Below are 288,358 nucleotides of genomic sequence, written 5' to 3'. Positions count from 1 at the left end.
GGAGCAGCTCTTCTCGCTCTTCTCAGTCAAAAAGCTTACAGAATCTATCAGCTAGAGGGGAATGAAACAGGGAGAAAAGATAAATGGATTGCCAAGTGATAAATGGATTGCCAAGTCCAGGCTCTTTGTGAGAGCGTCTTTTCCATGGTGTGTGCTAACTGAGAGCAGCAGGTTCATGGCCTCCCCCTAGTTGTGTCCCCCTCCTCTCTCATCCCATTCCTGCACCAAGCCAAGGTTAAAAGGTAAAATAGGTGTCTGCTTGATGGAATGCAGTAACAACTAAAACACTAAGCACTCCTTGTCTGTGCTGCTGCCTGACTCCCCTTTAGCAGTCATTTACCAGCGCTGACATGTAATCAGCCGACACGCGATCCCCAGCTGTGAGTCTCTGGCCATTGGGGTATCAGTACGTCCAACCCAGGCCCCGAACCCCGTCATTAGCAGGGCCTCTCACTGGCCTCGGCCCCCCAGCAAAATTCACCACAGCTAGATGAGATGCCATACTCTGTTCATGTCAACTGCTGCCCCAACAGGAGATGCCAGCGTCATTCAGAGACAAGTCTCCTGTAGCAGGGTGTTAGCCTGAGGAACACTGTGTGTTGTTTTTGGAGCGCTAGGCTACTTCTGTGACCTGATATGTTATTGGACAATCAAAGAACGTAGTGTTTCACGAGTGTCATCAATGGGAAATGTCTGGCTTTTAATTAAGCATGTCACAAGAATGCAAGTGCTTGATGATAAAAGTGTCACACTTCATTTGGATAGTGTGGATTGTCCATCAGCAAATGCTCTACAGATGGTCAAACTATCAACAAACTCTCTGTTGATAAGCAACTGCTTGCTAAGGTTACGTTAGGGTTAGGTTTAGAATAAGGGTTAAGGTTAGGGTTAGGTTTAGGGCTAGCCTCTTGACCACTACCTCACAAAGCTGGTTGAGAGAATGCCAAGCGTGTGAAAAGCTGTCATCAAAGCAAAGGTTAGCTACTTTGAAGAATCTCAAATATAAAATATATTTTGATTGGTTTAACACTTTTTTGGTTACTACATGACTCCATATGTGTTATTTCATAGTTTTGATGTCTTCAATACTATTCTACAATGTAGAAAATAGTAAATAATTAAGAAAAATGAGTAGGTGTGTCCAAACTTTTGTCTGGTACTGTATATTCAATGAAAGCCAAGGATCTGGAGATGAAAATGACAAGTTGACTTTGATTGGTCCAACACCTCCAGATGGTACCACCTCGCAACGCTAAATACTGTATGGAAGAGATACAACCAAGAGCGGCACGGTCTAAACTAGCAATGGTCAAAGCAAATGAACGTTCTTATTTCATCAACACTGTACCAGTGTATGAAGGTTAGAACTATCTAATGATTAATTATATGTGATTTATAATGACATAGGGGAAAGGAAACTACATTTTGACATTCATTTCAATGTTCGCTCTTGAATTGCCCCGTTTTTTTCTACATTCTAGAGTAGTGAGTGAATGCCCGATAATATGTCTGAAGGTTAGTAATGATGTTAGGTACAGTGGGAATTTTTGTAGAAGGGCTTTATAAATGAAAACATAGTAACGTATCGAACTATGCAACATCAAAGAAAGCCAAACTACTTTCTGGTAAAGAATGCAGCGATGTGTACTAAACGGGCGACTGGCCCGTTATGAAACGAAGTACGCTGTGGTAGACTGCATCTAACGGTTTTAATGAAGTGGCAGCTGCATTCATATAGATCAGGGCTCTCCAACCCTGCTTCTGAAGAGCTACCCTCTTATCAATCCAACCCCAGTTGTAACTAACCTTATTCAGTTAATCAACAAGCTAATTATTAGAAACAAGTGCACTAGATTAGAGTTGGAGCGAAAACCTACAGGACGGTATAGTAGCTCTCCAGGAACATGGTCGGAAAGCCCTGAAATAGATGATGTCACCATAGTCTAGGACAGGAAGAAACGTTGATTGAATGATCTGTATTCTACTATTTACTGATAGGCATGACCTATTTCTAAAGTAGAAGCCTATGTTTATCCTCAGATCCTTAACTAACTCATCATTATGCTTTTTGAAAGACAGCTTAGCGTCTATACAGATGCACAAATATTTGAAAGCAGGAACACAATTAACGTGGGCGTCATCCAGAGTACATATGCTTAAACATTTGCATACTTTTTATGCACTCTGGATACTTAATTTTACCTGCATTCAATACTAATTTAAGGTCAGTAAAGCTTTTTCTGCAAAACAAAGAATGCAGACTGTAACTCAGATAGCGCCTGGTCAACAATGGGGCCAATGGCATACATAACAGCATTGTCAGCATACAGGTGCAGGATACAATTTTTAACATACAATCCAATATTGTTAATATATACAGTAAAAAGCGCTGGACCCAGAATAGACCCACGCTGGACACCTTTTGTTATGTCCAGAAAACCTGATTTAACACCATTAGTGGATGAACATTGAGATCTCTCAGTCAAGACAATGGCGCCGGAGGGGATGGCTGCCATTTTACGGGCTCCTAACCAACTGTGCTATGTTGCGTTTTTTCACATTGTTTGTAACTTCTCTACCATCTGCTTTCTTAGCCAACATGCAATCACTGGATAATAAACTGGATGAGCTCCGTTCGAGACTATCCTACCAATGGGACATAAAAAATTGTAATATCTTATGTTTCACCGAGTCGTGGCTGAACGGCGACATGGATAACATACAGTTGGTTGGGTCTTCCGTACATCAGAAAAGCTATGTCCGGTAAGACGAGGGGTGACGGTGTGTGTCTATTTGTCAATAACAGCTGGTGCGCGATGTCTAATATTAAGGAAGTCTTGAGGTATTGCTCACCTGAGGTAGAATACCTCATGATAAACTGTAGACCACACTATCTACCAAGAGAGTTTATCAGCACTCAACGAGCTGTATAAAGCCCTAAGCAAGCAAGAAAATGCTCATCCAGAAGTGGCGCTCTTAGTGGCCGGGGACTTTAATGCAGGCAAACCTAAATCCGTTTTACCTCATTTCCACCAGCATGTCACATGTGCAACCAGAGGGAAAAAAACTCTCGACCACCTTTACTCCACAAACAGAGATGCATACAAAGTTCTCCCTCGCCATCCATTTGGCAAATCTGACCATAATTCTAAATCAAATTTTATTAGTCACATACACATGGTGAGCAGATGTTAATGCGAGTGTAGCGAAATGCTTGTGCTTCTAGTTCCGAACATGCAGTAATATCTAACAAGTATTCTAACCTAACAATTTCACAACAACAACCTTATACACACAAGTGTAAAGGAATGAATAAGAATATGTACATAAGAAAATATAAATGAGCGATGGCCGAACGGCATAGGCAAGATGCAGTATATGGTATAGAGTACAGTATATACGTACATAAGAGATGAGTAATGTAGGGTATGTAAATATTATATAAAGTGGCATTGTTTAAAGTGGCTAATGATACATTTATTACATCAATTTTTCATTATTAAAGTTGCTAGAGAGGCGTCAGTATGTTGGCAGCAGCCACTCAATGTTAGTGATGGCTGTTTAACAGTCTGATGGCCTTGAGATAGAAGCTGTTTTTCAGTCTCTTGGTCCCCGCTTTGATGCACCTGTACTGACCTCGCCTTCTGGATGATAGCGGGGTGAACAGGCAGTGGCTCAGGTGGTTGTTGTCCTTGATGATCTTTTTGGCCTTCCTGTAACATCGGGTGGTGTAGGTGTCCTGAAGGGCAGGTAGTTGGCCCCCAGTGATGCGTTGTGCAGACCTCACTACCCTCTGGAGAGCCTTACGGTTGTGGGCGGAGCAGTTGCCGTACCAGGCGGTGATACAGCCCGACAGGATGCTCTCGATTGTGCATCTGTAAAAGTTTGTGAGTGTTTTCGGTGACAAGCTTAATTTCCTCAGCTTTCTGAGGTTGAAGAGGCGCTGCTGCGCCTTCTTCACCACGCTGTCTGTGTGGGTGGACCATTTCAGATTGTCCGTGATGTGTACACCGAGTAACTTAAAACTTTCCACATTCTCCACTACTGTCCCGTCGATGTGGACAGGGGGCTGCTCCCTCTGCTGTTTCCTGAAGTCCACGATCATCACCTTTGTTTTGTTGACATTGAGTGTGAGGTTATTTTCCTGACACCGCACTCCGAGGGCCCTCACCTCCTCCCTCTAGGCCATCTCGTCGATGTTGGTAGTCAAGCCTACCACTGTAGTGTCGTCTGCAAACTTGATGATTGAGTTGGAGGCGTGCATGGCCAGGCAGTCATGGGTGAACAGGGAGTACAGAAGAATGCTGAGAACGCACCCTTGTGGTACCCCAGTGCTGAGAATCAGCGGGATGGAGATGTGGTTACCTACCCTCACCACCTTGGGGCAGCCTGTCAGGAAGTCCAGGACCCAGTTGCACAGGGCGGGGTCGAGACCCAGGGTTTCGAGCTTAATGACGAGTTTGGAGGGTACTTTGGTGTTAAATGCTGAGCTGTAGTCGATGAACAGCATTCTTACATAGGTATTCCTCTTGTCCAGATAGGTTAGGGCATTGTGATTGCGTTGTCTGTGGACCCCGGGTGTCAGGTAGGGTGGAGGTGATATTGTCCTTGAATAGTCTCTCAAAGCACTTCATGATGATGGAAGTGAGTGCCCAGGGGGCGATACTCATTTAGCTCAGTTACCATAGCTTTCTTGGGAACAGGAACAATGGTGGCCCTCTTGAAGCATGTGGGAACAGCAGACTTGGATAAGAATTGATTGAAAATGTCCGTAAACACACCAGCCAGCTGGTCTGCGCATGCTCTGAGGATGCGGCTGGGGATGCTGTCTGGGCCGGCAGCCTTGCGAGGGTTAACACGTTTAAATGTTTTACTCACGTTGGCTGCAGTGAAGGAGAGCCCGCAGGTATTGGTAGCGGGCCGTGTCAGTGGCACTGTATTGTCCTCAAAGCGAGCAAAGAAGTTGTTTAGTTTGTCGGAGCAAGACATCTGTACAGCACTTCGAGATATTAGCTGATGTACGAAGGGCTATATAAAATAAACTTGATCGTGGTCCGCGACGGGGTTGGTTTTCCTTTTGTAGTCCGTGATTGACTGTAGACCCTGCCACATACCTCTCGTGTCTGAGCCGTTGAATTGCGACTCTACTTTGTCTCTATACTGACGTTTAGATTGTTTGATTGCCATGCGGAGGGAATAGCTACACTGTTTGTATTCGGTCATGTTTCCGGTCACCTTGCCCTGATTAAAAGCAGTGGTTCGCGCTTTCAGTTTTGCGCGAATGCTACCATGAATCCAAGATGGCGTAGCAGTGCAGACGTGGTTTGTTGTCCTCTCGTTTACTTTTTGTATTTTTCGTCTTTTTTGTATATATTCCAATTTCTTTTTCGATCTCTTTTTCGATTTTTAAATTAAATATACCTTCCGGTAACCCGCCTCACTCAATGTGACACCGATCCGCATTTTTTTTTGACCCTATAGCCAAAACTTTCATCAGAAGGTAGCCAGCTAATTAGCTAAGTTACTAGCTATTTAGTCATTGTTAGCCACTGCTAGCGGCCTTTACCCTCTGCTCAGGCACCAGCTGTTTTTTTTACCTGGATAATACCTGCCAGCCTCGGACTGTTTTTCTCCACTACAACGCCAGATTCCTGTTGTAAACCCTGGACCATTGATCATCACAGCTAGCTAGCTGCCACAGAGGCCCAGCCCAGCTAGCAAACGAAATTACCACAACTACAATACCTCTTTCACCATCTGGCCCGGTCCCTTCGTCGACACGGTGCCCCGCCGTACCACCACGACTGGTCCGCAGACGTAATTCCATCAGCTGTGCCTTCAACCGGCCTTTTCCGTACGACGGAGCAGACACTTCTACTTACCCCGGACTGCTAACTTTAAACGCTGTGTCTCCTGCGTGCTAGCGTAGTAACGACTACCTAGCAGCTTCCCTGTTTCATCTATTGCTGTACACTGGGCCCTGTGATCACTTGGCTACATAGCTGATGCCTGCTGGACTGTTTATTTATCATGGTACTCCACTTTGTTTACCTTTGTTTATCTGTCGGCCCTAGCCCCGAACTCAGGCCCTGTGTGCAGTTAACCGACCCTCTCTGCCCATTCATTGCCATTTTACCTGTTGTTGTTGACTTAGCTGATTAGCTGTTGTTGTCTTACCCGTTGTTGACTTAGCTAGCTCTCCCGATCAACACCTGTGATTGCTTTATGCCTCGCTTTGTCTCTCTCAAATGTCAGTATGCCTTGTATACTGTTGTTTAGGATAATTATCATTGTTTTAGTTTACTGCGGAGCCCCTAGTCCCACTGTACTTGCCTTAGATACCTCCTTTGTCCCACCTCCCACACATGCGGTGAAGTCACCCAATATAATCCAGCATGTCCAAAGATGCAACCTCTCTTATCATCACTCAGTGCCTGGGCTTACCTCCACTGTACCCGCACCCCACCATACCCCTGTCTGCACATTATGCCCTGATTCTACCACGCCCAGAAATCTGCTCCTTTTATTCTCTGTCCCCAACGCACTAGACGACCAGTTTTGCTAGCCTTTAGCCGTACCCTCATCCTACTCCTTCTCTGTTCCTCGGTTGATGTGGAGGCTAAGCCAGGCCCTGCGTGTCCCCAGGCACTCTTGACTTCTGTAATAGAAAAAGCCTTGGTTTCATGCATGTTAACATCAGAAGCCTCCTCCCTAAGTTTGTTTTACTCACTGCTTTAGCACACTCAGCCAACCCTGATGTCCTTGCCGTGTCTGAATCCTGGCTTAGGAAGGCCACCAAAAATTCAGAGATTTCCATACCCAACTACAATATTTTCCGTCAAGATAGAACTGCCAAAGGGGGAGGAGTTGCAATCTACTGCAGAGATAGCTTGCAAAGTTCTGTCATACTTTCCAGGTCTATGCCCAAACAGTTCGAGCTTCTAATTAAAAAAATTAATCTCTCAAGAAATAAGTCTCTCACTGTTGCCGCCTGTTATAGACCCCCCTCAGCTCCCAGCTGTGCCCTGGACACCATATGTGAATTGATTGCCCCCCATCTATTTTCAGAGTTCGTTCTGTTAGGTGACCTAAACTGGGATATGCTTAACACCCCAGCAGTCCTACAATCTAAGCTAGATGCCCTCAATCTCACACAAATTATCAAGGAAACCAACAGGTACAACCCTAAATCTGTAAACATGGGCACCCTCATAGATATTATCCTGACCAACTTGCCCTCCAAATACACCTCTGCTGTTTTCAATCAGGATCTCAGCAATCACTGCCTCATTGCCTGCATCCGCTATGGGTCGCGGTCAAACGACCACCCCTCATCACTGTCAAACGCTCCCTAAAACACTTCTGCGAACAGGCCTTTCTAATCGACCTGGCCTAGGTATCCTGGAAGGATATTGACCACATCCCATCAGTCGAGGATGCCTGGTCAATCTTTAAAAGTAATTTCCTCACCATCTTAAATAAGCATGCCCCTTTCAAAAAATGTAGAACTTAGAACAGATATAGCCCTTGGTTCACTCCAGACCTGACTGCCCTTGACCAGTACAAAAACGTCCTGTAGCGGACTGCAATAGCATCGAATAGTCCCCGCGATATGCAACTGTTCAGGGAAGTCAGGAACCAATACACACAGTCAGTCAGGAAAGCTAGCTTTTTCAAACAGAACTTTGCATCCTGTAACTCTAACTCCAAAAAGTTTTGGGACACTGTAAAGTCCATGGAGAACAAGAGCACCTCCTCCCAGCTGCCCACTGCACTGAGGCTAGGCGACACGGTCACCACCGATAAATCCATGATAATTGAACATTTCAATAAGCATTTCTCTATGGCTGGCCATGCTTTCCTCCTGGCTACCCCAACCCCGGCCAACAGCTCCACACCCCTCGCAGCTACTTGCCCGAGCCTCCCCAGCTTCTCCTTCACCCAAATCCAGATCGCAGATGTTCTGAAAGAGCTGCAAAACCTGGACCCGTACAAATTGAAAATGAAATAATCTCCAAAATATTGTTATTTTTTATACAAAGCGATTATTATTATTAAATTAGAATGATATAAAAGCCCCTTGGATATTCTCACAGATATATTATTAACCCTGTTATTAGCAGGACAATATATATTGGTCTTGGCTCCTCCCAGCTGTATCCACTGAAACAGCGGTAGGCGCAAGCAGTTCAAGGCACGAGGGCAGGGGGCACGGGATGGGCCACAGAGCCGCGCACAGAAGACGGACCTAACCCATGGGGAAGGGTGGAGGCCGGCCCCACCCCACTGGGTAGCACAGAGCAATACTTTAAGGGACATAGCACTAATAATGACGCTGACTAGGGAAACGTTCCCGCTGTTCTTAGTGCCAGTCTGCACATTCAAACAAAAACAATGTAACTAATAATGCTGTGAAAAATGCCCCTTAGATGTGAATTCGGGGGGGCAGATATTATTAAATATTAAAGCATTAGACCTCTCACTAAATGCGTCAGTCAAAAGTTATATTTAAATCCGGATTGGATTTAACGAAAAATGACATGAAAGCACACATTTGTAAATCCCAAACTCTACGCAGCATTTGAGTGTTGGAGTCACTTTTAATTATTAATTGATCTACCATTTCTATCATAGGCCACTGTAATTGATGGGGGCTCAGGGCGGTACCATTCTGCTCATCTGATGAAGGTGCACATGGATCAGATTCAAACTTTGAAGACCGAGATCGAGTCATTGAAGGCAGACCAGCAGAAAGAGAAACATTATTGGAGGGCAGAGATACGGGTGACAGCTGATGCATTGGCGGAGAGACAGGCGGAGAATGACGCGTTGAAGAGGGCGAAGAACGAGATGGAGTCACAATCCATGCCAGGCACACCGGTGAGCTCTGGAACTCCACCTCCGACAGGCAGAGTCAACATACCTGGCGGGTTCATCAGGTCGTTGGTTCACCCTGACATTTCCATTCCTCTTCTGACAACAGAACTTGACCAACTACTCACCAGGCACAGCAAGGGCCGTCCGGACCATTATGCTCTTCTGCTATAGCCTAATAAACAAATGCAGGTGGCTTATATCTTCAAAATGCTTTATTATCCTAATGTAAAAGCATATACTGTACAGTACTGTATTTCTTCATCAGCATCTTTATGCTTTCGTTAATAAAATAATGATAAAAATACTCTTTCAAAATGCCGATGTTTATTTAGTTATGGATCCATAACGAATTACTATGGGAATAAATATCACTGAATTACAGAAATATTGGAACAAAGTAGTCTATTTCACCTTTATTTAACCAGGTAAGCTAGTTGAGAACCAGTTCTCATTTACAACTGCGACCTGGCCAAGATAAAGCAAAGCAGTGCGACACAAACAACAACACAGAGTTACACATGGAATAAACAAGTGTACAGTCAATAACACAATAGAAAACAAAAGAAAGTCAATATACAGTGTGTGCAAATGGCGTGAGGAGGTAAGGAAATAAATAGGCCATAGTAGCGAAGTAATTACAATTTAGCAAATTAACACTGGAGTGATAGATGAGCAGATGGTGATGTGCAAGTAGAAATACTGGTGTGCAAAAGAGCAGAAAAGTAAATAAAAACAATATGGGGATGAGGTAGGTAGATTGGGTGGGCTATTTACAGATGGGCTATGTACAGCTGCAGTGATCGGTTAGCTGCTCAGATAGCTAATGTTTAAAGTTAGTGAGGGAAATATAAGTCTCCAGCTTCAGCGATTTTTGCAATTCGTTCCAGTCATTGGCAGCAGAGAATTGGAAGGAAAACCGGCCAAAGGAGGTGTTGCTTTGGGGGTGACCAGTGAGACATACCTGCTGGAGCGTGTGCTACGGGTGGGTGTTGTTATTGTGACCAGTGAGCTGAGATAAGGTGGAGCTTTACCTAGCATAGACTTATAGATGACCTGGAGCCAGTGAATCTGGCGACGAATATGTAGCAAGGGCCAGCCGACTAGAGCATACAGGTCGCAGAGGTGGGTGGAAAAAGGCGCTTTGGTGACAAACGGATGGCACGGTGATAGACTGCATCCAGTTTGCGGAGTACAGTATTGGAAACTATTTTGTAAATGACATCGCCAAAGTTGAGGATCTAGGGTATGTTTGGCGGTGTGAGTGAAGGAGGCTTTGTTGCGGAATAGGAAGCCGATTCTAGATTTGATTTTGGATTGGAGATGTTTAATATGAGTCTGAAAGGAGAGTTTACGGTCTAGCCAGACACCTAGGTATTTGTAGTTGTCCACATATTCTAAGTCAGAACCGTCCAGAGTAGTGATGCTAGTCAGGCGGGTGGGTGCGGGCAGCGAACGGTTGAAAAGCATGCATTTGATTTTACTAGCGTTTAAGAGCAGTTGGAGGCCACGGAAGGAGTGTTGTATGGCATTGAAGCTTGTTTGGAGTTTAGTTAACACAGTGTCCAAAGAAGGGCCAGATGTATACAGAATGGTGTCGTCTGCGTAGAGGTGGATCAGGGAATCACCTGCAGCAAGAGCGAAAGCCTTGGCCAGGTCGATGAAGACGGCTGCACAGTACTGTCTTTTATCGATGGCAGTTATTATATCAAAATGGTCAGTGATCTGTTTATTAACTTGGCTTTCGAAGACTTTAGAAACGCAGGGCAGGATGGATATAGGTCTGTAACAGTTTGGGTCTAGAGTGTCACCCCCTTTGAATAGGGGGATGACCGCGGCAGCTTTCCAATCTTTAGGGATCTCGGACGATACGAAAGAGAGTTTGAACAGACTGGTAATTGCAACAATGGCAGCGGATAATTTTTAGAAAGAGAGGTTCCAGATTCTCTAGCCCAGCTGATTTGTACGGATCCAGGTTTTGCAGCTCTTTCAGAACATCTGCTATCTGGATTTTGGTGAAGGAGAAGCTGGGGAGGCTTGGGCAAGTAGCTTCGAGGGGTGCGGAGCTATTGGCCGGGGTTGGGGTAGCTAGGAGGAAAGCATGGCCAGCCATAGAGAAATGCATATTGAAATTCTCGATTATTGTGGATTTATCAGTGGTGACACTGTTACCTAGCCTCAGTGTAGTGGGCGGCTGGGAGGAGGTGCTCTTATTCTCCATGGACTTTACAGTGTGCCAAAACTTTTTGGAGTATACATACAGGATATACAGTATATATACAGGATGCAAATTTCTGTTTGAAATGAAGGTAAATAATTTGTTGCTTACTGGAAAATACTCTTTCAAACACACACGGTCACGTTGTACGGCACCATTATGGCTATAAGTAGGGCTATATTTTGGCCTTTATGGGCGGCGAACAATTGGCCCAGCGTTTCTCTCCCGCTAAAAACATAAATAAATGTTCTGGCATATACAAATATAATTTTGGCCTTTATTCAGATTACAATCGCTCACTTTAATTTTTTTGAAAATGAAATAACTTCCAAAATATCGTTATATATTATCAAGTTGATGGCACAGTCATATATCCCGGCACCTACATAAAGCTGAGTGACTCACTCATTCATGGCTTTGGATCATAATAAATAAGTACCAAAATTCTTTCTGATAGTCTTTTGGTTATCCTGACCTGGACACCATGTTCAGTATTATAACAGCCTATTATGGGCTATTAGCAGGACAATATACCTTTACCAACACCTCTCTGTATTTTGATACTTTGTGGATGGGGGCTCCTGAGTGGATGGGGGCTCCCGCAGTGGATGGGGGCTCCCGCAGTGCAAAATGCATTGCTACAGATGCAGGTTCAATACCTGTACCGGCCGCCACCGGGAGACCCATGAGGCGGCTTTTGGTTTTAATTTAGAATCCTCCAATCCTCTATATGTAATTATTGGCGGAGAGTCACGTCATATTTTTTGATATACTGTAGGTCTACCGTAGGCAACATGAGTCTCACTAGTGTTGAGTAATGTGTTGTTAAAAGTGGTGTAGGTCTTATTTATTTAAAGAGCATATTGAAGTTAGAAGCAATAGGATTTGAAGCAATAGCCAACAATAATTTTACCACTGTTCTGCACTGCTCTGAGACAAGCATGGGGACTGGTCTTGATAAATCAATGAGATTTTTATTTTCATTGAATCACTGTTTGGGTATTGGTTAGACTACAATTATACAATTAGGGTGTAGAAATGTTATGCTCTTAGTGTAACCTTTCTTTAACTAGGCAAGTCAGTTAAGAACATTATTCTTATTTACAAGGACAGCCTACTCCTTACTCCACATCGGGGAATTGACCCCAAGACTTTTAAACAGGTCAACATTCACAAGGCCGCGGGCCAGGCTGGATTACCAGGACGTGGTCACTGCTCAATAGAACTCTGTGACGCTGCTCCGCGGCAGAACGGTGCTAACATCAAACATTAATTGACAAGCTAACTAGTGGCTGCAGGATCATGAGTGAAAACATTTGTCTTTTTCTAAATGAAATCCGCTGAATACAAAACAAAATAGATATATATGTATATACTAAATATATATGTATTAACAAAGCTAAAAGACTGAATTTTAACATCTACCCTCGAGTCACCCAAGTTATATGCTGTTCTCTCTTCTACCGCACAGCAAGCGGTACTGGAGCGTCAAGTCTAGATCCAAAAGGCTCCTTAACTTTTTTCAGCTAGGGGGCAGAATTTTTATGTTTGGAAAAATAACGTTCCCAAGGTAAACGGACTATTGCTCAGATATTGGAATATGCATATAATTGACAGATTAGGATGGAAAACACTCTAAAGTTTCCAAAACTGTCTAAATATTGTCTGTGAGTATAACAGAATTGATTTTGCAGGTGAAAACCTGAGGAACTCCAACCCGGAAGTGCATTTTTTAAATTTTATCCCTGTTCCATTGCTTGCCCCTCCTCCATTTAAAGGGGTATCAACCAGATTCCTTTTCCAATGGCTTCCTCAGGCTGTGACCAGGCTTTAGACATAGTTTCAAGCTTTTATTTTGAAAAATGAGCGAGATTTATCAAAACGCGTCAGGTGTCCTTGTCCTTGACGCGTCAGGTGTCCTTGTCCTTGAACTTGATAAGTTCCTGTGCAGGAGAGATGTGGCTCGACATTTTCTTTCTCTGTAGTATTGAACAGTTTACCGTCCGGTTGAAATATGATCGATTATGTATGTTAAAAACAACCTGAGGATTGATTATAAAAAAACCTTTGACATGTTTCTATGAACATTACGGATACTTTTTGGAATTTTCGTCTGCCCTTCAGGACCGGAACGAGCTTGTGGTTTTCTGAACATAACGCGCAAACCAAATGGCGGTTTTTGGTTATAAAACTAATCTTTATCGAACAAAAATAACATTTATTGTGTAACTGGGAGTCTCGTGCGTGCAAACATCCGGAGATTATCAAAGGTAAGCGATTAATTTGATTGCTTTTCTGACTTTCGTGACCAAGCTAATATAAGGCTAGCTGTTCTAGCAGTGATTGATACACTCACAAACGCTTGGATTCGCTGTAAAGCATATTTTCAAAATCTGACACGATAGGTGGATTAACAACAAGCTAAGCTGTGTTTTGGTATATTTCCCTTGTGATTGATTCCATGATTATAAATATTTTTAGTATTATTTTTGAATTTGGCGTGCTGCAATTCAGAGGTTGTTCACGAAAATGATCCCGTAAAAGGGATCCGTGCGGCAAGAAGTTAACAGCTTCTACCCCCAAGCCATAAGACTGCTGAACAGTTAATCAAACGGCCACCCGGACTGTTTACATTGTTTTTACACTGCCGCTTACATTGTTTATTATTTATGCGTAGTCACTTTACCCCTACATACATGTACAAATTACCTCGACTAACCTGTACCCCCGCACATTGACTTCCAAAGACAATTTGAAGGAAGTCCAAGTAATTCCAAAGGGTTGACATTTCTTGCCACTGTACATAGACAAATACAAACATTTTATTTAGATTTTTGAGGGAGTGACTTTTCCTACCATCACACTAAGAGCCCTTCCTTATTGCTTTGGAAATGTTTAATGTCTCGCCCATGTTCTTCAGTTCACCACAACATGAAACCTGGCACAACCCAACCAGATAGTGATTAACATAAGTCTGTATATAGCCTCGTTATTGTTATTTTATTGTGTTACTTTTCTTTACATTTTTTACTTTAGTTTATTTAGTACATATTTTCTTAACTCTATTTCATGAACTGCATTGTTGGTTAAGGGCTTGTAAGTAAGCATTTCACGGTAATGTCTACACCTGTTGTATTCTGCGCATGTGACAAATAAAAAGTTATTTGATTTGTTTTGAAGTTATTTTTAAACCAGTTGCACACAGCCTGGTCTAGGCCAATTGAGGAAAGACTCTGAATTAGCAGTACATGTACAGTATATCCAAGACACATTTGGTTTATTACTATAGTGCTGCAAAAATGTATATAATTTAAAATGTGCCTAAATCCATCATCAATACCATTATATGGTCAGTATACCCGGTTTGCCCCTCCTTTCCATGACTTACCCTTTCTCTCATAGCTCTCTGGCAATATAACCAATGTTATATCAGTGTGAATATGTAAATATTTGCCATTAAGTTCACTTTCTTTAATTAGTTTTCAGATTTCATGACTGACTGCTTCCAATTAGGGATCAATGGCTCATTTCTGCAGATGGACCCCTGGGTGAGTGGAGGTAGTTAAGCAGTTATGAAATGCTTCATGATTTCTCCTCTGCTGAGAAGAGTGCTCAGCTCACACCAGACCGATTATCTGATCGATGGAAAGTTGCACAGGCTCCTGCAAAACTGTATGTGTGCATGCAAATGAGATTGTTTTTGTATGTGTATGAGTAGGTTTGTGTGATGTGTAGGGGGGGGGGGGGGGTGGGGGGGTGAGCTCATTAACTGGTGTACCACAGAGTGGGCTAAATTCTGCTAAATACTTAAGCATACTCCTGACACACTGTGGGAGAGAGATTCAGCTGTGATGTGGGTTGTGCTCACAAACATGGACCACTGTAGTGCTATAAAATACTGTAGTGCTGTAAACCACTGCCTTTAATGTCCATGGATGGATGATGTATAGGACTATACGGATAGGCTATATTACTATTAATGTCTAAAGGTGATGCCAAGATAGGTAATCATAGTTGTTGTAGTAATCAGTCTGCTGTTGTTCACCTGTAACATGTACAGGTACAATGTCTCCCAATGACCTCTGTACAGTACACGGAGCCTAGAACACTGAGTACACTTGTATTGTTATTGAACATGTCCTCTCTGTGTGTGTTAACATCCCATCTCAGGGGTCACACTGCAATCGAAAGAGAATCTGAGCTTGTGTGTTTGTCAGTGTGCATTCATGCGTTTGTTTGTCTGCCTGTACTGTATGTGTGCGCGTGACTGTGTGTGTGTATAATGCTCCTGTCTGAGAGGGGGGAAAAGGGATAAGGGTCTGCGGGCGGGGCGGGGCTGGTGATTCTCTGTCCTCTGAGCCCTGACTGACTGCAGTGAACCTGTGGGGTGTGAGGCACCAGAGTCAGCGTGGGACTGGAGTCTCTCCTCAGCCTCAGCAGTACAGCAGCCCCTCACTGCCACTGCCATTATCCATAACCCAAAGGGTGTGTGTGTGTGTGTGTGTGTGTGTGTGTGTGTGTGTGTGTGTGTGTGTGTGTGTGTGTGTGTGTGTGTGTGTGTGTGTGTGTGTGTGTGTTTCACGAAGTAAAATGGCCTGTTTCCGAGTGTGTACATGTAAGTCAGAATATCTTTAATGATCAAAAGTAGAAGCTCAGTAGTGAAAAGTCATAATACAAACAGAGCTTGACCAGTCTTGATTAGTCAGCTCTGGAAGGACATCGATTTTTACACATGCTTATAGCCTCTAACACCTTGTCTATTGTCCCCCCCTCCTCCACCACCACCAGTTCAGCATGCAATCTACTCCAAATATGTATGTAGTAGACCTATAATCTAATTAATAATACAAAAATAAGAACAATAGACTATAAAGTCAATGAAGTCTATATATATACAATCATCAATGAAAGATCCAATAACAAATCAAACTTCAATTCAAATTTTATTTTAAGTGCATTTAAAATAGCAACACACTTAAAACAATAAAATGAAAAAATATAAACACTGCAATAAAATAGATGTAATGTTATCAAAGAACATAAAACACAAAGGCCTCATTGATTAAAGGCCAAGCTAAAAAGGCTGCTTGACAAAGATGGTGGATAAATGAAGATGTCTTACTCAGGCAAATTACTATTACATTTTTTAAAAAACAATTCTGGTCTACTTAAAGGAAAAAGACACCCAAAACCACTCATTCCTTTAATTTACAGTGTTAAATAACACTAATATATTATGTGAGAACAATGTTTTTTGTAAACAAATGTTTCATTTTGGCATTATAATAAGGTTGGTAGCAACATGGAAAATCGTTGTGGAAATCTGTTGCAGCTCAAGTCAACTACAAAATCCACAATGCAATGGTTTCTTTATGGGCTGGCTAGCTAGCTATTATTGTGGGTAGCTACGTTTGCCAGCTAGCTAGGTAGCTACACACAATAATACCAAAGAGCATGTAATGTAGCTAGTTAGCTGTAAAATTGCCGAAACAAACTGCACTATCAATTTAGGAGTCTACAATCTAACCATGTTCAACCTGCAGATCGATGTGCCTGACATTTGCAATGGCAGATATACTTTGGAGGAGATGGGAAACGTTTCCCATACTACGTTAATGGGCGCGTGCGGTGCATTCTAGGCGATTCTGGGACAAGGAGTGCTCTCTTTCAAGGAGTGAATGGGAGACTATTGGGCACTAGTTAAAAAAGAAACATGAGCACAAATTTCATCAAAAAGAGGTACAACATTACAAATCTTTTCCGAGATGTGAACCTGCCATCTGTATATCTTTGGAATAGTGACATTACGTACTTTTGAGGAAATTAGGCATGTTTCTCGACATATAAACTGACTTTGAGAAGGGATTTCCTGACGATTAGCTTAGCAACCATGTGACGCAACATGACAACGTCAACACGATTGGTTGACATTCTGCTTGGGGGGGGGGGTGTTACACACTACTTCATTCATTTGATTCCTATCTCCTTTCTACAATATCTCTGGCAACGGCACCATGCAATGCACCCTGGACTAAAGAGGCAGATAAATAGGAAAAATGTGCTAGACCTTCCGTTAAATTACACATTTGAGGTAGGAAAAATACAACCTCTAGAATTATGACATTTGCCAGTATTGAAACCTAATATGTATGATAGACATTTTCGCTATCTAAAAGTCATATCCCTATTAACTTCCAGTGTAGTGACAGCGACTTTATCCCAGTGCTACGTCATACTGGACGGATTTCTGCCTGCTTGAACGCCAATAACTCAGTTACACTTCATAACATGAAATGTCCCAGGGAATCGATAGAACATCACCCAGAGATGCACAAAAACAATATAGCATTCAAAATGGGTGAACCTTTCCTTTAAGGGGTGGCTCTCCCATAGACGCCAATGCGATAGCAGCTGGATCTGGTTTACTTGTATATGAACCAGCCAGTGAGATGTCTCACTTCTTCTGCTGGAGCAGAGACGGAAGTGTAGAGTTTCTGTTTTGAATGGACAGGAAGTTTAGTTTCATGAAACACTGGCAAAAATGAATTAGCCATGGGAATAGAAGGGGGGGCATAGTGATTGAAAGGTAAATAATCCAATCAAACAAACAAAACCAGAGGCGATGGCGTGACGGTTGAAAATGACAATCAAATGTTCAATCAAAAGTTCAATCAAATTAACACGATTTGTAAACTCTGCCATACCACTTCCCTTTAAAAGGCACAACAATTCATTGGGTGGTGTTTGCCATGTTGGTTATAAAAATGTTTAAAAATCCTGTAGCTAACAATGAAGAACTCCCAGAGTTTCTACAACCTTCCAAATGCCGCTCCAGAACAAGGTAAGAAGCGGTCCTATTATTTGTCAACAAAGCGATCTAACTAGGTGGCTAGCATAGCTAGCATAGCTATCTATCTCTGCTAGCTAGCACTGTAGCAGCTGTAACGTTAGCAGAGGTAGCTAGCTACATTAGTTAGCCAAGTAAAATGACTACAGCCAATATAGTCAATAACTAGCTTTACTAGCTAGCTAGGTAGTTAACAAAGGTTGTAGATAACATGATCATGTTACATGGATTTTAGTTCTAGGAGTAAGAAATTTAACGTTGCTCTTTTGACTAAAACAAGCTAACATTAGCTAGCTAACGTAAACTCACCCCATTCTGTACAAATGTGCGCAACCGCAACATTCAAACGAGGCTACAAAGAAAACTAATGGGACTGTAGCGACTGTGTTGACTTCAAAATCGGGGGTGTGAACTAGGTTTCTATTCAAGCGTTGATCAACATGGTAATGGCTCTATAGTATTGGAGAAAAGTTGAAAAAACGGACCCTCCGTTACATCGTGACGTGTCATGTCGTAACGTACAGCACGCATAAAGCAACTATTTCTGTCTTACAATCTCTCTCCACCAGGTGTAGCACTTCTCTCGTCGTTTAAAAACAAGAAATGGACAGTGACGGGGGTAAGGGGGGATACCTAGTCATTTTTTTGCGTCATCATTGCATGCGATCATCATTCTCAAAGCCGCTGTTTACTTCTAAGATCACTTTAGCACCGCCCTAAAAACCCGATTCAAATTCGACACAAACCTTCAAATAGGTATGTAATGACACATTATATAAACTCTTTATAGTGTTTTATTTACATTTTAGAGGCGATAAGGTGATAAGTTGGACAGATCAAGTGAAAAAAAGCAATTTTCCCACACAACATCTCTCCTTCTCACTATCACGCATTAGTTTCGCTTCCCCACCCGCCATTTTTAAAAAGACCCGACGGAGCTCATTGCCTGCTTGAATTATGCAGAAATGGGCAGCGTTTAGGTCATGTAATTGATAATGTTGGAAAGGGGAGTATCTGGAAGTATTACGTTTTTGGGCCGCTAAAATAAGGGAAATTGTACGGACCAAGGCGATGTACGAGTTTACGTGAGTTTACGTTAGCTAACAAAGCATAGTTGGCTATAGCTTCGTATCTAGCTATTCTTACAGGCCTTATAAAATACAGCAAAGAAGACCAGCGGCAATTATTATTATTATTTTTTTAAATAATTTGTTTGTGGGACCAGTGCAACCCCAGGAGCCTTTTTGTGCTAGGGAACAATGCATCACCAAACGTGAGCATGTATTTCCAACAACTCATGGCCAAGCTGAATCAGATGCTGGACTACAACACATTGTCTGATATGAACAAAAGGCTGATGACACAAGTAGCGCAACTATTCCAACAGCAGCAGCTACAGCAGAGCACTCCTCTAGCGCCTGCACCGGAACAGGCGAAGGGCGTTCGTCGAGCAAGATGAGACATGATATCTGATGTGGAGACCGAGCCAGAGGACCCCGATTCAATTTTTAATAACCTCCCCACCCTGGCGCTTCCTTTAGTTTTTGAGGATCTGAGTCAGCAGACTGGAAAAGGGCCAAGAGTGCTTATGGGGAGACAAGGCTTAGTCAGAACAAAAACTGGAGCAATAGTCCACACCTACCGCAGCCCTACCAGAACATCTGATTGTCTGTGGTCTATTGCACAATCACCTGCAAAGTGCCTCTGTGTACATCACTAAGGAATGAACATGGTCCACACACACCCACACAGTTGTGAAGAGGGCACGACAGCACCTCTTCCCCCTCTGGAGGCTTAAAAGATTTTAGCATGGGCTCTCAGATCCTCAAAGTTCTACACCTGTACCATTGAGAGCATCTTGACTGGCTGCATCACCGCTTGGTACTGCAACTGCAAGGCACACGACTGCAAGGCGCTACAGAGGGTGGTGAGTACGGCCCAGTACATCACTGGGGCTGAGCTCCCTGCCATCCAAGCCACAACTCTCTTGCACTGACTCTATACACATACTGTACACACACACACTACATATGCCCATACGCACATAAGAAGTTCACGCATGCATACTGACACCACTCACACACACTTCCACTCACCACTGTCTATTATCTATCCTGTTAACCTCTACTATATGTACATTTCTACCTCAATTATGTCATACCCCTGCACATTGACTAGCTACTGGTACTCCCTATACATAGACATGTTATTTTTACTTGTTTATTGTTATTCATTATTCACTGTGTATTTGTTCCTAATATCACTAATTCTATAATCAAATATATTTATATTTAACTCTGTTGGAAAAGGACATGTAAGTAAGCATTTCACTGTTACTCTACACCGGTTTACGAAGCATGTGACAAATACAATAAAATGTTACTTGATCAGAGACTTTCCACAAACTCTTTACACCTACAGTTGAAGTCGGAAGTTTACATACACCTTAGCCAAATACATTTAAACTCTGTTTTTCACAATTCCTGACATTTAATCCTAGTTAAAAATCCCTGTTTTAGGTCAGGTAGGATCGCCACTTTATTTTAAGAATGTGAAATGTCAGAATAATAGTAGAGAGATGTCACGCCCTGACCTTAGAGAGCCTTTTTATGTCTCTATTTGGTTTGGTCAGGGTGGGCATTCTGTTTTGTTTTCTATGATTTTGTGTTTCTATGTTTTGGCCGGGTATGGTTCTCAATCAGGGACAGCTGTCTATCGTTGTCTCTGATTGGGAACCATACTTGGGTAGCCCTTTTTCCCTCCTTTCGGTGTGGGTAGTTGACTTGTGTTTGTGGCACTATGCCCTCGTAAGCTTCACGGTTGTTTATTTTGTTTATTGTTTTGTTGGCGTCATTCCAAAATAAAGGATAATGTACGCCAACCACGCTGTACTTTGGTCCACTTTTTTTGACGGCCGTGACAAGAGAATTATTTATTTCTGCTTTTATTTTTTCCATCACATTCCCAGTGGGTCAGAAGTTTATATACACTCAATTAGTATTTAGTAGCATTACCTTTAAATTGTTTAACATGGGTCAAATGTTTCAGGTAGCCTTCCACAAGCTTCCCACAATAAGTTGGGTGAATTTTAAGTCAGGTTTATAGGCCTCCTTGCTTGCACACACTTTTTCAGTTCTGCCCACAAATGTTCTATAGGATTGAGGTCAGGGTTTTGTGATGGCCACTCCAATACCTTGACTTTGTTGTCTTTAAGCCATTTTGCCACAACTTTGGAAGTATGCTTGGGGTCATTGTCCATTTGGAAGACCCATTTGTAACCAAGCTTTAACTTCCTGACTGATGTCTTGTGATGTTGTTTCAATATATCCACATAATTTCCCTACCTCGTGATGCCATCTATTTTGTGAAGTGCACCAGTCCCTCCTGCAGCAAAGCACCCCCACAACATGATGCTGCCAACCCCGTGTTTCACGGTTGGGATGGTGTTCTTCGGCTTGCAAGTCTCCCCCTTTTTCCTCCACACAAAACAATGGTCATTATGGCCAAACAGTTCTATTTTTGTTTCATCAGACCAGAGAACATTTCTCCAAAAGTACGATCTTTGTCCCTATGTGCAGTTGCAAACCGTAGTCTGGCTTTTTTATGGCGGTTTTTGAGCAGTGGCTTCTTCCTTGCTGAGCAGCCTTTCAGGTTATGTCGATATAGGAACGTTTTACTGTGGATATAGATAATTTTGTACCTGTTTCCTCCAGCATCTTCACAAGGTCCTTTGCTGTTGTTTAAGATTGATTTGCACTTTTCGCACCAAACATCTCTAGGAGACAGAATGCGTCTCCTTCTTGAGCGGTGTGACGGCTGCGTGGTCCCATGGTGTTTATACTTGCGTCTATTGTTTGTACAGATGAACGTGGTACCTTCAGGCATTTGGAAATTGCTCCCAGGGATGAACCAGACTTGTGGAGGTCTTGGTTGATTTCTTTTGATTTTCCCCTGATGTTAAGCAAAGAGGCACTGAGTTTGAAGGTAGGCCTTAAAATGCATCCACAGGTACACCTCCAATTGACTCAAATGATGTCAATTAGCCTATCAGAAGCTTCTAAAGCCATGACATTTTGTGGAATTGTCCAAGCTGTTTAAAGGCACAGTCTACTTAGTGTATGTAAACTTCTGACCCACTGGAATTGTGATACAGTGAAATAATCTGTCTATAAACAATTGTTGGGAAAATTACTTGTGTCATGCACAAAGTAGATGTCTTAACCGACTTGCCAAAACTATAGTTTGAAATTTGTGGAGTGGTTGAAAAATGAGTTTTAATGACTCCAACCTAAGTGTATGTAAACTTTCGACTTCAACTGTACTTCTAAAAACGTTTTACACCGACTCCCACTCACTCACCCACCGTTACACACAGACCATTACCCTATTCTTTTTACTACCCTTTATGCATTTATTTTTATAAATGTCTCTATTGTATATTTTTTTGCAAATGTGTTGTACACTTATTTTTATATACAGAACCAGTGAAAAGTTTGGACACACCTACTCATTCCAGGGTTTTTCTTTATTTTTACTATTTTCTACATTGTAGAATAATAGTGAATGCATCAAAACTATGAAATCATGTACAGTAGTAACCCAAAAAGTGTCAAACAAACCAAAATATATTTTATATTTGAGATTCTTCAAAGTAGTTACACTTTGCCTGATGACAGCTTTACTCGTGACATTCTCTTTTTTTTTACTTGGCTTATCTTGTACACTTAATTTTTTTTATGTCATTAGACCTATTTTATCATTTCACTTTTGAACACTTTTTTTAATGAATAAAAGCATGGCCTTTCCTTGCTTTGGTGAAAGAATTTGCACCCATGGGGGGGTGGGGATCTCTAGTCTCCACCAAGTGTTGTTAACACGCTATGCTTCCCCTTATCCAAATGGCGGTGGAGATACAAGCTTTTGACTATTCAGAGATAAAACACCTACGTTTTTTTACGACTGCCATGGAAGTGGCTAGAGTCTTCAAAGGTGTAAGGATAATTAGAAGTCAAACTAGGGTATTTGGTGCAGTGTGTGCATGTGCATCATTCTGAATCATTGTGTGAGTCACTGTTATTGTCTGCCTTAACAAGAACTGTACAGGTAAGGGAGGCAGGTGGTTAAACCGTCGGGCCAGGAACTGAAAGGTCGTTGGTTTGAATACCCGAGCCGGCATGGTGAAAAATCTGTCAATGTCCTCCTGAGTAAGGCACTTAAGTCTAATTTGCTCCAGGGATGCCATACTACTATGGCTGGCCTTGTAAAACAACACATTGTTAAACGGTGTATGTAAAAAAAAATATATATATATAAAATAGCATCTTAAATCTATATGGTACTGTTGTCTGAATAGGCTCCATTTAGTTCTTGATACCACTATTCATAAGATGTTGGAACATTTCTGTGTCCCTGTTAAGGCAAATTACATGGATGGGTGCATTTGCCTTGTTTACCACTGACATAATTGAGGAACACATCCTTGTTGAACTTAAACTGATTCCCACCGTATCCTCTCCACTCCAACTTAGGGGGCCTTAACTAACAGGGAGGTTGTTAACATTTAACTTTTGCATTTTGCCTCAACTAAAGAGTGGTTTAGATGGAGTGCCATTGATCGGACACTCTGGGCCCCTAGTCAATGGACCTTGTGTGTGTGCCCTGGGTGCGGTTGCCGTGCCAACAATGGTGGACTTCCAAGGTCCAGTCTCATTAGGCTGTAGAGGAGGACAGGCTCTCCCAGTCCTGAGCTGCAGGTGGCCATCACATCATGTCACTTACTAAACACCCCAAGAGAGCAAGGAAAAGGATATCAGCTTATCGGCACAGGCATCATTGCTGCAGACAGCTGGGGTTTGTATCTACTGCCCCCTAGTGTGTGGATGAGTGCTATGCCCACTGCTCAAACCACAACTCCAGTGGTCAGCTGTGGTCAACTCAAGCTACATTTTGTTGCAGAATGTGAAAGGGCGGGGTTGAGATGTTATGATCTTATCTCTTTGGGTGAAAGGAATTTGTGGGGTTTGAAGTGAGAGAGTTGGAATGGAATTATTTGGAGAAGAGCAACAATACCTTTCGAACAGTAGCCTAAAACAAGCACACTAATAGCACAAAACCATAACTATAAAACTGAGGTTAAGGGGTGGCTGTTGATGATTAGCGTAGTCATTTGGGGTATATTAAAACAGCAGGGTTGCTTCCACTAATGGTGCTAATGATGTTCTTCTGTAGAAATGTATTTCTGATTGGACACCTGGTGGCACAGGGCATTTTCTTCTCCTCCTAATGACCGCATTACCTCTCGAGGTCATTTGCTTCGGTTATAGTCACTTCCGTGTACAATTCCACATAAGCTGACGCCACGACGGCTCTCAAGGAACTACACTGGACTTTGTGCAAACTGGAAACCGCATATTCTGAGGCCACATTTATTGTAGCTGGGGGCGTTAATAAAGGAAATCTAAAGAAAACGCTCCTGAAATGTTGCTATTCAGGGCGAAAGCATCCTTGACCATTGCTACGCTCCCTTACGGGACAAACATCTACTGATGCGCCATTGAGAGCATCTTGTCGGGCTGTATCACCAACTGGTATGGCAATTGCACCGTCCACAACCGCGGGGCTCTCCAGAGGGTGGTGCGGTCAGCCCAACGCATCATCGGGGGCACACTGCCTTCCCTCCAGGAAATCTACAGCACACGGTGTTACAGAAAGGCCAAGAAGATCATCAAGAACCTCAGCCACCCAAGCCATGGCCTGTTCACCCGGCTACCATCTAGAAGGCGGAGACAGTACAGGTTAATCAAAACTGGGAACGAGAGACTGATAAACAGCTTCTATCTCCAGGCCATGAGACTGTTAAACAGCCACAACTAGCCGGCCTCTGCCCAGTACCCTGCCCTAAACCTCAGACACTGTTACTAGCCAGCTTCCACCCGGTACTCTACCATGCACCTTAGAGACTGTTGCCCTATGTGCATAGAGTCATTGAACACTGGTCACATAAATAATGTTTACATACTGTTTTACCTACTTTATACTGTATCTACTGCTGTACATATCATTCCTAGTATACTGTATCTTGTATAAATTAATCTGGTGTAGATACGTATAGATTGCATTTGGATTACTGTTACAGTGCTATTTGGGTTGTTAATTGGATTCATTCCGACATATCTTAATTTCCTTCTTTAGACTTTTTGGATAATGTGTGTATTGCTAGGTATTACTGCACCGTTGTACTTCTGCTGTGTACTGAATAATATCCACTACTTCTTTCTGTCTGCAGCATCTCAGAGTTTCACTTTAAACTGCCTGTCTGCTTTGTACAAAGTGGTACAGTAGCTTACTTGCTAAATATGTTCTCCTTATGAATATAGATGATTTTGGAATCAAATAGTTTTGCCTTAAATGTATTTGGATTTTTTTCCAGAAAGATGTGAGGGAGAGGAAAATAGAAACTGGCAGCACTTTGAATTATTACTTGTTATTCGTGCTTCCTCAATAGGGCACTGAATTATACTGTTGATATAGCAACCTATGACAACATAACTGCTAACTGAATGCATGGCCCTGTGAGGCTCAAAGTAAACACCTAGCATGCCTCCTAAGTAAAAAGACTACCTCTGCTTGTGTGTCCTTCTTCCCAAGTGCATGGCCACCTACATAGGCATCATTCTTAGCAGAGAACATGACAATGCCTATAAAGGGCAGTCTTCTTTTGTGTGTGTGTGCGAGATTGGGAGTGTGTGAGAGCTGGGGTTTGTTAGCTAATGAATGCTGCAGAATGCTGTTAGGCTAATAGGAATGTGATCCCCTCCCTGGGTTTGATACACACTAGCGAGAAGCCTTTGGTTTGTGCCCACGGTTCATTATAATGGTATAATTAATACCGCTCAGCCTTTTCTCTGTGTGCCGCACTAGAAAAGGTTGAAGAATAAATGATTCATTTAAAATAATCTGATGCATATTAAAACAGTTATTTAATTAATTAAAAGGAATGTAAGTTATTCCAAATCCAACTGGCAAATATTTTTTGCACATTTCATCTCTCTCTATCTCTCTGTCTCACACACACACACGCCATATTGCAATAGCAATTCTCATTCCTTCCCACTGCTTAATCACATGGACAATTTGCCTTCTTTTCTTAGCTGGGTCTGTATTAACGTTTCAGCCAGAATTTTGCTGGCAGTGGCACTTGTGAATTCAAAGGCTGCTTGACTTTCATGCCATTAGAGAATAGCAACAGCTTTATAGAGTGAATGTTACGTCCTGCTACTCATGAACTGCAGTCAACAAGCACTTAGTGGGGAATTGTGACCCTGTGACCGCAGATAACCTCTGCTCAACATCTCTCAGTTCAGACAGATGGAAAGATAACAGTCTGGTAACCTTCACCGCTCAACAGTACTGAACCTCTCTGCTTTCACCATGGAACATACTATAAAACACCCTCTTGCACAACCACTCCTGAACAACATTATGCAAAAGACTAATACTACACGCTGAATACAAATATTATGGGTGTGTTTGGCTGTACTGTTGTTTTCTAAAACATGACGATCCAACGCTTCTATTTGCTCCTCAGCCTTTTCTTTAGCCAGGCTAGCTTCATCTCTCCAGTGGCCACTTCAGTAACCCATACATGTCACTGCATAACCATGAATATCCCAGAACAAACTCCAAGCAACATCTCCCTGACATTTATCTCTATTATTCTTATTCTTGTCTTCCATTCAATTTGACAGTGTTTTAGTGGGAGTTTGTCTTTTCTCCTCCTGTCGCTATCTCTGTTCTTTTCTGGACAGGCTGAATTGAAAAGCTCTGTTGGGTATAGGTCTCACAGGGGACTCGGCTTGCTCCTCGTCTCTCTCTTTCTCGCTTTCTTTCTTGTTCTCGTCTCTTTCGCATTCTCTTGCTCTTTCTCTTCTCCATCCTCTCTCTCTCCATTTCTCTCTCCGTCAGTTTTTCTCTCTCAAACAATGTTTCCATCCACAGTTTTTATGTGAGTAAAGTCATACCATATAAAAAAAATCACGACAGCTGTGATGGAAAAGTTTCGGTCCAATTTTATAAGTGCTGACAGATCATTTGTTAATTTGACATGGTGGGATCTTTTTGTGTCGGTAAAATTAATAATACAAGAAATGGTGGTGGAAACACCTTTATGTGCAAATATTAATATAACAACCATCATATCGAAGTAAACTTGGAGTCACACGATGACATGGTGTGTGGTTCTCCCACTACGACTCGGGAAACCATGCAGTTTATTAAGCTACAGATTAAATAAACTGTGATGAACTTCACAGGATTGTGAAAGTGCAAGGTGATCTTGATGCTCCTTTCCAATAAATATCGAGGGTCTTATTCTGGTAACATGATCGATGCTTGACTGCCGTTTGACAAATACAAATATTCCTGCTTTTCTCCATAATAATCTCATCAAGTACACTAGCCTACCCACACTGTATCTGTTAGCTGTTGGCTAGAGCACACGTGCCAAGAACAGTGTAGGCACATTTTCTATTGAACACAACCATTGAGTTGAAAATGCAGTGGAGAAACATTGAACTTTAGATTTTTATTTGTTACATGAAAGTGAAAAAGTACATTTTGTCTGCACTAGGTCATCACACACTGATTTCTTTTTATCTGCAACAAGTCCGTTTGGTGGAAACACACCACTGCTGGGAAAATGGGCATATTTTTCTTTTGCGGATTTTAAAATATTCACATGAAAATACATCGCCAATTGGATGGAAACCTAGCTAGTATCGCTAAAATGTTTCCACTGAATAGTAAGACAACTGGAAAGCCTATATATAATAATATATTCCATTTTACTTATGGATGGTCACAGGAATCAAACCCACAGCCCTATTAGACGTTTGTATATTTTTTTCTCCTCATATTTCCAGATACCTTTTCCCGACACCTTCTTTGCCTACTGTCAGTAGTGAATACACTTGAGAGGCCATGTCAAATACCCAGCCAAATGTACTGACAATGATGTATCCATGGCAACAATACCCCTCAGGTTGCCATATGCACATCTTAAATCTTGTCATGGTTGTGACACAGCTTTCCATTTATTTTCTTTTTCATAATATTGTTGTCCTTTTCAACATAATGTTTTACTCTTGGCTCTATCTCTTGGCTTTTGTATTGCACGGTATTTCCCTGGCAGTAGCCAAGCATTGAGGGATCTGGTGAGGGGGTAGGTTAGGAGATTGTTAGGTGGGGGTGTATATACACTCTGAATGAACAACCTCATATCCGTACGATGCTCCCATATTAGCTCCTAGATTGGGTTTCATGCTCTGACTATTGGGGTCCGTTCTCACAATGCAGACCTGACAACAGACTCTCACCTCGGGGTTGGGTGTGCGTGGCGAGAGCGGCCTGGGGTAATATACTTCTGACGGGCTCCCCCATGGCTGTGAAATGAAATTCCCCCACAGTTTAGTGAAATTTCAGCTGGGCTTTGCTGGCTATTACCTCTGAAGCTCCTGCTCGTCCTATTTCCTCCCCCCACCCCTCTCACCCTGTTCCCTCCTCACCCTCCTGGTCCCTCGTAGTTGTGGTTTGACTTAAAGGGCTTTGTAAGGTCAATTGATTCTATCCCTTTGATATATTGTTATTGTCACGGCTAACCAAATTGCAGCCACATTTGAAAAGAGTGGGCAAAGCTTTTCAGCACAGCACAAATCTTCTTCCCAGCACAGACAAGCGTATGCTGCACTGGTTCTTTTCATATGTGACTTCCATGGCTTTAATTTGCCAAGGGATGTAAGGAGACAAAATATTATGGGTGTGCTAGGGTTGTTTGTATATTTATGACTGCCGGTAGCTTTGCTTAGAGACAAGCCAGATGACACTAAAACACAAAATCCGTCAGCAAACAGGTGAATGGCAGTAGTGAGAAATTGGCAGTTAGTGTATTGCATAATTTATGTGTAATAAAATTACCTTCTTAGCCACAGGTTATACTTTACACTGCATACAGGAATAAAAAAAAAAAACGTGGTCTACACAATTTTGAGCATGTTCTATAATCTCCGTATTAGTTATATACATAATATCATTCCCATAATGTCTTTATTTAATCTATTTATGTATTACATTTGGGATGTATAGTTCTTCAGTAAAGCAATTTGATGTTTGTGAACTAATGATTCCTGATATAATATGACTGGTTATCTTGCATGCGTGAGGAGCCCTCCTCTCAGAGTAAATAAGTTACTGTGTGTGTGTGTGTGTGTGTGTGTGTGAGAGAGATATATGCATAGGGCTGGTATATCACTGTTCTACCCTGAGGAGCATGGGAACCGCAGACATTCAGGGTACTGTTTTCAAGCACCACTGGAGCCCTAAATTTGATTATTTTTGGGGGAGTTTGCACCCTCCCTGCAAAGCCTCCTTGTAGTATAATGTAGTGCATTTATTCTACTGGCTGTGTGCAGGATATGTCCATCCCCACATCTCACACTGGCCCCAACTTATTTCCTCATCTTTACAGACTGTGTGGACTTCTCCATGTCCAATTTGCTATGTATGTTTTACACATGTTCAAGATGATTGTGTCAGACGTAGGGAAAGTCAATCTCTTTCTCTAATATCACAAAACCAAGAGAGGGATGGAAGTGCTCTGTCTTCAAGATCTGGAAATAGAGATATTGACACTCCAAATGTCAACCTACCCCCTCCAAAGACACACACACCACTGACGGTTGTGTCGCAGTGTAAGCCCCAGCGGTGTAAGGGAGAGGACACAGAAGCCCCTATCACATCTCCCAGAGATTAAATGACAGTGTCACAGTGAAACATTGGCTCTGATAATAGGACATTAGAGCCAGTTTCAATTATAGTCTTCCTCTAGAGAGGACTGCAAGAAAGGAATTACCTCAGGAAGGTCTGTTTTATTTTTTCTGTCAGTTTATTCTCTGTGACATTGAAATCTTTATTTCTTTAGACTCCTTGGGGCTTAAAACGTAATAGCTAGCCTGATCTTACCAAGGTGGGCTTTTGTTAGCTTTGTGTGACTGAAATAGCTCAGGTATCTCAAATGTGAGTTTCAGACCGTATCAGAAATACTAAAACAATACAACATGAACCACATCCTGCTGTATGTAAAGGACTTAGTATTAAATGTGTACCTCTCTCATTGCAAATGTTAAAAGGATGTTTTATTATTTGATTGATGGGTCTTATCAATGTGTTTATTTCCCCCCTGCTGGTAATGCTGTGTTGTGGCGATTGAGAGGTTTGAGATGGCCTCTCCTGTGTGTAGCCTGTCTGCTCATTCTCCTCTCCATGCCAGAGTCAGGACTCTCAGTATTGTCAGGTCCCTCTCCAGCCTCCCATCTCAGCCAGCCTGCCAGATGCTCTTTCCTCACTCCTCCACAGTCTTTATCTAGCTCTACCCCAACTTCTCTCTGTGGTGCTGTTGGCTTAGCTGTCTGTCTGTGAGACCTGGCCCCCATCCCTGCCTCAGTAGAACAACACAGACAGTTTACAGGTGATTATCAGCCCAGCCGCATAGAACACATCCAGAGGCCTTTGGTGTAATTGAATTAGAGTCCATGCTGGAAGTCTGAGAGATTGTCGGTCCCAGGGGCTGGAGGGACAGACCTGCTTCCCTGTGATGAGACCAGTGTTTTGAAAAAATAGAAGACAGTATTTTCAGGCTTTCTTGTAGTTTATTGGCTAAATTAAGTAAAGTTTCTTCTCTACCAGTAACATTAGCAGCTTCAGACGTTGATTAGCTTAATTTGATCACCCAAAAGGTCAGACAGACTCCATAGCAACAGTTGTCTCAACACCTTAAGTCTACTTCTATCACGTTTCAAGGTAAGACCCAGATGCAGACTGTCGCAGTAACAATGTTTATTACAACAGGGGCAAAGGTACAGGATGGCAGGCAGGCTCAGGTCAGGCAGAGGTCGGTAATCCAGAGTAGTGGGGCAAAGGTAAAAACGCCGGTAACAGGAGACAAAGGGCTGTAAGACATGGTTTTAATTCTAGACACAGGAAAGGTAGGAAATATACGGAGGGTACGGGGCAACAGAGGACGAACAGCAGAAGGGCTTCCGGGGGTGTAGCCGCGGGATTATAGCGGCGTGCCAGCGCATCTGGCTTGGCCTTCTTGGATACCGGTTGGTGCTGCGGAAGTGAAGTGGCCAAGAGCCAAAAGAATCCCAATACCACGGGAACCTGCAGAGACTCAACTAGCATGAATTGGATCTTCTTGCTGTGGTTCCCTGACACTCGTCGGTTGATGGGGGTGGTATGGTTGGTGACCCGGCCTATAGAGCGCCCGTCCAGCACTCTAACATTCATGGGAATGGAGAGGGGTTGAGTGGGGATGCCCAGCTCAGACACCAGGGTAACATCTATAAGACTTACATCGGCCCCCGAGTCGATGAGTACCTGGAGAGACGTGGACTGGTTGCCCCACAGCAGAATGGTGTGGAGAGGGGGGCGAGTAAGGGGAGAACATGTTTCTTTAATCCCGACCAGAGTACTCACTCCAACGAATGAGCTAGGTCTCTTGAAGGGACAGGTAGACACAAAATGACCGGCAGTACCACAACACAGACAACTTTGGTTGTCAATTCTGAGTATGCATTTGGCTGGAGACAGCCTAGCCCTGCCGAGCTGCCTCGGCTCGGGAAGAGGTGAATCGGCAGTCTTCGGAGACTCTTGAAGGAACTTGGGTCAGCTCAGATCTTCTCAGGGACGTAGACACCGGGGACTTCCGGAGTTCATCAGATGAAAGCTGGGATCCTTGAGTGAGCGATTGGGACTGCAATCAGACCTCTTCTCCCTCCTACATTCCCATAGCCGACCATCGAGCCGGATGGTTAAAGCGATGAGTGAGTCGAGATCCATCGGTAGTTCCTGGGCTGCAAGCTCGTCCTTTACTTCCTCCGATAATCCGTGCAGGAACGTGTCGAACAGTGCTTCCGGGTTCCAGGCACACTCCGCTGCTTGCTTGCGGAAATCCACCACATAGTCTGCCACACTGAGGGAGTCCTGTCGAAGCTGGAGTAACTGCCAAACAACTTCCAAATCTCCCGGACACCGGCGCCTCAAATGTTTTTCACCTCCGGCACGAATTCCTCCAGACTGATGCATACGGCCGACTGTCATTCCCAAACGGCCGTAGCCCAGGCAAGGGCCCTCCCGGACATCAGTGTGATGAGGTATGCTATCTTAGAGAGGTCCGAGGGGATGGAGGAAGGCTGCAGCTCCATACAAGGGAACACCCGACTCTCCATCGAAGCGCTCCGGGGGAGGTAAGTGGGGTTCCCGGGAAACCGGAGTGATGGCTCTGCTACCAGCTGGGTTACTGCGGGGCGGGAGGCATCGTGATAGGCTGCCTAGTAGACAGCCCATGGAATTGCTCCCGCAATGTGTCCAATGCTTGGTCGTGACGTTTGGCCACAGTCTGGAACCCCTCCATTGGACCGTGAAGCAACTCCTCGTGCCTAACAATAGTGGTTCCTTGGGAGGAGATGGTGTAGCGGAGCTGGTCCAAGTCTGCTGGGTCAGTCATGGCCAGTTCGTACTATCACATTTCAAGGTAAGACCCAGATGCAGACTGTGTTGAAGTAACAATGTTTATTACAACAACAGGGGCAAAGGTACAGGACGGCAGGCAGGGTCAGGCAGAGGTTGGTAATCCAGAATAGTGCGGCAAAGGTAAAAATGCTGGTAGGTTCTACGAACAAAATGAACTGGCAACAGACAAACAGAGAACATAGGTATAAATACACAGGGGCTAACGGGGAAGATGGGCGACACCTGGAGGGGAGTGGAGACAAGCGAAACAGATCAGGGCGTGACATCTTCATTTAATTAAATGCATCACATTCTGACAGCTTACAATGTCTGTTGAATAGAAGCACTAAGACACTCACACGTTCACGCTGTATTTTACCTATAGCACCTGTTCCTATTCAGTGACTCACAGTGAGTGTTACTACGCTGTAGAATAATGTTTTTCCCAGGCTTGTCTATCCCTACCTGCATGGTAGAACTCCCACACCAGTCCGTCAAGTGTTAAAGGAGAAGTTTGCTTTTTTACAACCAAATCTCTAAGTTGCAACAAAATGGAATATAACGTGGAGGATAAAGTTCGGAATGAAACAATTTCATGTACAACATTTAAAGACATGCATCACTATACTGAGAGTTTCCATTTCTAAAAGGACGTATTTGAGTGTTTTTGGAGCCTTCGTTCATGTTCTTTCAGAGCCCCCGTACTGCACAACAACAATGAGGAAGTGAATTGCTGGTTGGGGTAAATTTCGCACAAACAAGTGAAATTGCAAAAAAAGTGTCTGGACCCTTTGGTTTGGTTGTAAAAAAGCTAAATTCTCCTTTAATATGCATTACTGTGGCTGCTCACCAGGACTTATCTAACACAAGCTACTGCTCTCATGAACAAGGTGATGTCATCAAAGTTAAAGGGCCAAAATAATATGCACATGTAGCTATGTGAATTCCTCTTCTCCTAGATATTTCCTCATTCTTCACATTCATCTCCTCCCATATCCTCCCCTCTCACCTCATATCTCATTTTCTACTGTCTTCATTATTCAAACATTTTATTGCAGTCAGATTTTTCAGTTTTCAAAATTGCAGAATGTCTGTGTTAAGGTTACGCTCATAGAACAAAGAAAATTGTCATCTGCAATTGTATCTCCCTGATATCTCAGGAGCTGGTGTTCTATATTCAGATGAAATTTGAAACCTCATAAAGTCCTTCATTTTCACGGTAGTTATTAAAAAATGCCATCTATGATGCCGTAGGGAGGGCAATAATTGACATCTCTAAATCAAAAACCTGAATGGATTCTCTGTTCCTATGCAGAAGAATTTGCTCAGAGAAGAGACAAATGGTGAAATAATTTCAGTGTTTGAGTTCACGTCATACCATGCACAGCTGAATCCTGCTTCTCCTTAGACACCTTCATTAGTTTGACTCTGTACTTTGTATATTCTATTGTATTCTGAATTTGATGTTACCAGAGGATCATGTTGGCACTGAAATCTGAGTGGGTGAGGAAACTAGGGCATTTTTCAGATTACCAGTGACACAGCCCAAAGTGCAGTCCTGTGACTGTACATACCGTTCAAAGGTTATAAACTCTGGTCAATCTGTTCATCAGCTGTCATCGTTGTTTGGTTGATGACCTCAACGCTTTTATTGGTCTTCCAACCCAAATTGGCATCTGTTTTGACAGAGGGACTGGATGTAGCAGTTATGTAAGGCCGTTTTCTATCATGCCACTGCTCTGACAGCCCAGCACAACCCAGCTCTCTCCTCACTGATTGCTACTCTGTTATGGAATGCGGCACAAGTTATTTGGTTGGTTGTCTTTTTAAATATTTATACTCACTTCCGTTTCTTGTAGAAATTGGGTTGTTGTGTGCTAGGACACAAATCACTCATTCTCTCTGATTGAAAATAAATAAGAGAATGGGAAGTGAGTATGTGCCTTAGAAAAACCCAGGGTTCAGCAAATAAAACGCCTGGTCTATTATTCATAGTTTTCCTGTTTTCTGAGTCACATTCATAATTGAGAACATTATATATTTGCTCAGATGTCTTTTCTCGAAGTACTACGCATGTTCTTTGTTCACCACCACAATAAAAAAATGGGCAAATTGGTTTGCGGTCTTGGAATGAAGCTGGGAAAGTAATTAGATGTGTTGATCTGTACTGTAGGGTGCCATACTGTATGTGCCATAGATACAGTAGACAAACTGCCGTCGTTGTCCTGAGGCCAAGCAGCACCAGAAGAGATTCAGAGAGGGTGCATATTTCTCTCTTTCTCTCTCGTTCTTTCTTTCTGGTCAGCCTCAAATGAAGGAGATGCTGTTTAGTGCCGTTGGGCCTCGGAGACAGTGCGTGAAATGTATTGGCCCTGAGCCCTGCCATTTGACACGCCAGACAAGGCTAACAGATCTTGTGCCATTTCCATTTCCTGCGTCTGTGTAAAGCTGACCTTTGCTGCCTCTTGGCTATTTATTTAAACTCTGAGCACCAGAGACTTATGGTGTCACCGGGAAATGATATTATCAACGCTCTCCATTTGTCTGCAGCCCCGCTGTATATTCTCCCTGCATTGCATATACTGTAATGCTATATATTCATACTGTGCTGCTGCTGCAAATGATGGCAGTGGTTAACACCCAAGACTTCATGTCCAGACAGTTACTTGTAGCCTCCCTCTGAGATAAAGATTAATATGTATTACAGTACTGTACAGAGCAACTGTAGCCGTATGGGCAGTATGAAAAATGTCAATATAGAGCTGTGAGAAATAGCTATTAACAGTGCATATCATACCATGGACCAGAGTTGACCTTTTGAAGATGCACAGTCTAAAATGTCAGGGACATTGATTTAGTCATCAGACTCCACTATTTTTAATAATTTGATTAGGACTGTGTGTTGGTAGAGCTCATGGACGGACACACTATTACTTTCTAATAGAATACTGATCCTCTCCCATCTCTTTCTCTCTGCCTGTGCTGCAGGTCTGAGGAGGGTGTGCAGAGGGTCCTACAGGTGGACCTGGAGGTGGACAGCTTCCTGGGTCCACTGGGCAGCCGCTGGATCACGTGGCAAGTGGAGTACCCGGGCAGCCGTGCCACCACGCAGGAGGCAGAGACAGAGATCCGACTGGCCCAGAAGGACCTGGGGGGCATTGTGCCCCTGGCCATGGTGAGTGGTGCCAGTCAGCCAGTCACAATCACTACAACACACAGAGCAGATGGACTGTGCCAGAGATCTGAAGAGCACAAAGTTCACTCAGTTTTGTAGGTTACACACTGTGCATCCTGCTGTTCACAGCAGTGACGATGCTTCACATAATTGTTTTTCTAATCACAACTTTGACTTTTGTACATCTATTGCATATTTTGTATAATCACTTACTGTATATTATTATTGTGGAGTAATATGTGTCTAGGTCTTGTACATTACACATCTAAGAAATCTTAGATCTTTGATTCCTGATGTCACTACACTGAAATCGCAGACCTTTAGCTTCAGTGTTTTGCCTGTGGAGTGTGTGTTTTGGCATGGAGGAGGAGTGGGTGCATGTGGCCCTCAGCAGGCCCTGTGTGGGGCCTGGAGGCTCTCTGTGGCCTGAGGGTAGGCCTGCAGGTGTGTTTCTCTCTTTAGGCTGCTATACAGATTAGCCTCTCTATTGGATGGATTCACCAAAGCTACTCCATTGAACTTCACAGAACATCTCTCGCCTCATTTGCCTTGGCTTTCTAAACAGAGTTAGATCCAGAAAAGCAACAGAAAGATACCAGAGAGATCAATTACGCCCACTTACAAGCATGACATGTTGCTTGCCAGTGTTGAGATATGTGATTTTCTGGAAGAGCTTTATTTCTGTTTGCGGTATGCATAATGAATGTTGTGAGTGCACTGTCGAGTAGAAATAGTTCCATATTAGCAGCGCCTATAGCTACATAATAGGTGCCTGTGGGTGGCTGCATTTGCCTGTGTTGCTGTGCTGAGAGGAATGCAGCTACTCTAACTCTTGTACCCCACAGATCAATTTCCAAAATAATTTATGCTTTTTTTTTTTCTTTTTTTTTTTTACAGAGGTAGATTATACCCATAGTTCCCTTTTGATATTCCTTTCATTTGTCTGACGTGTCAATAATGTGCCTGCCATATAAAAGGGATATTTGCACCCACGCTTTGCATTGACACAAATTATAAATAGCATTTCTTTTTTAACAACTGTATTCCATACTGTCTCTGAGGGAGCTTTATGTGGGTACGAGAATGAGCACAATATCCATTTAAGGCTCAGTCATTTCTCTGATCATTTGCAGATACATTTGCTCATGTTTTGGTATACAGTATTTGCAAAATTATAAATGAGGAAATGCATTTTAAGGTGTTTCTGTGGCTGCCAGAATTATAGACTGACTTGGGATCTTTGAAAGCACTGTACACTTCTACACCCATGCACTAATCCATCACTAATAGTGCCTGGTATTATGATGAAATCATTATACATTTTGAGTGGAATAAGGATTTATGGTTCAAGGCTGATTATAAAGGCTTTTCTATAGCGACAAAGAGCCATCATATTTAACCTGCTATTAGAATAATTTGATAAACTTGGCTAAATCAATTAAGACATAAACATTATGGTGCGAGGCTCATATGAGAAGATGAATGGTGTATTCAAATACATTAGAACAGATCACAGATGTGTACTGTATGGATGTGCTATGTAACCTCTTATGTTTAGCTATCCTGTCCTGATTCAGTATTCTATTCAGGAAGCCTTCCATTAAGCCAGTGATGACCTTAGCAATAGATGCCCTTTCTAGTAGATATAGATTTCCATTCTAGTAATTATATTTCTATGGTCATAACACTGCATGTAATGGAGGGACTTAACATTTCAATGCATATCTCAGGACTACACCTGGTCAATGCACGATTGACATTTCCATTGCTGATATTGACATTTTGACATGAGCAACCCATAAGGTTGACAGGATATAGGGCTGTTGGTGTCCAGCCTTACTCCAGTCCTATAATCAATAGTTTGAGAGGGAAATACCCTGGCCTGTAAAGTGCAGACTCGTGTCAGACCATTTCCTTGGTCAGTATACTGGTTTTCCCTCGCTGCCTCTCCTTTGTGGAATGTATTTTAAGGACATGACACACAGAGTCTTCCCACCTTCTTCATCACTAAGCCCCAAGAGAAAAAAACGACACACAATAGACTCACATTGTGTACACAACTCACACACACAACCTCAGACATTGTCACAGAGCACATACAGTACCCTCACACACACACACACACACACACACAGAGAGACTTGAGCATGTGTCTGTAAATGTGTTTGTGCAATCTGCATGCGTCATTGCAAGAGAAGGCAAACCAGCGAGGAAGGCTGAATTAGATTACTTGGGATCACTCTGGCATGAAAAGCCCATAGATTACTTCCTCTCCCCACTTCCCCCCTGCCAGTGGGAAAACAAGAACATAACTGTGTTTCTGAGACAAAGACAGTGTTACATTGTGTCTCTGTGGTAGGACAGGAGACTGGACAAAGACCTGTATCAGTGACAGAATGATGATGTCTTCCAGCTGTTGATCCCTTATGTTTGGGGATGTAGAGGGTTCAGAGAGAAGAGCAGGCAGCTCTTTACAGGCCAGGGAGAAGAGAAGAGCATTATTATCAGTGATGGGTGACAGAGAATTAGAGAGAAAGAGAGAGAGAGAAAGGAAGAAAGTCAGAGAGAAAGAGAAAGAAAAAGTGGGCTGCTCAAATCTCTTTAATCGAGTTGAGTGGGGAGACTTCAGAGAGCATACTGAAGGCATCTGTTGACACAACAGTGCTGTGCTTTGGTTAAGAAGAGGCTTTCATCTGTAATTAGGACTAATTAGGCTAATAGGCTAGATTGTCTTTTGCCATGACAGAGAAGCTAATTGAGTTTAGGCCAGAAATAATCCCTTAAACAGAAAGGGGGAATCCATAAGTGACCATGCCTTAAAGGTTATGATGTAATAAAGCTAATGATTATTAATAATGGCAAGCTTATTCAGGGTTGGATAACATTCATGGCTTATTACCTCAGTTGCTCCTCAACCCATTTACGGCATGCTCTAAATGACTGTGCCCTTGTTCTAATTGATTATAACAAAAAAAGGCCTTTTTATTGCACTTCCGGAGTCAAGTGATAGGGCTCTACTGTAGGTGACACCTCTGAGAGAGAGGAATATTTTTTGAAAGATGAGCTCTCTTTCTTTCCTCTTTGAAGCAGCCTCCTCCTGTAGCAGGGACACCTGCACACTGCCAGCTCCCAGCACTGTTCAATGGTTTGTCACCCATTTCAAATCTTGAAGCAGGATTTCTGCAAATGCTGCAATTATTTTAAAAGCCTTAAAAAAAAAAGGGAATTCAGAAGTATCGGAGAAGAAAGAGCAGAGAAACACCTTAAACACTTTTCTCTCTCCTCTTGTCTACAGCTGTCCTTTTCTCACTTTCAGAAGAGCTTTCCCTCCCACAGCATTTTCCCTCCTCCTTCCTTCTCCCCCTCTCTTCTTCCTTCCCTTCTTTTGTTTAATCCAGACAAACATACCTTAATATACAGTAGTATCTCTCCTCACCTCCTCCCTATGGCGTCCCTTCTGCCCCTGTAGTGGGAAGTAGCTGTGTGTTTTTTGGGTCATGGATGGATGGATCTTAAAGGCAGTAATTGGTGGCTGAGCTGATTCCTCAGCAACGCAGCAGGAGGCTGGCCCATTATCCTTTACTATCCTGAAGTAATACGTTCCTGCCCAGCCTCATGATCATTACCCACGCTGCTCTACTCCAGGGATGAAGAGAGAGTGAGAAGACTAGGCATGCATCATATCACCACTCATATGTCTTCCTGCTCCAACATCGGCAGCAAACTGTGCTCACTTAAACACAGCTCATTCAAACAGCATGGAGATGAGGAGAAATTAAAGAAGTGGTTTGTATTCATGTGCTTTCTGAATGGTATCGTTAAACAATACATCATCACCCTGGCCTTCTCCGGCCACTTCCTCTCCCAAATGATACAGTAATCCATCAATGATACTCAGTTGAATGTTTGGTAACACTTTACTGTAGATTTCCTTATGCATGCATTCATAATGTTCCCTTATTGATGTGTTATTTTCCCACATTCATTTAATTCCTTGCACCTTAGTGCCAGGCAAGTGAAATGGCAGGAAAGTGATTTATCAAACACATCGTCAGCACACAGCTATGTGAGCAGAGCATGTATCCAGCACCCTGTCAGACATGAGCACAAATACATCACAGTGAAGTTTGTGCATTGTTTTAATATCAGGGGCTGGGTGCAGATAGAATAATATACAACTGAATATTCTATGTATTAAGGTATACCTGTAAGTAGAGATGTCAGAATACTCTGGTCTCAATCAGTGTCTGAGCAGCACACGACACGATGCAACAATACACTACACCAAGGGTTTTGAGGGCAAAGTTATCTTTTTTTATATTAACAATTCGCAATTGTTTATACAGATCTAAAGCGACACATAAATCACCAATGCTTTAGGCTAGAAACAAGCTGTAAAACTTGATGCACATGGAAATATCTTTGGTTTATCTCTGTAACAATGAGAAGCTGAGCTACGACCTAAAGTCGAGGAGTCAAGGAAATTGGACTTTGCTTAGGAAGTAATCTTATACAATGTGTGACTCTGTCGCTATCAATTGATCAAATCACTTTCTGTAAAACAGAATACGTATAATTAAATTGAGGGTTCATTTAAATTATCATAATTAAACATATTAAAACTGGAAGGGACTTGGGGTTTTACATTTGAATATACATAGTATATTGTACATTTTTTATTTTATTAAGAGGGTACAATGTTTTTAGAGCTGACAGGATGAGTAGAGGGGGAGGAGTGGTTATCTATGCTAAAAATGACCTCTCCATTGCACTAATTAAATCTGTCTCCATTCCAAATCAGTTTGAAGTGTTAGCTCTAAGTCTCACATTGGGTAACAATTGTAAAGTTACAATCGTTGGAGTATATTGCCCACCTTCTTCTAGTAAGAATATGCTTAGCCATTTAACAGACTTATTAGCCACTTTTTAATCAACTGAAGTCATTTTCCTAGGAGATTTTAACTTTGATTGGAAAACACAGGACTCAGACAGTTTTTAAGACTTTTGTACGGAGGTAAATCTCACACAATTAATCACTCAGCCAACAAGGCCAAATCTTAAGGTGCCTACAAAGTCCTCATTGCTTGATTATATACTAACAAATGCACCTGAGAAATATAGAGCTAGGGGAGTATTTCCACTAGGTGTCAGTGATCACTGCCCCATTGCATGTATTAGAGATGTCAAAATTCATAGGGCCAAACCTTATATTATCACGAAAATAAATTATAGAAACTTTAGTGAACAAGTGTTCTGACAGGATCTTTCCCATAGTAATCTTGAATCTATTTGTAATATAAATGGAGCCGAGTTGGCGTTCGAAAAATTTACTAGTGTTTTTATTTCCATTGCCGATAAACACGCTCCATACACTAAGGTTAGAGCAAAGAATAGATCAAACCCATGGTTTAGTTCAGACATTTCTGATGCTATTGGTAAAAGAGATGTAGCATGGGCTAAGGCAAGAGAAACTTATTCTAGTTCTGACTGGCTGACTTTTAGGCAGCTGAGAAACCTGTGCATCAGACTTGTTAGAATTACAAAATTGGATTACTATGTGACCAGTTTAAATGACTGTTTCGGGAATCCAGCCAAATTCTGGAAAGTACTTAAAACATTAAAGAATAATATGCACTCTACACTCCCAAATCAGATAGGGTTGGATACTGGACTCATTACTGATAAGAATGCCATTGATAGTTCCTTCAACAATCATTTCATTGCAGCAGGCAATCTTTTAGAGAAAATGTCAACCACAAATGAAGGAAGAAAAGATACATATGAAGGGATTATGCATGAGTATGCTGATGGTCAGTGTTTCTCACTAAGCCTCTTCCCAGAGGATAAAGTTATTGATGCCTTGCTAGCCATAGACACTAAGAAAGCAACAGGGGCTGACAAACTTGACCCAGGGTTGCTGGCTAGAGCTGCACCACTTATCTCTGGTGTTCTTACTCATCTTTTTAACCTCACGTTGACCTCTGGGGTCATACCTAAGATTTGGAAAACTGCCTATGTGCTGGCTCTGCACAAAGATGGGGATACTGGTGACCTTGATAATTATCGACCAATCTCTAAGCTGTCTTGTCTTGCAAAAATGTTAGTCATGTTATGCTGGTGAATGAGGACCCAAAAGCGACTTAAAGAAACAGAGTCTTTATTCCAGGCTTAAACAAACAATGATTCTCCTGGAAATTATCATAGGTAAATCCAAAACAGGAAACTGAAATCCTCTCGTCAGTAAAGAGGACGACTGGACACGCGACCACAGACTGCAGGTCGCTTCAGGAAGGCACAGGCCGTAGCTGACATAGACACCTGCTCACACGCAGCATCTGAAGAAGGCAAAAACACGACAGGGCAGAACAAGGACACAGAACAGCAAACATGAAACAAGAATCCGACAAGGACAGAAGCGGAAAACAGAGGGAGAAATAGGGACTCTAATCAGAGGGCAAAATAGGGGACAGGTGTGAAAGAGTAAATGAGGTAGTTTAGGAGAATGAGAAACAGCTGGGAGCAGGAACGGAACGATAGAGAGAGAGAGCGAGAGAGGGAGAGAGGGAGGGGGATAGAAAGAGGGAAAGAACCTAATAAGACCAGCAGAGGGAAGCACAGGGACAAGACATGATGATCAAAGACAAAACATGACAGTACCCCCCCACTCACCGAGCGCCTCCTGGCGCACTCGAGGAGGAACCCTGGCGGCAACGAAGGAAATCATCAATCAACGAACGGTCCAGCACGTCCCGAGATGGAACCCAACTCCTCTCCTCAGGACCGTAACCCTCCCAATCCACTAAGTACTGGTGACCACGTCCCCGAGAACGCATGTCCATGATCTTCCGTACCTTGTAAATAGGTGCGCCCTCGACAAGGACGGGGGGGGGGGAGGGAAGACGAACGGGGGCGCGAAGAAAAGGCTTGACACAGGAGACATGGAAGACAGGGTGGACGCGACGAAGATGTCGCGGAAGAAGCAGTCGCACAGCGACAGGATTGACGACCTGAGAGACACGGAACGGACCAATGAACCGCGGAGTCAACTTGCGAGAAGCTGTCGTAAGGGGAAGGTTACGAGTGGAAAGCCACACTCTCTGACCGCGACAATACCTAGGACTCTTAATCCTACGTTTATTGGCGGCTCTCACAGTCTGCGCCCTGTAACGGCAAAGTGCAGACCTGACCCTCCTCCAGGTGCGCTCACAACGTTGGACAAAAGCCTGAGCGGAGGGAACGCTGGACTCGGCGAGCTGGGACGAGAACAGAGGAGGCTGGTACCCAAGACTACTCTGAAACGGAGATAGCCCGGTAGCAGACGAAGGAAGCGAGTTGTGAGCGTACTCAGCCCAGGGGAGCTGTTCTGCCCAAGACGCAGGGTTTCGAAACGAAAGGCTGCGTAATATGCGACCAATCGACTGATTGGCCCTTTCTGCTTGACCGTTAGACTGGGGATGAAACCCGGAAGAGAGACTGACGGAAGCACCAATCAAACGACAGAACTCCCTCCAAAACTGTGACGTGAATTGCGGGCCTCTGTCTGAAACGGCGTCTAACGGGAGGCCATGAATTCTGAACACATTCTCAATGATGATTTGTGCCGTCTCCTTAGCGGAAGGAAGCTTAGCGAGGGGAATGAAATGTGCCGCCTTAGAGAACCTATCGATAACCGTAAGAATCACAGTCTTCCCCGCAGACGAAGGCAGACCGGTAATAAAGTCTAAGGCGATGTGAGACCATGGTCGAGAAGGAATGGGAAGCGGTCTGAGACGACCGGCAGGAGGAGAGTTACCTGACTTAGTCTGCGCGCAGTCCGAACAAGCAGCCACGAAACGGCGCGTGTCCCGCTCCTGAGTAGGCCACCAAAACCGCTGGCGAATAGAAGCAAGCGTACCCCGAACGCCGGGGTGGCCAGCTAACTTGGCAGAGTGAGCCCACTGAAGAACAGCCAGACGAGTAGAGACAGGAACGAACAGAAGGTTACTAGGACAAGCGCGCGGCGACGCAGTGTGAGTGAGTGCTTGCTTTACCTGTCTCTCAATTCCCCAGACAGTCAACCCGACAACACGCCCTTCAGGGAGAATCCCCTCGGGGTCGGTAGAAGCCACAGAAGAACTAAAGAGACGGGATAAGGCATCAGGCTTGGTGTTCTTATTTCCCGGGCGATAGGAAATCACGAACTCGAAACGAGCGAAAAACAACGCCCAACGAGCTTGACGTGCATTAAGTCGTTTGGCAGAACGGATGTACTCAAGGTTCTTATGGTCAGTCCAAACGACAAAAGGGACGGTCGCCCCCTCCAACCACTGTCGCCATTCGCCTAAGGCTAAGCGGATGGCGAGCAGTTCGCGGTTACCCACATCATAGTTGCGTTCCGATGGCGACAGGCGATGAGAAAAGTAAGCGCAAGGATGGACCTTATCGTCAGACTGGAAGCGCTGGGACAGAATGGCTCCCACGCCCACCTCTGAAGCGTCAACCTCGACAATGAATTGTTTAGTGACGTCAGGAGTAACAAGGATAGGGGCGGATGTAAAACGCTTCTTGAGGAGATCAAAAGCTCCCTGGGCGGAACCGGACCACTTAAAGCAAGTCTTGACAGAAGTCAGAGCTGTGAGAGGAGCAGCCACTTGACCGAAATTACGAATAAAACGCCGATAGAAATTAGCGAAACCGAGAAAGCGCTGTAACTCGACACGTGACTTAGGAACGGGCCAATCGCTGACAGCCTGGACCTTAGCGGGATCCATCTGAATGCCTTCAGCGGAAATAACAGAACCGAGAAATGTAACAGAGGAGACATGAAAGGCGCACTTCTCAGCCTTCACGTAGAGACAATTCTCTAAAAGGCGCTGGAGTACACGTCGAACGTGCTGAACATGAATCTCGAGTGACGGTGAAAAAATCAGGATATCGTCAAGGTAAACGAAAACAAAGATGTTCAGCATGTCTCTCAGTACATCATTAACTAATGCCTGAAAGACAGCTGGAGCATTAGCGAGACCGAACGGCAGAACCCGGTATTCAAAATGCCCTAACGGAGTGTTAAACGCCGTTTTCCACTCGTCCCCCTCTCTGATGCGTACGAGATGGTAAGCGTTACGAAGGTCCAACTTAGTAAAGAACCTGGCTCCCTGCAGAATCTCGAAGGCTGACGACATAAGGGGAAGCGGATAACGATTCTTAACCGTTATGTCATTCAGCCCTCGATAATCCACGCAGGGGCGCAGAGTACCGTCCTTCTTCTTAACAAAGAAAAACCCCGCTCCGGCGGGAGAGGAAGAAGGCACCACGGTACCGGCGTCGAGAGAAACAGACAGATAATCCTCGAGAGCCTTACGTTCGGGAGCCGACAGAGAGTATAGTCTACCCCGAGGGGGAGTGGTCCCCGGAAAGAGATCAATACAACAATCATACGACCGGTGAGGAGGAAGAGAGCTGGCTCTGGACCGACTGAAGACCGTGCGCAGATCATGATATTCCTCCGGCACTCCTGTCAAATCACCAGGTTCCTCCTGAGTAGAGGGGACAGAAGAAACAGGAGGGATAGCAGACATTAAACACTTCACATGACAAGAAACGTTCCAGGATAGGATAGAATTACTAGACCAATTAATAGAGGGATTATGACATACTAGCCAGGGATGACCCAAAACAACAGGAGTAAAAGGTGAACGAAAAATCAAAAAGGAAATGGTCTCACTGTGGTTACCAGATACTGTGAGGGTTAAAGGTAGTGTCTCACATCTGATACTGGGGAGAAGACTACCATCTAAGGCGAACATGGGCGTGGGCTTCCCTAACTGTCTGAGAGGAATGTCATGTTTCCGAGCCCATGCTTCGTCCATAAAACAACCCTCAGCCCCAGAGTCTATCAAGGCACTGCAGGAAGCAGCCGAACCGGTCCAGCGTAGATGGACCGACAAGGTAGTACAGGATCTTGATGGAGAGACCTGAGTAGTAGCGCTCACCAGTAGCCCTCCGCTTACTGATGAGCTCTGGCCTTTTACTGGACATGACATGACAAAATGTCCAGCAGAACCGCAATAGAGGCAAAGGCGGTTGGTGATTCTCCGTTCCCTCTCCTTAGTCGAGATGCGAATACCTCCCAGCTGCATGGGCTCAGTCTCTGAGCCGGTGGGAGGAGATGGTTGAGATGCGGAGAGGGGAAACACCGTTAACGCGAGCTCTCTTCCACGAGCTCGGTGACGAAGATCTACCCGTCGTTCTATGCGGATGGCGAGTGCAATCAAAGAGTCCACGCTGGAAGGAACCTCCCGGGAGAGAATCTCATCCTTAACCTCAGCGTGGAGTCCCTCCAGAAAACGAGCGAGCAACGCCGGCTCGTTCCAGTCACTGGATGCAGCAAGAGTGCGAAACTCTATAGAGTAATCCGTTATGGATCGATCACCTTGACATAGGGAAGCCAGGGCCCTGGAAGCCTCCTTCCCAAAAACTGAACGATCAAAAACCCGTATCATCTCCTCTTTAAAGTTCTGATAAACGTTAGAACACTCAGCCCTTGCCTCCCAGATAGCTGTGCCCCACTCCCGAGCCCGACCAGTAAGGAGTGATATGACGTAAGCGATCCGAGCTCTCTCTCTTGAGTATGTGTTGGGCTGGAGAGAGAACACAATATCACACTGGGTGAGAAAGGAGCGACACTCAGTGGGCTGCCCAGAGTAACATGGTGGGTTATTAACCCTAGGTTCCGGAGACTCGGAAGACCAGGAAGTAGCTGGTGGCACGAGACGAAGACTCTGACACTGTCCTGAGAGATCGGAGACCTGAGCGGACAGGGTCTCAACGGCATGACGAGCAGCAGACAATTCCTGCTCGTGTCTGCCGAGCATTGCTCCCTGGATCTCGACGGCAGTGTAGCGAGAATCCGTAGTCGCTGGGTCCATTCTTGGTCGGATTCTTCTGTTATGCTGGTGAATGAGGACCCAAAAGCGACTTAAAGAAACAGAGTCTTTATTCCAGGCTTAAACAAACAATGATTCTCCTGGAAATTATCATAGGTAAATCCAAAACAGGAAACTGAAATCCTCTCGTCAGTAAAGAGGACGACTGGACACGCGACCACAGACTGCAGGTCGCTTCAGGAAGGCACAGGCCGTAGCTGACATAGACACCTGCTCACACGCAGCATCTGAAGAAGGCAAAAACACGACAGGGCAGAACAAGGACACAGAACAGCAAACATGAAACAAGAATCCGACAAGGACAGAAGCGGAAAACAGAGGGAGAAATAGGGACTCTAATCAGAGGGCAAAATAGGGGACAGGTGTGAAAGAGTAAATGAGGTAGTTTAGGAGAATGAGAAACAGCTGGGAGCAGGAACGGAACGATAGAGAGAGAGAGCGAGAGAGGGAGAGAGGGAGGGGGATAGAAAGAGGGAAAGAACCTAATAAGACCAGCAGAGGGAAGCACAGGGACAAGACATGATGATCAAAGACAAAACATGACAAGTCATTGGTAAATGTACAGCTGCACTCTTTATTGTCTGACAACTGCATACTGAATACATTTCAGTCCGGTTTTAGACCGACCGGGGCACAGTACTATCACAGCCACCACACTGGTTGTAAATTGTATTGTAAGAGCTTTGGATAAGAAGTTGAACTGTGTTGCTTTGTTTGTTGACCTGTCGACGGCTTTCAATACAGTTGATCATTCTCTTCCACTGAATAGACTGACCTCATTGGGGTTGGCCTCAGATACATGTTTGTGGTTTCAGAATTATCTCAGTGATAGATCTCAGACTATTATTGCAGATGGAGTAAAATCAGGTTTTGTCACTGTTCACAAAGGAGTCCCACAAGGTTCCATGTTAGGTCCTTTATTATTCACTATATACATAAATGATATCTGTAACTCAGTGAAAAAATACAACATTAATTTCTATGCTGATGACGCAGTACTATATGCCACAGCCCCATCACTCCCTCAAGCATTTACATTACTGCAGTTTGACTTTCAATTGCTTCAAGATGAACTTGTAGATCCTAGGCTGGTGCTTAATTCAAGTAAAACTAAGTATATGGTATTTTCACAATCCAAAAGTATACAATTGTAAAATCTGAACATTGCTACGATGGCTGTCTTCTGGAACGTGTTCCCACCTATAAATACCTTGGAATTTGGATAGATGATCATCTCTCTTTCAAAACTAATATAACTGAGCTGGTAAAGAAGCTGACATTGAGAAATATATTTTTTTATAGAAAAAATCTTGTCTGTCATCACAGGACAGAAAGGAAATTGTACAGGCCACTTTCATGTCAGTGCTTGATTATGGTGATGTTTTATATATGCATGGATCAGCATCAGTACTGAAGGAAATGGAAGCAATGTATCATGCAGCATTGTGCTTTGTTACTGGTGCAAACTTTTGCACACGTCATTGCCTTTTGTACACTTCAGTTGGCTGGGACTCCCTGACTTTTAGAAGGGCCAGACACTGGTTGATATTTGTCTATAAAGCTGTCTTGCAGAAACGTATCTTAATCCTAATTATCTTAACTAAAAAATCCAGTGGTCAGACAGTATTTATCAGACTCGGTCACAGGACATGCTAGTGCTAGAGATACCCTGGATTCACTCTGAGTTAGGCAAAACAGCATTTGAATATCATGCTCCACACTCATGGAATGATTGCAGAGAGAATTCCAGTTAGATGTTTTGCTGCCTGTAAGACAGTTTAAATGCACATTACATTAACTTTTTAACTATAAACTGTGATTGAGTTTTGTAGTGTGTTTTTCTTATAGAAGTTTATTTATTTTCATATTTTTAATCCCCATCTTGTACTTTTTATATGTTTTAATTTTGTTTGTTTTTACATTTTTATTAATTGCTGTGTTGTTTTTATTGATGTATCACAGGGCACAACTGTAAACGAGACTGTCTCAGTTTGTTTCCCCTGTTTAAATAAAGGTTAATAAATATTTGGTAATGCAATAACATTTGGGGAAATCGTGTCTAAAAAGTATTATAATTATATTTAAATAGCCCACCTAAAAGATTTCAGGAGTCTTATTAAACTACATAGAATTGCAAGAGATTGGCTTAAAAATAGGACCCTCAAATTATACAAAATCAAGCTAGTGTTGTATTTAATATACTGTAGGCTGTCAATAAACAATAAAACATTTCAAATGTGGGAAAGGGGGCCCTGTGGAAAAACAGTTGGGAACCCCTGCATTACACTACACTACAGGGACCTGTGTTTTCCTCCCATTATTGAATGGCACTCATGCATTACTCTAGCTGATTGCCTTGCCAGGGCAAAGCATTGCATTTCTTTGCATAGCATGACTCATAGAGTCTACAATTGAGGCTGATGTATGAATCCTGAAGTGGCAATCCATTAGAAGCTGGTACAGTAGAGCTGGGAGGCTGATGAGAGATAGCGCTAGCTAATTGAGTCTACTGCGGTGTTCACATGTGTCATAATACATGTAATGTTAATGAGTACAACACATGTATTGATCCGGAGCCACTCTCTCCTTGACACATAGGACTCTCTGTTTAAATACCTATTTAAACTGCTTTCTAAATGAGAAGGATCTGTTCTATCCATCCTTGTTCCTTTTCTACAAAGCCTTTTCTACAATAGACTGGAAGAGATAGGCAATTCCCACTTGTTTTTGATAAAGCGGCAAGCCTAGTGTGGGTGGGAACTGCACTTGTGCGGAACTAAGTTTGCGAGTTTTCAATTTTCAAAAGAGTGGAAGTGCTTATTTTAATGGTGTATTATTTTGGTGTCAGATGTAAAATACAGACTGTCTTAAAATATCTACATAATTGAAAGGCTAAAAAAGGTGTCGTGATTGTGGCTTCCTTTAAAGTTTTCTATTTTATTGATGTATACCAAGTTTTGCTCTCCACATCTGGCCAAAATGTAGATGCCCCATTGATACAAAATGTGTTGTTTTCTTCCCCTGTGTAAAACTAATAGATCAAATCCCTAAAACATTGGATAGAGAGGATTGTCAAAAAGATGAATTTCAGTATTTTCAGTATTTTCACAGATGGTCTGTTTTGGTCTTCTATCTGAAAGCAAACGTGACCCTGTGAGGCTTGAGAGAGAACCGGGTGGGAGGATTTTGGTGGTGGTAATGCATTTAGCAGTGGAGTTGACCTTTGAGCCTGAATAGGGAGGTTTCTGTCCAGAGGGCAGCTAAGCCAAGCGAAGCTGGCTATATGGATCTTGATCAGAGCCGGGTGAGAAAATCAGTCAGAGAGAACAGGTCATCCCTACCAGGCCTGTACCCGAGTAGGGGAAGAGCTCTCTATCGATCGGCTGAAAGTGATAGATTTGAGGCTGACATAGAGCAGGCTGATACTGACAGAGCTGCATCCCTGGCTGCATTCCTATAGCCCTGAGGCCCAGCCCAGACTCCACGGATGAGCAGGCAGAAGCAGAATATCAGCAGGGCATCGCTATACCATCACCAGCCCATTCAGATGCATTAGCCCCCCTGCTGCTGCCCTCACCCCTCCACAAACCCTGCCTGTGTTTTGGGGCAGGCAGAGAGCCCATTGTGTCCCTGGTGCCTGACCTTGGTGTCTCCTCTCCTGGAGTGCTGAAACTCGCTGTCATTTGTATTCATCAGGGATACAGGCTCCTCCCCCTCAGCTGATCAATTGATGTAGATATTGCAGGTGTGGTATTCATGAGCCTTGCAGGCGATTTGTCCTATAAAGTTAAAATATAGTGGTTCTACTTCTAGACATGTTTTATTCACCAGCTTCCTAGCCCCGCATGAGAAGAAGCAATTCCTGGCCACTGTGCTCCAGAAGGTGGTTTACTTCCTGTCTGTTCACTGTAAGAGCCAATATTCAATAACTACTCAACTACCTTCCAAAAGGAAGTTAATTTGTACTAACTCAGAGTTCTTGTGTTTACCTGTGAAGAACACTCATTTGTAAACCTACAGTACATGTGGGAAGGAGGCAGTCTGAGAGAGCATGCTAGTGAATAAAGTGAATAAGTTGAACATGGGTACACATTAAAGATAGAATAGTATTGTAACTTAAAAGGTTTTAAGTCCTAAGATTTGAAAGTGATTCCCTTGAAGAAATCAGCCAGAAGTTTGAAGAGCTCGCAGACAAATATGTATTTTAAGACTGTGGAGAGAGCAAGAAATCACCAGAAAGCTTTTGAGAAACATAATCACAACAAACAAACAAAAATATTTTTCATCCATGTTTGATGCTGTTGTTTTTGCAGCTTCAAAGTGCTTCTGTAGTTTTGTGATTTGTCCACCTTGTATTTTACACCTCTCAACTCACATCAAGGTATTTTATTTTTTATTGTAAACTCCATAATGTAATTCATATTTTAGGGAAGGATTTGTCCAGTCACCAGTGTGTCATTGAGAAACTTCAGTTGGTGTAGGAGAGGTTTACCCATAAATCATGTGTACTCATAAAGAATGTAGAACTAGAGCCGCATATAATTTTCCTTACAGTATAGGGTCATCTATGAATATAGGAACCTCATAAATCTGTGAATACTGCACTTTCCTTAAAAATGTTTGTTCAAATGATAATATTTACTTGTGATATACACTGTCTGAATGTCTCCTAAAAATGATCCTGGATCTTCTCTCTTCAATCCCATTCCTCCTTTCTTTAGAGCTTTGCAGTTAGTTAATGAGTGAATGAACAGTGAGTTCAGTGCTATCCAGGAAACAACCAACTCTCTATATAATGGCCCTGAGGCCTCCGTCGTGATAGTTGTGTGTTATTTCCAACACCAACAGACCCTGGCCATGGGATTCCCAGCATGCTCTCTCATTAGACCTCTGTACCCAAGCTGGCACTCAGTGGAGATCTCCACTATCAAAGTAGCCATTGAATCCAGCAGCACTTCTCACCCTGCCTCCCCTGCACTGGCCTGTTCTAATAAGAAGATAAGCTCTGAGATGAGCGGGCTCTGGAGCTCCAGCTGACACTATTGGAAAGTGGTTAGTGTTGTTTTAGGAGGCAGTGAGGGATGACTGCCTGGTGGAGAGACTGTATGACCTGTTTCCGGTGACACACACACACACACACACACACACACAGCAGTCCCCCCTGTTACAACCTCTCTGAGGGGAAAGAAGGGAGAGAGAAAAATAGAAGTAGAGAGAGAGGTGGCTCGGTCTCAGGTGGAGAAAGAGTGTGAAATGGAGAGACCCTCATTAAAAGGGAGCGTTCATTTCACAAACGTCCCCAACACTTCAATGAGTTGTCATGCAGTGATAAATTGTTCTGCGTGGTGCAAACCAGGCCTTTATTCTCTTTTCCTCCACCACGTTCACTTCCTCCCAATTAAATGCCCATTGGACTGAGAAAGAGAAAGCACACTGGGCACTACACAGAGAGGAGAGGAGTGGAGTGGATGAAAGGACATGGGAAAGTAATTCTGCTTTGAAAGTCTCTCTTAGCCTGCTTAAAGTGGAACTGACAGCGTTTTAACTACTTTGCAGATATGAAACAGACAGAAAAGAAACAAACAGAAAAGGTTTGAGAGGGTTTAGCTAATATCCCCTCGTTAGATTTTAGCTCATCTTGCTCTGGCTAGCATTAGATGTTGATCTTGTTCTTCTTGTTGATGTGCATAACTGAGGGAGAAAGCACCTACCTTTTCATGGTTGTTTGATCAATAGGATTGTAAAGTTCCCAAATGTAAGAGGACTCCTGCGGTATTTACATATGTGACCGACCGGCTCGATTTGGTCTTATGTAGCAACATTTGAAATGGCGTTTTTTTTATACATTGGATAAACGTAGAGACTCAGAGCTAGAAAATGGTATATCGGGAAAGTAATTCTGAAAGTTGCTAAACCTGTAACCCCACTTTTGAGAAAATGGCCCTTGAATTTTTTTGGTATACCTACTGGAGAGCTCTTTGTCTAAACCCATTCAGCATTATTCCCACCCTCTTAAGCCTTAGCTCCACCCATCTCTTTAAGGATCCACATGAGGCCATGTACTAAACAACCAAAGATTTCAAGACTAAAGGTTGGTGTATTTTAACACCAATAAACCCACCTGTTTAAAAATGAATTTAGGATATGTCAATTTAGCAAACCTGGCAACTACTTTCTAAACAATGTTTTGGTTAATTTCTAGCTTATTAGCTAGCTTATTAGCTAGCTAGCTAATGTTACCTTAGCTGGCTAGCCAGTTAAAATGATGACCATGTCATAAAGCTAACAACGTCTTCACTTTAGCTCATTTGTATTCATTATTTCAGGAAAAAACTCTAAACAAGATCATTATTTACAAGTTAATCAAATCAATTTTATTGGTCACATACACATGGTTAGCAGATGTTAATGCGAGTGTAGTGAAATGCTTGTGCTTCTAGTTCCAACTATGCAATAATATTTAACAGTAATCTAACATTCACAACAACTACCTTATACACATATACACACAAATGTAAAGGGATGAACAGATTATGTACATATTAATATATGGATGAGCGAAGGCAAGATGCAGTAGATGGCATAGAACACAGTATATAGATAAGAGATGAGTAATGTGGGATATGTAAACATTATTAAAGTGGCGTTTTTAAAGTGACTAGTGATACCTTTATTGAGTCCATTTATTTAAGTGGCCAGAGATTTGAGTCTGTATGTTGGCAGCAGCCTCTCTATGTTAGTGATGGCTGTTTAACAGTCTGATGGCCTTGAGATAGAAGCTGTTTTTCAGTCTCTCGGTCCCAGCTTTGATGCACCTGTACTGACCTCGCCTTCTGGATGATAGCGGGGTGAACAGGCAGTGGCTCGGATGGTTGTTGCCATTGATGAACTTTTTTGCCTTCCTGTGACATCGGGTGCTGTAGGTGTCCTGGAGGGCAGGTAGTTTACCCCCGGTGATACGTTATGCAGACCGCACTACCCTCTGGAGAGCCTTGCGGTTGAGGGCGGTGCAATTGCCGTACCAGGCGGTGATACAGCCCGACAGGATGCTCTCGATTGTGCATCTGTAAAAGTTTGTGAGTGTTTTAGATGACAAGCCAAATTCCTTCAGCCTCCTGAGGTTGAAGAGGCGTTGTTGCACCTTCCTCACCACACTGTCTGTGTGGACCATTTCAGTTTGTCCGATTAAAACTTTCCACCTTCTCCACTACTGTCCCATCGATGTGGATGGGGGGGGTGCTTCCTCTGCTGTTTCTTGTCATCCACGAGCATCTCCTTTGTTTTGTTGACGTTGAGTGAGAGGTTATTTTCCTGACACCACACTCCGAGGGCCCTCACCTCCTCCCTGTAGGCAGTCTCGTTGTGGTTGGTAATCGGGCCTACCACTGTAGTGTCGTCTGCAAACTTGATGATTGAGTAGGAAGCGTGCATGGCCACGCAGTCATGGGTGAACAGGGAGTACAGGAGAGGGCTGAGAACGCACCCTTGTGGAGCCCCAGGGTAGAGGTCGAGACCCAGGGTCTTGAGCTTAATGATGAGTTTGGAGGGTACTATGGTATTAAATGCTGAGCTGTAGTCAATTAACAACATTCTTACATAGGTATTCCTCTTGTCCAGATGGGATAGGGCAGTGTGATGGCGATTGCATCGTCAGTGGACTTATTGGGGCGGTAAGCAAATTGGAGTGGGTCTAGGGTATCAGGTAGAGTGGAGGTAATATGATTCTTGACTAGTGTCATTTAGCTCAGTTACCTTAGCTTTCTTGGGAACAGGAACAATGGTGGCCATCTTGGAGCATGTTGGAACAGCAGACTGGGATAGGGATTGGTTGAATATGTCCATAAACACACCAGCCAGCTGGTCTGTGCATGCTCTGAGGACGCGGCTAGGGATGCTGTCTGGGCCGGCAGCCTTGCGAGGGTTAACAGGTTTAAATGTTTTACTCACGTTGGCCACGGAGAAGGAGAGCCCACAGGCTTTGGTAGCGGGCCGTGTCAGTGGCACTGATTGTCCTCAAAGCGAGCAAAGAAGTTGTTTAATTTGTCTGGGAGCAAGACGTCGATGTCCGTGACAGGGCTGGTTTTCTTTTTGTAATCCGTCCACATACGTCTCGTGTTTGAGCCGTTGAATTGTGACTCTACTTTGTCTCTATACTGACGCTTTGCTAGTTTGATTGCCTTGTGGACGGAATAGCTGCACTATTTGTATTTGGTCATGTTTCCTGTCACCTTGCCATGATTAAAAGTGGTGGTTCGCGCTTTCAGTTTTGCGCGAAAGCTGCAATTAATCCACGGTTTCTGGTTAGGGAAGGTTTTAATAGTCACAGCGGGTACGACATCGCCGATGCACTTGCTAATAACTCGCTCCCTGAGTCAGCGTATACATGAATGTTGTTGTCTGAGGCTATACGCAACATATCCCAGTCCATGTGATCGAAGCAATCTTGAAGCGTGGAATCCGATTGGTCAGACCAGCGTTGTATTGACCTGAGCACGGGCGTTTCCTGTTTGAGGTTATGTCTATAGGCAGGAAGCAACAAAATGGATTCATGGTCAGATTATCCAAAGACAGGGCGCGGGAGGGCTTTGTATGCATCGCGGAAGTTAGAGTGGCAATGATCCAGAATTCTGCCAGCTCGTTTTGAGCATTCGATATGCTGATAGAATTTAGGGGGTATTAATCTCAGGTTAGCTTTGTTAAAATCCCCAGCTACAATAAATGCAGCCTCAGGATGTATGGTTTCCAGTTTACATGTATGGTTTCCAAATTCCAGTGAAGTTCTTTCATGGCCGACGAGGTATCTGCTTGGGGGGGATATACACGGCTGTGACTATAATCGAAGAGAGTTCTCTTGTAAGATAATGCGGTCGGCATTTGATTGTAAGGAATTCTAGATCAGGTGAACAAAAGGACTTGAGTTCCTGTATGTTGTTGTGATTACACCATGAGTTGATGTTAATCATAAGGCATACACCCCCGCCCTTCTTCTTACCAGAGAGATGTTTGTTTCTGTCTGCACGATGCGTGAAGAAATTGGGTGGCTGTACCGACTCTGACAACGTATCCCAAGTGAGCCATGTTTCCGTGAAACAGAGAATGTTGCAATCTCTGATGTCTCTCTGGAAGGCAACTCGTGACATAATTCCGTCCGCCTTGTTAACTGGAGATTGGACATTGGCAAGTAATATGCTCGGAAGCGGTGGATGGTGTGCTCGCCTTCTGAGTCTGACAAGTAGGCTGCTCCGTCTGCCTCTCCTGTGGCGACGACGTTGTTTTGGGTCGGCCTCTGGGATTAGATCCCATGTCCAGGGTGGAGGTCCGAACAAAGGATCCGCTTCGGGAAAGACGTATTCCTGGTCGTAATGATGGTAAGTTGACATCGCTTTTATATCCAATAGTTATTTTCGGCTGTATGTAATAACACTTAGTTTTCTAAGAACCTGAAGCGAGGCGACCACCTCTGTCGGCGCCATCATCCGTGGCAAGCCAATTACAGAATATAGCTTACGGTTGTGAGTGTGACAAAATAAAAGCAGGGCTTTCAACCTGAGAATTCTTTACTTGGACACTGTCTTGTTGGCCTAACGTTATATCCCAATTTGACTTTGTTGCAGGTCATGTTGCTCTTCACATTACCATCTCTGGTAAACACATACTATATCAAATAAAATCTAATGGTACAGTGAGATGGTTACTTGCATAGTGGAGTTCTTTGTTTAGACATGTAGCTAGGCAGCTAAACAATGAACCATAATCCCAACTCAACGTTACTACTCTGCAGGTATCTAACCAACCAATAACTAGCAATTAAAATGGCTCTGAGATACAAATAATATTACTACACAGTTCATACACGCAACATTAGCTAGCGAGCCAGCCAGCTAACATTAGATAGCTAGCTAACAGTACGCTTTAACTTGCAATGAAAACAAAATTTGAAACGTATAATATCTGAAAATGTAGCTAGCTAGACTCTCTTACCCAGAAACATGGATGGATGTTTCTCCACTCTCGGTCACGGATGCCATGGTTGCCCTTAGTTTTAAGATTTAATCCGGAGACAGGAGTTTTATACAACAGACTTCTGTGTGTTCTCTTTTCGACTCCCTCTGCATATTTGCAATCAAATGCCAGAATTTTGGAGAGCAACACTTTTGCAGTTCTACTATGTGATGGCTTTAAAAAAAGCTCCATTAGAAAGGATTGCCTACACTGCTCATGTTATAGACAGAAGCGGGCTACATGGCAGACCAAACCGAACTCATGTCTCGGAATGTCCAGCCCATCCATTATCTCAGCCAATCATGGCTAGCGGGAAGGTTCCTGTCATTTTTCGTGGCTAAACCAACTACAGTAGGCTCAAAATTTAATTTCTGGCAAAAAAACATATTTTGATTTATTTTTAACTGTGTGTTCAAATGCCTCCTGTGAAGTAGTGATGCGCGACATACGCCTAGTTTCCTGAAATGAGTCACATATTTGCAGAAATCCATTCAGTATTTTGTAGCTTTTGGCGAATGTGTTCCAATGATCTAATGTCGTGCTATTGCTACTGCCTGTAAACACACAGTCCAGTTCAAAGTGAATGATAGCAGGCCGGTGTGGCAAATGGCTTATTTGCATAAAGGCCTAATGTAGTTCTGATTGGCTATGGCGCACCAGTCTGTGTATTGTCCGGTCCTGGACAAGACTGACACATTTTTACTAGGTTTTATTTACTGCAGTGTCTAATAATTGTACAACCGCACGGTCGCTTCCCGACTCTATACTGCCATAGAATTTTCACAAATGCCTTATTCTACGTCATTCCCAAACATTCTATGAATTTAAGAAAATGTTAAAATTACAATTTCTACGGTGCATTCGGAAAGTATTCAGACCCTTTGACTTTTTTTCATATTTTGTTACATTAGTCTTATTCTAAAATGTATTAAATAATAAAAGTCCTAAGAAATCTACACACAATACCTCATAATGACAAAGCAAAAACTATTTTTTTGAAAATTTTCAAAATGTATTAGAAATCAAAAACAGAACTACCTTATTTACATAAGTATTCAGACCCTTTGCTATGAGACTCAAAATTGAGCTCAGGTGCATCCTGTTTTCATTGATCATCCTTGAGATGTTTTTACAACTTGATTACAGTCCACCAGTGGTAAATTCAATTGATTGGACAAAATTGGAAAGGCACACACCTGTCTATATAAGGTCCCACAGTTGACAGTGCATGTCAGAGCAAAAACCAAGCCATGAGGTCGAAGGAATTGTCCGTAGAGCTCAAAGACAGGATTGTGTCGAGGCACAGATCTTGTGAATTGTACCAAAAATTGTCTGCATCATTGAAGGTCCCCAAAAACACAGTGGCCTCTGTCCTTCTTAAATGGAAGAAGTTTGGAACCACCAAGAGCTGGCCTCCCAGCCAAACTGAATAATTGGGGGAAAAGGGCCTTGGTCAGGGAGGTGACAGAGTTCCTCTGTGGAGACGGGAAAACCTTCCAGAAGGACAACCATCTCTGCAGCATTCCACAAATCAGGTCTTTATGGTAGAGTGGCCAGACGGAAGCCACTCCTCAGTAAGAGGCACATGACAGCCCATTTGGAGTTTGCCAAAAGGCACCTAAAGACTCTCAGACCATGAGAAACAAGATTCTCTGGTCTGATGAAACCAACATTGAACTCTTTGGCCTGGATACCAAGCGTCACGTCTGGAGGAAACCTGGCACCATTGCTACAGTGAAGAATGGTGGTGGCAGCATCATGCTGTGGGGATGTTTTTCTTCAGCGGCAGGGACTGGGAGACTAGTCAGGATCGAGGGAAAGATGAACGGAGCAAAGTACAGAGAGATCCTTGATGAAAACATGCTCCAGTGTACTCAGGACCTCAGAATGGGGAGAAGGTGCACCTTCCAACAGAGCAACAATACAAGCCAGACATGGGCGCACAGCCAAGAAAATGCAGGAGTGGCTTCGGGACAAATTTAATCAATTTTAGAAAAAGGCTGTAATGTAACAAAATGTGGAAAAAGTCAAGGGGTCTGAATACTTTCAGAATGCACTGTAAGTGCTCACTGGTCATTTTTTTATTTTAAAAGTTGTTATTCTCCCTGGGGGTGTATATGAACAAATTTTGATAAGATTTCATGTTGCTAAAATGTTGTCAGTTCCACTTTAATAGCTTCATGACACAGATGGATTGTCATTTATTTTCTGAAACATATTTGTCATCTTCTTATGTCCTTTTTACTGTCTCCCTGTACACAAATAATGTGAAAGGTAAAAAACATTTTGTTTATCTCAGAGTAGTGGGTTATCTAAGCTTTTTTTAAATAATTAACTTAAATTGCTTGACTGTTGAAGGGCTATCACATTTTATATGTGCATTCGTCATATTAATTCATCATCTGCTCAAATTGAAAAGAAAATATGAGTGGGTCAGCACGCCCAGTATTATAATAGGTTATGCACACAACAATCAAGTAAAATATGATTGAGTAGATAAGACTGCATTGGTCAATGATGTGCTCCTACTTATTCGTATGGTAGGCTACGTGAGCAAGGCACATTATGCTGGGTTTCAAACTGCCCCAGTGGTGTTGACATAAGTATAAGCACAGATGGGTCTCTCTCCCTCTCCACACCAGATGTATTTTTACTGCTTTCTCTCTCGCTCTCACCAATGCTTTATGAATAATACAAGCCTTTCAAATCCCTGGCTCAACGTTGTGCTTGACCTGCTCTAGTGGGAGCAGTGGTCAAGGTGGCTGGGTTAGAATGTGAATGTTTTAGGGCAGGCAGAGGCAGATGTGGCGAGCGGATCACTAGCCTGTAGCCTGGGACAGCACAGGGAGCTTGGCTGGCTGCTTCTCATGCTGACTGTGTCACTCTGGCTGACACTATAAGTCTCACTTATTTTCAGATACAAGCCAGATGCGAGCAGAAATTATGACCCAGACCACATCTCTAAGCAGCGACCGCACGTGCTGAATGCTAACAGAGACCCATGATAAACTGGGCAGCCACTTCTCCCAGATGTTATAAGGCAAAGGCCGAAAAACACTCAATCTGTGTGGCTGAGACAGGGCTGATTGGCTATCAAATAGGGTCTCCAGAACTGGTAGCTATTTGCTCCTGGGTCACAGAACAACCCGCATCAAGGCCATGCAAGGTAATAGTGTTAAGGAGTCACTCAAAATAAGTGAGTTTTAGGTATATGGTTTCTCAGGTATACGGGTGACAAAAATGTATCACATTCCTAAAAAGTCTAAGTCTCCCAGCCAGGTGGTAGCATTACACTGTTAAAACGAAGTGCTTTGTAACACTAAAACTAGTGGCAACTGAGCTGCCACCACCTTAAAGGAGACACAACCTTATCTTTGCTGGAATATTGAAACACATGGTTGTGAGGGTAGTGTACTGAAACATTCATCCTGAGGTGTTCTGAAACATGACATGGTTTGTTCTAACACCACTTAATCAAGAGTTGTGCACCACCTTGGCAGAGACTGGGAGCACTAACCCGAAAAGTCATGTCCAGTGCAGAATTAGATCCCTTCTCTTTCGGTGTTGTTCCCTCTGTCTAAAGCTCCTAAACACTATGAAGGTGTTTTGAATCCTGTCTAGTGCAGAATTAGATCCATTCTTCTAGTCTCCCAATACTGTAAATGGGAGTCCCTCTTATTGTATATTCCCTGCTCTGATATGGTGTTGATTAACTGCTCATCGGTAATTCCAAAAGCTCAAATGTACAGTACTATGCTCAAACAAAGGACACCAGAAAAGATTGTTTTGTGAAAATAAATTAATATGTTTGTCCAGGATAATAACTAATGAGTACAAAATTGCTTTTTCAATACATGATTGAAGCTTCAAATGCTTTATCTGTTATTCGCAAATGATTCAATTACAAAACATGAACAGGTCTTTCACTGTCACGTGTGCTCCCTTTCCGGCCTCTAAGACACCAGGCTGCTTGTTATGGCGCACACCTGTCACCATCGTTACGCGCATCTGCGCATAATGACACTCACCTGGACTCCATCACCTCCTTGATTATCTGCCCTATCTATATATGTCACTCCCTTCGGTTCCTTCCCCAGGCGTCATTGTTTCTGTTTCATGTCTGTGCGGTGTTCGTGTTTCTTGTTTTGTATTATGTTTCGTTTATTGATTAAATCACTCTCTCCCAGAACTCGCTTCCCGACTCTCAGCGCACATCGTAACATTCACATTTTTACATTGATAAAGATATGTATAATATTCTTCAAAATCAATAGAAATGTGGCATATTTCACATTCATGGAAAGAAATACAAGCAATGACTGCTAACGTTAGAAGTAGCAGTCATACAAAACGTCAGCCCAGGGCTCAATGTGATCCACCGGTAATCCATTATGCGAATGTCCTGACCTGAGTCTTTATATTCAGATCATGATACATGGCATGGAAGGTTGTTCAGATGAATTGAATCACAATACAGTTGAGATAGACAATATGGTTGGCAATGGTCTGTGATCCAGGTCTTGATTGGTTGTGTTTAGGATTGGCCAGCCTGTGGGTAACATTGTATGTATGTTTCTCTGCAGGGAGACAGAGAAAAAACGAATAATAACAAGCAATAATGACAGTACATGAAAGTATAATTACGTTATAAAATACTATAATATTAAATTGCAATATGAATACAATTATTAAACATCAATACCAATATGCAGAAAGCATATACGTGATTAAGCTTTGCAAATATAGATAGCATCAAGATAACAAAATGAATGTCAAAAGTGGGATGCAATAACATGTGGTGTGTTAGGCCAAAGATAGAGCAGGCAAAAATGGCCGTGGCTATTTAGTTTAGCATATAGTATGTTGGGTATACATCAAACAGTACATAAAACTCATAAAGCTAGTAGGCAAACAAGCCAGCAGTATTAACTAAAAAGCAGGCCTTAATTTGCATAAATTAGCACGAAGGGTGCAAACAATGAGATGTCAATTAACTCCAGTAGCATCAAGAACACTGATCAATGAATCAAAATGGTTGTTTTACTCAGACTGTTAGCATTAAAGGCCAACGTCCTACACAAAACAAATCTTCTTATTGAGTTCAGTTTCCTTTTTCAATGTGATAACATTTTGATTGACATACATTCTTGGATTGTGTACAACAGTTTAGTCCTGAAGAATGGCTGAGTGTCCTAAGGCAGTGTTTTGACAAGTAGGAGACCTGGGTACACCTCCACGTGAATATCAGTGATGAAGGCCCAATTCATACATGTTACCTCTGCTATAACTTGCATAGCCCTAAACGTTTTGATTGTAACATTTATTTGTAAATGTCTGGCAACTGTAGCTATAATTAGTGCCAAAGTCTCGCCTGGGAAAAGTATTACATTCCCAGTGTCTTCTTTAAAATGTTTATCAAAATATTGACAGAAAATTCAATCAATATTTATAATCAATCAATATTTATGCAATAAATAATTTGCAATTAAAAGATATTTGATTATATGAGAGACACAGTCTGCCAAAACATATTTGTTTGGTTTTGATGATGCCTTTTACATGCACCGAAACGTGTTTTCACAACACTCTTAAAAACTCCAATATTCAGATTGAAGAACCACTTTGGGTGGTTCAGAGTACTTCCATTCTGTTTAAAAAAACATTCAATGTATCATAACACTTGCATTGGGTTTACATTCAAACACCCTCCAAACACCAGATCTCAGCTAAGGTGCACTACTTTTCATGGTTTTACTACACAATGATGGTGTTTTGAGTCTTTCTATTTTAACAGTCTACTAGTTAATAGAGTAATAATTCCTGTACTACAGGAATCTGGCTCATATTTCACTATGACCTCTGTCCCATTCAGAGTCAGCTGTAAGTAACTCTTCTGTTGTGCACCACATCTCTCCATTTTGTCAATAATCGTGCTTTCCGTGTGTATGTGGCTGTCTGTGTGTGTGTGTGGCTGGCTGTGTGGGCCATTGAAGCATCTTATTACTGACAGGGCCTGCTCTCTCTCTCTTCTGCTGGTCCCAGCCTGCTGGGTCACTTCCAACTGCTGTAATGTAACCCTGCCCTGTGTTTCAGCAGGTCTCAACCATTTACCCCATCATCTATTATAAAAGACCCTCTGGAAATGGAGGAATCCCAGCAGAGATAGAATTAATTTCCTGCAGCCCCTATTTTAAGGGGAATTGAAGCAAAGTCAGCACCGGGGAGAGTGAGAGAGAGGGGTTTATATGCTATGTAACACTGTCATAGTCAATAAAAATGTAATGAAAAGCTATTTGAAGATGGTGACACATTAAGTGTTTTTGTGATTCCTTGGTGTCTTTTGGCACAGCTAATAATAACTTCACTCCAAAGCCTGAATGGACTGGGTAATTGACGCTTACAAAAGTCCAGGCTCCTTTTAACGGAACTTAATCCCGCTTTTCTCTTTTTTTCACAAGCACACAGACATAAGTACAAGTATTAAGGACCCATGCTGGCAGTATACGGAGCAGTATACAAATTCATGTGTTCTTCCCTCATGCAGAGAAAGGAATATGTTGACAGGAAGACATTCACACAGCAGATAGAGCCTGTTACAAGGTGTCAGTATTAGTGATATGAAAATATATGTCAATGTCTTCTATAGACATCATTTTGGAATTAGGTTAATAACCATACCTTAATTCTGGATAATGTCATGCCATCTCAGAAGCATTTGAAAGCCAAGTCTTCAGTACAGACACAGCTTTAACCAAGGTTTGGTAGTAGCAATTAAGTGAGAAGACCTTGCTTAGAATGACATTTTTCACTCTATAGGATTAAATAATGTCACGTGGGGTCCTCAATAAAGCAAAGAGCAGACAGTCCTCAATGATCTAAAGGCTGTGTACCTTGGCTCCAAGGCCTTTCTCATGCTGGTTCAGCGTGCTTAGCTGTCTAATTGAAATCAAACTGTAATGAAGTGAATGGCTATAACAGACAATTTCATGTTCATGTCTGGCTAAGACAGTAAAGCCTTTCCCAGGCCTGTCTTAATTGGCCCAATTATCTCCTCTGACAGTGTGATGGCTATGTAATGAAAGGTTAGGGGCTTTATTGGGAGTAATGAACCCCTGCTGATCCTCTCTCTCCACCAGGGTTTCCATTTAATAACAATACTGAGGTCAGACACAGCTGCCCACTCACTAATAGAACTGAGCTTGTTTCTCTACCCAGAGCTGTGAACTCACTAACAGTAACAGATCTATCCACTCAGTAATGGAGCTGATTCTAGAGCTGCCCACTCAGTAATGGTGCTGATTCTGGAGAAGTTCACTATAAAGCTGTACACCCAGTAATGGTGCTGATTCTAGAGCTGTCCACTCAGTAATGGTGTTGATTCTAGAGCTGTCCACTCAGTAATGGTGCTGATTCTAGAGCTGTCCACTCAGTAATAGTGCTGATTCTAGAGTTGTCCACCCAGTAGCAGCGCTGATTCTAGAGCTGTCCACTCAGTAATAGTGCTGATTCTAGAGTTGTCCACCCAGTAGCAGTGCTGATTCTAGAGCTGTCCACTCAGTAATAGTGCTGATTCGAGCACTGTCCACTCAGTAATGGTGCTTATTCTATAACTGTCCACTCAGTAATGGTGCTGATTCTGGAGCTGTCCACTCAGTAACGGTTCTGATTATAGAGATGTTTTTCTCCATGTTGTGTAATGTACTGATATTACCATGTGTATGACTGTTGCTGGTCCTCTGTCTCTTTCTCTCAGGACACAGAGATCCTGAATACGGCCGTGCTGACAGGGAAGACTGTGGCTGTCCCAGTTAAGGTGGTGACCATCGGAGCGGACGGCATGGTCACTGACGTCTCAGAGGCAGTGGACTGTCATTCCACAGATGAAGATGTGGTCAAGGTCAGTCTGTAGAGACTAATCAGAAAGAAATTATTAGATTTATAGACAAAACTACTTTTTATCATCAACATTTAAAAGAAAATTCCAATGAAAAAGATATTGCAGGTTTACATATGGTTTTCATATGGTCGGAAAAAATTGTTTGCACGAGGCTCATGCAATTGCTGTTTATTTACATGTTGGTATTATTTGAGTGTGCAGATGTCTTAATTGAATTCCAGTGACCATTGTCCAGTGACCCGTGTTTAGTGGTTGGATGGTGACTGATTGAGATGGAGTTTCCAGTGAGATGGGTTTAAGCCATTTCATGGAAGGTGGAGCGTAATGAAGAATGGCCAAGTGCACTCAGTTGCATGGCCATTTATTGTTGTATTGACTGCTGGCACAGTCCAAGCCTGACTCATTGCCCGTTGCAAGAAGGGATAAAACTCAAGTACATTTTGAAACATTGATTTGTGTTTAATTTTGTCAGAATTCTTTTCAACCTTCTGGTGATGAAAATACTTTGGATATTGACTTCTGTCGTGTCTTTTTGTCTAAGTGTCCTGCTAGTGTTCATCTATAGTTTAATTATAATCTCAATGGCTATATACAGACTGTATTGTGCCTTGGGATCAACGCTTGACTTGGACTGAAATAGGTGCCGGTACTCATTTTGGGTGCCGGTAAGGTTTACATTTAGGTGCAGGAGCTCCACAATACTTTTGAGCTAATATTCTATAAGAGGAACAGGAGCTCAAGCAGTAGAAAATTTGAGGTGCCGGTAGTGAGCTCCGGTGAGCTCCAGCCCAAGTCAAGCACTGCTACTCAGGTTAGTCACTGACAGGTGACAAATGCCGGTAGCAGGCACACATAATTGTCTAATTTGCACAGCAGTAAAGAGAGAACAATAAGGCACATACTGTAGGTGTGCCTGATTATGAAACAACTAAGACACTGGGAATAATTTATTTGAACCAAATAGGATTGAATGAGAGTACATCTGTGTTGATTGACAATATACAGGCATTTGTACATTCTACATAACCGCTTGTGTTAAATCAATAAACAAATCCGGAACAGATAAGATTCTATTTTAGAGTATCTATTTTCAGATTTAAGCCCAAAGACAGGATAAACAAACACTCAGCGAAAGAAGGCATTTGATATGGAAACATCAATGACAGGTCGCTTGAGTTCTTTTCTTTTCTGTGCCTCTCTCAAACCGAGGCTACACCGCACAAAACACAACACCAAACCCAAAACAGTACAGTGGGATTCAGGCAAAGCCTCCACATCAATGGCTCACTTCTGTTCCCTGAGAAATCCTCCTTCTGACTTGTGACAATGACTTGTAAATGATCTATGGAATGGCTAACTCTCCAACTGGAGTGCAGAGACTTCAATCTGTCCACAGTCTGTTTCCTATCCTAACTGGCTGAGCTATCTATAGACAGGTCCATTATGTGCCAAAGACTCCGCCAATTGATGTCTGTTTCACTCTCTTTGAACATGTCATGACGATGAATTCAGCCAAGGAGACAAAAACCTGGGCCATCCTAATTACAGGTAGCTACTCTGTCTACACTAATGAGTTATAGTGAGGAAGGAACTTTGGCCTCGTTTTTGCGCTCAACATCTTAAAGATGATTTTCTTAAAGTGTGTTTAGGAGGAAACTTTTTCTGTAGCCTACTCTACCACATTAGCATTGTGTTATATATTGAGAACTGATGTCCCTCCACGCCAGAGTGAGTTTCAGAGAAAAGGGAGCAACCTCAGATAAAGGGGTTGCTGACAGAGGATGTTAGTGCTTTGAGTAGAAATAACTATGTTTATTCTTGCATAAACCAGTTTGGTGAAGAAGACCTAGATTGTATCAGTTCATTTCTAATCATAGCCGTGGAGCATCAGTGTAAACATGATTAATTCATGTAATTTGGGCCTGGGGAATTAAAGGCAGTTTTAAGTATATTTATGATTACACTGCATGTTTTTAAAAGGATACCTCATCTGACATGCTTCTCCCTTAACCCCACACTAGAGAATAATGCTACTTAAACAAATCTGTGTTGACAGGTACAGGCAGAAATTAGGCTCTGTCAGTTTTTTTTTGCATGCATATATCGTCAATAATTTTTGTAGGTGAAAAAGGACAGATGATACCAAATGCAGAAAATGTGCCCAGATGTGTAGAGTGCACTGTATGTGAGATGCCCAAACTCTCCCCTGGTCCCAGATTAGTTTGATATCCCACTCTGTGTGGTGTTTGTCAGTTCGCTGAGGTTATTAGCCCCTGAAGTCGGTAGGTGAGTCACCCTCTCCAGGAGAGGTTAGGCAAGTCCCACGCGTAGGGCTGTGGTGGTCACAAAATTTCGTCAGCCAGTGATTGTCAAGCAAATAAGTGTCGGTCTCACGGTAATTGACTGTTAATTAACAGAAACACATTTAGAATCTCCTAGCTTACACACATAGCCTACAAGCCACTGATACAGACCTTTTGGAACATCTACATTCTAAAAAGTCTAATAAATCCATGTAATATAGCCTACACCTTCAAATTAAATCTATTATTTATTTAAGACAGGTCTAAAGAAGCATGATATGAAGAAAATGTGGTCTATTTCAGAAGAACAGAATAGCATACTCTTGTCCTTATGAGTTGTCCTTATGTTAAGTCCTGATCTGGCAATGCTAAATTGCTGTGGCTACACTAGTTAATTTAGCAGACAAGATTTGCTTGGAATTCCATGGCATTGTTTTATAGTATTTTATAGTATGAATAATACAATTGAACAAGCTGAATAAAATACGAATATTTTCTCCAAACGATTTGAGGGAGTGCGCACATGCGGCTATTCTGTGTTGAGCGGTTACTCCTATATGCTTAATTTAGAGTTATTAATGTAACTTTAGTTGTTCTACAATCGTTGGGTTACATGTTTCGATTTTTTATACATTTTAAGGCTGCATGATGCGACTCTAATTTAGATTTTTTATAAAGCACTTGATAATGCCTCAAATTTCACGGCGGCATCCCCTTTGTGGCCATAATGCACCCCAAAAAAAGACATGCCTTTTGAAGCCAGTGGCCATTGTGCCCTTGGCCCGGAGTGCTGCGTTGTGCCCTTCTCCCCGAGTGCTGCACACTCCTAAGCAGCTCGCACTCACATGACTCTCCATCACGTGATCAGGTCTTTCTCACAGGCTACAAGTGAAGACAGACACATTGGGGACGCAACTGTGCATGTCCTTATCCAATTCCGAGATGCATATTGAAGATATTGGAAGGACAGTCCACATTTACTTTTCGCTAGCCAACAAGATGAGTAGGCCTAACGAACAGCAAAAGCACTAGCCTATGTTAATCTACTTTCCCCCATAGTACAAAAGTCAACCTATTCTATTCTTTGTGAGAAATAAATATTATAAGTGACCGCAAATGCAATTATGCATGTAAGGCTTTTATTATAAAGGTGCATTTTAAATGGTGAAATTATCTTCCCCAAATTTGAAGTTCACTCGCTGCTAATGTATGCCAGATAGGCTTTAAACCCCTTGTAAAGTGGATTAATGTGCTTAATTTTAAGAGGTTATTTGGCCACTTTAGTTGTTATACAAACCCTATCAAAACATATAGGGCTATGGGCTAGGCTACATGAGGTGTGCGACTATGACTCGAAAAAGTCGCAAAAAAGGCACTTTCTTATGCTGGGCATCATTGACAGTGATAATATATCATTCACATTTGATAGGCTAATATTGTCACCCATCAGACTTTTCTTGATTTAATCTTTTCTTTACATACTAAATAATATATGTGTGAAATTTCTTTTGACTTAGAATGGACCATTATCATGCACTCGTCTCAAAACAGGGGCAGCGGGAAAAATACATGTCATCTATGCACTTAAATAGAGAATGGAGGACACTTTACCCATGGTTCATTTTCATGCCAGCCAGTTAGGCCATACTCATGCTGTAAAGATAAACAATGTGCTTAATATTAGGAAAGTTGAGAAATAAATATAGTACGCCTAGCCTATAGAAGGCTGATGGGACCCTCCACTTTTTAGTAGAGGCCATCACTCTGTTTTCCCGCGCAATTGCATAGACTATAGAAATGTTGCGCAACATGAGCTCATGGGCTTTCGTGAAGTGTTTGATTTGATTTTTGAACATATTTGCATTGATGTCAGAGTGATTAGAGCGACAATAGAGTGCTGAGTTCCAGGCATTGATAGGCTACTAATGACTGTCAGCAGCATCAGAGCTTGGAGAAGCCTAATTACCGTGACTAAGCGGTCACGTGGAGTTTGACTGACTCCACGTGAGTCAGTCAAACTCACGTGTGGCGGTAATACGGTCACCGCAACAGCACTAGCCACACGTTCTGCTCTAATTCTTGACTAATTTAGACTCTGTGCATTACAGTGCCTTCATCATTGATTTTGGGTATCCTGGATTTACGTAGGCCAATATAATGTTACCTGACGTAAAGTAACATATCATACTAAATGGAGTTTCACTGATTTTAGTACATTATAATGTGTTTTGCTCTGAGACCAGGCTGGGCTGATGTGGACCGTGGGTTGCTTAATTGGTTCTGTCAAGCCAACTCTATATTCATCACCTAGGCCTGCACACCTTCATGCTCTCGAATCCCATCCCTCATATCTGTCACTGATTGTATCTGTTGGGCGAGTTGTTAATTTCCTGGGCTTGATCTCGAGACAGCCTTAATGTCCTCTAAGTAAGTATTCTCCCTTTAGCTGCCTAATGTGTCTGATTAATGTGCCTCTTGATCCTCCTGGACGTTTATGATACCTTGAGGGATGAGTTTGACAGAGACTGTATAACTCACAGTGATGTGGTCGCTCCACTCCAGTCCTCTATAGAATACCAGCCTTCCCCAGTCAGGCTACTGAGGAGGAAGGTGAGTGTGTATGTTAAAGTATTGATTGTGAGTTAAGCTGGCCGATAATGTGCCACTGGGGGCCAGTGTTAGCCCATCAGTGTAATGTGTTAGGATGGCTGGACTTCATCTGCCATGTCCTCCATAATTGTTTCTGCTCAGATTATTGTGAGTGGATTAGAGAAGTGCCAGCAGGCAGTTCATTTGGCTGTCAGGTGCCATAGTGTTGTATGTTAATCAACCCAAGCACTCAGACACGCTGTCAGACCATGTTGCTTTCCTCCACACTCAGTCCTGACAGATGTAGGTGTAAGATAATATCTTCGACAGTGATTATCTTCGCGGCCACAGCACTGCTGTGAATCAAAAACAGTGTTGCATTGTGATGGCCACACCTGAGCGCTTTGGAGCTGTGACCGTGTTTGGTGAAAAACATGGATAGATTGTACTTGAAGAGATGTTGCTGAGTTCCATTTTGTTTACCAGTAATGTCACTACCATATACCATCAATGATCACTGTTAAGTCATTTTGGGTATTTCCAATCTGAATGTGATGGTCTGTGCCGACCTGTTGTAGTTCAAACTCTAGGAAAAGTGGCTAAATTGCCATAGGTTTTCTCTTACTGAAGACAGACAGAGAGAAAGAGAGAGGAGGAAGCAAACAATAAAGCCTGATATCAAGCTGGCAGCTAGCCTAGCGGCTAAGAGCCTTGAGCCAGTAAACGAAAGGTTACTGGTTCAAATCCTGAGCCTACTAGGTGAAAGATCTGTTGATGTGCCCTTGAGCAAGGCACGTAAACCTTAATTACTCTTGTAAGTCACTCTGGATAAGAGTGTCTACTAAAACATAAATGTTAACCCTCAAGTAAATTTCCGTGGCCCCGCTGAAATATAATTAGCGTAATATAGAAATCTGTCTTTTTAAAGTGGCAATATGTAACTTTTTGGGGACCTGACCAAATTCACATAGAAATGTGAGTTATAAATCTATCATTCTACTTGAAAGCAAGTGCATGTGCACTATTTCTATGCTTCCTGTTCTTACATTTTGTTTTTGTGTCTTTTACTTTCGGTTTTGTACACCAGCTTCAAACAGCTGAAACAACAATATTTTTAGTTATGGAAACTACAGTATACAGTGCCTTCGGAAAGTATTCAGACCCCTTGACTCTTCCCACATTTTGTTATGTTACAGCCTTATTCTAAAATTGATTAAATAGTTTTTTTTTCTTAATCAATCTACACTCAATACCCCATAATTGCTAGTTTTATACATTTTTTTTAATGGAAATATCACATTTACATAAGCATTCAGATGCTTTACTCAGTACTTTGTTGAAGCACCTTTGGCAGCGATAACAGCATCGAGTCTTCTTGGGTATGACACTATAAGCTTGGCACACCTGTATTTGAGGAGTTTCTCCCATTCTTCTATGCAGATACTTTCAAGCTCTGTCAGATTGGATGGGGAGCATTGATGCACAACTATTTTCAGGTCTCTCCAGAGATGTTCGATCGGGTTCAAGTCTGGACTCTTGCTGGGCCTCTCAAGGACATTCAGAGACTTGTCCCGAAGCCACTCCTGCATTGTTTTGGCTGTGTGCTTAGGTTCGTTGTCCTGTTGGAAGGTGAACCTTCGCCCCAGTCTGAGGTCCTGAGCGCTCTGGAACAGGTTTTCATCAAGGATCTCTCTGTACCTTGCTCCGTTCATCTTTCCCTCAAACTAGTCTAGCAGTCCCTGCCGCTGAAAAACATCCCCACAGCATGATGCTACCACCACCATGCTTCACTGTAGGGATGGTCCCAGGTTTCATCCAGACGTGATGCTTGGCACTTAGGCCAAAGAGTTCAATCTTGTTTTCATCAGACCAGAGAATCTTGTTTCTCATGGTCAGAATCTTTAAGTGCCTTTTGGCAAACTTCAAGTGAGCTGTCATGTGCCTTTTACTGAGGAGTCGCTTCCGTCTGGCCACTACCATAAAGGCCTGATTGGTGGAGTGCTGCAGAGATGGTTGTCCTTCTGCAAATTCTCCCATCTCCACAGAGGAACTCTAGAGCTCTGTCAGAGTGACCGGGTTCTTGGTCACCTCCCTGACCAAGGCCCTTCTCCCCAGATTGCTCAGTTTGGCCGGGCGGCCAGCTCTAGGAAGAGTATTGGTGGTTCCAAACTTCTTCCATTTAATAATGATGGAGGCCATTGTGTTATTGGGCACCTTCAATGCTGCAGAAATGTTTTGGTACCCTTCCCCAGATCTGTATCTCAACGCAATTATGTCTCGGAGCTCTACGGACAATTCCTTCAACCTCACGGCTTGGGTTTTGCTCTGAAATGCACTGTCAACTTTGAAACCTTATATATATATATACAGGTGTGTGCCTTTCCAAATCATGTCCAATCAATTGAATTTACAACTGTTGGACTCCAAGTTCTAGAAACATCTCAAGGATGATCAATGGAAACAGGATGCACTTGAGTTTTATTTTCAGTCTCATAGAAAAGGTTCTGAATACTTATGTACAGTTGAAGTCGGAAGTTTACGTACACTTAGGTTGTAGTCATTAAAACTTGTTTTTCAACCACGCCACATGTCTTGTTAACAAACTATAGTTTTGGCAAGTCGATTAGGACATTTACTTTGTGCATGACACAAGTAATTTTTCCAACAATTGTTAAACAGACAGATTATTTCACTTATAATTCACTGTAACACAATTCCAGTGGGCCAGAAGTTTACATACACTAAGTTGACTGCATTTAAACAGCTTGGACAATTCCAGAAAATTATGTCATGGCTTTAGAAGCTTCTGATGGGCTAATTGACATAATTTGAGTCAATTGGAGGTGAACTTGTGGATGTATTTCAAGGCCTACCTTCAAACTCAGTGTCTCTTTGCTTGACATCATGGGAAAATCAAAGGAAATCAGCCAAGACCTCAGAAAATAAATTGTAGACCTCCACCAGTCTGGTTCGTCCTTGGGAGCAATTTCCAAATGCCTGAAGGTACCACGTTCATCTGTACAAACAATAGTAGGCAAGTATAAACACCATGGGACCACGCAGCCGTCATACCGCTCAGGAAGGAGACGTGTTCTGTCTCCTAGAGATGAACGTACTTTGGTGCGAAAAGTGCAAATCAATCCCAGAACAACAGCAAAGGACCCTGTGAAGATGCTGGAGGAAACAGGTACAAAAGTATCTATATCCACAGTAAAACGAGTCCTATATCGACATAACCTGAAAGGCTGCTCAGCAAGGAAGAAGCCACTGCTCCAAAACCGCCATAAAAAAGCCAGACTGCTGTTTGCAGCTTCACATGGGGACAAAGATCGTACTTTTGGAGAAATGTCCTCTGGTCTGATGAAACAAAAATTGGCCATAATGACCATTGTTACCATTGTTGCAAGCCGAAGAACACCATCCCAACCATGAAACACGGGGGTGGTAGCATCATGTTGTGGGAGTGCTTTGCTGCAGGAGGGACTGGTGCACTTCACAACATAGATGGCATCATGAGGACAGAAAATTATGTGGATATATTGAAGCAACATCTCAAGACATCAGTCAGGAAGTTAAAGCTTGCTCGCAAATGGGTCTTCCAAATGGACAATGACCCCAAGCATACTTCCAAAGTTGTGGCAAAATGGCTTAAGGACAACAAAGTCAACGTATTGGAGTGGCCATCACAAAGCCCTGACCTCAATCCTATGGAAAATTTGTGGGCAGAACTGAAAATGCATGTGCGAGCAAGGAGGTCTACAAACCTGAGTTACACCAGCTCTGTCTGGAGGAAGGGGCCACAATTCACCCAACTTATTGTGGAAGGCTACCCGAAACGTTTGACCCAAGTTAAACAATTTAAAGGCAACGCTACCAAATACTAATTGAGTGCATGTAAACCTCTGACCCACTGGGAATGTGATGAAAGAAATAAAAACTGAAATAAATCATTCTCTCTACTATTGTTCTGACATTTCACATTCTTAAAATAAAGTGGTGTTCCTAACTGACCTTAAGACAGGGAATTTTTACTAGGATTAACTGTCAGGAATTGTGAAAAACTATCGCCCCACAACTTCAACTGTAAATAATTTTTTACATTTTGATGTGAGCCATGACCAGCCTTTCAAAGCATTTCATGGCTACAAATGTGAGTGCTATGGGGCGATAGTTATTTAAGCAGGTTACCTGGGACTATGGTGGTCTGCTTAAAACCTGTTGGTACTACAGATTGGGTCAGGGAGAGGTTGAAAATGTCAGTGAAGACACTTGAAAGTTGGTCAGCACATGCTCGGAGCACACGTCCTGGTAATCCGTCTGGCCCCGCAGCCTTGTGTATGTTGACCTGTTTAAAGGTCTTACTCACGTCGGCTACGGAGAGCGTGATCACACAGTCATCCGGAACAGCTGATGCTCTCATGCATGCCTCAGTGTTGCTTGCCTCGAAGCGAGCATAGAAGTGATCTAGCTCGTCTGGTAGGCTCCCCAAGCCATTTGGTTACCTGAACAGGTAACCAAATGGTTACCCGGACTATTTGCATTGTGTGCCCCCCCAACCCCTCTTTTACGCTGCTGCTACTCTCTGTTTATCTTATATGCATAGAAACTTTAACTATACATTCATGTACATACTACCTAAATTGGCCCGACCAACCAGTGCTCCCGCACATTGGCTAACCGGGCTATCTGCATTGTGTCCCACCACCCGCCAACCCCTCTTTTTACGCTTCTGCTACTCTCTGTTCATCATATACGCATAGTCACTTTAACGATACCTACATGTACATACTACCTCAATAAGCATGACTAACAGGTGTCTGTATATAGCCTTGCTACTATTTTTTAAATGTCTTTTGACTGTTGTTTTATTTCTTTACTTACCTACACACACACATACCTTTTTTTCCGCACCATTGGTTAGAGCCTGTAAGTAAGCATTTCACTGTTGTATTCGGCGCACGTGACAAATAAACTTTGATTTGATTTTTTATATTCCATCAATGTAATTGTCTGCAGCACTTCCAATACCCCATATATGTTTTTGCTAAAAAATAAATAAATATATATATATATATATACATATAAATACATACATACACATATATATATTTACATACATACATACATCTTTAAACATATATATATTTCCTTCTTTACCCTCCAACCCTACCACCCCAAATGAATTACTTAAAAATCATACAATGTGATTTTCTGGATTTTTGTTTTAGATTCCGTCACTCACAGTTGAAGTGTACCTATGATAAAAAATTACAGACCTCTGCATGCTTTGTAAGTAGGAAAACCTGCAAAAGCGGCAGTGTATGAAATACTTGTTCTCCCCACTGTATTAATGATGTCCATCCGGTTTGATTTCTATTTGCCACATCTTTCAAACTGTGCTCTTTCAAAAAAGTTCTTAACCTATATACGTTTTATGGGCACAGTATGTTTTACATTAGTTATCTTGTTGTTATTAGTTGTTATTAGTCCCAACCTTCAGCACCATTCAACCCCTCCCATCTATCTCTTAACACCATCCATTTTGGATTTCTATTTGCCATATATTTAAAACTGTGCTGTGATGTTTCACAAAAGTTCTGAACCTTTCTATTCTCTTTCTTTCTACAGATTGTAAATTGAAAATATTTCTTGTTGTTGCTAAAAGTATTATATTATTGATCGATTGACTGACTTCTCAGTTCACCCAGTATTGCTATCAGCAGGGTTAGCTCCAGGTAAATATTACAATTCTTCAGCCATTCCTGGACCTTTGACCAAAAACAAGCTACAGACAGTATGGACAGTACCAAAGCAAATGATCTAATGATTCTGCCTCTTCGCAGCAAAATCTGCAGAGCTGGGAAGGTTGTATCCCCATATAAATAACATTCTGTTGGTTGCAAGAATTTTGTGTAATAATTTACATTGAAAAATTCTGTTTTGAATTTGGCGTCGTTTTGTGTATCAGTTCATAAAACCATGTCCCATGGAATCGGTACGTCAAAAATCTCTTCCCAACTATTTTGCAGTCTATATGGCACGGCTGTTAATTTTTTGGTCCATAAATGAACCTGGTAAACATTTTTACTATCACAATTTTCTTTAACCAATTATGGTGTTTAATGCTGTGCCGACAGACAAGTTCCTCTTCAATTTTTCCGGTAATGCTGCAATTAAACTCTTAAACAATTAAATTAAAAAGAAACGTCCTCACTGTCAACTGCGTTTATTTTCAGCAAACTTAAAACCTGTAAATATTTGTATGAACATAACTGAACAAGTTCCACAGACATGTGTCTAAGAGAAATGGAATAATGTGTCCCTGAACAAAGGGGGGGGGGGGGGGGGGTGTCAAAATCAAAAGTAACAGTCAGTATCTGGTGTGGCCACCAGCTGAATTAAGTATTGCAGTGCATCTCCTCCTCATGGACTGCACCAAGATTTGTCAGTTCTTGCTGTGAGATGTTACCCCACTCTTCCACCAAGGCACCTGCAAGTTCCCGGACATTTCTGGGGGGAATGGCCCTAGCCCTCACCCTCCGATCCAACAGGTCCCAGACGTACTGGTGGCATTGTCATGCTGGAGGGTCAAGTCAGGATGAGCCTGCAGGAAGGGTACCACATGAGGGAGGAGGATGTCTTCCCTGTAACGCACAGCATTGAGAATGCCTGCAATGACAACAAGCTCAGTCCGATGATGCTGTGACACACCGCCCCAGACCATGAAGGACCCTCCACCTCCAAATTGATCCCTCTCCAGAGTACAGGCCTCGGTGTAACGCTCATTCCTTCAACGATAAATGTGAATCCAACCATCACTCCTGGTGAGACAAAACCGCAACTCGTCAGTGAAGAGCACTTTTTGCCAGTCCTGTCTGGTCCAGCGACGCTGGGTTTGTGCCCATAGGCGACCTTGTTGCTGGTGATGTCTGGTGAGGATCTGCCTTACAACAGGCCTATAAGCCCTCAGTCCAGCCTCTCTCAGCCTATTGCGGACAGTCTGAGCACTGATGGAAGGATTGTGCGTTCCTGGTGTAACTCGGGCAGTTGTTGCCATCCTGTACCTGTCCCACAGGTGTGATGTTCAGATGTACCGATCCTGTGCAGGTGTTGTTACACGTGGTCTGCCACTGCGAGGATGATCAGCTGTCCGTCCTGTCTCCCTGTAGTGCTGTCTTAGGCGTCTCACAGTACGGACATTGCAATTTCTTGCCCTGGCCACATCTGCAGTCCTCATGCCTCCTTGCAGCATGCTTAAGGCACCTCACACAGATGAGTAGGGACCCTGGGCATCTTTCTTTTGGTGTTTTTCAGAGTCAGTAGAAAGGCCTATTTAGTGTCCTACGTTTTCATAACTGTGACCTTAATTGCCTACCGTCTGTAAGCTGTTAGTGTCTTAACGACCGTTCCACAGGTACATGTTTATTAATTGTTTATGGTTCATTGAACAAGCATGGGAAACAGTGTTTAAACACTTTACAATGAAGATCTGTGAAGTTATTTGGATTTTTACGAATTATCTTTGAAAGAAAGGGTCCTGAAAAAGTTTAGTTGGTTGTAATTTTGGGAAGAGCAGACATTTACATATGTTTTAGTTAGCTGCATGTATGACATGCACCAGTGGAATTTATGATATAATTTACGAAGATTATACCTTTTTTTTAATTTTTTTTATTATTATTATTTTTTTAATCAATTAGTATATTTGAGTTTAACCACAATATTTGTTGTATTATTTGTTCTGTCTTTTCTGGAGGATTAAATTGAAATTGCAACCAACTTTCTGTGGCTTGTTTTAAAAATAGCAATATTTGGGAGATTACTTACTTTTCAAATAACTGAAAGTGAGCTGTTGTAATCTGAATAAAGGGAAAAAGGCCTTCCTTGAACATAGACACGCTTACTAATTTGCTAGAGAACCAGTTCGGATAGAAGTATAACTTTTTTATGACTGAAGTCTTTAGTGAGAGGTCTAATGATTTAATATTTAATCCTTTCTGCCCTCCAAATTCATATTCATTATATAAATAGGCACGTTTAATTTTGTCTGGCTTGTGTTCCAAATAAAATATCATTTAAAAAAACTGTTCGGGACCCTGGGCATCTTTTCAGGACCCTTTCTTTCAAAGATAATTTGTAAAAATCCAAAGAACTTCACAGATTTCATTATCTGCAGGTGTAGGCAAGACCATAAGCAAATAGGTAAACTGGGATATGACTAAAGAGTTAATCAGGGTGATTTTTCCACAAATAGAAAGGTATTTACCTTTCCGTGGCAGCAAGATCTTATCTTTTTTTGCCACATTTCTATAAAAATATATTGGAGTGAGATAATTTATTTATTTTGGGATATATATACCGAGTATATCCACATCACCATCAGACCATTTTATTGGTAAACTACATGGTAAAGTAAAAGGAGTCTTTTTTAGTGATCCAATACTTAATACAGTACACTTAAATGTGGTTGTAATCCAGAGAGGTTAGAAAAATAATCTAGATCCACTATGAGGCTGTGGAGGGATCCAAGTTGTGGATTTAAAAGAAAACGTGAGTTTTTAAGCCCTGTATTTCTAATCCCTTGATATTATTGTTGGATCTGATTTTTATAGCTAACATTTCGATGGCCATGATAAATAGATATGCCAATAGTGGACAACCTTGTTTTACTCCACTTGACAGTGAGAAGTAGCCATGATTTACTATTTTACACCTAGGGTTACTATACAAGATTTAAACCCATTTTATAAGAGATTCTCCAAAATTGAAATGTTCCAGGCATTTATATTTAAACCCAAGTGGTACTTTATCGAAAGCGTTTTTTAATTAATATTTTTAATTTAATTTAGGATTTTTTTTGCAATTTTTTTCTCCCCAATTTTGTGGTATCCAATTGGTAGTTACAGTCTTGTCTCAATGCTGCAACTCCCATATGGACTCAGGAGAGGCGAAGGCCGAGAGCCGTGCGTCCTCCGAAACACAAACCAGCCAAGCCGCACTGCTTCTTGACACAATGCCCACTTAACCCGGAAGCCAGCTGCACCAATGTGTCGGAGGAAACGACCGTGTCAGCGTGCACTGCGCCCGGCCCGCCACAGGAGTCGCTAGCGTGCGGGGGGGACAAGGACATCCCAAACCTTCCCCTAACCCAGACGACACTGGGCCAATTGTGCGCCGCCCTAAGGTGGCCCTAAAAGCCTTTTCAAAGTCCGGTATGAATAGCAGACCTGGTTTCCCAGATTTTTCATAGTGTTCTATTGTTTCCAGTACTTGCGTTATATTATCTCCAATGTATCGTCCATGTAAAAAACCTGTCCGATTAGAATGAATAATGTCAGACAATACCTTTTTAATTCTATGCGCTATACATTTTGCTAGACTTTTTGCATCACAACACTGAAGTGTAAGGGGCCTCCAATTTTTTTAAATGGACTGGATCTTTATAATTCCCACTTGTATCCTGTTTCAGTAATAATTAAATCAGACCTTCTTGTTGAGTGTCTGATAATCTACCATTAACATAGGACTGGTTAAAACATGCTAATAACGGTCCTCTGAGTATATCAAAAAAGGTTTGGTATACCTCAACTGGTATGCCATCCAGCCCTGGAGTTTTCCCAGACTTAAAGGCTTTAATTGCATCAAGAAGTTCCTGCTCTGTAATTTTACCTTCACATGAGTCTTTCTGTATGGCTGTTAATTCTACATTATTAATAGAAAAAAAATCCATACAATTACCTTCGGAGATGGAGGAGACTGAAACGAAAACTCTAAGGCTCTTGGTTCTGCGGGGCAGGTGGTGTCAAGGCTAGCCTTGATGCAGTAATTGACCTGTTTTTTGAGTCTCTTGGACCGGAGAACCTCGTAGGTGGAGCCAGTTAAGTAAGTAAGCACAAAAACGCCTGAACGTTATGTGAACTATGCAAGAGAGCAGACCTAGCGGTGTGCTAGCTGAGGTAGGCCACGTGAGAGTTTTGCCTAGCTTAGGTTAGTAGTGGTATAGCCAGCCTTGCCGTGTTAGCTAACCTGTTTAAGGCTGTCTCATGGACCGGATCACCACATGGTGGGACTGGTTCAGTTAGTAGGCAAAAAGCAACTTAATGCTAGGTGAACTAAATATGGGAGCTAATCTAGAAATAGCTAGATGGTGATTAGATAGCTAGCGTTCGTGTGAGGGCTAGTAGCGTAGCTTAAGCTGCCACGGGCCGGTACATGGTTAAACCTTACAAAACTTGCAGGATTCGTTTGAGGGCTGCCTGAGCGTGTTTGTTACGAGGGCCCATAATAACTCCTGTGAAAAAGTATTTCTTACCAGTTTATGCATGTGCTAGTTGACGCATAGCAATGAGACTTTTATGTTAGCTAGCTAGTGTTCACGCAGTGATAGCTAGCACCACATTAACCAAAGAAAATGTGGGAATAGTGTTGCTTCTTTGGTCCTGAGAGTCTCTATTGACCATGGCAAGCTGGAAATTCTCTCGTAGGTGGAAGAGCATCATTGAGCCACCAGCTCAAGAGCGAGGGGGTTCGAGCGCATGCCTGACCTGGAAAATTGCCCGCTAACCCAGTAGTACGAATTAGACTTGACAGGTGTGAGCTAGCTTAATAGATGCCTCGCGGCTAATGAAGTGAGCACTGTGTATAAACGCTATAGCCGTGGAGCTAATGTAGTTGTTAGCTAGCAAGCAACTAGCTTGTGGGCTAAAGGCATGCTAAAGCTAGCACAGTGTTAGCCAAAGAGAACCGCATGAGTAGCATTACTTCTTCGGTCCTGAGAGTCTCTATTGATCATAGCACAGTGAGGTATAACTGGTCTGTTTAGCAAATGAAACAAGTGAATGTTAGATGTACTAAACGAGAGAGCAAGCTGGCAATTCCATCGTAGGTGGAAGAGCCAGTAGCAGCTGGCTTCCCAGCATCATCGAGCCGTGGAGCTAGTATAGTTGTTAGCTAGCTAGCAACCAGCTTGTGGGCTAAAGGCATGCTAATGCGGGCACAGTGCTAGCTGAAGGGAACCACATGGGTACTCATCTTTGGGTAAAATATCTCATACGACTGTAAAGCAGAGAGGCTAAACCGGTCAGTCACAAACTAGTGAATGTAGGTTGTCCTAAATGAGAGAAGGGCCTCGGGTAAAGCATAAGCTAGCTAGCTTTCACCACGTGGTAGCTATTTAGCACAGTGCTAGCCAGAGAAAGTGTGTGCTTTCTTAGTCTCTCGACGAACAAAGTGTTTCTCTCAACCTTCCAACTGTGACGATAGGACAGTCAGTCTAGTCAACACGACCCAGGGGGATGTGGGTTGCACTAAAGGAGGAGAGTTAGCAATTCTACCGTTTGGCCAGGTATAAAAGCAAATTTGGTGGTATAGCTGGCCTTTCAGCGAGCCAGCCGAGTTAGCTAGCCAAGTCTCAGTAGCTAGCCATGTGATGCTAGCTACTACAGGAGAATTAGGGAGTAGAAAAAGCAGAAGCGCTAATTGTACACAAACGTTCCTTTCGTTAGTTGTTCAACACAAAAAGACAAGCGCTGAGGTTCTACGTTTGGCAGCGTTAACCTTGTTGTTCACCTGAGAACAGTTGATCAGGAAGACAGGGATCAAGTCGTGCTGAGGAGAGCTTTAGGAATGTAGTGATCTTTGCAAGGAAGAGAGAGAGAATAACCAGAGGGCACGATGAGTGGAGCCTTATTAAAAGGGAGGGGCTCACCTCATTCGCCACTCAACTTGTCTGTCTCCAACAGACGTTGTGTGATTGGTTCTTACAATAGTGAATCCGCCAATCAGTGAATCCCAGTGTGAGACATCGAAACAAGTATTTGAAAGAGAACCAGTGGAAAGAAATCCATTTGGGAATTGAAGTCTAAAGGAGTCATTGATATCAGAGGATGAAGAGAGCTCTGATGCTTGACTGTAGCCCTTGGGCTACCCTACACAGTGTACTCCAGACCTTCTTATAGAGACTCATGTCAGGGAGAGAGAAAATAAGTAATAAGGGCCAAGAAACCAGAAAGCCTTGTTCTTTTGTTTGGTGAAAGTGAGGGAAGGACATGAGCAACAACAGGAAAGCTGGAAAGTTCTACTTGAGCAGCTGGGAGTCTGGAGTTCTTAACAGTAGCATAGCTTAATCATGACGGGCCCAAGTGCCCCAAAAATTACGGGCCCCTATCACCACCCATATTTCCCTTAAAATGTTAATTATTTTGTTGGTAAGGCTGTGTGTTAATATTACAAAGTATTGTAACAGCAGAGCAGAACCAAATCTAAGGGCACCAAATCTGAAGCTGTTACCAGAGAAGCCGCAATATAGGCAATACATTCAGCACCATGGACGGCGGTCAGAAATTAACCCGTATAAGTCAATCAGCACGGAAAGCACAAAGCGGTCAAAAAACACCCTACTTTATCTGCAAATAATAGGCAATAGCCTATATTATAAAACATAAATATATAGATCAATGTCTTGACAAAAACACCGAAACACAGCTAATGACCCAGTACATGCTCGCCGAAGTTATGCACAGCGTCAAAACTGACATACCGGTATTTCAAATGACCTGCCTCCCTCAGAGGCCTATATGAAAAACACCAGCAAATCAATCAAGTTGAGCATTCAAACAGATTGCTTAAATGACAGCATGCCTTTTAACAGTATATGATGCGTATGTGCTTACTATTATGTTATAGCCTAGTTAAACGTATAGGCTATGATGACAATGAAATGGCTCAGCGGCCATGCACCAGAACATGGTTTCCAAAGACAGATCGAACATAGTCGTAGATTGACAAGCAATGTAAATTAATCTCAATAAATCTTGATTTATATAGGCTGTCTGGGTAGCCTGCCCTGTAAAAATATAAGCTTACTCACTCATTTGATTGGCATTTGACGGGCCTTGCGCTCTGCGAAGTCGTTGACTATGGCATTCAAATCCATGGTCCTGGCCCTGGTGTTTTCAATGAACAGAATGGCCAACCCAGTCTCTCCTGTCCCATGCTGCTCCTCAGGTATGATTTCATTATTTTCAGTTTGGAAAAGGAGCGCTCGGGACTGGCTACCGTTACAGGCAGAGTCATAAAAAGGAGCATCGCTGTAACTACCTCCTCAATTGTAGCAGTGATTGAATTGTAATCCACAATGAGCATCTTGGCCATGTCTCAGTGTAGTGTGCTTTGCTATTTCCTTCTTAAAACAGGCCCTGAAAGAGAGTAATTGGCTAGGGAAGCTTGCTGATATACCTTTGCTGTAATGTTCAGCCAGCCGGCTGGTGGTCTCATAGAGCGCATCATCATCTGCGTTGGCCAGGGTAGTGGGATGGATGGAGTCAAACAGACTCGATGTTGCCCGCAGACTTTTAAATATGTTTGACAGCTGGTGGATAACGATGTCAAGGTGTGCATTAAAGATGTTGACTCTAAAACTACTCTCCCCATCCGACAGTCGCTCGTCCTCGCATAGCTCATCAAAATGACGCCTCGCCTTCCTTTTCCGAGTGTCTTCAAATGCGTTCTGAGCTCCCCATTTGTCAGCAAGGGTCTCTGCAGTGACTTTCAAAATCCTGTCGGAATCCGGACAGGACCTCTATCATGTCCTTGAGTAGGCTGACTGCCCTGTGCAGGTCTGCGTCTTTGGCCTGTAGCATTTCGGAGACAACGTTACATTTTCAACGTTACATAATAAACTTGAATACATTTTTCCATTTTCCTTTTCAGTGCTGCATCATTCCTCTCGTCCTTCTTGTAACTTGAAAGCACAATCTTGGTGTGGGCCTTTATTACGTCCACATATCTGTATCTCAGGGCGGCAGGGGACTCATATCTAGATGACTAGCGGGTGGGACACAGTCGTTTTAGTTACATTTTCTTTTCTGATGCAAAATCAAATATACCACTCAACATTGACCATCTCTTTATGCTATGCCCGAAGAAGGTGTATAACAGTTCAACAGTATCATAAAACTGTTTAATCTCTGGCACATTTTTGACAGAGTCGTATAGAGTCAGGTTAAGATTGTGCGCTGCGCAATGCACATTAACAGCAAGTGTCTGTTTTTCGGATATTCTGGCATGCACACCCGAATAGACGCCGCTCATGTTAGGAGCTCCATCATACCCCTGCCCACGACATTTTGAAATATCCAGCCAATTATCTTCTATGCTGCACAGGATTTTATGTTGAAGCTCAGCTGCTGATGTGTCAGCAGTCTCCAGAAATCCCCAAAACGACTCTGTGATGGTCAGATCTGTGGCGACATTATTTGCATCCCTTATCACTCTCACATAGCAATACACTTGGCTTAACTGGTCTACTTTGGATACATCCAGTGTGGTGTGCATAATAGTAGAAAAAAAATGGGGCTTCCTGCATCTCTCTGTCACACTTCACTCACTGGCTAAGATATAAATCAGCTCATTTTGAGGACTGAGATAGTTAACGGATCCTGCGGGGCGTTCTAAAAGTTATTTCAGAACTGGGTCATGAAATGACAGCAGTTCAATTATACTGAGAAAATTCCCACTGTCGGCCTGCCCCAGCCTTTCACGGTGCCCTCTGAACTCCAAATTACATGACCAAGTGTGAAAGTTACATTAACTATGCGTTCCAACACATATGGCCAGAAATTTGCTGTGTTACGCACACCTCTCCATTTATGCGTCAATAGTGCCATTGAGCTTCCATTGCTCATATACCAAACAGGCACCCATGTGAATCTGGGATGTCTCATGACATGCTATTTTGGATGTTAGATGCCGCCAATCTCTCACCCCATTGACCCACGCATCAGAGAAGAAAGGGGCACTCCGATCTCCGAACAACCAGCAAGGCTCACAATATGTGCAATCTAGCTTGACCAAATAACATAGCCATGTAAGTGGTAATTTGATTCCAGCCTTGGTTGTAGTGGTGTAATATGACTCTGAAAAACACCGCCTTTCGTCATCTCTTGGGAATGGGCCAGTAGGCTTACACGAGCCTAATGCAATAATGTGCCATTTAACTTTTGCATCTACATTTGTTGCATAATTCCCCGTCTGTTGGATAGGTAAAAAGGCCGTCTGTCCCACTTCCACCTGTTTCCTCAGCTGCCACGATTCTAGCCTCGCGCTGCTCTTCTTCCTCCCTGCCCGGCCCGAGGATAGCTTGTCCGTGGTAGTATGGCCTGGCTTGTGCTCAGGGTCGTATCCGCCGATAGCTGACAATCTGTATTAGAGGTTGACCGATTATGATTTTTTCAACACCGATACCGATTATTGGAGGACCAAAAAAAGCCGATACCGATTAATCGCCCGATTTTTATTTATTTATTTGTAATAATGACAATTACAACAATACTGAATGAACACTTATTTTAACTTAATATAATACATCAATAAAAATCAATTTAGCCTCAAATAAATAATGAAACATGTTCAATTTGGTTTAAATAATACAAAAACAAAGTGTTGGAGAAGAAAGTAAAAGTGCAATATGTGCCATGTAAAAAAAGCTAACGTTTAAGTTCCTTGCTCAGAACATGAGAACATATGAAAGCTGGTGGTTCCTTTTAACATGAGACTTCAATATTCCAAGGTAAGAGGTTTTAGGTTGTAGTTAATATAGTATTTATAGGACTATTTCACTCTATACCATTTGTATTCCATATACCTTTGACTATTGCATGTTCTTATAGGCACTTTAGTATTGCCAGTGTAACAGTATAGCTTCCGTCCCTCTCCTCGCTCCTACCTGGGCTCGAACGAGTAACACATCGACAACAGCCACCCTCGAAGCAGCGTTACCCATGCAGAGCAAGGGGAACAACTACTCCAAGTCTCAGAGCGAGTGGCGTTTGAAACGCTATTAGCGCGCACCCCGCTAACTAGCTAGCCATTTCACATCGGTTACACCAGCCTAATCTCGGGAGTTGATAGGCTTGAAGTCATAAACAGCGCAATGCTTGAAGCACAGTGAAGAGCTGCTGGCAAAACGCACTAAAGTGCTGTTTGAATGAATGCTTACGAGCCTGCTGCTGCCTACCATCGCTCAGTCAGACTGCTCTATCAAATATCAAATCATAGACTTAATTATAACATAATAACACACAGAAATACGAGCCTTTGGTCATTAATATGGTCGAATCCGGAAACTATCATTTCGAAAACAAAACGTTTATTATTATCGCATATACCCTGACTCTGCGTGCAATGAACGCAAGAGAAGTGACACAATTTCACCTGGTTAATATTGCCTGCTAACCTGGATTTCCTTTAGCTAAATATGCAGGTTTAAAAATATATACTTCTGTGTATTGATTTTAAGAAAGGCATTGATGTTTATGGTTAGGTACACGTTGGAGTAACGACAGTCCTTTTTCCGCGAATGCGCACCGCATCGATTATATGCAACGCAGGACATGCTAGATAAACTAGGAATATCATCAACCATGTGTAGTTAACTAGTGATTATGATTGATTGATTGATTGTTTTTTATAAGATAAGTTTAATGCTAGCTAGCAACTTACCTTGGCTTCTTACTGCATTCCCGTAACAGGCAGGCTCCTCGTGGAGTGCAATGAGAGGCAGGTGGTTAGAGCGTTGGACTAGTTATAACTGTAAGGTTGCAAGATTCAATCCCCGAGCTGACAAGGTAAAAATCTGTCGTTCTGCCCCTGAACAAGGCAGTTAACCCACCGTTCCTAGGCCGTCATTGAAAATAAGAATGTGTTCTTAACTGACTTGCCTAGTTAAATAAAGGTGTAAAAAAAATGTTTTTAAATAATAATTGGCCAAATCGGTGTCCAAGAAAAAAGATTTCCGATTGTTATGAAAACTTGAAATCGTCCCTAATTAATCGGCCATTCCGATTAATCGGTCGACCTCTAATCTGTATCCTACTCTGTTCAAAGTTGCTTCTTCTGGCACAATGGAACAGCTTGGCCTTGGCTCACTTGACCTGCTAAAAGCTGCTGCTGGCGATGATAAACCTACATCCTCTTCTGGTCCCGCTACATTGCTTGTGCTAACAATGGCTGCACTTGAACTGCATTTGAAAAAGGAATCTAATTTAACTAATTTTGATACCTCCTTTGCTTTCTCATTTTTGTCCTTCCTCTATTGGGCTCGACTTATGTGTTGATACATTGTTGAGTTTTAAATCCGTAATTTTCTATTCTCAACTTTCTCTTTATATCTTATTTTTGTTGGCCATTGTTTCTTGATAGCTAGCTCAACTGTTGCTTAAAACGATGACAGAAACAACAACGCTTTGGACCAATCAATTGGTCAAAAGAACAGACGACTCTCGGTCGACCAATATATTCTTTTGACGGGACAGCCCTAGATAGGCTTAAAACAAACATCTCAAAAACAACTTTCTATTGCTGAGTCACTCACTGTTGTGCAGCACGTCATCAGAGTGCGCAGCTGAACACTTCATGCTGGAAAACACCCAGTTTGTTATTTTTGATTAAAACAAAACTGCTATTAAATAAGAATACCAACCTTATTTTTGCGTGGATTCCGTAGCGCGTTTAGCTTTTAACAATTAAGAAACACCGCTAACCACACAACAGTGCTAATGGCTGTACTGCAGTCACCGGTCGTCGTCATGGGAAAGACGCATTGTTAAAAACTCTTGAAAACAACTGGTTGCAGTAAAGAGCCAACCTGGATACCAAGGAGATCCTGAGGGAAATCGACGAGTACCAACAGCTTTACGCTATGAAGGAACAACATGCTCCATCATGGAAAGATCCGACTACCTCACAAAAGAACTCTAACCCGACAAAAAAAGAAAAACAGATTCATCTACAGACACGGACGATCTACTTACTGTTGAAGTAGAGGCTAGTGTTCTGACTGGAATTCATGCAACACTGGAAAAGTTGTGTGAGGAGGTAGCAGGGCTGAGGGGGAGTTTGGAGTTAAGCAAGAGTGAAATTCTCACGCTCCAAGGAGAGAACAAGGCACTCACATCCAAGGTAAAAATCCACGATTACAACATGGATTTTCTACTCAGGGAAAACAGGGTGATGAAGGAGTCGCTGCTAGACATACAAAGTTGTAGCATGCGTGAAAATCTAATATTTTCTGGGATTCCTGAGGGCGCATCCAATAATCCAGAGGGTGCGATCAGAGAATTCATGCAATCCGCCTTGAAACTTCCTCTAGAGACTGGAAACAAGGTGGCTTTCCACCGTGTACACAGACTTGGAGCTCGGAGGGCCAAGGATCCCCAACTGATCATTGCAAAATTTGAACACTACCAACAAAAGAAGCTGATCAAAAGCAGGGGAAGGGAGCTTAAAGGTACCAAATTCGGTCTCAATTACCAATTTCCACGGGAGATAAACGAACGTCGCAAGAGACTGAAATCCTGTACAGAGGAAACAGAGGGAGAAGGGTAAGCGTGCCTTTCTCATTGTGGATAAACTTTTTATAGATGGACAGCTATTCTGAGACAGCTCCATAACACAATTGCTGTAGTAAATTATACAGGGACTTCAGGTTACGAAAAAAAGAAAGTATGGGAACTGTAAAAATATCTGAACACTATGAAGCGGATATGAACACACAGGTACTCAATTACATGTTCATTTACACATATGGACTTATAAATACACATACACACTTGATCTCGCTCTCTCCTCTCACTCCCTCTTTCTCTCTTTTCTCTTCTCTTCTCTCCCCCTCTCACCTCTCTCTATTGTCAAACTATTCTATAATTTGTTTCTTGTTTGTCTATCTTTTCTATGTCTTTGTCTACATGTTTATATATGTTTACAACAAGCAAGGGGAAGATATCAGAACAGGGACATTGGGGAATAATAACATGTTGTACGGGATACATTTGTACTGTAGTGATGTCGTCTCATAGTAATGCAAGGTCTCTTTCATGATCATGTGAAACGTCAATTGCTATGGAAATGCTGGGATGTGTTTTTCAATGATGTTAAAGGTAATTATGATGCAACTATGATGGTGATACGATATGGATTACAATTATCATCATGAATATTAAGGCTATACGCACTACATGTTACACACGTAGACACTTAACCATGCAAATTGGCAGGGTTATTATTTATTTGGACATCACACATTATAGTCTTACTCTTATACAGACATCGTACACACTATCACTAAATCACATCCAATATCATACACATCAACTTACTCAGATTTACCACACACATATCTTATCTCAATTTTCTAACATCTGTGGCATTGGCTCACAGGCAAACAGGCAAGGGAATAAAACATATATTGCTAGAACCTATTTCTTGAATTCTAAATATCAGACATTTGAAAGCTCTAATTTTGACTGTCATAATACCTCTGATGGCAGTAACTTTAGAAGCACTAATTGTGGTCAATTTAGACTGGAATAGTATCTAGTTATGGTAAGGGGTGAAATAAGTATAACCAGTTATAATTGTAACGGTTTAGCAGATTATAAAAAAAGAAGATCAGTCTTTACGTGGCTAAAAGAAAAGGAATATAACATATACTGTTTACAGGAAACTCACTTTACATCCTTTACATGAAGTTGCGTGGAAAAAGGAATGGGGTGGTGAAATAATTTTCTGTCATGGATAAAGGAACTCAAAAGGTGTGATGATATTAATTAACAAAAATGTCAATCTGAATGTGCAAATAGTTAGGAATGATTCGCAAGGAAGGTGGATATTTTTTACTATGAAAGTGGACAAAAAAGAGATTTGGCTCATTAATCTATATGGTCCATATCAGGATGATCCATACTTCTTCGAAAATATTTATACCAATTTATTGAACTTACAGACAACAAATGATCAAATCATTATGGTAGGAGACTATAACACAGTGTTAAGTACATCAATAGACTGTAAAGGAAATCACTCTACAAACTATCATCACTGTGCCATAAGGAAATCACAATTATTATGGACACATTAGAAATAGTGAATATTTGGAGACTAAAAAAACAGACCTAGTGAGATATACATAGAGGAGACTTAATCAAGCTAGTCGTCATGACGACTTTCTTCTCTCTTTCTCTCTTTCATCAAAGCTTTAATAAGTTTTAATAGGAGACAGAATGCGATCAGATCATCATCTACAGTGGCTTGCAAAAGTATTCACCTCCTTGGCATTTTTCCTATTTTGTTGCCTTACAACCTGGAATTAAAATAGATTTTTTGGGGGGGTTGTATCATTTGATTTACACAACATGCCTATGTTTTATGTTTTATTGTGAAACAAACAAGAAATAAGACAAAAAAAACATAAAACTTGAGCGTGCATAACTATTCACCCCCCCAAAGTCAATACTTTGTAGAGCCACCTTTTGCAGCAAATACAGTCTCTTGGAGTATGTCTCTATAAGCTTGGCACATCTAGCCACTGGGATTTTTGCCCATTCTTTAAGGCAAAACTGCTCCAGCTCCTTCAAGTCGGATGGGTTCCGCTGGTGTATAACAATCTTTAAGTCATACCACAGATTCTCAATTGGATTGAGGTCTAGCCTTTGACTAGGCCATTCCAAGACATTTAAAAGTTTTCCCTTAAACCACTTGAGTGTTGCTTTAGCAGTATGCTTAGGGTCATTGTCCTGCTGGAAGGTGAACCTCCATCCCAGTCTCAAATCTCTGGAAGACTGAAACAGGTTTCCCCCAAGAATTTCCCTGGTTTTTGCGCCATCCATAATTCCTTCAATTCTGACCAGTTTCCCAGTCCCTGCCGATGAAAAACATCCCCACAGCATGATGCTGCCACCACCGTCCTTCACTGTGGGGATGGTGTTCTCGGGGTGATGAAAGGTGTTGGGTTTGCGCCAGACTAGTGTTTTCCTTGATGGCCAAAAAGCTAAATTGTTGTCTCATCTGACCAGAGTACCTTCTTCCATATGTTTGGGGAGTCTTCCACATGCCTTTTGGCGACCACCAAACGTGTTTGCTTATTTTTTTCTTGAAGCAATGTCTTTTTTCTGGCCACTCTTCCGTAAAGGCCAGCTCTGTGGAGTGTATGGTTTAAAGGGGTCCTATGGACAGATACTCCAATCTCCGCTGTGGAGCTTTGCAGCTCCTTCAGGGTTATCTTTGGTCTCTTTGTTGCCTCTCTGATTAATGCCCTCCTTGCCTGGTCCATGAGTTTTGGTGGGTGGCCCTCTCTTGGCAGGTTTGTTGTGGTGCCATATTCTTTCCATTTTTTAATAATGGATTTAATGGTGCTCCGTGGGATGTTCAAAGTTTCAGATATTTTTTTATAACCCAACCCTGATCTATACTTCTCCACAACTTTGTCCCTGACCTGTTTGGAGAGCTGCTTGGACTTCATGCTGCTGCTTGCTTGGTGGTGCCCCTTGCTTAGTGGTGTTGCAGACTTTGGGGGCTTCAGAACAGGTGTATATATACTGAGATCATGTGACAAATCATGTGACTCTTAGATTACACACAGGTGGACTTTATTTAACTAATTGTGTGACTTCTGAAGGTAATTGGTTGCACCAGATCTTATTTAGGGGCTTCATAGCAAATGGGGTGAATACATATGCATGCACCACTTTTCCGTTTTAATTTTTTTTAATTTTTTAAAGTTATTTTTAAATTTCACTTCACCAATTTGGGCTATTTTGTGTTTGTCCATTACATGAAATCCAAATAAAAATAAATTTAAATTACAGATTGTAATGCAACAAAATAGGAAAAATGCCAAGGGGGATAAATACTTTTGCAAGGCACTGTAATTGGCCTTCACATAACTCTTATAGAATTTCCATGTGAACGGGGATAATGGACATTTAATCAAAGTTTACTGGAGGACAACTTATTTTTAACTAAGACAAAATAATTTATAACTGAATTTTCCCAGTATAGTATAGGAACAGCAAATCCACTTATTGTTTGGGATACCTTTAAATGTACCTTCAGATGTCATTCAATTCAATATTCATCAATAAGAAAAAGGCAGTTTCTGGCTAAAGAGACAAGGGAAACACATTAACTAATAGTACAGATAGATAGGTAATAAAAACGATAATACAGAGATACAAAGTCATTTAGAGGAAAAACAAAAAGAACTTGAACTTATTCAAGAACCATCTAATATTACAAAAATAAAGCAAACTGGATGGAATATGGAGAAAATGCACAAAATTCTTCCTGAATCTCCAATACAGGAACGCTAACAAAAAGAATTTGCAGAAACTCGTTACTGAAGACGGAGTCATCTATGATTCTCTGAATGATATTTTAAAAGAGGAAGCTAAATATTTTAAGCATATGTTCTCTTTTGCGTCTCATCCTCTCCCACTGAATGAAGATTACGGTAAGGAATTCTTTCCAAATAATACAAAAAATTTAAAATTAACAAATGTACAGAATGATCAGTGCGAAGGCCAAATTACAGAGGAATAACTTTTTGAGGCTATTAAATCCTTTGTCTGGAAAAACCCCAGGGTTTGATGGCATACCGGTAGAGATATATCAAGCCTTTTTTGATATACTCAAAGCTCCATTGTTAGATTGTTTTAACTACTCCTATAGAAATGGAATCTGTCAGGTACTCAGCAGGAAGGTCTGATTTTACTATTAATAAAACAAACCCAGATGGCAAACACAAAGATCCAGTCTAAAACAACTGGAGGCCCCTTACACTTCAATGTTGTGATGCAAAATGACTTGCGAAATGCATAGCACTCATAATTAAAAGGGTTTTACCAGGTATTGTTCATCCTGATCAGACAGCTTTTTTACAAGAACGATACATTGGAGATAATATACGACGACTTCTATAAATAATAGAACATCATGAAACATCTAAGAAGCCAAGCCTGGTATTTATAGCAGATTTTGAAAAGGCATTTGACAAAGTAAGACTGGATTTTTATCCAGGCATTCTCTTGTAAAACATGTAAAAGTAATGTATAGTAACCCCAGGTGTAAAATAGTAAATAACGGCTACTTCTCACAGTTTTGAATTGTGAAGAGGAGTTAAACAGGGGTGTCCGCTGTCACCATATCTATTTGTTATGGCAATCGAAATGCTAGCTATTAAAATCAGATCCAATAACAACATTAGAGGATTAGAAATCCAAGGCTTAAAAACAAAGGTGTCCATGTATGCCGATGACTCAAGTTTTATATTAAGTCCGCAAGCTAGATCCCTGCAACGTCTCATTGAAGATCTAGATAACTTTTCTGGACTCTCTGGACTAAAACCTAAATATGATAAGTGTACAATATTAGTTATGGGTTCTTTAAAAAATACTGCTTTTACATTACCCTGCAGTTTACCTATAAAATGGGCTTACAGTGAAGTAGACATACTTGGTATTCATATCACAAAATATATAAATAAGCTCCACAATGAATTTCAATAGAAAATGGAGAGGAGAGGAGAGAGGTAAATACCTGTCTATTTATGGAAAAATTGCCCTGATTAACTCCTTAGTCATATCTCAGTTTACTCACTTATGGCGCTGCCTACTCCGTCTGATTCATTTTTCAAATCATATGAGCAAAAAATATTTTGCTTTATCTGGAACTCTAAACCAGACAAAATAAAGCGTGCCGATCTATATAATGAATATGAATTAGGTGGGTTGAGATGATTAAATATAAAAGCACTAATCCTCTCTCCAAAAGCTTCACTTACTCAAACGTTTTACTTGAACCCTAAATGGTTCTCAAGGAGATTACGAAGAAAAGCTCATCCATTGTTTAAAAATGGCCTTCTTGCCTTTGTGCAGATTGCCATGTCTCATTTTCGATTAATTGAAAGTGATACTTTTTTCAAAGTATCTCTCTTTTTCAAACAAGCATCGCAGAGCTGGCTACAATTTCAAGTTCATCCCCCTGAAAATATAGAACAAATATTACAACAAATATTATGGCTGAACTCAAATGTGCTGGTTGATAAAATACCAGTATTTATGGGAAAAATGTTTGAAAAGGGTATTTTGTTCTTAAATTATATTGTAAATCGGAATGGTAGAGTTATGTCTTTCGTGGAGTTATCAGAATTGTACGGGAAGGTCTGCTCAATCCAAGAGTACGACCAATTGATTACAGTATTAACCCAAAAATGGAGGAGGCAGGTGACAGAGGGAAGAGGTAGGGAACTGGTCTGTCTGCACAATATAAAGGATTAAAACTGGCGGAGGAATAAAAATAGGAAAGTATACCAGTTTCATTTGAGAACCAGTATGTTGACAACTGTGCCATACAGATTGCAAAATAGTTGGGAAGAGATTTTTAATGTACCGATTCCATGGTACAGGGTGTATGAGTTGATATATAAAACGACGCAAGATTCAAGACTTCGTGCTTTTCAGCTAAAATTATTATATAGAATTCTTGCCACCAACAAAATGTTGAATATTTGGAGCATAAAATCATCAAAGCTCTGAAGATTTTGTTGTGAGGATATAGAATCATTAGACCATTTATTTTAGTATTGCCCTCAGGTAGGTAGCCTGTTTCTGATCTAAAATTGACCCAGAAATAGTACTGTTAGGAGATCTGGAGAGACCGGGTCAGTCAATTACTAATATACTAATACTCTCAGTAAAAATATTTATCTTTAACTCGCAATCTGTGGATTCTATTCGATTAGATAGATTGAAAATGTACGTTAAACCTCACAGCATAGTTGAAAGATATAATCTCAGCAAAAAAAGAAACGTCCTCTCACTGGCAACTGCATTTATATTCAGCAAACTTAAAACCTGTAAATATTTGTATGAACATAACAAGATTCAACAACTGAGACAAACTGAACAAGTTCCACAGACATGTGACTAACAAAAATGGAATAATGTGTCCCTGAACAAAGGGGGGGTCAAAACCTAAAGGAACAGTCAGTATCTGGTGTGGCCACCAGCTGCATTAAGTACTGCAGTGCATCTCCTCCTCATGGACTGCACCAGATTTGCCAGTTCTTGCTGTGACATGTTACCCCGCTCTGACATGTTACCCCACTCTTCTAACAAGGCACCTGCAAGTTCCCGGACATTTCTGGGGGGAATGGCCCTAGCCCTCACCCTTCAATCCAACATGTCCCAGACGTGCTCAATGGGATTGAGATCCGGGCTTTTCGCTGGCCATGGCAGAACACTGACATTCCTGTCTTGCAGGAAATCACGCACAGAACGAGCAGTATGGCTTTTGGCATTGTCATGCTGGAGGGTCAAGTCAGGATGAGCCTGCAGGAAGGGTACCACATGAGGGAGGAGGATGTCTTCCCTGTAACGCACAGCGTTGAGATTGCCTGCAATGTCAACAACTCAGTCCGATGATGCTGTGACACACTGCGCCAGACCATGACGGACCCTCCACCTCCAAATCGATCCCGCATCAGAGTACAGGCATCGGTGTAACTCTCATTCCTTCGACGATAAACGCGAATCTGACCATCACCCCTGGTGAGACAAAACCGCAACTCGTCAGTGAAGAGCACTTTTTGCCAGTCCTGTCTGGTCCAGCGACGCTGGGTTTGTGCCCATAGGCGACCTTGTTGCTGGTGATGTCTGGTGAGGACCTGCCTTACAACAGGCCTATAAGCCCTCAGTCCAGCCTCTCTCAGCCTCTTCCGGACAGTCTGAGCACTGATGGAGGGATTGTGCATTCCTGGTGTACTCTGGCAGTTGTTGTTGCCATCCTGTACCTGTCCCGCAGGTGTAATGTTCGGATGTACCGATCCTGTGCAGGTGTTGTTACACGTGGTCTGCCACTGTGAGGACGATCAGTTGTCCGTCCTGTCTCCCTGTATCGCTGTCCACCAGTACGGACATTGCAATTTCTTGCCCTGGCCACATCTGCAGTCCTCATGCATCCTTGCTGCATGCCTAAGGCACGTTCACACAGATGAGCAGGGACCCTGGGCATCTTTCTTTTGGTGTTTTTCAGAGTCAGTAGAAAGGCCTCTTTAGTGTCCTACGTTTTCATAACTGTGACCTTAATTGCCTACCCTCTGTAAGCTGTTAGTGTCTTAACGACCGTTCCACAGGTGCATGTTCATTCATTGTTTATAGTTCATTGAACAAGCATGGAAAACAGTGTTTAAACCCTTTACAATGAAGATCTGTGAAGTTATTTTGATTTTTACGAATTATCTTTGAAAGACAGGGTCTTGAAAAAGGGACGTTTCTTTTTTTGCTAAGTTTAGATGGATTAAATAATTGTTTGCTGAGTTTATGTTGCTTAGAAATCTGAAGAGGGTGGCCAGCAGAGATAAGTGGGATGGGTTGAGGGAAGCTGAGGGTTGGGATGTGGAATTGGGAGTGGAGTTGCTGGGCGAGAGATAGAATGGTCAAAAATAAAGTTAAAAAAATATAATCAAAATATAATCAAAAGTAAGTTTGAATGACACTGAGGGGCGATGTTTTTACAGCTAATGTCGGTTTGCCTGAGGCTGATGCCGTGCAGGTGTTTGTACACATGCATATACACACACTCTCATTCAAATGCACACATACATGGACACACATATGTAAATAGTGCCAGACATGCACTCAAACATATACAGTTGGCCTTGCTGTTTTGATTTTAGTTGTCCTTGATGTCCTTTTTTTTTTTTTTTGCATTGTTGGTTTCTTGAAAAATAAATAAATAAGAACAACGCTTTGGAGAGAATTTGCACAATGAATCCCAGAATGCATTTCATTATATTAACATGGTATTGAAACTATTGAATAATATGATTTATTTAGCAAATTATAATAATTTTGCTGGTGAACCCATCAATGAGATCATTTATCATATAGCCTACGTTAAAGAAAGATCTTCTCGTCAAATCGTAGATGTGATGGACCCGTGTCAACAATTAATATTTGAGGATGGTGGGATGGTATTCATATTACATATGGGGCCCGCGGCTCCGCAGATCCGGGCCTGTCACCGGGCCCATGTACGTCGCGGGCCCTGGTGTGACCGCACAGGCACAAGCTACGCCACTGGTTCTTAAGCTGCATCAGACAAGCAGTGATGCAGGGAGAGGAGAGCTCCGGAGGAGCTGGCTATCTGTCACACAAGCCCTTTTACTTGAGGATACACTCTCTGTTCTGTGAATGATGAATGCTTATTCATGTCTTTTATATCTGACAGTAAAGAAACAACTTTGAAATTGAAAAACATATTTTATGAATTAATCTCAATTCGTCTCATTGAAGTAGTAAACTGCTAATAGGAGTTTGCTCATAATATCTGCTTTAAAAATAGATTAATTGTCTACTCCATATGCTTTTAGAATCTTTGTGTGTGTGTGTGCATGTGTTTTTGTGTTTGATGCACTCCTGCAGCTGCCGGCCACACCTCTGAATGACCTTCGCGGTTGTGTGTGTATGTGTTTTGTATTTGTGGTGCTAAACTGGCTTCATCATAAGGCTTTGAGAAAATGGAGGCTGAGTGTGGATCAAAGAGTAGTTGCTAGTGAAGGGGCGAGTCAGCCAGCTAATGCGATGACGAGCTGTGAAGCCCTGCCTCTTTCAATGTCATGCAATTGGCCCAGTGATTTCCTCTGAAAGGCCATTTGTAAAACAGATGGTTTTGAGTTTTCATGTTATCAGTGGGGACCTGCCTTCCTTTCTCTTGCTGCCATCTGTTGGTTCTACATTCTGTTGGTACTATGTAGCCATGGACAGATGCGTTGGTAATCTAAGGGCCTGTATTGCAACCCTCCTTCCACACATTTAAGATGTGCCCCTGCCCACCTCCTTTCTCCTTATGTAGTTGGGAATAAAGAGTATGGATGAACAGTGAAGCTTACATCTTATTTTTCAAAGAACAAACGCTAGATAAAATGTATCAGAGGGACACACAACACTGTAGTGCATCTCATATTGGTCCATTTTAGGGTGAAAATAAAAGACAACCTACAGTACAATACAGTACAGTACATTGCAGTTTGAAAAGTGTGTGTGTGTGTACTTGTTCTCCTACCTTATCATGACCCCAATATCCTGACAAGGTAGGAAAACAAGAACTAAAAAGTCAGGACTTTTTCCATGTCCTAAATTTGTTCAAATGCTATTTTAAGCTTAAGGGTTAGGTTTCGGGGTTAAGGTTAGGGTAAGACTTAAGGTTAGGGTTTTTGGGGGTTAAGGATAGGGTTAAAGTTAGGTTAAGGGTTAGGGGTTAGGGGTTAGGGAAAATAGTATTTTTAATGTTGAAACATTTTTACTCCCCCAAAAAGTCCAGAAATGTCATGAAAATAAAGCTGTGTGTGTCCACGTGCATGCTTGTGTCCAGCCTTGTCCATTGAGTTGGATTTGTCTGGTTCTGATGGTGCTGCTTGGTTGGGGATCTCTTTAGGTGACACTTACACATGCTTCTCTCCTCTCCTCTCCTATTCCTGTCCAGGTGTCAGACAGGTGTGACTACGTGTTTGTGAATGGGAAGGAGATGAAGGGCAAGGTGAGGATGATGGTGAACTTCACCTACAGCTACCTGAGTGCCCAGCTGGAGATGAACGTGTGGATCCCACGGCTGCCCCTCCAGATCGAGGTGTCTGACACAGAGCTCAGCCAGATCAAGGGATGGAGGGTGCCCATCATGACCAGCAGCCAAAGGTATGTGTCCCTCGTCCCCCTCCATAGAATCACATAGACAGATTCTTCACCCATGCAGTCCTCGCCAGGTAAGTGGACAGAAAATGGAGATGATCGAAAGAGCATGCACAAAAGCTCTTATTTTCAACATATGATATTGTTCTGCACTTTGTATGAACTTTGTATGACCTCGTCTCCTCTAATACCTTATCCACCAACACCTAATTCTGCTGGCCTCACACTCTTTGTGCTGCTGGCCTCACACTCCTCAGGTCTACCTACTGGAATTAGTACTGGACATATTCACTATTGTATCTGGAAAGTGTCCCCTCCCTCACCTGCCAGCCTGGAAATAAAGGCTTCTGGCTCATTAAACTTTTTCACTGACTGACAAAGAGGCATATACAGTGAGCTCCAAAAGTTTTGGGACAGTGACACACTTTGTGTTGTTTTGGCTCTGTACTCCAGCACTTTGGATTTGAAAGGATATAATGACTATGAGGTTAAAGTGCAGACTGTCAGCATTCATTTGAGGGTATGAATGATAAGTGAATGGTAAATATTGAATTGTGTCCTTTTGGTGTCACTTTTACTGTGAATAAGAATAGAATTTGCTTCTAAACATGTCTACATTAATTTGGATGCTAACATGATTACGGGTAGACTTGAATGAATCGTGAATAATGATGAGTGAGAAAGTTAGACGCACAAATATCATACCCCCCCAAAAAAGTTAACCTCCCATGTTATTGAAATGGTGAGAGGTTAGCATGTCTTGGGGGTATGATATTTGTGCGTCTGTAACTTTCTCACTCATCATTTTTCATGATTAATTCAGGTCTATCCGTAATCATGGTAGCATCCAAATTATTGTAGAAGTGTTTAGAAACATATTCTATTTTTATTTACAATAAAAGTGACTCCAAAATGACACAATACATTATTTACCCTTCATTTCTATTCGGCACAAAGTCATCTGAAACACAACCAAAACAAACAGCAAATGCATCCAACACTGCATCACAAGTTTGATGTAATCATTGAGTGCTAGGAATATGGGGCGAAATAATACAATTTTGACTACTTTAATACACATAAATTCAGCAAAAAAAGAAACGTCCCTTTTTCCAGGACCCTGTCTTTCAAAGATAATTTGTAAAAATCCAAATAACTTCACAGATCTTCATTGTAAAGGGTTTAAACACTGTTTCCCATGCTTGTTCAATGAAACATAAACAATTAATGAACATGCACCGGTCGTTAAGACATGAACAGCTTACAGACGGTACAAACCCATCGTCGCTGGACCAGACAGAACTGGCAAAAAGTGCTTTTCACTGACGAGTCGCGATTTTGTCTCACCAGGGGTGATGGTTGGATTCGCGTTTATCGTCGAAGGAATGAGCGTTACACCGAGGCCTGTACTCTGGAGCGGGATCGATTTGGAGGTGGAGGGTCCGTCATGGTCTGAGGCAGTGTGTCACAGCATCATCGGACTGAGCTTGTTGTCATTGCAGGCAATCTCAACGCTGTGCGTTACAGGGAAGACATCCTCCTCCCTCATGTGGTACCCTTCCTGCAGGCTCATCCTGACATGACCCTCCAGCATGACAATGCCAAAAGCCATACTGCTCGTTCTGTGCATGATTTCCTGCAAGACAGGAATGTCAGTGTTCTGCCATGGCCAGCGAAAAGCCCGGATCTCAATCCCATTGAGCACCTCTGGGACCTGTTGGATCGAAGGGTGAGGGCTAGGGCCATTCCCCCTAGAAATGTCAGAGAACTTGCAGGTGTCTTGGTGGAACAGTGGGGTAACATGTCACAGCAAGAACTGGCAAATCTGGTGCAGTCACTGAGGAGGAGATGCACTGCAGTACTTAATGCAGCTGGTGGCCACACCGGATACTGACTGTTACTTTAGATTTTGAACCCCCCCTTTGTTCAGGGACACATTATTCCATTTATGTTAGTCACATGTCTGTGGAACTTGTTCAGTATGTCTCAGTTGTTGAATCTTGTTATGTTCATACAAATATTTACACATGTTAAGTTTGCTGAAAATAAACGCAGTTGACAGTGAGAGGATGCTTCTTTTTTTGCTGAGTTTATAAGTGAATTTGTCCCAATACTTTTGATCACCTAACATGGGGGGGACTATGCACAAAAAGTGCTGTAATTTCTAAATGTTTCACCCGATATGGATAAAAATACCCTCAAATTAAAGCTGACAGTCTGCACTTTAACCTCATAGCCATTGTATCATTTCAAATCCAAAGTGCTGGAGTACAGAGCCAAAACAACAACATGTGTCACTGTCCCAATACTTTTGGAGCTCACTGTAGTTTGGATTTGTGGGGGCTTGTTGTGTTATGTGCGATGTTGTTTTCCAAATGTGTGTTGGGACAGCCCATTTCTGTTGTTGTTGATGAGTGCGTCCGGTCTGGCATGGCTGCCGACAGACCTCTTGGAGACAGACCGTCTTTGTTTATCAGGGAATAACATGCGTGACCTTGCAAAGTAGCAGCGTGACTGGTGACAAGAGCGGGCACCAGCACCCGTCCACAGAGCAGGGGGCCACTCAGAGCCACAATACCAAGAGAAGGGACCTGCCTCCGTCTGATAGGCTGCCAAGTGTTCCACACAGACACGGGGGAGAGAGAAAGAAAGAGAGAGGAGAGACAAAGAGAGCGGGAGGGGGAATGACAGTCAGGGCCGGCTCTAGCTTCTGGTTGGGGGGCCGCCACTTTGTGGCAAAACATTTTAGTGGCCTCTTTTCTTGACGGTGGAGAGGAATGTTTTAGTGTTAAATTGAATTTAGCCAAATAGTCTGCCAGTAGCCTACCAAAGGTTTCACCGTGTTCATTAGAATGTAATGTAATGAACACGGCGCATCTCTAGTCCAATCCTTTCAATAGTTAGGCTATCCATATTACCAGAGCTTCATCTTATTCTTTCTATATCTATGGCAGATTCGCGGCCGAATGGAACATGCCAAAACTTTGGAGATGTCAAAGTTTTTTCCTATCCGTCTGTGGCAAAGTTTTCCCTAAATGCCTGTGACAAATCCATCTCCAGAACCAGCCATAGCTTAGGCAGCTGGCTAATCTTTTGAATACGGTGTAACAGATTGCTAGCTCGATAATGCTAGCTAGCTGCACTGACAGCCCTACTTGTTGTTATTTCTCTGCTACACGTGGAAATCACCACAACGTTCCCACCCCCAATTCCTGAATATGTATTAGAAGCCTGCATCATTCTTCAAAGGTGGAACCTAAACAAGACTTAACGCTTTAGGACATGCATTACATCGAAATAGGGGTGGCATTGCCCTCTGGTGGGGGCCCTTAAAGCTAAATTCCTACAATTCTACAAATTTTGCCATGACTTATGCCATGTTAATATGATATCTGAGTGAGACTGACTAACAAAATCAATGGCAGCCCCCTGGAAGTCAAGACCCCTGGGCACGTCCCCTCCAAGATAACCATTTACAAGCAGGGACATTACTTAATTCCCCTCGCTCAGGGATACAAGTGTGCTCTCTGTGAGGGATGTGCAACATGGCATGATGCTTTTCTTATTATGGCTATGTTTCCTTTGTTACAGGTTGCATTTGGGAAGTGCTTCTTATGTTCTGTTTTTAGAACATCTGCATGTTTCTTATAATATACAGTGGCAAGAAAAAGTATGTGAACCCTTTGGAATTACCTGGATTTCTGCATACATTTTATCTGATCTTCATCTAAGTCACAACAATAGACAAACTGTGTGCTTAAACTAATAACACACAAATTATTGTATTTTTCTTGTCTATATTAAATACATAATTTAAATATTCACAGTGTAGGTTGGGAAAAGTATGTGAACCCCTACGCTAATGACTTCTCCAAAAGCTAATTGGAGTCAGGAGTCAACTAACCTGGAGTTGAATCAATGAGACGAGACTGGAGATTTTGGTTAGAGCTGCCCTGCCCCATAAAAAACAGTCACAACATTTTAGTTTGCTATTCACAAGAAGCATTGCCTGATGCTGACCATGCCTCGAACAAAAGAGATCTCAGAAGACCTAAGATTAAGAATTGTTGCCTTGCATAAAGCTGGAAAGGGTTACAAAATGATCTCTAAAAGTCAGTCCACGGTAAAACAAATTGTCTATAAATGCAGAAATTTCAGCGCTGTTGCTACTCTCCCTAGGAGTGGCTGTCCACTAAAGATGACTGCAAGAGCACAGTGCAGAATGCTCAATGAGGTTAAGAAGAATCCTAGTGTCAGCTAAATCTCCGGAAGATGCTAACATCTCTGTTGACGGGTCTACAATACGTAAAACACTAATCAAGAATGGTGTTCATGGGAGGACATTATGGAAGAAACCACTGCTGTCCAAAATAAACATTGCTGCACATCTTAAGTCGCAAAAGAGCACCTGGATGTTCCACAGAGCTACTGGCAAAATATTCTGCGGACAGATGAAACTAAAATGGTGTTGTTTGGAAGGAACACACAACACTATGTGTGGAGAAAAAAAGGCACAGCACACCAACATCAAAACCTCATCCCAACTGTAAACTATGGTAGAGGGAGCATCACGGTTTGGGGCTGCTTTGCTGCCACATACTTTTTCTTCCCACTGTAAGGGCTTGTGTGAAAAAAAAGGAAAAAAAGTGCTTGTGTGTTATCCTCAGATGCTGACCTTGCCGAAACAATGACACTAACTGGCCTCCTTTGACATTTGACATTCAAGTGCACCTGCTCAGAAATGTAGACCATAAAAGTTATAGATTTTCTTGGAAGAGAAAATGCAGCTGCAGTTCCGTCCATCTCTCCTCAAATTACCTTCATTAGGTCTTTGTAATAGAAAAACAACATGCAGCAAAATGCCAAAACAATGCAGCCATTTTTATCTCAATATCAAATAATTCTGGGAAACAAATAAGTACGTTATTGGCTAGGTTTCCACCCAATTGGCGACCGATTTTCATGTGAAAATTCAAAAATGTGTATAAAAACAATATGCACATTTTTCCACCAGAGATGTTTTTCCATCAAATTAACTTGTTTGTGGATAAAAGGCTGTGCATGATGACATAGTGCACATAAAAATAACTTTTGCGGTTAAATTCCAATGTGCAAATTAATTCTACTGATGGTTTTGTCACAAAAATATATAGCGTAAGTGCCCACTCTGGTATTGGCACATGTGCTCTAGCTAACAGCTTGCATATACAGTGCGGGTATAGCCTACATGATAAGATTATTATGGACAAAAGAGCAAGATTATTTTTGTTTGTCAAACAGCAGCCAAGCATCGATCACACTTGTTATAAAACCGATAGCTTAAGCTTTTAAGGAGTTAACTAACGAAAGAAAGTTTCATTTAATTCAGGCTGATTTGACGCTAGCTAGCTAAGTTAACATTACCTGACACTCTTGTCACTGCTCTCCCTTTCTCGTTCGCTGCTGTGGCTGGAAATATTTCAATAAACTATTCTGAGAAAAAAAATATCAAATCGAAGACAGATAAATGGAGCTATCTTGCTTGCACTTGATACAGTTCCAAACGAACTAACTAGCTAACTTGCTAGACTAGTAACGTTAGTTATCCATGTTTCTATCATCAACATACTCAGGGATATTGGATAGCTAATTGCCGTTACAATTGTGGCAGGAATATTATAGATCTAAATTATGGTAGTAGAGTTTTTAGGTTATAGCTAGCTTATGTAGTTAACTAGTTTATTTATTTAATAAATTTATTTAACCTTTATTTACCAAAAGGTAAAAGGCCTCCTGCGGGGATGGGGGTTGGGATTTTTTTTAAACACCACAACACTACATAAAGAGAGACCTTAAACAACAACATAGCATAGCAGAAACACATGACCACACAGCATGGTAGCAACACAACATGACAACAACATGGTAGCAACACAACATGGCAGCAGCATAAATGGTAGCAGCACAAAACATGGTACAAACATTATTGGGCACAGTCAACATCACAAAGGGCAAGAAGGTGGAGACAACAATACATCACGCTAAGCAGCCACAACTGTCAGTAAGAGTGTCCATGATTGAGTCTTTGAATGAAGAGATGGAGATAAAACTGTCCAGTTTGAGAGTTTTTTTGGAGCTCGTTCCAGTCACTAGCTGCAGCGAACTGAAAAGGGATGTGTGTGCTTTGGGGACCTTTAATAGATTGTGAATGGCAGAACGGGTGTTGTATGTGGAGGATGAGGGCTGCAGTAGGTATCTCAGATAGGGGGGAGTGAGGCCTAAAAGGGTTTTATAAATAAGCATCATCCAGTGGGTCTTGCGACGGGTATACAGAGATGAGTGACTACCTCAAGCTCTAAACCCTCAGAGGTAGTAATCACACCGTTGGGGAGAGGGGCATTCTTCTTACCAAACCACATCACCTCTGTTTTCGTGATGTTCAGAACAAGGTTAAGGGCGGAGAAAGCTTTGTACAAAAAGAAAGCTTTGTTGTAGAGCGTTTAACACAAAATCCAGGAGGGGCCTAGGATCGAGCTTTGGGGTACTCCCTTGGTGACAGGCAGTGGCTGAGACAGCAGATGTTCTGACTTTATACACTACACTCTTTGAGAGAGGTAGTTAGCAAACCAGGCCAAAGATTCCTCAGAGACACCAATACTCCTTAGCCGGCCCACAAGAATGGAATGGTCTACCGTATCAAAAGCTTTGGCCAAGTCAATAAAAATAGCAGCACAACATTGCTTAGAATCAAGAACAATTGTGACATCATTTAGGACCTTTACGGTTGCAGTGACACATCCATAACCTGAGCAGAAAAACAGATTTCATACCAGGGAGAATACTATAGACATCAATAAAGCCAGTGAGTTGATTATTGACAAGTTTTTCCAACACTTTCGATAAACAGGGCAAAGTAGAAATTGGCCTATAACAGTTAGGATCAGCTTGATCTCCCCCTTTAAATAAAGGAAGCACCATGGCGGCCTTCCAAGCAATGGGAACCTTCCCAGAGAGGAGAGAGGTTAAAGAGGTCAGAGATAGGCTTGGTGATGATAGGGACTGCAACCTTAAAGAAGAAAGGGTCCAAACCATCTAACCCAGGTGTTTTTTTGGGGTCAAGTTTAAGGAGCTCCTTTAGCACCTCGGACTCAGTGACTGCCTGCAGGGAGAAACTTTGTAGCGGGGCAGGGGGAAAAGAGGGAGGAACATAGGAACATGCTAGTCGCATTAGAATGGGGTGGGAGATGAGGAAATGTTGGACGGGCAAGAAGGCATGGCTGAGTCAAATAGGAATCCTGACTTAATGAAGTAGTGATTTAAAAAGCTCAGCCATGTGCTTCTTTTCAGTAACAACCACATCATCAACTTTAAGGGACATGGGCAGCTGTGAGGAGGAGGGTTTATTCTCTAGGTTTTTAACCGTTTTCCATAACTTCTTGGTGTTTGACCCATAGAGAGAGAAATGCTCCTTAAAGTATCTAACTTTCGCCTTCCGGATAGCCTGAGTGCACTTATTTCTCATTTGCCTGAACGAGAGCCAGTCAGCCTGAGTGTATGTGCCGAGCATTTCGCCAAATGAAATTCTTGAGGTGAAGTAACTCTGCCAGATCACGGTCAAACCAGGGGCTGAACCTGTTTTTAATTGTAATTTTCTTTATGGGGGCGTTTTAAATAAAAGGTCCAAGTGTCTTCGACTAGTTGGCTAGGTAACGTTAGTCAAACAAACAAGCTAACATACCTTTCTTGCAGTTTCTCACACGGGAGCACTCTGAGGTGATTCACGTGAATTGTGTTTCGCACCGCAGAGCTTATGTATTGCCCACTGGTCACTTGCGCACTGGTCCCTGGTGTACCATTTCTCGCGAAGGTGCATTCTGAAGTGATTCAAGTGAATTGTGTTTCGTGCCGCAGAGCGTCTGTATCGTACACTGGTCACCCGGGCACTGGTCACTTTCTTGAGATTATCTATTTACCAAGAAAGGTAAATGTGCTTTACAGAACTTTATTGAAACTATGTTTCTTTTGGTGTGGTGGGAATGATTCTGTCGTGGTGTAGCGCCACACTTAAATGAATGCAGAGGAAACACTGGTACAGAGAGATCTTTGATGAAAACCTGCTCCAGAGTGCTCAGGACATAAGACTGGGACAAAGGTTCACCTTCCAATAGGACAACAACCCTAAGCACACAGCCAAGACAATGCAGGAGTGGCTTCGGGACAAGTCTCCAAATGTCCTTGAGTGGCCCAGCCAGAGCCCGGACTTGAACCCGATTGAACATCTCTGGAGAGACCTGAAAATAGCTGTGCAGCAACGCTCCCCATCCAACCTGACAGAACTTGAGAGGATCTGCAGAGAAGAATGTGAGAAACTCCTCAAATACAGATGTGCCAAGCTTGTCGCATCATACCCAAGAAGACTCGAGGCTGTAATCGCTGACAAAGGTGCTTCAATAAAGTACTGAGTAAACGGTCTGAATACTTATGTAAATGTGATATTTCTTCTTTTTTTTTATACATTTGCCAATATACCGCCATTTCTCCCATAATGAATTTTACCAACACACAAATATCCCACCTTGTCTAGTTTATTTTATTTGGTCGACATTTCAAAAGTTTACCAAAAAAAATGCTGTTTCCATCAGGCCTGCCGTGACATTTTTTATCCGACATGTACTTTACTGGCATAAAAAGGTTGGATGGAGACCTGGTTATAGTGATTGTTTTCAATTAAAATGGTCAAAAAGAAACAAAATAGCTTTTCAGCAACGGGCAATTTATCAAGCAAGATTTTTGCTTGGACTGTCTGGGAGTGGTCTGAGTGGGGAGGGGAAAACTGAATATTTGCTGTTATTGGCAGAGAGGTTTGGACTCTTCTTATTGGTCTATTAGATTAATTTACCGCATGGTGATATCCCCATGGAATGCCAAATCTCCATCCCACAGAAACAGGGTGAAATTTATGGCAGTCTTCTCAAACAGCTCTTACACTAAAAGGGCATTATCATAAATTTCACAATTTCACAGTACAACCACATAGTGTGGAAATGTATATAAAACACAGGAAATCACGTTTTTGACTGCACTGGGCCTTTAATCTTAGATTAGATTGGAGATCGCTGCACCGTGCCTTCCTGCAGATTAGATTTATGTCAGGAGTAAAATACTAGCAATAGGGATTGGGAGCCATCAGCTGATAATGCACACAGGACCTCTGTTGTCTGCTCATTCTGTCCCAATCACATTTGCTCTCTCTGCCCCAATCACATGCGCTCACTCTGCCCTTTCACATTTTCTCACTGTGCCCCAATCACATGCGCTCACTCTGCCCTTTCACATTCTCTCACTCTGCCACAATCACATGCTCTCACTCTGGCCCAATCACATGCTCTCACTCGGTTTCCAATCACATGCGCTCACTCTTTCCCAATCACATTCTCTCCCTCTGTCCCAATCACATTCTCTCGCTCTGCCCCAATCACATGCTCTCGCTCTGCCCCAATCACATTCTCTCCCTCTACCCATACTTGGAATAATCCCCCTGGACTGGACCTGTCCACTACCCATACCCTGGCCTATAGGAGCTGGGAGCTCTGCTGTAAAGGACATGTCAAGGGAAGACCCTCACTACAGTATTTGTAAACTAGATCAGCTAAACCCCAACCCAATCTCCAAATAAAATGCCAACCCGTGGCATAACTGCAGCAACAGAATTACGCCATGTCGTAGACAATCGGTTCAAATATAACGCTGACAAGAACTTGTGAAATCAATTAGGCTTTTAATACAAAGTATATCAAAGCCTGGAATGGCCCGCGGAACACACACACCACTTCCCAGCCCCGGCTCCAGCATTTATACACATACAACATATAGGTCCAACCCATATGCAAATAAGCATACTTCCCCTAATTCTTCCTGTCACCATTATCTTTTTAATTCAGTGCCTCAGTATGTTCTCTGGTATGTGTGCCCTTATTGGAATCGGCAGACTGTGTCTCTTCTTATCATTAGTGTGTCCAGTTGCCCTAGGCGCATATTTCTCTGGTATGTGTGTCTCTTAATGGAATCAGCAGACTATATGTCTAGTGTGTCCAGTTGCCCTAGGCGCATATTTCTCTGGTATGTGTGTCTTTAGTGGAATCAGCAGACTATGTGTCTCTTCTCTTCATGTGGTCTGTTTTTTTAATGTTCAGCTGTCCTATGCCTTTATATGTTATCCATGTGTCTCATTTACTCCTACAGCCATAGTGGCATATCTTAGCTGTCAGCCAAACTCTGCAAAAGTTAAACAAAAACTTACGTTTAGGCATTAATTTCAAATGGTTAAGTTTAGGGTTAAGGTTAGTGATAGGGTTAAACTTAAGTTTAGGCATTAATTCTGAGTGGTTAAGGGTTAAGGTTTTGGGAAAGGCTTAAAACTAAAATGAGTGCGTAGCACGTGACCCTCGGAACCAGTCAGCGGCTTAAATGCCCATCCACAACACCCTAGCAAGCCGCAAACCTACTAGATGGTAATAGGCACTCATGTTGCCCCTAGTGGATGGTATAGCTTCCACATTTTGCCAGGTCCAAATGTAATCTGGTATCTGCTGAATCGGCACCTCGAGGCATATTCCATATTACTAAGGGCTGCTAAACCCAAACTACAGTTAAGTTGGAAATGTCCCACCGCAGTGTAATAAACGCAGACAGGCATTTGCAATTCTTTATTCACTTTACTTGTTGTATTATGTTTTACTGAATACTAATTAATTGCTGTGAGTACTTGTCAAAATAACCCTCGTTCTGAAATCCTTCTTATCTTGTCAGTGGGAATCCTGAGCCTTAAGGCTGATCTCTAACCATCTTAGCTAGTGTCTTCACTCTTCATTGCCAGACCCCATTCTGCCACACATCGAGGAATAACGGTGTCGGACAGGAAAAAATACAATGAGAGAGGATAATCACAAGAATTACATTTCAAGAGATTACCTTTCACTCTTTTCTCTCCCATTATGATATCAAACCTTGTAGTTGTGTGTGTTTATTGCCAGACGTGAGGTGATGAGGCAACAGGATAGGCGAGGCCCTCACTGCAAAAAGTGAAATCAAAGAAAGCCTAAATATCTTATGTAATCTAAACAAAAACTTACGTAAGTGATAATTCACTTACATTTTTTTTAAAGACAATTTAAGGTAAAATATATTTTAAATTGCTTTTTAACCATTTTCATGTAGACTTGATTGTGTGTTTTGGATCATTGTCTTGCTGCATGACTCAGCTGCGCTTCAGCTTCAGCTCACAGATGGATGGCCTGACATTCTTTTTGGATGACATGGGTCACATTATGCCTGGCGAAAACCGAACACTGCATTCCACAGTAAGAACCTGTGGTGGTGGTAGTGTGATGGTTTGGGGATGCTTTGCTTTCTCAGGAACTGGACAACTTGTCTAAATAGAAGGAACCATGAATTCTGCTCTGTATCAGAGAATTCTACAGGAGAATGTCAGGCCATCCATCTGTGAGGTGAAGCTGAAGAGCAGGTGGGTCATGCAGCAAGACAATGATCCAAAATACAATCAAGTCTACGTGAAAATGGCTGAAAAGCAAAAGAAATTGAGTTTTGGAATGGCCTAGTCAAAGTCCAGACCTAATCCCAATTGAGATGTTGTGGCAGTTCATGCTTGAAAACCCACAAATGTTGCTGAGTTAAAGCAGTTCTGCATGGAAGAGTGGGCCAATATTCCTCCACAGCAATGTGAGAGACTGATCAACAACTACAGGAAGCATTTGGTTGCAGTCATTGCAGCTAAAGGTGGCACAACCAGTTATTGAGTGTAAGGGGGCAATTACTTTTTCACACAGGGTCATTGGGTATTGGGTGTTGCATAACTTTGTTTTTGAAATAAATGAAATAAGTATGTACTTGTTCAGTTATTTGTTCACTCAGGTTCCCTTTATCTAATATTAGGTTTTGGTTGAAGATCTGATATGTTCAGTATAAAAAATATGCAAAAGTGGAGAAAATTTGAAAGGGGAAAATACTTTTTCACAGCACTGTATATGGAAACGGCACATTCCTATGATCTGTGGTTAAAAATATAAGTTCCTACAAAATGCTCACAGGGTAGGATTAAAAGTAAGAAAAACTGTGATTTTGAAAACCTGCAACGAGTTTCTAGCCAGAGGGAGAGTATTATTTTTTGTTCCCTACGTCACCGCGAATCTCGGTGTTTGAAAATCACTGTTTTAACTTTTGATGATCGGGTAGAACTTTGCAACTTTTTATTTGTTTTACAAAACGTAGAAATATGCTGTTTTCACATATGTAGACACTGGTATTGTGCTGGAGATCAAGAAAATTAGGTTTAAAATTGTTGGAGTTGCCATTTAAGATTCAAATAAGCAAAATTATTTGCTTATTTTGGTAAGATTTTTTTTAAATTATCACTCAATATAAGATATTTAGGCTTGCTTAGATTTAACTTTTTGCAGTGCTGTGATTAGCACACTGTTGACAAAGCACTGGTGTTTATCAGAGGCACGCCTGTCCTGTCCCACTGCTTGACACCAGTGCTGCTTTGGCAGATTTACTTTTACAAAGCAGACACTGATATTTATCTTACTAAAAGTGTTCTGTATATGTATGACATAGTTATTTGTTTAAAAGCAACTTTACAAAAGCAACATTGTAACCTTGTAAGCCTTGTTTTCACACTGCAATAAATATTCTCATTGAGACACACTCCCTTCTTTGAGAAGATGATTGGTTGCCTATAGCGTCCTGAACAGAATTTGCTATCAGTGGGTGGGTGTTAGAGATGTTCATGTTAGACTTGAGATGTTCATGTTAGACTTGTCCAGTGTTGGGGTTAGTTTCTCATGTTATATGACTGGCTTTGTTTGTAATGGCAGGTCTGCACTGGACAGTGATGATGAGGATGATGAAGACCGGAGAGGAAGGAGCTGCACGTTACAGTACCAGAATGCCATGGTTCGAGTGTTGACACACTTTGTGGCCGAAGCTGCCGACCCCCGTGGTCAGCTGACCTTCATGCTGGGCAGTGATTGGCAGGTGGACATCACTGGGCTGGTGTGGGACTTCCTGAAGGTGGAGGACCCCCAGATAGCTCAGCTACAGGACGGACGCATACTAGTGGGACTGGACATGGGGATGACCACCATCCAGGTACGCTGTATGTGTCTGCATGCGTGTACAGTAGAGTATGTGTACTGTGTACAGTAATAAGGTGTTTCAGTACAACGGATGAGAAAAAATAAACGGAACAAGTGTGAATAGAGAGGAGTAAGGGGAGGTGAAAGGAGTTGGAAAATAGAACAGTAAAACATCGCTGTCTGTTTTAATATTAGGGCTGAAAATACTTTAAAACAGTCATCTTAAGTCAGTCATAACAATGGGATTTGCAAATGTTGAGTGGAGGAGATAAAATCTATATTTATGCATTCAGTCAGCCAGACAGGTGGTTATCAATGGTCCCATGTCTCCAGGTCTGGGCTGTAGTTACAGTAAATGGGGCCTCACCCTGGTGCAGAGTGTAAGCATGCCATCTCTCACTAGCAGGGTCCTTTCATTTGTCAGTCTAAACAGGCTAAATGGATAAATAGCAGTCAGTTAATGATATCTGTGTGAAACCGATCAGCATCTTGACAGTGTGGACTCATCCATCTGTCTTGCAGGCAGATGTACCCTCACCTCCACACTCATTACTACCCGTCCTCTGGCTCCTGCCTCCCGTTAGGCTGGGCACAGAGGAAAATACTCCCCAGCCCAAAAGCACGAGATGAGACAGGCCAAACTACCGGTCTGTCACACTCCTTCCCTCACAAAGAGCTCAAATCAAATTGTATTAGTCACATGCGCCGAATACAACAGTGAAATGCTTATATACAAGCCGCTAAACAACAATGCAGTTAAAAAAAATAATAATATACACTACCGTTCAAAAGTTTGGGGACACTTAGAAATGTCCTTGTTTTTGAAAGAAAAGCACATTTTTTGTCCATTAAAATAACATAAAATTGAGTGTAGACATTGTTCATGTTGTAAATGACTATTGTAGATGGAAACGGCTGATTTTTACATAGGCGTTGTCGTGACGTTGTATTAGTTAATGTGACGACTGTTGCTCATCGAATGATTAAAGGTTTATAATTGCGTGATTAACTGAATCAAGCAATTATGAACTCATTAACCTGGGGCACCATGGGGAAATTATTTTTATTGAGTTTTTATTTCCCAAATTAACTCAAAGAATATCAGAATATCGATTTTACAACAGCTGCTAATTAATCAGTTACCTCTACAGTCTCGTTCTGAACGTCGCATAATCCGGGAATCTGCACGGACCCGGGTCTCACCAATGAGTTCGTACCACACCAATCTTAGTTGATTATTTATTTACTAGAAAGCTAAAATGATGATAAAAGATACACATACACAACAACACATTCTACGCTATTGATTAGAACTTAATACAACGGGCCAACATACTATGGTGCGTGTTACCCAAAATGGGGATTTAGAAGAGAGAAAAAGAGAAAGTACACGAGATAAATATACATTTGGGTGAATTTGTCAGCTGTGCTTATTCTATCCCTAGCCTTGCCCCAAACTGCCGCTCTTATGGGTCAGAATATAATTATGTAATTACGTGTGGAAGGTCTCTGTGGATTCCCCGCGTGGACCGTTCAGGCTGCTCAATGACGCACTTCTCCGGCACAACTCTCTAGTTGTCCTCACGATGTCAGTGTCCTTTTTGGCTTACTGGTCTGTTCCTTGCCCTTGCTCTGGAAGGGGTCTTCTGAGGACAGACAGCTCTGTAGCTCAGAGCTCACAGCGTAGGAATGAAACAGTGTAGATAACACGATTCGATGGGGAGTGGAGGCTAGATGGTTCGGCTTGAATTCACCCGCTTAGACACAGTTACTCATCCGTAGCATGGGTAGAAAAAGATTTCTTTGTCTTCAAACTTGTGTTGCGTTTTGGGTTCGTTGACTTTTTAGACCTTGGCTGCAGTTTGGGTCACTTAGTCTGATATGTTAATTCTTAACTCACAGGTTTTATACCCTCGGGTCAGAAGTGGGCGTAACCGCCTTTAGGGCAATTCTCTGGGCGTACCAAGTTAAGAGGCAAGGTCTAGATTTTACTCAAATCCAATTTTAGACAACTAACTTCACATTTCATCTTTACCAAAACATTCTCTTTGATTTGGACATTTTCCACACAACGTACAATGTATAAACATTAAACATATACTAGGAAAACTCTTAACGTTACCATGTTTTCGTAATAACGTCATCTATTAACCTTTAATAACAAAACAAAAATGACATACATTTTCATATTCCATCTATCGTCATGACCACCATTGTGGCTGACAGAAACCATTGTTCCAAAGTCCCTTTATTGCATGTGTAATGTTCTGAGGGTGGTTCTCCATATTGAGGGGACACCGGAATGTTGTGTGGCCTAAGATTTACCAGGGGCGTGAGGGGTCATAAAACCCCCACATCTTCAGACCCCTAGATCTCTCCTCCTCTGTTGGGGTTGAGAGATAATCTGTAGGGTTGTGGTCTGTAACCTGACCTGATCAGGACAGTCATGACAGCGTACAGACGCCCATTATCAGAAAACATCACTCCTGTGTTGATCATTTTAAAAGGCTAATTGATCATTAGAAAACCCTTTTGCAATTATGTTAGCACAGCTGAAAACTGTTCTGATTTAAAGAAGTAATAAAACTGGCCTTCTTTAGACTAGAGCATCAGCATTTGTGGGTTCGATTACAGGCTCAAAATGGCCAGAAACAAAGAACTTTCTCCTGAAACTTGTCAGTCTATTCTTGTTCTGAGACATGAAGGTTATTCCATGCGAGAAATTGCCAAGAAACTGAAGATCTTGTACAGCGCTGTGTACTACTCCCTTCACAGAACAGGGCAAACTGGCTCTAACCAGAATAGAAAGAGGGGTGGGAGGCCCCAGTACACAACTGAGCAAGAGGACAAGTACATTAGAGTGTAGTTTGAGAAACAGGCGCCTCACAAGTCCTCAACTGGCAGCTTCATTAAATGGTACCTGCAAAAAAACAGTCTCAATGTCAACAGTGAAGAGGCGACTCCGGGATGCTGGCCTTCTAGGCAGAGTTCCTCTGTCCAGTGTTCATTTGCCCATCTTAATCTTTTCTTTTTATTGGCCAGTCTGAGATATGGATTTTTCTTTGCAACGCTGCCTAGAAGGCCAGCATCCCAGAGTCACCTCTTCAGTCATTTAAAACATGAACAATGTCTACACTGTATTTATGATCAATTTGATGTTATTTTAATGGTAAAAAAATGTGTCACTGTCCTGGGTGGCAGGAAGCTTTGCCACAGTGATGTACTGGGCCGTATGCACTAGCCTCTGTAGTGCCTTGCCGTCGGAGGCCTAGCAGTTGCTATACCAGGCAGTGACACAACCAGTCAGGATGCTCTCGATGGTGCAGCTGTAGAACCTTTTGAGGATCTGAGGACCCATGCCAAATCTTTTCAGTCTCTTGAGGGGGAATAGGTTTTGTCGTGCCCTCGTCACAACTGTCTTGGTCGGCATGGACCATGTTAGTTTGTTAGTGATGTGGACACCAAGGAACTTGAAGCTCTCAACCTGCTCCACTAAAGCCCCGTCGATGAGAATGGGGGCATGCTCGGTCCTCTTTTTCCTGTAGTCCACGATCATCTCCTTTGTCTTGATCACGTTGAGGGAGAGGTTGTTGTCCTGGCACCACACGGACAGGTATCTGACCTCCTCCCTATAGGCTGTCTCGTCGTTGTCGATGATCAGGCCTACCACTGTTGTGTCATCAGCAAACTTAATGATAGTGTTGGAGTCGTGTCTGGTCGTGCAGTCATGAGTGAACAGGGAGTACAGGAGGGGACTGAGCACCTACCCCTGAGGGGCACCTGTGTTGAGGATCAGCGTGGTGGATGTGTTTTTACCGACCCTTTCCACCTGGGGCTGGCCATCAGGAAGTCCAGGATCCAGTTGCAGAGGGAGGTGTTATGTCCCAGACTTTTTGATGAACTTTGAGGGCACTATGGTGTTGAACGCTGAGCTGTAGTCAATGAATAGCATTCTCAGATAGGTGTTCCTTTTGTCCAGGTGGGAAAGGGCAGTGTGGAGTGCAATAGAGATTGCATAATCTGTGGATCTGTTAGGGCAGTATGCAAACTGGAGTGGGTCTAGGGTTTCTGGGATAATGGTGTTGATGTGAGCCATGATCAGCCTTTCAAAGCACTTCATGGCTACAGACATGAGTGCTACGGGTCAGTAGTCATTTAGGCAGGTTATCTTAGTGTTCTTGGGCACAGGGACTGCTTCAAACATGTTGGTATTACAGACTCGGACAGGGAGAGGTTGAAAATGTCAGTGAAGACACTTGCCTGTTGGTCAGCGCATGCTCGCAGTACACGTCCTGGTAATCCGTCTGGCCCTGCGGCCTTGTGAATGTTGACCTGTTTAAAGATCTTACTCACATCGGCTGCGGAGAGCGTGATCACACAGTCTTCCAGAACAGCTGGTGCTCTCATGCATGTTTCAGTGCTATTAGCCTTGAAGCGAGCATAGAAGTAGTTTAGCTCGTCTGGCAGGCTCGTGTCACTGGGCAGCTCTCGGCTGTGCTTCCCTTTGTAGTCTGTAATGGTTTGCAAGCCCTCCCACATCCGACCAGCGTCAGAGCCGGTGTAGTACTATTCGATCTTAGTCCTGTATTGAGGCTCTGCCTGTTTGATTGTTCGTCAAAGGGTATAGCAGGATTTCTTATAAGTTTCCAGATTAGAGTCCCGCTCCTTGAAAGCGGTAGCTCTAGCCTTTAGCTCAGTGTGGATGTTGCCTGTAATCCATTGCTTCTGGTTGGGGTATGTACGTACGGTCACTGTGGGGACGACATCATCGATGCACTTATTGATGAAGCCAAAGACTGATGTGGTGTAGTCCTCAATGCCATCGGAGGAATCCCGGAACATATTCCAGTCTGTGCTAGCAAAACGGTCCTGTAGCTTAGCATCTGCTTCATCTTACCACTTTTTTATTGATCGAGTCACTGATGCTTCCTGCTTAAATGTTTTCTTGTAAGCAGGAATCAAGAGGATAGAATTATGATCAGATTTGCCAAACGGAGAGCGAGGGAGAGCTTTGTATGCCTCTCTGTGTGTCTAAAGGTGGTCCAGAGTTTTTTCCCCTCTGGTTGCACATTTAACATGCTGATATAAATTTGGTAATACCGATTCAAGTTTCCCTGCATTAAAGTCCCCGGCCACGAAGAGCGCCGCCTTTGGATAAGCGTTTTCCTGTTTGCATATGGCGGAATACAGTTCATTGAGTGCAGTCATAGTGCCAGCCTCAGTCTGTGGTGGTATGTAGACAGCTACGAAAAATACAGATGAAAACTATCTAGGTAGATAGTGCGGTCTACAGTTTATCATGAGATACTCTACCTCAGGCGAGTAAAACCTCGAGACTTCCTTAGACATTGTGCACCAGCTGTTATTTACAAAAATACATAGTCCGCCGCCCCTTGTCTTACCAGACGCCACGGTTCTATACTGCAATACAGCTATAGAGGGGTCTCAATGATTGGGCACGCATGGAAAGATATCTTTGATTTTCAAAATGAGATTAATGAAATTAGGTTTGCACTAATTGGATTACTAGGAAAGGTCCATTAACAGCAGAAATGTGTCCTTGATCGGTCCTTGCCTACTCCAGTGTGTATTGCTGGTGGTTTTCTCTCCACATCATCATTTGATTAATGTTTCCTGGATAAACACCTGACAATGAATAGTGGAAGGGCTTGTTCAGGTCACTCAATTTACCATCAAATAACTCAATCTATATACTCATCAAATGAAATGGAAGCCAGCATAATGTTGGAAGGCATCAAGGTCAGAGCTGAGAATCACTGCAGGATTTACAGAGCATCCTGGAATAATGTAATAATTGTTTATTTCAAAGAGTAAGGCTTTCATGTCCCGTCCATAATCTGGATTAATCCCAAGGGCTTCTCTCTCTCTCTCTCCTCCTACCTCCCTCCATCTCCCTTGTGTTGTCCCAGGTCCTGTCCCCCCTGTCTGACTCCATCCTGGCAGAGAAGACGGTGACGGTAGTGAATAACAAAGTGACCATCACAGAGCTGGGGGTGCAGCTGGTCACCGGCCTGGCTCTGAACCTGCAGCTCAGCCCAGGAAGCAACAGGGCAATCCTCGCCACGGCATCCACACAGGAAGTGCTGCAGAGCCCAAAACAGGTCTGTTCAACATACTGCAGATCTTTGAAAACGATCAGTTAGCAGCCCATTTGATTAAAATGAGGATTTAAGAAACAGTTTATAGTAGTTTATTTAATGTAAGCCTTGTCTGTTTGGATCCCATTTCACACAATTGCAGTCCCTTAATGTGAACATTCAGTAAGTACTGTGTGTGTGTGTGTGTGTGTGTGTGTGTGTGTGTGTGTGTGTGTGTGTGTGTGTGTGTGTGTGTGTGTGTGTGTGTGTGTGTGTGTGTGTGTGTGTGTGTGTGTGTGTGTGTGTGTGTGTGTGTGTGTGTGTGTGTGTGTGTGTGTGTGAATGCCTGCGCTTGTTTGTTTGTTCCACTGCATTCCTAACCCTCTTAACTCCAACTCTTGAAAGGCAGAGTGTGACAGAATGTGTTTCCTTGGGCATCTAATAGAAAGGGAAGCTTAATCTCAGAGCGTGTAAAAGCAACACGGCAAGTTTCTGTAAGAAAACACAATTTACAGGCCAAACTCTAGCTGTCCTATCGTCTTTCGCCTTCCTTTCTCCCTTGCCCTCCTCTCATGAACGCTTTGATCCCTTTCTCTTTCTAGTGAAGGATAGAATGGAGGACAGGCTAGTTTTATCAGTCCTATCTCTGTAATGTCCGTGCGGGGATAAGCGTGCAGGAATTCCCCTAGAGGATCTGTAATTAGAGAGCAATTGCAGCCCACTGATGGATCTCCTTCCCTGCTCCTGGTGATTTGTCCTGTGGCCATATTAAAAAGCAACATCACAGCAAGAAAGGGATTTAAGATGATTGTCTGTGGCAAATCCCCATTTGCTGTCTTTAATGTGACTGTCTGATACTGTATTTTCCCTATCTTTTAATCTATGTCCCTTCAAGCTGTCTGAGCACCACAGGAGGAGGTGGATGGTACCTTAATTGGTGGAGGACGGCTCGTGGTAATGGCTGGAGCGGAATCAATGGAATGGTATCAAATAAACATCAAACACATGGTTTCCATGTGTTTGATGCCATTCCATTCGCTCCATTCCAGCCATTATCATGAGCCGTCTTCCCCTCAGCAGCCCCACTGCTGAGCACAGCAGCTGAGTTAACAAAACAGTAGCACTTTAGTGAGCTATCCTCTACCTTATGATTCCCACTACTGTAATACACTATATGAACAAAAGTATGTGGACACCTACTCGTCGAACATCTCATTCCAAAATCATGGGCATTAATATGGAGTTGGTCCCCCCTTTGCTGCTACAACAGCCTCCACTCTTCTGGGAAGGCTTTAGGCCTGGCTCATAGTCGGCATTCCAATTCATACCAAAGGTGTTTGATGGAATTAAGGTCAGGGCTCTATGCAGGCCAGTCAAGTTCTTCCACACCGATCTCGACAAACCATTTCTGTATGGATCTCGCTTTGTACAGGAAAGGGCCTTGCCCAAACTGTTGCCAGAAAGTTGGAAGCACAGAATGTCATTGTATGCTGTAGCGTTAAGATTTCCCTTCACTGGAACTAAGTGGCCTAGCCCTAACCATGAAAAACAGCTCCAGACCATTATTTCTCCTTCACCAAACTTTACAGTGTACACTATGCATTGGGGCAGGTAGCGTTCTCCTGGCATTTGCCAAACCCAGACTGCCAGATGGTGGAGCGTGATTCTTCTCTCCAAAGAACGCGTTTCCACTGCTCCAGATTCAAATGAAGGCAGCTTTACAGCACTCAAGCCAATGCTTGGCATTGCGCATGGTGATCTTAGGCTTGTGTGCGGCTGCTCGGCCATGGAAACCCATTTCATGAAGCTCCCGACGAACAGTTATTGTGCTGACGTTGCTTCCAGAGGCCGTTTCAAACTCGGTAGTGATTGTTGCAACTGGGGACAGACGATTTTTACGCGCTTCAGTACTCAGCGGTTCCCCTGTCAGCAACAGGTGTGGCTGAAATAACTGAATCCACTACTTTGAAGGGGTGTCCACATACTTTTGTATATCGTCAGTGTTACATGAGATTGTTTTTCTTTATTTGTTATTTTCTTTGCTCTTGTTTGTGTGTGTTACCTACTCACTGTGTGTGTTTGTCCAGGAGGCCCTGATCAGTGCGTGGCTGCACTTCAGTGATGGCTCCATGGCTCCTCTGGACCTGTACAACTCAGACTACTTTGTCCTGACGGCCACGTCTCTGGATGAGGAGGTGGTGACGGTGCAGCAGGACCCCTCCTGGAAGTGGCCTGTGATCGTGACCGAGGCTGAGGGCCAGGGCCTGCTGGTCAGGGTGGAGATGACTGTCTGTGAGCTCTGCCAGAAGTTCAAGCGGCGCAGCGTTTTGGCTGCAGGGAACTGCAACGTCAAGGTGAAGTTTGGCCAGAGCGACAGTGGCACCTCGAGAAACAGTGACTACGGGCCAGAGGGCGAGGAGCTGGAGAACAGGTCCAGCGACCGCAGGCAGCAGTCTCCCTCCCAGGACAGGACTGGATTAGAAGCCCACTACTACGGCAGCTCCATCTCTGACATGGAGGACGGTGTCATGAGGAAGGTCACCACCACCACTAAGAGTACCATCATCAGGAGGCCCAATGGAGACAAGCTGTCAGACGATGGGAACCAGGTCCAGAACATGCCAGACTTCCCTGCCCAGGTGGACCTCCCTCGCAGCCACAACATGGAGGATGATCTGATCCAGACAGCCCGGGGCCTCACTGACCTGGAGATCGGCATGTACGCCCTGCTGGGGGTCTTCTGCCTGGCCATCCTGGTCTTCCTCATCAACTGCATCTCCTACACCCTCAAGTACCGCCACAAGGAGCTGTCCATCGAGGGCCAGGAGAGCATGAACCACGCCCACGACTGGGTGTGGCTGGGGAACGAGGCAGAGCTGCTGGAGAGCCACATGAGCCTGTCCCCACAGCAGGACGAGCTCACCTCCATGGTGGACTGCAGTGCCGGGCTGGAAGAGGGCAGCCACCTGCTCAACGGGGCCTCTTCCCAGAAGAACGTGCAGGGCCAGGTACACCGGGCAGCAGACAGGGCGAGCTGCACAGCCAAGGACAGCAAAGGAGACTCGCCTACCACAAAGAGGAAGTGTGTGAAGTTCACCACGTTCACCACCATCCCACCAGACAATGGCTGCCCCACTGTCAGCACACTGAGCATGAGCCACAGCCAGGACATTAAGTGGGTGTGCCAAGATGTAGAGCTGGGGGACTCCAAGGAGCTTCGGAACTACATGGAGAGGTTAAATGACAGTGCTTTAAAAGAGGTGGCGTAATCTGTGTGCTCAGTGCACTTATAACTCACCCTTATGCCTTTCACAGTGAGCTGGGCCTGGACAGCACCTAATGCTGAACCTAGAAGAGGTTGAAATCTGGAAGCAACATTTTTGTGAATCACATGGGACTGCCAAAGGGAAAATTAATTCAAGAGGACAAAAATAGTAATGATACCACACAGGACTAATGGCAAATCGTTAACTTGAAAAGAAACATATAATTTTTTGATAATTTGTTTATTTCTGAATATCTTCCTACCTTTTAATCATTATTTCGTGATGGTTCTTTTGTAGGTAGACTCAAGCCATGTTCCCAGACTAGCTCTGCATTACTTACAAAACTACAAAATGTTACGCAGATGATGACATGTAGATTTAAGAATGTAAATGAACAAATATTCAAGATGTATATAAAGTACTCATTGAAAGGTTTTGGAAGTTTTGTAGCATTTTGAATATTGATTTCCTATTCCACATCCTGTCGTTCTTTTGTTTTTGATAAATGTCTGGGCCCCCAGGATAGACCAGAGCCTACAGAACGTCCTGCATGTGGTTTGAAATAAAGGCACACATTTTAGGTTCATCTGTACCAGAAGACACAGAGAAACGGTTATGTATATACTGAACAGTCCTCCTACAAGGCATTGTATTGTTGCTCTGTATATTGTATTTTCATAACTGTCATTTAAAGAACATACAACAGTGTAGAGGTGCGTGTCCACTTCAATCCACCAACCACATGGGAATACATTACACATGCCAACATGAATTCCTTTTTGCTACCCACTATCTTCAATGACTGAATGGAGATTAGTGCTTTTCCAGGTTATGTCTTCATATAAGCCACACAGCACAAACCTGGTCGTACCCTAATATGGTGCAGGAGTTGTAATTGACTACAAAAATGACCAGTAATGGAATAATTTCACAAATACTACATTTCCATGGTGAAGAAAAATGAAGCCACTGGAAGTCATTTGCTGTTCTTCTATTTTCAGAATTTAGCCAAACATACTTCAATTAGAGTGAACTCAACAGTATATTTGACCAATTCATTAAACTTGGTAGCACAACAGCTAGATTTGGATAAAGGATAAGGCTGTCACCAATTATTCTGCCACCAACTATTAGTGCTTCTCAAATCAAAGTTTACTGGTCGTTTAAACAGTTTAGCAGATGTTATAGCAGGTGCAACGAAATGCTTGTGTTCCTATTCTCCTAACAGTGCAGTAAAATGTCAAACAAGCACACAATAAAAAATAGAAACAAGAAATCAAGAATGTCAGAATGAATCCAATTAACACTGATGGTGATTACTTTGATTAATGATTGGACTACAACTGAAATTAAATTACCAATTATGGTCTAATTAACCCTTGTCTTGGAGCCTGCAGAAATGCTCGGCTAGGACAAAGTGGAATGGGATTTCCACTCGCTCTTCTGAAATGGAAAATTCCCATCATGAACCCTAATAAATGAATAAAAAGCCTACGAAAGTGGTGGGAGGAAAGAGGTTCAGAAAAAACATTTATGTTGGGAGTTACTTCATATATGAGTCCGTTAGCTGACCAGAACAGTCATAATATCAACTTGAGGTCAATAATCAATGCTAGTTTGTGAGATCATGTTGCAATATCTGTTGCTGGGGAGTAGACGCTAGTCAGACAACGAGCAAACACTCCTCTAAAACAGACAGATGAGCCAGCAAATTACAGAAATATCCTTTATACTGCTTCATTAAAAGCGCTGCTAGTTGTGTCAGTGTCTACAAGGCCCATTGAATAGTGCTTTCCTGAAAGCTCCTGTGCACCACAGGAGGTTGGTGGCACCTTAATTGGGGAGGACAGGCTCGTGGTAATGGCTGTAGCAGAATAACTGGAACGGTATCAAATACATCAGACACGTGGTTTCCATGTGTTTGATGCCATTCCATTCGCTCCGTTCCGGCCCATTATTATGAGCTGTCCTTCCTTCAGCAGCCTCCTGTGCTGTTCCTGAAAGGGACCCTCCTCATTCCTTTATTCATTTAGTTCAAGTAGCTTGCCTACTTGATTCCCTGCAGCTCCTGCGGTTCTTCTATTGATCTTACGCTTTATGTTGAATGAAAACACCAGATTAAATAAAGGCCTTACCTTACCATCTCTATTTCTCTCCCTTCCTCCATCTGTTTCTCTCTCATCTCCCTCTTTGTCTCTGTTTCTCCACTGTCCTGATGAATGATTATTTTTTCTTCCCCCATGTGATTTATGCCTGTGCTGTGGAGTGGAGGGGGATTGATGTGGGGGTTGTGTGCAATGTAGTGCGCTGGGACTGTGAACGCTGTGCACAGCCTGCGGACTGTGAAGGGCGCAGAAAGCCAGCCAGGCCTAGTAGGAATTTAATTGTCAGCCACAAGGGGCATGATTGATAGAGGGCACTCTGTAATTAACACACCACTGTGACTTTCTTTTCTGTGCACACTGCCCAGTGGTGGCTTCGGCCTTGTGTTTGGAAACAGGAATACCTACATGACATTGAAGATGTATTGAGTGTACTCAGGGTTTTCTAGTCTTTGGAATGAGGGATGTGAGGCTTGTTTTTATTTGCTTTGTATTCCAGGCAAAACAGAAATAAAACTCCCAAGGACTCCACTTGGATAGACTTAATTGAGTTGATCATGTGAGACCAGCAGTACACTCACAGTAAATGATTAGCTGTTCTGTTCTCCCTGTGGTAGTGACGTGCAGGGCCTGTATTTTCGCTCTCTGAATTCACTGATTGACTTATGTAGCTTATTGTTTTATATCTAATCTGGAAAATATTTTCATATGCTTTGTAAAAAAACATGCACCGCCTTATACTAACAAACTCATACACACCAAACGCAGTTAACACACACACACTGCATATCATTTGAGTTAGAGTAGCTGTCGAGGTCAGCTTGACCTTAAACATATTTTTTTACAGATGGAGCCGCAGGGAACTGCAGACTACATTGTTCATAAACACAACTCTGGTGCCTGAGCCAAGTAGCTACGCCTTGTAAACAAAGTCTCCCGCCTGACCTGTGCACCTCAGCAGGAAACAAACAACAACATTCCCCTCTCTTCCCCACCCCCTGGATCCATTGCAGAAAATAGCAGTAATGACTCAAACACCCAAAGGCAATGAAAGACTGGCTGGCAAAAAGCCTCCAGCTGCAACATGAGGGGTGCACCCAACCATGTCATATAGATATATAGTGAGGCTTGTGGGAAAATGTGGCAGAGCAGCATATCAGCCACCACTCCAAGACAGGGTGAGGCATTTTTATGCCTGTTTGAAAACAAGTGAAGGTCACAGGGCCAGAGAGATACAGGTAACTGCCAAAATAATGGAAACACTTGAGTAAATGAGGGATACAGAGTATATTGAAAGCAGGTGCTTCCACACAGGTGTGGTTCCTGAGTTAATTAAGCAATTAACATCCCATAATGCTTAGGGTCATGTATAAAATGCTGGGCAGGCAATTATTTTGGCTACCATGGCTATGCCTCCATAGGATGACAATTCCCCCATCCGCAGGGCACGAGTGGTCACTGAATGGTTTAATCAGCATGACAATTATGTAAACCATATGCCATGGCTGTCTCTGTCTCTGTCACCAGATCTCAACCCAACTGAACACTTATGGGAGATTCGGGAACAGCGTCTAAGAAAGCGTTTCCACCACCATTAACAATTTCTCATGAAAGAATGGAGTCGCATCCCTCCGATAGAGTTCCAGACTCTTATAGAATCTATGCCAAGGTGCATTAAAGCTGTTCTGGCTCGTGGTGGCCCAACACCCTATTTAGACACTTCATGTTGGTGTTTCCTTTATTTCCAGTTACCTGTATATACCTGGGTCGGTTCACCTTTTGAAAAGTGTAGCTTGGTAAAAATAAACCTTTAATTTCACCTAATTTTAACATTGTCATAAAGAGCACACTTTCAACTTCATAAAAAACATGTCTTCCCATCTCAAAAGCATAAATAAAACAATTACTATAATAAGTGCCTATTAAAGTTCCAAATAAAGTACCAGCTTTGACCATAACAGGGTTGCCGATTTCTTCTTAAATTAGCCATAAATCTCCTTGTGACAGGGGTAATGGACCAAAAAATGTTATTGTTAAAACATTTCTAGCCTGTATCGACCCGCTCAGTTTTCCACCACAAAGCACCAGAAAATGGCCAATAAGATTAGAACCAGCTCACCTCCTTTTACTCATTGATTTGACTATTGGATGTTCAATGTTTGTTTTAAAGGAATAGGTTCACCATATTAAAACGAGAGTTCAGTTCATGTAACAAGGTTGACCTTAAATTGAGGGACAGACATGAATGAATCACTAATCCCATTAAATAAATAATCATCTTCAGAAATGTGTTTGTCAAAGCAACAAAATAACTACAATGATGGGGAAACTTGGAGACATTTTGGAATTAGTGGGTTAAAATCTTCCTGGAACTGACACGTGGGGTGCGTTTGTAAAATCACTCTGGCTCTCTACTCCGATTTCAGAGCACTCTCATCTGAGTGTGCCAGAATGCAGAATAACTGATGAATTTACGAAAGCTCAACACCCGTTGAATTTGGCCGGTGTCAGTAAACGTCGGCAAAGAAGAGTAATTAAATTGTTGCCAGCAGCACAGTTACTGTCACCAACGCTCTTGATACCATGAAAACAGCCTAACCAGCTCTGCTAGGGCGAGTAAAGTGGTCAGAGTGAGGTGTTCTCTCATTTCTGTCTGGAAGTAGCTAGCCAGCTAGCCAACGTTAGCCAGTTAGCCTGGGTGCTTGACTGCCGTTCTGAGGTCAGAATGCTCGGATCAACCTAACTCCTTGGCCAGAGCGTCCAGGGTGCGCTCTGAACGCTCCGAGAGCGAAACACTGAATTTACGAATGGACAATCTGACAACACTCTGAATTTACGAACACCCAGAGAACACTCTGAGCACTCCAGATTGAATTTACGAACACACCCATGGTTGACGGAGGAACATGTCAAAATGCTGAATTTTGGCAGTCTACAGTGTGGTCTAAAGGAGCAGGTTTTCATCAAGGATCTCTCTGTACTTTGCTCCATTCATCTTTCCCTCGATCCTGACTAGTCCCCCAGTCCCTGCTGCTGAAAAACATCCCCACAGCACGATGCTGCCCCCACCATGCTTCACTGTAGGGATGGTGCCAGGTTCCCTCCAGACGTGATGCCTGGCATTCAGGGCAAAAAGTTCAATATTGGTTTCATCAGACCAGAGAAATCCTTTGACCTCATGGCCTTGTTTTTGCTCTGACATGCACTGTCAACTGTGGGACCTTATATAGACAGGTGTGTGCCTTTCGAAATCATGTCCAATCAATTGAATTTACCATAGGTGGACTCCAATCAAGTTGTAGAAACATCTCAAGGATGATCAATGGAAACAGGATGTAACTGAGCTCAATGTCGAGTCTCATAGCAAAGGGTCTGAATACTTATGTAAATACATTATTTCAGTTTTTTTGTTTAAATAAATTTGCAAAAATAAATAAAAAACTGTTTCAGCTTTGTCATTATGGGGTATTGTGTGTAGATTGATGTGGGCCTTAAAACAATAAATCAATTTTAGAATAAGGCTGTACCATAACAAAATATGGAAGAAGGGTAGGGGTCTGAATAGTTTCCGAATGCATATGTATAAACACTACTGATTACTCTTTTATGAATGATCTGGGTACCTTTAAGGCTAAAACAATTAACATGTTTTAATGGATTCAATAGCTTATCTTAAACAACCCCCTAGATTTAATTAGCATAATACAAAAATCCCCATCAAAATCCGTCTGTTTAATCTAGAGTAATGATTTTTTTGCATGGGCTGGGTCTCAATCAACCGCATCCGCCAATGGCAGCCTTCCACATCTGTGGTGAAAGTGGCCAAGCTACAATCGGTGTTTGTCAGACCATGAGACATCCTGAAAAATTGGTCTTCTCACAAAAACATCTGTAGCTTCTGAACGGTTTGGCCTCATCTCTATGGAAAGACTGTGTTCTCCGTTTTTCTCTACGACCCCCACAAGCGTCACGTATTCGTCTGAAGATAGCCCGGTAATGGTTAAATGTTTTTATTGAAGTATATATGGAAGTAGTTTAGTGCTTAAAAAAAGGGGTGAAATATGTGTCAAAAAATGTACATAGTTTCCTGATCTTTCTTATATCTCTCAGATAGGACAGACACTTTAAAACAAACTTCCTTTAGATTGTTTTTTACTAATCTGTTTTTCCATGTATGAATCTGTTATTCAGTGTGTTTCTATTGGCTAATAGTAGTAAGGCCAAATTCAATGTTTCATCAAATATATAGTTTTAATGAATATTGTGAGGAAATTAGATGTAATTATTTAAATAAGCCTGTATTATAACTGTTTGACTCAATTATTGTTAGTGAGGCTGTTTGATACGTTTATGATAGTTAATACTGATGTTTAGCTTGATTCATCTTGTTCAATAACCTGCTTTTAAACTACTATCCAAATGACTTACTTCACACCCTATAGATAATGAATAGAAATACACATAAGAAACATTTCTCCAGCTCCACTGCTTTGTAAAGCCTGGTTTATAAATATGACCTAAACTCTGAACCTTAAAAGCAATATCTCAATTATTATGTATTTTTCAATGTTACTGCCCTTCAAGACTTCCTCCATAACCACTCATATCTGCCAAAATGTCATCTAAATTTGAGAAACAAGCGGCCACACAGCTACTGTACCGTATAACCTGGAGGCTTTGTGTTAAGTTAAAACATCGAGCCGCCTGTTCCGTCACGCTTGTGTGGTTTGAATCCAACCACCAGCCTCTATCAACTGTACTATATAGGAAACGGCCCGGCGCTGTTGCCTCGGCTGTAAGGCCACAGCATTACCGCATGATTTGTGATGTGGCGATTTCAATCCCAGTCTGACAAAACTATGAAGAAATATGCCTCTTCACTGGAAATGCTAAACTTGACTCATGAGTCACAATAAGGTCTCATACCAATGTGTTATGCAAACTATTATATGACAACCTGCCAAGGGGTCTCCCATTTCTAAGAGGAATAATAGGGCCACACTGGACTAGAAGTGGCTTGTCGTAATAGCTACATTGCGTATATCTGCCATAATCAGGGTTATGTTAGATATACGCAAACATATGTTTTATAACTACGCTAACTTATAGCATCAATATGAATAAAATGCTTAAAGTTTGGCTTTTGCCCAGGTTTAAAAGTCATGCAAGTGTAAGAATGGATGTCAATCATTGCATGTCAAGTCCTAAAGGATAGGCTTAAAATAGTGTTCAATTTAGAGTTTTAAAATGTAGAAAATTACCAATTTAAAGGATTGTAATAGATTTTATTGGCAAAAATAACAAACCACAAAAAAACACAATTCAACCAACAAACACTATAATAACAAAAATGGTTGTTTTCAGCCACTGTCATTGAGTTAGTAAGTGGTTCCAATGTGATAGCTAAAGGTAAACTCAAGCCACATACCTGATAAATCTGTAAACAGCTATGTCATAAGATCTCAAAGTAGTATGCTAACACTTCTGAACAATTGTATTGGTAGTCTTTAATAATTCATTATTCCACATCCCTTGAGCCCGGAGTGGATTTTGGTTTATAAAATACCTTTACTTTCAGCTTTCACTTCTTGCACTGAAGTCTAGATAAAGCAAAAATGCAGATCACTCCCACAAAAAAAAAAAAAAACTTGTTGGGTCAGACAAAAATACATTGTGGATCTTGCTGTTTAACAAAACACTCAGAAAACCTGGAACATTCCCAGGACATTAGCGAACATTCCCATTAAGTTTAAGTGGTTTATCGAACATTAGGATAACATCCCAAAAACATTCAAATAATGTTTTTCAGAAAATGTTTTAAATGAAATGTCCTCCAAACATTCCTTAAAAACTCTTGTGCACAAAAGCTGTAACAACCACCACAGAACATTCCCCTACGGTTCTTATTAGGTTTCCAGGTAATGTAATAATGGTGTTCTGGGAACGACACCAAAAGGCACCAAATTGGTGGAACGACCCAGAACATCCCGTTTCATGAACACCATGTTGTGCTTTTGCAGGCTAGGGGTGGTTAGTCGAGGAGTAAATGATGGTAAATAAACCAAAATGGTATACAAGTTGAAACAGCTGGCACTATATCCATTTAATATATAATTGTTTTTTTTCTGTAATCAGATTAAAATAGTGATTTAAAATCATTGCATAGTGGAAAAGTAAGTCTAAGCCTTATTTATGGATTTAGCAGACAAATGTAATTCAATAAATACCTTCAATATTTAAGCAACTCTAGATCTGAAAACAAAGTGTATGTATATATGAACAGCATGACATTGTTCAAAATTATGAGACGGAATACATAGTACCATGGTTAGTAAAAGCCCCTGTTCTATTTAACCCATACATGTCAATCATAACCACAAGTAAAACAAAAAAAAAAGCTATATAGCAAATGTCAAACACCAAGGCCCTAATCACAATTTTGAGTAATGTTCAATACAGTCTGAATATGGCACAATTCCTCTAGAAGAAAGGCTTTAAGAGCAAACAAACAAGTACAAACCGGATCAGTCAATAACAAGTCGATGAAGCCTCTAAGGTTTTTCAAAGTGTTGTGTCTGGGGGGTTCGTTTTAAATTGTTCATTGATCTATGATCAGAGTGAAAAGGCCACTCAGTTGTATAATGCCATACTTATCTGACACCAGGAGTAAGTTATTTGAGCAGCTTACATTAAATAATTGGTTTAAATGATTATAAATTACACCATTCGTATTCAAGGGCAACCTGACCTCTGCAGATAGAACAGGTTCAGACACAGTAATGATCACTTAAATAAGGTTACTGTACAATAAATAAACATTAAGATGAACTTGATCTCATGTGAGGATGTGTGAGTGTACAGTAAATGTACAGTACCAGTCAAAAGTTTGGACACACCTACTCATTCAAGGGTTTTTCTTCATGTTTTACATTGTAGAATTATAGTGAAGACATCCCAACTATAAAGAAATAACACATATAGAATCATGCAGTAAGCAAAAAAAAGTGTTAAACAAACCAAATAAATGTTATAACAGATTCTTCAAAGTAGCCACACATTGCCTTGACGATCGCTTTACGCACTCTGGCATTCTCTCAACCAGCTTCAAGAGGTAGTCACCTGGAATGCATTTCAATTAACAGGTGTGCCTTGTTAAGTTAATTTATCAAATTTCTTTCCTTCTTAATCTGTTTGAGCCAATCAGTTGTGTTGTGACAAGGTATGGGTGGTATACAGAAGATAGCCATATTTGGTAAAAGATCTTGCCAAGAACAGCTCAAATAAGCAAAGAGAAATGACAGTCCATCATTACTTTAAGACATGAAGGTCAGTCAATCCAGAAGATTAAGAACTTTGAAAGTTTCTTCAAGCGCAGTCGCAAAAACCATTAAGCGCCATGATGAAACTGGCTCTCATGAGGACCACCACAGGAAAGGAAGACCCAGAGTTACCTCTGTTGCAGAGGATAAGTTCATTAGTTACCAGCCTCAGAAATTGCAGCCCAAATAAATGCTTCAGAGTTCAAGTAACAGACATCTCAACAACTGTTCAAAGGAGACTGCGTGAATCAGGCCTTCATGGTCGAAGTGATGCAGAGAAACCAGTACTAAAGGACACCAATAAAAATAAGACACTTGCTTAGGCCAAGAAACACGAGCAATGGACATTATACCGTTGGAAATCGGTTCTTTGGTCTGATGAGTCCAAATTTGAGATTCTTGATTCCAACCACTGTGTCTTTGTGTGACGCATAGTAGGTGAACGGATGATCTCCACATGTGTGGTTCCCACCATGAGGCATGGAGGAGGTGGTGTGATGGTCTGGGTGTGGTTTGCTGGTGACACTGTGTGATTTATTTAGAATTCAAGGCACACTTAACCAGCATGGCTACCACAGCATTCTGCAGCGATACACCATCCCATCTGGTTTGCACTTAGTGAGACTATCATTTGTTCTTCAACAGGACAATGAACCAACACACCTCCAGGCTGTGTAAGCGCTATTTGACCAAGAAGGAGAGTGATGAGTGCTGCATCAGATGACCTGGTCTCCACAATCACCTGACCTCAACCAAATTGAGATGGTTTGGGATGAGTTGGACCGCAGATTGAAGGAAAAGCAGCCAACAAGTGCTCAGCATATGTGGGAACTCCTTCAAGACTGTTGGAAAAGCATTCCAGGTGAAGCTGGTTGAGAGAATGCCAAGTGTGTGCAAAGCTGTCATCAAGGCGAAGGGTGGCTACTTTGAAGAATCTAAAATATTTGTTTAAATACTTGTTTGGTTACGAAATGAAATGATTTCATACGTGTTATTTCATAGTTTGATGTCTTCACTATTATTCTACAATGTTGAAAATAGTAAAAATAAAGAAAAACCCTTGAATGAGTAGGTGTGTCCAAACTTTTGACTGGTACGTTTTTTTTTGTTGCCTTAAAATGTAATAGTCTTACAAACTTATTGAGGAAAAATAAAAACTCTATCCCATTCCAAATCACAGAGGTGTTTGGCACGAACCACTATGCACTAAGGCAGGTCGGGTGAAGTCAGATGGACATGGGTCAGTCCTGGGGTCAAGAGGGAGTGATACCCAGCCTTTGGCTTCCTGCTCTACTACTCTTCTGTTTGTCGTATTTGACCGACACGATGAGGAAGACCAGCAGGGTAACACACTGGATCCCAGCTAGCAGGAAGAAGTAGTAGTTGAGCTGGGAGTCATTGATGTTACCTGGAAAGAGGGATGGAGAGAGGGAGGTGGTAGGAACAGTGCCATTGTTATGACAGAATTCAAGTGCAACACCTCAGAAAGAGACACCACAAGAAGCTGTAGGGAGGAAGAGATGGGTCAAAATAAAGAGGCATATAGAAATGATTAGAAAGAAAGGGTAAAAAAAAAAAAGACAAACAGCAGTGGTTGATGCATCCTGCAGAGAGGGATGGGAGCATGACACCAACATCACAAAGCAGCATTCCACATTAAAGGGATACATACAACTGTTCATTCGCATAACCTGGCAATGTCACATGGCAATGACATTTGCTTTGTCTCCATGTTTAGCTCGTACTTTTAAGAGAAATTAAATCTGTCTGAAGTGGCTTATGCTTGAGAGAAAAAAGACAGCTCTCTCAGTGCAGCTGGAAGCCATTTGTCTTATTACTATGAGATGCTTAACGCAGTTTGACCCCACACTTCAATGATCATATGAATGGCATTATTGATTATCTGGGATTGAAGCATGAGAAAATAACAGCACATTCTGGACCCTCAGCTGTGAGGACAGGCAAGGAGTCTCAATACTATGAAAGGATTGTTTGTTTCCTTGGGGGAACGGATTCAACAACAAGGCGTAAAAACACAATGATGCGCACTTAATTGTTTGCCTTCATTCTGGCTTAGCGGGATTGAAATGATGAGTTTGTGTGTCTCACGCTTGATATGGATTGGAGATACTGGCATCGTATGTCATAGAAAAGCTATTTGACCGTTTACAGTACAAACATCATCTCCTTAACAAAGACCCGCACTAGAACAACTCCGTAACCTTAAGTCATATCCCCACCTTATAATCTATAATACTGTACTGTGAAAAAAACCTATTCAAACTGTCCATAATTACCCTTCTGTCTTCATGAGATATAAAATTGTCACCCTCCTTTCTCAGCTAACATCACCAGTCTCCGCAGTGCATTGTTACGAACAAGCCTCTTTCTGAGGTTTATGCTTGCACCCAGCTATTGCCGTCTACTTCTGAATGCTGGCACTGCTGATTGGAGTGGTTGTCCCTATTCATCAAACAAACACTGAAGGGCAATTCTAAACAAAATCTAGCCGCTCCCCCCCATACAGTTTCACATGAAGGGAAAAGCCGACAGCTGCACTAAATCAATGATTTTGCAAACTAAAACAGTGCTTTGTCTGACAATTGTGTTGGCGTTAGAGAAGCCTTCCACCCCTGGCCATGTTAAGCAGTGGTTTACTGGCCTTAATGTTTAACCAGCAGCACATTGACGCAAATCACAGCTGTTCTTTTGACGGCTCCCCAATCAGAGTACCCAGCATAGGGATTTCTCATGTTTATTAAAAAAGGGTTTGAGTTTATACAATAGGCACACAGCATGGCACGGTTTCTTAGCCCGGAAGGATACATGGGAGAACAGACAGACCTCAGCTAGCTAGCCTACATACTGTATCTTCAAATGAGGAAGTCCAAAGCTCCAGGACAGTGTGCTGTCAAAAGAATGCACCTATTAAGTTCTCCACGTGGGACTGTCACAGTGAATAACGACCTAGAGGAGGAGCAGGCTTGATTTTAATTGGAGAAGGGGGTAATCCCACAGAAGTCTTGTCATTTCCCATGGTGAGGGTGGGCGGCGCGGGCGGGCTGGGAGAGAGTGAACAGGGAGAGTGGTCTGACGGCCCTCCGGACCCTGGGGTTCAGAGACCGTCCAATTATACCGGTCCATTCAGAGCTGGGGGCCCTGGGGCCAGGAGAACACAAGGACTCACACAGTCGCCATGTACACGACAAGGGGAAGGGGTCAAACTCAGACATGATACTGGTGTAGTCATCAACATGACCCCAATTAACCAAGGGCTTGAACTTTTGACTGGACATGCTTTGGAATTTGCTGAAATCATTTTGACAATCTGAGTCACGAGGCATGACCAAAATACGACACTAATACATATACCGTTGGATGGCATATTTTTTTTTGGTGTGCATAATTTTCACTAACAATTAACTTATTGGTGACAATATGGCCAAATACGCAAACCAATCTATAAAAAGTTGTTCCTCCCTGGTAGGGAAGACTGTATAGTCTACCATCTGACCAGAGCAGTAAAAAGGAGACATGATTTAAACGCAGTGCCAAGACCCCTGATATCTCATTAATTTCCAAAACACAAAACCTATAAACTATACTCACTCAAAGCCTAAACTGAAAATAAATCACGCCTACAACTCAACGGATCGCTGCTAGCAGCACTTCACCAGGGGAGGCAGAAGATATGCAAGTTGGGATATTTTAACCGTAAAGAACCTCCAAAGCGTAACGGAGTACTCACTCTGCAGGCCGTCTAAATAGTGTCCTTTGCAGTTCATCATACGATTGTTTTCATCTTTATGAGTGGTGCAGTACTGTACCTCCTGTCACTAGCACATCTGAATCCATATCATATCCAACCCCAGAGATGTCTCTAACTGCCTCGCTCGGTCTGTGCTCTTTATGGATAATTGGAAAAGGAGAAGACCGGCAGAATAATGTTCACGGGGGGGGGGTTAATGCCGGCAGAGTCTGCTGCTTGCGTTTCAAATCGATAATTCGCTTTAACCGACACTCAGTCTGCAAGCACAGCCTTAATTAACACAGGGGAGTTGGCCTTAAGGAGAATGGGAGAGGAGAGAGGGCATGACTGAACTGCAGCTGAATAAATGCATGTTGAGGGGAAAGAGCCACCCGTTCATTGACCTTAATTGTGTAGTGTTTTATAGATTCAATAAACATCACCAGAGAATAAGTAATATAACTGGATCCTGAGAAATATCAGGGGACGACTGATGAAATCAAATCAAAATAAGTCTTTACATCTCAGTTTATGGGGTAGGTTTGAAAAATTGTGCAGGGTTTACATTTTTGTTATGGTACCTTCTTAATTTCATTATGTCTGCCGCTGCCTACCTCGTTCCAATTCATGCCTCCCCAGGGCCCACTTGGCTGGTAATTACAGCAGCAAAAACAAAACAAGGACTTGTTGTACAAACCATTAACGAACCCCATACATATTTGACAGGTATTTAGGGAATGCAATCGATACGGAGGAATGCAGCGCTATCCAGAGGTGGGACACTGAAGGGAACTTCTATGTCCGTTTGCCTCTAACTGAATAATATTAGCCACCATGATGCATTCATTTAGGCAGAGAGCTGCTGCAATAATAACAACAACAACTCTGAAACACACAGACCTCCAATGATCAACAGCCCCAGCTGTGGACATTAACATACTTTGTCTGACTTCTCTTTCTTGTACTGTAAAACTTCTGGATGGAGTAGAGACGAAATGGAAGCAGTTGATCAATAATGAGTACAGGTAATTGTAAATCCATTGATAACTATCTATCAATAGCATTATTAACTTATGAATGGAGAAACCATTACCCTGAACTCTGACACCATTAAAAGGAAAGAACAAGCGTCTGCTGTTAGCTAGACGGAAATATCATTATTGTCAGTTGAAAAGCTGCCGCTTACAGTATTTAAAATATACATCTCACATTGATTATTCTTTCATTTAAAGAAATACCTTCCCTTATACAGCACATGTATTATATTAAGCGGGAAGACTTGAGCACCAATCTCAAGAAGAGCTCATGTGACCATTTTTGCTGCTTTGGCACCGTTGCCCTCCATTAAAAACACAGTCTTTTCATTAAGTATCATCAAATGAGTCTTGAGCAGGATATGTGGGTCTCAACCTAAACTGTGAATGTCTAAAATATCCCGACATCTGATCCTGGACCAGTCAGGACTTGAACCTGGTACAATTAAAATAAAAAGGCAATTTCCTGGTCTGTGACTGCAGCTACCTACTCAGAGCTCAAGCATTGTGTTCCTTAAAGTCAATGGTGGATGAATACATTTGGCAACAATTGAAAGGAGCGCACGTTTCAGCAGAACAAAACATCTTTATGTATACAAGCCAACTCATGAGGCAGAAGGAGAGAAGGTTGACCTTTCATTGACTAACCGTGGGGTTAACTCAGCACAATGCAGTCTCTGTCAAAGTGCAGGTGAGATGGCTGCCTTTTCTAGGACCAAATAAAAGGATTGTGATGAATGACCAGTCAGATGTGATGTCAGCCTGACTGTGGAAAAAGCCCATAGGGATTTTAACCCTCCTGTTGTGTTCGTTTCATGTTAAATAATGCTGTGTTCCCGGTCCAAAATGACCGCCCCATTATAGCGGATTATAAATCCATAATAATACATATATGATCACCTAATGTTGTGTTAGATCTTTTTATCAACTTAAGTTATTGTGAACATTATAAGTTTTGAACTTCTATTTGCTATTTATGGCCTGTAGGCCTCATTGACCTGAGCTCATACAACTTGTTTTTGAGAAAAAAAAGCATAATGTATGGATTATTTTGACTTTAACAAATACTCAGATGAAACATAGTGCTATTTATCACAGACTACTTTGTGTCAAAGTTTAACAAGGACTCTCTCCTCCTCACCAGTGTCATGAACAAAGATATGATCTAGAGCCTCACATACAGTATATAGTTTGGTCATTGTGCTGCCACAGAATGAATTGTGCAAGGACTCAAAAAGCTTTATATACCAGAGCTGCGAGAAAAGTTGTATACATTATTGAAACAATGTTGCGATTTTTTGTGAGAATGCCAACAGGTGTGGTTCCCGTGAGGGAAGATTCTATTGGGGTAAGGTTCCTGTGGGGATTGCCATGGAAGCCAAGAAGGAGAGTGAGGCGTGTGTGTGTCCTCAAACACACATGCATGTGGGTGTCTGGGAGAGGAGGTGTGTCCATCTGATGAATGGGCATGTGCCTGAACTCAATTTTATTACCCTAATTGTAGTCTCACCCATTCATTTGTAATGACCGGTCATTTTTGACAGGGAACACCACAGGTGTACAAAAGTTAAATAAAACACCCCAAATGTAATAAAAATCATCAAAATGTATTTTGTGTGTTCAGATGCCCTGTGTGGACAAAGTCATGGAACCTTATGACAATCAGATTAAAGGAACTACATTTTTCAGAAAGAAAACTCAGTCCAATTTGACCGGAAGACAGCAGGAGAGTTAAGAGTCACCAAGTCGAAAACATAATACAAATACAGTCACGACCAGAATAACTGACACCCTTGACAAAGATGAGCAAAAAAATACTGTATACAGTAAGATAATACAAATACTGAGCTATATTATATGCAAAAATATATATATTTTATACTGATACAATTGCCCAGAAAAAAATGTTTAACAAGTATTATTATTATTTTATTTTTTTAAATACAAATTGGGTGTCAAAATAATTGGCACCCCTGTTTTCAATACTCCAGCACCCTCCCCCTGCGAGGAAAATGTCACAGACCCATTTTCAAAAATATTTTATGAGATTGGAGAACACATTGGGAGGGATCTTAGACCATTCCTCTACACAGAATCTTCCCAGATCGTTGATATCCTTCATTTGCGCTTATGGACTACCCTCTTCAATTCAAACCACAGGATTTCAATGAGTTTCAAGTCCGGAGACAGATGGCCATTGCAAAGTGTTGATTTCTTGGTCAATTAACCATTTCTTTATGGATTTTGATATGTGTTTGGGGTCATTGTCTTGCTGGAAGATCCACAGCCAAGTTACAGCTTCCTGGTAGAGGCAACCAGGTTTTGGGCAAAAAAGGTCCAGGTACTGGGTAAAGTTCATCATTGTTTTGAGCATACAATAGTATTGGTATTACTTATTGTACTATTTTCTTTTCTCCTCTTTATCAAGGGTGCCAATCATTTTGGTTGTGACTGTACTACAGTTACCAAAGGCATATGCTTTTACTTTTGGACAGACGGACTGTATCGTTGTATCTTACATTGCTTCTCTACCTGCGCATGCCTGCTGCTAGTTTGTGAGGACAAGACGTGAAGGGAGAAGGTGGTGTAGTGAGAGAGAGGTGAGTAGTAACCTCCAGCTGCCAAGGTAGCTAGCTGGCTGGCTGTGGCAGCTCTATGGTGCGCACTCCAGGGGCAGCTTTACTTAAGAGGAGAGGGCTGTGTAATCAGGCCCCCAGCTTGTCATTAATACTGGGTGTCTATCCCCAGGTCTGCACCACTCTGTTCACCAAACCTCCTGTTTACTCCATGCTTCGCTCTGCCTCTGCATCACACAGCCCTCAGCCATGGAAATGAGGAGGATCCACTTCCATCGCTCCTGCAGAGCGCTGAGCCAAGGGGGGTGGGGGGAATAGAGACAGGTAAAGCCCAGCAAAGTATGTGAAGGAAAGACAACAAGCAACTGCACAACAAACTGACAGGCTTTGAGGCCAAAGCTTTGGCCACCTGGATGTTTTATTCTGTTTGTTCGCCCACCCCTACTCTGTGCGGTTATTCTTTAAAATGACTTTTTCAAAAAGCAGCACGAGATAGAGCGAGAGAAAGAAAGCTTGCAGGCAAACCAGGCTCTCGTTTAACAATCAAATTATGCTTACTAAACAAACGGCTCCTCGGGCGAGGCTAGGCAAGTCGAAGGATGGATTTATGAAGCCGTGCCAAGCATCTCCAAGTGCTAATGTCATCAAAAATACCTCCCAACCTGTCGGCACACTGTATTAATGAGCTATTAGGTGTTTGTGGTTAAACCATTTACAGTGCGGTGTATTTTCCGCATGCTCCCTGGAAAGTGCATCTGGGCCGGGGGGCTCCTTTCACCAGGGAACACATCCATCTGCTGCCACCGCCACACTATTTATTCTAGCACTACGACAGATTTACACAAACCTTTTGTCGTTAGTCTGACATCTCTATTTATTACAGGAAACACTTAAAATAAGACAATTGCACCAGAATAATTTTTTCCTTCTTTGGTGCAACCAATTTACAAACTCCTTAAGTGGATATTAAATCAGGACGACATGACAATTCTTGTGACGCGTCCCCCCAGGAAATACATTTCTGTTGATGTGAAAGTAAATACTGCAGAGGGAATCCAAATGTCAATACTGTGTTCTTTTATACGAGGACAACAGTAAGCTATGACACACTGCTGATGTTTTTGTCACACCAATTTTACAGTAACATCTATAAAAGCTCTAGACAGTGTGCATGAGTGGAGCCAGAACATTATACTATTCCTCATCCCTGAAACTGTGTTCATACAGATCAATGGCCAGGGAGTTGAAGGTAGTTTTCAGAGGCCATGTTTAAGGCTGATTGTGATGGCAGGCCTCCCTAGAGTCGGTATACAGATCATTATGCAGGCTGAGGCAATACAATGCACCATCATTCTCACTCACATTTTTTCTCCCTGAAGAGCCTGTCCAACTCCTATTATATGAGTAATGAACATTGTCTCAAAAGAAGAACCTACTTAAGAACTTGTATTGGATGAGTGTTTTCTCGCTCTTACCAAAGTCCTTGTGGGAGGACATCCAGCCAATCCCTTTGAGGGAGACGATGGCCAGTAGGCCGGAGCCCACGAAGGAACCAATCCCAGAGAAGAAGAAGAACAGTCCCATGATGGCACTCTGCATGGACCTGGGGGCGGCTGAATAGGCAAACTCCAGACCTGGGAGAGGAGACAGACACTGAACTCAGAGATCCATAGAATAAACAAGGAATAAACAAGAAATACTAACAAGTAAACAAACACAATCATGCAGCACATCCGGTCATACAGAGTAAACATTGACAGATGCTAACACTAATCCAAACACATTTCTAGACTCTGGGCAAACAATGTCCATGTTCTAACCATGGCACATCCGGCCTGGGGTGAGGAACAGTTCAAAGTGTTTTTAGATGACTTTGGCAGAGGACAGTCCATTGGCTGTGTGGTGTGTGGATATGTAGTAGGCTTGGGAGTTATCCAGATTGTCATACCGACCTTGTGCTATACCGGGGTATTCGATAATAATGGCACTGAACACAAAGGGTGCTGTTTTCAAACCCAATGATACTCTGAAATCCGAAGGTTAGCAATGCTAACAAGTACATGTAAAATCCCATAGAGAATGCTAACTAAAGGCTAAGCAGCGCATTGCAAACATTTCGTACAGTTTGACCTAAACTATACAAGTAACTCAAAAATGCTACTCCCAGTTTGCTGCACGCACAAAACACATATTAGCCAGCAAGGCTCTTGAACCAGGAGAGGATTCTCTGCTGTTACCAAGCAAATGCTTGATTTTGGAAGAAGCTAACCACTTTGCTAGATAGCTAATTGGCTACTAAATTAGCAAACCAAATGCACAACTGCAGAGCATTTAGCACATTTTGGACAGTTAATTTAGATATGTAGCTGGCAAACAGTTCCATACTGTAATTAGATCACCTGGCGCATGCTACACAACAGTGGGTGACTCACAAGGCTAACGGGTTCGTTGTGTGCTTTTAAACAAACACCATGTGACGGGGGACTACCAGGTGAAATTAAGAAAGTATTTGCTCTTTACTTCCTAATGATTTGCACATGTTAACTGCAGGTAACTATTTGTATCTACAAATTGATTTAAAAACGTCAAATAAATAGTTTCAACGGTATTGAAAAACCATCCCGTGGCTTTTTCCAAATACCCTGGTATATACGGTATACCGCCCAAGCCTAGTACGTAGTGTAGTGGTCAGCAGCAGACAGTGTGTGTTACTGTCAGGATGACTTATTACCCATGGGTCCCACCCAGACAAAGTAGCGAGGGGGCGATCACTATGGAAACACCTCTCATGCTTCACTGTAGAACTCCACTTACAGGAGATTAGATTTGCATCAGAATAACAGGCCTTTCATCCATAACAACAATGTGATCAATTTATATACATGAGACTTGGCCTGCCGCTGCACTGTTTGACTGCTAAATATCAGTGAAACATAGGGTTGTTCTCTCCTCCTACACCCGCAGGCTACCTTACAGCAGCAGGGGACCATCTCAAGTACCTATTCAGCTGCAATTGTTTCTGGAAAAGGTCTCTCAATATTTTATGTGTCAGGAGAGAGGATGGGGTTGAGGGGGAAGGAAAACGAGTAAAAAAAATCATTTAAAAAAATCATTTTTCTTTTGCAATAAGAGCTGCCTGCTAGCTGACATTGATAATTTCATGGTGCCTCAAACTTGCGATTTTTCAAATAAGGCCCTATAGCTGCAGCTGTCAGGAGAGATAAAGGAGCCTCTTAAGTACGGATGCCTTTTTAGGCATTCCTCCGAGGGGAACATTACAAGAAATCCATGTGACACACAACTCCTCGTACAGCTACCTGGTCTGAGACTAATGTAGCTTATTAGGATACAAAACACTTTCCTAATAGAAAAAAATAATCTGGCGTGGAAACTTTATTACACTGTGTCAAACGCTCTGCCACAACACACCTGACCTTTCCATTTGTTTCCACCTGAAAACATTTCGTTATATCGTCAGGTAACCTTTTGACAGCAAATTAAAAAAAGCCCTGGTCTTGGTTACTGTTTAATGAAATACATACCATAGGGTGAATGCATTAGTTCTCTCTGACAATGCACATAGTACAATGGGACATGTAGTGAACAGAGGAATTTGCAGGACTATTTTCAATAGGGGTGTGAACGTTTAAACAAAATTGGGATGGTTTAGAAAAAAATCCCTAACCAATGTATTTTTTTTAACAAAATGTACAATACCGTTCAAAAGTTTGGGGTTACTTAGAAATGTCCTTGTTTCATTAAATAGTATCCGCAAAACACCAGTCTCAATGTCAACAGTGAAGAGGCGACTCCGGGATGCTGGCCTTCCAGGCAGAGTTCCTCTGTCCAGTGTCCTTTTGCCCATCTTAATCTTTTCTTCTCATTGGCCAGTCTGATGTGGCTTTTTCTTTACAACTCTGCCTAGAAGGCCAGCATCCTGGAGTCGCCTCTTCACTGTTGACGTTGAGACTGGTGTTTTGCGGGTACCATTTAATGAAGCTGCCAGTTGAGGACTTGTGAGGCATCTGTTTCTCAAACTAGAACCTCTAATGTACTTGTCCTCTTGCTCAGTTGTGCACCGGGGATTCTCACTCCTCTTTCGATTCTGATTAATGCCAGTTTGCATTGTTCTGTGAAGGGAGTAGTACACAGCGTTCTTCAGTTTCTTGGCAATTTCTCGCATGGAATAGCCTTCATTTCTCAGAACAAGATAGCCTGACGAGTTTCAGGAGAAAGTTATTTGTTTCTGGCCATTTTGAGCCTGTAATAGAACCCACAAACGCTGATGCTCCAGATACTCAACTAGTCTAAAGGCGTCCAGTTTTATTGCTTCTGTTTTCAACTGTGCTAACATAATTACAAAATGGTTTTCTAATGATCAATTAGCCTTTTAAAACTATCAACTTGGATTAGCTAACACAACGTGCCATTGGATCACAGGAGTGATGGTTGCTGATAATGGGCGTCTGTACGCCTATGTAGATATTCCATAAAAAAATCAGCCGTTTCCAGCTACAATAGTCATTTACAACATTAACATTGTCTACACTGTATTTCTGATCAATTTGGTATTATTTTAAAAAAGGGACACATTTTTTTGTTGTTGCTTTTCTTTCAAAAACAAGGACATTTCTAAGTGACCCCAAACTTTTGAATGGTAGTGTACATCGCAGTGCAGTTATAACAAAACTACCACTAACAGGTCCAGATCATCATCAAGAGAAAAATAAAAATTCTACAAATACCTAACACAACAATGCCATAACGTTAGAAGATATCCTTCTTTTTAATGATTTTCCATGGATATAAAGTGCTCCGCACGTCATCTTCATTAACAGTTGGGAAAATGGCAGAGAGTGAGACAGGGAAGTGACAGCAGCAAAGTCCTGTCTGCTAATACTTTGAGGTTAAAAGAGAAGGTGGTGAAATGTAAACTTTGCGAGGTGGAATTGAGCTACAGTGGCAGTACAGGTGCAATGCTTCACCATCTGAAAGGGAGGCACTGAGACCCCCAACCCGTTGCTGGCAGCAGTGCAGTAAGGGACGGAGTGAGAAAATCACAGAGCTGACTACAAAAATGATTGCAATTGATATGCAGCCATTGTCAATGGTAGAGGATGTTGGCTCGCTGCCCTGATGGCATATATAGAAGCAGACTACAGGATGCCATGTCGAAAAACCGTGACAGCCCGGATGAAGAAAATGTACAATGATCGCTCAAAGTATAAAGCGCAAGCTCTCAAACACCATACGTAGTTTTAACAACAGATTGTTGGATGTCAAATAACACAGTCATACCTCACTGCAACGAGACATCACATTGATGAGAAGTGGGCCCATGTACAGGACAACTGAGAACATGGAGGACAGGCACACAGAGAACCTAAAAACGGCATTAACTACCATCATTGCTGAGTGGGTGGGGACAGCAGTAAGGTCAGCGCTGTCTGGTAGCCATGACTGCAGTAGATTGAACTGCATTGCCCCGTAGTGGTCATACGCAGGACCAAATCTGAAGTGTGAATTCACATGTCAATTTACGATTTTTTTTATTAAAGTTTAAAAATATTTTTTTTACATTTGTCACATTCCTAATTTTCAATCCCTTACTTGTCTATGTGGAGGTATATAGAATGAGTTGAGATTTAATAATAATGTCCGCTTCCCAACCACACGCAAAACAAAGTTAAAATATTTTATTTTGCCTTCTCCCGAGGGCTGTTGGAGGGGTAGATTTTTTTTCTTGAGAAATAATATTAGCTTTAAAAAAATTTTTTTTTAAAGATCAATCCCAGAGGGGATCATTTTGCAACATTTTTGCATATCCTTAATGCCCGAAAGCAGGCAAACTGCAGGTGGTGCATAAGGAAAGAATTACCATAGTCCCTCCAAGGATAAAGGAATTGTAATGGGGTAGGAGGTGGGCCCTAGATGTATTAAAAAGGATGTATTCAAACAGAATAAGACCAGGGGAAACTTTTTTTTTCCAGACATACAGTGGGGAGAACAAGTATTTGATAACCTGCAAAATCGGCAGTGTTTCCTACTTACAAAGCATGTAGAGGTCTGTCATTTTTATCATAGGTACACTTCAACTGTGAGAGACGGAATCTAAAACAAAAATCCAGAAAATCACATTGAATGAAGGAAGGAAGACCCAGCCACGACCCTTCTTCAATGCTCTTACTGAAGGAAGGAGGTTGTTGGCCAAGATTTCACGATACATGGCCCCATCCATCCTCCCCTCAATACGGCGCAGTCGTCCTGTCCCCTTTGCAGAAAAGCATCCCCAAAGAATGATGTTTCCACCTCCATGCTTCACGGTTCGGATGATGTTCTTGGGGTTGTACTCATCCTTCTTCTTCTTCCAAACACGGCGAGTGGAGTTTAGACCAAAAAGCTCTATTTTTGTCTCATCAGACCACATGACCTTCTCCCATTCCTCCTCTGGATCATCCAGATGGTCATTGGCAAACTTCAGACGGGCCTGGACATGCGCTGGCTTGAGCAGGGGGACCTTGCATGCGCTGCAGGATTTTAATCCATGATGGCATAGTGTGTTACTAATGGTTTTCTTTGAGACTGTGGTCCCAGCTCTCTTCAGGTCATTGACCAGGTCCTGCCGTGTAGTTCTGGGCTGATCCCTCACCTTCCTCATGATCATTGATGCCCCACGAGGTGAGATCTTGCGTGGAGCCCCAGACCGAGGGTGATTGACCGTCATCTTGAACTTCTTCCATTTTCTAATAATTGCGCCAAGCTGCTTGCCTATTGTCCTGTAGCCCATCCCAGCCTTGTGCAGGTCTACAATTTTATCCCTGATGTCCTTACACAGCTCTCTGGTCTTGGCCATTGTGGAGAGGTTGGAGTCTGTTTGATTGAGTGTGTGGACAGGTGTCTTTTATACAGGTAACGAGTTCAAACAGGTGCAGTTAATACAGGTAATGAGTGGAGAACAGGGGGGCTTCTTAAAGAAAAACTAACAGGTCTGTGAGAGCTGGAATTCTTACTGGTTGGTAAGTGATCAAATACTTATGTCATGCAATAAAATGCAAATGAATTACTTAAAAATCATATAATGTGATTTTCTGGATTTTTGTTTTAGATTCCGTCTCTCACAGTTGAAGTGTACCCATGATAAAAATTACAGACCTCTACATGCTTTGTAAGTAGGAAAACCTGCAAAATCAGCAGTGTATCAAATACTTGTTCTCCCCACTGTATGTCACAATTCTGCCATCTAATTTTCCTTGAAGATATCCCCAGTGGGGTGGTGTGGAAAAAGTGGAGGGGAAGTTTATTTAAGGGCTCCCCACAGCTTTATTCTGTCTGTATTTGAATTTCATGGGTGTACTAGTACAGTAATAAAGTATGACTGACAGTTGTTTTTAATAGACACCTGGGCAAACCAGTGTGTACGCTGTTCCAAACATAACTTTATTATGTACAATTTAACTGATAATGTGGATATTTTTATTTTATTTGTGAGTACATTACTTCAGGTGAATAAATCATCTGCCCTCAGCCACACAACAGCTACTGTACCTACAGTGTATTTTTCCCTGGTTAGGGTTTGTCCTGGTTGCAGTTGTTAGCAGTAATGCCTCCAGGGGCCATAGTGTGGAAGAGCTGCCATTGGCACCAATCCCTCCACAACAGTCAATATGGTTGGCTTGTGTCATGGTAGGGGATCCACAGAGATTATGACCATAACAAGACAGGGCACCTGATGAGAGGACATCAGCTGCAGACAGCCAGTCATATACACTTCCTTAGAATGAGTCAGTAGCTAAGGGTGCCAGGAGTGAGTGGCTAACTGGATGCTGGAGGTTTTACTCAAGACAGTCTTGAACAGTCAGTCACATGGCTTACATTTCAGTCTACTCGCCTAGGCACAATACAAAAGACTAAACACTAAGTTGCTAAGGGTCTCCTATGTGGCGACGCCATTGTTGGGCTGAGGAGGAGAAACACAATCTTCAGTAAGAACTAGCACTAACTTATAGAGAGGTTATGCATGAAAGACATGTTGAAGAAAATGAGGAAAAAAGCATTCCTCTTATATGAAACAATAGATAGAGGACTTACAAAATATATTTTTGTATACAATGTGAAATATAGTGAGGAAGTGACAGCGAGCCAAATAGACAGACGGGAGGATGGCTCAATCATGGACCGAGGTCTCAACAACCCCAGTCATCCAGGTAATTGAAATCTGTCCAAAACAGAAGCCTTAGCATGGTAATGTTCATGACTGCAGGAGAAATAGAAAGAAAATAATAATAATGTGGTAGGATTCTATTGATTTCAAATGGTGCTCTGCTCATAGTGCCAAGATGATCAGCTTATGTGATATTTCACAACAGCTTAACCTTCAAAGATGTGAGGGAGGAGAGATTATATACTAGACATGATTTGCTAATACTGGTCATGGTGCTACTACAGTATGTTGTTACAGCATAATCAGAGTGAGGACAATCGGCGAACTGCTGTATACTTATGGCCTATTGTAACACCTTTCCACTACTCCTCACAGCGCCCCAAACTCTACCCTTATCTAAAAAAAAAAAAAATTATAATAATATTATGTCCAAAGAGAACAGACAAAATGGACATAGAAAGAAGCTGGCTTGATGAAAACTGTGGTGCTACCCATTCCAAGGTTAGGACTAACCACCAGAGGACTTGAAAATGAGCCGGAGATGAGAGGATCACCAAAACTAAAAGGTATTTTGGTTTCAGCGCATTTTCTTTAAAAAAAATGGTATAGCCTATCAATGTGTTGGCATACTGTGTAATACAATAGATACTTGTACTAAAAATGTGAACGTGTTTTTGCAGAACATACAACCATGCCAACAACCATCCGTGGAGATCAGTGGACAAAGGGCTGGACAACGGGCTGCCCCGAAAAATGCATGGACCCCAAGAAAGCGGATTCTTAAAAATATGTGTTTCTGTACGCAGCATGTGTGTTGGAGTCACTTACTTCTTAATTGATCTACCGTTTCTATCATAGGCCACAGTAATCGATGGGGGCTCAGGACGGTACCATTCTCATCATCTGATGAAGGTGCTCATGGATCAGAGTCAAACTTTGAAGACCGAGATCGTGTCATTGAAGGCAGACCAGCAGAAAGAAAAACATTCTCTGGGGGCAGAGATACAGGCGAAAGCTGATGCATTGGTCCAGAGCCAGGCGGCATTGGGGGAGAGCCAGGCGGCATTGGCGGAGAGCCAGGTGGAGAATGACGAGTTGAAGAGGGCGAGGAACGAGATGGAGTCACAATCCATGCCAGGACAGTCTGGAATTCCACCTCCGACAGACAGAGTCAACATACGTGGCAGGTTCGTCAGGTCGTCGGTTCACCCTGACATTTCCATTCCTCTTCTGACATTAGAACTTGACGAACTGCTCACCAGGCACAGGATGGGGACTGGTCTAAATAAATCAATGAGATTTTTATTTTCACTGAATCTCGATTGGCTATTGGGTAGCCTACAATTAGGGTATGGATTATTTTGCTCTTCACTTGCAGTCACTTCGTGGCCTAGGCCTACTCCCGTCACGTGGTACAGCGCCATATTTTCCTAATATTAAAAACAGTCAAATGCTGTAACGGCTGTCGTCGGTGGAAGAAGGTGAGGACCAAGGTGCAGCGTGTTAAGTGTTCATGATATTTAATAATAATCAAAACTGAACACTGAATAACAAAACAACAAAGAAACAACCGAAAACAGTTCTGTCTGGTGCAGACACACAAAGACTGAAAATAACCACCCACAAATCCAACAGAAAACAGGCTACCTAAATATGGTTCCCAATCAGGGACAACGATTGACAGCTGCCTCTGATTGAGAACCATATCAGGCCAAACACAGAAATAGAAAATCATAGAAAAACTAACAGACAACCCACCCAACTCAAGCCCTGACCAACTAAAACAAAAGACAAAACAAAGGAACTAAGGTCAGAACGTGACAGTACCCCCCCCCCCCCCCAAGGTGCGTACTCCGGCCGCAAAACCTGAACCTATAGGGGAGGGTCTGGGTGGGCATCTGTCCGTGGTGGCGGCTCTGGCGCTGGACGTGGACCCCACTCCACCATAGTCTTAGTCCGCTTCTGTGGCCTCCTAGGAACGGCGACCCTCGCCGCCGACCTTGGCCTGGGAACCCTAATAAATGGGCCCACGGGACTGAGGGACGCCTCTGGACTGAGGGACGGCGCTGGACAGACGGGCGGCTCAGGCGGCGCTGGACAGACGGGCGGCTCAGGCGGCGCTGGACAGACGGGCGGCTCAGGCGGCGCTGGACAGACGGGCGGCTCAGGACAGACGGGCGGCTCAGGACAGACGGGCGGCTCAGGACAGACGGGCGGCTCAGGACAGACGGGCGGCTCAGGACAGACGGGCGGCTCAGGCGGCTCAGGACAGACGGGCGGCTCAGGCGGCGCTGGACAGACGGGCGGCTCAGGCGGCGCTGGACAGACGGGCGGCTCAGGCGGCGCTGGACAGACGGGCGGCTCAGGCGGCGCTGGACAGACGGGCGGCTCAGGCGGCGCTGGACAGACGGGCGGCTCAGGCGGCGCTGGACAGACGGGCGGCTCAGGCGGCGCTGGACAGACGGGCGGCTCAGGCGGCGCTGGACAGACGGGCGGCTCAGGCGGCGCTGGACAGACGGGCGGCTCAGGCGGCGCTGGACAGACGGGCGGCTCAGGCGGCGCTGGACAGACGGGCGGCTCAGGCGGCGCTGGACAGACGGGCGGCTCAGGCGGCGCTGGACAGACGGGCGGCTCAGGCGGCGCTGGACAGACGGGCGGCTCAGGCGGCGCTGGACAGACGGGCGGCTCAGGCGGCGCTGGACAGACGGGCGGCTCAGGCGGCGCTGGACAGACGGGCGGCTCAGGCGGCGCTGGACAGACGGGCGGCTCAGGCCTGCCGAGGCACACTGTAGGCCTGGTGCGTGGTACCGGCACTGGTGGTACCGGGCTGAGGACACGCACCTCAGGGCGAGTGCGGGGAGGAGGAACAGGGCTCTGAAGACGCACAGGAAGCCTGGTGCGTGGTGTTGGCACTGGTGGTACTGGGTTGGGGACACGCACCTCAGGGCGAGTGCGGGGTGCTGGAACTGGAGCCCTGGTACGTGGTGCCGGCACCGGAGGGCTGGTGCGTGGAGGTGGCACCGGATAGACCGGACCGTGAAGGCGCACAGGAGGTGTCGAGCACCGAGCCTGCCCAACCTTACCTGGTTGAATGCTCCCCGTAGCCAGGCCAGTGCGGCGATGTGGAATAGCCCGCACTGGGCTGTGCTGGCGAACCGGGGACACCATGCGTAAGGCTGGTGCCATGTACACCGGCCCGAGGAGACGCACTGGAGACCAGATGCGCTGAGCCGGCTTCATGGCACCTGGCTCGATGCCCACTCTAGCCCGGCCGATACGAGGCGCTGCAATGTACCGCACCGGGCTATGCACACGCACTGGGGACACCGTGCACCTCACGGCATAACACAGTGCCTGCCCGGTCCCTCTCTCTCCACGGTAAGCACGGGGAGTTGGCTCAGGTCTCCTACCTGGCTTAGCACCACACCCCGTGTGCCCCCCCCCCCCCCAATAATTTTTTGGGGCTGCCTCTCAGGCTCCCTTGCCAGCCGTGTTCCCACATACCGCTGGTTCCTCTCTCCGACTGCCTCTGCTCTCCTAGCTGCCTCCACCTGTTCCCATGGAAGGCGATCCCTTCCCGCCAGGATCTCCTCCCATGTGTAGACTCCCTTGCCGTCCAGAACGTCCTCCCATGTCCATTCCTCTCGAGCTTTCGGCCACTGCTGCTGCTGCCGCCGCCCGTTACCACACTGCTTGGTCCTTTTTTGGTGGGTGGTTCTGTAACGGCTGTCGTCGGTGGAAGAAGGTGAGGACCAAGGTGCAGCGTGGTAAGTGTTCATGATATTTAATAATAATCAAAACTGAACACTGAATAACAAAACAACAAAGAAAAAAACGAAAACAGTTCTGTCTGGTGCAGACACACACAGACTGAAAATAACCACCCACAAAACCCAACAGAAAACAGGCTACCTAAATATGGTTCCCAATCAGGGACAACGATTGACAGCTGCCTCTGATTGAGAACCATATCAGGCCAAACACAGAAATAGAAAATCATAGAAAAACTAACATAGACAACCCACCCAACTCACGCCCCGACCAACTAAAACAAAAGACAAAACAAAGGAACTAAAGTCAGAACGTGACAAATGCATTCCTGAATTCAATCGCTTTAGCCGACATGACATTTATTCATTGTTTAAATAGTCAAGGCTCCCTTTGTCATTTCATTTTATAACTAAAATGCTTTAATGATTTAGAAGACATGTACGACTTGTATGCTGTGTGATGACGTGCACAAATGAATGAATGAATGAATGATTGATATACTGTAAATTGAAGTAGGCCTGTATGCCAATAAGTAAATTAAACAGGACTCTTACTGTAGGTCTACAGCTCCATGTCATTTCAATAACTTAACTTCTCAAAGATGCCCTCTGGTGGTCAAACTAGTATTAACGGCAACAATGGCTGACAAATAACGTGCAATATAATTCTTTATTTATTTTTAACCCTCCCCTAACCCGGTCAATGCTGGGCCAATTGTGCACCACCCCATGGGTCTCCCGGTCTGCTGCGACAGAGCCTGGACACGAACCAGGATCTCTAGTGACAAAGCTAGCAACTGCGATGCAGTATCTTAGACCACTGCGCCACTCGGGAGGCCCCATGCCATATAATTCTGTGGCACCCCGCAAGCTGTGCTGCAGTATGACGCAACTTTTAAAAAGAAGAACCACTGTACATCTAATATAGTTGTGTAAATTGAAGTTCAGTTCACCCCACAGAAGTGTGGGTGAACTTCCGAGAAGAGCTCTAGTAGCCTACATGCTGTGTTCAAAATACTTGAACCAAATGCACAATGTATTTTTGCCATTCACTCGGATGGCATTTCATGGACAGGGCCAATGTTATAGAATGTAATGTTACCCTTAGTAGCTGTACAGGTACTAGAGGTAGAACTAATGTAGCATGCCAGCACTGGTGGTGGTTACAGAGAACAATCAAACTATATGAATGTGGTTGTCCACTGTCTGTTGAGGTACTGTAGAGGCTGCAGATCATGCTGCTCAGCAAAGTCCAATGCTAAATCTGACTAAGATACTTTATCGCAGGTTCTCTTTGGGGCAAACTATCCCTACTAATGTATCCCTCCCTGGATTCCTTACCTAGCTATTTCAACAGTACATTTTTACATTTTAGTCATTTAGCAGACGCTCTTATCCAGAGCGACTTACAGTAGAGTGCATACATTTTTTTTTAATTACATTTTTATTTTTTTACATTTCATTACATTTTTTACATACTGAGACAAGGATATCCCTACCGGCCAAACCCTCCCTAACCCGGACGACGCTATGCCAATTGTGCGTCGCCCCACGGACCTCCCGGTTGCGGCCGGCTGCGACAGAGCCTGGGCGCGAACCCAGCCCAGCCTGGGCGCGAACCCAGAGACTCTGGTGGCGCAGCTAGCACTGCAATGCAGTGCCCTAGACCACTGCGCCACCCGGGAGGTACAGTAGCACAGGCAACAGTTGCTATACATGTGTAAGGATGCAGGAAGGGTTTTGTGTTTTAGAACAGAAAACCATTGATTGGGTGAGTCATTAGGGCATAAGAATGAAGAGGAAAACAATGTCAGGTTTGTTCAAAGGCTGGAGGAGAGGACTATTAATCACAATGCATACTAAAAGGTTACTTTACCATTACATAGACTACTGCACTTCAACTTCCCCTTTAACAAAACATTATATAATTGGCTACTGGATAATAGCGGTGGTGCAATCAAGATACTTTTTAACAATTATATCAACATCTATTAGTACTGACTGTATGACTGCAAGACCAAATTATCACTTGTAACCAAATCTGTTAGACAATCATTGTCATTATAAGATCTCTGCATCTCTTTATAATGCTATATACGCTTCCTTTAGACATTTCTATATCCTCTGGGCAACAGAACAGCATTCCACTCACCTGCGATGCTGGCAAAGATTTCGCTGATTCCGATGAGCACATACTGGGGCACCTGCCACCATATGGGCAGATCTGCTGCGTAGTAGATGACGTCGCCAAAGACCTGGTCAATGGTGCCATTAGATTTGATGATCTCAAGTCGTTTTGTCTCCAGTATACCTGTAGGGAAGGAGGCACAAAATGTGTATATAATGTCATTAGGCCTAGATGCTTGAATTATGTCAGTGCATGAACACCAATGGGAACAAAAACTTGAACTCTTGTTTTTATGGATTATGAAAATACGTAATGGTTAATTTTGTCTGTAAACACTACAAGATAAAGCAATGGCTATCACCCATTGTTATTATTGATCGGCACCATCTAAAAGATGAGGACTTTCAACTTTCTATGCCGAGATGCAACACTTTTCCCCTCAATATACAACAGTCATAAAAACAGAATACTTGTAAAAGTCCATTAGGGCTTAAGTGTCAAGTCAAAGCCAGCGTTTAATTAAGATCACATCTGCATGCTCAGATATTACAGCAGTTAGTAATGGAGGAGAGATCCGACAACTCAACAATAACACCCCCAGCAGTTGTCATCAGCAGCTGCTGCTGCTTCCTAAAAGCTTTAATCGATAACCATTATCATGGAACCAGCGGCTATTTCCAGATAAGGCCCAGAGACAGCCTCCTATCATCGCCCCACACTTAATGCTGTATTTGAGAGGGGATGGGGCCTTCTAATCCAGCTATCCTATAATACCGCCTGTCCATCCCAGGCAAGGCGGTCGCTGCCCTGCCCAGAGCAATTTCTTACACTCGCCATAAAACACACATATACTGCTTTTACGACATCATATCAGGCATTTAAGCTCTATCCCTCGGTGCTTAAAAAAAAATACAACTAGAGCTACTTTTGCATATCTCTTATAGAACACATTCAGCACTAGCTAAAGCAGATTAGAATTCAGTTTAACAGATTGTCAAAACTGATAAAAGGCAACGTCAATGGCCTTCAAAGGCAATGTCAACGCAGCTTTGCCATGTTTCCCACACCATGTGGTGAGGGCCAGCTTTGTGCTCCACCACTCAACAAGGGCAGGTCCGCATAGCCATAGATGTCAACCCTGTGAACTGAGGATAGCAGGCGTGCAAGACAGTGTTGATGCTAGCTGTGCCCGAGGCAACAGATACCACTATGGCAGATACACAGCTGCCAATCTGTGTCCTACGGTGTGTGTTCCCTATACACCATTAGGTCAGTTACTGCGCAGCAGAGGATTAAGGCCTTTTTAATATAGTAGTTAGCAGAAGTAACAGAGTACAGACCATCAATTAACTATAAAGGCACTCTCCAAAGTAGCCCATAGCACATTACATACACTGAAATGTATAGGACATAAATCAGTGTTTCCAAAACGAATTATTATACTATAATAGCTATGTGATTTGCTGCCTTACACATTAAAGAGAGCATTTCACAACTAAATCAGTGTGTGAAGGTGGGGACATGCAAGAGTAGAGTAAAGGAGTTATGCAGCATTCACCCCCTACCTGTCCTCTGTGACACCAATGGCCACAGTAGAGGCTGCTGTACTGTCATAAACCCTTTATCTTCATTACTGTGAGTTCAAATTGCTTTAATAAAAAATATTCAACCTTTTTCTTCTCCCTACTTTCAAGTGCTACAATTTTCTTTTAAAATGTTCTTATAGTAAATAAATGGCAAGAAAAGTCTTTGACCATATGAAACAAACATACACTAAATACATTTCCTTTTTGCAATAGTAGTGGCACGGTGAGTGTAACGGATGTGAAATGGCTAGCTAGTTAGCGGGTACGCGCTAATAGCTTTTCAATCAGTTACGTCACTTGCTCTGAAACCTAGAAGTAGTGGTTCCCCTTGCTCTGCAAGGGCCGCGGCTTTTGTGGAGCGATGGGTAACGACGCTTTGTGGGTGTCAGTTGTTGATGTGTGCAGAGGGTCCCTGGTTCGTGCCCGGGTATGGGCGAGGGGACGGAGGTAAAGTTAAACTGTTACAAGAGCATCTAGACAGCATTGTCTGTGTCCAAAGAATAGCATCATTAGAGGTGGTTAATATAACGATACAATAACAACAAAAAAAATCTAGTGTATATAGGTTCTGTATTAGACAGATTTTTCATTTAGCCTTTCTCACACAAATACACATCCCCACCTACCTACACTACAGTACCTAGTATAGATGCACACACATGCACACACCCATGTTTAGACAGTAAGTTGGTAAGTAATTCCTTCTGCAGGGTGCCTGTGGTTGGCTGTGGTTTATTAATGACAGTGCTGCAGTAGTGAGTGGGATCCAGCCGAGCTGGTCTGTCCATGGGGAGGGAGGGCTGTGTCTCTGGGGTCTTCATTAGGCTCTGATGACATCCCCACACGGGGCACCAGCTACCAGCTAGCTAGAGCCTCTGGATCACTATCTCTCGATCACACAGTCATACGCCTCATACAGCAGAATGTAATGCAATATCTATACACTGCATTCAGAAAGTACTCAGACCCCTTCACTTATTCCACATTTTGTTACGTTACAGCCTTATTCTAAAATTGATTAAATAAATAAAAAATCCTCATTAATCTACACACAATTATACACATTTCCACACAGAGGTGGGAATAATACTGTGAAAATAATAATGCCCTTTAAGTGTAAGAGCAGTTTCAAAAGAACGCCTCAGTATAAAAAAAAATTTGCTCTTTGCTTAAAAGCTATTTTTCTTTCTTTTTGAATATTTTAATTGAAAACATTTACAGTAGATATGTTTCAATTGGCAAAACATTTTCATGCAAATATACTAGAATCTGCATTCAGAGAATAATTCAGACCCCTTTTTCCACATTTTGTTATGTTACAGCCCAATTCTAATGGATTACATTTTTTTTATATGTGCTCATTAATCTACACACAATACCCCATAGACACATTTTTGCAAATATATTAAAAATTAAAAACAGTATTGCATGAGTATTCAGACCCTTTGCTATGAGCCTTGAAATTGAGCTCAGGTGCATCCTGTTTCCATTGATCATCCTTGAGATGTTTCTACAACTTGATTTGAGTCTACCTGTGGTAAATTCAATTGATTGGACATGATTTGGAAAGGCACACCTGTCTTATACAAGGTCCCACAGTTGACAGTGCATGTCAGAGCAAAAACCAAGCCATGAGGTTGAAGGAATTGCCCGTAGAGCTCCGAGACTGCACTGTCGGGGCACAGATCTGGGGAAGTGCACCAAAAACAATGTCTGCAGCATTGCAATTCCCCAAGAACACAGTGGCCTCCATTCTTAAAATGGAAGAAGTTTGGAAACATCAAGACTCTTCATAGAGCTGGCCGCCCGGCCAAACTGAGTAATGAAGGGCTTTGGTCAGGAAGGTGACCAAGAACCCAATGAACACTCTGAAAGAGGTCCAGAATTCCTCTGTGGAGATGGGAGAACCTTCCAACAATTTCTGCAGCATTCCACCAATGAGGCTTATATAGTAGAGTGGCCAGACAGAAGCCACTCCTCAGTAAAAGGCACAACCGCTCACTTGGAGTTTGCTAAAAGGCATCTAAAGGACTCTCAAACTATGAGAAACAAGATTCTATGGTCTGATGAAACCAACATTGAATTATTTGGCCTGAATGCCAGGGAACCTCCAGACGTGACACCAGGTTCTTCCTGGTGAAACATGGTGGAGGCAGCATCATGCTATGGTGATGTTTTACAAGGGCAGGGACTGGGAGACCAGTCAGGCTCGAGGGAAAGATGAACAGAGCAAAGTACAGAGAGAGAGATCCTTGATGAAAACCTGCTCCAGAGCGCTCAGGACCTCACCTAACAGGACAACGACTAAGCACACGACTCTAAGCATACTGCATACAATGCAGGATTGGCTTCAGGACAAGTCTCTGAATGTCCTTGAGTGGCCCAGCCAGAGCCCGGACTTGAACCCGATCGAACATCACAGGGGAGACCTGAAAATAGCTGTGCAGTGACGCACCCCATCCAACCTGACAGAGCTTGAGAGGATCTGCAGAGAAGAATGTGAGAAAATCCCTAAGAAGACTCGAGGCTGTAATCACTGCCAAAGTTTCTTCAACAAAGTATTGAGTAAAGAGTCTGAATACTTATGTAAATGTGAATGCATTTTAAAATGTATATACACATTTGCAAAAATGTCTGAACCTGTTTTTGCTTTGTCATTATGGGGTATTGTGTGTAGCTCGATGAGGAAAAAAACTATTATCAATTTTAGAATAAGGCTGTAACGTAACAAAATGTAAGGGGTCTGAATATTTCAGAATGCACTAAGAATAAAGTAATGACTACTAGGACTGTGTGTGGGCATGTTTAAAGCAACTGTAAACAAAATATTTACGCCACACTAGATACGAATTATCCTCTACAAAAAGGCTGTTAACTGTGTTCAGCTGTGAATTAAAAAGCCATTGTCCCACCATCCAATGTCATATCGGACACCAGCACATTTAATGTGCTCATATGCTGGAGTGAAAATGTATGAAGTAGAGATCCTGGTTGTGGTAAGAAAAGTTTTCAAATCACATGGATTGTTATGATGGCGCCGGAAGAGATGGCTGCCATTTTATGGGCTCCTAACCAATTGTGCTATTGTGTTTTCTCTTCTATTGTGTACATAATGTTTCTGCCATTGTCTCTTATGACCGAAAACAGCTTCTGGAAATCAGGATAGCGATTACTCACCTCATGCCGGGCAAAGATTTTTTCTTTAACGAGTCGGACGCAGAGGATTTACTTCAGACATCTGACAAGGCCCAAATCCCCGTAATTTGCATGAAGAGATATTGGGGACGTAGGTCGGGGTGCCTTGTAAGGACCCGACGGCGAGTGAGTAATCCCCCTCTACCATCGGCCCTATTAGCCAGTGGTACCCAACTGTCATACTTGAGTAAAAGTAAAAGATACCTTAATAGAAAATGACTCCAGTAAAAGTCACCCAGTAATATTCTACTTAAGTGTAAAAGTATTTGGTCTAAAATATACTTAAGCATCAAAAGTAAATGTAATTGCTAAAATATACAAGTATCAAAAGTAAGTGACATTTTTTTTATTTCTTATGTGATCCGTTTCAGAAAACTAGGCGTATGTCGCGGGTCACTACTTCCCAGGAGAGCCATTTGAAAAGTTGTTTTATTTTTTTATCAAAATGTTTTTTGGCAGAAATGCCTTCTTGAACATGTGAACTTTCATGTGCCTTTAAAAACAAATTTGTATGCCATCTGTAAATACGAATAAAATTGTTCAATTACGAGCCTAGTTGGTTTAGCCAAAGAAAAAGAGCAACCTTCCCACTTGCCATGATTGGCTGAGATGCCGAGAGATGAGTTTGGATCGGTCTACCATTTAGCACACTTCTGTCTATTTGAGCTGGTCAGTATATCTAGGTAATCCTGTCTAACGTGTAAAAAAACTAAATGTATTGCTCTCCACTTTCTGGAGGACTGAGTTTTGAAATGAGTGGAATTCGAGTATGATAGTTTGAAGATGTAATCCGGAAACTAAGGGCAACCATGGCATCCGACAGGAGACGCGTCCAACCATGAAAATGTATACGGGTAAGATAGTCTGGATAGCTACATTATCAGATATTAGTTTTCTAATTTTGACAGAGCCATTAACTTGGCTAGCTATAGTCTAATGTTAGCTAGCTAACATCGAACCTGGTTGTTAGCTACCTGCAGATTCATGCAGGGTAGTAACGTCATGAGTTGTGATTATGGTTCATCGTTTACCTAGCTAGCTCCACTATGCAAGTAACCATTTCGGGTGCATTCGTAAATTCAATCTGGCCATCAACTCCGATTTCAGAGCACTCTCGTCTGAGTGTGCCAGAGAGCGCAGAATAACCAATGTATTTACACTCACACCGATTGAATATGGCCAGTGTCGCTCTGAATTTACGAATGGACAATCTGACAGCACAGTTGCAGTCATCAACGCTCTGGATAACATAACAGCCTAACCAGCTCTGTTTGGGCTAGTAATGTTCAGTGAGCTGTTCTCTCTCACTCACCTAGCAAGTTAGCTTGGGCGCTTGACTGCTGCTGCTAGTACATTCGGATCAACCCTTAAAGAGAAAGGTGGGGCTAAAGCTTAAGAGGGTGTGAACAATGCTGAATGGGTGTAGACAAATGGCTCTCCAATAGTAGTACCAAAACATTCAAAGGCCATTTCCTCAAAAGTGAGTTTACAAGTTTATCAACTTTCAAAGCAAAAAGACTTTCCCATTGTTCCTCAACTGTAGTGTATGATATACAATTTTGTAGCTAAGAGTCTCCACTTTTATCCAATGTAAAAAACACAATTTATAAAATGTTGCTACATAAGACCAATTTGAGCCGGTCGGTCACATATTAAGCAAACCAGATGGCACCATTTTATTGGAAAGCCAGGGGCACACTCCAATGTATGTTAAGTGAGTCCGCCAGATCAGAGGTAGTAGGGCTGACCAGGGATGTTCAGCTGATAAGTGTGTGAATTTGACTATTTTCCTGTCCTGCTAAGCATTCAAAGAAAATGTATGGAGTAAAAAGTACAATATTTTCTTAAAGAATGTAGAAGTAGTCAAATATATAAATAGTAAAGTACAGCTAACCAAAAAAACTACTTACGTAGTACTTTAAAGTATATTTACTTAAGTACTTTACACCACTGCTTTTAGCCAATGTGCAATCATTGGATAACAAAATGGATGAGCTCTGATCAAGACTATCCTACCAACGGGACATTAAAAACGGTAATGTTATGTTTCTCCAAGTCGTGGCTGAACGACGACGTGGATAACATACAGCTGGCAGGGTTTTCAGTCCATCGGCAAGATAGAACAGCTGCCTCCGGTAAGATGACGGGTGGCGATCTGTGTCTATTTGTAAATAACAGCTGGTGCACGAAATCTAATATTCAGGCTGTCTCGAGGTTTGGCTCGCCTGAGGAGCATCTCATGATAAGCTGTAGACCACGCTATTTACCAAGAGAGTTTATCCATTTCCCACCACAAACCGATGCCGGCACTAAGACGGCACTCAACGAGCTGTATAACGCCATAAGTAAAGAAGAAAATGCTCATCCAAAGGCGGCGCTCCTAGTGGCCGGGGAGTTTAATTCCAGGAAACTTATACATTTTACCTCATTTCTACCTGCATATTAATGTGCAACCAGAGAATTTTTTTAAAATTAGAATAAAAACTCTAGACCACCTTTACTCCACACAGAGATGCGTAGCGTACAAGGCTCTCCCTCCATTTGGCAAATCCGACTAACTCTATCCTCCTGATTCCTGCTTACAAGCAAAAACTAAAGCAGGAAGTACCAGTGACTCGCTCAATAAGGAAGTGCCAGATGACGCAGATGCTAAGCTACAGGACTGTTTTGCTAGCACAGACTGGAACATGTTGAAGAGTACACCAGTCACTGGCTTCATCAATAAGTGCATCGATGACGTCATCCCCACAGTGACCGTACATACATGCATACATACCCAAACCAGAAGCTATGGATTACAGGCAACATCCGCACTGAGCTAAAGGGTAGAGATGCCGCTTTCAAGGAGCGGGACTCTAACCCGGACGCTTATAAGAAATCCCGCTATGCCCTCCGATGAACCTTCACAGGCAAAGCGTCAATACAGGACGAAGATTGAATCGTACTACACCGGCTCCGACGCTCGTCGGATGTGGCAAACTATTACGGACTACAGAGAGAAGCACAGCCGCAAGCTGCCCATTGACACAAGCCTACCAGACGAGTTAAATATCTTCTATGCTCGCATTGAGGCTAAGCAACACTGAAGCATGCATGAGAGCATCAGCTGTTCCAGACAACTGTGATCATGCTGTTCCAGACAACTGTGATCATGCTCTCCATAGCCGATGTGAGTAAGACCTTTAAACAGGTCAACATTCACAAGGCCGCAGGGCCAGACGGATTACCAGGACGTGTACTCCGAGCATGCGCTGACCAACTGGTAAGTGTCTTCACTGACATTTTCAACCTCTCCCTGACCGAGTCTGTAATATCTACATGTTTCAAGCAGACCACCATGGACCCTGTGCCCAAGAAAGCAAAGGTACCGTCATGTAGCACTCACGTCGGTAGCCAAGAAGTGCTTTGAAAAGCTGGTCATGGCTCACATCAACACCATTATCCCAGAAACCCTAGACCCACTCCAATTTACATACCGCCCCAACAGATCCACAGATGATGCAACTGCTCGGCCTCCGGCCGCATGGCAGAACAGAGGGTAATGCGTACGGCCCAGTACATCACTGGGGCCAAGCTTCCTGCCATCCAGGACCTCTATACCAAGTGGTGTCAGAGGAAGGCCTTAAAAATTGTCAGACTCCAGCCACCCTAGTCATAGACTGTTCTCTCTGCTACCGCATGGCAAGCGTTACCGGAGCGCCAAGTCTAGGTCCAAAAGGCTTCTTAACAGCTTCTACCCCCAAGCCATAAGACTCCTGAACAGCTTATCAAATGGCTACCCGGACTATTTGTCCCCACCCCCCAGTTGTCCCCACCCCCCAGTTTTACACTGGTGCTACTGTTTATTATCCATGCAGTCACTTTCTCTCTACCTACATATTACCTCATATAACCAGTGCCCCCGCACATTGACTCTGTACTGGTAGCCCCTGTATATAGCCTCGCTACCGCTATTTTATTGTTACTTCTTATTTTGTATTTTATTTCTGTTTATTTTAGTAAATACTTTAAACCTTTTTTCTTAACTGCTTTGTTGGTTAAGGGCTTGTAAGTAAGCATTTCACTGTAAAGTTCTACACCTGTTGTACTCTGCACATGCGACAAATAAAATTTGATTTGTGACATTAATATGTGCATTGGTTCTCAAGTGTGCCACTGATTTGAGAAAAGGCTTGTCTCACTCAAAATATTTTAGCCTGAATACATCAATGCAGCAGCCAGTGACAGGCTAGGCTGGGTCTATTTCAAAGATAATCCACAGGCTGGAACTGGACTGAGCAGTGCTCTATGGGTGCAGTCAAACAGAACCAGAGTAGAAGATACATGGAATCCTATCTACTCTCTATGCTATAAAAGGATGAGAAAACAAAGTACACTTTTGGGGCTTTTTTTATTTTCCAAGTCTGTATGATACCATCTTACCAGAGAGCTGTGTTTTGAGGCAAAGAATATGAATACCTTTGACAGACTACCTGCTGCGACCTGAAGAACAAACAGCCCTGTGAAGGTCAGCTCCTCTTTGTAGAGGACAGTGGGGCTGGTCAAATATACAATACCCCTCAACTTTTTAAACATTTTGTTATGTTACAAAGTGGGATTAAAATGGATTTAATTGTCCTTTTGTCAACAATCCACACACACACAACTCTGTCAAAGTGGAAGAAAAATATGTATTTATGAATGAAAAATAAAAACACTCAAATACGTGTTAGAATCACCTTTTGCAGCAATTACAGCTGTGAGTGTTTTTGGGTAAGTCTAATATGCTGACCAGACCGGACACGTCGCGTGCGTTGCAAAATAAATTTAGAAAGCCATGTTATTCAATTATTGCGCCAAAAAACGTCTGCGTTGCCAAGGCCTAAAATAGAAGTCATTCTTATTTCTGACACAGATCGCGCTGCAAGTCCTGCCTCTCCCATCTCCTCATTGGTTTATAGAAGCAGGTACCCACGTGCCATCTCATTGGTTATACCCACGTGGGTGATTGAAAGACTAACTGTTTTGCTGGTTGCTGTGGTAATACTATGAAAGTGTAGATGCCAATCACCATATAAGTTCAAAGATGAAAAAGCCTGGAAGGAGGAGAGATGACTAGAAACGATTCGGTTGACCGTTTTATGTGTGGATTAATTGTCGGAGTAGAGGACCTTGTGAATTTCAGGTAAAATAACTCAATGTTTATATCCCAGGACAAATTAGCTAGCAAATGCAAGCTAGCTAAATAGGACAAATTAGCTAGCAAGTGCAAGCTAACTAGCTAAATTGCCATACATGTTTAATGCTTTTCGACCTGTCCCCAAATTAATGTCATTGGTTCAGAGTTTGTTTTGATACTTTAACCTGCGTGTCGTGATCGCGTTTGATGTGGGGGGACAAAATAAATGTATGCACGATAGCGCACGCGCGCAGCCGTTTGGGTTCCTTGTGTGAGCTTTGTATACCTGAATTGTACATTTGCCCATTATTCTTTTTTAAATTCTTCAAGCTCTGTCAAGTTGGTTGTTGATCATTGCTAGACAGCAAGTATTCCCATATATTTAAGCCAATTTCAGTCAAAACTTTAACTAGGCCACTCAGGAACATTCAATGTCATCTTGGTAAACTCCAGTGTAAATTTGGCCTTGTGCTTTACGATATACTCCTGCTGAATGGTAAATATCTCCCAGTTTTTCCCTCAAGGATTTTGCCTGTGCTTAGCTCTATTCTATTCATTTTGTATGCTAAACCCCAAACATTCAGGCCCCCCTTCTGGAATTGGGGAACATCCCACGCCGCCTTTATTTTTTACATTTAACCTTTAAGTCAGTTAAGAACAAATTCTTATTTACAATGACGGTCTACCCCGGGCCAAACCTGGATGACGCTGGGCCAATTGGGAGTCCCATAGGGCAGCGCACAATCACGGCCGGATGTGATACAGCCTGGATTCGAACCAGGGACTGTAGTGACACCTCTTGCACTGAGATGCTGCGCCACTCGGGAGCAATATTGGAATACGAAGAGTGTTACTCAGTGATGTGTTGTATTCAGGAGAAAAATATATATTTTCTTTGCCACATTTTTGCAGTATTAGTTTAGTGGCTTATTGCAAACAGGATGCATGTTTTAGATGATTTTTATTCTGTACAGGCTTCCTTTTCTCTCTGTCAGTTAGGTTAGTATTGTGGAGTAACTACAATGTTGTTAATCCATCCTCAGTTCTATCACAGCCATTCACCTCTGTAACTGTTTTAAAGTCACCATTGGCCTCATGGTGAAATCTCTGAGCGGTTTCCTTCCTCACCGGCAACAGAGTATTGATACATCATCCAAAGCATAATTGATAACTTCACCATGATCAGAGGGACGGACATTCAGTGTCCTTTCAGCTTTTTTTTTTTAAAACTCATCTACCAATAGGTCAAATCCAGTGAGGGAGGCATTGGAAAACCTCCCTGGTCTTTGTGGTTGAATCTGTGTTTGAAATTCAATTCATGAATGAGGGACCTTACAGATAATTCTATGTGTGGGGTATAGAGATGGGGTAGTCATTCAAAAATCATGTTAATCACTATTGCACACAGAGTGAGTCCATGCAACTTATTTAGGCTTGCCATAATAAAGAGGTTGAATACTTATTGACTCAAGACATTTCAGCTTTTAATTGCTAAATAATTTGTAAAATAAATAAATAATAATCTACATTATGGGGTATTGTGTGTAGATCAGTGACACAATCTCAATTTAATCCATTTTAAATTCAGGCTGCAACAACTAAATGTGGAAAAAGTCAAGGGGTGTGAATCGTTCTTGAAGGATCGAATCCCTGAGCTGACAAGATACAAATCTGTTGTTCTGCCCCTGAGCAAGGCAGTTAATTAACAGCCAACAAAAACTGCTCCCCGGGCACCGATGACATGGAGGTCGATTAAGGCAGCTCCGAGCACCTCTCTGATTCAGAGGGGTTGGGTTAAATGCGGAAGACACATTTCAGTTGAATGCATTCAGTTGTACAACTGACTAGGTATCCCACTTCCCTTTCACTCAAATTACATTTTATTTTTTAAAGTTATACGAATGTTGAATTTTTACAAATGATCCCTGTTTTGCTATCCTTTCACTTCTCAAAAGTCATTGAACATGTTAAACATGCGCGACATACAGCTTAAGCAAAGTAAAGCAACATTGGCTTGCTTGTCCTGTTTGCCTCGTGAGTCATGACTCCTGACCCGGACATCTTCTCAGCGACAGAATAAGGAACAGCAACATATCTCATTGAGAGATGAGATCAAGGAGATGGGTTTTTCCCTAACATGTGACATTTGAAATGTGTGACATTTATTATGGTGAACAGTATGACTGACATTGTGAAACTGTGGGTTGAAGAGGATGTGGGGTGGTTTAAATGGAAGATTTACTAGCATGATCTACCATGACAGGCTCTCAAGACATGCCATAGACACAGTAAGGATTAGTTGCTGCACTCCACTCACCAGCCGCCACAGCTGACCACATGACAAAGAACATCCCCACTGCGATCCTCTTGAGGGAGGAGGGCAGCAGGCCTCTGCGTTTGAGGATGGGGTCCACCACTTTGTCCTTAAGGGGGATCAGCATGAGAATAAGCACTGCGTCGAACATTGTCAGCCAGGCGGCAGGGAAGCGGAATGTGATCTGTCAGGAATCCAGAAAAAGACAAACATGAGAAACTATTTACAAGAAGTGCACAAGACATGGAAAACAATACAGAGAATGTCAGTGCACTCCTGTCCAGTTCCTCAGGGGTGAGGGAGTGATGTGCTGATGGCCTTGACACCGTGTTGTCGCCCTCAGCTGGACAGAACTAAAACTGAACCAAAACTCAAGTTAAATAAATATATTCAAATAAAAAAATGAAAGTGTAATTTACATTTCACAAAATCTATTGCACACAAAGTAAATCTGGTAAGACCATCTAAAGAACAATTAATCATGTATTAGAATAATTCAGAGTTACGTGGGTAACATTGTCCCAGCAGCAAGTGTGTTAGGGTGAAATGATAAACAGACTGTTGCAGTAGCAATTAGCATTAGCAAAAGACCAGAGATGGAGAAATTATTATCACCATCATCATCAAGAAGTCCATTGGCAGAACATTCTTAAAAATTATACATACTGGTACAAATACACTGGATAACAAATTAATCAACATGGAAAACAAAATGTTTTATTTGAAACGTAGCCTACAATTGAAAGAAAATGCTACAGGAAACTGCAAGGCGTAGTCCTTATTTATTTCGCAATTCAAATGTTAAGTGCCTCCTAAACTCCCAAAACATCTCTAGTTTTAAACATCTGACGGTCCCGTTTATTCCCTGATTGAATTTACATTTCTTAGACTAACCGCTGGTAATTTATACATTGTGCCTTTGAGGTTTGAGAGTATGTCTGCCCCCCCTCATTATCATATCCAAAACATGAAAGTGTGCTAAGTATTTGCACCCAGGTGAGTCTAGTTTGATTGGCAGAGGTGCCCCAGTAGCCACGACTCAGTAGCGACCAGAGGGGGAGCACATTAACATCGGTAAGTGTTAATTAAGCAGAAAAACTGCCCAGACAGTGGAATGGCTCTTCATCCTGCAGCTACTCTTCCCTTGGACTGAGTATGCAGAGAAGTGACCCTAAAAACACAGGTGGACCAAACTTTTGAGAGTGTTGGTTTTTACTCAAGAAGTCTCTGCACTTTGGAAGACTAGGATTAATGAAATAATTACTTATTACACTTGGACATTTCTGCCCATTACCTTACAATGTACAATTGTCAAGAAAGTAATTGAATCAGAAAGAATACACATAACTGCCTCTACTGTACCCATGTGGCCTTGCCTCAACACTTACACATTAAAACTAACTGGGAGGGGAAAATACCATAAAACTAAATTATTTATTTATTATTCTGGCCATTTCCGCTTTGATGTCTTCACTGCTTGCCTTTGCTTTGCCAAGCTTACCCTGCCTACCTGCTCTCAGCTATCATCAGAGTAGGATATGATTTCCTGAAAAAATATATTCTCTGTAAATTAAAGCTCAAATGTATCTCCAGAATTAAAGGCGCACAACATCACTGTGGTAAAGATATCTAATCTCACTTCCATTTTCAATTTGATGACTGCTTAGAGTATGGTAAAAGCACTTCCTTTTTTTGGAAACAGAAATACTACATGCTGAGAATGAAAATAAGCAATCACATTTCCTGTTTAAATAATACTTGAATGTAAAGACCATTTCATAAAATCACTTGCTGAGAAATGGCCATTTCACCTGAAAGCCGTTTTGACAGATGGTATTGAAATACAAATGAAAAACAGAATAAGTGGCATGTGTTTGCTCTTTTTAGATCTGAAAAAAAAAGGGGCAACCTGCAGTTGCTACATACATTTTTGGACATAAAAATTAATACGTACCCATTGAATCTTGAAGAATATAACTTATAAATGCCTCATGAGCTTAGTTCAACAGTCGTACCCCATCAGAACACAAAATATAGGACTATTTGTCTCCAATGTTTGTAAACAAAGTAAAAGTAAACAAACACTATTGCCTCAAAACATGGTTAAAACTATAGTGTTGCTATCATGCATGGTCAGTCCTTGCATCCATAGCTCTGTCTATGAATTTGAGAGTGGTTACATTTCTCAAGCCCCATCCCTCGACTTTTTACCGAAACAGTGGCAGGGAGGGGTTTTGTTAGTGTTTCAACTGCGGATTTCCCCCTTTAAGATGGTGGATGTTTTAACACCATAGAATGTGTGGTTAACAAGAAAGTGTTTCAGTTCACATTTTACTCTACATACTTCCCTTACCACCCTATGCATGTGTATGTTCAAATGCCTGACAGACTTTGAATCTAAAAGTAGCAACAAACCCAAACAGGTGCTAGTCTCTTACCCATTTCTAGTCAAAGTATGTGATGTGGATTAACCAAACACTTCACATAAGCTACTCCCTGGGAGATAATGGGACACACACTACAACAGAAGATATATGGCCTTGTCTAGTCAGAGGCATCACCCAGGAAAAAAAATGTCTGACCGAAGCACAAGAGACAACGGAAAACCAGGGTGTTTATCTGTGATTAGGGAGTGGGTCAAACTTTTGATTTAATCCTCAGGGGTTTAGCAACCTTGACTGCTTCCAGCTGTTGTCTCTGATGCTTTTTCACTGGCCTAATGACTCATCTCTACTCTACAGGGAAACTAATCCTTCCCATTCTAAATCAGGTTAGACAGAGACAGCCAACTTGACCTGTGGGGCTGTCTGCCAACAAACAAAACGTGATATTTAACCTTCAAGTCTGAGTAATGCCCAAAATGTGACAGACCATGCTTTCTAGCATTTGGTCAGAGCAACATTGACCACCCACTGGGCAAAGACTGGTTGAATCAATGTTGTTTCCACGTCATTTCAACAAAACAATTAAATATGATGCCGTTGAATCAACGTGGAAAACTGATTGGATTTGCAAAAAGTCGTCAACGGAAGGGATTCTGTCTTTTTTTCACCTAACTTTTAACCTAGATCCAATGACATGGTGAATGTTTTTGCTGATTTCACATTAGTTGACAATTCAACTAAATGTAAATCAAAACTAGATATTGAAATTACATCTCTGCCTAGTGGGAATAATCATAGCACACATGCAGGCAAATCAGCTGGGGTTCAATTTGAGTTTACCTGGAGGGTTCCGTCACTACTGTTGGTGCCTGTACTGGTGTCAGGAATCCTTAGATGTAGGCTCTGGAGGAAATATGTTGTCTGCATCTACAGAACAGTGAAAAGAACATTCCTATTTCTTAACTGATGCCATTTTGCCTGCAAAAACACTGAAAAAACCTACTGTACTTGATCCTGATGTAATTAACGTTGCTTAGATCTATGAAAACGAAAGGAGGGGAATAGATAAATCTCTCACCTGAAAGTATACAGTCCAGTATGGGATAAGAGCAAAGAACACCGGGAGAACTTTAAGCATTGCTTTCACCTCCTCCACCTTCTCCTCTGGGAATCTCCCTCCATATGTCACCTTGGCACCGTCCAGCATGGTCGGTTTAGCCCTTAACAAGAGAAGAAATACAACACATTTTAACAACTTTAAAAGACATACAAAGTTGCTACTGCATGTTTTGATAAGGGCCGTACAATTTAGTAAATATCCCATAAACTAACTCAGCTACAATTCAACTAAATTCTGGAGTTACGAGACTTAATTAGGACTTTTTTGTGAATGTCTCTCCTTTAAAATAACAGCACTTCTAGTGAAAGGGCAGAAACGTTATACTAAAGCCTATAATCCCCATCTCTGGATAAAAAGCCTTAATAAGGAATTCTTGAAAGGCTGCAGGATTGACCAACTTAAAATATTCAATGTCAAGTTTTTGGACTGATAGTGCTACTTAGGTTCAAAGTCAAGCAACAGAACTTTGGAATAACTTTCCTCCACAACGAATGATGATGAATGCCAGGGAAAAAAATAAAAAAAACTTCTACAGTACAGGCTGGGGATCAAAGAAAAGTTTAACATAAAGGGCTACCAGCAAAACCTAGTGGTGCGATCTTGGACCAGAGAAGCACTATACCATACACAGACACACACGCTTTTATCCAAAGCGACTTAGTCATTTCACATATGGGGGGTGCTGGGAATCGAACCCACAACCCTGGCGTTGCAAGCGCCATACTCTACTAACTGAGCCAAACAGGAGCACATATCCTTATTTTTTTTAATCCTAAAGTAGATTTGAAGATGTTTGCTATATTGTTAAGAGTATTGGGTGTCCATCGAGATCAGAGAGAGCCCAGCCTCATTCACACCCTTGATCTAGCCCACATCCAGCTACTGATATAGTACTACTAAGTAAGAGCAACACAATGGTGATCTGGCTGGCCCCTCTTACCGTAGCAGGTTGGGCTCTTTGGGCTGTGCAGTGCAGCAGGCGTAACCCAGGATCTTGAACATATCAGTGAAGGCACTACCGTCAGCTGGCTTGTTGATGAAGACTGTACGCCCCAGCAGGAACACCAGGAAGGAGACACCCAGGCACACAGCTGGGATGATGTACCCCAACTGGAAGTTGATGTTCTGCTGGATGTAAGCCACGCCACCTAGGGACAAGATGGCCCCTAGGTTGATGCACCAGTAGAACCAGTTGAAGAACCTGCGAGTGGCCTCTGGGCCACGATCTTTTACCTGTGAGGCAAAAGGGCTTGTCATGGCAACCAATATTATCATTCAACCTCTGCAATCCATCAGCATCCTTTAGAAAAAAAACTGAATTGCAGTATTATAATCAAACTCAATAGGCTAGACCTAAAATGGGCATGCATGGCCATCTAAAATAAACAGTAGGCCTAATCATAGGAAACATGTTGTTGTAAATCCCATCATTCACTGGCATTAAATAAGAATTTGTTCTTAACTGACTTGCCTAGTTAAATAAAGGTACAATTAAAATAAAATAAATTAGTGTATAACTACCATGTGATGCAGCCTACAGTGCTAATATATTCCTTCTATTCCATGCTTCAAAAAAGGGGAAGTAACCTTGTGAAAAGCAGTAAGACTGTCCACTAACTCATGAATAGGTTAATCTAATAATGTTTTGAAGATGAACAACTAATTCTACTCAATGGCATGACCATTTTACCCCAATATTACTTTTGTATCCCACATGAAACATTTAACAATCAAAATGAAAGTGTCTAAACCAATCACACACTAAAAATGTGGCAAGCAAAAACAATTGAAAATCATATGACGATGGAATTGAAATCTGTGCTAATCAAAGTCACCACCTCTTTGAAAACTATTTTGGCCAGCCTGGTTTAGCTAGATTTGAATAACAATGACCCCTTTCAGAGATTTCCCACTGAAATGGGCTTTCCTCCTTCATGACGGGTCTTATAGGTAGGCCTAATACTTAATTTCAATGAGAAAAAGACACATGTGAGTTTCGCTTCCTATGTTGATGGAAAATTACTCATCTAGCATTCTTCTCAGCCTTAGATGACTGGTGTGTTGACCTGATTGATGGCATTACCCAAATGTAAACCTCATGATGCAAATTGCCAATGGCTACAACTAGCAGGGGTCTTGCGGATTGAGTGATCGTGGTAAACCTAGAGATGACAGGCATAGTACATCAACATTTTTCCTATTCCACGATTACCCTTTCAGTCCATATACAAGGCTGACCAAAGTAAGATCATGTTAGAACCTTTCAGGTGTTATAAATTAGGCTGTGTTAGACGGGATCGCCTTAGCAACAGTGTTAAGCATAATACATTGAGCATTCATTAAGTTTTCATAAGAGATCTTAGAGAGATTGCTTTGTTCAGTCATAAGATATACTGTACCTGGTCTGCCCCAAATGGAGTGATGTTTGATTTCACTGTTCCCACACCAAGGGCAATGAGAACAAGGGCAGTGTAGATCACTGGCCCACAGTAAGGTGCCCGTGTGGGGCAGGTCACATTGCTTGGAAGGGTACCGTTTGTGCTCAAACATTCAGCTGGTTGCACTGGAAATGCCATTTCATCACCACACAGGGTATTCTGGGAGTCTGTACTTGCGATAAATGGGAAAAACAGTATGCCAAGAAAGTACAGGATCAAACTGCCAGCAATGGTCCAGAACTTTCCCAGATATGCATCAGCCAGCCAGCCACCAAATGGTGAGATCAGGTATGTAACCCCCATGAACATCAGTGGTGCCTGGCTGGCCTGAGTTCCCTCCCAATAAAATGGGCTACTGTTGAGGAAAAGGACCAGGTTGGAAGTGATGCCATAGAATGCCACTCGTTCCAATGATTCTGCCAGCAGAATAGTCGCACATGCCAGTCTTCTGCCCTGGAACACTGACACAGGCCTGTTCACAGTCACCGAGCTGCTGTCCAAAAGAGGGGTGCTCTCACTGGCATTCCTGCTGGCCATCTTCAGCTGACTTGTTGACTTAAAATGTTCACTGGAAAAACGTCAAACCTAAACAAAATGAACACGAGATGATAAAAAAAATACAACGATACTAGGCGTTATGTCGTTAAGATGTTGGAGAGACTACAACAGGGTGGTCCAGTTCAGTTTGTGAGATACTTGTTTTCTTAGATAGCTAAGTAAGGCATGGAATATTAGCTAGCTTACAAAGTTTGGTGTGGTTCATGACATCGGCATGCTAGCTTTAGCACGATGATTCGCATCATAACACTGAGAAGTAGCATACAGTACCTTTAATGAATGACACACGTTCCAACGTCTGCCATTTAGCCTCCTATCTTAACAGTTTTCTTGCTCGACCTGACACAAAATCAATGTGTTCAGAAAAGAGAATATCTAGCAAGCTAGCAACTCGCGTAACGTTAACTGTAATGAAACTGACACTCACACTGCCTGTCACAGCACTGGCGCGTGACTGTCTGCTCCTTCAGCAGTCTAAATTGTGCTTTTTCTTGAATAACATAAACAGATTAAACAACTTCACATAACACTACTGACAGTTTGAGCGACTGAGGCAGTCAATCCCTACATTTTACAAAGTTGTGATTCGTGCAGTTGTTGCGCTGTTTAGATGCACATAGTTGAGTCATCTTAATTCCTCCCACTGTCGTATTTTAGCCTAGATCCATTGGCCAGAATGGTAACATGCTTATAATCTATTGGTCGAAAAGGAAGCCATTCAATACTAACACTTCCTGCAGTGCTTGCAGTTCCTCTTTTGAGTAGAGAGTGTCATGAATGAAGATCAGAGTACTCAAAATGGAATGAAACTAATTAATAAATATAGCCATATAAATAATTATATAGCTATATTGTTTAAAAAAAATGGTCGCTAGACTTTTTCTGGAGGGGCCAGAGAGAGAGGTTCCTCGTTTCCAGGGGAACATTATGAAAGACGGACTGTCATTTGTAAACAGTCCCACGTGTGCCAAAGATGACGTAGCTCATGGTGTCAACAGGATGAGCTATAAACAGCCTGTAACTCAGGCAACTCCACACTAATTGAACATTCTTTTTATATCTAACTTCTATTCAAATTGTAAATGTAGAGACAGCCCTGGGTGTAGCTATGAAATTGCTATTTCTTGCATGCCTCAGTCCAAAAACGGGAAACTGTACCACAGCCGAGAGAATAAGGTAATGTTAGCGAGCTAGTTTTTGGGTTGTCTTGAAAATAAGGAAGTAACGTTAACGTGCTAGCTAGCTCACTGTCAGGAAAATGTGGATCATTAAATATTGGAAACCGGAGCTCAATTTACCTAGCATACAATAAGGAATCATAGCATGTTGGATCTGCAATACATGCCCAGTATTGGCCAATGATTCCCATTCAATGGTCAGTGCCAGAGCCATGTATTTATCGAAATGCACGACTCTGGTCAGTACCCACCTCACCTGTCATTGGTTATCAAATATATTGGCTAACATCAGCTGGATCAACGCTCCCATCGGGGAACCAGTCGTGATCAATCAAAAACATTAACGCGTAGAGACTGATGTTAACATGAGGGGGGTTCGTTTCCGGAGAAATGTCAGTGCCGAACTGCCGATGAAGCGAACATAACAGAATACATGAATGAAAGTATTTTGTTGATAGGAGATTGGAGGTGGAGTAAAATGGCGGAAGTGGATGCTGAGTTCAAATCAAGCAGCGAGTCGAGTAAAGTTGGTGAAGATGAATGTCCTAAATGGACAACCGTAGTTGCCGAAAACTGGATCTAAAAGGAAATTGTCTAAACTGAGAGTGGAGGATACGTCTATGAATGATAATGATTCACATCTTCTTTGGATGCGTTTGTTGAGTAAGGATGCGTGAGAGTGGAGGATACGTCTATGAATGATAATGATTCACATCTTCTTTGGATGCGATTGTTGAGTAAGGATGCGTATGTGGGAAACCCGTTTGAGGTGTCAAATGGTGAAGTATACGCTGGGAAAAGTGTCAGAGTGACCAGGAGTGGTCTTATTTTGATTCATTGTATTTCTGAAGAACAGAGGAAGATTGCAGTGGATCTCAAAATTATCCTGACAACAGAAGTTTTGTGCTTTGAACTTCGGAGTAGAGCACCTGTCAAAGGAGTCATCTCAGGGGTGACCACAGATGTTCAGGTTGAATACCTGAAGAGAATTCCTGGTGTGGTTGGTGCCCGGCGTCTGACCTGCTGGGTGACTGGAGAAAAAGAAGAATGTCTCTGTCGGTCCTTTTGTTTTTTGATAAAGAGCATCTACCTATGCATGTTAAGCTTGGTTATGTAAGATGCGTTGTAAGAGCTTTTGTTCCCAAACTACTGCAGTGTAAGAACTGTAAAGGTTTTGTCAATGTTTCAAGTGTGTGTAGACGGATGGAGTATACTGAAAAACGTTGTGTAGAAGGACGACGGAGTTGCAATTGTGGTGGGGATCATGATCCCGAGTTCCTGGAGTGAAGGAGTTTGAGGTGGCAAAAGTTAGAGCGACCAATCAAATCTCCTATGCGGAGGCGATTAAAAGATTTGAGATAACAAGTAATCCTAGTGAAGTAATCCTAGGTAGTGGGTCCACCACAGCCTGTTGTAAATGTTTGCTGTCAGTCAAAAGATACCCTGTGTTAAAAAGGAAGATTTTTGTGGCGTTCATTGCCACAGTTATAAACTGTATGGCTCAAGTCTCAAAGAAGTCTAAGAAACTGGACATTATTGTGGCTGCGGCAGAAATGTTTTTAGGACTTAAGAATTTTACATCTGAAGACTAGCAAAGGGTACTGGCGCCAGAAGACGGCCCGCCCGCCCTCCCAGGCTCCCCTTGAGCCTCTGTAGGGATCAGATCTGTTTATTTTTATAACAGTGTTTATTTTAAGTCGTTTTTTTGCTAGTAGTTCCGTTTTTGGGGGGGAATTCTGTTTCCATCCCGCACAGTAGGTGGCGGAATGCACATTTAAATGGTTGCCAATATACCATAGAAGAAGAAGTGCTCCCACCTAGCTAGCTATCCAGTTAACCTACACATCGAGATATAGCTATAGTGCTAGCTAATTGTAATCTACAATCTTTTCATTTCAGGGCACACATTGAATCAGCGGGTCACACCTGTGAGCTTCGTGATGCTGCGGATTTCAAGTCATCGGCAGAGGTGGCCAGTTTGATAGAACAGAAGCCACCCTTCGAGGGTGCTATTGCCATTCACCTGTTCAAAGGAGGCAGGCTCCTTCTAGGTGAAGCTACAGTACCTTCAGAAAGTATTCATTCCCGTTGACTTATTCCACATTTTGTTGTGTTACAGCCTGATTTCTAAATCGATTAAATCTATTTTTTACACACAATACCCCATAATAACAAAGTGACAACATGTTTTTAGAAATGTTTGCTTATTTATTGAAAATGAAATACAGAACCTCATTTACATCAGTATTCAAACCCCTTTGCTATGACACTTCAAATTGAGCTCAGATGCATCCCATTTCCTTTGATGATCCTTGAGATGCCACTACAATTTGATTGGAGTCCACCTGTGACTAGGGATGCACATTTTGGGGAATATTCAGAGGTCGAAACTTTCCGTGGGAATTAACGGCAATATATGTGAATTAACGGAAATGTATGCAAATTAATATTAATGCCATTTTAAATGTAGATGTGTTTTTTGCATTGGATATACAGTTGAAGTCGGAAGTTTACATACACCTTAGCCAAATACATTTAAACTCAGTTTTTCACAATTCCTGACATTTAATCCAAGTAAAAATTCCCTGTCTTAGGTCAGTTAGGATCACCACTTTATTTTAAGAATGTGACATGTCAGAATAATAGTAGAATAAATTATTTATTTCAGCTTTTATTTCTTTCATCACATTCCCAGTGGGTCAGAAGTTTACATACACTCAATTAGTATTTGGTAGCATTGCCTTTAAATTGTTTAACTTGGGTCAAACGTTTCGGGTAGCTTTCCACAAGGTTCCCACAATAAGTTGGGGGAATGTTGGCCTATTCCTCCTGACAGAGCTGGTGTAACTGAGTCAAGTTTGTAGGCCTCCTTGCTTGCACACGCTTTTTCAGTTCTGCCCACACATTTTCTATAGGATTGAGGTCAGGGCTTTGTGACGGCCACTCCAATACCTTGACTGTTGTCCTTAAGCCATTTTGTCACAACTTTGGAAGTATGCTTGGGGTCATTGTTCATTTGGAAGACCCATTTGCGACCAAGCTTTAACTTCCTGACTGATGTCTTGAGATGTTGCTTCAATATATCCACATAATTTCCCTTCCTCATGAAGCCATCTATTTTGTGAAGTGCACCAGTCCCTCCTGCAGCAAAGCATCCCCACAACATGATGCTGCCACCTCCGTGCTTCACGGTTGGTATGGTGTTCTTCGGCTTGCAAGCCTCCCCCTTTTTCCTCCAAACATTACAATGGTCTTTATGGCCAAACAGTTATATTTTTGTTTCATCAGACCAGAGGACATTTCTCCAAAAAGTACGATCTTTGTCTTTGTCCCCATGTGCAGTTGCAAACTGTCGTCTGGCTTTTTAATGGCGGTTTTGGAGCCGTGGCTTCTTCCTTGCTGAGCAGCCTTTCAGGTTATGTCGATATAGGACTCATTTTACAGTGGATATAGATACTTTTGTGCCTGTTTCCTCCAGCATCTTCACAAGGTCCTTTGCTGTTGTTCTAGGAATGATTTGCACTTTTCGCACCAAAGTACGTTCATCTCTAGGAGACAGAACGCGTCTCCTTCCTGAGCGGTATGACGGCGTGGTTCCATGTTGTTTATACTTGCGTACTATTGTTTGTACAGATGAACGTGGTACCTTCAGGCATTTGGAAATTGCTCCCAAGGATGAACCAGACTTGTGGAGGACTATAATTTTTTTTTCTGATGTCTTGACTGATTTCTTTTGATTTTCTTATGATGTCAAGCCAAGAGGCACTGAGTTTGAAGGTAGGCCTTGAAATAAATCCACAGGTACACCTCCAATTGACTCATTATGTAAATTAGCCTATCAGAAGCGTCTAAAGCCATGACACAATTTTCTGGAATTTTCCAAGCTGTTTAAAGGCACAGTCAACTTAGTGTATGTAAACTTCTGACCTTCTGGATTTGTGATTCAGTGAATTATAAGTGAAATAATCTGTAAACAATTGTTTGGAAAAATTACTTGTGTCATGCACAAAGTAGATGTCCTAACCGACTTGCCAAAACTATAGTTTGTTAACAAGAAATGTGTGGAGTCGTTGAAAAACGAGTTTTAATGACTCCAACCTAAGTGTGTGTAAACTTCCGACTTCAACTGTATTTACCATATCATATGGAGACAGAAACATACACCTTTTATCTTATCATAAGTAGACATAATTGCAAATTATTAAATCCTTCCAATATAAATTTTAAAAAACTATTTAGTTACGATTTGAACTTTAATGAAATTTTGAACTTTAATGAAATATTGAATGATCCATTGCATCTCCAAAAAACGTTTTCAACATACATCTGTAAAATGATAGTCTAGAAACTAAAGCTTTGGTTGTCTTCCTCTCAGGCTTCAATGTCTTCTCTCTGAAGCTCCTCAATGTCCACCTCTTCAACATCAGACTCTATGAGGCCTCATCTTCACTGTCACTTTCCAACCTTGTTAAGGATGGCTTGTTGTCAGGTTAAGGATGGCTTGTTGTCTCAAAATGCCTCATTTGCCCGGCTGGCCACCAATTTTTCAACCCTTTTATTGGTCACCCTGTTGCGTGCTTTGGTGTGTGTGTTCCCAAACAAGGACCATTTGCGCTTTGAGGCGGCTGATGTTGGTGGGATTTGGAGGATGATGGAGGCAACAGGGGAAAGGGCCTCAGATCCACAATGTCCCTTCCACCAGATGGCTGATGAGATATGTTGGCACGACTGCCATATTGCATCTCCATCCCAAAGCCTTTGCTTGGAAGTGTACTTCGCCAGACTTCCAAGAACCTTTCCCTCATCCAGGCCAAGGTGGCGGGACACAGTAGTGATGACACCATAGGCTTTGTTGATCTCTGCACCAGACAGGATGCTCTTGCCAGTGTACTTGGGGTCCAACACGTACGCTTCAGGCAGAAGTCTTCACGCTTTTTGATGTATTTCAGAAATGTAGTTTCCTCTGCTTGGAGCAACAGTGAAGTGGGCAGGGCAGTACGGATTTCTTCTCTTACATCTGCAAGCAGAGTCTGAATGTCAGACAGGATGGCATTGTCTCCCTCAATCCGTGCAATGGCTACTGCTATAGGTTTCAGGAGTTTTTCAGGCTGCTTACCACTCTCTCCCAAAATACATCATCCAGGAGGATCCTCTTGATGGCGCTGTCCATATCGGCAGTCTGTGATATGGCCATTTCTTGGAGCGACTCCTTCCCCTCCAGGAGACTGAAACATGACAACACCACCCCAATGGGTGTTGCTGGGCAGCTTCAATGTGGTGCTCTTATTCTTATCACTTTGCTTGGTGAGGTAGATTGCTGCTATAACTTGATGTACCTTCACATACCTAACCATTTCCTTGGCTCTCTTGTAGAGTGTATCCATTGTTTTCAGTGCCATGATGTCATTGAGGAGCAGATTCAATGCATGAGCAGCACAGCCAATGGGTGTGATGTGAGTGTAGGACTCATCCACTTTAGTCCAAGCAGCCTTCATTTTCGCAGCATTGTCTGTCACCAGACTACCTTCTGTAGTCCAAGGTCATTGATGACTGCCTTCAGCTCATCTGCAATGGAGACCGGTGTGTTTTTTATCTTTTGTGTCTTTGCTCTTGTAGAATACTGGTTGAGGGGTGGAGATGATGTAGTTAATTTTTCCTTGCCCACGAACATTCGACCACCCATCAGAGATGATTGCAATAGTCTGCTTTCTCTATGATTTTCTTGACCTTCACTTGAACTCTGCATCCAGCAAATGAGTAGATAAAGCATGTCTGGTTGGAAGGGTGTATGCTGGGCGAAGAACATTCAGAAATCTCTTCCAATACACATTGCCTGTGAGCATCAGAGGTGAACCAGTTGCATACACAGTTTGAGCAAGACATTCATCAGCATTTCTCTGACTACGTTCCTCCATTGAGTCCAAAAAAAATCTGATTCCAGGAGGACCATGAGCTGTTGCTATCGATAAGGTGTCTGATTCATCATTTTCACCTCGAATAGAAGTAGAGGGACTTTTGTTCAGAGGTTGCTTGTTGTGAGTGCTGAGGGAACTTTATGCATTTGGCCAGATGATTCTGCATCTTCGTTGCATTCTTCACATGATTTGGCACAGTATTTGCAAATGTACACAGCTTTTCCTTCTACATTAGCTGCAGTGAAATGTCTCCACACATCTGATAGTGCCTGTGGCATTTTCCTGTAAAGATTAGAAGAAGAAAAAGTTTTAAAAACTACAATTCCATGTACACATAAATAGTTAAGCAGTTAGATTAAACAACTCCTTTGTAAGATAAATGTTTTAAAATGAAACATGTATGGAAACAGGTGAATTAACACTCCTCGGTTAGCAGGCTTAAGCAAACTAAAACCCACATGGTAGCAAAAACTAAATTGTTAACAAGTTAGAAATGATTTAAACACACACAGTAAATAGTAGGCTACTATTTACTAGTTAACAAAAAAATGATGTATGTCATTTAAAATATATTCACCCCACCCAGTATTGTAATCAAAACTTACCAGAAAGCATGTAGTCCTTGACTCAGACAGTGTAGTAGTGTGGGCTCAATAGCATCTCACTAGTGTGCAAGATCTTGAGAATCAGCTGTACATGTGATGGAAGAGTGCACTGCACATGTGATGGAAGAATACACTGTGCATGCAGAGGGTTGCAATTCCATTGAATTGGGGATAGTTTCATCAAAATATGCCACAAGACCTAGAATTGCTTTATGTGTATCCCACGAAAAAGGTTCACTGTTAAAAGCAACATTTTTTGATGAATTTAAGGAAAATTCCCCAAATTCCCAGGCTTAACTTCCCATGGAAAATTTCCGGAAATTTCCGGGAAAGTTTCTGACCCTTTGCAACGCTATCTGTGATCAATTCAATTGTTTGGATATGATTTAGAAACACACCTGTCACTGTTATAAGACTGGGAATATAATTATACACATCTACAAGTGGTGCTTTTGTAATTTCATCTGCACAAGGGATTCACTTTTATTTTTTTATTTTTTTAAATGATTATCTCTTTTTGCTGTTTGATCCACTAACAAAACGCGACTTTAAAGAGCGGGACTGTGGGTTTAGGTTTAAGACCGCACTCTCACAGACATACTGTGCGAAGAGAACATGTTCTATTTAGGCTTGTACCTCGTTTGGGGAGGTATTGTCTGGGATGGGGGGAGGGGGTGGGGGGAGGGGTTGAATTGTTCAGTTCTAATGTTGTCATTCTGTCTTTTTCGTTTTTTTTTCTGTACTTTTTCCAAACATCTACCACCGTACATTATTACTCTGAGACAAGTTATTCTGGGGTTTTTGGGCGCTCATTGCTTTTCCATTCTATGCTCTAATGACAGGGTTGTATAACGGGAATGCCCAGAGGGGCCAAAACAATGCGATCAAGTACATTTCGTGGAACATCAAAGGGGTTAATAACCCAGTGAAGCGTAAGAGGGTGTTGACACACTTAAAGGGTTTGAATGCAAATGTTGCATTTCTACAAGAGACTCACTTGAGGACTGGTGAGCACTTTAGGATGCGTAGGGACTGGGTTGGTCAAGTGTTCCACTCTAACTTTCATAGTAAATCAAGAGGGGCTGCCATTTTGGTTGATAAAGCTACTCCCTTTGTAGCTTCTGAGGTTATCGCTGATCCTAAGGGACGATACGTCATAGTAACCGGTAAACTGTTTTCTACCCCTCTTGTTTTGGCTAGTGTTTATGCTCCCAATTGGGATGACACAAGTTTCATTTCTTCCTTTTTGTCTGCTATACCCAATTTAGATTCTCATTTGTTGATTTTAGGGGGGGATTTCAACTGCAAAATGTCCCCAGTTCTTGACAAGTCCTCACGAACAACTACAGGCCCATCTAAATGTGCCCTACTTATTCAAGCCTTTCTTCAGAAATATGCCATGTTTGAGGCCTGGCGTTTCCTACATCCTACAGATAGACAGTATTCCTTTTATTCTCATGTTCATCAAACATACTCCCGGATTGATTACTTCTTTTTGGACAAAAAACTTCTGCCTAACCTTCGGCAGTGTACTTACAAGAGTATTGTTATTTCTGATCATTCACCATTAGTGCTTGAACTAGAGTTTCCCCAGCGACCTCCTATGTGTTATCAATGGCGTCTTAACCCCATTTTACTCTCAGATAAGGAGTTTGTCAATTTCATTTCTTCTGAAATCACCTTATTCCTAGAAACTAATTTAACACCAGGTATGTCCTGCTCTACCATATGGGAGTCTCTCAAAGCATACCTACGTGGCCAAATTATTTCTTATACAGCCAACCAAAACAGAGTTCGCTCTCAGCGACTTCGGGACCTGAGCGAATCCATAGCCACATTGGATGAGAAGTATGCTACGGTTCCTTCCTCTGATCTGCATAAAGAGCGCCAACTACTCCAATCTGAATTTGATGAGCTTTCTACCAGGCAAGCTGAACAGTTACTCTTGCGAGCTCGGTACAGAGTGTATGAACAAGGCGACAAGGCCAGTAAACTCCTTGCACATCAGATCCGTAAATCTGAGGCCTCACGTTTAATCCCACAAATAAGGACCCCGTCTGGTGCCACCACAGTTATACATAAAGAGATCAATGATCAATTCAAACAATTTTACTCTGCGCTATACACGTTTTCTGGTCTGCTTTGCCCATTCTTGTCTCGACTATTTGCAGAGTGCCTTAATACCTCAAAGCTACCGCCTAGTCTTTATCAGGCTTCAATTTCATTACTATTAAAGAAAAACAAAGACCCCCTGGAATGTGGATCCTATCGCCCAATCTCGCTTTTAAACTGTGATTACAAAATCCTAGCCAAGCTTTTAGCCATCCGTATGGAAGGCTCGCTGCACCAAGTAATACACTCTGACCAGACTGGCTTTGTGAGAAATAGGCATTTGTTTTTCAATATTAGGCGCCTTATGAATATACTGTACTCCCCTCACTTGATGCAGAAAAAGCGTTTGACCGCGTTGAGTGGGATTACCTAACAGCTACCCTTTATAGATTTGGCTTTGGCCCCAAATTCATTGCGTGGATAAAGATTCTTTATTTTTCCCCCATGGCTTCGGTACGGACTAACAACTTGTCCTCTGACTATTTTCCCTTGCACCGCGGATCCAGACAGGGCTGTCCACTCTCCCCCTTGTTGTTTGCTTTGGCAATCGAACCTCTCGCCATTGCACTAAGCTCTAATGATGCCATTCAAGGAATAATCAGGACGGGCTCAGAGCAGAAAGTCTCGCTATATGCGGATGACCTCCTTTTGTTTATCTCTAACCCTGATACCTCATTGCCACGCGCCTTATCTGTTCTTAAAAGGTTTGGATCAATCTCAGGGTACAAGCTGGATCTAGGCAAGAGTGAGCTTTTTCCTGTAAACAAGGCTGCTTTAAAGTGCTCTTTTACAAGTTCTCAGTTTAGGATTGTCCGGGATCAATTCACCTACTTGGGAGTTAAAGTGACAAGGAAATATTCAAATCTGTTTCAGGAAAACTTGGTGGCTCTAGCAGACAGTTTGAAACAATCTTTTACTTTTTGGAATTCGCTACCTCTTTCTCTTATCGGAAGGATTAATGTCATTAAAATGAGTGTGTTGCCCAAATTTCTATATTTATTTCAATGTTTACCCATTTTTATTCCAAAATCTTTTTTTATTTCACTGGATCAAACATTCATGCATTTTATTTGGGATGGCAAGGTACCACGGATTGGTAGAAAACATTTACAGAAGCCTAAGTCATTGGGGGGTTTAGCTCTACCAAATTTTCAGACATACTATTGGGCTGCAAATTTCAGAGCCCTTCTGTACTGGCTGCAGACTGATCCTACTGGCCCTAGACCACTCTGGGTCCAGATGGAGTCTGAATCGTGTAAACCTGCTGCACTTTCTTCTGTGTTGTGCTCGTCTCTCCCAGTGTCCCTAGGCAAAAGGTGTGTCAACCCAATTGTAAAGCAGTCTCTTAAAATTTGGAATCAGTTCCGTTTAGCCTTTGGCCTCCGAGGCTTTTCTCTATCAGGCCCAATCAATCAGAACATTTTATTTCCTCCATCCTCCTTTGAATGATGGGGCTTTTGGCATCTGGCACTCACTAGGCCTCTCCTCACTAGCCCAATTATTCTTTGATGATACATTTGCCTCTTTTGCTCAGCTACAGGAAAGGTTCAACCTCCCCCAATCCCACTTTTTCCGCTATCTCCAGACTAGGAACTTTGTCAGAGCTAACACACCTGAATTTCCCCATAGGCCTGCGAATACAGCTATAGAGAGCATCTTGGAGCTGAACAAGCTTCCTAGGGGTGCAATTTCAGATGTATATGCAATCATTCATGACTTACAGAACCCTTCTTTGGTGCCTTTAAAGACTCGATGGGAAAAGGATTTGGGGGAGGAACTTGGGGAAGACACCTGGGAATCTGTGCTGCGCAGGGTGCATTCGTCCTCTTTTAGCACTAGACACAGCCTCATTCAATTCAAGGTGGTTCACCGTATCCACTGGTCTGGGGCCAGACTTGGAAGAATATTCTCTGATTTTGATCCTACCTGTGTCAGATGTAAAATTGAACCAGCCACACTGTTGCATATGTTCTGGGGCTGTCATAAACTGGCCTTCTGCCTGGTGTGTTTAACTTGTCTAAAGTATGGTATCTTTAAAGCTATTTTTTTTTTTTTATGTATTATTTGTATTTTTTCTAGTTGAGTATATTATTTATATTGCTTTGTCTTGTCTGTGTGTGTAAAACTTAATAAACAGAGTTTTCAAGAAACACACCTGTCTATATAAGGTCCGACAGTTGACAGAGCCGAAACTAAACCAAACTATATCTCGGCGAATTGTCCATAAATCGTTGAGATAGAACTGTGATGAGGCATATATCTGGGGAAGGGTATAAAACAATTTCTAGAGTGTCGAAAGTTTCCAAGAGCACAGTGGTCTCCATCATTGGGAAATGGAAAAGATATGGAACTACACAGACTCTGCCTAAAGCTGGCCAACTAGGCAAGAAGGACCTTGGTTAGGGAACCCAATGACCACTCTGACAGAACTACAGAGTTCATTGGCTGAGATGGGAGAACCTGCCAGAAGGATAGCAGTCTCTACAGCACTTCACCAATCTGGAGTTTATGGGAGAGTTACCAGACGGAAGCCATTCCTGAGAAATAGGCACATGACGGCACACCTGGACTTTGCAGAAAGACTCTGAGGGCATAAGGCATAAGATTATATGGTCTGACGAGACATGAATTGAACTCTTTGGCCTGAATGCAAAGCACTATGTCTGGAGAACCAGGCACAGCTCATTACCCGTCTAACACCATCCCTACCGTGAATTATGGTGGTGGCAGCATCATGCTCAAATCAAATTTTATTTGTCACATGCTCCGACCTTACAGTGAAATGACCTTACAGTGAAATGCTTACTTACAAGCCCTTAACCAACAATGCAGTTTTAAGAAAATCCCTAAAAAAAGTAAGAGATAAGGATAACAAATAATTAAAGAGCAGCAGAAAATAACAATAGTGGAGCTATATACGGGGGGCACCGTGTCGAGGTAATTATGTACATGTAGGTAGAGTTATTAAAGTGGCTATGCATAGATAATAACAGAGAGTAGCAGCAGCAGCGTGGGGGGGGGGGGGGGGGGGCAATGAAAATAGTCTGGGTAGCCTTTTGATTAGCTGTTCAGGAGTCTTATGGCTTGGGGTAGAAACTGTTTAGAAGCCTCTTGGACCTAGACTTGGTGCTCCGGTACCGCTTGCTGTGCGGTAGCAGAGAGAACTAGGGTAGCTGGAGTCTTGGACAATTTTTAGGGTCTTCCTCTGACACCGCCTGGTATAGAGGTCCTGGATGGCAGGAAGCTTGGCTCCGGTGATGTACTGGGCCGTACGCACTACCCTCTGTAGTGCCTTGCGGTCGGATGCCGAGCAGTTGTCATACCAGGCAGTGATGCAACCCATCAGGATGCTCTCGATGGTGCAGCTATAAAACCTTTTGAGGACCCATGCCAAATCTTTTCAGTCTCCTGAGGGGGAATAGGTTTTGTCGTGCCCTCTTCACGACTGTCTTGGTATGCTTGGACCATGTTGGTTTGTTGGTGATGTGCACACCAAGGAACTTGAAGCTCTCAACCTGCTCCACTACACCTCCTTTTTCTGTAGTCCACAATCATCTCCTTTTTCTTGATCACGTTGAGGGAGAGGTTGTTGTCCTTGCACCACACGGTCAGGTCTCTGACCTCCCTATAGGCTGTCTCGTCGTTGTCGGTAATCAGGCCTACCACTGTTGTGTCATCAGCAAATTGAATGATGTGGTTGGAGTCGTGCCTGGCCGTGCAGTCATGAGTGAACAGGGAGTACAGGAGGGGACTGAGCACGCACCCCTGAGGGGCCCCCGTGTAGAGGATCAGCATGGCGGATTTGTTGTTACCTACCCTTACCACCTGGGGGCGGCCCATCAGGAAGTCCAGGATCCAGTTGCAGAGAGAGGTGTTTAGTCCCAGGGTCCTTAGCTTATTGATGAGCTTTGAGGGCACTATGGTATTGAGCTGAGCTGTAGTCAATGAATAGCATTCTCACATAGGTGTTGCTTTTGTCCAGGTGGGAAAGGGCAGTGTGTAGTGCAATAGAGATTGCATCATCTGTTGGTGCAGTATGCAAATTGGAGTGGGTCTAGGGTTTCTGGGATAATGGTGTTGATGTGAGCCATGACCTGCCTTTCAAAGCATTTCATGGCTGCAGACGTGAGTGCTACAGGTCGGTAGTCTATGTGGATGCTTTTCAGCAGCAGGGTCTGGGAGACTGGTAAAGTTAGGGGGAACAATGAATTAAGCCAAATACAGGCAAATCCTTGATGAGAACCTGCTTCTGAGTGCAAACAACCTTAGACTGGGCTAAAATGTATGTTCCAACAGGACATTGACCCCAAGCATACAGCCAAAGCAATGCTGGAATGGCTTCAGAACAAGAATGGGAAAGTCCTTGAGTGGCCAAGTCAAAGCCTGGACTTGAATCCCATTGAAAATATTTGGAAAGACTTGAAGATTGCTGTTCACCGCCGCTCCCCATCTAACTTAACAGAGCTTGAGAAAATCTGCAAGGAAAAATGGGAGAAAATCCAAAATCCAGACATGCAAGGCTGATACAGATATAGTCAATTTGTCTCAAAGCTCTAATCGCCGCCAAAGTTGCTTATACAAAGTATAGATTCGGGTTTGAATACTTATGTAAATTAGATATTTATGTATTTCATTTTCAATACATTTGCAAAAATGTAAACAAAAACATAAATAACTGTCATTATGGGGTATTGTGTGTTGAATTCTGTCTTTAACTACAAAATATGAAATAAGTCGGTAATGAATACTTTCTGAAACCACTGTATATTTGCATCTTATCACCTTTTCTTATTCCCTTATTGATTCACCCTTTCTTTGAGGTGATTTGTACTGATAATGTCATTGATAGTAGCTTAACTAGCTAATAATAGAAGGATAAAGGTTCCAACTTTATCAACATCCCCCCTTTTATACCAGATACTCAAGTGCCCTTTGGAGTAGTCTTCGGAGGAACAGACATTAATGAAGATGTGAAAGTGGAGCAGAAGCGTGCAGTTATGGAGCAGGTGTTGCTGAAAGCCAGGTGAAGTCAAGCCTCTGACTCTAGATTTGGAAACCATTAATGTCCAATTGAACCACAGACTCAAATCAAATGTATTTATAAAGCCCTTCTTACATCAGCTGATGTACAGCACTTTGTGACAGAAACCCAGCCTAAAACCCCAAACAGCAAGCAATGCAGGTGTAGAAGCACAGTGGCTAGGAAAAACTCCCTAGAAAGTCCAGAACCTAGGAAGAAGCCTAGAGAGGAACCAGGCTATGAGGGTTGGCCAGTCCTCTTCTGGCTGTGCCGGGTGAAGATGATAACAGAACATGGCCAAGATGTTAAAATGTTCATAGATGACCAGCAGGGTCAAATAATAATAATAATCACAGTGGTTGTCGAGGGTGCAACAGGTCAGCACCTCAGGAGTAAATGTCAGTTGGCTTTTCATAGCCGATCATTCAGAGTATCTCTACCGCTCCTGCTGTCTCTAGAGAGTTGAAAACAGCAGGTCTGGGACAGGTAGCACGTCCTGTGTTCCATAGTCGCAGGCAGAACAGTTGAAACTGGAGCACAGCCAGGTGGACTGGGGACAGCAAGGAGTCATGAGGCCAGGGTCTAGGGTTCAGAGAGAGAGAGAGAGAGAGAGAGAGAGAGAGAGAGAGAGAGAGAGAGAGAGAGAGAGAGAGAGAGAGAGAGAGAGAGAGAGAGAGAGAGAGAGAGAGAGAGAGAGAGAGAGAGAGAGAGAGAGAGAGAGAGAGAGAGAGAGAGAGAGAGAGAGAGAGAGAGAGAGAGAGAGAGAGAGAGAGAGAGAGAGAGAGAGAGAGAGAGAGAGAGAGAGAGAGAGAGAGAGAGAGAGAGAGAGAGTCAGTCCAACTTAAAAGTCAGTTCATTCATTTATTCATTCATTCATTCTAGGGACAGTAAGTAGGCCTGCGTCTTGTGACCGTAGCGTACGTGTAGGTATGTACGGCAGGACCAAATCGGAAAGATAGGTAGGAGCAAGTACATGTAATGCTTTGTAGGTTAGCAGTAAAACCTTGAAATCAGCCCTTGCCTTAGCAGGAAGTCAGTGTAGAGAGGCTAGCACTGGAGTAATATGATCACATTTTTTGGTTCTAGTCAAGATTCTAGCAGCCGTGTTTAGCACTAACTGAAGTTTATTTAGTGCTTTATCCGGGTAGCCGGAAAGTAGAGCATTGCAGTAGTCTAACCTAGAAGTGACAAAAGCATGGATTAATTTTTCTGCATCATTTTTGGAAAGAAAGTTTCTGATTTTTGCAATGTTACGTAGATGGAAAAAGCTGTCTTTGAAACAGTCTTGATATGTTTGTCAAAAGAGAGATCAGGGTCCAGTGTAACGCCGAGGTCCTTCACAGTTTTATTTGAGACGACTGTACAACCATCAAGATTAATTGTCAGATTCAACAGAAGATCTCTTTGTTTCTTGGGACCTAGAACAAGCATCTCTGTTTTGTCCGAGTTTAAAGGTAAAACATTTGCAGCCATCCACTTCCTTATGTCTGAAACACAGGCTTCCAGGGAGGGCAATTTTGGGGCTTCACCATGTTTCATCGAAATGTACAGCTGTGTGTCATCCGCATAGCAGTGAAACTTAACATTATGTTTCCGAATGACATCACCAAGAGGTAAAATATATAGTGAAAACAATAGTGGTCCTAAAACGGAACCTTGAGGAACACTGACATTTACAGTTGATTTGTCAGAGGACAAACCATCCACAGAGACAAACTGATATCTTTCCGACAGATAAGATCTAAACCAGGCCAGGACTTGGCCATGCATACAGAATGCATGCTAACAATTTTTAACTACTGTACTCTGGACAGTTCCATTGCTTTTTTGCAATTTTAAATGTCTACCCCTGACACATTACTTAAAAGCCCATGCAGTTGATCTGAAAAATATAACACCAATAAACTTGCTATTGAATGAATACGTTATAATTTACAGTATCACATTTTAAGACCACACACACACATAACAATTGTATAATTGCTGCCTTGACTGCACTATGTTTCTTTATATAGTCTCAGTAGTGGATAGTGCACCATAGAGGTTTGGCTGAAGTACAGTGAGAATGTGTGGGAAAATAAAGACAGGATTACTATGAGCTACCACTAGGAGACCTTCTGGGTCTGTATTACTGGCATGAAACAGTGAGGTTGAACTGTCTTACCAGTGAAGCTAACCCCAGCTGGGCTGGTTATGTGTTCTATCTTCGTGGGATCCCGCCCTGCCTCTAATGCTGCTGGTTAGTGGTGCATTGGCTCAGTATCTGAGCCTAGGCTATATGTCTTATTTCACAGAGAACTTTGTGTCTTTATTTTCAAGGGTGTTGTTTTGATTTTAGACATCCGTAAGACATCCATCGAGTATGAGTCTAAGGGATAATTGCTTCTGGGGAACACTGGTGTAATCTGGGTCACATGACTTCAAACGTCTCAGTCATGGCGCCTCCTGCTGTTACCGCCTCTCCTCACAAACCTTGATCATGAAATTCAGTCACCCATAACTAGGCCTGTTGGCCCAATTCACGATCCTTTCGAAATATAGCACATTACTGCCTTTTTTTCAACATTTCCTTTGTATTCTTAGTAGGGCCTGACCGATATATCGTTTCACCGATATTGGCCTTTTATCGATATCGGCGATAATTCTATTCCACGATATACATTAAGTAGGGTGAGAAAAAGGAATGTCATGCTTCTCTGAACACTTGTGGCCATTCTCATATTGGACAATTGCTCCTTTGAAAGGCTGTGTGGTAAATGCCACTTTTTTATGTCCCTGCTGTAAAACTGTATATCGGCAGATATATCGGTATCAGTTAGGTTTGTCTCCTAAAAAATTGGAATTGATATCAAACCCACCCAAAATAACATATTGATTCACGCACAAATCCTTCCTCAAACCAGCAGCAGCAACTTCTCCACCCTCACCTACGCATCCTCAGTTAGGAGGTTTTTGTGGAGTTCCTGTCATATGCCTTTGATTTCTGCTCTGATATTTTCTCAACTTTTATTGTTTGGAAAGGAGTGACAGATGCTAACCCTGAAAGACAATTGTGTTATCATACTGTCCATGACCATTAACTGAAGTAATGGGTTTTCTTTTTTTACAGATTTGCTGTTGCATTTACTGACAAGCTGAAAGCAGAGGCTGAAGTATTTCTGGTAGCTATGATTCATTCATCAGTGTTAACTCTGCTTGTAGTAGTGCTCACATATGACCATTTTAAACCGAGCAAGCACACTTACTGTAAAGTGGGGGTTCAAAGATGGCTCATTCAAGTACATGGCCAGGTGTGTTTTATGTCTACCATAGTGTTTAATTACAGTATGTCTCTCAGTTATATAGTAGCTGGTTCATTGAAATGTTCATATAAATCTGTATTGAGAACATGGCAGTCGTGAAAGGAAATTTCTGCTAATATTTTGCCAAATGATGTGTGTGATATGTGTAATGATGGCCGTCTAAAGGGGCAAGCCATCTCAGAGGTCATTGTGGAAGCGAGTGACTCTTCCAATTTACAGCACATCAAGAGACAGCAGGAACCTGACAGCCACAGTAAATAAAACAGAATGGTTTTACTAACCAAAACACAATATCCTGGCCCGTCCCATAATAGTGTGGCAATATAACAATATTACCATGTTTTATTTCCAGATTAAGGAAAATGGCACGCTTTATCGCTGTCATCTAGCAGTGACAGCATGCAATCAGGGCAGGCGCAGGGAGACTGTGCCACGCTTTTTATTGAGACAGAAAACACACATGGGGGATAGATCAAGTCTAACTGTGTGATAACATCCAGTCAATTACCTTTCCATCAACTGTGAATTATTGGCTTGGGCTCACCCCTTTCACTTGGTGATGACTGTTTATGCTTATTTTGCGGTGGTGATGCACAGTGCCTTCAGAAGGTTTTCACACCCCTTGACTTTTTCCATATTTTGTGTTACAACCTGAATTTAACATTTATTAAATGTATATTTTGTGTCACTGGCCTTTATTACCCCATAATGTCAATGTGGAGTGTTGTTTAGACATTTTTACAAATGAATGAATTAAAAATGAAAGCTCCAATATCTTGAGTCAATAAGTATTCAACCCCTTTGTTATGGCAAGCCTAAATAAGTTCAGGAGTAAAGATTTGCTTAACAAGTCAGGGCACATGTTGGTAGATGGGTAAAAAAACAAAACAGACATTGAATATCCCTTTGAGCATGTTGAAGTTATTCATTACACTTTGGATGGTGTATCAATACACCCAGTCACTACAAAGATAAACGCGTCCTGAATAACTCAGTTGCCGGAGAGGAAGGAAACCGCTCAGGGATTTCACCATGAAGCCAATGGTGACTTTAAAACAGTTACAGTTTGAAGACTGTGATAGGAGAAATCTGAGGATGGATCAATAACATTGTAGTTACTCCACAATACTAACCTAATTGACAGAGTGAAAAGAAGGAAGTCTGTACAGAATAAAGATATTCAAAATCATGCATCCTGTTTCCAATAGGTCACTAAAGAAAACCTGCAAAAAATGTGGCAAATAAATTAACTTTATGTCCTGAATACAAAACGTTATGTTTGGGGCATATTGAAAACAACTAAAACATCACTGAGTATCACTCTTCATTTTTCAAGCATTGTGGTGGCTGCATCATGTTATGGGTATGTGTGTCATTGTCAAGGACTCGGGAGTCTTTTAAGATAAAAAGAAACGTAATAGAGCTAAGCACAGGCAAAATCCTAGAGGAAAACCTGGTTGTCTGCTTTCCAACAGACACTGGGAGACAAATTCACCTTTCAGCAGCACAATAACCTGAAAAAGAAGGACAAATATACACTGGAGTTGCTTACCAAGATAACATTCATTGAATCTTCCTGAGTGGCCTAGTTACAGTTTTGACTTAAATCGGCTTGAAAATCTATGGCAAGAGTTAAATGGCTGTCCAGCAATGATCAACAGCAATTTAGGAAATCTGTTCCCAAATATTCCCACGCATAGAGAGGTATATGTGATCGTATCCCAATATAATCAAGGTTTGAAATGATTCTGTTTTTGTCAAATACTATATCTGTTTGTGATTATTGGGGTCAATATTCAGTGTATAAATGATTTATAACTGCTGTATATTCCGGCCCCCTGACCATCCCCTTTTCCTTGAGGGGCCAGAACATACAGCACATAATTTGTACACTGCAAATTGACCGTAAAAATAAATATATAGACTTTATGTTAACATATTATTGCTTACAGTTATCTGTAGGAGAAAAAATATTCTGTTATGAAACTGCCTGTCACCATTCTTGTTAGTTCTCCTTAATGGGGTATGTCTTACCATGCAAATAATTTAGTATGTTTAAATTGCTGCATTAAACTTTCAGGATTTTTTCCAATATCATATTCTCTGTTTTCATTCCCCCAGCTGTCCCAAAGCAGCAAAATCTACGTCCAGCCTCAAGGTAAGCTCAGTAGGATGAAATATTCACTGCCCATAGCTGTGCTTCCCTGTGTGTCTGTGGCAGTATTTGCTGTTGCATTAAGCAGCTTTGGCAGTTCTCCCACCACAACATGCTGCAGTAGAGTATTTTGAGTCGCTCTTGCCATTGGCTATCTGTCACACCACATGGGTCAGCACAAAGCAGCACAGAGAGGTGTACTGTAGGTCTCCAAGCCGCATGTCTGCTGAGCCAATAGTGCCCAGCCCCAGCAAAACAGACCAGACTGCTGCCAGTGTACTCAGCAAAGCCTGGTTACAGAGAGATGTGCTAACCAACTGTATTACCCACCAAACATGTCGGTGACAAAACCCACCCGGAGAAGTACAGTAATGATGCATGCACCCACCTGTGAAAGATGTAACATGTCAGCAGGTAGCAATCCCAGATGTGTTATCTTACATCATATGTCACACAGTAGTGGCTCATTGTCATCACCCAATGTGGAGTTTGTGTGATAAGTTGCACAGAGATGCAGAGCACATTAGCGTGTTCATATGGCGGAGGCCAGCCTAATGATAGATATGACCTTTAAGAAAGTCAGGGTTGTCAGTAAATGATCATTAATCCTATGACCCCCGCACTTACCTCCCACAGATGACCTAATGTATGTCCGTATTCGGGGCAGTGCAGTCAAAAATTTAGATTTTTCTGTGTTTTATGTTTCCACACTATGAGGTTGGAATAATACTGTGAAATTGTGAAAATTATTATAATGCACTTTTAGTTTCTGAGCTGTTTGAAATAACCGTCTGAGATTTCATCTTGTTTGGCTGGGTGGGGTTTTTGAACTGTCTGGTCAAATCAAATTGTATTTGTCACATGCACCAAATACAACAGGTGTAGTAGACCTTACCGTGAAATGGTGTAAAAAAAGTGAGTTTAGCCCTCTGCTTACATTCAAAATACTCACAGTAAGGTACTTGATTGTTACCCAGAAATTATTTGTTATCTAGATACAAATGGCTGCATTGGACCATTTAATATGACTTAACTCTTTCTTGGAAAATACAATGACCTATCTCACAGACACACTGTTTATTTTCTTTGGTTCTGAAGGGATCAAGACTGAGGCGGCTCAGAGTTTCTGCTGGAGTGAATTTCTAAGGCGCTCAGGTACTTTTTTCACAAAAGTTAACATGGAAAGAAATAAAGGAAATAAACCAGAGATGACAGGTTTTTAAGCAACAAACTGAAGAAGACCTGGAGGACATGCACATTAGCCCTTTTCTCTCTCGCTCTCACCCATCTCCCCCTCTTCCCTCTCTCCTCGCTTGCTTGATCTACTCCTCTGTCCCTATCCCACCACCTCCATATTAAATGTATGTCATTACTCAAAGTAGCTTCCCCACACACAGCCCTGACTTTAAATTTAACATTGTAGGACAATTTCCATCCCAGGTACATCAGAGCTCAGGGCAGTTCAGGGATGCAGCTCTCTAACACCCTGTGATTAATAGCTCTCCCATACAGGGCCATTCCTAACCAGGTTTCTACACTGGTGCCAGTAATACTGATTGCCAACATTCACTTCCCCATTCAGTATATATGAGATAAGAGTGGCTGCTCAGCTGTTGTGTTTTCTATGTAATATAGCTAATGTATGATTCTTTGTAGTTTACTACTTTCTAATATAAAGACTGCCTGTGCTGTTTTTCTCTGCATGTCTGTGTGTGAGAAAGCATACAATAGCCTGGCTACCTGGATGTTGGACGGTGTATACTATGTGTATCCTGTACATCCATCTAGTACAACTTCAACTACCTTGTAACATGTAAACCAGAATTAATTAACAGTTACAAATTGTAGGCTCCTTTTAGTATTTTAGAAAAATTATTTAATAATGTTCATGCAGTCTTACAGTTAATAGATTCTTGTTGGATACCTTTGTTTCCATGTTGTGTACCAGATTAGTTGTTGTATTCCCTTTTTTGTACTTTGACACACGCTGAGGCCCTATTTCTACTCCCAGAATAATAATTATTCAATCTTCATAACTTTAATTCTCGGCTCTTCTCAGACACAACAAAACGCGCTGGCAGAATCAACGCCTCCAGCGTCAGAAAGAGATCAATCCTTTAGCCTTTCCTGTCAACACTTGTCCCCTCCATGTCTTCACACACACTCAGGCACAGTGGGGGTCCCTTTCTCATCTGCCTGTTTTCCTTTTCAATATCACACTTTTTTTCTTTCCTTTTGTTTTGTCTCAAAGTAAATCAGAACATGTTCGTTCTGCCAAACAAGGCTTGTTGTGCCCTCCCATGCAATTTCACCATGACACACAGTGAGAATGGCAGATAACTAAAACTCTCCTCTAGGTTAGAGTAGGCCATTTTCAGCTCAAAATGTGTGTGGGGGGCTTTGAGGGTAGAATGTTAATTGAAGGGAGAGTCATGGCCCAGCGAACGCACTCCAAGATACTTTTGTATATATAGTGTATGTGGACACCCCTTCAAATTAGTGGATTAGGCTATTTCAGCGACATCCGTTGCTGACCGGTGTATAAAATCGAGCACACAGCCATGCAATCTCCATAGACAAACATTGGCAGAAGAATGGCCTTACTGAGGAGCTCAGTGACTTTCAACGTGGCACCGTCAAAGGATGCCACCTTTCCAGCAAGTCAGTTTGTGAAATTTCTGCCCTGCTAGAGCTGCCCCGGTCAATTGTAAGTGCTGTTATTGTGAAATGGAAATATCAAGGAGCAACAATAGCTCAGCCACGAAGTGGTAGGCCACACAAACTCACAGAACGGGCCCGCCGAATGCTGAAGCGTGTAGCATGTAAAAATCGGTTGTCCTCGGTTGCAACACTCACTACCGAGTTCTAAACTGCCTCTGGAAGCAATGTCCGTACAAGAAATGTTCGTTGGGAGCTTCACAAAATGTTTCGTTGACCAAGCAGCCGCACACAAGCCTAAGATAACCATGCGCAATGCCAAGTATCGGCTGGAGTGGTGTAAAGCTCATCGCCGTTGGAAACTCGTTCTCTGGAGTGATTAATCACTTTCCTACATCTGGCAGTCTGACGGACTAATCTGGATTTGGCGGATGCCAGGAGAATGCTACCTGCCCCAATGCATACTGCCAATTGTACATTTTGGTGGAGGAGGAATATTGGTCTGGAGCTGTTTTTCATGGTTCAGGCTAGGGAAATCTTAACGCTACAGCATACAATGACATTCTAGACGATTCTGTGCTTCCACCTTTGTGCCAACAGTTTGGGGAAGGCCCTTTCCTGTTTCAGCATGACAATGCCCCCGTGCCCAAAGCGAGGTCCATACAGAAATGGTTTATCGAGATAGGTGTGGAAGAACTTGACTGGCCTGCACAGAGCCCTGACCTCAACTTCATCGAACACCTTTGGGATGAATTGGAACACCGACTGTGAGCCAGGCCTAATCGCCCAACATCAGTGTCCGACCTCACTAATGCTCTTGTGGCTGAATGGAAGCAAGTCCCCACAGCAATGTTCCAACATCTAGTGGAAAGCCTTTCCAGAAGAGTGGAGGCTGTTATAGCAGAAAAGGGGGGACCAACTCCATATTAATGCCCATGATTTTGGAATGAGATGTTCGCCGAGCATGACTTTTGTTCATGTAGTGTACCTCCTTAGTGGAACATGAGGCCCAGGCAACCCAGCTGCCTGATTGAAGTTGCTTCTCTCTCCGTATTACCCTTTGGTTGTGGTGAAACAGCCAAGGGCAGAGAGTGTAGTGTTAGGAAGATCCTGAGGCTGCAGCTCCATCAAAGGCAGAGTATCAGTAGAGTGTTGCCCCACTGCTGTGTGCGCTGTGGGGTTGAGGGTGTAGGCAGGTGCAGGGCAAATGACAGCAGGCTGGTGAGTGACAGACAGCCCTGGGGGATCACAGAGGGTTGAGGGGGGGGGGGGGGGGGGGGGGGGTCCGGGTATAGTGTAGGGCAGGTTTTACACTGTAGGGAAGAGGGTTTCTGAGTCTGTCCAGAGGGAATACGCTGGCACCAACCTCCTCTAGAGGCATAACTAAACTACACCGTCTCTTCTAGAAAGGCATGGGATGTGCGGCATTAGTTAAGCTGAAAGAGGCCACAATTATAAACAATATTGTGTTTATTTTCTCTAGTGCTGCCAAAGTGTGTAGGAATAGTAGATTTCAATGCAGTCGTTAGGAATATTCTTGGTGGCAATGGCAGTCCCAAGTCTAACTCCCTATGGTTTTCCCTAAATTCCGTTAAATTAAGTTTGAAAGCTGCAGTGTTTCAGAAGCTCTTATTTAGCCTCTGTGTTCAGTATGTTTTACACTGTGGCAGTCTCCAGACGTACTGACAGGAGCCACGGAACACACACACACTCAACAATGACAGGGAGCTATGCAATGTGCCCCTCAACATCAAAGGCAGAAGAACAAAAAAGTGTTTCTGCGATATAAGGGACAGGAGACAGGCAAAAAACAAATGCTGCTGGCAAAACAGACAATTTGTCCAATTCAGTTTCTCCCCTCAAGACAGATGAATTGTTTCTAAGTCTCCAGAGGGTTTTATTTTCTCTATTTGTATTGGATTCTTTTGCCCACTTTGACAGGCCTGTGAACAATTTTTCCAGCACTCCTCCATTCTTCCTCTGTCTCCATTTAGATCTGAAGTCGTGAAAAGGTTGTATCCTAACTGACACCCTTTGTCCGCCCCTGAATTGGTGCGAGGAAATTCAGTTTAAATTAAACATAATTGTATTATTTCTCTATTGCATCATAGACATGTGGACATTTCACAAGGCAGGTAAGGAAGTCACAAAAACAGGTTCCTAGTTGTGGTATTCCTCCAGGTCCCATAGGGCTGTTGGTAAAGAGAGGACGGAAGGGGAAATCAGGGAATGCTGAAGTATCAGGTTTCCATGTCCGCGCTGCTGAGTCTTATGCTGCATAGACTGTATGGAGTGGATGGGAGATTTTGCTGATCTCACAAAAGTAACCAATACCCCAAAGGGCTCCACATCTTTTTTACTGCTTTGTTTTATATTAATAGAAGCTGTGATACAGTAGGGCCCTGTTCCCTACATCACCTGGTCCTGCTTATGTCTTTAATCATCCCTTTGTGAACAGTGCAGTGTTTTTGTATGTTATTTTGTATTGGTTTAGGCTGGGATTCAACAGTGCTTGCTTCCTCCCTACGCTCCAGCAGACCTGGGGTCAGTGGCCTGACTGTCACACACTCTGTGCGCTGTCATTTTAAGATGCTCTGTAATAGTATTAAAGGGCTGCCTTATCCTCCTGAGCTGGCCTTATCTGGCAGGAAGGGATTTCACTGTCTGTCACTGTAGCACAGTCACATGTTTACAGGGTCTGTGTGTGTGCAAGCAATTTTATTTGTGAGTGGGATTATATTTTATTGTGAGTCCACGTCAGGGGTGGGTATGTATAGTATGTGTAATTGAGGTAGAGATTTGTTATGAATCGATTGGTAGCTATTATTATCTAATATCCATATTATTATTTTCTAAATTAGAATATATAGACAAGTATACATGATTTTAAGTCTAATTTACTGACCATGCCAATCAAACAATTGTAGACAATTAGACATAGGTAATAATAGTACATACTATTATCCTCCATTGTGTAATGTCTGTCAGTCTGATTTTTCTGGGTGTGCTGTTGTAGCTGTTAGGTCAATGACAATTTCACAATGTCTGAGACTAATGTGTATTTACAGACTCTTAAGATACAATTGCTGCCCGACCTAATGTGAGAAGGCACTGGTTACTTTAATGCATCAGCTGCATGTTGGTCTAACATAGTCCTGGTTTGTTGACAACCTGTATTATTTCTTCCCTATGGTCAACCCTTTTTAGTTGCTGTAGTTGTCACTTTCGGAAACTATGTCATTAATTGCTGGTTGGCCAGATTGCTAACACATCTCATAACTGTAGGCCTTTTAAAGTAATTGTATCACCCCTGTTTCATTCCAAGAAGCTGTCTGTATATGTTATTGTTTACTTGAGCTCTTATATTAAGCAGCCATAATAGGATGAGTTTAAATCTGTGGTGCACAGCACATGAACCATCAGCTGAGGTAAGGGTCATTATTAAGCCTCCTATTCTTCTTAGAGGTTGGAAGGAGTTCAAGAATTTGAGAATACTTTGACACAGACATGGAATTCTGTGAATTTCTATGGGTTGTCTCTGGTAAAGGCACTCTCAGTTGTATCCTGAGTGCCTGCAACAATAGATAGTGGTATAATCTTTCCACATGCCTCCATATTCGTTCAGACCTTGACACAGCTGTCACCCCCTACCTACACCTTAACACAGCTGTAAACCACTACCTACACCTTGACACAGCTATAACCCCCTACCTACACCTTGACACAGCTGTAAACCCCTACCTACACCTTGACACAGCTGTAACCCCCTACCTACACCTTGACACCGCTGTAACTCCCTACCTACACCTTGACACAGCTGTAAACCCTACCTACATACAGCTGTAATCCACCTTGACACAGCTGTAACCCACCTTGACACAGCTGTAACCCCCTACCTACATACCGCTGTAACCCACCTTGACACAGCTGTAACTCCCTACCTACACCTTGACACAGCTGTAACCCACCTTGACACAGCTGTAACTCCCTACCTACACCTTGACACAGCTGTAACTCCCTACTTACACCTTGACACAGCTGTAACTCCCTACTTACACCTTGACACAGCTGTAACTCCCTACCTACACCTTGACACAGCTGTAACTCCCTACCTACACCTTGACACAGCTGTAACTCCCTACCTACATACAGCTGTAACCCACCTTGACACAGCTGTAACTCCCTACCTACACCTTGACACAGCTGTAACTCCCTACTTACACCTTGACACAGCTGTAACTCCCTACTTACACCTTGACACAGCTGTAACTCCCTACTTACACCTTGACACAGCTGTAACTCCCTACCTACACCTTGACACAGCTGTAACTCCCTACCTACACCTTGACACAGCTGTAACTCCCTACCTACATACAGCTGTAACCCACCTTGACACAGCTGTAACTCCCTACCTACACCCCTGCAACCTCTCCACTATCCTGCAGATCATACTTACTGTAGCAGTATTTCCACCTCTGCTGGTCCCTTCTATTACGTTGAATGACAGGTGGGTGATGCTACTAGGAGTGTCATACTGTTGACAGTGAGTCACACTGCTGTGCCTAGTAGGCCAAAGTGTGTTATTAGGGGCAGGGTTAGCTGGGGAGGTTGTGTTTTGATCTGCTTGGCAGGTCAGGTGTAGTTGTAGCTGGCAAGGAGGTCCAGGCCCACTGCAGCCAGCCAGCCAGTCAGTCCCTCACTGATCTGGGGGAGGGGAGGGGGGGGGGGGGCATGGAAGGAGGATTATCTGAGAAAAGAACATATTTAGTTTGTCTGTCTCTCAATTAATGTTGCTTCTACAGGATAAAAGCACCGATATGGTTAGTCTGATATTGAGTCAGTCAATTTCAATGTAGGAATGCACCCATGTGACTCCCAGCTGCTGTATTGCACATTTCTATGAAACTGATCTGTCTGTATGACAACTTCCCAGTGCTTGTCAATAAACCACCTCTTCTATTCTCCGTCAATGTTTCTGCTGTGATGTGAAAGATTTGTTAGAGCATTTGTCACTGCTCTCTCTTCCTCATTCCCATTGGCTGATGAATGGCTGTCATTATCTGCTGTGGTAGTTTCCCTGTTCATTATAATGGGTTGTGATACACTGCTGTCTGTCTGTGTCATACACTGCTCTAGCTACCTGCCTATCTGTTCCCAGGTGTGAGTGGGGAGGATGTGGAGGACCTGCATGTGTTCCTACTAGTCTGTGGCCTGAGGAGAGTGAAGGATCCTCTCTATCTGCTGGAGGCATTCTCAGGTACAGGGATTACATCCTCTGCCATCACTTTCACTGGACACAAGCCCTGCTACAATTACATGCTCTGATCTTGTATTTGAGCTAATTTTACATTTGTATTGCCACACAGAAGCACTTGGAAAGTAAATTAAATTCTGGTTGGCTGTCAGTCACTGTCTCTGGTTGATGTCTTTCAGAGTGGCACACTGAGAATCCCCTGGTAGTGCTCATCATCATCGGGCCTAAGGTGAGTGACCAGGGTGATTGTACAGCTGAGGTTTAGCCTTCTTTACCTCCTTTACTGTCTGCATATGTCTGTTAAAGCAGATCAGTGCATGGCCAGCAACCTGTCTCCGGAGGTAGGTCAAAGGTTCCTCTAATTGGATGTAGCAGAGATAACAGCATTAGCTGGCATAAGCTGGAATAACGAGCGGCTCGCGAGCCACAGCCTTAGGAGCCAGGGGGAGTTACAGTTTCAGTGCTGGGCTGGCCCCACCCGCCTGACTCTCTGCCTTCCTGTTCTCTCAGAGCAGCCAGCCCACTGTGCTGCTGCAGTGCAGACGCTAGACGAGCCCCAGCACCAAGACATCTGCTGGGCTAGTCTGGGCCACCCAGGGGTTTCCACCCTGCCAGGTGTACGGTCACACTCCACTGGGCCCCGGTGTCATAGAGGGCAGCAGGGGATCAGGCTACTGATGTCTCTCTGTCACATATTGTGTGATAACAGAGGGCAGTGGTTCGCTTAATTTCAAAACAATTATTCATTTCTATATTTTATTTACAATTATTATTACCAGCTTATGAAATAGCATTGATTTCAAAATGCACTTTCACTGTCGTGATTCTTTTGTTGCTATTTTTCAAATTCTCTGTGTTGCATTGACATGATAGTTGATAAGAACCTGGTCGAAAAGAGTAGTGCCAGAATGCCCGATGACATCACCATTACTGCATAGTAGCAGGAAGAAGGTGGTCTCACCTCGAGCACTAAAACACAAACGTTTTCCACTGATTTGATTGCAGTCTACTTTCCGTGGATGAGTATTGATCTTCTGAGAAGTGCTGCCAATGGCCACCTTGTTGCTTTAATCTCCTGCTCTCTTTTCCTGTGTGTTCTCCGCCATTGGCATTTTCCTATTGATTCTGTGTGGGCCTCCTCCCACAGACTGCTTTAATCACGCCATCAAATAATATTTTTATATATTTTTTTTTCCTACTCAAATGTTTTTTTTAAATGATTAACTGTCTCTCAAACAGCAGTATCATAAAAAGGTATGTTGTGTTTTTGCATTGTTCAAAGGCGTCTTTGAGTAAAATTGGCCAGGGGTACACTGTCTAGGCTGATGTTTTACATGTTCTTCCTGCTCTGCTACGGTTTGTGTTGTTTGATAAAAAGATTCAGTGAAAGCAGAGCCTTTTAGTGATTTTAATGTGGACGACATCAAATGAAACAGTGGTGTCTGTGCTCAAATGTATTTGTGTTCGCTAAGATATGAAGGCAACAAAATATCCATCCTTCCTATGTTAAATTAACAGTATGCTGGATATGTATTGCTAATTATTAAATGCAAGATAATGTAGTTGTTTAAGGTCGATCGGGGAAGGTATCATGTCTCTCTCCAAACAATTTCACACAGGTTCTGTTATTCTGTCTAGTTTGTTAAATTGATTATATTACCAGTAATCCCTTCATATATTGATCTCTGTATAAGTACTATATCAAGGACTAGCCGTCACTGATTGTCTCCCTGACCCTTTTTTATCTTTGTAAATCCTAGCTTTGTTTCTGGATGTTGAATATTCTCAAGTAAGATTATTTGCATGTGAAACACAAATGCGCATTAAATATCACATTTAAATTCTGAAAAGCGATAAGCATGACAATAAAACCAAAAAAATGAAACAGCAACTTGCGTGCAGCATCTTTGACCTAAATTGCTATGATGCTAGGACTTTGCGGTGGGCCAGCTAATGCACGCAAATCCCACAGCGCAATTAATCAGATTGGGCACCCACCCTACCCTGACCCCAATCTCTGAAAATACAGGATTTTCAGATAATGATTTGAGCATGTTAGAAATGATAAGCTGTAACATTGTTGTATATCTTATGGTCATGATTAAGGTATGGCTGTCGTATATCATGGAGGGTAGAGGTACAGAGCCTTCAGAAAAGATTCACACCACTTGAGAATGATCCCACATTTTGTTGTGTTACAGCCTGAATTCAAAATGGATTAAATAGATGTTCTTTCTCACCCATCTACACACACTATAATGACAAAGTGAAAACATGTTTTTAGAAATTTTGACAAATGTATTGAAATACAGAAATATCTAATTTACATAGTGCCTTCAGAAAGTATTCACAACCCTTGACTTTTTCCACATGTTGTTGTGTTAGGGACGGATGGAAATGTACAGAATGGTTACCTGGAGGAAAATGGGGGAGGGTCATGCTTTTTCAATTTCAGTCAAGTGGAGGGTTTAGTATTTTCTTTTTCAATTTAGTTCAGTGGAGGGTCATGTAATTTGTAATTGATGAAATGTCTATTTCTCTGTTTTAGGCTATATATCGATGTGTGCCCGATGCCACCCCTCATCTCTGATGCTCTGCTGGGGGTGCAATATCAAGTGCGCCTATAGGCTATTTACAGTGGCAAGCAAAAGTATGTGAACCCTTTGGAATTACCTGGATTTCTGCATAAATTGATCTGCATCTAAGTCAAAACAATAAACAAACATATTGTAGTTAAACTAATAACACACAAATTATTGTATTTTTCTTGTCTATATTGAATACATCATTTAAATATTCACAGTGTAGGTTGGAAAAAGTATGTGAACCCCTAGGCTAATGACTTCTCCAAATGCTAATTGGAGTCAGGAGTCAGCTAACCTGGAGTCCAATCAATGAGACGAGATTGGAGATGTTGGTTAGAGCTGCCCTGCCCTATAAAAAACACTCACAAAATTTGAGTTTGCTATTCACAAGAAGCATTGCCTGATTTGAACCATGCCTTGAGCAAGAGATCTCAGAAGACCTAAAATTAAGAATTGTTGACTTGCATAAAGCTGGAAAGGGTTACAAAAGTATCTCTAAAAGCCTTGGTGTTCATCAGGCCACGGTAAGACAACTTGTCTATAAATGGATAAAGTTCAGCACTGTTGCTACTCTCCCTAGGAGTGGCCGTCCTGCAACGATGACTGCAAGAGCACAGCGCAGAATACTCAATGAGGTTAAGAAGAATCCTAGAGTGTCAGCTAAAGACTTACAGAAATCTCTGGAACATGCTAACATCTCTGTTGACGAGTCTACGATACGTAAAACACTTAACAAGAATGGTGTTCATGGGAGGACACCACGGAAGAAGCCACTGCTGCCCAAAAAAAGTCTGAAGTTCGCAAAAGAGAACCTGGATGTTCCACAGCGCTTCTGGCAAAATATTCTGTGGACAGATTAAACTTAAGTTGAGTTGTTTGGAAGGAACACACAACACTATGTGTGGAGAAAAAAAGGCACAGCACACCAACATCAAAACCTCATCCCAAATGTAAACTATGGTAGAGGGAGCATCATGGTGTGGGGCTGCTTTGCTGCCTCAGGGCCTGGACAGCTGCTATCATCGACGGAAAAATGAATTCCCAAGTTTATCAAGACATTTTGCAGAAAGGCTATCTGTCCGCCGATTGAAGCTCAACAGAAGTTTGGTGATGCAACAGGACAACGACCCAAAACACAACAACCCAAAACAGAATGGCTTCAACAGAAGAAATTACGCCTTCTGGAGTGGCCCAGTCAGTCGATTTTAAAATGTTGTGGCATGACCTCGAGAGCTGTTCACACCAGTGATCCTAAGAATATTGCTGAACTGAAACAGTTTTTGTAAAGAGGAATGGTCCAAAAATTCCTCCTGACCGTTGTGCAGGTCTGATCCAAACTACAGAAAAATTTGGTTGAGGTTATTGCTGCCAAAGGAGGGTCAACCAGTTATTAAATCCAAGGGTTCACATACTTTTAACACCCTACACTGTGAATGTTTACATGGTGTGTTCAATAAAGACATGAAAACATATAATTGTTTTATTAGTTTAAGCAGACTGTGTTTGTAGATGAAGATCAGATGAAATTGTATGACCAATTTATGCAGAAAACAAGGTAATTCCAAAGGGTTCACATACTTTTTCTTGCCACTGTAGTGTGGTCTCAATCAAATGCACTATAGACTATAGGCTACGAAGTGCATGCTCGGAGAAGCACAGAATAAAGTTATATTTCTAAGATGGCTGCTGGGATGCTGTAAATAAAACTAGGCTGCATTAAACACTGCAATGGCTATTCCAACCCTGAGCCCCGGCCTGCTCTGCTCTTGCTGATCAAAACCTTTTTTGTGATGCTTAACCAATGCTGTGTAGGCCTACAGTGGCATTTTCAGGAGGAGAGTCAAAGGCTTCTTCCGAATTGTATTTTGATTAGGCTTAGTCCCCAAAATTCACTATCTTGCACGCGGACTAGCCTATAGCCTATGTTCTGTTCAGTTTGAGCAGGAGAGCGCAGATGAAAAGGAGGACCGGAGGTCAACTTGGATAGCTTGCTACTACTATAATTGATTTTATTAAAAACAATGTTTCTTGCCCATGATGTGTATATATCAGAGTTATTGACAATAAGCCAGATTCGAGTAACTTAAACTGTCATGCTGAAACTTGAAGCAGCAGCAATGCATCCTTTAAATAGCCTACCTCTGTGTCAGTGAATGTCTGTTAAGTTAAAACCAATGCTCAAATTGAGGGAGTATGAGAGGGTATGCCATAGGCCTACCTTTTCATTGAAGAAAATGGCAAAAAGCACCGGCATACCCCTCGTTAGCTTAAGATTTTAAAGAAAATTAAACGGATCCGATTATATAAAGTGACCTACAGTATAGCAGTGCTTTGGTCCGCAATGCTAGAAACAAGCTGTAAAATACCCAGGAAAATGTGGCTCCGATGCATATGAGGATATCCTTGTTTTTCTTCTTTGACATTCAGAAGCTACAACCTTCTATAGCTGAGGATACTTTGCTTGGGAAGTAAATCAATTCTATCAATTGATTAAGCTGTTCACTTTTGGTACAATAGAATATGTTTAAACCCAGACAGCTTTTAGGGAAACACCTGGGTTAAGCAACAGAAGAAGAGTAGCCAGCAGTTAAAGCTTACATGTCTCTGCATCGGTAGGCCTACTCTGTCTGGGAAGATAGGCCTAACTTTTGAAAATACCATGCTCAGATTCCTAAGTATTTGCAAACAGGGACAGTTTTGTTGCAAACAAGACATTTATTTGGCATTGGAACAATATAAGATGAACACAGGCCTATCTCTCTGTCAATGACGTAGAATTGCATGAAATGTTTTAAAAATTATTTTATTTTCTCAGACTTCCAAATACGATGATAGGTTCATGCATTGTGTTTACTATGAAGGAGATCTTTCCACCCCTACTCTTGTCCACGATGGTCTGCGAACCCACAACTTGGCCCGCAGCCCTTCCTGCGTTGCCATGTAATGCTTACAGGACGAAAAACAGTTTCTGGAACTGCATATCTACGGCTCTGGTCTGTCCAAGAATTGAGGGTAAACCGTAGACATGTTCTCTGCTATCCATTTTGTTTTAATTATTATTTTGGGTATAGGGGAGGGTCACTTTTGGGGGGGGGGGGTGTTCAGGGGGGGTTTAGGCCAAATATATTTTGCTGGAAGGAGGGCCATCGATTTTCATTTCAGAAAGGTCAGATTTTTTTTTTAATTATTTTATTTAACTAGGCAAGTCAGTTAAGAACAAATTCTTATTTACAATGACTGCCTACTTCATGTAACCCTTATTATAAATAATGTTCACTCCCTTACAGCCTGAATATTTAAAAGATTTAGTCACTGGCCTACACACAATACCACATAATGTTAAAGTGGAATAATGTTTTTAAAAATGTTTACAAATTAGTAAAAAAATCAAGAGTCAATGAGTATTCAACCCCTTTGTTATGGCAAGCTCAAATAAATTCAGGAGTCAATACATTTTACAATCATGTACAGAATAAAAACACCCCTGAGTCATTACATGTTACAATCACCTTTGGTAGTGAGTCTGTGAGTCTCTGGGTAAGTATCCAAGAGCTTTGCACACCTAGATTGTACAATATTTGCCCATTTTATTCTTTAAATAATTATTCAAGCTCTGTCGAATTGGTTGTTAATCAATGCCATAGATTTTCAAGCATATTTAAGTCAACTGTAACTCGGCCACTAGGGAACAACTCCAGTGGAGATTTGGTCTTGTGTTTTAGGTTATTGTCCTGCTGAAAGGTGAATTCATATCCCAGTGTCTGGTGGAAAGCAGACTGAACCAGGTTTTCCTCTAGGATTTTGCTTGTTCTTAGCTCCATTCTGTTTATTTTTTACCCTGAAATTCCCCAGACCATATCGATTACAAGCATACCCATAACATGATGCAGCCACAACTCTGCTTGAATATATGAAGAGTGGTACTGAGTAATGCCCTTAACATAACCCTTTCATATTCAGGACATTTTTTGCAGTATTACTTTATTGCCTTGTTGCAAACAGGATGCATGTTTTGGAATATTTTTTATTCTGTACATGCTTTCTTCTTTTCAGGTTGTCAGTTAAGTTAGAATTGTGGAGTAACTGCAGTACAATGTTGTTGATCCATCTTCAGTTTTCTTCTATCACAGCCATTAAACTCAGTAACTGTTTTAAAGTCACCATTGGCCTCATTGTGAAATCCCAGGGCAGTTTCCTTCCTCTCCGGCAACTGAGTTAGGAAGGTGACTTTATCTTTGTAGTGACTGGGTGTATTGATACACCATCTATAGTGTAATTAATAACTTCACCATGCTCAAAGGGATATACAGTGTCTGCTTTATTTGTTTTTACCCATCTACCAGTAGGTACCTTTCTTTGTGAAGCATTGGAAAAGGGAAAGGGGATACCTAGTCAGTTGTACAACTGAATGCCTTCAACTGAAATGTATATTCCACATTTAACCCAACCCCTCTGAATCAGAGAGGATGCGGGTGCTGCCTTAATCAACAGCCACGTCTTCAGCACCCGGGGAACAGTGGGTTAACTGTCTTGCTCAGGTGCAGAACGACAGATTTTTACCATGTCAGCTTGGGGATTCGGTCCAGTAACCGAGCCAAAACCTCCCTGGTCTTTGTGGTTGAATCTGTGTTTGAAATGTACTGCTCGACTGAGGGACCTTACAGATAATTGTATGTGTGGGGTACAGAGATGAGGTAGCAATTCAAAAATAATAAAATTAAAATAAAAACACTACTATTGCACACAGAGTGAGTCCATGCAACTTATGTGACTTGTTAAGCACATTTCCTGAACATATTTAGGCTTGCCGTGACAAATGGGTTGAATACTTATTTCAGCTTTTCATTTTTTATTAATTTGTAAAAGTTCCACTTTGACATTATGGGGTATTGTGTGTTGGCCAATTCAGGCTGTAACACAACACAATATGGAAAAAGTCAAGGGGTGTGAATACTTTCTGAAGGCATTGTATATTTCAATACATTCTTGAAATAGAAATGAATGCTCAAGCTCATTAAATATACTGAAAAAAAATATATACGCAACATGTAAAGTGTTGGTCCCGTGTTTCATGAGCTGAAATAAAAGATCCCAGAAGTGTTCCATATTCACAAAAAGCGTATTTCTCTAAAATGTTGTGCACCAATTTCCTTACATCCCTGTTAGTGAGCATTTTTCCTTTGCCAAGATAATCCATCCACCTGAAAGTTGTGGCATATCAAGAAGCATGATCATTACACAGGTGCACCTTGAGCTGGGGACAATAAAAGGCCACTCTAAAATGTGCAGTTTTGTCACACAAAACAAAGCCACAGAGGGAGCGTGCAATTGACATGCTGACTGCAGGAATTTGGCAGTATGTCCAACCGGTCTCACAACCGCAGACCACGTGTAACCATGCCAGCACAGGACCTCTACATCCGGCTTCTTCACCTGCGGGATTATCTGAGACCAGCCACCCGGACCGCTGATGAAACTGTGGGTTTACACAATCGAAGAACCGTCTCAGGGAAGCCCATCTCTGTGCTCGTCATTCTCACCAGGGTCTTGACCTAACTGCAGTTCGGCATCGTAACCAACTTCAATGGTTAAATGCTCACCTTCGATGGCCACTGGCACGTTGGAGAAGTGTGCTCGTAACAGATTAATCCCGGTTTCAACTGTACCGGGCAGATGGAAGACAGCGTATATGGTGTCGTGTGGGTGAGCGGTTTGCTGATGTCAACATTGTGAACAGAGTGCCCAATGGTGGCGGTAGGGTTATGGTATGGACAGGCATAAGCTATGGACAACGAACGCAATTGCATTTTATCGATGGCAAGAGATACCGTGTTGAGATCCTGAGGCCCATTGTTGTGCCATTCATCCGCTGCCATCACCTCATGCTTCAGGATGATAATACACTGCCCTATGCCGCAAGGATCTGTACACATTTTCTGGAAGCTGAACATTTCCCAGTTCTTCCATGGCCTGTATACTCACCAGACATGTCACCCATTGAGCATGTTTGGGATTCTCTGGATCGACGTGTACGACAGTGTTCCAGTTCCCACCAATATCCAGCAACTTCGCACAGACATTGAAGAGGAGTGGAACAACCTTCCATAGGCCACAATCAACAGCCTGATCAACTCTATGCGAAGGAGATGTTGTGCTGCATGAGACAAATGCTGGTCACACCAGATACTGACTGTTTCTGATCCACACCCCTATTTTTTTTTTCTTCAATTGACTGATTTCCTTATGAACTGTTACTCAGTAAAATCTTTGAAATTGTTGCATGTTGCGTTCATATTTTTGTTCAGTGTAGTTAAACAGCATAATGTCTAATGTGCTTTGAGTGGAACATACACTTTTTACCAACAGCTGTATATATTTTATATATGTATATATATTTGTGTATATATATATATTTATATTATATATGTATACAGTTGAACTCGGAAGGTTACATACACTTAGGTTGGAGTCATTAAAACTAGTTTTTCAACCACTCCACAAATTTCCTGTTAACAAACTATAGTTTTGGCAAGTCGGTTAGGACATCTACTTTGTGCATGACACAAGTAATTTTTCCAACAATTGTTTACAGACAGATTATTTCACTTATAATTTACTTTATCACAATTCCACTGGGTCAGAAGTTTACATACGCTAAGTTGACTGTGGCTTTAAACAGCTTGGAAAATTCCAGAAAATTGTGTCATGGCTTTAGAAGCTTCTGATGGGCTAACTGACATAATTTGAGTCAATTGGAGGTGTACCAGTGGATTTATTTCAAGGCCTACCTTCAAACTCAGTGCCTCTTGGCTTGACATCATGGGAAAATCAAAATAAATCAGCCAAGACCTCAGAAAATAAATTGTAGACCTCCACAAGTCTGGTTCATCCTTGGGAGCAATTTCCAAATGCCTGAAGGTACCACGTTAATCTGTACAAACAATTGTACGCAAGTATAAACACCATGGAACCACGCAGCCGTCATACCGCTCAGGAAGGAGACGCGTCCTGTCTCCTAGAGATGAACGTACTTTGGTGCGAAAAGTGCAAATCAATCCCAGAACAACAGCAAAGGACCTTGTGAAGATGCTGGAGGAAAGAGGCACAAAGTATACATATCCACAGTAAAACGAGTCCTATATCGACATAACCTGAAAGGCCGCTCAGCAAGGAAGAAGCCACTGCTCCAAAACCGCCATAAAAAAGCCAGCCAGACTACGGTTTGCAACTGCACATAGGGACAAAGATCGTACTTTTTGGAGAAATGTCCTCTGGTCTGATGAAACAAAAATAGAACTGTTTGGCCATAATGACCATCGTTATGTTTGGAGGAAAACGGGGGAGGCTTGCAAGCCGAAGAACACCATCCTAACCGTGAAGCACGGGGGTGGCAGTATCATGTTGTGGGGGTGCTTTGCTCTTGGAGGGACTGGTGAACTTCACAAAATAGATGGCATCACGAGGCAGGAAAATTATGTGGATATATTGAAGCAACATCTCAAGACATCAGTCAGGAAGTTAAAGCTTGGATGCAAATGGGTCTTCCAAATGAACAATGACCCCAAGCCTGCTTCCAAAGTTGTGGCAAAATGGCTTAAGGACAACAAAGTCAAGGTATTGGAGTGGCCATGACAACGCCCTGACCTCAATCCTATAGAAAATGTGTGGGGAGAACAAAAAAAGCGTGTGCTTGCAAGGATGCCTACAAACCTGACTCAGTTACACCAGCTCTGTCAGGAGGAATGGGCCAAAATTCACCCAACTTATTGTGGGAAGCTTGTGGAAGGCTTCCTGAAACGTTTGACACAAGTTAAACAATTTAAAGGAAATGCTACCAAATACTAATTGAGTAACTTCTGACCCACTGGGAATGTGATGAAAGAAATAAAAACTGAAATAAAAAATTATTTATTCCGACATTTCACATTCTTAAAATAAAGTGGTGATCCTAACTGACCTCAGACAGGGAATTTTTACTTGGATTAAATGTCAGGAATTGTGAAAGACTGAGTTTAAATGTATTTGGCTAAGGTGTATGTAAACTTCTGACTTCAACTGTATGTGTGTGTATTTTAAAGTAGTTGTTTTCACTGATTTTTCTCTTAGATTGATCCTGTGTTTACTGAAGAAGTAGAAGCAATCAGTAAAAGGTAAAACCTTTCAAACTTTTCTTTCATGGTTATCAGTTTAGTAGAACATTATCGCTAACTAAAGATCTGCCAAACTGATCTGGACCCTGCATTATTACTGACTAAAGATCTGCCAAACTGATCTGGACCCTGCGTTATCGCTGACTAAAGATCTGCCAAACTGATCTGGACCCTGCATTATCACTGACTAAAGATCTGCCAAACTGATCTGGACCCTTCGTTATCGCTGACTAAAGATCTGCCAAACTGATCTGGACCCTGTGTTATCGCTGACTAAAGATCTGCCAAACTGATCTGGACCCTGTGTTATCGCTGACTAAAGATCTGTCAAACTGATCTGGACCCTGTCGCTCTTGTGAGGAATTCAAAAGACACCCGGCTTATCTAACGCTTTATCCCATGTGGCCCAAGAGAGCATGAAAACTAACTTTGCTTATGTCTTCAGTAGAGTTAGCAGAATGTAAATTAAAAATATGTAGTCTAGCTTGTTATCTTTCCACCCCCAGACAGAGACATGGCTCAGATCTGAGAGATAATAACCAAAGGGATTCACCTCCTGGTCAATGTTGTTTCAGACAGTCAGGAAACAGCCCTGTCTCTCTCTGGTTAGGACTTCATGTACTTTCAGAGCATGTCATGTCAATCATACTGCATCGTGGCGCCAGCGGTCTGTGCATCATGCCCTGCACCTGTCACTCCTGCCCGTCATTCACAGCTGTGTGCGCCCTGTGGTGAGCCCTGTGTCACGCAGAGTGCTGCTACTGCTGTGTTTCTCAAGGTCAGCAGGGGTTTACCTGGCCCAGGAGAGAAGCCAAGAGGAGCTCCATGCTGCTATGAGGAGGTCAGCTGCCCTGGTTAACAGTTCAGTCTCCGAGGGGATGTCCGCTGCCATTTTAGAGGTGAGGGGTGAGGGATCACTAAATCGGACAAAGTCAGCAATCATCTTTTTATCATTACAGTCATCATTGTCATTATTTCCACTGGCATGCCCCGCCCACAAAATATATCACAATGTACATTTTTAATTCAGCTCAGAATATAATATGTTGGTGTCACATGCAGCTCTTTCAAGGCACCAATATTCCACCCTGGGAACCGTTTTATTATTTATACCAGAGCAATTATGAGAATGACTAGCTTGTCATACTATCCTTCCAGGATTGGGTGTAATCCTGTTAATCTGTTTTGAACACTGTAGATTAAAACAATCCACAGAAGGCTTAAACACTGATTAGCATGTTTCACTTCCACAACCTGCTGATCACGTATTACCTGAATGAATGACAGTTAAGTCCCAAGGGGACACCAACAAGTAAAGTAAATGAAGGGCTAGAAGATGCCAGCTAGTCACGTGTGTGTGGAGTTTGATGTAGCTATGTCTGTGTCATGTATTGTGTTCAGGCAATGGATCTGGAGGTACCGGTGGTGGCTCGTGACATCCCAGGCAACACAGCGGTGGTGCAACATGAGGTCACTGGTCTGCTCTACTCGTCCCCCCAGGTAAGAACCCTTTCCGTGGTTACCAGTCAAAGCTGTAAAATGGCTTTCATATCCACTGTGTAAGAGGCTGATGCAGAAGAAAGACAGCCACCAGCAGTAGCAACGTAACTGAGCCTACAACTGAGGTGTATTAGACCCACTTAAAGTAATATAATAATATGCCATTTAGCAGACACTTTTATCGAAAGCAACTTAGTCATGCGTGCATACATTTTACGTATGGGTGGTCCCGGGGATCAAACCCACTACCCTGGCATTAAAAGCGCCATAGAAGCGCCATACTCTACCAACTGAGCTACAAAGGACCACGGAACGCGACTGTCTTTCCCCTGACACAGTCTGCTGTTTGTGCTAGACACACTCTTAATGCTATTGTTTTTTTGTAAGGCTTAAAATAACAACTGAAAATGACATAATAGTTTGGTGGTGCGTAAGTCGGTAAAAGGGATTCAACATGTCCTAGGGGCCTAGACTTTAGTGAGAATGTAGACCTCAGGGGAAAGAGTCAAGATACAACAGTATCCAGTGAACTGTATAATGGTACACAGCAGCAACCAGGCATGTTGAGAAAGTGAGAGGTCCTTGGAGGGTCACTTTAACTAACTGCTCAGAGAGGTTTTATGTGAGAGCAGCGCTAGGTGTTTGCCCGCAGGGGGTACGTCCTCGGCATGGTATGGTGGCAGGCAGGAGGGTGACATTAGCGTAATGCTCCTATGATGCCAAGAGATAAGTCAGTCCTCTTTTCTCCAGGGGAGGTTGTGTCACGTGTGCTCAGCTGAGCCGTGGAGAAATCCCTCCAAGGGGGAACCTCACACAGTAGGCTGAAGAGACAAGGGTTCGCTAAACCATGGCTTCTAGCTAACAGCTTCAGCTGTTTCAACTGAAACCCTCTCTGGCTGACACAACTTTTTCACACAGGATAATGTACATGTTGCACAAGCCTTTCCCAGGGATGATAATGTGTTATTGGCCATTCATCCGTTTGTGGTGGTGACTTGTTCATTTGATACTGTACATAACTCCTCAAGAGTATTGAAAATGTAATACAAAGGCTGTCAAAAGGTCAAGCACTTGAATGCCTGTAGCGCTATAACCAGTATGGCATTTTCAGAACGACTGTCGTATATTTGTTATGGAGTCCATTGATTATAGAATAACTTGACTTTTAGTGGTTTTGCTGGGACTTCATGGCTCTCTCATATGGCTTAATCTCAAATGAAGAGGCACTCCAAACATGGTCACATCACTTGAGTGAAGTGAAACGGCCTGATGCTCTGGCGTTGGCTGAAGCTCTGTTTACCCACAAGGCTCTCTGCTCCAGGAGATCTTGGATGCTGTGCTGGAGCCCTCACTGAAAGGCTGTGTGATTCTGTGTTATTACAGCCCTGGTCACAGCCTCCCAGGCCACTAAAAACACTGCCAGAATTCAAGAAGGACCTTATGGGCTCCAAACATTTCCACCGGCGCTCAGGGAAAATGTCGTTACTCATTTTGTAATTGCTTGATATATTTCTCCCCATCTCATCCTGACAGCTGGTGTGGCAGGGCCATTAAATAGCAGCAGACAGTCACTGTTTGTTTTCCACTCCCTTCATAAGCAAATAGGAAGCAGCAGCCATCAGAGTAGGTTGGAAAGGGCCATTGCACCTGCCTATTTGAAACCGGTCACAGATGTCTCCATCAATTAGCAAGGCAGAGCACATTCAATGAGTGTTTACAAGTCAGAATAGCAACACTCCCTCATGTCATTCACTGCTGTGGTTGGTTACACCTCATTAACTCACTGCTTTAATGGGTTCTTAGAGGCTTGTTAAATAAATACAAATGTTAACAAGTAGAATTTTTCTTTTGGGGTAAAATACTAGTACAGATGTATGCTTCATTCAGTAACTTCTGAAGCATTGATTGTCCTTGCCCCACCTCTTCCAGGAATTTGTGCGTGTATCTCAGAGGCTGCTGGTAGATGGAGAGCTGCGGGAGCGTGTGGTGGCGAACGGGAAGCGCTACGTTGAGGAGCACCACAGCCTGGACCATGAGAGGGAGGCCTACCAGAGGCTGGTGGACACACTGCACTAAGGCTGCACAGAATAACCAGGTCCTCTGTCTCAACCTTACTTTCTCTCAGGAACAACTCCAAGGGCTCTATTCAATCTGTATACGATTCATCGATACAGATTGAATAGAGCCCTAAGTTAGTGACACAGACGGAACTACACAAGCAGAAGATACAAATCCATATCCAATTTGGGTTAGTGCTATCCTGGATCCTTGGGACATACCTACCCTAACTTTAACCGTTACCTAGCCATAACATTTACCCTAACCCTAACCCTTACCTTAAAGAGCCACTGAACACGCCGATTGGCACATGTTTTTCTGTTGCTCATTAGAAAAACAAGATTTCAGTCTTGGAGGTATGTTTCCTGACCGATTCAGTTTGGTTAATGATCCTCGTCCCTCATGAGACATTTCCTCAAAATCCCCAGAATGAATCTAAGATAACTCCAGAAATCTTTCATTCATTTTGACGTTTTTTCCCGAGGATGTTTTAGTTGTGCAATTTTACATCTAACTAAGGTGTTTGGTGCAGTCTTAAATAAAAAATAAAATGGGCAATGTGTTGTCTCATGTAAACAAAGTCGGAGCCGCTGGGCAGGTCTGTCTCACTGTCTATGCTATTGGATAGAGAGCATTCGCCGTAGCAGTTCACCCCATATTAATGGAAAAATGGGCATCGTCAAATCAAAACCCAACCTCCAACCGTTTTGATGCATGGATGTTCCAGACGTTGTTTTAGACGAGACTGACCTGATGGCCAAAATGATCCTATTTATTCTTTTTATTTGATTTTGACACTAGAATAACTGCTTCTGACTCATATCGATGCCATGTTTTTAAAGGGATTTGTTGCTTTTTAAAGGCAGTCGCTCTTTAACCATTTTACATTTAAACTTCAATGAGGTTGGGATGTTCCAAAGATCCCGGATAGCAAGGACCATCCAGTTTGTCTACAAATTAATAATTGATATGTTGGCTTCACGTCCAGACATCAACAAAACATCTATGTTTAAATAATACTATTAAATCTAATCAAACTTGAAATGCACTTTAAACAAAGTTTGATTTGATTTAGTCATTTACATTTCAGTCATTTAGCAGATGCTCTAATCCAGAGTGGCTTCCAGTTGGTGCATTCATCGTAAGATAGCTGGGTGGGACAACCACATATCACAGTCATAGTAAGTCGATGTTGCTCAATAAAGTAGCTATCAGCAAAATAAGTGCTACTTAAAAAAAAAAAAGGAAAACATTCAAACTTTTTAGTATTTTTGGTTGAGATGGAGGCGTGAATCCAAAATGTTAATGATTAACTTGAAGATGACATTTGAAATCAACCAAAGCTTGAAACCCTAGGCCTATATGTGTAGTCTATTTTTTGTTGAACCCTGGGTTGAATTGAAACAATATCTGTTGATGACTGCTATACGTATTGGCCCAAATAGTATCATTGATGCATTTCATTTACTCTGTTAAACCTACCCTTTGGAATGACTTCGATAACAACAGTGGATATATGTAATTATTAAGAGATCTCAACAATCATTCTCACGATAGCATATTGGTAGTAGTCAGTGACATATCACAGCTAAGCAGGGCAGAGCTTGGTTAAAACCCTGGATTGGAGACCAAATTAATAGCTATAGATAGATCAACTCTCCAGTAAGAGGTCCTGCCCAGGCTATAGTTCTTTTTCTGATAGTGGATATAATGTTGAATATCTGACAAATTCAACATATTTTATACACGGTTTGTGGATGTTGAAAATTGGTAACAATGATGACATAGTCCTGTGGTTGAAATTCCACCCTCAAAACAACTGTTTACATATTACTTTTTTCAAATCCATGTATTTTCCACATAGATTCCATGTCACAATACACATTACCTTGAAACAACATTGATGCAACCAGTTTGTGCCCAGTGGGAAAGGCCTAAAGACGTGCTTGCGTCCATAAAGGGATAAATAGCTTTAATGATCAGGTATCATTTCTGAATTTTTTACAAGTCTTTTCTAGCTCTCAAGCTTTAAAGGCAGACTCAGCGTAATGACGTTGCCACGAGCAACACCGCAGATATTGAGATGAGCGATGCAAGACTTCGCTCTCACACAGTCACACCCCACTGGGCACACACTGGTTCAATCAACGTTGTTTCCACTTAATTTCAATTAAATTACGTTATACAAACGTGGAATAGATGTTGAATTGACGTGTGTGCGACACAGTATCTGCAGTACCACGCTGTTGCACCGTGGTAGCCAGGGCTCCAAAACAGTGGAGAAGTTGAGCCTCGCGCTTCGACGCTCTTAGTTGTTGAGGAAATTGACCCACTGTGCTGTTTACTTTCGGCGTCTATGTCATATCGCTGAGTCTACCTTTAATTCTATGCGGACCAATCTACGCAGCACAATTGAACTTGATTAGCGAAATGTACTTTTCAGTGCTAGAGGTGGAGGTTACTTTAATTCAAAGCACAGATGTAGTCTTATTGAATGAATGGTGAATTGGTGTCCAATAAAAGAAGTGCTGTGCTGTTACTCTGTCATGTTTACTCTACTTATTATCTATTATTTCCAAACAGCCTACAGAAAACCTTTTTGAAATTGATTAATTAAATTTTTTAATGAAAGTTGATCAATGAAAAATATGTATATGCTGTTTATTTATGTATAATTTTCAATAAAATATTGTTAAATTGTGTTTTTCTTCTGTTAAGGTATCCTTCAAAATGAATCATCAAACAGAAAGTATACAAAAGTACCGGAGAATCTCTTGAATAGATCGTTAGGCCACCATATGCAGCCAGAACAGCTTCAATGCGCCCTGGCATAGATTCATAGAAGTGTTTGGAACTCTATTGCAGGGATGCGACACCATTCTTCCACAAATTCCATTATTTTGTTGAAGGTGGTAGAAAATGCTGTCTCAGGCACCACTCCAGAATCTCCCATAAGTGTTCAATTGGGTTGAGATCTGGTGACTGAGGCTGCTTTTAGACAGGCACCCCAATTCTGACCTTTTTTTGGTCTTTTGACCAAATAGATCAGCTCTGTAAAAGAGCTCTGCATGCACTCTGCTCACGGCGCTCTGAGTATCCATAGCAATGGCTCCACTTGGGCGGCTCGGCTCAATGAAGAGACATGAGAGCAGTTAGGTAACTATATAACTGTAAACTCAAACAAAACTTAAGGTACACTTCTGACGCCATGTTATGATATTAGTCAGATATGACTGTACGGCGCAGCAGAACACGGGCAAATGGCTCAGCTTCAAAATGTAAATCAATTTAGCAATAACGGAGCCCTGCCCTTACAGTAGTTATTGATTAAATAAAATAGGCCCTACCCATCCCTCACCCGATGTATAAGTTTGGGGCCTGTCGGCTCCGGCTCCGTAGCAGAGCTCTATAACAGATTAGTCAAAATGTCTAGTCTACAATCAAACATTTCACATGATCAGTACCATAGAACTACATATGCAACAGTGGAACTATTGAATACAAACATCATTCAGATATACAGTACCAGTCAAAAGTTTGGACACCCCTACTTATTCAAGGGTTTTTCTTTATTTTTACTATTTTCTACATTGTAGAATAATAGTGAAGACATCAAAACTATGAAATAACACATATGGAATCATGTAGTAACCAAAAAAAGTGTTGAACAAATCAAAATATATTTTATATTTGAGATTCTTTAAAGTAGCCACCCTCTGCCTTGATGACAGCTTTGCACACTCTTGGCATTCTCTCAACCAGCTTCATGAGGTAGTCACCTGGAATGCATTTAAATTATTTTGTGGAATTTCTTTCCTTCTTATTGCATTTGAGCCAATCAGTTGTATTGTGACAAGGTAGGGGTGGTTTACAGAAGATAGCCCTATTTGGTAAAAGACCAAGTCCATATTATTGCAAGAACAGCTCAAATAAGCAAACGGAAATGACAATGCATCATTACTTTAAGACATGAAGGTCAGTCAATACAAAACATTTCAAGAACTTTGAAAGTTTCTTCAAGTGCAGTTGCAAAAACCATCAAGCGCTATGATTTAACTGGCTCTCAAGAGGACCGCCACAGGAAAGGAAGACCCAGAGTTACCTCTGCTGCAGAGGGTAAGTTCATTAGAGTTAACTGCACCTCAGATTGCAGCCCAAATAAATGCTTCACAGAGTTCAAGTAACAGACACATCTCAACATCAACTGTTCAGAGGAGACTGCATGAGTCAGGCCTTCATGGTCGAATTGATGCAAAGAAACCACTACTAAAGGACACCAATAAGAAGAAGATACTTACTTGGGCCAAGGAACACGAGCAATGGACATTAGACCGATGGAAATCTGTCAATTTTAGATTTTTGGTTCCAACCGCTGTGTCTATGTGAGACAGGTGAACGGATGGTCTCTGAATGTATGGTTCCCACCGTGAAGCATGGAGGAGGAGGTGTGGTTGATGTTTATTTATAAAACCTCTCTTAGGCCTCACTCCCCCCTATCTGAGATATCTACTGCAGCCCTCATCCTCCATATACAACACCATTCTGCCAGTCACATTCTGTTAAAGGTCCCCAAAGCACACACATCCCTGGGTCGCTCGTCTTTTCAGTTCGCTGCAGCTAGCGACTGGAACTAGCAGCAAAAAACACAAACTGGACAGTTTTATCTCAATCTCTTCATTCAAAGACTCAACCATTGGACACTCTTACTGACAGTTGTGGCTGCTTTGCGTGATGTATTGTTGTCTCCACCTTCTTGCCCTTTGTGCTGTTGTCTGTGCCCAATAATGTTTGTACCCTGTTTTGTGCTGCTACCATGTTGTGCTGCTGCCATGTTATGTTGCTACCATGTTGTTGTCATGTTGTGTTGCTGCCATGCTATGTTGTTCTCTTAGGTCTCTCTTTATGTAGTGTTGTGTTCTCTCTTGTCGTGATGTGTGTTTTGTCCTATATTTTATTTATTTTTATTTTTAATCCCAGCCCCCGTCCCCGCAAGAGGCCTTTTGCCTTTTGGTAGGCCGTCATTGTAAATATGAATTTGTTCTTAACTGACTTGCCTTGTTAAATAAAAAAATGGTGTGGTGGTGCTTTGCTGGTGACACTGTCAGTAATTTATTTAGAATTCAAGGCACACTTAACCAGCATGGCTACCACAGCATTCTGCAGCGATACGACATCCCATCTGGTTTTCGCTTAGTGGGATTATCATTTGTTTTTCAACAGGACAATGACCCAACACACCTCCAGGCTGTGTAAGCGCTATTTAACCAAGAAGGAGAGTGATGGAGTGCTGCATCAGATGACCTGGTCTCCACAATCACCCGACCTCAACCAAATTGAGATGGTTTGGGATGAGTTGGACTGCTGGGTGAAGGGAAAGTAGCCAACAAGTTCTCAGCATATGTGGAGACTCCTTCAAGACTGTTGGAAAAGTATTCCTTATGAAGCTGGTTGAGAGAATGCAAAGAGTGTGCAAAGCTGTCATCAAGGCGAAGTGTGGCTTCTTTGAAGAATCTGAAATATAAAATATATTTTCATTTGTTTAACCCTTTTCGGTTACTGCATGATTCCATATGTGTTATTTCATAGTTTTGATGTCTTCACTATTATTCTACAATGTAGAAAATAGTTTTTTTTAAACAAAAAAAAAACTTGAATGAGTCCTGGTACTGTATGTTTAATAAAAATCATATCAGACATTATCAAAAATCAAATCAAACATAAATGTACACAATATAAAGACAAACAGTGCATATACAAAAATTCCTTGTTGGGTTGCGTCGCTGTCGGATGAAACTCTCATATCCAACAGAAATGTTTCAGGAAATTGAAAAAAGCCATATTGTCCCATTAACAAACATACAGTTATGAAATGACAGATGCTGTTTTGAATACATTTTATTGTTCCTAGAGTATTTTCAGAATACATTGAAGGGAGTACTGCTTTCAATACATGTCAAATTGAGTTATGAGGTTTTCATCAGACAGCGATGTTATGTTTGTTTACTGGCGGCCCGCAGGTGATTTTTATTTCCAAAGTACTCCCACGCATTATAGATAGACACTATATATACACAAAGGTATGTGGACACCCCTTAAAATGATTGGATTTGGCTATTTCAGCCACACCCATTGCTGACAAGTGTATAAATTCGAGCACACAGCCCGGCAATCTCCATAGACAAACACTGGCAGTAGAATGGCCTTACTGAAGAGCTCAGTGAATTTCAAAGTGGCACCGTCATAGGATGCCACCTTTCCAACAAGTCAGTTCATCAAATTTCTGCCCTGCTAGAGCTGCCGCAGTCAACGGTAAGTGCTGTTATTGTGAAGTGGAAACGTCTAGGAGCAACAACGACTCAGCTGCAAAGTGGTAGGCCACACAAGCTAACAGAACGGGCCCGCCGATTGCTGAAGCGAATAAAAATTGTCTGTCCTCGGTTGAAACACTCACTACCGAGTTCCAAACTGCCTCTGGAAGCAACGTCAGCATACAAACTGTTTGTTGGGATCTTCATGAAATGGGTTTCCATGGCCAAGCAGCTGCACACATGCTTAAGAAAACGCGTTCTCTGGAGTAATGAATCACGCTTCACCATCTGGCAGTCTGACGGACGAATCTGGGTTTGGCGGATGCCAAGACAACGCTACCTGCCCCAATGCATAGTGCCAACTATAAAGTTTGGTAGAGGTGGTCTGGGGCTGTTTTTCATGGTTCGGGCTAGGTCCCTTAGTTTCAATGAAGGTAAATCTTAACACTACAGCATACAATGATATTATAGACGATTCTGTGCTTCTTCCAACTTTGTGGCAACAGTTTGGGGAAGGCCCTTTCCTGTTTCAGCATGACAATGAATTGGAACACCGACTGCGAGCCATGCGTAATTGCCCAACATCAGTGCCTGACCTCACTAAGGTTGTTGTGGCTGAATGGAAGCAAGAACCCACAGCAATGTTCCAACATCAAGTGGAAAGCCTTCCCAGAAGAGTGGAGGTTGTTATAGCCGCAAAGGGGGACCAACTCCATATTAATTCCCATGATTTTAGAATGAGATGTTCGACGAGTAGTGTATGTGATTGTGTACAAATGTAAGCAAGGTTTGAAATGATTATGCTATAGTCAAATATTATATCTGTTTTGGCTTCTTGCGGTCAATTTGCATTCTACAAAGAAAAGAATTGTCCGGTGGCTGAATCTAGTTGATGATCCCTGCTTTAGGGGGTACCACCATGTGAGTGTAAAAGGTAAGATGATTACATTTTTCACATGCAACAAGACCCTCTGTGTTTTTTTGTAAAAAAAGATATTTCAACTGGCCTGAGTCAAACGTTTTATCCTCTCCACCACACAAAGTGCCATCAGTCGGTTGATGAGAAGCATCCTCACACGTATTCACAGTGTTTTCTCTAATATCTAATACAAAAAATGTCTCTCACAAAGCATCTGAGATATTTACATGTAAGACGCCTTGACAGATATTTAAAACTAACCACAGATAATGAATAAGTATAACCACTTGTGGTGATGCTCCTTATGTTGTGTCTGCTTTTATCCATAAATAAAGGCATTGAGGCAATCAAAGCCACATACACACCCACAGTTGGGGTGAAACGGTCCCTTTATGTATTATAAATGTTCCACAGGTTCTGTCATGGGCACTTGGGGTTCAACATAGTTCTCCTCCTTCCCCACCCAGTGGATGCCATGGCCGTTCTCTCTGGGGAGGTGTGGGGAGTGCTCACGGTCCAGAGAGGCAAAGGTGGTGAACTGCACCCTCTTCCTCTTGCTTGTGGGGGAGTGGAGGGACTCAGTGCGGTTCATGGGCTTGGCCCCGAGGGAGCCCCCACAGACCAAAGGAGAGGAGGGTCTGGAGGAGGCTAGGCAGCTGGGCTGCCTGGGCAGAGAGGCAGTCTTATCAGGCCCAATGTCTATGACTGTTGTGGTGCTGTGGTCGTCTTGCTGGAGGGGAGTGCCAGGCACGTTCATCACCAGCTCTGCATCAGTGCCCAGCCACACCCAGTCGTGCTTGTGCCCCGTGGGCTCCTGGCCATGAGAGGAGGGATGTTTGTGTCTGAACTTTACTACGTAAGAGATGCAGTTCACCAAGAAGACCAGGATGGCCAGGCAGAAGACTCCCAGCAGAGCGTACATGCCGATCTCCAAGTCTGAGAGAGGCCGGTTAGACAGCATTTCCTCATTGCCCATGTCCACCTCGACTCGCTCCTGGTCAGGCACCTCCACCTGAGAGGGGAAGTTATTGTAGTTGATCAGGTTACCAAGTGTCTTCACAGTGCTACTGACTGCAACACTACCTATACCTCCAATTAGCCCATTGTCTGTCCCCTCAGCTGTGCCATAGTCACTAGGGCTGCTGACATCACTGTCATTGATGGGTCTGGCAGGACTGTTGATGGTTGCAGCATTTAAGAAACTTCCTGATTCACTCGCCCTGCCCATTCCGCCCTGGCTGCTGCCACCGCTGGTCATGCTCCACGGAGCGGCGTCTGGCTCACTGGATTTGGCTGTTGTGGTGACCTTGCGCATGGCGCTCTCCTCCCGCTCTGAGGCTGAGCTGCTGGGCAGGGGCTGCTGGGGCTGCTGCTGTTTCCTCTCACTGTCCACCTCCTCCCCATCATTCCCATAGTCACTGCTGCTGTCCTTACTGCTGCCACTGCCAACCCCACCTCCACTACTGCTGCTACTGTTGTTGCTACTATTGCTGGAAAAGCGCCGGCTGTTGACCTGGAACTTGACCTTGAGGCTGCCGCTGCCCACGGCCAGCGAGCTCTTCCGTTTGGACTTCTGGCAAGCCTCACAGATGGCCATCTCCACCCTGACCAGCACACCCTGCCCCTCGCCCTCCGCCACCACTGCAGGCGGGGAGCCCTGCACCGACACCACGCCCTGGTCCAGAGAGGTCAGTGTCACACGGTAGTAGGCTGGGTCATAAATGTCCAGAGGGGTCAGGGAGCCATCGCTGAACTGGACCCAGGAACTAACCACAGCCTCCTGAGGAGACAAAATAACAAACAATATTTTATATTATTAAACTCAATCTAAAGTATACCTGTGTCTGATCTGATTGTCATTCAAGAAGATCATAAACAGCACCTGTTTGGGGCTCTGTAGCACTTCCTGTATGGTTGCCGTGGCGAGGATGGCCCTGTTGCTTCCTGGGCTGAGCTGCAGGGACAGAGCCAGGCCGGTGACCAGCTGCACTCCCAGCTCTGTGATGGTCACTTTGTTATTCACTACCGTCACCGTCTTCTCTGCCAGGAGGGAGTCAGACAGGGGGGAGAACACCTTCGCGGGCACAAAAAACAGAGTGCATATCACATAATGTAAATATCACGTCATGATAATATCCAATGTCGCCTCTATAGTTAAAGGCCCATTTAAACATGCAGTCAGTCAGGCTTCCCACCAGGCCTGATGGTTACCTGGATGGAGGTGGTCCCCATGTCTTGTCCTGACAGCACCCTGCCTGCCTGCAGTCTGGCGATGCGAGGGTCCTCCACCTTGAGGAAATGGCGCACAAGCCTGGTGACGTCCACCTGCCAGTCTGAGCCCAGAAAGTAGACCTGGGGCTCCCGGGGGTCCGACTGCTCGGCTATGAAGTGTGTGATCACACGCACAAGGGCATGCTGGAACTGCAACATGCAGCCTTTACCCTTTTTATCCTCCTCCTCATCACTGTTCCAGCTGAGCCTAGGGAATTAATAGAAACACTCTGAATTAGGCTACAGCACACGTCACACCTGTCACAAAACACACACGCAAGCATGCACACACACATATTCTGTGCCCTGTCCCTAATCACTGTTTCCCATTTTAATTCTCTCACTCTGTAGATTGGATCACATTGAGGTATTTTAATACATTATGTAATGGTATTAAAACACAAGCCGGATCTCGTTGAGAAATATTATTTGTGATAAAAAATACACTAATTTTAGAGTTAGTGCTTCCTTTTAAGCCACTAGACTTCACTGTGTGCCAGGAATGGGGGTGGCTGGTGGGTGGGCTCTACTGCACCTCTTGTTGGTCATGATGGGCACCCTCCATCCCTTGATCTGGCTGAGCTCTGTGTCAGACACCTCGATCTGGAGGGGCAGCCGTGGGATCCACACGTTCATCTCCAGTTGGGCACTCAGGTAGCTGTAGGTGAAGTTCACCATCATCCTCACCTTGCCCTTCATCTCCTTCCCATTCACAAACACGTAGTCACACCTGTCTGACACCTGGACAGGGGACAAGCACAAATAACAGCAATAGTTAAAGATCAGAACAGGCCTTACCAAAACAAACATTCCCTGTCATTTATGCTATTTATGGGTGAATATGTTATACTATATAATCAGATTAAGCATGTGACCAGCTTCTAAATTAAACTACTGTATGTACAGATTTGTTCTATTACACATGAAATATAGCATTTATTTGTAAATCAGTGGTGTGAAAGTGGGACTCTCTTGGTCTTTAAATGATAGAGAGATCTTATATGATGCTAAATTACACCAATGAAAAGGAGAGATAATGAAACCAGACATTAAGTTATCCTTAACCGAGGACAAATAGTTCCCAGAGCTTTAATGAACTCAACAAATGGCTCTGCCGTATCTTAGCAGTGCATGCCCCACTATGGTAATATAGTCAAACTGCTGTAAGAAACTGCGAAGGCCATAATAAGATATGACATTGAAAGGTATGTTAATCCAATAACACACTGTGCTATATTGGACATAAATCTTTCACAACCTTATCCAAGAATACATTCATTATATTTTAATTTCTTATGTAACCTTGGTAAGTAGTTTCTGTCAGCCCATTGAGAAATTTCATGCATTTTTTTCAACCATGGAAAACATACTGCAGGTTCAGCCCGGTTCTATCAAAGTTCCTTGCTTGAAGGAATTGGATCATTTATGGAGCATTGAAATTCTGTTATCATTGGCTCCCGTAAGTGCTCAGGGGAGTAAAGAAAAATGGCCTTGACTTTGACAGACTCAAGGGAGGAATGCAAATAGAAGAGATTCCTACTCTACCTATCCATGAACTCAGCAGTTAGAAGATGCATTGTCAGAGTAATGTCCTGTTTGTTGTGGGGGATCCTGTGATATCATAGTCAGCAAGTAGCTGACAACAATTACCTTGCACACTGACTAAAACTCTGGTTTGGTTAAAAGACTATCGAATGTTCCACATGGAAAATTGAGTTGGAAGGGGAGTAAAAGTGTGTTGCTGCAGTTTCTCATCCAATCTAATGTATAAACAATTGTACAACGGGTGGTTCTAATCCTGAATGCTGATTGGTTAAAACCATAATCCAGCAGGTGTCTATTACACAAGTTACCACTGGCTAAATCTATGATGTTAAAATGTCTATTTACGCTGTTCCATCCGACGGCGCAATCCACTGTCTCATCAGCCCAGCCAGGCAGTTTATCAACTTGGTCTCCACTATAAAAAGCATCTAGACATTATCTCACATTTCTTTTAGACTAACATTTAGTTTTCAACAACGGAGATTTGCATAAACCTTGCTGTCTGTCTCTCTGACATTTGCAACATTGTTTCAATATTCAATTTGATCTCCAGCTGTCCCATAGTAATGAACGTGTCGGGACGAGATGACAGGTAGACAGCGTTTCTCAGCCAGTCGAAATCATGAATCAATTGGCATAATTTTCAAGGATATATACAAAGAAATGTCAATTGAAAAAGGGTCAAATGAAACAAAGTGCAGCTAGTTTGCAGTCTTTCCAGCTTCAGTTTGAAGTGATTGTGTTAGCTGTGTTGTTGGCTAGCTCCTCTGAACAACAGTGTCCTGACGAGAGAGCACATTTTCTATGCCAGGCGAAATCGCGCCTCATTAGCTCATTGTTATGGATGTATCCAAATAAATGTGTCTAGAAAACAGCTTAAACAAATGCAAATGCAGCTACTGTTGTTATTCTGGCTGCACTGTTTGACGTGACTGTAAGTTAGCCATTGTTGGCTAGCTAGCAAGCAAGGGATAGGAATGTTGCCAGCCAGTATGGCAATCGAACATTTAGAACGAATGACTGGGTCACGTCCATAGATACAGAACAAAAAGACTGAACGACTGGTTTACGTCCATAGATACAGAACAAAAAGACTGAACGACTGGTCGCGTTTCTGGCAACCGAACCGATAGAACGAACGACCAGCCAGCTTGGTAGCATTCTTAGATTTGTGTCGGGACTATATCTTGTGGAAGGATGAAATAAATTCATCAAAATAACATTTTTTATTAAAATATGTCAATCATTATTTGAATATGTTGGTAACTTCGTTTTGGGCCTAACAACACCCGTGCTAATATATCCTCCAGACACCGTCTTCTCAGGCATTATCACTTAATTGCCCGTGCTAGTATGCACTGATCTTTTTCCAATGAGGTCATGAAGAGTTTTCATGAATAGTTTTCATCCAGAGACAGTAGACAAGGTCAGACAGTCATCCCTAATCTAAGAGCCTAGTTACTTTCTTAGGTAAGAGTTCTCGTCCTCCCATCTCCAAGCTACTCCATATTAGTTAAATATCACTGACAGCCTCAAACTCTTCCATGTTTACATGGCAACATAACCAAATCATTTTCCAAAGATATTTACTTCAAAAGGTGTTTAGAAGTGCTGATCCAAGTCTCTTGCAAGTCTCCAAAGACATCATCTCAGCATGGAGCACATAATATCACTCAGTGTTCTACCATGAAACCATGTCTGAAATGTACGTTTCATTTGATCTATGCCATTTGTCTTTCATCACCTCATGCAGTATCAAGGCAGAGTGAGAAAATCTCTCTTTCAGGTCAACAAGATTAATTTAATTTGCATCTTTCTCTTGACTCACAAACATTTATCAGTAACTGTGCTGACAGAGTGAATACCAACTGCATGGATAAGTGATCTCCACCCCCAAAAATCTAAGGTTGCAGTGAGTATACTGTATTCATCACACAAGAAGCTACAAACTGACAGAGAATATACTTTTATTAATACCCATTTTAAAGATAACTGGTTTTAATATTTGACGTGCCAGATTCATCTTAATCTCAAGGCATTTCACACAAGTACCCAGGTGTCCATTAGTCACAACTGACAAAGCAAATGTTTCTATACCTCTGAAAAGCCTTTTCATCATGGCAGATTTGACTTTGTTTTAGCATTTCAGACCAGAGAAAATAAAATGGAATCAAGCCTTGCCATTTATCATCGGCAGATTTCATAGTCTTTTCACATGCGTCATAAGAGCAAAGATATCTGAGTGGAGCCGCTAAACTAAGAAGCTTAGGGAGAATTTTTGCTACTAAAGCTTACTTATACATCTGATCAGCAAACAAACACTATAAGCTTTAAGTCTAAGCTTGGGCCAACTATAAAGGGTCATTCATCTTTTAAATGCATAAATAGTGATTTACATTTTGTTGTCACTATCATAATCCCAATGCTCTCATATCTATTCCATTACTTTACAAAACAGACATCACTTATTTCCTGTGGTCATGTACTAATGGATTTCCTCAAATACAAAACAACAACAGACAAATGGGTGGATAAGCCTTTGTTTATGTTAAACTTATGTTAGTACACAGAGCAAGTTGTATAATTACACTTACATTGACCGAATGTAGATTAATGGCTGTAATAACAAAGGGTTATTGTGCAACAACAACACACACTGTGAAGTGTTTGTTCTTCCTTTGTTTCCCTGTCAAGTCCTGTTATGTGTTCATTTCAGTTCAGCAGCTGATGGGCATGATGGAGGACGTCACTGGAGCGTCACTCACTGTTTGTTTTGTGATGTGGAAGAGAACATGTGCAGAGGTGACTTTGGTAGAACTTCTTTGCCTTTAGCAGTCACTCCCCCCTCTTACACCCACACTAAATGGCCCTCCTCCTGTCTCATAGTCTTGGGGCAGCTAGACAGGACACTCTACCGGCACTCTAACCACAGTCAAAACAGGCTGGTAACCACATGACTAGAAATCATCTCCTTGGTTGTTGGACATGTTTATTCACACCACAGATCTGCAAAGTATCCTGGCAGTGACACCTGTGGGTAAAGTAAGGAAGCTTTCAGTGAAAGAAGTGAAGGTGAATGTTAGAGTAGCCCCATAATATCGGTGTTGGAATGCTCTGTGTTTAGCAACTGAGTCTGACAGCTTCATATCAACACCTTAGAGAAACACACTCACCTTATTTGTGTGTTAAAGTGCTAAGTACCTCCATCACTAAGCCATGGTTTTAGCACACATACACCCTTTACCCAAGGATAAATTCCAGGGGACAATGTGGCATCAAGTGGCAGGCAGCCTGCAGTACCTTCAGGATGTCCTCATCAGTGGAGCTGCAGTTGGTGAAGTCTGAGACGTCAGTGACTGACCCGTCCTCCTCCACAGCCACAGTCCTGACAGGCAACACCACCTTCTTCCCAGTCAGCACCGCCGTGTTCAGGATCTCTGTGTCCTAAAGGGAAGACATCATCAGTCTGGAAATAGGTTTAATAAGATATCAACCTAATGTAACCACTCATGGTTAAGATATAAACTTGTTGTAGGCAGGGGGAGCAGGGGAGAAATTGTGAGTGGAAACAACATGACCTGAAGTTGTCATTTCCCATCGCTAGTACAAATACATATTTGATTAATTAAAATGTCAAATTAAATGTTATTAGTCACATGCTTCGTAAACAACAGGTGTGGACTAAAAGTGAAATGCATTTCCCAACAATGCGGAGAGAAAGAAAATAGAGAAATAATAGAAGCAATAATCAATACACAATGAGTAATGATAACTTGGCTATGTACATGGGGTACAAGTACAGAGTTAATGTGCAGGGGTACGAAGTAATTTAGGTAGATATGTACAGTACCAGTCAAAAGTTTGGACACACCTACTCATTCAAGGGTTTTTCTTTATTTTTACTATTTTCTAGAAACTATTACTATTACTAGAACTAGAACTATTTTGTAGAATAATAGTGAAGACATCAAAGCTATGACATAACACAGGTGACTACCTCATGAAGCTGGTTGAGAGAATGCCAAGAGTGTGCAAAGCTGTCATCAAGGCAAAGGGTGGCTACTTTGAAGAATCTCAAATATAAAATATATTTTGCTTAATTTAACACGTTTTTGGTTACTACATGAATCCATATGTATTATTTCATAGTTGTGATGTCTTCACTATTATTCTACAATGTAGAAAATAGTAAAAACATAAGAAAAACCCTTGAATGAGTAGGTGTGTCCAAACTTTTGACTGGTACTGTAAATATATATAATCCTTATTTTATTGGCAATATAACTGTAGCTCCAACCAATATTTAACCATTTTCAGCAGCTCATAGTGGTGAGTGCTAGATCAGTACAGACCTAATGGCCCTCTTGCCAAACATCTATTATCCTCATGTTTGGCTCTCAGCCTGAGGTCACCATCTAATCCGTGATTGAGCTGAAGGAAGTCAAAGTCCTGAAAAAAAATCACAGTACCAATGCCTTCATATTTCAGTGCCTTGTATCTGTATTATATTTTCAGATACTGTTTACTGTATGATATGACAAGATTGATTGAAAGACAATCAAGGTTTGTCCTGTTCACAAACATTAATTTACATGAAGCCATTAAATACATTTATGAACAAAATGCCCAAAAGATGTATCACAAAATAAGATTTGTTTTTGGAAGATATGGTTTTGAAAAAGTATTACTACACAGAAATGCTAAATCTCCCATGACAACAAACAATAGTGGTTTAAGAGGTCAGCAGGGCCTCTTGATTGCAGTAGCACAAAGGGATACGAGCAGATAGAATATTGTAATGAATTGCTCATAACATTTCTTAGTTAGTTACGTTATAGAGATTAAATGATGTATGATATGCAGAGATCCTATATTAAGAGAAAGAAAACACACACAAAAAAAACAATAGTGAAGCATCGGTCAGAGACTGGCAACCTCCTTGTACATCATTATGACACAGAGGCATCAATGTCATGAGTACACAGTGAATTAGGTCCCGTTACCAACAATAGATCTCATATATACAATTGTTGTTGGAGGCCTCGTTCAAGGCAAACATCAATTACAATTGCACATTTCACAGGTGAAAATAATACATGCATATTCAAGTCAGGTATAAAATCATTGGGACGCTTGATAAAGATGAGGGGGAAAAAACAATATAAAATTATACAAATACTGAGCTTTATTGTACGCTAAGGCTTCGAGTTCCTCCTTAACCTTATTTAATGGTGAGAAAGTGGAAAATATCTGTACCTTTTCAATGAAACACCATTTTCTACCACCATGCTAGAGTGGCTAAATGCTAAATGCATCAAGGATTAGCATTTAGCCACTCTAGCATGGTGGTGGAAAATGGTGTTTCATAAAAAAGGTATGCATATTTTCCGCCTTCTCGCCATTAAATAAAGTTAAGGAGGATATCAAAGCCTTTGCAGCCTGAATGGAGATTGTTTTAAGTACGAACTGGTCGCCGGGACTAACAAGTGTATTATCGTCTGGCCCCATCAAGCCCAGACGATAGTGGAGATCCATAAAGCCCACTCGAGTCTGCCCAGGCTAATTGGGAGGGATCTTAGACCATTCCTTCATACAGAATCATACATATCTTTCGTCTGCACTTATGGACTACCCTCTTCAATTGAAAACACAGGTTTTCAATGGGGTTTAAGTCCAGAGACTGAAATGGTCAAAGCAAAATGTTTTGCAATGGCCATTTCAGTCTCCGGACTTTGAAAACCTTGGAAAGGGCAGTCCATAGGTGCAGATGAAGGATATCAAGAATCTAGAAAGATGTATGAAGGAATGGTTTAAGATCCCTCCCAACGTGTTCTCCAATCTCATAAATCCTTTTAGAAAAAAGTCTCAATAGCCGTTATCCTCGCAGGGGGAGGGTGACAGAGTACTGAGAACAGGGGTGCCAATAATTCGGAACCCTATCTTTTTTAGATTTGTGTTACTTGTTAAACAAAATATATTTCTCTGAGCATATTTACTATTAAATAATATAATTTCTTACATTTCTTTGCACACATTATACCTCAGTATTTGAATAATTTATTTTATACAGTCTTTTTTGCAAATCTTTATCAATGGTGCCAATAATTTTGGGCCTGACTGTAGATGCTAGAGTTGAATTGTCAGTCGGTGCTCACCATGACGAGTGTGGCCAGGCCCACAAAGTCTCTCTGGGTGGTGTAGATCTTCATGGAACCCTCCTTCCCCCCATCCCTGGTGTATGCGGGCAACTCCAGGCGCCATGTGATCACCCGGCTGTCTGATTGGCTGCTCTGCTCCTCCACCTCAAAGTCCATCTGTAGGACCTCCAGTAGACTGCTGTCCAGCCTGAGAGAAGATAGAAGAAACAGGATCAGACTGGGACTGTCACTGCCAGAGGGACTCATTCAGCGCGTCTTAACTCAAGCTATTAACTCAAGCTCCGGTATGCGGAGATAAACATTATTCATGGCCGGGAAGTAAACATTTTTAAAAGAAAGGAGAAGAATGGTGCTACCGTAAACAGTCAAGATAGGGCAGCAAAGCCTAAAGTAATCAAGATGACACAGCAGTGATCCTGACACAGCAGCCACAGTGTAAACAGAGACAAGAAAAGCAATAAAGAATTGATAGCGGGTGGGAGGATCTGGGTTCCTCAGTCAAATATGCCCTGGGACACTAGGAGGCTGTTATCATTAGTGTATGGATAGCATTGTTTACACTCAAGAGAAATAAGGAAATACTCATTTGATTAATGTCTGTTTCATCATGCAATAATAATGATTTAATTCCTTGGTATTTTGTCCTTCATCAAAATAACAACAAAAACGTATCTTCCTTCCAAAGTCGTCAGAAGCATAAAACAAGATTATCCACACAAGGGGGTCATTTAATGTTCTTTCCCACATTAATTTCCTGTAGGGCATGACCAGCCGAGCATGACAAATGAGCATCAGGGATTTGATTGTGTGTGAGACACCAGATTAATGAGATGAACAATCCTCCTCCCCTGAAACCTATTACCTCTAAAAAGACACGTGCCACTGCAGGCGCCAGGCAGAGGGAGGATGGACGCATGAGCTAAATAGGATAGATTGCTCATACCTGTAGCAGTAAAGTTCTCTGATAGCCTGATGCTCGCAATGTACACTAGAATGCCTTGAATAGGACTAGGATAGGATCCCCTCTAATCTGATGAATCTGTCCAAAGTCTCTAAAGTGAAACATCTGTAAAGCATTACAGAGAGTGTTAGGCCTGTTTTAACTGAAAGTATGTTAGATCATCATCATTAACATGGGGATTGACAGTAATGGCTGAGTGCAGTGAATGGGTTTAGACAGCTTTTAACTATGGACTTTGAACACAGAGTCAAGTGAGGTGTCATGAACTCATGAGATCTCACTTGACTCATAATATTGCGCAGCTGGAACTTTGACAATGCAAAGTATCATTTCTATTCCTTTGCAACTCCCTATGAAACACACTACTGAATAGAACCTGCTCCACTCACTCTCAAGTAAGGCAGTCCTGTATCCAGCACACCCCCTCCTTCCCCACATCAAGCCCTTACATTTGCACACAACCAACTGTCAAATCTTTTCAAATGTACCGTGTGTGTCACCTTCAAAGTCAAATGCAAGCACAAAGCACCTTCTAATGAGTTCTCTAAGAGCTTTTTAAAAATTCTACACACCATACGTAAGGACATCAAAAAAATAGATTTACTGTAATTGAATAATCTTAGCAAATTAAACAAAAATAGAGACACAAACAAATTATATTAATCAAGTATCAAAACTAGATGTGCATGATTTAAAAGGGGGTCTCTATCCCCTAAAGCAGGGATCATCAACAAGATTCAGCCGTGTGTAAAAAAATTATTGAGCGGATGGTCATGGGGCCTGAACATAATTACATATCATTTGTAGACTAACTTGAACGCAAGAAGATATAAAAATGTATTAAAATATAATTATTTTAAACGTTGCTTACATTTGTATACAATCACATATACAGTATCTCTCTATTATAGGGCAAATCCAATAAAGCACATTACTGAGTACCACTCTCCATATTTCCATGCATAGTAGTGGCTGGATCAAGTTGTGCGTATGTTTGTAATTGTTAAGTACTGGGAAGTTTTTCCAGGATACATTTTTTGTTGTTGAATGGAGCTAAGCACAAGCACAATTCTAGAGGAAAACCTGGTTCAGTCTGCTTTCCACCAGACACTGGGAGATGAATTCACCTTTCAGCAAGACAATAATCTAAAAACACAAGGCCAAATCTACACTGGAGTTGCTAACCAAGAAAACAATGAATGTTCATGAGTGACCAAGTTACAGGTTTGACTTAAATCTTCTTGAAAATCTATGGCAAGACCTGAAAATGGTTGACAGAGCTTGAAGAATTTTGAAAATAATAAATGGGCAAATGTTGCACTATCCAGGTGAGGAAAGCTCATAAAGACTTACCCAGAAATACTCACAGCTGTAATCACTGCCAAAATGTGCTTCTACAAAGTATTGACTCAGGGGTGTGAATACTTATGTAAATTATATATTTCTATATTTAATTTTCAATACATTTGCTACAATTCCTAAAAACATATTTTCACTCTGTCATCATGGGGGATTGTGTTTAATACATTTTGAATTAGGGCTGTAACACAAAATGTGGAATAAGTCAATAGGTATGAATACTTTCTGAAAGCACTTAATGCCCCCCCCAAAAAATTATTATGACTTGGGTGGCCAAATAAAATCACCTGCGGGACAAATTTGGCCCGTGGCCCGCCAGTTGGGGCACTCTGCCCTAAAGTATACATTAAAATGGATTACATAAAATTGTACACATGACAATAATTGTACCAATTACAAAAAAAAGATCAGCATTGCCAAAGTGTTTTCATACATATTGTTAAGAAACCATTAACTATCCTGTTCATATGGTTGCACTCGCAAAGTCTAGGGGTCTTGGTCAATTTAACTGCTCTGTAACCTGATTTAAGATGTGCAGCTATGGGAGAAATCAGCGTATGTGCCTAGATGTTCAATGTACATGTTCCCAGGGAGACAGCAGCCTTACATTGGTCCAGGGCCAGCCCTGTCTCTGTTGATCTCTTGGTCGGTCAGTCCAAGCGGATTATTATTTGTTCAGCTGGTGACAAAACATAAATACTGTATGTACAAAAATGAAAAATATCAAAGGCACGCCCAAACTGAAAAACAAACAAACTAGCAGCCTGAGGCTGTGGGATGCGATGGATCCCAAATGAATACAACCACTAACATCAAAAAACCTTTTTTTACGCAATGTGGCTGAGGCAACAGATCAGAACGTTTAGCTTAAAATGTTGATAAACTATTAGGCTATTTCTTCACATTAGAAGCGCAGCAATGCACACATAGTAGTAGGCTATAAGAGCGAATGTTCCATTAGCAGAAAACACCATTATCAAAAGTGAAAGCAAATGCAATTATGCATGTAATGCTTCCATTATAAAGGTGCATTTTTATGGTGAAAAGGATATTCCCAAACTTGAACCTCACGCGCTGCTTAAGTATGCCAGTTAGGCTCAACACCCCTTGTAAAGCCGATTAATGTGCTTTTTTTAAAGAAGTTATTTGGCCACTTTAGTTGTGATACAAACCTTATTAAAACATATAGGCCTATGGGCTAGGCTACATGAGGTGTGCGACTATGATTCATGAGTCGCGCAAAAAAGTTGCGCAAAAAAAGGCATTGTTTCTTATGATGGGCATCATTCACAAGTGATAATATATAATTCACAAGTGATAGGCTAATATTTTCACCCATCAGACTATTCTTTATTTAATCTTGTCTTTAAATATACTAAATAATATATGTGTAAAATTTGTTTTGATTTAGAATGGACCATTAACATGCACCTGTATTGAAACATACATGTCATTTCTGCACTTAAATAGCGAATGGAGTACGCTTTCCCCGTGGTTTATTTTCATGCCAGCCAGGTAAGCTATACTCCTGTTGTAAATATAAGCAATGAGCTTAATATTAGGAATGTTGAGAAATAAATATAGTAGGCCTAGCCTATAGAAAGCTGATCCTTCTCTTTTTAGTAGAGGCCATCACTGTTTTCTCCTGCAATTGCATAGCCTATTGAAATAATGCGCAACATGAGCTCATGGGTTATCATGAAGTGTTTGATTAGATTTTCAAATACATTTGAATTGATGTCAGAGTGATTAGAGGGACAATAGAGTGCTGAGTCCCAGGCAGTTAGCAAGTTTGGTAGGTTACTAATGACCATCAGCAGCATCAAAGCTTGGAGAAGCATAATTACCATGACTAAACGGTCACATGGAATTTGAGTGCCTTCATGACTCATGACCGCCAGTGTGGTGGTAATACCATCACCGTAACAGCCCTAGCAGGCTCACGGCTTGTAAGCTGGGACACTGACTGACGATCACCTATTTGGCAGCACCTGATGTGCTTATCAACCAGGCTCAGCACTTGGACAAGGTTGGAGCTGCCCCCTGGGGGAATGAAGTGTGGAAGTGGTAGTGAGCTGTAGTGTGCTGTCTAAACTACCTATCCTTAACAATATGGATAATAAGAAAACACTCATTTAATTGTTGTCTCGTTCGTCATGCAATAATAATAATGACTTAATTCCTTGGTCTTTTGTCCTTCATCCAAATAACAACAAAAGATGGGATTTTCCTTCCAAAGCCATCGGTAGCATGAAACAAGATTATCCACACCGAGGGTGTCAATTAATGCTCTAACATAAATGTCCTGTTACTCTAAAGTAATCACTTTGTTTGTGCACATGTAAGGTATGACCAGTCGAGCATAGCAATTGAGCATCAGGGATTTGATTGTGTGAGACAACATCAGGGATTTGATTGTGTGAGATTAATGAGATGAACAATCTCCCTCCACTGAAACCTATTAACTCTAAACAGACACACGTGCCACTGCAGGCGCAAGGCTAAAGGTGGATGTACGCATGGGCTAAATAGGATAGCTTATAGCAGTAAATTTTTCTGATAGCCTGATCCTCTCAATGTACACTAGAATGCCTTGAATAGGACTAGGATAGTATCCCCTCTAATCTGATGAATCTGTCCAAAGTCTCTAAAGTAAGTGCAGTGATGGTGTTAAGATAGCTTTTAACTATGGACTTTGAACCCAAGAGTCAAGCGAGCTGTCATGAACTCATGAGATCTCCCTAAACTCATAATATTGCCCAGCTGGAATATTGTGTAGCTGGAACTTCGACAATACAAAGTCTCCATTTTATTCTTTGTCATTGCAACTCCCTGTGAAACACACTACTGAATAGGAACAGGTCCACTTACTCTCAAGTAAGGCAGTTCAGTACAGATGTTGGATCTTAACTTGATCACTCTTGTTACAGAGAATTTTCCTGTTGCATCAGAAAATTCAAATGAGCCTCACGATTTCTTAAAAATGAGCAGTTCTCTTTCTCTCAATGCGGGGGCAGTCAAGACATTGGGATCAGGCCTGCTATCAAAATACATTTAAACTCAGTTTTTCACAATTCCTGACATTTAATCCTAGTAAAAATTCCCTGTTTTAGGTCAGTTAGGATCACCACTTTATTTTAAGAATGTGAAATGTCAGAATAATAGTAGAGAGAATTATTTTTTCAGCTTGTATTTCTTTCATCACATTCCCAGTGGGTCAGAAGTTTACATACACTCAATTAGTATTTGGTAGCATTGCCTTTAAAATGTTGAACTTGGGTCAAACGTTTCAGGAAGCCTTCCACAAGCTTCCCACAATAAGTTGGGTGAATTTTGGCACATTACTCCTGACAGAGCTGGTGTAACGGAGTCAGATTTGTAGGCCTCCTTCCTCGCACACGCTTTTTCAGTTCTGCCCACAAATGTTCTATGGGATTGAGGTCAGGGCTTTGTGATGGCCACTCTAATACATTGACTTTGTTGTCTTTAAGCCATTTTGCCACAACTTTGGAAGTATGCTTGGGGTCATTGTCCATTTGGAAGACCCATTTGTGACCAAGCTTTAATTTCCTGACTGATGTCTTGAGATGTTGCTTTAATATATCCACATAATTTTCCTGCCTCATGATGCCATCTATTTTGTGAAGTGCACCAGTCCCTCCTGCAGCAAAGCACCCCCGCAGCATGATGCTGCCACCCCTGTGTTTCACGGTTGGGATGGTGTTCTTCGGCTTGCAAGCCTCCCCCTTTTTCCTCCAAACATAACGATGGTCATCATGGCCAAAAATTTATATTTTTGTTTCATCAGACAAGAGGACATTTCTCCAAAAGTACGATCTTTGTCCCCATGTGCAGTTGCAACCCGTAGTCTGGCTTTTTTATGGTGGTTTTGGAGCAGTGGCTTCTTCCTTGCTGAGCGGCCTTTCAGGTTATGTTGATATAGGACTCGTTTTACTGTGGATATAGATACTTTTGTACCTGTTTCCTCCAGGTCCTTTGCTGTTGTTCTAGGATTGATTTGCACTTTTCACACCAAAGTACGTTCATCTCTGAGCGGTATGACGGCTGCGTGGTCCCATGGTGTTTATACTTGCGTACAATTGTTTGTACAGATTAACGTGGTACCTTCAGGCATTTCGAAATTGCTCCCAAGGATGAACCAGACTTGTGGAGGTCTACAATTTTTTTCTGAGGTCTTGGCTGATTTATTTTGATTTTCCTATGATGTCAAGCAAAGAGGCACTGAGTTTGAAAATAGGCCTTGAATTACATCCACAGGTACACCTCCAATTGACTCAAATTATGTCAATTAGCCCATCAGAAGCTTCTAAAGCCATGACATAATTTTCTGGAATTTTCCAAGCTGTTTAAAGACACAGTCAACTTAGTGTATGTAAACTTCTGACCCACTGGAATTGTGATTCAGTGAATTATAAGTGAAATAATCTGTCTGTAAACAATTGTTGGAAAAATTACTTGTGTCGTGCACAAAGTAGATGTCCTAACCAACTTGCCAAAACTATAGTTTGTTAACAAGAAATTTGTGGAGTGGTTGAAAAAAAGTTTTAATGACTCCAACCTAAGTGTATGTAAACTTCCGACTTCAACTGTATATACTATTACAAAGGCAGACAGCCATTGAAGTGTAACTGATCGCATCTGACTACGAACACCAAAAAAATTATCGTCAGGAGTGAAGACATGCGCTTCACTTCAAGAGCCATGGTGGAGATACAGGGTTTGAACACATTTCATTGGTCAAGGGGTCATGAAACATTTATAGAGACGTAAAAGGGGAACCAATAGTATCGATCCATGTACAAAAATGAAATAATCCGACAGCGATGATGTAATGATATAAATCTATGTAACTGAAATGATTCGTAAAATGTAAGTTAGTTCCTTCAGAAATTAATTGAGTAACATGCTGACCAAACCGCTCGCATCGCGTGCGCGAGCGTTGCAAAATAAATTTAAACATACATGTTATTCAATTATTGCACCCACACTGATCGCGCGCACCAATGATCGTCTGCGTTGCCAAGCGCTAAAATAGAAGTCAGTTCTATTTGTGACGCTGAACGCGGTGCAAGTCCTGCCTCTCCCATCTCCTCATTGGTTCATAGAAGCAGATGCCCACGTGCCATCTCCCCATTGGTTATACCCACGTGAGTGATTGAAAGATGAACTGAGTTCATTCAGTCGTCGTGGTAACTATGAAAGTTAGATGCCAATCGCCATATAAAGTCCAAAGAAGAAAAAGCCTGGAAGGAGGAGAGATGACAAGAAATGATTCGGTTGACCGTTTTGTGGGTGGACTAATTGTCAGAGTAGAGGACCTTGTGCATAAAATAACAACTCAACGTTTAAATCCCAGGACAAATTAGCTAGCAACAGCAAGCTAGCTAAATAGGCCAAATTAGTTAGCAACTGCAAGCTAGCTAGCTAAATTGCCATAAAATTTTAATGCTTTTCGACCTGTCCCCAAATTAATATAATTGGTTCAAAGTTTGTTTTGATATTTTAACATGCGTGTTGTGATCGAGTTTGGTGTGGGGGGACAAAATCAATTTGCGCACGATGGCGTGCGGCCGGTTTGGCTACGGTGTCAGTATGCGTACAAGTACAGCCCACCGAGAGTAACTAAAAAAGTACTAGTTCCTCCAAAAGTTCAAAGGGCAGTGTCTGGCATATGTCTTTCGGGGTCAGCAGCTGTAACCACTGAACCACACAAGCACTGAGATTTAAATCGGCCTATTCCCTGACTTGAACATACAGTGGGGCAAAAAAGTATTTAGTCAGCCACCAATTGTGCAAGTTCTCCCACTTAAAAAGATGAGAGAGGCCTGTAATTTTCATCATAGGTACACTTCAACTATGACAGACAAAATGAGAAAAAAAATCCAGAAAATCACATTGTAGGATTTTTAATGAATTTATTTGCAAATTATGGTGGAAAATAAGTATTTGGTCAATAACAAAAGTTTATCTCAATACTTTGTTATATACCCTTTGTTGGCAATGACAGAGGTCAAACGTTTTCTGTAAGTCTTCACAAGGTTTTCACACACTGTTGCTGGTATTTTGGCCCATTCCTCCATGCAGATCTCCTCTAGAGCAGTGATGTTTTGGGGCTGTTGCTGGGCAACACGGACTTTCAACTCCCTCCAAAGATTTTCTAATTTTTAATTATTGTATAGCCTACAAACACCGCTTCCAGTTGCCCCCTGACAGTGATTCTAACTATTCAATATTCTTAAAATCCTCCTGTTGCAGGATTATTTTCCTGCTGCTACGAAAGTGGTCAAATTAAGATCTGACATCTTTATCTGGCACACACCCTCCCTTTCACAAATCAATTACTTACAGGGCCTTCAGAAAGTATTCACACCCCTTGACTTTTTCCACATTTTGTTGTGTGACAAAGTGGGACTAAAATTAATTGAATTGTCATTTTCTGTTAACGATCTACACAAAATACTCTAACGTCAAAGCGGAAGAACAATTCTAACATTTGTTAAAAATTCACAACATTAAGGTCATGTGCATCCTGTTCCCATTGATCATCCTTGAGATGTTTCTATAACTTGATTGGAGTCCAACTGTGGTAAATTCAATTGATTGGACATGATTTGGAAAGGCACACACCTGTCTATATAAGGTCCCACAGTTGACAGTGCAGGTCAGAGCAAAAACCAAGCCATGATGTCGAAGGAATTATCCGTAGAGCTCCGAGACAGGGTTGTGTCGAGGCACAGATCTGCGGAAGGGTACCAAAAAATGTTTGCAGCATTGAAGGTCCAAGAATACAGTGGCCTCCATCATTCTTAAATGGAAGAAGTTTGGAACCACCAAGACTCTTCCGAGAGCTGGCCGCCCGGCCAAACGGAGCAGTTGGGAGAGAAGGGCCTTGGTCAGGGAGGTGACCAAGAACCCAATGGTCACTCTGACAGAGCTCCAGTTCCTCTGTGGAGATGGGAGAACCATACAGGAAAACCATCTCTGCAGCACTCCACCAATCAGGTCTTTATGGTAGAGTGACCAGACGGAAGCCACTCCAGGTGGCAGCATCATGCTGTGAGGATATTTTTCAGTGGCAGGGGCTGGGAGACTAGTCAGGATCGAGGGAAAGATGAACCGAGCAAAGTACAGAGAGATCCTACAAACCAGTTATTGCTTTGTCATTATGGGGTATTGTGTGAAGATTGATGAGGAAAAAATTATATTTAATAAATTTTAGAATAAGGCTATAACATAACAAAATGTGGAAAAAGTAAAGGGGTCTGAATACTTTCCGAATGCAGTGAATCTTGATTAGATACTGTAAGTATATAACCCCCTCTGTCAATACATGTTAGAATCATCTTTGGCTGCAATTACAGCTGTGAGTCATTCTGGGTAAGTCTTTAAGATCTTTGCACACCTGGATTGTACAATATTTGCACATTATTATTTTTTTAATTCTTCATGCTCTGTCAAGTTGTTGATCATTACTAGACAGCCATTTTCAAGATTTGCCATTGATTTCTAAGCCAAATTAAGTAAAAACTGTAACTAGGCCACTCAGGAACATTCAATGTCATCTTGGTAAGCAAATGAGTGTACCGCACATTAGGTGACATCAATAAGGAATCATAGCTTTCACCTGGATTCATCCGGTCATTCTACGTCATGCAAAGAGCAGGTGTTCCTAATGTTATGTACACTCAGTGTATATTTGGCCTTGTGTTTTATGTTATTGTTTTGCTGAAAAGTGAATTTAAATCAAATCCAATAGTATTTGATACATGCGCCAAATACAACTGGTGTGGAGTTTACCGTGAAATGCTTGCTTATGAGCCCTTCCCAACAACACAGAGTTTAAAGGAGGAATAAAATAAAATGGAGGACACTAACTGTCACGCCCTGACCATAGTTTGCTTTGTATGTTTTATGTTTTGGTTGGTCAGGGTGTGATCTGTGTGGGCATTCTATGTTGTATGTCTGGTTTGTATATTTCTATGTGTTTGGCCTGATATGGTTCTCAATCAGAGACAGGTGTTTTGCGTTGTCTCTGATTGGGAACCATATTTATGTAGCCTGTTTTGTATTGTGGGTTGTGGGTTATTGTCTATGTTATGTTAGCACAGTGTATATATAGCGGTCACGTTCGTCTTATTCGTTTTGTTGTTTTTGTTAAAGTGTTCTTCATTAAAAATAGAAGAATGTATTCAAACCACGCTGCACTTTGGTCCGCTAAATTACGACGTTAGTGACACTAACAAACATTTTTAATGCTGCAGGAGCTGTGTTTATTTTTGCTTTATTCCCGGACAATGTGGACCACCCGGACAATCAATGAAGCAGTTGTTTGCTTGCAGAGGACTACAGGAGCGAAGTGACTACTCTTAGCAAACAAGTAGTGAACTTACACAAGGTACTGGGGAATCCATGCCCGCCTACTTTTTCTTCCTCTTCAACTGCTGTAGCCGGACAACGCTCTGGCCTGGTAGAAGTGTTCAGCCGTGTTGGCTCTCCACAGCCGACTGGCCGGTACTCTGCAGGGATCCCTTCCCGAAGGGGTTACCCCCTTCCCTGGAGAATGGAATTAGTAGGATGCTCCTGGATGACTTGGTGGATGTTCTTGATCTCGACCTAACCAACCAGCCATGGAGATATGTCACTCGCCATGGAAGTCAAAAAAGAGCAACCTCTGGCAACAGGGGCCTCCTTGGCGAAGGTAAGACAAGACCGGACTCAGACCAGAAACAACTTTGTCGCCCTGGATCCAGAGGTTCCGGCGACTTCTTCCCTGGATGTACCTGCACTGTCGTCCTCTGTTCCTTCTCCCTCTCCGGTGGCTTCTACCTTGGGTTCAGATCCTCAGAGCTCCCCCCTCATTGGACCGTGAGGCTGTCTAAGACTCTGGCCCATTCATCATCCATCATAGATACTACAGCTAGCTTGGATCCATTGAGCCCCACTGCCCTTCGGTCCTCGAGGGGTTTGCCAAGCGTCCAGACGTGACGCTTGGCATTCATTCCAAAGAGTTCAATCTTTGTTTCATCAGACCAGAGAATCTTGTTTCTCCTGGTCTGAGAGTCCATTAGGTGCCTTTTGGCAAACTCCAGGTGGGCTGTCATGTGCGTTTTACTGAGGAGTGGCCTGCTTGGTGGAGTGCTGCAGAGATGTTGTCCTTCTGGAAGGTTATTCCATCTCCACAGAGGAACACTGGAGCTCTGTCATAGTGACCATCGGGTTCATGGTCACCTCCCTGACCAAGGCCCTTCTCCCAGATTGCTCCGTTTGGCCGGGCAGCCAGCTCTAGGAAGAGTCTTGGTGGTTACAAACTTCTTACATTTAAGAATGATGGTAGCCACTGTGTTCCTGGGGACCTTCAATGCTGCAGAAATGTTTTGGTACCCTTCCACAGATCTGTGCCTCGACACAATCCTGTCTCGGAGCTCTACGAACAATTCCTTCGACGTCTTGGCTTGGTTTGTGCTCTGACATGCACTGTCAACTGTGGGACATTATTTAGACAGGTGTGTGCCTTTCCAAATCATGTCCAATCAATTGAATTTACCACAGGTGGACTCCAATCAAGTTGTAGAAACATCTCAAGGATGATCAAAGGAAACAGGATGCACCTGAGCTCAATTTTGAGTCTCATAGCAAAGGGTCTGAATACTTAGGTAAATTAGGTTTTTCTGTTTTTGAAAAAAATTGCAAAAAATCTGTTTTTGCCTTGCATTATGGGGTATTATGTGTAGATTTTTTAAAATCCATTTTAGAATGAGACTGTAACGTAACAAAATGTAGAAAAAGTCAAGCGTTCTGAATACTTTCCGAAGGCACTGTATTGATATTAACAGAACGGTATATTTTCTGGGTGACCTTAATATTGACTGGCTTTCATCAAGCTGCCCACTCAAGAAAAATCTTGAAACTGTAACCAGTGCCTGCAACCTGGTTCAGGTTATCAGTCAACCTAGCAGGGTATTTACAAACAGCACAGGAATGAAATCATCAACATGTATTGATCACATCTTTACTAATGCTGCAGAAATATTCTTTATTATTATTATTTTTTTTAAATGTACCCCTTTTTCCTCCCCAATTTCGTGATATCCAATTGGTAGTTACAGTCTTGTCCCATCGCTGCAACTCCCGTATGGACTCGGGAGACGCGAAGGTCGAGAGCCATGTGTCCTCCGAAACACGACCCTGTCAAGCCGCATTGCTTCTTGACACACTGCTGGCTTAACCCGGAAGCCAGCCGCACCAATGTGTCGGAAGAAACACCATACAACTGGCGACCGTGTCGAAATCTTCTTTAAAGCTGTATCCAAATCCATTGAATGTAGTGATCACAATATAGTAGCCATTTACAGGATAACCAAAGTTCCAAAGACTGGGCCTAATATAGTGTAGAAGAGATCATACAATACGTTTTGTAGTGATTCCTATGTTGATGATATAAAGATGATATATTAATTGAAATTTTGGGGAAAAAGACAAACTCAGCTCCATCATTCCTTGAATCATATGGCTCATTCATTCCAAATCCCACTGATATTGGCAACTAATTTAATGATTTTTTCATGGGCAAGACTAGCAAACTTAGGCATGACATGCCAGCAACAAATGCCGACACTACACATCCAAGTATAACTGACCAAATTCTGAAAGACAAGCATTGTAATTTTGATTTCCGAAAAGTGAGTGTGGAAGAGGTGAAAACATTATTGTTGTCTATCAACAATGACAAGCCACCTGGGTTTGACAACTTGGATAGAAAACTACTGAGGATAATAGCAGACGATATTGCCACTCTAATTTGCCATATCTTCAATCTAAGCCCACAAGAAAGTTTGTGCTCTCAGACCTGGAGGGAAGCAAAGTAATTCCGCTAACCAAGAATAGTAAACCCCTCTTTACTGGCTCAAATAGCCGACCAACCAGCTTATTACCAACCCTTAATAAGCCAGATATCAATTTGTTTACCGTAAGATTTAATTGTAACAGACTTTCAGCACGCTTATAGGGACGGACATTCAACATACCCACGGCACTTACACAAATGACAGAGAAATTGATGATAAAAAGATTGTGGGAGCTGTTTTGTTAGACTTCCTTGCGGCTTTTAACATTATCGATCACAGTCTGCTGCTGGAAAAATGTATGTGTTATGGCTTTACACCCCATGCTATATTTTGGATAAAGAGTTACCTGTCTAACAGAACACAGAGGGTGTTCTTTAATGGAAGCCTCTCCAACATAATCCAGCTATAATCAGGAAATCCCCAGGCAGCTGTCTAGGCCCCTTACTTGTATGCGGATGACTCAACACTATACATGTCAGCTACTACAGTGAAATCACAGCAACACTTAACAATGAGCTGCAGTCAGTTTCAGAATGAGTGGCAAGAAGTAAGTATTTCTAAAACTAAAAGCAGTGTATTTGGGACAAACTATTCACTAAACCCTAAACCTCAACTAAATCTTGTAATGAATCATGTGGAATTTGAGCAAGTTGAAGAGACTAAACTGCTTGGAGTAACCCTGGATTGTAAACTGTCATGGTCAAAACATGAAAACCACAGTTGCTAAGATGGGGAGAAGTATGTCCATAATAAAGCGCTACTCTGCCTTCTTAACAACACTATCAACAAGGCAGGTCCTACAGGCCCTAGTTTTGTTGCACTTGGACTACTGTCCAGTTGTGTGGTCAGGTGCCACAAAGAGGTACTTAGCAAAATTCCCAATTGCCTCAGAACAGGGCAGCACGGCTGGCCCGAACTGTCTCAGTACTTTTTTTGTAAGAGGTATTGGCATGCTGAATGCACAGAGTTGTCTGTTTAAACTACTAACACAGCTCGGACACCCATGCATACCCCATAAGACATGTCACCAGAGGTCTCTTCACAATCCCAAAGTATAGAACAGACTATGGGAGGCACACAGTACTACATAGATCCATGGCTACATGGAACTCTATTCCACATCAGGTAACTGATAGAAGCAGTCAAATCTGAAGAGAAAAAAGAAAAAAAAATACACCTTATGGAACAACGGGGACTGTGAAGAAACACACACAGGCACAGACACACACTTACACAAACACATGATAAGACACACACTCTACACACATGTACACGTGGATTTTGTATTGTAGATATGTGGTAGCATAGTAGTGGTCTGAGGACACAAATTCATGTGTTGTGAAAAGTAATATGAAATGTAATGTCATGTAATATTTTAAATTCTGCCTTAATGTTGCTGGACCCCAGGAAGAGTAGCTGCTGCCTTGGCAGCATCTAATGGGGATCCTTAATAAATACAAATACTCCACAATACTGACCTCAATGAAAAAAGAAGGAAGCCTGTACAGAATAAAATATTCCAAAACATGCACCCGATTTGCAATAAGCCACTTAAGTAAAACTTCAAAAAAGGTGGTAAAGAAATGTACTTTAAGTCCTGAATACAAAGTGTTATGTTTGGGCCAAATCTAATACATCACTGAGTACCACTCTTTATATTTCTAAGCAGGCTGTAGGCTGCATCATGTTATAGGTATGCTTTTCATTGGCAAGGACTAGGGAGTCTTTTAGGATAAAAAGATACGGAATAGAGCTAAGCACGAGCAAAATCCTAGAGGGAAACGTCCTTTAGTCTGCTTTCTTACAGACACTGGGAGACAAATTCACCTTTCAGCATGGCAAAAACCTAAAACACAATGCCCAATATACACAGGAGTTGCTTACCAAGATAACATTGAATGTTCCTGACTGGCCTAGTTACAGTTTTGGCTTAAATCGGCTTTAAAATCTATGGCAAGACTTGAAAGCGGCTGTCTAGCCATGTTCAACAACTAACTTGACAGAGCTTAAAGAATTATAAAAATAATAATGTGCAATCCAGGTGTGAAAAGCGCTTAGAGACTTACCCAGAAATACTCACAGCTGTATCGCTGCCAAAGGTGATTCTAACACTCAGCGGTGTGAATATTTATGTAAATTAGATATTTCTGTATTTCATTTTCAATAATTTTGCTAAATTTTACACAAAAATCTTTTAAATGTATTTTTAATTCAGGAGGTAACACAAAAACAGGTGGAATAAGGCACTGTATATGGTTTGTATATAGCCTAGTGCAGGTATTCCCAAACTGGGTACCCCCGGCGCAATGCCGTCGGGGGTACGCCAAATACAAATGTGATTCTTGGGACATTTTGTAACGTCCTGACCAGAGTTCTTATGTGTTTTCCTTGTTTAGTGTTGGTCAGGACGTGAGCTGGGTGGGAATTCTATGTTGTGTGTCTAGTTAGTCTGTTTCTGTGTCCAGCCTAATATGGTTCTCAATCAGAGACAGCTGTCAATCGTTGTCCCTGATTGAGAATCATATGTAGGTGGCTTGTTTTGTGTTGGGGATTGTGGGTGGTTGTTTCCTGTCTTTGTGTTTTGTCTGCACCAGCTAGGACTGTGACGGTTAGTTTGTTTTGTCATTTTGTAGTGTCTTGTTTTTGTGTTAATTAAATAATGGAAAATTACCACGCTGCACATTGGTCCTCAGATCCTTCTCGCCTCTCCTCGTCTGAGGAGGAGGACGACTTAGACTGCCGTTACAGAACCACCCACCAAACTCGGACCAAGCAGCGTGAGTACGGGCAGCAGCAGCAGCAGCGACCCACTACACAGGAATCCTGGACATGGGAGGAAATTCTGGAGGGTAAAGGACACTGGGCTCACATTGGAGAATATCGCCGCTCTCGGGAAGAGATGGAGGCAGCTAAAGCCCAGGAGCGGTGGTATGAGGAGGCAGCACGGAAGCGTGGCTGGAAGCCCGTGAAGAAACCCCAAAAATTTCTTGGGGGGGGGGGGGGCTAAAGGGTAGTGTGGCGAAGGCAGGTAGGAAACCTGCGCCCACTTCCCATGCTTACCGTGGAGAGCGGGAGTACGGGCAGACACCGTGTTATGCGGAAGAGCGCACGGTGTCTCCTGTACGTGTGCATAGCCCGGTGCGGGTTATTCCACCTCCCCGCACTGGACGGGCTATGGGGAGCATTCAACCAGGTAAGGTTGGGCAGGCTCAGTGCTCAAGGGAGCCAGTACGCCTGCACGGTCCGGTATATCCGGCGCCACCTTCCCGCCCCAGCCCAGTACCACCAGTGCCTACACCACGCACCAGGCTTCCAGTGCGTCTCCAGAGCCCTGTTCCTCCTCCACGCACTCTCCCTGTGGTGCGTGTCTCCAGCCCAGTACCTCTAGTTCCGACACCACGCACCAAGCCTCCTGTGCGTCTCCAGAGCCCTGTACGCACTGTTCCTTCTCCCCGCACTCGCCCTGAGGTGCGTGCCCTCAGCCCGGTACCACCAGTGCCGGTACCACGCACCAGGCCTATAGTGCGCTTTGAGAGTCCAGTGTGCCCTGTTCCTGCCCCCCGCACTAGCCTTAAGGTGCGTGTCTCCAGTCTGGTACCACCAGTTCCGGCACCACGCACCAGGCCTACTGTGCGCCTCAGCAGGTCAGAGTCGGCCGTCTGCCCAACGCCGCCTGCACTGCTCGTCTGCCCAGCACCGTCTGTACTGCCTGCCTGCCCAACGCCGCCTGCACTGCTCGTCTGCTCAGCGCTGTCTGAGCTGCCTGCACTGCTCGTCTGCCCAGCGCCGTCTGAGCTGCCTGCCTGCCCAGCGCCGTCTGAGCCATCCGTCTGCCCAGCGCCGTCTGAGCCATCCGTCTGCCCAGCGCCGTCTGAGCCATCCGTCTGCCCAGCGCCGTCTGAGCCATCCGTCTGCCACGAACCTTCAGAGCCGCCCGTCTGTCCCGAGCCATTAGAGCCGCCCGTCTGTCCCGAGCCATTAGAGCCGCACGTCTGTCCCGAGCCATTAGAGCCGCCCGTCAGTCAGGAGCTGCCAGAGCCGCCAGCCAGTCAGGAGCTGCCAGAGCCGCCAGCCAGTCAGGAGCTGCCAGAGCCGCCAGCCAGTCAGGAGCTGCCAGAGCCGCCAGCCAGTCAGGAGCTGCCAGAGCCGCCAGCCAGGCAGGAGCTGCCAGAGCCGCCAGCCAGTCAGGAGCTGCCAGAGCCGCCAGCCAGTCAGGAGCTGCCAGAGCCGCCAGCCAGTCAAGAGCTGCCCTTCAGTCATGAGCTGCCCTTCAGTCATGAGCTGCCCTTCAGTCATGAGCTGCCCTTCAGTCATGAGCTGCCCTACAGTCATGAGCTGCCCTACAGTCCTGAGCTGCCCCTCTGTCCTGAGCTACCTCTCTGTCCTGAGCTACCTCTCTGTCCTGAGCTACCTCTCAATCCTGAGCTACCTCCTAAATCATGTGGGGGCCTTGGGGAGGATTCTTAGGCCAAGGTCGTGGGCGAGGGTCGCCACTCAAAGGACGCGAAGGAGGGGGACAAAGACAGTGGTGGAGTGGTGTCCTCGTCCTGCGCCGGAGCCGCCACCGCGGACAGATGCCCACCCAGACCCTCCTCTTGAGTTTTAGGGGTGCGTTCGGAGTCCGCACCTCAGGAGGGGGGTACTGTAACGTCCTGACCACAGTTCTTATGTGTTTTGCTTGTTTAGTGTTGGTCAGGACGTGAGCTGGGTGGGAATTCTATGTTGTGTGTCTAGTTAGTCTGTTTCTGTGTCCAGCCTAATATGGTTCTCAATCAGAGACAGCTGTCAATCGTTGTCCCTGATTGAGAATCATATGTAGGTGGCTTGTTTTGTGTTGGGGATTGTGGGTGGTTGTTTCCTGTCTTTGTGTTTTGTCTGCACCAGCTAGGACTGTGACGGTTAGTTTGTTTTGTCATTTTGTAGTGTCTTGTTTTTGTGTTAATTAAATAATGGAAAATTACCACGCTGCACATTGGTCCTCAGATCCTTCTCGCCTCTCCTCGTCTGAGGAGGAGGACGACTTAGACTGCCGTTACACATTTTTATTTTCTCACATTTTCAAACAGTCAATTTATATTTTCCAACGGGGCTATACATTTGGGTGAGTTTTTTTCCCCGCCTGGGTAGCCTCGTTTCACTGCCAAAAATAAAATTAAACCATCTAGTGTTCAGCGAAATAAGAAGACAATGTCAAATACAGGTAGCCTAGTCAAATAATTAACATCCAATCACATTAACAGTTACTCTCTCACAGGATTTTCATTAACGGTCCGTATGTAGCCAAACATAGCTGCTGCTCATGTTGGTATCTGTACTGATGGCACAAAAGCCATGACAGGGAGACATAGTGGAATGGTAACGCGCGTGCAAGCAGTTGCTCCCGATGCCACTTGGGTACACTGCAGCATCCACCGAGAGGCTCTTGCTACCAAGGGAATGCCTGACAGCTTGAAAGGCGTTTTGGACACTACAGTGAAAATGGTTAACTTTGTTAAAGCAAGGCCCCTGAACTCTTGTGTATTTTCTGCACTATGCAATGATATGGGCAGTGACCATGTAACGCTTTTACAACACATAAGGGAGCTGGTTATCAACGGGCAAAGTATTGACACGTTTTTTTTTAAATTGAGAGACGAGCTTAACGTTTTCTTTACTGACCATCATTTTCACTTGCATGATGACAAGTTTCTCACACGACTGGCCTATCTGGGTGATGTTTTTTCTCGCTTGAATGATCTGAATCTAGGATTACAGTCACTCTCCGCAACTATATTCAATGTGAGGGACAAAATTGAGGCTATGATTAAGAAGTTGGACAACACACAGGTCTTTCCATCATTGTATGATTTTTTTTCTGTGCAAATGAACTCAAGCTTACGGATAATGTAAAATGTGATATAGCGAAGCACCTGAGTGAGTTGGGTGCGCAATTACGCAGGTACTTTCCCGAAACGGATGACACAAACAACTGGATTCTTATCCCTTTCATGTCCTTCCTCCAGTCCACTTACCGATATCTGGACAAGAGAGCCTCATCGAAATTGCAACAAGCGGTTCTGGGAAAATTGAATTTAATCAGAAGCCACTGCCAGATGTCTGGATTGTGCTACGCTCAGAGTATCCTGATTTGGCAAATCACGCTGTTAAGACACTGATGCCCTTTGCAACCACGTACCTATGTGAGAGTGGATTCTCGGCCCTCACTAGCATGAAGACTAAATACAGGCACAGACCGTTTGTGGAAAATTATTTAAGACTGAGACTTTCTCCAATAGAGTTATGTGCATCCTTTCAAGCACACCCTTCTCATTAACCTGTGGTGAGTTATTCACATTTTTCAAATAGGGTTTTATATGTAAGATGGTTAAATAAAGAGCAAAATTATTGATTATTATTATATTATTATTTGTGCCCTGGTCCTATAAGAGCTCTTTGTCACTTCCCACGAGCCGGGTTGTGACAAAAACTCACACTCATTCTTAAGTTTAATAAATGTATTGTATAGTGTGTGCAGGCTTACAATGATGGCAAAAAGTAACATTTGAGAGTGAGCTGACCCTGGTGCTAGAGGGGGTACGCAGGTGGAGGTTAAATGTTTGAAGGGGTACGGGACTATAAAAAGTTTGGGAAGCACTGTTCTAGTGAGTGTGCGTAGGGTAAGTGCAGATAGTTTGGGTACACTCTTTGAAAAAAGGGTTCTTCAGCTGTCCCCATAGATAACCTTTTTTTGTTTCAGGTGGAACCCATTTTAGGGGTTTGCCAGACTATAGCAGAGTGAACAGTCTATGGCTTGGGTGGCTGGAGTCTTTGGCAATTTTTCGGGCCTTCCTCTGACACTGCCTGATATAGAGGTCCTGGATAGCAGGGAACTCGGCCCGTGTGATGTACTGGGCTGTCTGCACAACCCCCTGTAACGCTTTGCGGTCAAGAGTGGTGCATTTGCCATACCAAACGGTGCTGCAGCCAGTCAAGATGCTCTTGACAGTGTAGCTGCAGAACCTTTTGAGGATCCAAGGGCCCATGTCAAATCTTTACAGCCTCCTGAGGGGGAAGAGACGCTACCGTGCCCACTTCATGACTGTGTAGGTGTGTGTGGACCATGTTAAGTCCTTAGTGATGTGGACGCCAAGGAACTTGAAGGTCTCGACCCGCTCCACGACAACCCTGTCGATGTGGATGAGGGCGTGCTCTCCCCTCTTTCTCCTATAGTCCATGATCAGCTCCTTGGTCTTACTGACGTTGAGGGAGAGTTTATTGTCCTGGCACCAAAAGCTAAGTCTCTGACCTCCTCCCTGTAGGCTGAGTCATCGGCGTCGGTGATCCGGCCTACCACCGCCGTGTCGTCAGCAAACTTCAAGATGGTGTTGGAGTCGTGCGTAGCCACGCAGTTGTGGGTAAACAGGGAGTACAGGAGGGGACTAAGCACACAAAGTCAAATGCAAGCACAAAGCTAATCTGATGAGTTCTCTATCATTTATTCTTTAAGATCTTCTTTAATTCTGCACACCATATGTAAAAGCACAAAAAAGAGAGATTTACTTTAATTAAATAATAAACAAACCATAAATGTTTTAGTCAAGTATCAAAACAAGATGTGCCTGATTAAAAGAGGGTCTCTATCCCACATTAAAACAGATTTTGCCGGTTTAATCTGGCATTACATTGAAATGGGGGACACCATTATAGCCTTCTGCCATTATTGTGGGTGAAGCAGTGAAGTACTCCAACCCCCAGATTATTAAAGGGACAGCACTCTCACTAAGCAGCTGTTTTAAGTCGGAAGATCCATTGCAGTCTATTGTCAAACAGAGGCAAAAAATGTCTTAATATCCAGATAGCTGCATAAACACTCACAGTACTTACTGACACTATAGGAAACTGAGAGACAAAGTCCATGAAATCCCCAAAGTGGTGTGACATTAGACAGCCCCTACAGGGGGTCTAGTAAATTATGACATTTTAAGATGGATTAGCCCTAACAAACGATTTTGCATCCACAAATATGGTCCCCAAAACGGGTTTGATAAACAATGAACTAATACCATCACATAGGAAAAACAAGAAAATGAGGTCAACCCAGCTCAATTCAATCATGGACACCAAAATGCTTCAACTAAAACTACAAACGACAAATGAAGTGCCACTTTTGATTTCATGGGAACTTCTCATAGACTATAAATACCTGGAGCCACACCAGATCATCTAAAGGTCATCCAAGCCACAGAGTTGGTCAGTTACATGGAATGTCAATTGAAGGTCCTGTTCCAGCATGGACAGGTTCCTACATCTGGTGTATTGTCCTCAAGCAAGGAAAAGGTTACACTTCAGAAAGAGGACCATGACTCTAGACATATTTGTGACAGTAGCAATGGTACCAGAAAAATATCCCACAGACTTAAAAGGACATACAAGTTTAGCTTGTAGGAACGAAAGGGGTATTATCAACAAAGCCACATCTTCACATTGACTGGGGCTAGCTAATGTTTAATGTTAATCATTGTTTCATTTTTTTCCAAAAGCACTAACATACTGTAAAGGATACAAAAAAACTTAAATATTCTAAATAGGGGACAGAAATACTTTTCAACGATTTCATGTAAACTATAGATAAGAAATTAGACATTTCCAGAGATTGACGTAGCCCTTTCCTGCAGTCAAATTACCAAATTGCCCTCTGGTGGCCTCATTGGTGGAATGTTAATATTTTTCATAATTTCATAATTAATAAACATGATACATTTTTTAACACCGGTGTTCCTATGTCAAATGGTTTTGTTATATTTCAGTCTTCTGTGATTTATATAAAGTCTCATATTGAGATGCAAACTCAAAATTGAATACATTTCAACTTTATATCTGACATGGTACAGGTGTCTTCTTTTTTCTAAGCCCATAACCATGTGTGTGAGGCGTATACTTTTCTTTCAGAGTAGATTGTTTAAGACTACCAAGAAAAACTCTGCGTGACCCTGATTTAGCCCACTGCATAAAAGGTTAAGAGGTAGCTCTACTTAATAAGGTGTGAGGACAGTGGCCTTTTTAAAAGCAGATTTACTTAAGCTTTTCCCAGCAGCAGTTTTGTGCTTGGATAGCATACGGTGTCTTGTCAGGTCAGATAGGCTAAGCCTCGGTCAAAATGGCATCGTGTGTGGGTGGTATTTACGAGGCATTATCCTACTCATACTACTTTGCAGACTATTTTTCACTCCCTCAGGCAAAATTGAAATCATTAAGCCCCAGTAGCATGTACACTATTATTACAACAACCCATGACATAATATAACTTCTTAACATTCAGAAGTGTGTTTAAAGCTGTCTATGAGCAGCCAAACCCAGACGTGAATGGTCCATCCATGGTCCAGTGGTTGAACACGGTGAGTTTAATGGAGTTCACTGACAGTAAATTGGGGGATGGTTGTGTATATTCAGCAGACTTGCCTTTTTCCCGGTATGGCAGATTTCCTCTGACAAACAACAGCGATGGTGCCATCTGCTCCAGCGTCCAGAGTGATATCCCACAGCAACGAGTTACTAGGTGTTGCTGTGCGAAACGACACTCCTTTCTTTACAATCGCTCTGTGAATGAAGACAAGAAAAATGTATAAGACAAATACCGCCAACTCTAAATTGTACACCTAGAAGTAAGTCCATCTCCACTGGACCTAGCTAGTATGATGTTGGCCTCCCATAGCTTGGGGCCATGAACTTATTCGTTCCTAAGCCCTTCAGTCAATCAAAGTCCACTTTTCTCGTAGCAAATCCCTATCATTTAAGAGGCTTGAGCAAACCCCATAGGATAGGTTTCAATAGCCAGAGGAAAAATGCATTTTGAGTGTTTAGTTTTCCTCATATACTATGGGCATCTTTGTTCCTGTCTCGTACACAAATTATTCGTAGTGTACTAATGGCTTGTTGGCCTGCTGGCCTCTCATTTGTAAATGATAAGCATTATCTAATGCAGCTGAACACAGAGTACAACAACAGAGAGCTGAATGTGAATTGATAATATTACCCTGCTATTAATGGCTAGTGTAAAAGGTCCTACCGGGAGTTAGCGTAGCGTATGAGTGGAGAGAGGTCAGATATATACATGAAAACATCCATAGTGTTGTACCGGAGAGGCATCCTACTTTCCATCCTCTGCCAATGTACAGGATAACAACACTGCCCTCGTTGATCTCGTCTTTCTTTAGAGCCACTCAAAGTATGTTTCAAATACAATTCTTCCAGCTTAATGTTCTATAAAAACGGAGCACCACCAAGTTGTTTCTACATAAAAAATATTCCTAATAGTGTGTAACATCGTCCGTGTAGTATTATCATGTGCATGCATGTCATGTGTAGCCTAATGCTGCTCATGGGTTTATCCCTGAATCTTTCAGACATACATTCTGGCAGTAAAACAACAGTGAGCACATTTTGTGTCTCTGGGGGGAGGTAATCTACGATATGAGCATCCATCTGATCCTCTCTACTCCCCCTCCTGTGGGACATTCAAGGTCATATGGACAGATGCTATACTCATGCTACTGCCATGCGTATGTATCCCGTTTAAAAACGCATTTGTTTGAGTTAATGTTATTTGCCTATGTGTGTAGTTGTGGGTGTTTTGTAAGTGTGCATGTGTGGTGTGTGTTTGTATATGTCTGCTTGAACATCTGCACATACAGCTCTTCCAAGATGTAATCAGGAGTACTGGTTTGAAAGCTCAAGGGAGCACTAATCTTGGCATGGAGGTTGCTGAAATCGTCCTGTGATGCTGCCACATGGAGCACAGAAATGACCCAATGCCTTCGGCTCTCCCTCTGTCTCCTCTCCCTCTCGCTCTCTCCTTCTCTCTGTCAACATGAGGGGACATACTTGTGGCACGTGTGAGACAGGGACTCAGACATTTCAGTAAGATTTCACTGATCCTGCCATGTTACTGCTACAATCTCTATCCGACAAAAGTGCAAACAGTACTTACTAGACTGGCAAAGGAAAGTTTGGCGATCACAGGAGAATTACACATCCCCAAAGGGGCTGGATGGATGTAAATCAGGAAATATCTTGGGATAATCTAAAAAGAGTTGCAAGCAGCAGAAATGTCAATTCCAGGCAGTACAGTCTGATAGTGGAGTAACTAACACAATGCTCAACGCCCTGTTTTGTGTGTGTGTGTGTGTGTGTGTGTGTGTGTGTGTGTGTGTGTGTGTGTGTGTGTGTGTGTGTGTGTGTGTGTGTGTGTGTGTGTGTGTGTGTGTGTGTGTGTGTGTGAAGGTGACCTGCCTCTCTCTGTACTGTTCATCCATTAGAGTAAGTGGCACAGAGGGGACAGGGAGGGGCCCTCACTATATTGTTAGCAACAACCAGCAGGTTCCCAGGGGGAAAGCAGGAGCAAATGCACAGGAGACGGACAGGCTCTGAGGGGAGCAGGACTGACAGGCTCTGAGGGGAGAACGGGAGTGGAGAAGCAGCCACAGATTAACAGGGGGACAGGGACTGTGAGTGGGGGTGGAGGTGACTGGGTAGAAGGGGACATGCCTGTCACCATCCATCTCTCCTGACCACAACAACACTCCTGGAGGCATGATGACAGGTGACCTTGAGGCCTCTATAACCTCTGGGATAAAGGTATAGTAATATACCAACAGTACCAGGAGATGTTATAAAAGCTAGAACATCCTGTCTTCACATGAACTTCCATTAGTTTAGCAGTTACTACAGGGGCAGGTCACAGCATAATTCTTATTCTGACTCATAAGGATTTGCTGGGGTCATAGTGGTAAACAGAACAATGCTATTATTTGCCATCAATGAATTGGCATCTATAATGAAAAAACCCTGATGACACGCTTCTTGTAATAAGTAATGAGAAAATATCTGAGAACAGTTAATCTGGTAATGGCATTCTAAATATACCCACTCATGCTAGTGTTGAGCCTGGTGGTGTAGGGTTTACCTAATCAAAACTAACTGTTACAAGAGTACCTATCTGCCTTTTCTCCCCCAGGCCCTCTGGGATCTAAGGGGGAAACCCCACGGTGATGAGAGGGGGGAGGGATTTTTCTTAACAGTGGTTCAGAGCAAGAACCATAGCGGTCAGTGACTGTGCTTAGGCAGTGCTGGCTGGGGAGGCAGGAGGAGGAGGTATCGAGGCACCAGGGCAGGGAAGATGGATTGGCCCAGAGACTGGAGCTGACAGTGTGTGAGAAAAGCAGCTCTCAGGTGCTGCACCTGCCATCCATCTCACTTCTCTCCAGGCAAGGTTTGAGTGTCGAACTAACGTGTATTTTGCATACCGATGCCCCACCACCTGACCACCTCCACTCCACACTGCCACAGGAAGCCATGGCCTCTCTTACTTCTGTCACACACACTCATGGCAGCCCTTCCCCCCTGTCCCGCTCCAGTCAGCAACCCCCTCCCCTGTGCTTGTTTGATCTTCTCTCTAAGCCTTATTTATTTCAGTCATAACTGAGTGAGTGAATAATGGCAGACCCTAAACATCAAGTAAACAGTCTTAAATGTAGATTAGCCTGACTTTAATTTACCATATTAGTGCATTTTCTGTGATAATAAAATACAATTTGTGGACAAGTACCACTATGGTTGTTAAAAAAAACAAAAATACAATCATCCAATGTAAAGTGAATGATTGTATCGATGATTGTATGAAGATGAAAAATAATTCCACAGATAATAAAGGGAAACCCAGCCATGTCATGGACCCAGATTATAAAGCGAAAACCAGCCACATCGAGGACACCAACACCTTGCTCCCGGACAAGCTAAACACCTTCTTCGCCCACTTCGAAGAAAACAGCCGCTCACGAGAACTGACCTCTCATTCTCCCGGGCCGACATGAGTAAGACATTTAATTGTGTTAACCCTCACAAGGCTGCTGGCCCAGATGGCATCCCTAACCGTGTCCTCAGAGCATGCGCAAACCAGCTGGCTGGAGTGTTTATGGACATATTCAATCTCTCCCTATCCCAGTCTGTTGTTCCCCGTTGCTTCAAGATGTCCACCATTGTTCCAGTACACAAGAAAGCAAAGGTCACTGAGCTAAATGACTATCGCCCCGTAGCACTCACTTTTGTCATCATGAAGTGCTTTGAGAGGCTAGTTAAGGATCATATCACCTCCACCGTACAAAACACCCTTGACCCATTACAATTTGCATACCGCCCCAACAGATCCATGGATGACGCAATTACCATCGCACTGCACACTGCCCTATCCCATCTGGACAAGAGGAATACCTATGTAAGAATGCTGTTCAACAACAACTGCTCCGGGTGCCAATGATGTGGACGTCTATTAAGGAGGCCCCTGCACCTCTCTGATTCAGAGGGGCTGGGTTAAATATGGAAGACACATTATACTTCCCTTCCCCTCATCGACTACAACTCAGCCTTCAACACCACAGTGCCCCCCAAGATTATCACTAAGCTTGGGGCCCTGGGTCTGAACCACACTCAGTGTGCAACTGGGTCCTGGACTTCCAGACGGGCCGACACCAGGTGGTGAAAGTAGGCAACAACACCTCCACCACGCTGATCCGCAACAGGGGGGCCCCACAAAGGTACGTGCTCTGGCCCTCCTGTACTCCCTGTTCACCCATGACTGCGTGGCTACGCACGTCTCCAACACAATCATCGCAGACGACACAACAGTGGTAGGCCTGATTACCAACAACAACGAGACAGCCTGCAGGGAGGAGGTGAGGGCCCTGGCAGTGGTGCCTGAAAACATAACTCCCCCTGATCATGGACTTCAGGAGACAGCAGAGGGACATGCCCCCATCCACAGGGCTGCAGTGGAGAGAGTAAAAACCTTCACGTTCCTCTGCGTGCACATCACTGACAATCTGAAATGGTCCACCCACACAGACAGTGACGTGCAGAAGGTGCATCAGCGCCACTTCAACCTCAGGAGGCTGAAGAATTTTTGCTTGGCCACCCCCCAAACCACGGCCTGTTTACCCCGCTACCACCTACAAGGCGGAGACAGTACAGGTGCTTCAAAGCTGGGACAGAGAGACTGAAAAACAACTTATAGTCACCACTAGCCCCCCTCCGCCCAGTTCCCTGCCCTGACCTTTAGTCACTGTTACTAGCTGCCTGCAACCCCGTACTCTACCATGCACCTTAGAGACTGCTGCGCAATGTACATAGTCATTGAACACTGGTCACATAAATAATGTTTACATACTGTTTTATCTACTTCATATACACTGCTCAAAAAAATAAAGGGAACACTTAAACAACACAATGTAACTCCAAGTCAATCACACTTCTGTGAAATCAAACTGTCCACTTAGGAAGCAACACTGATTGACAATAAATTTCACATGCTGTTGTGCAAATGGAATAGACAACAGGTGGAAATTATAGGCAATTAGCAAGACACCCCCAATAAAGGAGTGGTTCTGCAGGTGGTGACCACAGACCACTTCTCAGTTCCTATGCTTCCTGGCTGATGTTTTGGTCACTTTTGAATGCTGGCGGTGCTTTCACTCTAGTGGTAGCATGAGACGGAGTCTACAACCCACACAAGTGGCTCAGGTAGTGCAGCTCATCCAGGATGGCACATCAATGCGAGCTGTGGCAAGAAGGTTTGCTGTGTCTGTCAGCGTAGTGTCCAGAGCATGGAGGTGCTACCAGGAGACAGGCCAGTACATCAGGAGACGTGGAGGAGGCTGTAGGAGGGCAACAACCCAGCAGCAGGACCGCTACCTCCGCCTTTGTGCAAGGAGGAGCAGGAGGGGCACTGCCAGAGCCCTGCAAAATGACCTCCAGCAGGCCACAAATGTGCATGTGTCTGCTCAAATGGTCAGAAACAGACTCCATGAGGGTGGTATGAGGGCCCGATGTCCACAGGTGGGGGTTGTGCTTACAGCCCAACACCGTGCAGGACGTTTGGCTTTTGCCAGAGAACACCAAGATTGGCAAATTCGCCACTGGCGCCCTGTGCGCTTCACAGATGAAAGCAGGTTCACACTGAGCACATGTGACAGACGTGACAGAGTCTGGAGACGCCGTGGAGAACGTTCTGCTGCCTGCAACATCCTCCAGCATGACCGGTTTGGCGGTGGGTCAGTCATGGTGTGGGGTGGCATTTCTTTGGGGGCCTCCATGTGCTCGCCAGAGGTAGCCTGACTGCCATTAGGTACCGAGATGAGATCCTCAGACCCCTTGTGAGACCATATGCTGGTGCGGTTGGCCCTGGGTTCCTCCTAATGCAAGACAATGCTAGACCTCATGTGGCTGGAGTGTGTCAGCAGTTCCTGCAAGAGGAAGGCATTGATGCTATGGACTGGCCCGCCCGTTCCCCAGACCTGAATCCAATTGAGCACATCTGGGACATCATGTCTCGCTCCATCCACCAACGCCATGTTGCACCACAGACTGTCCAGGAGTTGGCGGATGCTTTAGTCCAGGTCTGGGAGGAGATCCCTCAGGAGACCATCAGCCACCTCATCAGGAGCATCCCCAGGCGTTGTAGGGAGGTCATACAGGCACGTGGAGGCCACACACACTACTGAGCCTCATTTTGACTTGTTTTAAGGACATTACATCAAAGTTAGATCAGCCTGTAGTGTGGTTTTCCACCTTAATTTTGAGTGTGACTCCAAATCCAGACCTCCATGGGTTGATACATTTGATTTCCATTGATAATTTTTGTGTGATTTTGTTGTCAGCACATTCAACTATGTAAAGAAAAAAGTACTTAATAAGAATATTTCATTCATTCAGATCTAGGATGTGTTATTTTAGTGTTCCCTTTATTTTTTTGAGCAGTGTATATATATATATATATATATATATACAGACACAAACACACACACACACACAGACACAGTATAGACGGTAACACTTTACTTGACACCCAGCATCATACCATAAGAGTTAAAATAACTTAATAATTTATGGTCATTACACTGTCATGACACATTTGTTGAGACCTGTTGTGACATATAGTAAACTGTGTTATTTTATGGCTGGTTATGACACCTACATACGACTGTAAAAACCCACAAAACCCATTACACAAGGCTAAACATTCCATTATTCCATAGTCTGTGTGTCAACAGTATGTTTATGAAATAGATTTTTTTATTGACCATGTTAAATTATCATTGAAATTGTGCACACATTGATGTCAGACATTGTCCTACCCCAATGCTCTGTTGCTGATGACTGGGATGAATGCAGGAGCAGATTAAGACACCCTCTTTGTGACTGATGACTGATATAAGTGCATGTACGCGATAGGCCTATCTGGCTTATATGATTATGGTGGTCATAATGCTTATTGACAGTGTCATAAAGTGTATTTTCTTAGTCCAAGTAAAGTGACACAGGATGGTCATAATGCTTCATGACAGCGTCATAAAGCGTATTTTAGAACAAGTTACTTAATAAAATATGCTGAAAATACAAAGGACTTAAGAGACAAACTTTCAAACAAAAGGAAACTTCTTGGCAAGGAAAAAACGAATTTGAATAAATGTGTGTTTTGACACTCTTATGTAGGTGTCATAACCACCCATAAAATAGCGCAATATAAGGCACAACAGGTGTAAATATATGGGTCATGACGGTGTTATGACAATATTATGACAGATTAGGGCAAGTTATGTCAGCTGTTACGACATATTATGACATGGTTATGACCAGGTGTCAAGTAAAGTGTTACTGTATATACTGTATTTTTTTATTTGGGGGATTTGCGTGTATTGTTAGGTATTACTGCACTGTTGGAGCAAGGAAGATAAGATTTTCGCTACACTCGCGATAATATCTGCAAGCTATGTGTACGCGACAAATAAAATTGTATTTGATTTGATAATACAGCCGTCGGCATAGTCATGAGGCTCCCCATCCTAATTTGACCTGGTTTTGAGGGCAACCCAGTGCCCTATTCCCAGTAAGACCCACTCCACAGGCAGGCCCACCTGTTCAGGGGTTACAATCAGGCCCCTGATCCACTTTTCCTTCACATCTCTGGCTCCGTACAGACGAATCCCTGCAGAGACATGGCACAAATACTGAAAACTGTAATACTACAAATGCAATCTCAAACAGATGCAATCTTTCGTTATGCAAGCAAATAACCATCGTTCAGTCAGTCTGATGTTCCGCCATTCATCAATGACATGCTTGTCATACTTATGTGGCAGTTTAGGGAGTTCTTTAGGGCAATGTTAACGCCAGATGGCCACCCAGCAAACAGGAGATGTCATGAGGACATTCAGTAACGTTCCCATTAGGTCTCTTAAGGGTTTCTGCGCAACGTTATCCCACTGACTTTCTGAGAACATTCTAAGAAGGCTGCGTGATTGTCCCAAGGGAACGTTCTCTAGGGGACCTTTGTCTTGTTCCCTGTACATTCCCAGGACGCCACTGAGGACCATGTCAGGTAGGGATTCATATTTTCCAGAAAATCTACCAAGTTTCCATAGTGGAAATAATTCATAGTTATCCAGAGAGTCCCGGGAAATACAACAACATTTGGAAGTGCCCATTTAAAGCGTTTAAAACCAAGGTCACTATGCCAGGGTCCTCCCAAAATAAGATTGACGCTGCTCCACATTGCCTGTTTGTCTGTGCCACTATGTAAAGATTTCACAGCATGTGAAACTGATATTTAGTAATGACAGGAGGGGCATTGTTGGGGCTGTGTTTCTGGACCTAAGGAAGGCTTTTGATACTGTTAACCATGAGGTTATCAGCACAAAATTGCCCAAGTTCAACTTTTCCCCCGATGCCTTGAGATGGATGAAATCATATCTTGAAGGCAGAACTCAGTGTGTCAGAGTGAGCAATGAGCTGTCACCCACTCTCAGCTATGATGTGGGCGTGCCTCAAGGGCCAATACTGGGGCCCCTCCTGTTCAGCCTGTACATTAATGATCTGCCTTCTGTCTGTACTGGGTCTGAAGTTCAAATGTATGGAGATGATACAGTGATATATGTGCATGCAAAGAGCAAACAACAAGCTGCACAAGAACTCACTACTGTAATGGTCCAGGTTACAAAGTGTCTCAGTGACTCGTGTTTGCATCTCAATGTGAAAAAAACTGCATGTTCTTCACAAAGAGGGCAACAGATGCTACTGAGCCAGATGTCTACGTGTCAGGGGAGAAGCTCCAGGTGGTATCTGATTTTAAGTACCTTGGCATCATACTTGATTCCAACCTCTCTTTTAAAAAGCAGGTGAAAAAGGTAATTCAAATAACCAAATTCAACCTAGCTAATTTTCGATTTATACGAAATTGTTTGACTACAGAGGTAGCAAAACTGTACTTCAAATCTATGATACTCCCCCACTTAACATACTGCTTGACTAGTTGGGCCCAAGCTTGCTGTACAACATTAAAACCTATTCAGTCTGTCTACAAACAGGCTCTCAAAGTGCTTGATAGGAAGCCCAATAGCCATCATCACTGTTACATCCTCAGAAAGCATGAGCTCCTGAGTTTGGAAAATCTTGTGCAATACACCGATGCATGTCTTGTATTCAAGATCCTAAATGGCCTGGCTCCCTCTTCCCTCAGTACTTTTGTTAAACAGAAAACCCAAACATATGGCAGCAGATCCACAAGGTCTGCCATGAGAGGTGACTGTATAGTTCCCTTAAGGAAAAGCACCTTTAGTAAATCTGCTTTCTCTGTGAGAGCTTCCCATGTCTGGAATACACTGCCATCAGACACACATAACTGCACCAGCTATCACACTTTCACATGAAGACATGGCTAAAGGTCAATCAGATTTGTGAACATAATCCCTAGCTGTGTATTGCCGCTTTCCATGTTGTCTGTTGTCTGTAGCTTGTGAGGTGTGGAAACACTTTGTTGCTTTTATGGATTTTGTCTTGTTGCTTTTTGTGCTATGTTGCTCTGTCTGAATGCTATGTCTTGCTTGTCCTATGTTGCTCTGCGTGTCCTCACTGCTCATTAAGTATCTGTATTGTAATTGTTTTTAATAACCTGCGGTTGCGGACTGCGGTTGAAAATTAGCCGGCTGGCTAAAACCGTCACTTTTACGTTGATTAATGTGCACTGTCCCTGTAAAAATAAAAATAAACTCAAACTCAGAGTAACTTTTATCGCCAATGACATTGCTGTGAATTGCAAAACAGGCCGTTCATAAATTCTGAGCGTTATTATGTTCCTCAATTAATTCAGCACATTTCATCAGTAGGTCTAGGTTATCTCGAAACAGAGCGCGCTCAGGACGCACAGAGCAAACCTTGAGTAGGCTATAGCGCTGTTGAATCATACTAACATTGTAACAGCAGTCAAACAAAAGTCAAGTGACCAAAGTTGCAAAGCTTGCTAGATAACCTCCAAAGAATGACAGAATACAGTGCATTTGGTAAGTATTCAGACCGTTTGACTTTTTCCACATTTTGTTACGTTACAGCCTTATTCTAAAATTGATTACATCGTTTTTTCCTCATCAATCTAAACACAATACGCCATAATGACATAGCAAAAAAAGGATTTTAAATGTCTGCTAATTCAAAATAAAAAACGAAATATCACATTTACATAAGTATTCTGACCCTTTACTCAGTACTTTGTTGAAGCACCATTGGCAGCGATTAAATCCTTGAGTCTTCTTTGGTATGACTCTACAAGCTTGGCACACCTGAATTTGGGGGAGTTTCTTCATTCTTCTCTGCAGATCCTCTCAAGCTCGGTCAGGTTGGATGGGGAGCATTGCTACACAGCTATTTTCAGAGATCGGTTTCAAGTCCGGGCACTGGCTGGGCCACTCAATGACATTCCAAGACTTGTATTCAAGTTCTGTATTGTCTTGGCTGTGTGCTTAGGGTCGTTGTCCGGTTGAAATGTGAGTCTTTGCCCCAGTCTGAGGTCCTGAGAAATCTGGAGCAGGTTTTCATCAAGGATCTCTCAGTACTTTGCTCCGTTCATCTATCCCTCGATCCTGATCCTGAAGTCTCTCAGTCCCTGCCACTGAAAAACATCCCCACAGCATACTGCCACCACCACGCTTCATCATAGGGATGGTGCCTGGTTTCCTCCAGACGTGACACTTGGCATTCAGGTCAAAGAGTACAATCTTTTTTTCATCAGACCAGAGAATCTTGTTTCTCATGGTCTGAGAGTCCTTTAGGTGCCTTTTGGCAAACTCCAAGTGGGCTGTCTTGTGCCTTTTACTGAGGAGTGGCTTCTGTCTGGCCACTCTACCATAAAAGGCCTGATTGGTGGAGTGCTGCAGATATTGTTGGTCTTCTGGAAGGTTCTTCCATCTCCACAGAGGAATTCTGGAGCTCGGTCATAGTGACCATCGGGTTCTTGGTCACCTCCCTGACCAAGGCCCTTCTCCGCAGATTGCTCCGTTTGGCTGGGCGGCCAGCTCTAGGAAGAGTCTTGGGGGTTCCAAACTTCTTCCATTTAAGAATAATGGAGGACCTTCAATGCTGCAGACATTTTTGGTACCCTTCTCCAGATCTGTGCCTCGACACAATTCTGTATCGGAGCTCTACGGACAATTAATTTGACCTCATGGCTTGGTTTTTGCTCTGACATGCACTGTCAACCGTGGGACCTTATATAGACAGGTGTATGCCTTTCCAAATCATGTCCAATCAATTGAATTTACCACAGGTGGACTCCAGTCAAGTTGTAGAAACATCAAGGATGGTCAATCTAAACAGGATGCACCTGAGCTCAATTTTGAGTCTCATAGTGAAGGGTCTGAATACTTATGTAAATAAGGTATTTCTGTTTTCGCTTTGTCATTATGTGGTATTGCATGTAGAGATTGATGAGGAAAAATATTATTTTATCCATTTTAGAGTAAGACTGACGTATGAAAATGTGGAAAAAGTCTAGGGGTCTGAATACTTGCCGAATACACTGTATCACCTATTTGGCAAAATTGAGTGACAGATTATACAGATAGCAGATCAGCTCATGAATAATGGGGAGTTGAAGAGAGGAAATTGTTTAAATGTCAAGGTATCTTAACTGGGCCAACCCTGTATAAAAAAACATGTCCATATATCTACTCTCATATCTTTTGTTGACGTCACCTGTCTTTGGGATTGTCTCCACCCCCCTCCAGGTGTCGCCCCTCTTCCCCATTATCCCCTGTGAATTTATACCTGGGTTCTCTGTTTGTCTGTTGCCAGTTCATCTTGTTTGTTCGAGTCAACCAGCGTGTTTGTGTCTCATCTCTTGCTTTTTCCAGTCTCTCTCCCTTCTGGTTTTGACCTTTGCCAGTCCTGACTCCGAGCCTGCCTGCCTGACCACTCTGCCTGCCCCTGAGCCTGCCTGCCTGCCGACCTGTAACTTTGCCCCCTCTCTGGATTACCGACCTCTGCCTTACCCTGACCCTGAGCCTGCCTGCTGTCCGGTACCGTTGGCCCACCTCTGGTTTGCTGAACCCTGCCTGCATGGACCTGTCTATCGCCTGCCCCTGTTGAGATATTCAACTATTGTTAATTCGACGTGGTCTGTATCTGGGTCTTACCTTCATACCTGATAATTGATCACACATTCTCTACCAAAGCTCTCATATGGGCAGCAATACGAGACAGCGCAGAGAAGTGGGGTATATTTTATAGCGGTATTTCTGCATGCATAGGTGAGATGTGCTTTGATAATGCAACCAATAGATTACATAATAAAGTTAGGAATTTTCGTGAGACAGGATTTGGAGTTTCAGTGGGATTGGGACATTATGAAAATAGCCTAGGCTCTATATAAGTCTATATAAAGCTACTACATGAGTCAATAGAACAAAGAATACACTTGATTTAGGCTCAATTATTGCATGCTAAATGTTTCTGATCAGTGATAGATGAGCAAATGAATAAATGAGCTACCACTTCCACTTGTCCAGCTAGAGATCAATTAAACAAATATACAGACAGAGATTCAGTGAAACAAAATCACATTGATTGATTATCAGCCAAGTCACAGGTTTTCGGTCGGGAGTAGGACAGCCTGAAGAGAAAACTCCACTTGTATAACATACTAGCAAAATGTTCTTATCAGCTAATATATAAGCAAACTAAAATAAAAATTGTCATTAGCACTCACCTCAACTTAGCTAACATTTCCCCAGCCTAATTTTTACCAAATATCCAAATGGAGATTCAGTGAAAACAAAAATCTGACATTGATTGATTTATCTAGACGAGTCCCCCTGTCACGACTTCCGCCGAAGTTGGTCCCTCTCCTTGTTCAGGCGGCGCTCGGCGGTCGACGTCACCGACCTTCTAGCCATCGCCAATCCACTTTTCATTTTCCATTGGTTTTGTCTTCTTCCATCACAGCTGGTTCCAATTCCATCAATTACATGTTGTGTATTTAACCCTCTGTTCCCCCCCATGTCCTTGTCCGTAATTGTTTGTTGTAGTGCTTGTGCACGGTATGCTGGTATTTACCGGGTTTTGTTTGACCCATTTATTGTATTGTTCTGTTGACGGTGGTTTATGGTTATTAAACACAACCGTTGTAAATCAGTTTCCGCTCTCCTGCGCCTGACTTCTCTGCCGCCAGTAGCATTGCATTACAGAATTACGGACCAAAACTATGGAGTCAGCAGGAGCAGGTACCCCGGGTATAGGGGTGGGGGAGCGCGTCCGGGAGCCCGCAGCAATGCTCCAACATCTTGGCACCGCCATGGACCGCGTTGTCCAGACAATGGACCGTTGGGAGAGACAGGGAGTTCTTCCAGCGCCTCCACCTGCACAACCGGGGTCTCCCCTGAGTGCCCCTCTTCCTCCTGGTCCCAGTGGGATTCGTCTCTCCCTGCCCCAGGAATACGACGGGAAGGCTGCGAACTGCCAGGGGTTCCTTTTACAACTGGACCTATACCTGGCCACCATCCACCCGGCTCCGTCGGGCCGTGAGAGGGTGTCCGCCCTCGTCTCGTGCCTCACCGGGAAAGCCCTGGAGTGGGCCAACGCCGCGTGGAGAAAGGGAGATGCGGCATGGGACCAATTTGAGGAGTTCACCCGCTGTTTCCGGGCAGTCTTCGACCACCCGCTCGAGGGTAGAGTGGCGGGTGAGCGCCTCTTCCATCTGAGGCAGGAGACGAGGAGCGCCCTGGAGTTTAGGACCCTGGCTGCCGGCGCGGGATGGAACGACAGGGCCCTGAACGACCATTAACGCTGCAGTCTGCGTGAGGACGTCCGTCGGGAGTTGGCCTGCAGAGACACCACCCTCACGTTTGACCAGCTGGTGGACCTGTCCATCCAGCTGGACAACCTGCTGGCTACCCGCGGACGTTCAGATCGGGGTCTGGTGGCTCCATGCCCCCGCACCCCCTCTCCGATACCTATGGAGCTGGGAGGGGCGGTGCACAGGGAGACTGGAGAGGGTTCCAGCTCATGCACCATCTGTGGCCGCAGAGGTTACAATGCCGGTCGGTGCCGGGTAGGTTCCTCTGGGGATCGAGGCAGCAGGCAGGGTACCCAGAGCCCTCTGTTGCTCATATGTTTGTCTGTCACTTTTTCTGAGTTTTCCCCGCATTTCCAGCATAAGGCACTAGTCGATTCAGGCGCGGCTGGGAACTTTATAGATAGATCGTTCGCCCATAGTTTAAGGATCCCCATTTTTCCCGTGGCTGTGCCCTTCCCCGTTCACGCCTTAGATAGTCGACCATTAGGGTCAGGTTTGATTAGGGAGGCCACCGCTCCTCTGGGCATGGTGAAGCAGGAGGTGCACAAGGAGAGAATTAGTCTCTTCCTTATTGACTCTCCTGCGTTTCCCGTGGTGCTAGGCCTACCCTGGTTAGTTTGTCATGACCCCACTGTTTCTTGGCCACAGAGGGCTCTCACGGGGTGGTCGCGGGAGTGCTCGGTGGAAAGTCCAGACCAGGTCTCCACCGTGCACATTCCCCCTGAATATGCCGATTGTGTGACAAATCTCCTGGTAGACAGACGCTGCCCTTCCCAGGAGTCACGGACTATCCTACCAACGAGACATTAAAAACTGTAATATCTTATGTTTCACCGAGTCGTGGCTGAACGATGACACAGATAAACCCAGCCAACTGTATGTTTCCATGCATCGGCAGGACAGAACAGCTACGTCCGGTAAGACGAGGGGTGGTGGTGTGTGTCTATTTGTCAATAACAGCTGGTACGCAATGTCTACTATTAAGGAATTCTTGAGGTACTTCTCGCCTGAGGTAGAGTACCTCATGATAAACTGTAGACCACACTATTTACCAAGAGAGTTTATCTATATTTTTCGTAGCAGTCTATTTACCACTGAGACCGGACTCAACAAGCTGTATAAGGTCATAAGCAAACAAGAAATGCTCATCCAGAAGCGACACCCCTAATGGCCGGGGACTTTAATGCTGGCAAACTTAAATACGTTTTACCTCATTTCTACCAGCATGTACAACCAGAGGAAAAAAAAAACTCTAGACCACCTTTACTCCACACACAAAGACGCATACAAAGCTCTACCTCGCCCTCCATTTGGCAAATCTGACCATAATTCTATCCTACTGATTCCGGCGTACAAGCAAAAAGTAAAGCAGGAAGTACAACTGACTATAGGACTGTTTTGCTAGCACAGACTTTTTTATTTAACTTGAAAGCACTGTTTGTGTGTGTGGATGTCCCTAGCATTACCAAAACACAAAGAGCTGTGATTGGATCAGTGGTTCACCTATCAGTGCCTTGATGGACTTAGCAACAGTAAAAAGGGATGATGTGTAATGAAACTAGGGTGCACGTCCCTTTTTTGCGACCATCAGGTGACGTCCCCGTGACAAACCGGAATTAGACAAAAACCTCCAGTGCAGCATGACACAACATCCCAAGAAAGTCCTAAAAACGTCCTTGGGGACATCCCCGGGAACAACCGGGAACTAGACAAAACCTCCAGGGGACCATGACATAACGTCCTGATGACTTCAGGTCACCATTTGGTGACGTTCCAGGGACATCCTTACAACTCATTGTTTGCAGGACAGGACTAAAAACACATCAAATGGGATGAAAAAGTTGTGTTTGTCACACGGATGAATGATCAGACTTCTTGGCAGTAGCCCACTGACACAGTATCCGGCGCATAGCAAAGCTTATTGGTTTTATTCATGATACTGTCTGTGATTAAAACAAATGTTATCAGAGAGAATTGAATTAACTACAAATGGTGTTTGATCAGATATCATCATCACGATTTAATAATTTAATCGTTGCCTAAAAACTGAGGCTGTGATCTGGGGTTTTGCTAACTCAATCTGTACACTAGCCAGCTAATGGTGCACAGACTAAACACATTTTCTACAGCAATCTGATTCCCCCTCATGTAATTTACCATGCAGCATACGGAGGTGATGGCACTACATTGTCAATATGAGCAGTAATACATCTGTAATAGAGAATGAAACCTGCAAAAACAATCTAATGGAAAGCTAATGAAACTATCAGGTGTGGTTTGACCATGTTATCACACTCTGACTGGATCTCTGGTCCCCTGGTCACTAGCGATCACCACCACTGGGCTCATTATGTTGACGACTAAGTGTTAAGCCTGACTTAATGGTACACTTGAACAGTGATAAAACAGCCAGACAGCTGCTGAGGCCCAGACCAGAAGAGACACACAGGACCCCTTAATTAACTGGCCGCATGGTGGTGAAGAGCAGGGCTAGAACACCGGCTGTGTGTGTGGGCAGGGAGGTGAACAGTACACAGATACTGAACATACACACAGATGTACTCCTCTGTTTACGAGAGGCAAGGTAATAAGACTTCTTGAGGAGAGGAGATCCTGCCATCAAACCTCTTCCTTTGCTCTCCTTGTTGTTATTATGTGGCCATTGACCCCATGAGGCAGAGCGACTGAGGAGACTGTGAGTGAGAGGCAATTTCAAATGGATTTAAAGCAACAGTGATTAAGATACATGGGCACTGGGGTGACAGATGAAGAGAGCCAAGGGAAAAGGCTTATTTTCAGCCCCACTGCTTAAGTAAACATAGATTCCAACACAGGGGAGTGGAACAGGAAGAGAGAGACTGCTGCCAACTTGATTTAAATCAATCTCATTCAAATAAGTTGCTACATATTCTAGTACTTTATCGAAATACCTTGAAAACATGAAAACATTTACATTACTAAGACACACAGCAAACACTATGGGATGAGAAGCTACTGTATGGCCTGTTGACGGTGAGAAATCCCAGCTAAAGCATTAAATCAGAACAGTGCATGTGCCTGCCAGTGTGCTCTGGGAATAGCAGCACTGTAAGCGCAGATGGACCTATTGAGGTTGAGGGAGAGACCAGCTCCTTCAGCTAGACCTTCCATCGCCACTTCATTTGATATTCTCAAAAAAGGAGGTGAGGTGCATCCATGCAACGCTCACCACTGACTGACTTAATATTGGTCTCCTCCAGGTACCATTCCCATTTGGGTATACGAATGGCTGAACAAAGGATATGCTGAATAATGCATTCCGGTTGTCCTGCTTTTTGGGTCATCCCCTTTTTAGCCTATTGAATCCCACCTACAGAATAGACACAGCCCTTGTGACTGTGGCACCTGTGTTTGCAGAGTTTACCTTTCAACTTCAGGGGGAATAAGATCTATAGGTAAGAGATGTACAGCATGTCATAAAAACGATAGGCAATTTGATATTCATTTCTTCCTGATACCATCAAATGGATAACAGAATACATGCAAGCCAAATAAATAATTGCGGCATATAGAGAAAATGGATTCTGGAACCCCAGACAGGACTCTCACACATACAGTAGTTTGGAGGAAATATAGTAGCAGTAGAACAAGTATTATCTCTAAGCAAGACAACATAAATCTCCACCTGTCTATGTTGAAGGCAAAGGAAACACCAACATAAAGTTTCTTAATAGGGCATTGGGCCATGACGAGCTGCAAGAACAGCTTCAATGCTCCTTGGCATAGATTCTAAAAGTGTCTGGAACTCTGTTGGAGGAATGTGACACTATTCTTACACAAGAAATTCCATAATTTGGTGTTTTGTTGATGGAGGTGGAAAAAGCGGTCTCAGGCGCCGCTCTAGAATCTCCCATAAGTGTTCAATTAAGTTGAGTTCTGGTGACTGACACACACACACACACACACACACACACACACACACACACACACACACACACACACACACACACACACACACACACACACACACACACACACACACACACACACACACACACACACACACACACACACACACACACACACACACACACACACCCTTTAACATCCCTATACTCCTGTTGGCTCAGCCCTAATTGATGTGCTCTTGATGTGTCACCCCCGGCAGCATGGCAAATGGCCCAAGACAATACCCAAGGACCAGTCAGCCCTTCCCCCATCAAGGGGTCAACATGTATCTATCTCTCTACAGTATGCAGAGGACTGACTATTAAATGTGTGATAGAATAACACTATTGCCGCCACGTTTGGTATTTATCTAAAACTTGTCCTCTGAATAGAACTCTGACGCTATCTATATGGATATATGAACTCTGTGCTTACTTGTAGTTGTTCAGAGTGAACTCTGATGACATTGTATGCAATTGTCCTACCCAGCCAACCCCCTAAGGTCATCACACATTGATGTGACCTCCTTCCAAGAGGATGTTTTCTGGTTTGATATGATTGGATATCTTAGTTTATCTATCTTTGGTTTGGTTTGTGGATTGGTCAAAAATAGATTTTGAACATAAACAAATAAGTCAGATCTGGTATAATAGACTGGTCTAATAGACTTGACATAAAATAGTAAACATAAATCTAGGACACTCAAATTAGTATGATATGTTACGTTTGGTATTGTTACATAAGATAGAAGGTTACTTAAGGCAAAAATAAAAGGAGGGTGGTTGGGGTGAATGGATAGGTATATAACATGAACGTCTGGTACCCAAAGGTTGTGTGTTCAAATCTCATCACAGACAACTTTAGCATTTCAGGAACTTTGCAACTACTTACTACTTTTTAGCTACTTTGCACCTACTTAGCATGTTAGCTAACCCTTACATAACCCTAACATTAACCCTTGAACCTAACTCATAACCTTAACCATAACCTTATGACGGGCTGCCGTCTTATTGGCTCTCAACCAACCATGCTACTTTTTTGTTTTTTTTGCGTTGTTCATAACTTGTTTTGTACATAATGTTGCTGCTACCGTCTCTTATGACCGAAAAGAGCTTCTGGACATCAGAACTGGGATTATTCACCTCAAATTGGATGAGGAGTTCTTCTTCAATGAGTCAAACGCGAGGGATATACTGCAGACACCCGACCAGGCCCGATCCCCGTGATTCGCTGGAGAAGGAAACGGAAATTTTGAGGCAAAAGATCAGGGTGCCTTGCAAGGATCAGGCGACGAGTGGCTAATCTGCCCTTACCCTCTGTTCTGCTAGCTAACGTTGAATCGCTGGAAAAGAAATTGGACAAACTGAAAGCACGTATATCCTACCAACGGAACATTAAAAACTGTAATATGTTATATTTCACTGAGTCATGGCTGAACGACGACATTAAGAACATACGGTACAGCTGGCGGGTTATACACTCTATCTGCAAGACAGAACAGCAGCCTCTGGTAAGACACGGGGCTGTGGCCTATGCATTTATGTAAACAACAGCTGGTGCACAATACCTAAGGAAGTCTCAAAGTTTTGCTCGCCTGACGAAGAGTGTCTCATGATAAGCTGTAGGCCACATTATCTACCAAGAGAGTTTATCTGTATTTTTTGTAGCTGTCTACATACCACCACAGAGCGAGGTAGGCACTAAAACCACACTCAATGAGCTGTATTACGCCATAAGCAAACAGGAAAACGCTCATCCTAAAGCGGCGCTCCTAGCGGCCGGTGTCTTTAATGCAGGGAAACTGAAATCAGATTTACCGAATTTCTATCAGCATGTTAAATGTGCAACAAGAGGGAAAAAAACTCTAGACCACCTTTACTCCACACACAGAGATGCGTATAAAGCTCGCTCTCACCCTCCATTTGGCAAGTCTGACCATAATTCTATCCTGATTCCTGCTTACAAGCTAAATTTAAAGCAGGAAGCACCAGTGATTCGGTCAATAAAAAAGTGGTCAGATGAAGCCTCAAATTGGAACTCTATTGTATGTTTCCAGTGCATACCGGGTGTGTGTGTACCGTGGTTCACTTGTGTGTGTGTGTGTGTGTGTGTGTGTGTGTGTGTGTGTGTGTGTGTGTGTGTGTGTGTGTGTGTGTGTGTGTGTGTGTGTGTGTGTGTGTGTGTGTCTGTGTGTGTGTGTGTGTGTGTGTGTGTGTGTGTGTGTGTGTGTGTGTGTGTGTGTGTGTGTGTGTGTGTGTGTGTGTGTGTGTGTGTTACAGGGCTGTTTTGCTAGCACAGACTGGAATATGTTCCGGGATTCTTCCGATGGCATTGAGGAGTACACCACATCAGTCATTGGCTTCATCAATAAGTGCATCGATGACGTTGTCCCCACAGTGACCGTACGTACATACCCCAACCAGAAGCCATGGATAACAGGCAACATACGCACTGAGCTAAAAGCTAGAGATGCCACTTTCAAGGAGCGGGACTCTAACCTGGAAGCGTATAAGAAATCCCGCTATGCCCTCCGACGAACCATCAAACAGGCAAGCATCAATACAGGACTAAGATCGAATCGTACTACACCGGCTCTGACGCTCATCGGATATGGCAGGGCTTGCAAACCATTACAGACTACAAAGTAAAGGTCGACCGATTAATCAGAATGGCTGATTAATTAGGGCCGATTTCAAGTTTTCATAACAATCGGTAATCGGCATTTTTGGACACCGATTATGGCCGATTACATTGCACTCCACGAGGAGACTGCGTGGCAGGCTGACTACCTGTTATGCGAGTGCAGCAAGGAGCCAAGGTAAGGTGCTAGTTAGCATTAAACGTATCTTATAAAAAACAATCAATCTTAACATAATCACTAGCTAACTACCCATTGTTGATGATATTACTAGTTTATCTAGCTTGTCCTGCGTTGCAAATAATCGATGCGGTGCCTGTTAATTTATCATTGAATCACAGCCTACTTTGCCAAATGGGTGATTTAACAAGCGCATTCGTGAAAAAAGCACTGTTGTTGCACCAATGTGTACCTAACCATAAACATCAACGCCTTTCTTAAAATCAATACACAAGTATATATTTTTAAACCTGCATATTTAGTTAATATTGCCTGCTAACATGAATTTCTATTACCTAGGGAAATTGTGTCACTTCTCTTGCGTTCTGTGCAACAGAGTCAGGGTATATGCAGCAGTTTGGGCCACCTGGCTCGTTGGGAACTGTGTGAAGACCATTTCATCCTAACAAAGACAGCCAACATCGCCAAACGGGGGATGATTTAACAAAAGCGCATTTGCGGAAAAAAGCACAATCGTTGCACGAATGTACCTAACCATAAACATCAATGCCTTTCTTAAAATCAATACACAGAAGTATATATTTTTTTAAACCTGTATATTTAGTTAAAATAAATTAATGTTAGCAGGCAATATTGTGTCACTTCTCTTGCGTTCATTGCACGCAGAGTCAGGGTGTATGCAACAGTTTGGGCAGCCTGGCTCGATGCGAACTCATTTGCCAGAATTGTACATAATTATGACATAACATTTAAGGTTGTGCAATGTAACAGCAATATTTAGACTTATGGATGCCACCGTTAGATAAAATACGTAACGGTTCCGTATTTCAGTGAAGGAATAAACGTTTTGTTTTCGAAATTATAGTTTCCGGATTTGATCATATTAATGACCTAAGGCTAGTATTTCAGTTTGTTATTATATTATAATTAAGTCTATGATTTGATAGAGCAGCCTGACTGAGCGGTGGTAGGCAGCAGCAGGCTCGTAAGCATTCATTCAAAGAGCACTTTCCTGCGTTTGCCAGCAGCTCTTCGCAATGCTTCAAGCATTGTGCTGTTTATGACTTCAAGCCTATCAACTCCCGAGATTAGGCTGGCAATACTTAAGTACCTATAAGAACATCCAATAGTCAGTCAAAGGTACATAAAATACAAATGGTATAGAGAGAAATAGTTCCATAATAACTACAACCTAAAACTTCTTACCTGGGAATATTGAAGACTCGTGTTAAAAAGAACCACCAGCTTTCATATGTTCTCATGTTCTGAGCAAGGAACTTAAACGTTAGCTTTTTACATGGCACATATTGCACTTTTACTTTCTTTTCCAACACTTTGTTTTTGCATAATTTAAACCAAATTTAACATACTAAATAGATTTTATTGATGTATTATATTAAGTTAAAATAAAAGTGTTCATTGTTCATTCAGTATTGTTGTAATTGTCATTATTACAAATATGAATATAAAAATCGTCCGATTAATCGATAACCGGCTTTTTTTGGTCTTCCAATAATCGGTATCGGCGTTGAAAAATCATAAATCGGTCGATCTCTACTACAAAGGGAAGCAAAGCCGAGAGCTGCCCAGTGACACGAGCGTACAAGACGAGCTAAACTACTTTTATGCTCGCTTCGAGGCAAATAACACTGAAACATGCATGACAGCGCCAGCTGCTCTGGACGACTGTGTGATCACGCTCTCCTCAGCCGATGTGAGTAAGACCTTTAAACAGGTCAACATTCACAAGGCTGCTGGGCCAGACAGATTACCAGGACGTGTACTCCGAGCATGCACTGACCGACTGGCAAGTGTCTTCACTGACATTTTCAACCTCTCCCTGTCTGAGTCTGTAATATCAACATGTTTCAAGCAGACCACCATAATCCCTGTGCCCTAGAAAACTAATGTAACCTGCCTAAATGACTACCGACCTGTAGCACTCACGTCTGTAGCCATGAAATGCTTTGAAAGGCTGGTCATGGCTCACATTAACGGCATTATCCCAGAAACCCTAGACCCACTCCAATTTGCATACAAACAGATCCACAGATTATGCAATCTCTATTGCACTCCACACTGCCCTTTCCCACCTGGGCAAAATGAACACCTATGTGAGAATGCTATTAATTGACTACAGCTCAGCGATCAACACCATAGTGCCCTTAAAGCTCATTACTAAGCTAAGGACCCTGGGACTAAACATCTCCCTCTGCAACTGGATCCTGGACTTCCTGACGGCCGCCCTCAGGTGGTAAGGGTAGGTAACAACACATCCGCCACGCTGATCCTCAACACGTGGGCCCCTCAGAGGTGCGTGCTCAGTCCCCTCCTGTACTCCCTGTTTACTCATGACTGCAAGACCAGGCACAACTCCAACACCATCATTAAGTTTGCTGATGACACAACAGTGGTAGGCCTGATCACCGACAATGATGAGAGAGCCTATAGGGAGGTCAGAGACCTGACCGTGTGGTGCAAGGACAACAACCTCTCCCTCAACATGATCAAGACAAAGGAGATGATTGTGGACTACAGGAAAAGGAGGACCGAGCATGCCCCACTGCAGCCCCAGACGGGGCTGGTTGAGAGCTTCAAGTTACTCGTGTCCACATCACCAACAAACTAACATGGTCCAAGCACATCAAGACAGTCGTGAAGAGGGCACGACAAAACCTATTCCCCTCAGGAGACTGAAAAGATTTGGCATGGGTCCTCAGATCCTTAAAAGGTTTTTTAGCTGCACCATCGAGAGCATCTTGACTGGTTGTATCACTGCCTGGTATGGCAACTGCTCGGCCTCCGACCGCAAGGCACTACAGAGGGTAGTGAGAACGAACGGCCCAGTACATCACTGGGGCCAAGCTTCCTGCCACCCAGGACCTCTATACCAGGTGGTGTCAGAGGAAGGCCCTAAAAATTGTCAAATCTCCATCCACCCTAGTCATAGACTGTGCTCTCTGCTACCGCACGGCAAGCGGTACCGGAGTGCCAAGTTTAAGTCGAAGAGGTTTCTAAACAGCTTCTTCCCCCAAGTCATAAGACTCTTGAACACCTAATCAAATGGCTACCCAGACTATTTGCATCGCTCCCCCCTTTTACGTCGCTGCTACTCTCTGTTGTTATCATCTATGCATAGTCACTTTAATAACTGTACCTACATGTTCATATTATCTAACCGGTGCCCCCACACATTGACTCTGTACCGCTACCCCCCTGTATATAGTCTTGCTATTGTTATTTTACTGCTGCTCTTTAATTACTTGTTACTTTTTATTTCTTATTCTTATCTGTATTTTTTTTTTTACTGCATTGTTGGTTAGGGGCTCGTGAGTAAGCATTTCACTGTAAAATTTGATTTGATTACTCCGATTTCAGAGCACTCGTCTGAGTGTGCCAGAGTGCAGAATAAATGGCAAATTTACGAATGCTCAACACCTGTTGAATATGGCCGGTGTCGGTAAACATTGCCAAAAAAGCTTAAATTGTTGCCAGCAGCACAGTTGCAGTTATCAACACTCTGGATAACATATAAACAACCTAACCAGCTCTGCCTGGGCGAGTAAAATGGTCAGTGAACTGTTCTCTCACGTTAGCCAGTTAGCTTGAGTGCTTGGCTGTTGTTGATAGGACAGAACGCTCAGATCAACCCTTGAAGAGATGGGTGGGACTAAAGCTTAAGAGGGTGTGAACGATGCTGAATGGGTGTAGACAAAGAAGAGCTCTTCAGTAGGTACTGTACTAAAACATTCAAAGGCCATTTTCTCAAAAGTGAAGTTACAAGTTTATCAACTTTCAAAGAAGAATTACTTTCCCAATGTTCCTCAAATGCAGTGTATGATATACCATTTTGTCGCTCTGTGTCTCTGCTTTTATCCAATGTAAAAAAAAAAACACCATTTCAAATTTTCACATATGGACTTGGTCTTTTACCAAATAGGGCTAGCTTCTGTATTACCACCCTTACTGAATGGCTAAAAATGCATTAAGGAGGAAAGAAGTTCCACAAATTAACTTTTAACTAACACTTTTAATTAACACATCTGTTAATTGAAAATGCATTCCAGGTGACTACCTCATGAAGCTGGTTAAGAGAATGCCAAGTGTGTGCAAAGCTGTCATCAAGGGAAAGAGTGGCTACTTTGAAGAATCTCAAATATAAAATATATTTTGATTTGTTTAACACTTTCTTGGTTACTACATGATTCCATATGTGTTGTTTCATAGTTTTGATGTCTTCACTATTATTCTACAATGTAGAAAATAGTAAAAATTAAGAAAAATCCCAGAATGAGTAGGTGTGTCCAAACTTTTGACCGGTACTGTATATACATTTGTATATAGAAAATATTACCGTTGGTGTAATATTACCGGAAAATTACAACATTTCCCCCCAATGTCGCACTAATGCAATTCCACAAAATACACAACATGTGCAGCAGAAAATTTGCCAAAAATAAAATAGCACTTTATCCAAACAGGTTGTCTCATGGAAGCCGTTGGCCTAGCGTATTTACTTCACACAAAGTCACCATGAATTCAAAGCACACGCATAATTGACACTGCCGTTCTCAGTTCTCATCAGAACTTAACATTTGATCCCGGTCAGACACAAGCCCGGTGAACTGAACCCCGAGCACAGGCCTGGTCCGACATTACAGAAGTTAAATGAGCCCGAACCTGATAAAAGCCAGAGTGAGTGAGGAGACGAGGAAATAGCCATTGGGCCTAGAAAAAGCGCAGAGAGAGGAAAACTCACCTTAGTTATGATTAACTGAATTATGAAAATACTGGAATATAGTAGGTTAATGCAAAAGCAATAGTCGCTTGATGACTGCATGGGAAGTTGAAATAGCTCTGAATATCATTACTCTCCACTAGCAAAGACATGTATTTTTCAATTTAACATTAATAATCTGCCTCAATTCCCAGTAAGACTGCTAACATCTATGATATTTTCTGAGAAATGCTTTAATCCACATCAAATCTAATTTCCTCCAATATTCCCTTATTTCTAATGGACAGTTTGGGAACGTGTGGCTACATTTAGAAGATAAGTTGGGCTACTATGTAATACATCAGAAAATAGGGTTAGTTGTTATTAACCAATTATAACCACAGTGTGCTACAGGACAGTTATTGGTCTGATAAGCACTTCACTATAGTTGTTTCCTATATGTCATAGGGAAATAGTTGCATTTGCATTTGGAATTATGCATTTCTAAGATAACTTATTGTTTTCAAATACGTGACTTGACATAATAAAAAGTAAAGTAGGTTACGTATGAGTGAAAACATCAATCATGTCATATGAGACTCACCGCAGAGTGAAGTTCTTCGGGGAGGAGGAGCTGGTCGTGAGGATGTTGAAAGTGGCGATATCTTTCTTCAGGGGTTTGGAGGAGGTCTGAATGACAACGGCCTTTCCCAGCTTGAGTTGAGACAGAGATGCAGCTCCCTTGGGCACCTGAAAGAGGCGTACACTGCCGATTCTCTGCATTGGAGTAACAGGGACGTACTCAGCCTGCTGCTGCTGCTCTGAGCTACCCCAGCGGCCCCCATCCCACTCCCTGCACTTCCCGTAGGCACTGGGCCGGGCCTGGTAGTAAAGCTCTACTGTGTTGCCCTCTGTTAGGTACAGCTTCTCCCGGCTAGAGCTCTCTGCTGCGGGACTAAACCAGTTGGCTACAGGCTCCAGCTCAGCCATGCAGGTGCCCCTCTGACCTCCAAGGGCACAGGAGCCCCTTACCTCCTGGGTCTGCCAGAAGGCAAACAACATCACACAGGGCAACTCATCATTTAACCCCTCTTCTCCCCTGTCCCAGTCCCTCCCAGCCACATAGAACAACACCCGCACCTTGGGCATGGAGGAGTAAACCTGGGGGGTCAGCACAAAGAACTGAACCTTCCAGTTATAGGTGAATACCCCCGGGGCCCGGAACAGCTGCACAGACTGGATCAGGTCTAGAGGGACAGGCTGCTCTTTGGACAGGGGCCCATAGCTGACGTTGACAACAGGCGGCCGGCTGGCTCTCAGGATGACAAATGGCTGTGTCTGTGTCTGCAGGCTGGAGTTCCTCATGATGTCCTGACCGGTCTCCTTGAGGAAGAAGCAATCTGCATCTCGCACCTGGTAGTTGACTGGAAGGAACACGGGAAATGGCAGAGAGCTCTTGGTGTTGTCTGACATCTCCTGACTGTCCAACTCTGTGGGAAAGCAAGAGACAAAACATTACCCCAGGTTAACAGACAGTGTTGTTTTGAAGACATGTAGAGGAAATTCATGTTTATCATTTTGGATGGACTAGTGAGTTACTAGACCCTTAGCCTCTCCTAATAGCCTACGCCTTGGAACTCACAACCTCCTGGCTACTGTCCTGCTTCTCTAAACTCTATCTAACACCCCTTCATGATCAGGGTCAGGAGTTCTATAACATGGTCCATTGTTTCTTGGTTATATCAAGAGGTCAGGAATAATTCCTGGTCTTTATCATTATTTTTTTAATGCAAAAATATCCTATAAAAATATTGGTTCAACAGGAAATACTAAAAAGAAACCATCCAGAAAAGTCCAGGAACTAGACTTGAGGCAAGCAGATCAACTGGATGTGACCTCTTCATTAAAGTGAAAGGGCTAGCACTGACCTTTTACTTAATCTTCGAATTCCCATGACACAGTAGACAATAGGGCCTTTATATTACAAATTATAGCAGGAGCAGCTTAAGGTTATTACTGTGTGATGCAGTGGCCCGGCACACTGGTGGGACAGCATCAGAACAGACTCCATTGCCATTATATCATCCATCATCTAGATCAAGTCAATCCCATTATCAATGTGATTTCAGCTCAAACCATTAACGTAAAACAAAATGGCAAAGTAGCAAGCAATAACATCTACATGATCTGATGACATGAAAACAGAACAAATTATATTGAACAAAAATACAAACGCAATATGCAACAACTTCAACGATTTTACTGAGTTACAGTTCATATAAGGAAATTAGTCAATTGAAATAAATAAATTAAGCCCGAATCTATGTATTTCACATGACTGGGCAGGGGAGCAGCCATGGGTGGGCCGGGGAAGGCATAGGCCCACCTGCTTGGGAGCCCGGCCCAGCCAATCAGAATGGGTTTTATTACAGACAGAAATACTCCTCAGTTTCATCTGCTGTCCGGGTGGCTGGTCTCAAACAATCCCATAGATATAGGAGCGGGATGTAGGGGTCCTGGGCTGTCGTGGTTACAAGTGATCTGCGGATGTGAGGCTGGTTGGATGTACTGCCAAATTCTCTAAAACGACGTTGGAGACACCTGTGGCATTGTATTGTGTGACAAAACGGCACATTTTAGAGTGGCCTTTTATTGTTCCCAGCACAAGGTGCACCTGTGCAATGAGCATGCTGTTTAATCAGCTTCTTGATATGCCACACCTGTCAGGTGGATGGGTTATCTTGGCAAAGGTGAAATGTTCACTAACAGGAATGTAAACAAATTTGGCAATATTTTATTTCAGATCATGAAACACAGGACCAACACTTTACATGTTGTGTTTATATTTTTGTTCAGTATAGTTATTGCCTTTGTTTTCTGTATGTTATTGCATTTGTTTCCCACACAGGGCAGAATTGTAATTTTGGGTGTTTGGAGTAGCGTGAGGATGTCGAAAGAGACAACAGCATGAGAGCCCTTTGATCTGGCCTAAAAGCATGAGGGTCCGCAGGCCAGCATCCACTCTCATTTTGCGGCCATTTTGATAGATTACACAGATTATGGCAGCTGACCTGAGGCTGCACTGTCAATGGGAGGCTAATTGGCCTACTTGGTGTGTGTGAGTGAGAGTGTGAGAGAGAGGGAGAGAGAGGGAGAGAGAGAGAGAGAGAGAGAGAGAGAGAGAGAGAGAGAGAGAGAGAGAGAGAGAGAGAGAGAGAGAGAGAGAGAGAGAGAGAGAGAGAGAGAGAGAGAGAGAGAGCAAAGCACCAACTGCCTGGTATGTGCTCATTACCGGATATTATCTCACAAACTGCCAGTTAATAAACTGTCTGTTCAAAAATAATGAAACCAAGTCTATTATCCTCTTAAGGGTAGGCCTATAGCTTGCATTGCAGAATAAAGTCAGATGCTTGTTCATGAAAAATGGGCACATTCGGTTCTGCCAAGAGGACAACCTCATCCAAAGACTAGCCTATGAGCCCTGCAATGTAATGTGATTCTATTCATCATGAACTATGTCAAACTAAGAATACACAATGCATGCATCACATACCCCAGTGACAAGTCAACTATTTGTAGATATCATCAACAATGTCCCTCTTGACAACTATTCTTGATCCCATAACTGTCATAAACTTGTGCTTACCACAGAGTTGACTAAGATTACAGACATAATGATCTGCATCTGTAGAGACACATGTTTTAGTTCCATTTGTCAAATTATGACAAAAGAGAATGGCACATCTGTCACTGGATTGTTGATGGCTTTTTTCCTGAGGAGGAGGAGTGTCACGCCCTGATCTGTTTCACCAGTTTTTCTCGTCCTCCTGGTTTTTGACCCTTGCCTGTCCTGACCCTGAACCCGCCAGCCTGACCACTCTGCCTGCCCCTGAGCCTGCCTGCCTGCCGTCCTGTACCTTTGCTTCTGTTGCTGTAATAAACATTGTTACTTTGACACGGTCTGCATCTGGGTCTTACCTTATCCTGATAAGGAGGGCTTGGAGCTTTTCGTAAATTTAACTTGGTCTTGTCCCTCATGGTCTGTGGCGTGTGACATCATCCCTCCTTCGCCTGCTTTTATCGCTGAGCAGCCATCGTACTGAGGCTGTGGACTCGTTGGAAAGCTTTACAAAGTCAGGGAAACATAACGGAGCCATGTCTACGTAGCGACAACCCAAAGAGAAACACAAATTGATTTATTTTCTTCTCTCACACAGATGTGTCTCAATCTTTTTCTGTAGGAGAAGGCTGGGTCTGGGGCCTGGGCTTGGGCTGTCTCCACCAGTGGCTACTGACAGATGTGCTGTTTAATACCAGAGCTGGCAACATCTCCCACCGCTGTGAATAAGCACTCACTGGGCCTTTTCTGCTTCTGCATCTTTGCAGGAGGGAGATGTGCTGCAACTGTTCTTCTTCCCATAGGGTGGAGCACAATTGGCCCAGTGTCATGACGGTTTGGCCAGGGTAGGCCGTCATTGTAAATAAGAATTTGTTCTTAACTGACTTGCCTAGTTAAATAAAACATTTGAAACATGAAAGAGCCTTCTCCAAATTGTTGCCACAAAGTTGGAAGCACAGAATCTTCTAGAATGTCATTGTATGCGGTGGCATTAAGATTTCCATTCACTGGAACTAAGGGGCCTGGCCCAAACCAAGAAAAACAGTCCAGACCATTATTCCTCCTCCACCAAACTTTACATTTTGCACTATGCATTCGAGCAGGTAGCATTCTCCTGGCATCCACCAAACCCATATTCGTCCGTAAGACTGCCAGACGGTGAAGTGTGATTCATCACTCCAGAGAATACATTTCTACTGCTCCAGAAACCAATGGCGATGAGCTTTACACCACTCCAGCCAACGCTTGGCATTGCGCATGGTGATCTTAGGCTTGTGTGCGGCAACTCAGCCATGGAAACCCATTTCATGAAGCTCCCGACGAAAAGTTATTGTGCTGACGTTGCTTCCAGACGCAGTTTGGAACTCGGTAGTGAGTGTTCCAACCGAGGACAGACATTCTTTACGCTCTACGCGCTTCTGCACTCGTCGGTCCCGTTCTGTGAGTTTGTGTGGCTTACCACTTCGTGGCTGAGCCATTGTTGCTCCTAGACGTTTCCAGTTCACAATAACAGCACTTACAGTTGACCGGGGAAGCTCTAACAGGGCAGAAATTGGAAAGGTGGCATCCTATGACGGTGCCACGTTGAAAGTCACTGAGCACTTCATTCTACTGCCAATGTTTGTCTATGGAGATTGCATGGCTGTGTGCTCGATTTTACAGTATACACCTGTCAGCAACGGGTGTGGCTGAAATAGACGAATCCACTAATTTGAAGTGGTGTCCACATACGTCTGTATATATAGTGTATATGCTGTGCCTATACTGTACATCCATCCTCACTACCCATGATGAAAGCATTGCATCCAGCTGATAAACACAATGCCAAATCCCTCCACCAGCTGTTTCAGCACAGAGCTGCGCCAATCACTCAACTTGGAGACTGAGACCTTTCACTTTTCTTTTTCCCTGTCCACCTAAACAATATCTATTCTGGCCTACAGAAAAGCACTTCTCTAATGTCTCCATTGACATAGTTGTTTTCGTTCTTACAAGGATCAACTGCTTTGCTCTTCAAATGCAAAAGGAAAAACAATGCACAACTGAATCCATATACCGAGCGCAAAATGATATGCTGTTAATCAAATCTATTTTCCAAATTCTCTAGTTGATTCCAAATGAAAATATCTGTGAATAGGTTAGATTTGTACAGTGGGCGTCTATCTTTAGGGAATAAGCACTTGCATTAAGCAATAGTAATAACAATTTAAATATAATATATTAGATATGTAAAAGCAGAGAGAGAGAGATTTTCAGAACTGATGAAATAAGACTAAGGCAACCTTTAAACATAATGTGTCTCTTTTCTCAGAATAAGTCACTACTTGTGAGCCTGTTAGATACAGCAAATAATAAGTGCATCAGAATGCTAGGAACAGGGAGCCCGACAGGACTACATAGGGCCCTATGTTCTAATGTTGGGGGTAAAAACAGTACCACAGTACCATTAGCATCACTGGACACAGTGAAACATATAAGGTTGATTAAAAAAAAGTGAGGAGACTAAGGCAAAAGCTAATTAATGACATGGCTATAAGTGTCTTTAGGTCTGCTTGGCATTGTTCCCAGTAGAGGTAAAGCTGTCAGCTGATCAATTTCTGGACAGCACAGTACTGCTCAGTCATGAGTACAAGCTATCTTTACTTACAGTACTGTGCTATTACAGTAGGCTATTGGTTGTTACTAGGAAACAAAACATTACCCATGCTGTCATTGTATGCTATTGTCAGCATTATATTGAGACCAACTAGCATACAATACATTGTCTCTTTTAATACAGAATTATCTATCACGCTCTGACAAGCTATTCAACTTGAGTTTGTCTTGATGGAACCCACTGATTTGGGTTGACCACACACCAAACAAACCTGGCCTATGATGCATGGTGTTTTAATGACCAGTAACAGTTTGCCTGTTCCCTTTCTTCTGCAATAATATCATGTTTGTATGCAGATAAGTGTCCCCCATGCATTCTAATGTGCTAAAATACAATTCAGTAATTTAGCAGACACTCTTATCCAAAGCGACTTACAGTAGCAATTATGGTTAAGTGCCATGCTCAAGAGCACAAACAGGTTTTTCACCTAGTCAGTTTGGGGATTTGAACCAGCAACCTTTCAGTTACTGGTCCAACACTCTTAACCACTAGGCTACCTGCCATTTCCATATATGCAGAACAGCCTGTAAGTGATCTGATTTCCAACGACTTGACGGAGCCATGACACAGATATCTCACTTATTCCACATGAAGTGGTGAAGAGAGCCTGTGTTTAGGTCAAGATGTTGTTTACTCCATAATGGCAGTGTCCTCTCCCAAGGGGAAAGGTCAGGCATGGCCTAAGCATTTCAGGGACAAAGCTCTCCTAATAGAAATGGTGGTTTACTCTTGAAAAGACCCTATGTCCCTGCAACTGCTACATAAACATACAAACGAGATAGAGCACTGATCAGATTTGTACAGAAAGGGAGGGGAGGGAGGGAGGGAGATGCTTAGGCCTGTGTGGGATTGGTAGAGATTGCTATATCCAATGAGACTCTTAAAGCTGCTTTTAAAAATCTGTTTTATCAGGATTTCTCCCTTTTTATTATCTCTTTATCCAGTCTGTTTATTATAATTCAGGAGGGCCACATCGCCTGGAAATAGCAGTCTTTGAGGCAGTTAAAAGCTTTTTAGCAAATGCCTTTGTGATGTGGAATATTGCTGGGTTTGTAATTAAAGTCCACAGGGTCTTGTCCATTTCATTACTGAGGTGATGTGAATGAGCACAATGATGAGTTCTGGACTAGCTCTGCTGGACACTGTCACTAAACTTGGGGAATGAAAGCAATATAAATGTTTCATGTGTGTCCATTTCATGAGTGGAACTTGCCAAATAGTTAATCAAATAGCTACCTGGACTATCTGCATTGCCTCTCCCTTGCACTAACTCGTTTGAATTATCACATATGCTGCTACTGCTTATTATCTATCCTGTTGCCTCATCACTTTACCCCTACCTATATATGTACATATACACCTCAATTACCTCGTAACCCCTGCACATTGACTCTGTACTGGTTCCCCATATATATAGCCATGGTATCTTTACTCGTTGTGTCTTTATTTCTCATGTTATTGTCCTATTATTATTCAATTGTTTTCTCTGCATTGTTAGGAAGGGCAATAAGTAAGAATTTCACTGTTAGTCTACACCTGTTGTTTATGAAGCACGTGACAAATAACATTTTATATGATTTAAAGTGCATAAACTGGTAATACTCCAATGTAACAGAGGTACCGGTACACAGTACATCCTACACATACTATAGGGCTCTATTTTAACAAACCTAACATAATGGTAAATCTTAGCGCTACTTAACGCAATAGTAAATCTTAGTGCTGGTGGTATAGGTTCAGGGGTGTGTCAGGCTTCAACATAGAAGCAATTGGCTTCAACATGAAAATATTCGTCTACACACATAGCATTCGCATTTCGAAAATGCACTGCATGTTAGAGCCATGGACAATTGGACATTGGCCAAACATTATAATAAGATTAGCCTACAGTACCATCGCCTGATATGGCCTGTTAGTGACTTTGGACTTTGCCACGTGAAAGAAAAACAAATGAACAGGCAAATAAATAGCCTAAACTACAAGAGGATTCAGCACCAAGGCCAGGGATCGGAATTCCCGCGATTTTACTGTTGGGTGCTACATATGAACACAGAAGATGCATTTTTTGTTATGATAAAAGGAAAAACAATAAGCAGTCTATTGTTATAAGTTTATGTTCCTAAAAAGCCTTCCTACAGTCACTGACACCTTTCATTCAATGTGCATCACAGATAAGCCTAATGAGTCCAAACTTTGCACAGAAGCTGCATGGACAAATAATTACGTCCAACATAAAGAAAAAACGAGAATGTCTGTTGACTGTTTTGCTGTTAATTATATTTTAATAAAACATTGGTTATATGCTACTGATTAGGCTATTGTGCTCCTCTGCTGGCAAAATCGATGGCATAACCAATTGCGTTACTGCTAAGACCAGTTTAAATATCACCAGTAGCGCTGCGTGAAATTGGCACATTGGCGCATGTTTTTAAGGACACATCTTTCCAACCTAGCGCTATTGAGTTTATATAAAACAGGCAAATTACCGACCCTGGCGACACCGTTGGAAAATAGCAGAGTGTTGGCAAGTCGAAATTGCCAGAGCATGCATTTGGCGCCGTCATAACGCCAGACAGAAATAGAGGTTTGCAAAAAACTAAATTCACATCAGCAATGTTACATCAGCACAAATCAATAAGATCAACCCCAAATTAAAAAAACTTTCTTTACCATGCTCTTTGGAGTAGGCCTAATTAGGCTAAAGTGGACCTCTTTGGCCTAATGTATTTTGGTAGGCCATTTGACTGATGGCTTGGTCAGTGTGTATGTCAATTGTAGACATACAAGTATGGTATATAATTTCAAAGGAAACTATAAGTTAAATACATTTTGAACCACACGGGTAACAGTGGCTATTTCAGCGTTTCACAAACTCGGTCCAGGGGACCCAGAGGTGTGCACGTTTTGGTATTTGCCATAGCACTACACAGCTGATTCAAATAATCAACTCATCATCAAGCTTTGATATTTTGAGTCAGCTGGGTAGTGTTGAGGCAAAAACCAAGACGTGAACGCCTTGGGGTCCCCAGGACCGAGTTTGGGAAATGCTGGTCTATGTTGTGTCATCAACATCTCGATCATAATTATATTATAAAGAGACAACACAAACATTATTAAAAGGCTACTAGTTTGATATTATTTTATAGGAAATAAACTAGAATACACGTCTAGACTATTCGAACAACACCATAAAGAGTCTATAACTACATTTAGGCTATACCAATCAAAAACATCCATGGAATAGAGCAAATATAATCTAAATTAATATAGGTATATGCCGAAAATCACTCAGGCTAGTTTTCACTTACAATAAAAGGCACATACCTTGGGTGACAACTGTGACGATCGTCGCTAGGAATATCTGTAAAAACCTCCAGATATGAGAGTAAATGCTCATTTTGGCTGTCACTTTATTCCATGTAACTTCCAGTCTCGGAGTTTCGTGAGTTTCAACAACCCAAGAAGAGTAGCTTGACTAGTGTAGGCTACAAAATAGCACCTGTAAGAATACAGCCTTGTCTTGTGCACTGCGTGCGTCACATAAACTATACATTGAGCTATCAGAAACTGTCTCGATGGTGGAAAGGTTTTGCTTAACGAACTTGGAGACGTCCCGTCCCGTTGATCAGATTGCGATCAACCAAGTTTCGATGTGCTTTTATTTTTTATTTTATCCCTTATACCGCCATACCGAATACCATTATTTGATACAGCAACTCCATCTGATTCATTTTGAAGTCCTTGCATCAGCTCTCAGACATTTACCCAACTTTGACCATCGTTGGGACTGACTGCGCTGAAATGTTCCATGTGTGTTCACAGATCACGGACTGCCTTGTGCGCAACCCCTTGGGGCACTAAAGTCATCATCTGTCACTACTCCATCCGGCCAGAGCACGTCTCGTCCAGTAAATTAAGCAGGAGACCATGACGATTTCATGTGATTCTAAATCTAGCGTAAGAAAGAGATGATAAGAGGATGGTGTAAACAAACAGCCACTACTGTACATGCTGCTAATTATAGTGATTAGTTGGCTATAGTTTGTGTTATTCCAGAACATACATAACTTATTTGAGGCTCTCACAATGTACATGGGGCATTTTAATAGTGTTTGTACCCATTAATTTAAAGATGCTCACGAATGTAACTTTTCTCCAGTTATTGTGGCTCATGCAATGGAATGTATTTTTTGTAATGTCAGTTGAGTTGAATCAAATCACAGCACATATTGATGGTTACTCTTCCTGCTTTTACTTTTGCTTTGCTCTATGGGTACACTCGCACCCATTATGCCATCAATGACCACATTGACATGAACACCAATATCCTGTTATTATTCTGGATACTCAATTATTCTGTTTGAGTTGACACATAAACATCATATCCAGTTTACAATAACCCGAAAAAGTTGTATCCCGGATATAAGAAACCCAGATCAGATGCCTGGGTTATGGTGATCTAAAACAGGATATGTAAATATCTTATCTTATTTACAGTCTGTGCAAGCTCAGTTTCGCATATCATGGGTGTTGTGTGATTATGTTTGGTCCAGTGCAAAATGTCTGAATGTCATCAGTTTAACCGATT

The 288,358-nt window shown here is 42.6% G+C and overlaps 4 protein-coding genes across 5 annotated transcripts; 2 read left to right on the top strand and 2 right to left on the bottom strand.

Moving 5' to 3' along the window:
* Positions 1 to 64,365: 64,365 nt before the first annotated feature.
* LOC120062853 (transmembrane protein 132D-like) lies at positions 64,366 to 120,418 on the top strand. Its single transcript, XM_039012923.1, has 5 exons — positions 64,366 to 64,503; positions 97,713 to 97,921; positions 110,791 to 111,064; positions 116,982 to 117,173; positions 119,237 to 120,418. Exons 1-5 carry the CDS (start codon positions 64,444 to 64,446, stop codon positions 120,416 to 120,418), a joined length of 1,917 nt encoding a protein of 638 aa, XP_038868851.1. The 5' UTR covers positions 64,366 to 64,443.
* A 10,267-nt stretch (positions 120,419 to 130,685) lies between these two features.
* On the bottom strand, positions 130,686 to 170,475 carry slc15a4 (solute carrier family 15 member 4). Its single transcript, XM_039013406.1, has 9 exons — positions 170,277 to 170,475; positions 169,410 to 170,033; positions 167,951 to 168,243; positions 166,969 to 167,110; positions 166,731 to 166,817; positions 163,510 to 163,690; positions 151,278 to 151,436; positions 138,670 to 138,828; positions 130,686 to 131,244 (listed from the first exon to the last, which is right to left on the bottom strand). The coding sequence occupies exons 2-9, from the start codon at positions 169,983 to 169,985 to the stop codon at positions 131,090 to 131,092; spliced, it is 1,752 nt and encodes a 583-aa protein (XP_038869334.1). The 5' UTR covers positions 169,986 to 170,033; positions 170,277 to 170,475; the 3' UTR covers positions 130,686 to 131,089.
* A 499-nt stretch (positions 170,476 to 170,974) lies between these two features.
* glt1d1 (glycosyltransferase 1 domain containing 1) lies at positions 170,975 to 215,200 on the top strand. 2 transcript variants are annotated; one of them, XM_039013403.1, is made up of 12 exons: positions 170,975 to 171,182; positions 173,084 to 173,235; positions 184,734 to 184,839; positions 187,946 to 187,997; positions 190,260 to 190,296; positions 191,392 to 191,448; positions 198,110 to 198,208; positions 198,385 to 198,434; positions 208,897 to 208,940; positions 209,719 to 209,839; positions 210,342 to 210,440; positions 212,370 to 215,200. In XM_039013403.1, exons 1-12 carry the CDS (start codon positions 171,115 to 171,117, stop codon positions 212,514 to 212,516), a joined length of 1,032 nt encoding a protein of 343 aa, XP_038869331.1. In that variant the 5' UTR covers positions 170,975 to 171,114; the 3' UTR covers positions 212,517 to 215,200. The 2 variants fall into 2 exon arrangements, with proteins under 2 accessions (XP_038869331.1, XP_038869333.1); XM_039013405.1 differs by lacking the exon at positions 191,392 to 191,448.
* Positions 215,201 to 219,604: 4,404 nt separating this feature from the next.
* Positions 219,605 to 281,873, bottom strand: LOC120062852 (transmembrane protein 132D). The gene is made up of 8 exons (XM_039012922.1): positions 281,852 to 281,873; positions 278,100 to 278,985; positions 229,697 to 229,886; positions 226,842 to 226,985; positions 222,532 to 222,737; positions 221,937 to 222,204; positions 221,608 to 221,799; positions 219,605 to 221,505 (listed from the first exon to the last, which is right to left on the bottom strand). The coding sequence occupies exons 1-8, from the start codon at positions 281,871 to 281,873 to the stop codon at positions 220,123 to 220,125; spliced, it is 3,291 nt and encodes a 1,096-aa protein (XP_038868850.1). The 3' UTR covers positions 219,605 to 220,122.
* Between the last annotated feature and the right edge of the window lie 6,485 nt (positions 281,874 to 288,358).

Source organism: Salvelinus namaycush, chromosome 18, assembly GCF_016432855.1.
Source record: "Salvelinus namaycush isolate Seneca chromosome 18, SaNama_1.0, whole genome shotgun sequence".
NCBI classification, from domain to species: Eukaryota; Metazoa; Chordata; class Actinopteri; order Salmoniformes; family Salmonidae; genus Salvelinus; species Salvelinus namaycush.
Note: the sequence above shows the minus strand (reverse complement) of the source record. Positions and strands in the feature narration are given on the sequence as shown.

What these genes read in the sequence shown, in the direction of transcription:
- LOC120062852 (XM_039012922.1), bottom strand. Translation starts at nt 281,873, where the DNA reads ATGCAGAAGCAGAAAAGGCCCA. An exon ending in CCCATCATGACCAACAAGAG is followed by an intron (nt 222,205 to 222,531) that starts GTGCAGTAGAGC and finishes TTAATTCCCTAG; the next exon opens with GCTCAGCTGGAACAGTGATG. An exon ending in TGCTACAGAGCCCCAAACAG is followed by an intron (nt 221,506 to 221,607) that starts GTGCTGTTTATG and finishes TTGTCTCCTCAG; the next exon opens with GAGGCTGTGGTTAGTTCCTG.
- LOC120062853 (XM_039012923.1), top strand. Translation starts at nt 64,444, where the DNA reads ATGGTCACTGACGTCTCAGAGGCAGTGGACTGTCATTCCACAGATGAA. An exon ending in CAGATGAAGATGTGGTCAAG is followed by an intron (nt 64,504 to 97,712) that starts GTCAGTCTGTAG and finishes ATTCCTGTCCAG; the next exon opens with GTGTCAGACAGGTGTGACTA. An exon ending in TGGGGATGACCACCATCCAG is followed by an intron (nt 111,065 to 116,981) that starts GTACGCTGTATG and finishes GTGTTGTCCCAG; the next exon opens with GTCCTGTCCCCCCTGTCTGA.
- slc15a4 (XM_039013406.1), bottom strand. Translation starts at nt 169,985, where the DNA reads ATGGCCAGCAGGAATGCCAGTGAGAGCACCCCTCTTTTGGACAGCAGC. An exon ending in GTAGTGACGGAACCCTCCAG is followed by an intron (nt 163,691 to 166,730) that starts GTAAACTCAAAT and finishes GATTCCTGACAG; the next exon opens with ATCACATTCCGCTTCCCTGC. An exon ending in AATCTTTGCCAGCATCGCAG is followed by an intron (nt 138,829 to 151,277) that starts GTGAGTGGAATG and finishes CTCCTCTCCCAG; the next exon opens with GTCTGGAGTTTGCCTATTCA.
- glt1d1 (XM_039013403.1), top strand. Translation starts at nt 171,115, where the DNA reads ATGAAATTGCTATTTCTTGCATGCCTCAGTCCAAAAACGGGAAACTGT. An exon ending in GTAGAAGCAATCAGTAAAAG is followed by an intron (nt 208,941 to 209,718) that starts GTAAAACCTTTC and finishes GTGTTTCTCAAG; the next exon opens with GTCAGCAGGGGTTTACCTGG. An exon ending in TGTCCGCTGCCATTTTAGAG is followed by an intron (nt 209,840 to 210,341) that starts GTGAGGGGTGAG and finishes TATTGTGTTCAG; the next exon opens with GCAATGGATCTGGAGGTACC.